The sequence below is a fragment of the Tyto alba genome, unplaced genomic scaffold, assembly GCF_018691265.1.
Source record: "Tyto alba isolate M040663 unplaced genomic scaffold, T.alba_DEE_v4.0 Super-Scaffold_11, whole genome shotgun sequence".
NCBI lineage: Eukaryota > Metazoa > Chordata > Aves > Strigiformes > Tytonidae > Tyto > Tyto alba.
In genome coordinates, this window is record NW_024881273.1 from 6,595,392 (window position 1) to 6,874,698 (window position 279,307).

At 48.5% G+C, this 279,307-nt stretch overlaps 13 protein-coding genes across 35 annotated transcripts in view; 6 read left to right on the forward strand and 7 right to left on the reverse strand.

The window, feature by feature from the left end:
* The first annotated feature begins 62,695 nt into the window (after positions 1-62,695).
* IER5L (immediate early response 5 like) lies at positions 62,696-64,345 on the forward strand. Its single transcript, XM_042787018.1, has one exon. It carries the CDS (start codon positions 63,066-63,068, stop codon positions 64,053-64,055), a length of 990 nt encoding a protein of 329 aa, XP_042642952.1. The 5' UTR covers positions 62,696-63,065; the 3' UTR covers positions 64,056-64,345.
* A 10,057-nt stretch (positions 64,346-74,402) lies between these two features.
* Positions 74,403-103,216, reverse strand: PTPA (protein phosphatase 2 phosphatase activator). 3 transcript variants are annotated; one of them, XM_033011916.2, is made up of 10 exons: positions 103,105-103,216; positions 100,501-100,601; positions 99,090-99,176; positions 94,135-94,260; positions 93,224-93,341; positions 91,602-91,701; positions 90,260-90,384; positions 89,652-89,752; positions 84,940-85,047; positions 74,403-79,198 (listed from the first exon to the last, which is right to left on the reverse strand). In XM_033011916.2, the coding sequence occupies exons 1-10, from the start codon at positions 103,127-103,129 to the stop codon at positions 79,124-79,126; spliced, it is 966 nt and encodes a 321-aa protein (XP_032867807.2). In that variant the 5' UTR covers positions 103,130-103,216; the 3' UTR covers positions 74,403-79,123. The 3 variants fall into 3 exon arrangements, 2 of the variants coding, with proteins under 2 accessions (XP_032867807.2, XP_042642389.1); XM_042786455.1 differs by lacking the exons at positions 99,090-99,176; positions 100,501-100,601; positions 103,105-103,216 and adding an exon at positions 94,967-99,032; XR_006164761.1 differs by lacking the exons at positions 74,403-79,198; positions 99,090-99,176; positions 100,501-100,601; positions 103,105-103,216 and adding exons at positions 86,045-86,177; positions 94,967-99,046 and having other exon boundaries at positions 85,009-85,047.
* A 409-nt stretch (positions 103,217-103,625) lies between these two features.
* Positions 103,626-120,809, forward strand: CRAT (carnitine O-acetyltransferase). 2 transcript variants are annotated; one of them, XM_042786552.1, is made up of 15 exons: positions 103,671-103,735; positions 105,741-105,843; positions 107,222-107,485; positions 107,961-108,079; positions 110,276-110,329; positions 111,343-111,508; positions 112,066-112,240; positions 112,735-112,913; positions 113,955-114,055; positions 114,519-114,638; positions 115,147-115,269; positions 115,619-115,754; positions 116,236-116,298; positions 116,817-116,954; positions 117,525-120,809. In XM_042786552.1, the coding sequence occupies exons 2-15, from the start codon at positions 105,814-105,816 to the stop codon at positions 117,738-117,740; spliced, it is 1,884 nt and encodes a 627-aa protein (XP_042642486.1). In that variant the 5' UTR covers positions 103,671-103,735; positions 105,741-105,813; the 3' UTR covers positions 117,741-120,809. The 2 variants fall into 2 exon arrangements, with proteins under 2 accessions (XP_042642487.1, XP_042642486.1); XM_042786553.1 differs by lacking the exon at positions 105,741-105,843 and having other exon boundaries at positions 103,626-103,735.
* An 850-nt stretch (positions 120,810-121,659) lies between these two features.
* DOLPP1 (dolichyldiphosphatase 1) lies at positions 121,660-137,470 on the reverse strand. Of its 2 annotated transcripts, XM_033011971.2 has the most exons (8): positions 137,374-137,470; positions 129,661-129,761; positions 127,927-128,011; positions 127,558-127,657; positions 126,599-126,697; positions 125,118-125,246; positions 124,263-124,352; positions 121,660-123,785 (listed from the first exon to the last, which is right to left on the reverse strand). In XM_033011971.2, the coding sequence occupies exons 1-8, from the start codon at positions 137,447-137,449 to the stop codon at positions 123,749-123,751; spliced, it is 717 nt and encodes a 238-aa protein (XP_032867862.1). In that variant the 5' UTR covers positions 137,450-137,470; the 3' UTR covers positions 121,660-123,748. The 2 variants fall into 2 exon arrangements, with proteins under 2 accessions (XP_032867862.1, XP_032867863.1); XM_033011972.2 differs by lacking the exon at positions 126,599-126,697 and having other exon boundaries at positions 137,374-137,464.
* A 2,403-nt stretch (positions 137,471-139,873) lies between these two features.
* On the reverse strand, positions 139,874-158,466 carry MIGA2 (mitoguardin 2). Of its 4 annotated transcripts, none has more exons than XM_042786827.1 (16): positions 158,440-158,466; positions 156,588-156,830; positions 155,742-155,952; positions 154,725-154,837; positions 152,232-152,349; positions 151,591-151,730; positions 149,976-150,093; positions 149,687-149,787; positions 149,084-149,199; positions 148,577-148,649; positions 147,831-147,917; positions 147,079-147,177; positions 146,437-146,571; positions 145,757-145,810; positions 144,695-144,811; positions 139,874-144,069 (listed from the first exon to the last, which is right to left on the reverse strand). In XM_042786827.1, the coding sequence occupies exons 2-16, from the start codon at positions 156,681-156,683 to the stop codon at positions 143,869-143,871; spliced, it is 1,779 nt and encodes a 592-aa protein (XP_042642761.1). In that variant the 5' UTR covers positions 156,684-156,830; positions 158,440-158,466; the 3' UTR covers positions 139,874-143,868. The 4 variants fall into 4 exon arrangements, with proteins under 4 accessions (XP_042642761.1, XP_042642763.1, XP_042642762.1 ...); XM_042786829.1 differs by having other exon boundaries at positions 155,742-155,937; positions 158,339-158,445; XM_042786828.1 differs by having other exon boundaries at positions 149,976-150,090; positions 158,339-158,445.
* Positions 158,467-158,717: 251 nt separating this feature from the next.
* On the forward strand, positions 158,718-185,400 carry SH3GLB2 (SH3 domain containing GRB2 like, endophilin B2). 8 transcript variants are annotated; one of them, XM_033012007.2, is made up of 13 exons: positions 158,718-159,024; positions 167,206-167,347; positions 167,702-167,830; positions 169,049-169,182; positions 169,663-169,755; positions 171,904-171,915; positions 173,955-174,017; positions 178,361-178,384; positions 181,175-181,264; positions 181,771-181,871; positions 182,363-182,377; positions 183,007-183,271; positions 183,918-185,400. In XM_033012007.2, the coding sequence occupies exons 1-13, from the start codon at positions 158,962-158,964 to the stop codon at positions 184,023-184,025; spliced, it is 1,239 nt and encodes a 412-aa protein (XP_032867898.1). In that variant the 5' UTR covers positions 158,718-158,961; the 3' UTR covers positions 184,026-185,400. The 8 variants fall into 8 exon arrangements, with proteins under 8 accessions (XP_032867898.1, XP_032867900.1, XP_032867902.1 ...); XM_033012009.2 differs by lacking the exon at positions 182,363-182,377; XM_033012011.2 differs by lacking the exon at positions 173,955-174,017.
* Positions 185,401-187,764: 2,364 nt separating this feature from the next.
* Positions 187,765-216,882, reverse strand: NUP188 (nucleoporin 188). The gene is made up of 44 exons (XM_042786796.1): positions 216,800-216,882; positions 214,845-214,899; positions 214,173-214,246; positions 213,528-213,612; positions 212,744-212,824; positions 212,301-212,345; positions 211,597-211,689; positions 211,335-211,454; positions 210,699-210,910; positions 209,798-209,912; positions 209,080-209,280; positions 208,357-208,446; positions 207,728-207,793; positions 207,085-207,204; positions 206,487-206,613; positions 206,211-206,366; positions 205,728-205,854; positions 205,000-205,087; positions 204,838-204,914; positions 204,566-204,680; positions 204,103-204,223; positions 203,810-203,876; positions 203,252-203,380; positions 201,899-202,032; positions 201,390-201,496; positions 200,403-200,609; positions 199,596-199,765; positions 199,186-199,255; positions 198,449-198,516; positions 197,649-197,844; positions 197,040-197,117; positions 196,597-196,682; positions 196,015-196,160; positions 194,664-194,845; positions 194,073-194,273; positions 193,296-193,388; positions 192,927-193,085; positions 191,994-192,131; positions 191,471-191,545; positions 190,522-190,731; positions 189,643-189,774; positions 189,429-189,499; positions 188,864-188,993; positions 187,765-188,631 (listed from the first exon to the last, which is right to left on the reverse strand). Exons 1-44 carry the CDS (start codon positions 216,823-216,825, stop codon positions 188,461-188,463), a joined length of 5,214 nt encoding a protein of 1,737 aa, XP_042642730.1. The 5' UTR covers positions 216,826-216,882; the 3' UTR covers positions 187,765-188,460.
* Positions 216,883-216,937: 55 nt separating this feature from the next.
* On the forward strand, positions 216,938-221,913 carry DOLK (dolichol kinase). The gene is made up of 2 exons (XM_033012069.2): positions 216,938-217,019; positions 220,063-221,913. The coding sequence occupies exon 2, from the start codon at positions 220,168-220,170 to the stop codon at positions 221,737-221,739; it is 1,572 nt and encodes a 523-aa protein (XP_032867960.2). The 5' UTR covers positions 216,938-217,019; positions 220,063-220,167; the 3' UTR covers positions 221,740-221,913.
* A 777-nt stretch (positions 221,914-222,690) lies between these two features.
* On the reverse strand, positions 222,691-231,472 carry PHYHD1 (phytanoyl-CoA dioxygenase domain containing 1). 2 transcript variants are annotated; one of them, XM_033012070.2, is made up of 12 exons: positions 231,261-231,472; positions 230,290-230,448; positions 229,822-229,827; positions 229,666-229,741; positions 229,484-229,531; positions 227,852-227,907; positions 227,598-227,660; positions 227,461-227,482; positions 227,017-227,145; positions 225,367-225,483; positions 225,093-225,219; positions 222,691-224,900 (listed from the first exon to the last, which is right to left on the reverse strand). In XM_033012070.2, the coding sequence occupies exons 1-12, from the start codon at positions 231,468-231,470 to the stop codon at positions 224,855-224,857; spliced, it is 1,059 nt and encodes a 352-aa protein (XP_032867961.2). In that variant the 5' UTR covers positions 231,471-231,472; the 3' UTR covers positions 222,691-224,854. The 2 variants fall into 2 exon arrangements, with proteins under 2 accessions (XP_032867961.2, XP_032867962.2); XM_033012071.2 differs by lacking the exon at positions 229,822-229,827.
* A 3,664-nt stretch (positions 231,473-235,136) lies between these two features.
* Positions 235,137-273,378, reverse strand: LRRC8A (leucine rich repeat containing 8 VRAC subunit A). Of its 6 annotated transcripts, none has more exons than XM_033011936.2 (5): positions 273,333-273,378; positions 272,052-272,192; positions 256,444-256,569; positions 244,191-246,354; positions 235,137-240,813 (listed from the first exon to the last, which is right to left on the reverse strand). In XM_033011936.2, exons 4-5 carry the CDS (start codon positions 246,345-246,347, stop codon positions 240,538-240,540), a joined length of 2,433 nt encoding a protein of 810 aa, XP_032867827.1. In that variant the 5' UTR covers positions 246,348-246,354; positions 256,444-256,569; positions 272,052-272,192; positions 273,333-273,378; the 3' UTR covers positions 235,137-240,537. The 6 variants fall into 6 exon arrangements, with proteins under 6 accessions (XP_032867827.1, XP_032867825.1, XP_032867824.1 ...); XM_033011934.2 differs by lacking the exons at positions 272,052-272,192; positions 273,333-273,378 and adding exons at positions 257,528-257,652; positions 258,316-258,391; XM_033011933.2 differs by lacking the exons at positions 272,052-272,192; positions 273,333-273,378 and adding exons at positions 257,528-257,652; positions 258,223-258,278.
* Positions 258,371-272,697, forward strand: KYAT1 (kynurenine aminotransferase 1). Of its 3 annotated transcripts, none has more exons than XM_033011941.2 (14): positions 258,371-258,460; positions 263,564-263,685; positions 266,082-266,140; positions 267,083-267,233; positions 267,543-267,692; positions 268,062-268,148; positions 268,269-268,397; positions 268,741-268,861; positions 269,536-269,663; positions 269,864-269,953; positions 270,322-270,508; positions 270,730-270,806; positions 271,105-271,191; positions 271,609-272,697. In XM_033011941.2, the coding sequence occupies exons 2-14, from the start codon at positions 263,602-263,604 to the stop codon at positions 271,675-271,677; spliced, it is 1,419 nt and encodes a 472-aa protein (XP_032867832.2). In that variant the 5' UTR covers positions 258,371-258,460; positions 263,564-263,601; the 3' UTR covers positions 271,678-272,697. The 3 variants fall into 3 exon arrangements, with proteins under 3 accessions (XP_032867832.2, XP_032867831.2, XP_032867833.2); XM_033011940.2 differs by lacking the exon at positions 258,371-258,460 and adding an exon at positions 261,475-261,576; XM_033011942.2 differs by lacking the exon at positions 258,371-258,460 and adding an exon at positions 261,475-261,576 and having other exon boundaries at positions 269,536-269,612.
* A 10-nt stretch (positions 273,379-273,388) lies between the features above and the next one.
* On the forward strand, positions 273,389-278,768 carry SPOUT1 (SPOUT domain containing methyltransferase 1). Its single transcript, XM_033011944.2, has 12 exons — positions 273,389-273,499; positions 273,583-273,625; positions 273,755-273,880; positions 274,204-274,363; positions 274,981-275,070; positions 275,354-275,403; positions 275,623-275,753; positions 276,184-276,256; positions 276,625-276,723; positions 277,385-277,487; positions 278,064-278,211; positions 278,388-278,768. Exons 1-12 carry the CDS (start codon positions 273,464-273,466, stop codon positions 278,460-278,462), a joined length of 1,134 nt encoding a protein of 377 aa, XP_032867835.2. The 5' UTR covers positions 273,389-273,463; the 3' UTR covers positions 278,463-278,768.
* A 354-nt stretch (positions 278,769-279,122) lies between these two features.
* The window catches only part of ENDOG (endonuclease G), a 2,668-nt gene continuing 2,483 nt past the window's right edge, over positions 279,123-279,307 (reverse strand). Inside the window, exon 3 of the mRNA XM_042786436.1 lies at positions 279,123-279,307. This exon is cut by the window's right edge and continues 584 nt beyond it. The gene's annotated coding sequence lies outside the window, so the exon portion shown is untranslated.

A 279,307-nucleotide genomic window follows, 5' to 3' on the forward strand; every position in this document is an offset into this window, starting at 1 on the left:
TTTCTTGCTCTCTTACTGTTCCTCATCGCTTTCAAGGGGATGCTTTCATGCTGCGTCTGCCCAGGAAGGGGTGTTAGCTGAGATGCACAACCCACCATGAGAAGCTGCTTGCACTGCTCTTGGACCCCCACATGGTCCAACAAGCTCCAAGCAGCCATGTGTTGTGCACCCCCAGGTCTGAAACCCATGCATCTAGCTCAGGAAACAGACGGAGCAATATCTATGAGAAATAAATGGAATCTTGGAGTGGGGAGCAGAAGGGTCAGTTGAGATGTGTGACACTGAGCCTATCAACACTGTGACGTGCTGGGATACCCAGTGTTGGCCCTGGGGCTGGCGTCCCTGCGTGCTGGTTGGGAAGCGGGCTCAGGGGCTCTCTCCTTCAGACAAGTCCTAAGGACAAATTTTCCTTGCCTTGTCACAAGACCCAATGCAGCAGCCCACGCGCATGCCCATGAAGACAATGCTCCACACAGACACGCTTCGACTGCAGAACCCCACCGCTGCACGCATGAGCACTGGAAACCTTGCACACACAAAATGGCGAGTGGAGATGGAGCTCCAGCAAGATCTGCAGGGAGGACTGTGCCTACACCTCTGTGCCAACAACCCGTTAGATCCCGGCAACGATCCACAAGCAGAGTGAGAGCTACAGGCACCAACATCCCTCTCTGGCTCCCAGCAGGACTCACACTGGTTGCCATGAAGAAGTCAACATTTACATGCAGCTACCCCACAGTGGAATGAGAAGTTCCCTCAGCTATTTGCTGCCTCTCTGGGGGAGGATGGCGAGTGGTGGGACCTCAGGGGCCAGCGTGGTACCAGATGGCAAACTGGCATTTCCACAGGCATCTGCAGGCTGCTGCCAGCGCGGTCTGTATGTGCAGCACGCCCCAGACGATGCTCCCTGCAAATGAGATGTTCAAAAGAAGAGAGTTGGGCACCCAACTCCTATCGGATTTAGTTTTCTTTCAGCTTCTTTAAACTTGCAGCCTCAAAACTCCCCACCCTCGCCAAGCACCGCACAGAATTAGTTACACGTGGAGCGATCGATGCCGGCGAGGGAGAAGCACGCGTACGCTCGCACCCACTCGGCACATGCCGCTCAACACAAAGCGAGCACAAGCGCAGACCCCAGCCCAAAGCTGAGCTCTGGCAATAGCAAAACCCAACATATCCTCGGACAGTTTATCCCAGCATCGATGCACTGCACAGAGGTGCTCTCCCGAGCGATGCCCCAGCCCCGCAGTGGGATGGTTGCTCCTGCAGGCGTGTGAAAAGCCCTGACTTGGGAGGGAGGGGGTAATTATATGCCAGGGGAGCAGCTGATTCAAACCCTTCCTGACCCCAGGCTGAAGAGTTCTCCTGATCGATCACGAAGATGCTCTTTCATTTTCCTCAAGCGTTTCGCTGACGGATGGAAAAATCAATGCCCCACAGAGCAGTCAGTGGGGGTGGAGCAAGGGGAAGAAAGGGAGAGAAAGGGAAGGGGAATGGAAAGGAGGTAAAGGGAGAGGGGAGAGAGGAGCACACTGGGGGAGGCAGGGGCTCCTGGTGGGGGTGGTGGGAAGGCGGGTGGGCTGGCAGCACCTACAGTCATCACCCGCCCTGGGGTTTGGGATCTCCTCCCTGTGTGGAGGACCAAGGGCAGAGCAAGGCGTCTCCCGGCTACGCACCATGGAGCCAGGGCACTGCCGCCCCGAGAGCCCCCGCCGGGCTGGTGCCTCCCCACACTGAGCACCACTCCTGCAGCGCGGGTGGACGCCCCAGATCTGTGCCGTGGGGTCCTCCCCGCACCGACACTTCTGGTTTCCATGGAAACACCTCCCAGTTCCCACACGGAGGCTTCCCTGGTACCCATGGTCAGATATGGGGGAAAAAACCCTCAAGGTCCACGAAGCTTTTGGGTTAAAATTCCCCATTACTGTGTTTTTCATGAAAATTGCCCTGCTGAGATCCCCCAGCTCTGACTCACTATGCAGGTGCAGTCCAAGCACTGTCTTGGGGTCCCATCCTGCCCATGCAGCTCTGCAGGGTGCCCCAGGCTGGGACAGAGATCCCCAGTGCCTCTGTGCCAGTGAACCCTGTGGTTCCAGCATCTTGCCACTCCTGCTGGGCAGAGATGCTGTCAAAAGGGACCTAATCACTTTGAGGGAGCAAATCTTTGCTAAAGACCAAGCTAAGACCCATACAACTCATTTAGCTTCTCAGTTTTGGACTGCTGTGGTTTTCAGAGAGATCGTCGAGCCTTTCCATTTGTACTCGCTGACACCAGTCACTGGAAAAGACACCTGGGAATCTCCCCTTGGGACAGGGGAAAACCAGGCCCACGCTGCTGGATGCAGATGAAGTGGCAGCTTGCCTCAAACAGTTGGGGCTTTCCAGTGTTTTCTTCCCCACATCCTATTAATAATTAACACAACTGCAACGAGACCAGCTTTTAAGAGGCTTGACTGCCATGGGCTGTGTTACAGTCCCTCTTCCAGGAGCAAAGGTTTGTCGGTTACCACTGGAAACCGGGAAGGCTCCAGTCTCAGCCAGGGATGCCATCCTCATGGGAACCTGTCTCCATGTCCCCACAGGGCTGAGCCGACCCATTGCACTGTCAGAGCTGAGGTGACAGAGCCCTGCCAAGGCAGCCCATCCTCAGCCCCTTCCCAAAATCCCACCCTCAGTTAGAGATGGCTCATCGGGCCATTTTAAAACCACCACCACCTTCTTCTCCAGGCTGATCTGTGTGTGAGCTCTCTGGGCAGGATGACAAGCTCATGCTCCCCCTCAAGATGGGATTTGGAGGTTAAAGGGCAGAGTTTTGGGGTTGGGAGTGCTTGCTGCCCATCAACGCACAACCCCATCCCCTGGCATCTGCAGAATGGTGAGGGAGCAAAGCCAGAGCAACCCACTGCAGGTCCCTCGGGGGGATATTGTGTCATGCCAGGCTGGGGACAATGCTCTGGGCGACCCAGGAAGGGAGAGAAGGGTTCAAAACATCCCCAAAGCCTGGAATTTGGATCGAGCAATCTCCGCACCTCCGAACACCCTGTTCAGGAGAAAAACAGAGAGAAAACAGGGGATGTGATAGAAACTAAACCCTCAGCCCCACCAGCCCTGTCTCCTAGTAATATCTTTGCACCCGCAGCCCCGTTGGGCTGGGGCCCCAATCCCCCACTCCCCCCCCGGCCCCACACAGAGCGGCTGCACCGGCCCGGCTGGTTGGGGCGGCCGCAGCGCTGCGGGAGGCAGAGCAGGGCCTGCAACAGCCCTGGCAATAAACAGCTTCCACATGCACGCCGAGTTGCCTAACCGCCCTCTCCCCGCCCTGACATACCAGCACACTTATTCATCGGGGTGCGAGGGGCCGGAGCGGCGTTGAGGGCGCTTGGCCCCCGGTGCTCTGGTGCTTGGGAGCTGCAGCCCCTCCTGGGATGGGGTCCCGTGAGCCCCCCGTGGTCCCTGGGGGTGAGGGTAGCCCGAGGTGCCAGTCCCACAGCCATGCCACAGCTCCAGGGCTGCTGCAAGGCCCCCAGGGGAGCAAAATCCCACCCTAAGTGCGGACACCAGTGCTGGCAAACCCCCTCAAATCTCCTTTTAATTGGATCCCCTATTTCCCTCCTTACCCCACACTGTCTGCATCCCCCCAGGCCACTGTGCCATACCTCTCCTTTGGCAAAGACCCGATCAAACCCACGAGGCTCAAACCCACATCAGCCTTTCCCCCCCACGCAGAGACAGTGTCCTGAGCCCCCTTGTCCTCCATATGATAAAACTTTTCAAATTAGGGGTTGGGAAAGGGTTTGAGCCCCCAGCCCTGCAGCTGAGGGGGCTCAGTTCTCTGCAGAGCCCACAGCCATGGGGACATCAGGGACACACTGCCTGGCGAGATCCCATTGCTGCCCCATCCTGGTTGGGACATCCAGCCTGCAGGGATGATAAGCCCCCTTTGAAGGCAGAGAGCAGGCAGGGGCTCCGGTTCGCTGACATCCTGGCGGGTTTACGAGGAGATTTTTAGCAGCACCAGGAACAGTCCCCGGATTAGAGCTACAGGCTTCAAAAGGAGCTGCCGAGCGCGAGAGCCGAGGGCTGGAGTCGCTGCGGCTGAAAAGGGAATGCTGCACATTATAAATAGCTGCCTCACTGGCAGCACATCTGTTTCAGGCAGCGGCTCGGGAAGGCTGTGCGTGTTCTGGTTTGGCTATTTTGGGGGAAAGAGATTTGAAACTCACTCATTATTATTGTTCACCCAAGAGATGTGAATGATGCCTGTTTCTCCTTTGCCTTTTCAAAACAGAAAGCAAAACGAGGTGTGTTCCAAAGCGCACTGTGGTGTGAGGCTCCCTGGGAGCTGCAGCTCTTGCTGGGAGATGGTACGAGCACCCCGGTGACACCTGGATCAATGGGTGGTGGCACTAAACAACGCTGGCCATGGGATGGGGACAGCACAGCCATTGTCTCTGCTCAGCCATGATCCACCCTACAGCCTTGGGAAGCCGTGGGGGTGGGAGGGAGACAGGCAGCTGTAAGCAGCAATGAGGCCAAGGGCAGGCAGTGAGGCGAGGCTATGAATGCTGCTCCCCAAAATGCTGCGCCCACCAGACGGGACTCCCTCGTCCCCCCACTGATGCCACCACATTCCTTCATGGCTCTGCTCTGGCCTGTCCCTGAACCAGAGGAGATGCCAGACCCCCTTGGGACTGACCTTGACACAGAGGAGCAAGGGCAGCGGGAGGAAGGCCACAGCACTGGGGGATGCTCTGGCACCGCTGGGACAGGGGACAGAAGGATGTCCCAAGCCCGGTTGCCCCATCCTGCGAAGAGCCAACATCTCACCAGAACCCGCATATGCCGAGGAGGTGCGGGACATCGTCAGAGAGAGCGTGCCCGGGGGAGCGGAGGAGGATGAAGATGTGTCTGAGGTCCGGTGGCGTCGAAGCAGCCCCGTGGTGCGCAGCCCGGCCCAAGCGCTCCCATACAGCCCAGCAACGGCTCATTAATCACTCGGCACCGCCGCGGGATGGAGGCCCTCGCCGACCGCCGCCAATCCCCGCGCCGTTACCACAGAAACAACCCTTACCCTGCACAGGCTTCAAAGGGTTTTGTGCGTGTGCCTGTGTGTGCTGCTCCATCTCCCCCGCCTCCCGTTGTTGTTTTTTGTATGTGTGTGCACGAGAAAGAGTTCGTTTTTTTTTTTTTTTTTTTTTCCCCCCTCTTCCCCGGGAAGCGTTTGGCACCGGGGCTTGCATCATGTGAAAAGCGAGTGCGGGAGAGATGGACAGACGGACGGAGCGCATGAGAACCGGGAGAACCAGCCACGATAGCCACAAGGCTGGGGGGGTGGGGGTCTTCAGAAAAGAGAAGGGGAAGGGTTGGGGGGGTGGAGGCGGCTGCAGTGCTAACAAGTCAAAAATAAATATTTATACAGAGAGAGTTTTAAAACCCTATTTTGCATCGTTATAATAAATTATTCATCTGCCTGTTTCTCCCTGCCCGCCTCTCCTGGTAGGGAGCCGTGAAGGGAACGATGCTGTGGGGTGGGTGAAGGGAGTCACGGCTGACCGGGACCCAGGACCCCCCTCAGCACCCCGGGGAGAGGAGGCAGGGAGGCCTGGGGAGGGGAGCAGGGACACATCACAGATGCAACCGGACCCTGGCACGACCGCAGCGGTGCCAGATGGGGAAGGGTCGGGAGAGGTGGGTGTCGGGAGCAGGCGGCTGAAGGAGCCCAGGGGACTCAACGACCTCCTGGCCAGCAGTGTCAGAAACAACGCGGCTGCTCATGCGTCGTACGCTGGTTTTGGATGGAGCCCTCTGTGACTTCTAGGCCCCCAGATTTTTATTTTGGCAAATACAGCAGTTTCTACCAGGCTGGCTGATGCCCTGCAGTGTACTTCTAAGGAGGTGGGGATGGGGAGCTCTGCAAGGAGCCCTGCTCCCCTGGCTCCCCTACATCCCCAGCTCCCCAGGTGTCCTGGTGTACCCGCCGAGGATGGGCACACGCATGCAGGCAGCGATACAGCTCCCATCCCTCCTGCCTGCACTCCTGCACCCACACAGCCTGCCAAAGAGCTGAGCCGACAGGGAGCCCCACACCACCGACAGGGACAGCACTTCCAGGAGCCATCGTCACCTTCACATCTCCACCTACACACTGACACATGCACAACACGGCCCTCTGCAAAGCTGGCAGCAGCTTCCCATCAAGAGCCTTGAGCAGCATCTCCAAGGCTGCCCCCAGACTCAGCCTTGACCCTTCTGGGTGCAGCAAAATGTTTGTTTCAGTCACTATTGCACGTCCCGATGCTCTGATTGCAGCTGCCAACACCTCCACCAGCATATGAGGTTTGAAAAGAGCCATCAACCACAAAGGAAAGGTTTGGGGAGGAGAGGCTTGCCGTGGCTATTTCCAGGCTTGTTGCAATCGCATTTGCCAGAACTACTGCAACAGAGACAAAAAGCAAGGAGAGAGAAAGGCACGAGCCTGGCTGAGCAAGCCACAAAAAGCCCCTTGCTTAGCTGGAGGCTTCCAGAATATGGAGGTGGAGGTAAGAGGTCTGGAGAGGATGAAAAATGATCTTCTGGATCACCCCGCTATCCCCTCAACTCCCCTTCAGCCTCTCCTGACAGCCGCTCATCTGCCCTGCCCCTCCAGTGACTCCACATCAGCCTCCTCCGGTGCTTCACCCCTAGGATATCTGATCATCAAACCTAAATCTCCCTTGTGCTACAGTTTAAGCCCATAATTTCTTGTCCTACCCACTGTAGAACATGGAGAATCGTTTATTCCTATCCTGTTTGCAGCAGCCACTGACATATTTTTGAAGGCTGTTATCACATTTCACCTTCAGTCTCAGACCTTTTCATGAAAGATGGAACAGAAACACACGTTTGTAATGGGGAGGAAGGACAAAATAACAAAGAGATTTTTCTGGATCACATGTGGAAACCAGGAAAACCAGTGGAAAGGCAGGGAGCCAAGGAATGGTCAGGGAGCAGTCTGTAACACCAAGAAGAAGATTAAGTGTCACCAGGCAAGTTCGAGACACAACAGGAGATGCTGGAGACACAGGTCAGCAGGGAGGAAAAGTGATGACATGAGGGTCATAGTGACACGGTGCAGACCACCAGGACAAAATGTGCCCACGGTTCCCAAACAGGGTGATGTGGCAGTGCCCAAAAGGGGTGTCAGGACTTAGCTGCAAGTGGGAAGAGGAGCTAGCTGGCCTTGCCTTTGCTGGTACCATTATTTATGGCACATAACATGCCAACTCAGTCCTAAAGTCATGGAAAGGTGCAACAGAGAACCAGAGATGTGAACAACAGGCACCCAACAGCGCAATCCAATATGCTTATCATGCCTTTGCACGACCACACGTGTCAAAAGTACTTACAAGAAGGAGATAATCTAATTTGATAAGGGAGAGGGTAGAGGAATAACACTGTGGGCACAGATATCAGGAGCAGAAAACAAAGGAGAGATTGCAGCAGGCATCTGCTACAGACCCCCAGGACTCGAGGAGAGAAAGAAAGAACAAAAAGATTCCTGAACCAACTATCAAAGAGCTCACAAACACAGGATACTTGTACTCAGGGGGCACTTTAACCACCCAGACATCTGTTGGGCGACAAACACATCAAAACATAGTCAGAACGGTTTCTTCGTTATGTAGAGGACAATTTACAGATGAAGGAAGTAGAAAGGCTCCACAAATCTACTTGCCAATAAAAAGACACTGTTAAAAAGCAACTGTAATAAGGGAAGTTTGGAGCCTGTGATCACAAGCGACACAAACCCACCAGAGTGAGGACACGGTGGCGTGAGATACTTACTTTGCAGCAAACACATTGCAAGGGGAACTAAGGGACAGGCAAGTGGAGCAGAGCTGGAGCTGCTTGCAGTAGCTCTGCACTTGCGCCCTCCAACAACACAGCTGTTGGTAAGGGACAGAATAAGCCTCAAAACCAGCCCTTTGCATCAGAGACAGCCCTAAATGCAGGCTCTGTACCCAGCGAGCAGGGCAGCCTGTGATCCCAGCTTGGCTAGCAGCTGCCCCGTGTCTCAAGATTGCCAAAGGCAGGGTTTGGCCCAGAGCACAGGAGAGGTAAAGGCAGGAGCAGGCAGCCCGTAAGAGCTCATCTCGAGCAGTAAGACTTTCCATGCCTATTGCACGAATTAAACCAGCTCTTCCACATCACTACAGGAACTGAGCACCTCCAAACACAGTGTCCCTCTTGAACATCATCCCTTGGTCCTTCTGACTGTGTGAAAAGCAGAGACAAGGTCTGAGTTTCACAGACCAGAGCCCCAGCACAAGTTCTAGGCGCTGCCGTGGCTCTTGCCTGTCCCCCCTGCAGAGGCAGGGGCATAGCCGTGCTACCATGTGGAAAGGGGTTTCACAACACCCAGTGCTAGAGACACACAAAACGTTCTTGCAAAACTTGGAGATGCAAAAGTAAACACATCTGACAAGTCTGTACCGCAGCAGAGGGGGTTTCCCAGCGTGCAAAGCCCTTTGGCTTCTAGAAAGGAAAGTAAGAAACATATCGGAGGGTTTTTGTCTATGAACTCCTGGAGGAGTTTGGAAACAATTTGGCTTCAGCCATATTACCTGGGCTCCACAGAGAGCCCCAGGCTCTGGGGGGCACAAGCAGCAGGCGCAGCCGCCCCCCACCTTGGGGCACATGGCCCCCAGCTCCCCACAGCCCTCCCACCCCTCACCCTGCATCCCCCACCAGCCACGGCAGCTCAGTAAATTAAGGGTTTGGTACTCTGTAATGGGGTTCAAAACTCGCCAGGTTTTAAAGGTGCTTTGTGTTTAAAGATTAGATAGTGAACAACCTGAAGTGCCTAAAACACACCTCAAAATCTGGCCCTTTGGACCTAAATTTTGCTGAAGGGGGTGGGATGTACCATGAGCTTCTCTTTCCCCTCCAAAGTCATCCAGGACGAAGAAGGGATGTGTCACCCCCCGCTTCCCACACCAAGAGCAAGGACCTCCTCAGCCTTCATAGTTACCTCTGAGCAGGTGCAAAACTGGAGATCTGCAACTTCAAACAGCATAACTTAAAAAAATAGCATCACTGGGGATAGGAAAAGCTCCCCTACTTCTGGACATGTTTCTGAGGGTGCTTCCCATGTTTTGGCCTTAGCTGGAGCAAACTTTCCCATTTTACTTATACAAATGTAGCTCTGAGTATACAAGTGTCAAAGTTTCACAGGTGCTGGTTTTAAAGTGCTTTAGGAAAATACAGCTATTAAAAAAGGAAAGAAAAGAAAGTAGCAGCAGCCATATACTGCCCCTGTCCAGGGAACAACTCTGGACATCTTGCTCCTTATTTATTAAAAAAAAAAAAAAAAAAAAAAAGACAAGATTGCTTTCCAGGCCTGAAACCCTGACTTCAGTTACAACATGTGTCTATTTATCAGGAGAAAAGCTGAATATTTCCGCTATCACAAGATTATTGCCAGTGCTTGGATTTTTCCCTAACCTCCAGCTAAAATCCTCTGAGCTGACGCTCTGAAAATGGAACGGCATACGAAATACGCTCCCTGACTCTCAGAGTTGGAGCCTCCCCGCTTCCTCCCAATAAACAATTTTGCATATATTTAAACCTCCTTCCTCTGGTTTCCCAACTCCTCCACCCTCCCCAGCCAAGAAATTACAAAAATCCGTCATTTCTCTCTTTTTCCCTTGCACCTCCATCTATCAGCGTTTCAAAGGCAGTCTCCTCGAATGCAGAGCAGAGCAGGAGATGGGCAGCGGTAATGGGAATGTGCTCCTGACTGTGCAAACCCACACAGAGAGTGAGGACAGGAGAGACTACATTTGCATACATATTAAACGAGAGCAGTAAAAAAATGCAGACGTGCAAACCATTTGGACATGGCTCGCCTCGGCGATGCGCCCTGCAAGGGAATCAATCTTCTGCGTTCTTAAAGGGAAAAACCTGTTACGGAGCAAAAAGGAAAGACAGAGAGATGTTGGTTTGCAAACACGGTCAAGGTTTCGAGACAATCTGACCTTCTCCCTTCGCTCGCAGAGACCTGCCGTGCAAAGGCTGTCGTGTAGGAGGGTGAGACCCCAGTGGGAGTTTCCACCTCCAGCTGCTGCCCCTGCTCTGGTTTCAGCAGGGCAGGCTGGTGCCTTTGGTTCTCCTCCCACCATCACCAAGGGGAGGAGAGCTGGTGGAACCCCCATCCCCAGACAACCTCGTGGCTCCCTGCTTGAGCTGGAGCAAGATATTCTCACATCGACCAAGCCCTCAGATGAGAGCAGCACAGAGGCCCCTCTGAAATAGCCTGAGCCAGGCTCCAGGGAATAAATGACACATGGAGGTGCTGAAGAAGCCCAATTTCTGTATCCCGGTACCCTCACCGACTGAACAGTGAATATGAAGTGTCAAAACCTGCTTTGGCCCTGGGTGTGATCCCAGTTACAGCGGACTCCAGAAAGCAAGGCAATAAGCCTGGAGAGCAAGACACCCCAGTTTTTGGGAGTCCCTTTTCTGGCCTCATGGAGCCTTGCATCCACTCTACCACGCGGCAGCTGACTACGCCGCACGGGTCACAACAGCATTGTACGCCCAAGCATCTCCCATGGTCAGGATCTACCTTGTCCTGGAAAGACCCAACCCAGCCTCACCTCCACTTGTCCCAAGGCCCTGGTTAAGGACATTCCCAAGATAGGATGTTACACCCAAGATAACAAGTAAGTACAGTGGAACTTATTGAGTAGATCATTCCTAGGTGCCTGCAAGGGTACGGATCTAACGAGGCAAATCACACAGGCAAACCTACTGATTTCAAAGTCTGCAGGTTCAGATGCAAAAAAAGTGCAAAATCAGTAACTTTTATATTGCCACTCAAGGAACCACAAAGATAAAAGCAGTATTCTGGGAGTGAAGATGCCATGAATATTTCTCATCTGCACTTATAAGGGATATTTGGGACCAACGGCTTGATTCTGCGTTAGCCTTGTTCAAATGAGATAATTTACATTCCCTGCCAGCTGAAAACGGGCTGTCAACATATTTACTTGTGTCAAGTTTCACTTCCCCACCACAGCACTAAAAAGCATTAGGTGCATGTGGAGAGCAAAGGTGGGCAGCAGATAGGTCCAGGACCAGGCAGGAACAGCGAGGATGGGATCCAGTGCGAACACTTCGGTACGCTCCAAGACAGCAAATTGTAAAGGTCCTGCAGGGAGGACACCGGGATTCATCATCAGCTTCTGCTTTGCATCATGTCCTCCCAGCTTCTCCCTGCAACGGTCCCTTCTGGAAAGCCAGGAGCTTGCCAGGCTCGGCTGCCCATCCCTGCAGGTCCTGAGGCTGCAGACAGACAACTGGACATACCTCTTCAAGCATCGTGTCCTGTTAGCGCAGGCACTACCTCCTGCTGATCGAGCCTCACTGCCCAGCAGGGTTTGACCCCTCTGCTTCTGTGGGAAATGCGGTATGGAGCCTCCCTTCTCCTCCCCTCTCCAGCTATCCCTTGCTGTGGCCAGATCTAATCTAACCGCCTGCTTCTACATGGCTGACTCACCCCCGCCGGCCTTTGCACCTATAGCCCAAAGGACACAAAAGGGGAATATGCTGCCAACATCTGCCTGGCTTTTGGCAGACCTTCCCCACCGACCCCCAGAAACATCACTTCTTCCACGCCCACCAAGCCCAAGGGGGCGAGGCAACATTTAACTGTCTTCTGCTCCTCTACCACCCTCCAGCCCCTCCAAACAAGGCAGTCTCAGGCTGGGAAGGCAAATGAAATGGGCTTTCCAGTAGCCTTTCCAATGTGAGTTCTCTGGTGTCTTGTAAGGGTTGAGTTCTCATGCAGCTATTGAGTGCTTGACTCTCTCCTGCCACCCACCCATTTTCACAAGACTTGTGGGAGCTATACGAGCACTCTATCCTTCAGCTGAATGCAACTGAAACTCATCACTGGGTGAAAAACAGGGGGAGGCAGGAACAAATGGAGAGAGAAAGAGAGATGTATGCACACATGCACAGGCTGGATCGTGGAGGCCCTATTCCCTCAAAGAAAGGGAAAAAGATAAAAGCCCAAAGTAAGACTCCAGTGACAACGTGCACCAGCTGAGCTGCTGGCTTGCTTATTCACTGCACAATCCCACCCCTCTGCCTCAGCTGTTGGGGATTTACAGGCACAAATGATCGGGGGAGGGTTGGTTCATCCGCACATGAGTGTTTCTACAGTGCCCTGCACAAGAGTGGCCCCGTTCCCAATAGCGAGTGACAATTCAGAAACGTTTTGAGCTGTTAATTATGTTCTGATTGAATTTTTTTGCAATAGAAATGCCCCCGTGAAAGGGCAGCGGTGAGACTCTCAAAGAGGGAACTCAGGGATTTCCACCCAGAAACCAGCCCCCTGCTTTGCCAGGGAAACATGAAGGCAAAAGAAAATGGAGTTCAGCAAAACAACAGAAAACCAACTTATTGAATAGCTGTCATTGGACAAGCATAAATATATTAGTGATTGTGTTGATATTAGGCTCATATCAAAGGAGATTAATTTGATAATTGCTTGTGCAGAGAAAGAAAAAAACCCACAATCAAGTCTCTTGCCACTGGCATCCAAAATGCCTCCCTTAGTTAAATCAATTTCCTTTTTTAACTTAATTTGGTTTAATAAGAAAGTTATGGTGTAGCCATAATCTAAAACCACCCCCCACCACACTTATTCCCTTTTTGACTGATCTTATTTTGTCATTGGACTGACAGCCTGAAGCAACCAAGGGCCAAGGATTTTATTTGTCAGTTTGGGGTAGTTTAAGAGACAGTAGAAAAATTAAAATTCTTTTGCTGAGAAACTTGTCCATGAGCTTCCCCAGCGACACAGCGTGCCACCTCCCACGTGTGCTAGGTCCTCCCGCAGGACACGCATCCCAGCAGTAGTCAGCGACGTCAAACTCACCCCACAAATGGCCCCAAATGACATTTTTAGAGAGGCTCCGTTATCTGAGACTACAAAATTAGCACCATATAACAGCCTTGGTCTGCAAGATGGTTCCTGCCAATGTCAGTGGCGGTGCTGTAGCAGATCAAAGGCAAAGAACAGTCCTTCAGTGACAGCAAACGTTTTGGCTGGTGGGAGAGTGTGGGGGGAGCACGGCAAAGCCAGCAGCAACCCCTGCCCTGGGCAGGAGTAGTCTCACTGAAACCCAAAAAGCTTGAGAGCAAAAAATTATTCCTGCCATTTCCCTAAATTAGGCAACCCACATACACAATTCTTCAGGAATATTTAAGAGTCATTTATCTGAAAATTTAGCAATAAAAGCATTGCCCTTCTGCCAAAGACTTAACAAGCCCTAAGAGTGAATTGGAGGTCTCGCTCTTGCTGCAGGATTTCTCCCAGTGACACCATGTTCCCATTGGAGACAAGTTTCTTTGTTTGCTTTTCCCCAGTTATATAAGGGACATAAATTTTTGTTGCAGAGAGAACTCCAGGCAATCTGCATCGGCCTCCAAGTCTGCAACTCCCTCCAAGGCTTCTCACTATGTTTCAGCTTGAATACTACTGCTGTTGCTGCAATTTTCCAGCTCCTGCCTGTGTCTGCACTAAACCCTCTCCCATGCCCCAGGAAGCAAGAGCCTGCCCAAAATACAGCTCCCCGGCAGACCTAACCCCACGGGAGCGGTCAAAGCCCTTTGTCACCCTCCTTTCCCCAGCCTATGGCATCTCAGAGGCAAAGACATGAGCACAGATGAGCTACAAAACCTTGGGCTGGCACAAGGACATGCCCAGAGATGCTCCCCTGTGCAAGAGCGTCTTGGGCAACTGTCTCCGTTGAGCTTAGGCGGCTGCTTTGCAGCTCGATTCTCTTCTGACCAGTATTCTGCAGGCCCCAGTTTTACCCTCCCAGCAGGTCCCAGATCCCCAGCCCCATCACTCAGCATTGAAGGGGCGAGCCAGGGGAGGGGAGGCCATGCCGGGAAGGCTCTTGAAGCGCTCGCTCCGGAGAGGGCTGGGTGCTCTCGGCTGGCCGGCGCCGCATTGCACACATACCAGCAAACCTCAGCCCGGCAGCCCCGGAAGGGGAATGAGGCAGCCAGCAGCAGCTCCCAGGCCAGCGAGGAAGCCTTAACCCCTTCCCCACTACAGCCAAGAGGCTCTTCAAGAGCCCAGAGGCAGCGGGAGAGAGGAATCCACCCTAAGGCCAAGCATCCAAATGCTGCATCCCTCCCTCCCTAAAAAAAAAAATCTCAGCAAAACCCTAAAAAATCCCTGGGAATGCAGCCCTCCTCTTCCCCTTCCCATGGCCTGAGGGGAGGCAGGGGACAATCCTCACCCCTGGCCAAAAGCCATCAACTCTCCCAGCAGACAGCACAGCCCCAGGCGATTCAGAGCCCTCCCCAGTACCCAAGGTACTCTCTCCACTCGGGGTCAGCCACTGGGAGATCCATGCCCTAGATGATGGTCCCAGCAGGGTCCTGGGCGGGGACCCAGGGACAGCCACAGCCTGGCAAGGTTTATTCTGCACCGGGCACTTGGAGCCCCTCTGTTTGCATGCACCTCCTTTGGTGGCAAGAAAGGTTTCTCATCAACACTGGAGGAGGAGAAATCCCTTGGGTTGAGGTTTTGCTCTCAGTCAGTCAGTGCAACCTGCCCTGTGACTCAAAGGCAGGACTTTGCAGATGGGTGCTTGCACCCATCAAGAGTCAGTTGGCACCCTGCTGTTCCCAGCCCCTTTCTCAGCCTGGTTCCTCTTGACCTCCTGTTATCATGATCTCTGCCCCTGAAGGCGCTTGGGTTCTGCTCTCCCACACAACACACAGCTGGCACATGGGTGTGGGGCAGAAGGAGGTGGCATGTCACCTCCAGAGTAGGTACCAGCACACCTCACCTCTGAAAAAACTGCAACCAGGCGTTACTTCAACCCATGTGAATGGACTAAAACTGCCCCAGTCAGGGCTGTGCCACCCCACTTGGAAATCAGCTTGGTCTGAGCAGTCTCCAGACACAGTTACAACAGCTTAAAAATCACATTTATGGATCCAACATGACAGCAAATACTTTTCTTTCTTTTTTTTTTTTTTTTTTTGATTAAATGGAAAAAAAAAACAGACAAAGCCTTTCCCAGCACAGGTAGGATCACTGAAACCCAAGTCTGAGCTTTGGCTTTGGCAGGCAGAGGGATCAGGCAGGCTCTGGGGCAGGGGGTGTCAGCCCCCCTGGGGCCATGCTGCCCTCCCAGCAGAGAGCAGGTCTCCCACACCGACACTCAGCTCTGCTCAATATTCAACGTCTCAATATTCAGCCCCGCTCAGTTCGCTCCAGTGCCAGTCCGATCAGATCAGGCCCAACAGGATTAACCACATAACACAGCGCCAGTGGAAGGCAGATTTGCTATTTAAAAAGAAACACACACACACATACACCAAAGTCCATGTTACAGGAACTGCCTCGGTTCAAAAGGTGCTTCCAAATTTAGGATTTCTAAAACTAAGACTTCGTATTTTTAATAAAATAGAATTAGACCCTTCATAATAAATTAATAATCAAAGGCCCACAGAAATGTTTCCATAAACTATTTTTTTTAATTCCAAAGGAAACCATTTGTTTAAAAGAAGCAAGTGTTCCCCTGCAGAGCCGGCACTCCAGTAATTGCAGCATGATGATAGAAAATGGGACTGGATAGCAAAAATAACTTAAAACTATTCTAAACAACCATGAAGCTGAGTCATCTGTTTCAAAGTCCAAGTAGAGATATCCCAGTGACAGGGCCCACAGAAAATACTAAGGTGCATAGTTAAAAGGGGAGGGGAGAAACAAAAACAAACAGTAAAAATAGTACAAATTCCTTCAGATACTATTTGTGACAAAAGATGAAAGCTGGGATTTTCATCCTCTTTCCAGCATCTTGACTGCAGCAAAGCTCAGGGTTTCATCACACCAGGCACTGCACACCAGGCACCCCTAATGCAACAGTCCCACAGGTATAAAACCAATACCAAACACTGGAGCTTAGTGTTCCTCTAAAAAGTCAAGGAAAAATAAAGGCACCCTCTCCCCAGCTGGTATCAGCCAGTGCAACCCCACAAAGAACAGGAGAAGGAAAGGCCAAACCCTGATCTCTTAGTCTTTTGTACTCCAGCCTTACTTGTATACACTGCTATCACGTTACAAAATGTGTAAGTCGCTGTATGAATGGCAAGGTGCCACCGGCATAAATACATTCGTATCTGGACAAAGGATCTGTCTGCACGTCAGGATCTTCATTAAAAATGAGTTTGTAAGCACTTCCCCTCATTCTTCTGGTTCATTTCCACAAAAACAAAAATGTAGCATTGCGTCAAAGGTGCAAGGACGCCCAACACGAGACCAGACCACGCGCTTGGTGCTTCCGACCAAGCCAGCTGCGCTTTCACAGCACTCCCAGCTTTCCCAGGCTTGTCGAGGCGTGGGTTTAAAGTGGTGGCATTTGATCCTGGTAACTAGTTTGCTCTAATGATGGGTACATCTAGAGCTCAGCCTGGCGCAGCTGCAGTAAGGCCATGGGTAGAGCACGGTGTGGAAAAGCAAAGCCCAGGCAAGAAGCCGGGGACACGCTGCACGAGATGGTAAGGGCTGCACCACACCGCAGTGCCCGGCGGTTATGGGAAGCAAGTTCCACAGCCACCAAGAATACAACTATCGTGGCCATTTAAATGCAAAGTTGCAGGTATGGCACCTTACTCTGAAGGTTTCTCAGTGGGTGTTGCTGGAGATGGGTAACCATGAAGGGAAGATCTTCAGCACGTTGCTTACGCATACTCCCTCCAAGAGGGACACAGCTCGGCAGACCTGGCACAGAGCTAGGCAGACCTGATCTTAACCAACACAGCCAGTCCTTTACACCCGGCTACCAAAACTAATTTAAAGCTAGATCAGGTACATATGGGCACACCAGACCACAGGGATTGCCCACATCTAGTTGACAGCATGGCATTTGAAACTCAACTGGAAGGTGCTTCAAACCAGCATGCCATGAACAGCAGTGTTTCTGGAGCGGCTCCGTGAGCGGTTTAGCTCTCTGTGTGTGAGCAGTCATGGAAAGAGCAGAGCAGGAGCCTCCTCCGCTGTCCCCCCACGCCCTGGGGCACTATCTCGTGGCTGAGGCTCCAGGGACAATTCAGTTCCCCTGGGATTTCACAAACAGTTGACAAAAGCAGGAACCCCGGAAGGAGGTGACAAAATGACGGTAAAGCCTGTGGGAACAAGCAGCCTGTTATGACAGAGGGACAAGTGACAGTGACAAACCTTTTCTCGTGCACACTCGACAAAGGCATGCTGGAAACTTGGTGGCTATTCCTGCTGTCAGAACCTCCCTCTCCAAAAACCATTTCAGACTTCCCTTTTCCTCCTCCAAAAGATCCAACCACCTTAAATTCTGCCTTGTGGTGCTGTAAGGAGGAAAGGGCTCTTGCTTTCTGCTTACGGATGAGGAACCACCATCCAAAAACAAAAGTAAGGATCAGAGGCAAACAGAGCTTGCAGGGAGAGGCCATAGCTTTTATCAGTCCAACTGACAGAGCCAGAAAAACAACAGGCTGTATTTTGGGCACAACTGGCTTTCTTCAAGGTCTGTCTACATTGCATGCAGGAGAAGCCTGTAGTTAAGACAGGGTTTTCCAGTTTTTTTTCCTAGGCTGCACCCTGAGTTAAAAACACCACTGGCTGAAGGGCTGGAAAAAACAATGAGTTCAAACAGGAAGGCATCTAAGAAGGGGATTTCCAAAAAGGTGGGGAAGAAACCATCAAAGCAATATTTCTAAAGAGCTCGGTGCTCTTTGGGCAGGGAAAGTTTTCCAAGATCTGACTCTAGGACAACCTCAAGACAACAATATTGTCAATGTGTGAAGCTGCCTCTGTCCCCACTCCTCCAACACAGGTCCAGGTAGGCAGGAGACTCATCTGGATTTAAGAACAAAGCACAATGGCAGATCTGAACCTTATGCCCTTTTTACACAACACTCTTACTGTTAAGAAGCTGTAAACCAAAATTTCCTCTAAGCTAATGTACATCTATTTTAAGTATTTTTTTTCGGCAGATACAGGCATGAAAGGGACTCAGCACATGGAGAGTTAAGCCTTGCACTTTGATCACCACAATTCAATCCTTCACCTCCCAACAGCCAGGCAGAAAGACAGTGGACTGTATCGCAGGTCATTCCTGGAGTATGCAAGCATCTTCCACATCAGATGTATCCCCCAGGTTTTGTGGAGCCTCTAGCAGTGCTGCCTTTGGGGGTCAGATACCTGCTGGGTTTGATGCCTGGCTGGAGGGATGAAGGTCCCTTTGTTTGATAAAAAAACATGCAAAAAGAGGGTGGTTTTTTCCCTAATGACATAGAGAACATAGATTTGCCCAGCCTCACCCAGAAGACTGCTCCCTCTCATGACTAAAGTATGTCCTAGGATGTCATCAAATTCACAGGTTCCTGTGGCTTCCAATGTGCTTGTCCTCCAAGTGCCCCAAGAAGTGAGGCAGCATTTATCTGTGTTTCACAGATGGGTCACTAGAGGCAGAGAGGCAACGCCCCAGCCTCCTTCTGCATAAACTCCTCAAAGCACCAGGTTTGAGGATTTCAGGGTGCTCAGGCACCTGAACCACTGGCCACCCTTGCCATGTCCCAGCCAACTGAGATTTCTCCCCTAGGTTTCATCCCAGCCTTCATGCTCTGGACTATCTCAGAGGAGCTGCTTGTGCTGCTCACAGAACAAAACTCAGCCTTTGATGCCACTGGCATTTCCTCCATTAGTTGCTTTGAAGATTAGGACCAGAGCCTTAAATTGGATTCAGAAGCTGATGGGGAGCCAATGGAGCAGCTTGAGCTCCCGGTGGCCTAGCCCTTTGGGGAGGTGAGCAGTCGTTGCTCTGTACCAGCTGGCCCAACCACACTGTTTCTACTTTCAGCTTCTGCTACAAGGCACAGAAGGGCAGCCAGCTCGAGCCAAGCAATGGCATCGATGCAGTGGACAAAATTGTCCCCAAGTGGGAGGGAAGAAGGCAGCATCTTTGGAAACAACATTGCCTGGTCGTTACATCTAGCAAAGAGGCTGGAAAAACGAGGATCCTCCAAACCACAGCCACAGTTCAAGGCAACACGGTGACAACAGAATGTAAGGTGTCATCACGGGCTTCAAAGCCTCCTGTTTTCCAGCCTGCTTCCCCTCCATCCTCAGCTTCACTCAGCTGTTCATACCTGTATCCCACAGCAGCAGCAGCTCTGGTGGTTGTGCTGGCTGAGAATGAGAAACAGGACCATGGCATCTCCATCTCCACACCTGGTGGGGGTTCCCTCCTCATTTATGGGGTCCCAGAGTGGGACTGTACAGACATGTTTTCGATTCCTCTGTGTGTTTTTCACTGAACAAGTTCTGCACTCCCTGTGTTAGGCACTGCACACCCACAAACATGCACAAAGGGACCATCTTTGCTCTAATCCGTACAATTTCAGCACTGAATGGTGCCTGTGGAGTTCTGCACACAGAGCTCAGGCTCTAGGCACTCAACAAAACATCCATCCCCACAACCACATCCCCTCCCTGGCCCTCCCAGCCAGTACCCATGGAGAAGCTGGATTTCACCTGCACCCACCACCCAACCCTGCAGCACCCCCTGGGACAGGTCCCTTTGCCCAAATTCCTTCAACCTCTTTGGAGACTGCCAACTCAAAGGATACTAAGAAAGGAGGCGCACAGACTACAAAAAGCTACAGCTCCTCTCCCCAGTCAAGTTGAATCCCCAAATGAGGGAGAAGATCCATACATGCCAAACTTGATTCCAGAGCATCTCCCTCCCCCAAGAGCCAGGGCACGGGGGCAGCAAGACACTCTGTGCCGTGAAGTGACACACACCAAAGTAACATGTGGCACAGTCACAGCAACTCTATTAATTTAAGTTAATTTCCTGCAGTTCTGTCTTAGTTTTCCAGCAGATTCAGGACTTAAAGGTTAAAGCGTAACCTTGTCTCAGTAGCTTGCTATTCGCTCCATGCAAATGTCTACCTACAGCCTGGTAATTACATGCATTTCCAAAGAGCCAATCCGCCGTCAGCCTGACAGATACTGATCTTCCCGTTTTATTTTTAGCTCTGTGCTTCCCCCTCTAGATGCAAAAAAAAATTCTGTTTGTTCCATCTTTTGCTGCAGCCTCTTTTTTCCCTGGCTCACCAGCCAGCTCCCATCTCACCCGGGCTGGAGCAGGGAGCAGCACCAGGCAGAAGGCTGGGCAGGCACTGAGTTCCTGGGGGGAGTCCTGCATGGGTCCCCACCACGGTGAAAGTGGGCAGCCAGCTCCTTTCAGGCTACCCAGGGAATTTGTCTCTTCTGGCAGAGAGGGGTGTTTAAATGGGAAATTCAAGTGAGACATAAAGAGCTACGCACCCCTTTGCAAGGGAACTGGACACTTTCTCTTGGGGATGCCTCCAGGTTGCACGCATCCAGCCAGGTCCCAGCCAAGAGAAAAGGGGCCAAATCTGGAAAAATGCAGCCACATGCTAGTGGCTCTGCAAATCCAGGATTTGTCATCTCGCAGAGGTGGGTGGCTTCCTCAGTTAACCATGCAGGGCCACCCAGAAAGAGGAGGCAACACTGGGAGGGTGGGCAGTGGAGGCAGGTCAGCCATGCAAAGACAAAGCTCGGTTGATGCTTCCAACCCCTAAAGTGGGCACATGTGAGACCAAGTGTTGTGCCACTGAAGCCAACATGCTGTCCTCCTCCATGAGCTGCTCTGGTGGCTTCAGGGAGGAGGCAAGGTGTGGAAACCACTAGAAATTTGTATCCTCCTGAAGTTTAGCCTCACAGGGCAGCCCACCCCCAAAGAGCAGCCCATAATGCTGGTTGTAAATCATGAGACTTGGAAGAAACAGGGATCAGGTTCTCCTTCTTTGCCTTTCCTTTTGTAAGGAGTCTGGGAGTGGGGATGGGTTGGGCTTTGAGGGGTGAGGTCTGCATGCCTCTCTCCCCCTCTCTCTCTCAAATGCATATTTTAGATTTAAACCAGAACAGATTCAAACTTACTTTAGTCACATGATGGGGAAAAAGAGACACTGAGCCTCAGAGGCGACATGTGAGGGAAGGGCTGGCTGTCAGCACTACAGCACAGAAACCAAACTCACCACGGGCAATGCCAACTGTGGGCCACAGGGTGCAGCTTAGGGACATTAAGGGGGTGAAAAGCGTTTGCACAGAGCAGAGCAAGGAAACCTGCATGCAGGGAAGACACATAATAAAATGCAATAGCTGAAGAGAAAGAAGAGGAGAAGGGATGGAATAAAGCAGAGGGAAGGGTTGAGTGTGACAGCTGCAACGCCTATGAGACTCCAGTAAAAGCCAGCAGACCTGGGGCTAATGCATCTCCCCAGTGCTACAGACACCTCCCTAGTGCTCACCCCTGCACTGGCTACCCCAACTCCAGCCCCAGCCATTATGTCTCATACCTGCAGAGAAAGGATTGCTTGTCTTGTTACACTTCTCAGGATACTCCTAGTCACAGTGGCATTAAAATAAAAAATCAAGAAATTATCACTACACAGTTTTATATTCCCAGTGAAATCTCTTCAAACCTTACCAGTGATTCCCCTCTCCTTGAAATTTTAGAGCAAATAAAGCACACAATACTCAGAAGTCGCTTATCCATCAGCCTTCAAACATTTTCAACAGGTAGGTTTACACAGTTGGTAGGAACGAGGATTTTACAGAGACCTAGGCTCCACTGTCCCAGTTTTCCCCTCCCATAGCTCCTAACCTGAAGGTCAATCTAGCACACGACCAGGGGATCAGGAACCATCTCAGCAGCTGGAGTGGGCACTGGATGAGACTGTGGGACAACAGAGCAGAGGGCGTTGAGGGGGATGTAATTATCCCCGGTACAGAGCTGGAAGAGCTGAGGAACAGAGATTTTGCTATTTACTTAACAGTCCACAAGATAGGAATCAAACTCAGATCACCAAAGCCCATCCTTCTGCCCCAAAATAAATAAATAAGCCAATCAACCAACCTGCCTCCCATTGAGGAGGAGTTGGGAAACTCCAAGGAGCTTTTCCACCCTCCGCACAGACACAAGCCATGGCTGAGCTCTGTGGGAACCAATTCCTCCAATGCCAACAAGTTTAGCTAAGGAAATTCGGGGCAAGCAATGAGAAAAGGCTGGTGCAAACCTACCCCTTCACCACACTCCTGCAAAACATCTTTAAATCTGAGAGCTTCACATAATTGTGTTTTAAACAATTCAAACCTGGCACTGCCAGCCTTTCGTTTGAGAGTCGCTTTCTCGCTGCTGCTCATTTGTTTGTTTTTGTTTTGTTTTGTTTTGTTTTTTTTGGTTTTTTTTTGGTTTTTTTTTTTTTTTTTAAAACCACTATTCAGTCTCCATTCTCCTTTGTGCAATTCAATCATATCTTTCCCACCTTAGCTTGAAATTTTAAGGGCTGGGTACCCCCAAGCCTCTTTCCTTGTGTTTACATCCTTCTTTTATAGAGAACGACAAGAGTTTCTACCACACATCATTTAACTGAGAACTGCACCCACAGCTGCAGGTGTTCTTGCATCCTGGACACCCCTACAAAGCAACCAGCAGAATCTAGGGCCTTATCTCCTTTAACCTCTTCTCCCACATTTATCCCTCAGGCTCCATGTCATTGCAGTGCTTTTCTCCAAACCCCTTCCCAGTGGGTTACACTCGAATGTCATTGCAGCACCTAGGCTTGGGCACTAGAACACAGTGCTGTGAGCGCAAGCAAGAGAGAAAGACCCTGGGTAGTGTCTCCAGGGCTGTCTGACACATGGCCTCAGCATCTGTTGCCTAAAAAATATCAAAAGGCAGATCTTGCACTTACACAAGATATGCACAACAGAAGGTTTTAGCCTTTCTGTGACCACAGCCAGCTTCAGAGCTGGGTCCCCATCACCATTTTGCCCAGTAGTCTCCAGTCCTGTGGTGACATTTATTCCAAGTCTTCCAGCTTTTCAGCTGTTCTGCAAGAAGCTCTTTCCCTCTGGATCTCTGTTGCAGTTACTCCCACTTGCCATTTTCCATGTTGCATGGCTATTTCTGCCCTCTTATAGCTAACCTTCTCAGGATTTCTCTGTATTTCTTTAATTGTTGGCTTCTCTGCCTTTCTGCATCTGATGAACACACTCACCGTGATCTGGGAGAGGGTTGTAAACAGTGACATGGACCATATTGAGCAAAATCCCATGATGGAAGATGCGACCTGCTAAATGAAGCTGGGCCTGCAATTAGACGCTTGGATGGGTACTGGGTGGTTCCTGTCACTCAGTCTTACACCTGCTCATCTACAACTTTTATTTACACCATCTCACCACAGCATTTTGACCCATGGCTGCCTGTATCTCCAGTGAGATGTCCAGAGGCGCTGGGTGGAACTGGCCATGGAATGTTATGTCCATTGTGTTCCCTTGGGCTGCTTTGACCCCTGATGAGCCCTGCTGTGTGCCATGCCGTGCTCCTTCTCACAGCCCTGCCATCTCCTACAGCACCAGCTCAGACACCACAGGAGCAAGTGTTTAACTTCGGGTGCATTGCTGGGAGACATTAAACACCACCTCTCTCCCAGTGCCAGCGCCGTTCCTTTGCTAGAGACTCTTACAACACGACCAGATGGAAATTGCCCAGATCAACCTATTTTTCTCCCTCCATGCCCCCTTTCCCCATGCTTTCCCACCCCAAGCCACATTTCTGCTATGGCCCAGGCGAGATGAGAGCTCCTACCCTGTGGCAGGGATGTCTTTGACCTGCCAGCACAGTATCCCAGCAGCAGATATGTGGAGTCAACAAGAGCTTTTCCACTGACTTAACAGCCACTGGCTTCATTCCCCTGTTCCTCTTGGCCTCTCTATTCCCTCATGGGCAGCTTTTCTCTTTGGGAGCCCATGATTGTATCTGACACAGTCTCCTAATTGTCTCCACTGATTTTACCAGAGACTGATTTTAAAAGCAGCTCAGTAACTTAGTTGCTTCAATATCATTGAATAGCAGCTTTGCTGCATAAGTTAAATATCTCCATTAATTTATTAATGTACAGCATTGGAATTTTATTAGATAGTTTGGGTTATTTACCTTATAAAGTAACATGGGCATCACAAACCATAAAAAGAGGGTATTTAGTACCTTTTCCTTAAGTCTGCATCTCCACAAACCAAGTGAACACAGGACCACAAAACCCCACGTGCTACATGTTCTTTCTTTTACAAGAGGTAGGGAGGAAGGGGGAGAAGGGAGACCAGCAGTTATCCTGGCACCAACCTCATCACGTTTTCACTCAGGAGGAATTTGGATGGGCAATCTGCAAACAGTAATCCCAGCCTGCTTTTACAGCCATGACAATGACCATCAAATGCGAAGCACCACTCATCCAGCTAGAAAGAGGTTTTAGGGTGCCCCTTCCTCACAGCCTAAATCCAGAAGGGATAGGAAAGAAGGGAAATAAACAAACAAACAAACAACTAAACCCCAAAAACACAGAAGCAGTTTCCAAGAGGGAATTTTCCATCTTCGATATTTTCATTGACTTCTCAAACACGATTCAAATGATGCACTAAACTGTCAGTAAAATTGTAATAATCAGAACCACTTACCAATGTGACCAAAAAAACCTACTTCCAAAAGTCTTTATAAGAATTAAAATAATCTGGATAAGTCAAGTCAGCCCTGATGAGAGGCCACCTTCCTAATTCTGAAGGCTGGACTTTTATTTATCTGACTTTTAATTGCTGTCTCAAAGACTCCACAACCTGGGCACCTAGAGACTGGCTCCAGTTTCCTGCAGAGAGATGACCGGTGAAATACAGGAGATCACTTGAAAAAGCTGCTCCAGGGTCCTGTCCCCAGATCTCAGTGTTACAGCTCCCCAGTACAAAGGGGGTCCCACGGGAGCAGCAAAGGGGCTGGGCAGGATCAGCTTAGGCAACTGTGTTTTGGAGCTGTGGGGCAACTGTGCTGAATGCCCCAAGCAAAAATTCACAGTATTTGCCTTTCTGATTTAAAGCTGGGGTGGGGAAAAAAAAGAGGGGGATTTATCCCAGAAAACAGAGCAGCATTTGAGCCTCAGCAGGACAAGGCTGAGCCTATACCCCAAGCACCTGCTGCCCTCAACTCCTGCGAGCCATCACTCTATTTATTTGCTGCCTTCCCCTGCTCTCAGCGGACACTGCCCTTCCACACACCACTGCTACTGAAGTGAGGGAGAAAATGCCAAGGGAGAAGCCAAAAACAGGCACATGAGACTCAATGTCTGCCTCAGTTTTCCCTGCTCCAGCCAGTGCTAGTCCCCAGGGAGACCAAGAGACAAGAGAGTGGCTGGTGCAAGGTGGCCTTCACTGGAAAAAGCCCTTCCTGAGCAGCTGAGGATGTGGTGTGGCAATGGGATGAGTCAGGGGAGGAAGGATGGAAAAGTGGGAAGACCCCATGTCTGCCAGGTGCACAGCGGCCAGGCAGGGAAGGAACACGGCTGCAGGGTGAAATCCTGCCCAGCACCACAGCGATGGGCAATTTGGGGCGAGCTCAGGTCACCCACAGCAGGGCTGAGGTGACAGGTGACAACGCCGTCCCTGCCTTCACCCCTGCAAACATTTCCCACTCACTTTTGGGGAGCACAAAACCAGGAGAGCCCAAACTTTCCCCATCACCCTCTGCCACACTCCCTTCTTTAAGTGCAAAACTTCCCCCCTTGCTATTTTTTAACCCAGCCCAGTCCAAGCAGGGGCTGAGATCCTCTTTTTTTTTTTTCCCCAGGGGCTGTGATTTTGATTTTCGGCAGTGTCAGGAGCACCTGCTGCCAGCCGCCCGGAGCCGCGTGCGAGGCTGCCCGCAGACCGCAAGCGGCGGCGGAGAGGGAGGGCGAGCGAGCAGGCTCCCCTTGCAAAGTCTGTCCTGTGCTGTCTAATAACACAAGGTGTCATTGTATACCCAAATCAGTGCCTAGAGCTTTATTTATAACAACTGAAACACAAAACCCAGCAGGCCAGAAACAGGGAAGGGAGTGAGAGACCACGGAGGGCAGGGAAGCAGCCGGGCAAAATCTCCCTATTTAGCAGGATTTGCCTTGAGATTTTCAAACTGGATTGAGGCTGGGGGGGCAGGGGGGAGGGACACACGGACGCGGGGAGCCACGGGAGGAGGAAAGAGAGATGAAAGGGAGGGAAGAGAGAGCTGGCAGAGCAGAGATGCCTCCCTGGCAGCAGCAAGGCAATGATGCTGTCTCCGCCACGGAACCCTGCGTGAAGTGATGGGGGTGCTTCGCTCGCAGCCCCCCACCAACTAGCAAAGGGAGGCGGGGGAAGGCTCCAGCTCCCCTGGGACTCTCTGGCTTTTACAGCTACTCCTTTTTAAAGGCTATTTGTTGCTTTTTAGCCACCCCCTCCATCCCAGGAAGAGCTTTGCAGCTCAACAGCTGGCTCCAGCGGACTCCCTCTTGCATTGGAATAGGCTGTATCTGCAAATTTGGCAGGAGCCATCCCAAAAGGACTCGCCCAGCCTGGCAAGCAGCACTCCCAGCGCGCTCCTTCAGGTGCAGCTCCTATCAAACCCAACGCCAGCAGCTTGCACGACCCCACTCCTGTGAGAGGCTGAGCACCCTGAACTCTTGCTGAACTCAGTGGGAGCAGAGGCGGCTCAGCAGTGAAAGGTCCCAACCCTGCACTTACAGCATCAGGAGATGTGCTCTCCTCGGGTGGGTCCAGATGTTATCACCACCGCTGCCACCCCCGGCAGCTCGTTCATCTGCTCCCTTGTGCCAGAGGCTCCCTGTGCGGCATCGGCATCGGTGGAACAGCTCCCGGGCTCTCCTCCATAGCTCCTGGGCAAAGGCTGGCAGCTTTGCTTAAACCCCCTTTCCCCAGCAGCTGGAAGGAAGCTGCTGCCAGACTTTGTACTGAAGTGGCTGAGATGGGAGCATTCATGTCCCATTCTTCTGACTCACCGTGGAGGTGGTAGGCAGTAGCAGGAGGGAAATAATAAACAGCTGGAGGGGGTAAAGGGGGAGGTAACGTCTTAAGGAGTTGCAGGTAAGGATGCCTTTTGGTGTTCACTTCCCCTGCAGACAGATATTTAAATCTCCAGGTGCAAAAGCCACTGAAAGTTCAGGATGAGTCAGAGCTCCAAAATTTGACCCATTAACAGGCAACAGAATGGGCCCATGAAGAGATAAAGATGAATCCCGAGTCTGTCTTGCACCTAGGGCTGCCTTGGTTCAGCTTGGCCTCTGCTGAAGACAGTGGGAGCCACACCATGCTCCCTGCAAACAAACCAGAGCCAAGCTACAAAAGTAAATCCATAATCCATAAAGGAAAAGGCTCCCATTAACTTGACCAGGACTTTAAAATCTCACTTTACTCTCACTCTGTCCCAGTATTGGTCAAGATGTTTTCTGACTCTTCATTTGAAGAGGGAAAACAAAGCAACACCAAACCCACAAGGTACGGGAGAAAGCAGCTTTTGTGTTCCTTTGCTAGCAAGCCTTCACCAAGCACCGACCCAGCTGTGCCCACCACCCTCGGCCCCCCAAAGCCTACCTGCAGAATTACATTTGCAAAACTGTTGCCCAGGAAATGTGCAACTAAAATCTGTGAAATAAGCATGCCTGGAATCAGACGTTCCCAGTGTAGTTAAATGACCGTGCCTTGAAATCTGCCTCTGCATTTAGCCACGCTGCCATGTACGGAGCTACAAAACAAAACGCTCGGCTTGTTTCACATCCCAGCCTCGGCATCGGGACTCTTGTTCCCTGCAAGGAGGGAGCCCAAACTCCTTCCCCTGGGGGCTTCAGAAACGTGGCAGCAGGAGGAACTGCAAGACTGGGGCCCTATGTGTACAAAATCAGTCCAAGGGCTCCGAGTGCAGGGTATTGCCCATGCAATGAGCCGCAGCTGCTCAGGAAATAAAACCCCAGCAGTCTCCAAGCAAAGGAAATAGAGAACCAAGACACTGGAGTTCCCCGCCTCTTCCACCACACGTGCCTCTTCGCAAGGGGCAGTCAGTGAGGACAACATGACCCCAGCCACCTTGTTTCAGCACAATGAAAACAAGAGCTTTCATGGGGAACGGTACAACCCCAGGAAACATCCACTGTGGTCTGCTCAGCAGAGAATGGAGCCTTCAGGGCAAACAAACCATGTCAGTCCCACATGGAGCATCAAGGGGAAGAAACTTGGGTCCCCCCAGCCCACGCAAGGGCTAGAGATGCCATCACCGGTTATTCCAGAACAGGCTTGGAAAGCCTGAGCCCCACTGGAAATTTCTGACAGATTATTTCAGAAGTGTTTCTCCTATGCAGTAGGAGGGTAGGATTTTTCTTTTTTTTTTTAAGATTTTTGTGGACTGGCAGGCATCTCTCCTTCCCCTCTCTGAGCTTGCCATTCCCGTCTCACATCCCGCTAGAGTAAACCACGGGACGCAGCCTTCCCACTCGCCTCTTTTCCCAGCAGCAAACAGGTTTTCACTCCATTTTTCCTTCCAGGGGAGCCTGAGCTAAATAGTAAGGTGGGTAGCAGAAAGGGAGGTCCCCGTGTGAAAGCACAGATCCACTGCAGCCCCCAACCACTTGCTTGGATCCTCAGTACTGAAGGGGGAGCGCAGGGTCAGGATCTCCCTCCGAGCTCAGCTGCTTCCCAGGTTTCACATAGTTCCTACACCTGGGAGGAGACACCGTGTGATCCAGAGGGTGTTGCCTCCCCAAGACAATTAGGTTGTGTTCGAACCACAACCTCGAGGAATCAGATTAATTACAGCGATGTCGAGCATGACTTTGTCTAGAGGGACAAGTCATGTTTGACATCCCTGCCAGCTGGTTACAGGGCTGGAGGATGAGTGAAACCTGAACGGTCCCTCGCCAGGCTGGTTTATTGGCACACATTCAGCAACGGTGCAGGTTTTGGGGAGAACAGCCTGGGTGAAAGCCTCAGCAAGCAAAACCTTACACCAGAGCATCCACACACCAGCCAGATAGAAGCTGCATAGCAGTGCCACACCAACACCTGCAATTTGAAGTGATGACCAGGTAGAAAGCCAGGATCTTCCAACAAACAGTGGCCAAGTTTTATGGAGCATCCAAGCAGGGGAACTTAAACTGTTGTTTTAGTACACAAATCAGGAGGGATCCTCAGGGAAAGGCAACAGGTCTCACACATGAAAGAAGCATGTTCCCCAGCCTGATCCATGTGTTTTAGCTAGCATGGAAATATCTGATATTATTTCTCACCTGCTGATGGGTCCTGACCATGTCAGGATTATACGCTGAGTCCCAGAGTCACAGTCTGGATCTACAGGCTGGAACAAAGTCTCCTCTGAAGGGTCAGCGTCTCCCTTCCCACCACCCTGCCTGAACTGCCCTCACTCCAAGCTGCCCACCTCCTCCCGCCAGGCAAAGCTCCGTCTCAAGAAGTCTAAAAGAGTAACAAAAAAAAAAAAAAAAAAAACCCAAAACCAAACAACAACCCAAGCTGATCTTTGAGGCCAAAAAAGGGTTTTGAAGTAAAAGGGAAGGGGGGGAGGTGGGGAAGGAATCTGAAGTTGCATCACTTGGAAATACCCTAGTGCTTCAGAGATGTATGTACATGTTCAGCTTCCTACTGTTTCTCCAGGAACCTATTTGGGAACAGCAAAGTGACACCAAAAGGAGCCCAATGACATTTGCCTGAAGCAAATAAAAACAGCCTTGAATTTAACTCAAATTAGCCCACATGCAAAATATTCCCTTCCTTGGAGCTAGGCACTTTGGGGGTTTGGAGCTCCAGGCAGATGAGTGGGGTGAGAGACGTCTGAAATATAAATCAGTCAAGAGCTTTTGCCCTTTGGCTGGGCTAAAAACCAAACCAGAGATACTCTCCATAGTATTTCAAACATTTCTCAGAACATGGAACTAAAACTAGGTTTCATTTCCTTCAACAGAAGTTACCGTGGCTCCATCATGACAAAGAAAATAAATTGGAGGGGCAAGTCTTATATTCAGTAAAAGTTTTGCTCTTTCAGGAAAGCAGGTTACTTTCCAGGCAGCTTTCCTGCACTCAGCTCCAAGAGGTTGCTCCTGCTGCCACCCACGCAGGCGCACTGAAACCCAAGGAAAGCACATGGACGGAGTTGCAAGCGTGATCCCATTCAGGGAACATGATGCCCTCTGGGGAAGCCAGTTTCAACATCAAGCCAGGACACACCTCATATGGGGACCAGTTTGGGTCCAGATCAGCTGAGGGGACACGAGCCATTCAACGTGCTGGGCCAGGAACAGGCCTGGCACTTCTCACCCAGCCCCAGTGATGCAAAAGGCTTTGCTCACTGTCCGGCACGGGCAAGTCTGCCTGCTATCCCCCAGCCCCAGATGGACCTGGTTCTCCAGGGGCTTCCTTCTTCAAGATGTAAGGGAGGAGGAGGGGAAATATAAAAATTATGGGCCTGATGCTCCATTTCCAGAGGCCACCATGAGCCACTGATCCAGACTGGGAGTGGCCTGACTTGACGCCTGCAGCCACAGGAAGAGGATCTTTATGGGGGCCATTCCCTCTCCCCGAAGCATCCCCCTGCCCCTGCTCCCACGCATCCCCTGGAGAGCTGCCCAGTGCCGCTGCCACGCTGCTCCTGCCTGCCTGCACAAAATGGTTAATACGGCAGGCGGGCCAGGTGGCTCAGGTGTGCGTGCCAAGCAGCTCCCGTCTCACCTGCAGCGACTTGTCGAGGGGGAGCTGCATCTGCCCTTTCTTGTCTGGCTTTAATCTGCCTGGGGAAAAGGGAGAAAAGGGATTGGGGAAGGGTAAACACAGCTTAGGCAGCTGCAAGTCCCGGCAACCAAAGGACTAAGCAGGTGATTCAGAGAGCTGGGGGCCTGCAGACACCCTGTCCTCTGCCTCCTGCCGACATCTCCGGTGGTGACAGCAGCCTGGGAATTGCTGGGGGGAATGTGCTGGCTGCTGGGGCCACAGCGTCCATTGCTAACCCAGCAAAGGCAGGACAGGGAGTCTGCGCTGCAGAGCCTGGGGTGAATTCCTGCCTCTTACTCTGCTTCACCTCCTCCCTGCAAAGGCTGATCCCACACAAAGGACACAGGACCCAAGACAAGCGAGGCAGCTCGTCCTGTACCAGCGAAGCATCCAGCACTGCTGTAGAGGCTGCAACCTCCCCTCAGACACCTCCGTGGCATTGCCTCTATAGAAACACAGATGTCCTATCATCCCAGCCAGGGCTCCAGCTTCTTCAGCATTACTCTGCTCCACAGGACTACCCTAATTCTGTGACCCTCTCTGCTCAACAGCCTTTGCCACTAACATATCCCAGCATCAACAGCTTCCTCACCTTTGGCATTAAAAGAGAGATTAGGCTCAATCAGGTGGAAGCTCAATTCTGCCTTTGCTTCCACCAGCCTTTCCACAAACTCAAAAAAATCCCGATGAATGAAGAAAAAAGGACCATTTTGCCCCAAAAGGTGGCTGAAGGCTTTTTGTACGTGGCTGATGACTTTTGCTACGGGTTTCTTACACAGTGCCCACAAACATCACCTCCAGATCCTCTGCTGGGACATGGGAACCCCCAAGACAGAGCTGATCCTCACTACATCCAGCCTAGTGTTTGCACAGGCTCCAGGCTGAAAGGCTGAGGACTGTGGGCATTTGGTCCTCATCCAGCTGCAGAGAGAGATGTTCTTCAGAGCATCTTGAGAGGAGGGAGTCTTTCCAACTACAGCCGCATCACTGAAGAAGCATCCCCAACCTTGCCCAAGACCTGGGAACCAGCCCAGCCAATCAGTCAGGGATATTCTGCCTGGGTGAATCAGGTCTCAGCCCAGCAAGGAGTCCCAGTGTCGGGCAGGAACACAAGTGGCAACAGGAACGCGTGGAGCAGGAGAGGGGAAAGGGCCAGATGGGCAGCGACGCCCTCAAAACTAGGCCACAGCTCAGAAGTCATGCAACATCTCCCCAGGCACCGCCACCTCTCCCCTCCACGGGGAGGGCAAGGAGCCGGGCTGGCCCTGCACAAGGAGGAGGCTTGCCACCCCTGCAGTCCTGGGAGCCGCTGGCCCCACGTGTGATGCAGGCAGGGCCAGGCAGAACTGCTGTGGGCAAGCAAGAACCCGCGGTGCAAACCCAGGAGAGCTGCTCAGCTCACACTTGTGCTCCATCCTTTCTCCACCCCAGAGGCTCAGCGTCACAGACACCCTGGTGCACAAGGCAGCATGCAGTTTCCTGGCGTTACAGGGATTATTTGCAGCTTGCCAACCCTAGAAACAGCCAGAACCCTGAGAATCCTTCCCCTGCCTGCTTGCCTTCTCCTCTCTGAGTCAGGGACAGCTGTAACCCATTGCAACCCCTTGCCTGACAGAGCCTCAGCACCGGGAGCTGCCCCGGGGAGGTGGGAGAGCCAGTCTGACTGGCTCAGGGCTCACCAAGAGCTCCCTGGGCAAGCAGCCTTCCTCACCTGGGGAGCACGGGGAGACCCAAGCTCCCAGTTACCTCCCAAGCAGGTCAGGACGAGGGCCCTTCATCGCCCAAGCCTTTGGCCTAATTATTTTCATTCCTGTCCCCACACCCTGCCCATAACAGCAGGGATCAAGATGCCTATTACAGCACACGCATTTCGGAGGCGCTGCCCTGTCTGCTAGCAGTTTAGAGGAGGCGAAGTGGCCGAGCTGGAAAGGGCTTTGCAAGTCCAGCCTACTAGGTTGAATCCAATTTGGTAGGCACCATATATATTTGGGGCAAGGCAGATGAGAGGATGGGGCGGGGGGGGTCCCTGACTGCAAATGCAAACATCCAACTGGGTTTGCACCCACGTGTGCCAGCGCACCGGGCAGACAGCTCGGTGCTCACATCCATCAGTGGGACGCCAGCGTGGCCACAGCAGCAAGGCTGTGATGGGGAAAAGCTCTGCCAAAAAAATCCCATCGATTCACAAGTGGCACCAACACTGCATGTGGTGATAAACGTGCCTTAAACTTTTAGCCTAACCAATGGGAGGGGAATATATAGATATGTGGAGGAAACGTGTGTGTAGGGAGGGAAATATCAGGATAAAAATCCCTACAATAATTAAATATGAGGAGAGAAGGGCTGGGAGAAAACAAATGTGGGTAGAATAGTCAGGCTCTGGCAACATTTAAAACTTCCATGTGTTTAGATCCCCGAATCGACGGTTAGAGATGCTATAACAAATGTCACCTTCATGTGAGCACCAGAACTGCAATTCTCTCATCATCCTTTTTATTTTTTTCCCCCCACCCTTTTTGTTCCTGTTTGAAGCCTGTTCGGAGGATAACCTGTTGGGGGCAACCCTGGTACCCAGCAGATGCTGGATTCTTCTCCTGGGTTCCCTCTCTCCCCCTCCCTTTGTCCTGCGCTCTGTCGCTCCCGCACACACCGGCTCCCTGTCAAGTTTCTGGCTGATCCAGAGGGAGACGTCGGTCCTGCCAGCTCCAGCATCCAACTGCTCTTCCCGGGCCCGGGAGCTGCAGTAACCATAGAAACCGCATCCAACGCGCAGGCTCTGCTGGGGGGGCCGATAGAATGCTCAGACACATGCACAGGCAGGTAGGAACCAGCCAAGGCTCCACCAAACCCCTCCAAACGATGCCCAGGTCAGGGAGAGGGGTGAAGCAGAGCTGGGACAATCAAGGTTTTTCTCCCGAAAACCTCGCAGAGTGGCTCGGCAGCTCAGAGCAGCATCAGGAGGTGTTTCATCTCTGGGCTGAGCGCTGGCTAGCTGGTTGCAGAGCTGACGGTGCATTTTACAGCATGCGGGGAGATCGGTGAGGTAATTGGGAGGATTCTGTTGCAAAGCTTTGTCTTGGTCTGCCCTGCATTTTATCTGCAGACTAGATGGGTACCCAGGGCTCCCGCTGGCCCGAGAAGTAATCAGTCATTAATCCTTTGGTCCTTTTTGCACCGTGAATATAAACAGGCCAAATCCTATCCCCGGCTGTGCTGGGGAGAGTCTTTATGTTGATGGCTCTGGCAGCAACACACATGCCTCCAAGGGCAAGATTTGGACCAGCACAGTTAGTTAATGAGCTGATCCAAACATTGCATTAATTTTACACCCCTCCCAACACAGACATAACCCCCGCTTGCAGCAGTACAACTCAGAACAGACTCGAACTACAACCACCTCTTCAGACACCTCACGTCGAGCCCTTAAATCCATGCACAGCTATGGAAGAGGTGCGATTTTCAGAGTCACTGGGCACAGCAGATGCTTGGTGTCTACAAGAGCCAGACAGCATCCGTTTCAGTGCCAGGAAAGCGGATCGGAGAGGGTCTGGCGAGGGAGGATGGGGAAGCGCTATCTGCAGACACCCACACACACCCCACGGGGCAGAGGGTGGCTCTGGCAGCCCCAGAGGAACCCAGGACTAGAGACCAGGACGGCACATGGGGATGGGCAAATGTACAATGGGGACAGCTCAGTGGCTTCACCAGCTGTTGATGGCATCTCTCTGTTCCTCTCACCCACTGTGGTCAAGGGTTTTCAGGAGCACCATGACCCCACCATGGGGCTTTCCTCCTCTCTGCCCTTCATCCCTATCACCCAGCCATCGCGGCAGCCGGCGGAGCATCAGGACAGAGGTGCCCAGCTTGTGAGGAAGTGTAAGAACCTACAGGAACATATGGGGCGGGGATAAAAATACCAGTGGTCCTGCCTTTTTAACACCAAAAAACAAATAAAAATAAGTTCACACAACTGCCAGGCTCTCTCCTTCCTTCCCCCGCTCCAAGCCATAAATACTCCACAAAATCCCCACAAGCAAACAAGCCGTGGCCTCCAGACAAAGAGGCCCAGCCTCCGAATGGCCACCAGACGCCTATTTTGGGCTGTAACTTGGCCAGGGTGGAACAAACGGGCTCAGCTGTCCTCCCCGTCCGCAGCCTGCAGCCGGGCTGGCCGGGCCTCACCCCCGGCTCCAGCCCCTCAATGGCCCCATTGTTTGGGGCCAGGAGCTCAGCTGCGACGGCCAGGGCGGCCCGTCTGGCTCCCTGACATCCGGCAGGGTACGGGGCCCACAGCAGCCTGGGGGCCTCTGCCATGGTGGGGGGGATGCCAGCCCCCAGCCCCAGGTGCCCCGCAGCCCCCCAAAAAGGAGGGAGAGGAGGAGGCTGTGTCCCAGCAAGGCAGAGCTGGGTCGGGGTCTCCTCCCTCCCCAGCGCTGTCATGGGGAGCATGCAGGGTGAGGCACTGCTTCTACTTCCTTGAATGGCTTTTGGGGAGCTTTTTCAGGGGAGGAAGGGGGGATATGGCACAACAAGACACATAGGAGTCGAGCTTTCCTCTCCCACCCCACAGACATGGATTAAAATCTGCCTGCTTCCCCAGCTGGCTCCCATTGTCTTCCTCCCCCATACCAAACTGGGGGTGAAAGCAACCTCACAGGCAGCTCCCATCTCCGAAACGGGCCAAGGGATCGCAGGGCAGGCACACACACAAACCCTCTGAGCCATCAAGAGCAGACCCAAGCATGGGCTGGCGTCAGGGCGGACACACTTCAGCGGATCCCAGATCTGCAGGAGATACCGGCACCCACGGAGCCTTCCCGCAGCTCGGCACCTGGCCAGCCCAGTGCTGCCGAAAATCAGAGCCCTCAAGCTACAGCACAGAGAGGCTCCGGCACCTTCCGCCCAGCCACCAGCTCCAAGGGCTCTGCTCGACGTGCAGACACCTTCACCAGGAGCTGAAATTTTCCAAAAGGAAGGTCGGTGTCGACATTTCTTTTTAAACTCCCAGGAGTTTCCTCCTGAAAGATGCAAGCGAAGGTCTGAAAAAAATCCCTTCCTTGTGCAGCGTGAGGGCAGCATCCTCAGCAAGCTTCAAACACCACCCAAGGAAAAATGTTAAAGAGACTAAAGAAGCCCAAAAAGCAGCCCAAGGCATCTACACTATTGTTCTTTCTGGGCCAGAAGGGGTGAAAACGCCTTGGAAACAGCAGTGGGACATCACTTTTAACACCAACATGACACACAAGGGACCGTGCCCTCTACTGTGCCACATCACATTGTCTCGCTCTGTTCCTGTTGCAAGTGATTGTTGCAGCATCCCACCCAGGACCAGTCATACCAATTTAACCACAGCAGCCAGGACGATTCTCTGACAATACCAGCACAGTCCAAAGGGTCACCTGCATCAAACGCATCCCTGTATCAAACCTACCAAGCCAGCCCCGTGCAGCAGTACCATCACGTACTGGTTGAACTGGCAGGCGATGCCTATCGATACGAGACGTGCCTTCTTTTTGCACAGCTCATTTCTCTCTGCTGAATGAGAATAGCTTTCCTGGCAGCGACGATAGCCCACGCGCAGGAACAGCTTGCTGTTTGTACTTGAAGCAGTGAAGTCTCAGAGCAGCCCAGCGCAGGCAAGCCCGGCTTCACTTACTGCTTGAGACATTATTGGTGTTTAAGTGACCATTGTCCTGGCACAAGGCTGAGAAGACCTGGGCAGGCACCAGTAAAGCAAAGGGTGGTTTGGATTTCCCTTCAAACACATGCCCCATGGGGGCAGGGAGGCACAGCTTGTGCTGATTTATTGGAGGAGATGCGATTTAAACCCACTCCCCCTCCCAGTAATTCTACAGCTTTTCAAACAGAGCATCTGCAACTCTCATACTGTCCACAAGGACTGTCTCAAATGATCCCAAATGAAGGATGCAGTCAAGGGGTCCCCAAGACCAGATACAGCTGACACATGGCTCCTCAAAACAAGGGAGAAAGGCAGCAGGTACCGCTTCCTCACAGCATGTTTCCAGACCAGATCTGGGAGAAAACAATCCAAGACCACAACATCATGAAGTCTGCACAGTCCTCTCCCTCCCACCATGCTCTTCTTGCAACATAAAACAGTATTTTCATGTCCGTACCCCTCTTTGGAAGAGTCTCTGTGATGGATTAAAGGAAAAAGCCAAGCAAAAAATCTAACTGGACCATCTCCTTTGCAGTCTTCCCTCATAGGATTTCTCTCAAATGGGCCTGACACCTCCCCATGCTACACAGACTTTTCAGCATCTTTCATGAAAGTCATTTAGCAATTGGTTCTTTCCGCCATACTCTTATGTTTTTGGCTGCCAGTGACCCACCTCTCAGCTCACAAAGAAGGATCTGGCAAAACAGCTACATGTTGCTGAAGACCTGGAAGAGCCCTTCAATGGGCCCTGCAAATTCAGGCTGTGCTTTTGTGAAGCAAGTTTTGTGGGCTGGTCTCCCCCAAGCCCTGCTGGAGACAACAGCAGCAGAGCACGCTCCTGCCAAACCCGCCGCCAGTTGCCCTACCCCTGTAAACCCCAGCTCTGAACGCTCAGGCCATCCCAGAGGCGTTTTATTTGCTGTTGCTGAATCCAAGCATCCAGAAAACAGATCTTTAGTAGCAGAGAGCTGGATGTTTTTATTTATGTGTCTTCTTCAAGTAGTTTTGCCCAAATAGCCTGGAAGCAATGTCACCTCCAGCAGCCAGTCAAACACAGCGATAACCCCATGCCAGATCTCTGCTCTGACAGCTCCACAAGATGATTCATTGAAGAAATATTCAACCCAGGGTCTCCCCATCCAGAGGGAATACCCAGTGATCTGATCTCTCAGGCACTGTATTTTACTCAGCATTTAATACTGGCAAAACTCTTGATAGGACCCAGAGGGATTTCCGCATCTGCTGATCCTCTGCCTCTTCTCTCCGTTCCTCTCCAAGTTTTCATTGTTGCCTTGAATTTGACTTCAGCCTGCTTCTTTTATGGTATGATGCTGATATGATCACAACACATCTCCCCAGAACTTTTAAACCTACTGACCCACTTCCAGCCAAGTTTATCGGGGCAGGTGGAGACCTCAGAGATAACATTCCTGCAGCCACAGAGAGCAATCGTGGGATGGGCTGAGGTGCAAACTCTGCTTAGACATTGTACAATGCGCACAGAACAAGACACTACGATTTTTTTTTTTCCCTAACCACAGGGAAACAAAATAGAACAAGCTTCAGAATTAGAGCTCATGGTTTAAAACCCAACTGCTAGACAAAGCCAGAGGAATCGGGCTTTGCAGGCTCCAACCCCTGCAAAGCAGCACATGCAAAGCCTTTCATGTACAAGGCCAGAACTGAGGTGAGACCCTGGGCTTCAGGCATTTGCTGGAGGAGCTGTTTCAGAGCTGGCCACATTGCAGCAGCCACCACCCTCCCAGCAGAGCAGCCATGGCACTAGGTAGATTTAGTAGCAGAGAGCTGGGTGATGCTACAGTCACTGCAGATACGTACCCCATCCCAGAATACCTCCTCCCTGCCCTGCTCACCACCACACACTTTTCCAGGCACTGCCAAATGAAAAACAACCAAGAACTCCAGTGAATAAGCCACAGGCACAGAGCACGAGAGATCGAGGACATTGCAAACATCTCATGTTCCTGCAAGAGCAGGGTAAAATTCCCTGGGGATCCTGGGAAAGGGATCATGCCCCATGCTACAGAACAGGTTTCCTGCCAGCATAGCCAGATTCAGGATCAGTAAGCTCAAGTCTCAGGACAACAACCTCGCAAACAGGCATCCTGGAGATTTAACATCCCTAAGGACCATCAGCACATCCTTTCCTTTATAGCACACTTCTTGCTGTACCCAGTCCCCTATTTAGAAGACAGAAGAAATGGTTTCATGTGCTGACTTGATATACCAAGGGCTGCAAAGAAAAAAAATCCTTTCTTGCAGGAAGCCTGGAGGCACGGGCTTAACAATGCAAGATCACCCCAAATTCCTCTCCCTCTTTAGCTCCCCTAGCCATTATCCTGCACACCAGCCCCTGCATTAGCTCCTACCCAGGAACAAGGTGGGAATGGGGCACAGGCTCATGCTAGATCTCCTTGGCTGACAGGACAGTGCCTGACCCATGCCGCATCCCAGCTACCAGACCATCTTTACCACCAGTTTGTTACTGGACATCCCGTTTCATTAGGGACAAGTCATCAGCCCGCGGGTTCACAGAGCCTCGCCCAGCTGGCTGCCCAATTTACTCTGCCTGCCCCAACTCAGGGACATGAATCTATGTCAGATGATCTGAAGTTATTATCTGATTAGCCTATTTGATATTGCAGTGCCTGATTCAATACCCATTGAAATCAAAGGCCCCTTGATCTCAACAGGCACTAAATCAAGCCCTGGTTCCCTCCAGCCGCGCACAACCATCCCGTCTTCACCGGTTACTCTAGCAGCCTAGGCCACCGCTACATAATTAGAGGGCATAATGCTGGGTTTAACCCAGTGCACCAACATGGCTTTTCTTATCAGTTGTGAATTTCCCCTTGCTTTGGACTTCTGTTCCAGAGGAGTTAAGTGCTATTAAAAGCTTCTGTAGCCACTCACATCTGAGGATCTCAAAGCACTGCAGACACCAGTCAGTTATGTTAGCAACTCTCCCAGGAGAGTTTGAGCAGGGTTTAATACAAGGCAGAAATGGAAGTACCAGGAGATTAAATTGGGTCTATCCCAAAGTGTCCCTGGGCCCAATTACCATCTTACTTTCACTACAGATAGAAGTCAGAAGTAACTACCCCGAGTCACAGAACTGGAAAGAGAGCAGAAATCTGGCCCATTGCACACAAGCTGCAATTTGAGATGCTATTTATTTTTCTTTTGCTCATTCAGGAGCAGAGCTGCCCGTGCTAGCAGCCACGTCAGTTCTTGGCTCCACAGGCTGAAAGACAAAGAAGCAAAGGGAAGAGCAAACCAGAGACCACTTCATGCTGTGTAAATGAGTCCAGGATTGTTTCTGGGAACCTGACGCTTGTGCCTGGCGTATTCTGGAGCAAAAGGGGACAAGAGATCCCAGCCCTGTCACCCCCTGTAGACATGTTCCTCAGTTCAGCCTTTTTCAAAATGGGTTTGAGGCAGCAGGAAGACATCCACCAGGATTTGGCCACATATCACTGAGCCTTGGAGTCTGTCTGATCCTGGGAACCCCATAGGGTGGTGACAGGGCATAATAGGGAGACTCAGAGCTCCCCTCTAACAACATCCCTCTGTCCCCACCTCCCAGGCTATCCTAGAGCAGGAGCTGGGAAGCGGCACAGAGAGGGAGTGCTCTGGCCTCCAGCACACAAGATTCAGCATTTGCTGCTCCAGCAACAGCAGCTGAGACAGTAAAAATTGTTTCATGAGCAGGAAGGAGAAAGGGACAGGGCTGGGCAGGGATACAGTCTCCCTTGCTAAAGCAATCACTTCCCGTTCCACTCTGCCAAGAACAGGAAAATCCCTTCCATAAATAAAACAAACAAATACATAAAATAAAAGCCCAGGGTTGGGGGAAGGAGGAAAACCCATCACTAAACCCAGGCAGCACGTTGGCTGAATCCTGCCAGTCGGCAGCATGGCTGAGAAGCAGCAGCAGCAAACAGTGGAGTTCACAGCAGTGAGCACTGGGAGCTGTGGGGCGGGTGGTTTATAGGCCAAAAAGTGGCTTTATAAAACTGGATCTTTAAATATTTGCTCTGACGTGTCTTAAGTCCCATCTGCTGTGGCGGTTAAACGCTCGGTCCTCACACGTGTCCGGCTCCCACAGCAATTTGGGAAGAGTAGCTGTGGCACAGCAGCAATTCCCTGCCTCTGCCCAGACCCAGGGTCTCCAAGCTCAGTGCTGACATTTCCATGAAAACCCAGACTCTTCTTCCTCGAGCTGTAGAAGAAATATATGTGAAAACTAGTTATTCCCTTCCCACCTCTCAAAGAAGAATGATAACACCAAGTTAGCAAAAAAACCTCAGATCTGCTTGTTTTGGTGATGATGGAAACATCACCATCTGAACAGCTACTCCAGAATTAAGAATCAGGAGATGGTGAATCGAACAAGCAACATCTCGAGAGCCAACACTGTTGTCTGCTTTGGGGGTCTGCAGCCCAGGACCCTCCAAGCCACTTATGGCCACTCATGGCCTGGGGCAAGCCTGAACATCACAACCAGACCCCAAAGGACAGCAGGGAAAAGCGATTCCCACATGGCAGATCTGGCATGACCAGCTTCCCAACCAACTTCCAGCACAGTAAAAAGAAATATGAGAAGACTGAATTTCTCCAGTGCCAGGCTGGATGCCTCTGGGCTTCACAGAGACCTGCTGAAACCCCACAATCCTTTCAAGCAACTCTAACAGGCTCAGACAAGGCAGGAGAAGACCTCTGCTTCCCTGGGCAGAAGGGGAGAATTTAAGCCTGGCACAGAGCAAGGAGTCCCCAAAACACAGGGGATCCAGGTTAGACTCCACATCCCTTCCAGAGAAAGGGCAAAGAGCAAGGGTTCAGGCAGGAGAGGACAGGCAGGAAGGGAACAACAGGAGTCAATGGGAAGTGGAGCAGAGGGACATGCAAACCAAACAAGCCTGTCCCTTGCATGCCTCTAAACCAGCAGGCCTCAAGGCTCTGCCCAAGACCACCAGTCTGTCCCCTTCCTGGGACCTGATGTGTCCAGGAACCTGTGTGCAAATACCCTGTATTCATGGTTTGAAATGTAAGAGTTGCTTGCACCTTGTCCCCAGGCTGCTATGGGGCAGAAGAGCCTCATTTCTCCCAGGTGACCATCCACTGCTACAGCTCCATTCCCAGGCTGAAGGACAAGGGGACCTTCTCCCTGCAACCAGGGCTCAGCCCTGCCTGTGGCACAACCAATGCAGGTAAGGCCGTGGGCTGTGAATTCGAGAGAGACCAGAAAACTTTCAGAAAGCTTTGTCACACGAGTGGTGTCTTTTCCACAGGTCACAGCCACACCAAGCACATCCAGAACCCCAAGCCACTCAGCACATGCAGCAGGTTTGGAAACCATGCAGCACCATGCAAGGGAAGCACACACCCTGACAGAAGAGTTCATGCACCAGCCATTGCTACAGACCCAACAAAAAGCCTTTGCTACCGGGTTTTCCACCTGCAACCTCCATCTCTTCCCATTCTTAGGGACTCTGCTCCTCCCCAGTGCAGAAACTACCCCAGCTCTTTCACAAAAGCAGCAGCTGCCAGCATCAGAGAGTCCCAGGATGACTCTTCTCACTCCTGCGTGGGATTTTGGGGTGACCAAAGACACTCTCTCCACCGTCCCCCACAGCTCCTCTCATCCAAGGACAGCATGCAGGATTTTGCCTGCATGGGGCTAGGAAGAGACACCTGACCAAGCCCTTGCAGGGCATCAGCCTGGGGAGAAACCTCACCTCGACACCTGAAACAGGCAGACAGTGCAGGCAGGAGGGTCACAGTCCCCTCCCAGGCATGGCTAAGCACCAGGCAGGGAGAAAAGGAGCACAATTCAGGCACAATTTCTGGCTCAGAAATGGCCTGAGCCTGCCCACATCTGAGCTCAAATCATGGGGTTTCTGAAGCTCCTTTGCTCTGGGAGAAGCAGACAGCTGCAGCAAGCTGGATTTCTGACCACGCTGATGTAGGGCCTTCGTTTCCCAACAACTGCCAGTCTCCAGCTGAGAAACACAGTCTGACCTTCCCTGCACAGCACCCAGGCTCGCCTGTTCCGAGCTGCCTTCCCTCCCCCAGCACCCTCCTGCCTCCTCCACATTTCTTCCAGCTCCCCCAGGGTCAAATACGCTCATTCACAATGAAGAGCCTGAAGGTGCATCTACAGCACAGAGGAGCAGCATCCAGGCTGCTTCATTTTCTGCTCTTTTCCTCCTCTAGCTCTTCGCTGAAGCACGAGAGCCTTGTCCTCTGCACCCCATGCTGCTGAGCAGCCTCCACCTCCCCAGCTCGAGAAGTCCTTCCCCTCCCTCCCTTTGCACTAGGTCTGCTGAGCAGCTCGGAAGCAGTCTGCATGAAAGGTACTGACAAAATAAAGTTGGATTGTACTGCATTATTGAAAAAGTGACCTCCAGTGGTCAATAAAGCCTTTGCCCACCGTTTCCAGGCAGCGATGCCTGTTGTCAAGCTCTGCCTTGGTTCAGCAGGACGACGGTTCGTCTCTCCCAGTCCCAGCTCCCATGGGTGGCTCGTTAAAACTCCGAGTCTGCACTTTGGTAACGAGGAGCTCAAAGCACTTTAATGCATGGTTGCAATCATGAATGCAAACAGGCTGCAGGCGAGAGAGCAGCATAACAGCAGTCTGTTCCCCCCATCTCCATCCTTACAGCTACTGGCTTTAGGCGAAAGCACGGGGTCTGATAAGAGAAGTTAGCAGAAGGCACAATTCTAGGACGAGGCATTTTTTGGTTTTACTGCAAACTCTCAGCCACGCTGAGTGGGTAGAGGGAGGGGGGGTTCAAGGGACACTATTTCCTGCGTCTCAGCAGCGCTGAGTTCAGCGTCTGGACCAGGAGAAGGCTGAGGGACCCAGCACAGGTAGCACACAGGTTCCCCTTGAAGGTGCCCTCTTCTGCACTGCTGCGTTCCCACTCCTTTCACATTTGATTTCTATGAACAATTGCACAACCACCTTCCTCCTTCCCTCCCCTACCCCAGCTGCAGAAGGCAGATCTGTCCCAGGCACCTGAGGCACCACTGGAGGAGGTTAACCCTGGCATGGAGAGGGAGCAGCCCATGGGGAGCAGCCCTCTCCTGAGCACCCCATCCTCCACACCAGAGCCCGAAGCACAGCCTCGCCTGGGGAGAGCAGGGCTGGTTTCCCTTCGCATCACACATGGAGAGGCGTGGGTGCCCCACTGCATGCATGCACACGCAGCCCCATGCCACTGGGAGGAACACACGTGGGAGATGGAGATGGCCCGTTTGCAGGATCAGCATGCTGGTGAGCCCGGGTGCTCCCTCACCTGCAGATCCAGTCCCCTCTTCCTTCCCCCTCTCTTTTTACAGCCTCAGCAAGGTGAGTAGCATCCCATCACTGTCCCCCAGGCACAAGGCCAGCTGGGAGCTCTTGGTGAGGGTTTTTTTTTACCCTTGTTGGGATTAGTTTCAGGTAGGACTCAACTGCAATAAGCTGAGACTTCTCAGGACATTAGTTGAGGACAGAAGAACCAGCATCCCTCAGAGAAATGGAGGAAAGCCCCTAAAGCAGCATAGCTCTTAAGGATCCTGCTTTGTCTCCAAGTGCCAGGGAGGGGTGTCTCCCTCCCTCCCACTTTGAAGAGGAGTGCAGCAGTGGCTGTCCCCTCCAGGTCCTGCACCATCTCGGGACCAATGCTGCCCAAGGACAATGTCCTCCCACCTTGTCTGGGATCTGGGCCCGGGGAACAGCCCCAACACCTTCACAAGCCAGGCCAGACTGGGAAGAGCTGCCCACACCTTGGCAGACACTCGTGACGGGAGCTGGAGTCTTTGCAGCATCACCTCCCCTTCCCGCCAGGGAAATCTGTACAGGGCAGATAACAAGCTTCACAGACACGTTGCAGAGGGGGTCACCAGCCAGCGGGGTCCGGGAAACACGGGCAGTGAGGAGTGGGGGGAGAAGGGGCTAATTAACCATCTCCTTCCCCAAGGGGATTGGTTTAGACAGCATGAAAGATTAAAGGTCTTGAGGATGCAAGGGGAGGCGGGGGGGAAGAATCTCCTCCCATGCATGGACACAGATAGGCACCACAGAGATCGTAGGTACAGTCAGGACCAGGCTATGAGCTGTGGACATGATCTAGCACACCAGGCAAGGAGATAACCAACAAAATGGTGTCCTCCTAAATTTAGCAGAAACTGTGCATATCATCTCCCAACCCTTCACCCCCACAGCCCACCCCCAGAGCTGTGCAAGGCTAATTTCCATCAAGGGCTGTCTTGGAAAAGACTCTTTCCATTTCAACCCATCTGCCAAGTGCAGGCAGCCTTCCCCAAATCAGCTCCCTTCTTCTGCAGCATGCCAGCAGCACGGACCGGGCTCCTCTCCACCTAAAGCAATGCACAGAGACAGCAGTTGCCTACATACCACCTGCAAAGCAGCCTCCCATCACATGGAAACGTGTAAAGCATGGGTGCTTAACAGCAGGATCCCAGCGCATTTATTGTACCCTGTTGGTGGAACAGCTACCTCCCTTCCTCCATTATTCTGTGGTTCACAGCCCTGGGATCAAGAACAAGGCAAAGCTTTCTGTTCCCCTCTGGTAGTCATTCCAGCAGCTCTCTCCTTAGGCTGTGCACTCACACGGCTCTTGCAGCCAGCAACTGGTGCATGGCATCCCTCCCATGAGGGTAGGAGCAAGCAGCTCCGGCTCAAATAGTGATTTTAATGCTGCTCTCCAGACCTCAGCATCTGGCACGGCTGTGGCGCCAAGGGCAGGACACCTCAGACAGAGCCAGGTGGTTGCTCTGTTCTGCAGCAGGTTGAAAGTTCCCAAAGGAGGACTGTGACATTCAGAGGGCCAAAATCATGAGGCTGAACCCTGCTGCCTGCAACAGGAGGGCATGGTCTTGTGATGGCCATGCACAACCAGGAAGGAGGAAAGATGAAGGGACCCAAGCATTTGGGGTAACAATACAGCCAAACCCCAGCTGCCTCTAGACTACAAAGCACCTCTTCTCCCACCATGGGTGGGTGGGCTCACCTCACCAAGTGGAGACTGCCTAGACACAAAGTTTGGCATGGTCCTGACACCACTGCAAGGGGCAATGGCCCAGCCCTTCGGCCTTTGTCCTCCTGAGGAACAGAAGACATCAGCAGTTCCTTGCAGCTCCAGAAGCTGCAAGTATTGTCCGTGACACCCCGCAGAATTTAACCTTATGGGGCAACCACAGAAAGGGTGGCTGTTTTGAGCTGCTGTGAGGTCCCACTGGGACATCTCATACCATCTGGTCACAAATCCTCTCCTCCTCCACATGATGCCAGCATTCAGCCACTTCTCCTAGTAGGGTCACTTGTGGTGGGAGCAATTCTGGCAAGAGTACCTTTCCCTCCCACCCCCCAGGACAGGGTAAAGCATGGTGCTGGGGACTAGAATTTCACTTTTTGCCTCCTTTCATGGCACTGAAGGACAAGATGAATCAAGAGTCAGTTCACAAGGGTGTGGGCATTGCTTCAGGCTATGGCAGGGTCCGGCAGATCCTCTGTCACTGGCAGGACCCGTCTGGCCACACTCAGCCACACAAAATATCCATTTCTCTCCAGAGAGATGAGGACACACCATACCCTAAGTGCCAGTCATGCCTGGGTTTTGGGATGCCAAAGGCAGCCAGCTTCAACCCCCTAAAACTTTGACTTCAAACCTGAAGCTGAGGCTTACAGCTGGTGGAGGCAAGGGACAGGGTGGGATCCCATTGCTGCCTTCGCAGGTCTCGTCTGAAACTGTACCAACACAACCCTCCACAAACAGGCATCACATCCAACCTCATGTCCACTGCTCCATCCCTGGAAGTGTCTATCAGGTGAATCTGGGCCCAAGTTACAGCTTTGCAGCTTCAAGCTTTAGAAGTTTTAAATAATAATAAGTCATAGCCTCACATCACAGATCAAGCTCCCTTTTGGATCATCCAAGCCCCAGCTGGGAGTGCTAAACCAGACAGGCAGGACCAGAAGACGTTCCCATCCTACCTCTGCAAAGAGGAGCCTCCACTCCACACCCTTCCAGTCTGCCCCTAGGGTATCCGTCTGACAGGCAGAGCAAGGCTTTGTTGTTCAAGGCAGCCTAATCCTTCAACCTTTACATCAGTGGGGCCAGATTCCGGCTTTCTTGATTCACCCAAGGTTGGGCCCTTCCTGATTCACCCAAGGTTGGGATGCAGTTGGGAAGGGGGGGGACTGACTGCAAGGGACAAGAGAGGGGACACAGTTCAGGGCCACCACATACCAAGCAGCCAAGCGCAAGCCACAACAGCTCTTCCCTTTTCTCCGCTTCCCTCCTGCCTCTGCAAAACCCTCTCGGCTTCGCCTGGAGAGCAAGGCAGAACCCGAAACCGGGCTGCAGCAGGGTTGTACCTGCACGTGTTGGTGAGTCAGAGCTGGCCGGCCAGATAGACATGCACCAAGCCTTCCCCCACAGCCCCTTTTAACTTCTGCCTCCTTGACATGCCCTCACCAGAAATTTAAAGAGGGCTTTCCCCCCCACCCCCCTTTTTCTTTTCTGCTCTTTTTTGTCTTTAGTCCTGCTAGTGGGTGGGGAAAATCCCGGGTGTCAAACTTCAAAAGGGAAGCCTGAGTTCACATCGCATTCATGTCCAATGTGCTGCCTAACCACAGGCTCCTGCCCGCACCCACACCCGGGGGCTGGCAGGAGCTCGCGTGGGGCCTGACAAGCCGGGCACTCGCAAAGGATGCGCCAACGCTGCTGCCTCCCCTCCCTGCAGCCCAGTTCGGCTGGGGACATCCATTTGTCTGTCCAGGGCTTAGTGCACTGGCTAAGCCAGAGAGGAGGCGAGTGTTTGGATGTGGAGCCCTGCTCAAGGGGGTTGCGGGGCTGGGATTCAGCCCCCTGCCAATAAGCCCACCCCATAAGCAAAGCTCCTGGAAATCAGCTCTGCAGGAAGGAAGGACAACCCCTTGCCTTCTCCTCCCTGATCAGCGCCATGTCCCTGATAGCAGCTTTGTGGCACAAGATAACCCTGCCACACACCCTGAGACACCTCGGTGGCACGGGACAGCCCTAGGATGCTTTACACCAAATATTTTGTTTTGTCCATTTGAATTTCACTCTTGATCTGGGTGATATTTTGCCGAAGACTGTGCCCAGCCAAACAGAGTAGCCAGACTAAGGAAGAAACCAGCACACAGACCAGCAAAGAGGCACAAAATGTGCTCCATGCTGTACAGCCAAAAACCAAGAGACTCGAGGAGGCAGCATGTTCTCTGCAAGGGCTTTGGTGGGGATGAATGGCTGGATGAAGCCATCCACACCAAACCCGCTGTGGAGTGCAGAGCTCAGGTGCAGAAAGCACCACACAGGCTACCTCCTTCACATCTGGTTTCCAGATTAACAGAGCAGGGCAGTTTGGACCTGGTGCTTTCATAACAAACCTATTTTCTTTCTCCCAGTCACCTGCAACAAAGAAAACCAGGCACACAGACAGTGGAAGGAGATGTAGCATCTATTTGATTTTCTATTGTACTCCTGAATAGTAAGTTAAAGCCTATTCACAGCTGATTTGGTTCTGTTTTCAGTGACATTTGAGACCCTCAGGCTTCATGGGGAGATGAGCTCTCCCACAGAAGAGCTGGCAGGAGCCAGCCTTGCAAAGTTAGGAGCCAGGTCGGTCCTGGGAGGTGAGTCAGAAACCCCGCACAGAGAGGAAAAGGGAGATGCTTGGAGCAGGAGAGGCCAGACCTGCGACCCTACACCAGGAGCCCCACAGTTGGAGATTGGAAACAGCTTCACTCCCTGCCAGGAACAGAGAGGAACGTCAGAGCGGCATTTTGTTGAAAGGGGATGAGCAAGAGCGTGGGAGGATGTGTTGATGCTCCCTCCCCGGAAGAAAGGGCACAGTTTTCAGTGAGAAAAAGCTGTCCTGGCTTGGTAGCTGTGCCAGGGAGGATGAGGAGCACTGGATGGGCAGCGCTGCAGCCTCTCCTGATGCCCAGGGATGTCAGGGCAACTCTGATACCCTGATACTCAACCCGCAGCATCTCTGGCACCTCACCTCTGCCAGCCATCACCTTGCAACTACACATGCCATGATTTTAGTCCTGCTCTCCCCGTTGGACACCTGGAGTGTTTGGATGTGGTGCCCTGAGTCATGGCAGCAAGCACTGCCTGGGAACAGGCTCTTACCCCACCTGCACTGCCAGGCACATGGGCTCTTGAGCATCCATATGGAGCATAGGATCAGATAACAGGATATATGGGACACCAGTCTACTAAAAACCTCAAATAATGATTCCTGAATATAGCAGAAGCAATATGCTTAGGGACACGCTCCCACCACATATGCCTGTTCTCAAAATACCTCCTGCGGGCTTGGCTCCAGCAAGGTGCTCACCTCCACCAGCTTGCAGAGCCTGCCAGGTGCTGAGAAACAAGCAGCCATGCTTTTCTATGCAGCCCACAGTGCCCAGAAAATATTCATCCTGTCTCTAACCTGGTGTAAAGCCCTTTTTGATTGCATTTGCCCTCTGCTCCCTCTCCAGGTAAGTAGGTACCCCTGAGCACCCCAATGTGCAGATGTGGGAAGGATGATTTGAGCAGCACACCATTGCAATGGAATAAACCACTGCTCCAGGATTGCTGGGACAAACCTTGATTTTAAGAAAAGGCTCAAACATCCTGGAGTTGCAGAGAGGCTTGAGAGGAGGGATGTCCTTGCAGTGAGGTAGCCAAACAGCAGCACCCATGTTTCCCACCGTGAGCATTGCCCAAGGAAAGGCAGGGCAAGAGGTCCCCAGCATCCCCCCAGGGCTGCCCCCAGCACCCCTCCAAAGGGGTTTCCACTGCAGGACCCGGGCAGGAGGCCAGGAGCCGAGGGAAGGGGGCTGCCGTTCCTCCAGCCTGCGAGCCAAGGGGGATGCACGTGACTAGGTGTTGGCTTGGATTTCCAAGCCCTGCAACAGCACCAGCTGCTCCTGCCTGTCCCTTTCCCCCCAGAGAGGCCCACAGATCGAGTTTCCCAGGCCGCTACATCCAGGTGAGTCCCCACAGACCTGGCCGACGTCCCCTTCTCTGTAGCCATTCCACAGAGATATCAGACCAGCCCTTCAGCAGCTGAGCACCAGAGCATCCCCACCAGCTCCGGCCGACACATTGGTGAGGGAAGCCAGCGTGTCTCACCTCCCGCAAGCCCAGGGGATGCAAGAGCCGTGCTGGGCAGGGACTCGCCCCGGCAGAAACCAGATCTGGGCCACTCCAGAACCAAAAATAACCTGCCAGCTGCCCAGGAAGAGAGGAGAGCCAAGCATGCACAGATCACGCACATGTCAGGAGGGGAGTCATCTGCATCCATCTTCAGGGATAACGGGGGGGAGTACAGTTTTTGGTGCAATTCAATGGATAACAGCAGAGCAGCAGAACAAAACAGCCTCCAGGCTTTTTTTGGGCAGCAAAGCAGCAGACAGCCAATACCCCCAGGATCCTGTTCTCCGTCTGGGGAAGAGCTGCTGTGCCTGGGAGCCTCAGAGAGCCCCGGTGCAGCTGTGCCAGGAGCAGAGACCCTTGATCAGTCCCTCCTCTCCTTCCCCAACAGGCAGCAGCAGCAGCAGCCAGAGCAGCTGGGAGCCCAGAGAACTTGCAAACTCACACTGGGTAAGAGGGTGTTCTCCCATCCCCAGTTGCTCCAGCAGCAATAACCCAGAAATGCTCTCCCAGCCCGAGTGGGGGTGAGCAGTGGTTGGAGCTGGCTGGAGAAGCAGGAAAGAAAATCCAGAAGTATAAACCAGAGTAAGGAGGCATCAGGGTCTGTTCACTTGTTCACATCTCATGCCAGCCTCCTGCTACAGGCTCTTGGTACAGCCACACCTTGTGTTTTTGAGGAGCAGCAAGAGCCCTAATCCTCACAGCATTTGGGGAGGAGAAGATAGAGCTTTTTGTTCCTTGGATTAGCCATAATGACCACCCAGGTCTCAGGACTGATGGGGGCAGCAAATCCAGAGCTGCCTTTGGGGTGAATGCAGGCAGTTGGACTCCATAAACAACAGTCATTTGAGCAAACCCAGTCCGTATCAGAAAAATATGTTTTTCCATATTCCATGATTACACACCAATCACTACCAGGACCATGGCATAAGGTTAGGCTGAACTAGAAAAAGCAACAGGTAACACTTCTGCATCAACCCATACTTCAAAGAATCATTTTCCCCCATTCATTCCCAAATCTTCCCCTTTTCTTACTTCTTCCTGCCAATGAGGCACTCACAACTTGATGTGTTTCAGTACCTGTCACCTCAGAGCAGGTCAACACCTGCCCCAAAACCAAAGCAAGGTGCAGAAAGGAGCAGAAATACCTGATGCAAGTCATTCAGTGCCCCAACTTCATCAGTCTCCTGAAGGCACTGGCATTGCTCATCTCCAAGCACCATTACCACAGCCCAAGGGAGGGCATTCGCAGGGCAGACCTCATGGAAAAGCTCTATAAAACAGGGCCATGCCCTCGGCAGGTACAAGCCGACCTCAGAGAGCAGAGCCGCAGCGAAGCTGACCTCAAGGGGAAAGCAGGAGCATTTCCAGCCAGACTTGGGAGGGAAGCTGGCAAGAGCTATGCGAGGGCGCAGTGTTGCAGGATGCCAGCACTTGCATTCACCCGCTGCCTCCTGGGGTTGTGCACGGGATTGGGACTGCTTGCGCTTTCCCTGAGCCAGTCTCAGGCAGGAGGAGACAAGCAGGAGCTCGGTGCTCCTGGAGCTGCCGTCCTCCCTGCTCCAGCGGCAGGAGAAAGCAGCATCGAACAAGTCTTGGGCTGTCAGCTTCCCAACACCCTCAGCAGTGCTGCCCATGCCAGCACGGCGCTCCTCCAACTCCTTTCCTCCTTGGCATTGCTATGTCTGCAGAGAGAGAAGCAGCGTCTCTGCTTCCCAGCCCAGGGTGCCAGTGGCTGGGGAAGGATGGAGCCAATTCCTCCCCATTTCCCAGCCCCAGGGCTCTGCACCAGAGGGGAACATCTCCTTCCCTCTGCCTTGGCACCTGGTGCAACAAGAGCCATGGAGGAAACCCACATGCAGGGCTGCTGCTTCCCTGGGAAAGGTTCGTCCACACAGAAGGGAAGATGAGGCTTCTGCTATGAAGTGAAACCAGGAGGCCCTGGCGCTTCCCAGCTCCATCATCAGCTCCCTGCAATGGTTTGGGCAGAGCTGCTCCATCAAGGTCTTTCTGCCCCTTGATGGAGAGGGGAAGGCACTGGCCCATGTCCCACACCCAGACCCTGCTCACTGTGCTTCATCAGGAAAGTCTCTGTGCAGTTTTGTACCAGACCCTCCAGCTGCCATCAATAAGTCTTCTGGGCAAGAGGTTTTAGAGCCTGGTGCTACTCACTATGCCCAGCCAATCTCACCAGCGTGGAGAAAACCCCTTAACTCTGCTCTCCAACCCGCCAGGGATTAAGACCTTGCTGTCCTGACCCTCAGCATCCTGAAGGACTGAGTGCTAACTCAGACACACCAAGAAACCAGAAGCTCTACATTGGTGCTCTACACTATCTAAAAGCCTTTTATTTAATTTCACTTGCTCTCTCATTTTAAGCTAGCCGCCAGTACCTTGGGAAACACAGGCTAGAGAGACTTAGGATTTATTTTTGAGAGCTTAACATCCATTATGCTCTTAAAAAATTTATGCCCTTAAGCATCTCCACAGTGGCTGCTGAACACCCATTAAAAAAATTTCATCCATTGCTTAAGCCTGACAAGTCTCACCTTCGAGAGATACCCGTAAAGACCTGGCAAGACACTCGGCTTGAGCCCTGGGCTCCTAAGACCTGACCATAGCACAAACAGCCCTAGGAAAGACATTATCCCCCCAAGAGAGCAAGACACCAGAGGTGACATTTATATCCTGGAGCAACCACTACGCGCTGACTTTGCTGCAGACGACAGTGGCAGGACAGTTTGATGTGTCAGTTGGAAATGCAATTAACTCCGATGTGCAAGGGGGTAAGGGAAGATCTGAGGTTCCTATGGATGCAGTTGCTTGGCTTTTAAGTCCTCTAGCAATGCTAGCCTAGCGATGTTATCCACATTCCATTTCTACCCTTTCCAGAGCAGGAGAAGTTCCCTTTGGCCTTTGGAACACCTGTGCACATGGGAAGTCATGCAGCGTACAAAGCAGCACTGCACCCAGGAGCTGTTTGCGAACAGCTTCACCTCCAGGAGCCCCACTCCACAGCCCCAGTTGCATTTCACCCTTTGGGGCTTCTGCTCCAACATCAGAGCAGGAAGGTCTGGACTTGGTCCAGGTCTGAGCAGGACTGCATCAGACACAATCAGCTGTAGGGACATGGAGGGGTAGGCACCTCAGCAGCTTTGGTGTAGGGCTCCCCCAAGGCACCTGCTGCATCACAACGTTAGGCAACCATGAGGCGGCTGGTATGAGGCTCCCGAATGGCAGGCAAGGGATGCAAAAGCAAAAAGGAACAAGCAATGGAGCTAGACAGGCCTGCAGGGGAGCTCTCCTACACCAGATAGCTTTACCAGGTCCCCATGCATCCCATAAACTCCCACCCCCCAGATGCCATATCAGGGCTCATGCAGCCTCGCTGGTGGGTCCCTGCTGGGCCAGGCACCAGCACACGTACAGGAGCTGTTTGTGAGACAGCAAGTGTCAGCATCACAGCACTGAGGAGCACAGGGAATAAGTGACTGGACCAAGGTCAGGCAGTGTGGCTGGAGGCTGAGTGAGGTGTGCAGCCCATTGCACAGCAAGCACCACCTCACCCGGGGCCCCGAAGACCCCCCCTAGGAGAGCAGCCAAGCAGATGTTAGACTGAGTCCCTACCCTCTTCCCTGCATCCAGGCAAGATGAATTTGTTTCTTCCTACACAATCATCTCCATTCACATCACACTATAAAGGATGCACTGGTCACTCTGTGCTCCCACACACTGCTGTGTGCTGGCCACAGCCTGGGAACATCCCCCCAGGCTGCTTATTTTAGCATCCATGAGGCAGCAGGCTGGCTGCACCCACAGAACAGAAGCAGCACGGGCTCCCTGCACCCCAGACTCTTTGCTGGATACAGCAGATAGCAGCTCACTGCAGGCAGCCTCTCCCACTCCACTGCTTCCTTCTGCAAAGAAAATGACCCAGTGCAGACTCTGCTGCAGCCCGTAAGGGTCTTTCTGGTGCCCTCGATGCACCCCGGGGTCATGGCTGCATGGGTTGTGATCCAGCATCCAACCACACAAGTACTGGCATGCAGGGCAACCGGGTCACAGCACTACAGATCCCTCCACAGCCACAAGGTCTCACGGGCTTCAGCCCTTCTGTTCCCACTGTGCCACTCATACACCAGGAGCTTTCTGCACCCCAGGGAAGAGCTTCTCTGCTCTGGGTATGAATTTCACTCAGACAACCCCAAATCCAAGCAGACCAGCAGCTTAGCCCGCTGCCGGCCGTGCTGGGCCAGACACCAGGATGGAAACAGTATGGACACGAGCCTGAACGCACAGCATGGACCAGTTGGAGCCCAGTTCCAGGCAGGATCAAGCATGCCTGCACCCAGGAGGGAAAAAGGATCGAGCACAGCTCCTGGGCAGGCAAGTACCCAACCCCTGAGCTGCGAGAAGGCTGAGTGGCACACAAAAGCCCAGGAGGGAAAGGCTTGGCTGACAGCATTGGGCTCAGACCTGCCACCCAAGCCCTCCCCTTGCCTTCACGCCGACAACCCATGGGTGACCTGCAGTGTGCGACCCTGGGCAGCACAGGCAGGCCTAGGCCATCACCCAGCGCCAGGCAGCTCAGCTGCCAGCTCCCTGCAGCTTCACAGCCCTCCCCACCAGTTGTGTTTTGGTGGTTATTCCTGCTTTTCCAGTCAGCAGGGCTCCCGTGCTGCTCTCCAGCAGCCCTTCTCCAGCACGGTTGTCTACCAGAGGGATTTTAACCACCTCCACTGAGACTGAGGGGCACAGAGGCAAGGACCGCCAGGACAAGGCAGCAGGGACAAAGAAATTTGAGGGAGCCAGGTGCCAGCCCACGGCTGACCAGCTCCGCTGGGGCAGATGTTTCACAGACACCCCCATCACGATCCCAGCTCAAGGTCGCCCACCCAGCTACAGCTCCCACCATGCACCCAAGCCAGCACTGACTGCCCCACAGTAGGCAGGAGCTGCCTGGATGCTTTGCTATCATCTCCCTCCAGGTTTGCACAAGCTGTCTAGAGGTAGCTGCTGGCAGGGGGCCAGTCAAGCCGCGGTGGCTTTGATGTGGGTATCTGCTGGGCATATGCCAGGGCCAGGCCAGGGTGTTTGGCTGGAGGCACCGGGTGCCAGACTGAATTATGCCGGGAGGGGAAGAAATCTCCAGGTCACGGCTGTGCCACAGTGGCATGAGAAATCAGCATCGCTGCCCACGCCGTCGCTGCTCCGCGCTGCGCTCCAGAGCTCTTTATCTGCGGGGCTTATGAGCGGGGATGTCTCCCCTGCGAGGAAACAGCCGCGGCGCTGATTTTTCTCAGCGTGGAGAGCACCGCATGGTTTGGCACCCACCTCCTGGCAGCACCAGGCTCCCAGCTACGGAGGGCTGAGAGGAGGATGCTCTGGAGGGGATGCAGGACCAGAGGTGGTCCAGCGTCACGCACAGAGCCCCGTGGCAAAGGAGGCCCATCGCCGTGCCGGGCTGGCAATGCCCAGGCACCGAAGGAGTTACTGAGCACAGGAGATGTCATTAATAACGAAGGCCACACGAGTGATTTTTATCTTTAAAAAGCCCACAGCCCAGGTTGCGCGGCTCCGCTAGGGAGCTCGCTCGGGCACAGCCACTGCTCCTTTAAGGTATTTAACAACAAAGTGGGTGAACACGCTGGCTCCTCCCCGAGACTGCACATTCCCTCCGGGTCCCCCAGCCCCAGCCACGAGTGGCAGCGGGGACCCCCACACCAGGACCCGGACTACCAGTCCCGGCATCCCCCGGGGGTTTGCTCCCTGCCGGGGATTGTAGTCCTCCGGCCGCTGTCCGTCCGTCTGTCTGTCCATCCGTGGGGCATCGAAAGGCCACACTCCTCCCCAGCTGGAAGGGCTTTGATCAGGGAAAGCTGCAGTTTCCATCTCAGGCAGGCAGTGATTAACCATTTCAGAGCCCTTCGTCAGCTGGCAGCACTAATTGCACACACCTCGGGTCACTTTTAGTGATGAAAGGGACACCCAGCATGCCTGGGGTCGGGAGCCCAGTCAGGGACCACGCACCATCCTGGTGTTCATTCCCCACCTGAGCCACAGCTCCAAGTTTAACACAATTTTTGCCCCGACTGCCCTCCCTACAGACTTGGCAAGCACAGGGAACAGGGAAGGATCTGCCGCTTTGGTTGCCCTCAGTGCTTGGCATCACCATGAGCTCTGGGAAGATGGTCCCGCTGGAGACAGGCAATTCCTATCGCAGGAGTCGCCCAAGGGCTCCCTGCACCAGACACTGTCTGTGCAGTAAGACAGGCCCTGCCCTGCACAGATTAGCACCTAGAAACCACAGAACAGGGTAAGGTGAGAGGGGAAACAGAGGCAGAGATCCCAAGATCACATGCACCCAGTCTCCATGCCCTCCCATCACAGCTCGCTGCTCAGGCTCCTCCAAGAGCCCGCTGGTCCCATTGCTGGTAGGGAGCACAGCTACAAATCCCGCTTGGTCCCCAGCAAGTCCTGTCCTGCTCCACCCCAGACAGATGGGAAAGGGATCTGCAGGTAACATCTCTCATTCATACTGGTGCTGGAGACAGACTTTCCAGTTAGTCAGGACTGTGCTCCAGCACAGCCACATTGACAGCTATAACACTGGGTCAGACCAAGTGCAGGGATCAACCTTTGGCTATGCAGCACTAAAGACTCTGGGATATTTGACCTAGCAATTAAATAGGGTTGTTATCTGGTACCACAGCCCAGCAAACAACCCTGGCTGCCTGGGGCATCTCATCCCTCCTGGAAGTAGTGCTCTGGGGCGGCAGGAGTGAGACCCCAAAGCAGCTCCAGAGCGCCAGTCACCCCCAACTGCTAGGGGATCCCCTAGCACAGACCTGCTTTCTCCAAGGAGGTGGTGGTCACATCCACAGCCTCCAACTAAACCCATTCTAGGGACCTTGGCACCAAATGCAACGAACAGCTTGGGGGCCTTTCTCTTTGTTTCCTCCCAGGACAAGCCATCAGCATGCCAAACACCAACAGGGAGAGGCAGCCTGACTGCTCAGCATGCAGACAGACCATGGGGACAAAAGCACACTTCCCAGGGAGGGATGGAGCTCAAAACTTTTCTTTAGCCTGGTGTTCACCCCTCTATGGGCTTTAAGTGATGTTTATTCCCATCCCTAACCCAAGAGCCACCACAGGTCAAAGCATCCTCCCGGGAGCTATTCCACAAACCATGGTCACAAGTCCCCTGGGTGAGACACCTACCCTGACTCTCCTGTAGACCAAATCTCCAACTCTGCCTAGATGAGGGCTAGTGCTGAGCACAGCCAGGTTTCATGGACAGAAGCAGCCCAAATTTTCTAGCCCTTTGGCACAGGTCCCACACATCAGCCAGGAAATCACCCAGGCAGCTGAGGCCAGGCTGGAGCTGTGCAGCCCTGTGGCCAGGCTTGAGCTTTAGTGCCACCACTACTGCAAGCTGCAGGACTCGGATCACCTGCAAGTCACTACTGAGCAGGGCAGAGGCTGTGGGTGCTTTGACCATTGCAGCAGCTCAGAAACGCTCCAGGGAGCCATGGGGATGCCGCTGACGCAAGTCTCTTGTACAAGCCCCCAAGCAGCCACCACAGTGGTCATGCCTGCCCTGTGCAGGAGGCAGAGGAGCTCCCAGGATCTCCTATGCCCTCGGGATGGCAAGCACCTTGTCCATGAGAGAGCTGCGATGAGCTCCCTTGCTGGCAGGGTCCAGAGGAGCACCCAGTCCAAGGCATGAAACACTAGCTCACTGGAGGGAGTGAATGCCAACTTCATCCCCTCTTCCCAGAAGAGTGGCTCCAAAGCTTGTTGCACCCAGTTTATCTTGCAGCTTTAGCATCCTGCGATGGTTTTTCAGGAAATCCGTGTCCTCCAAATGCCAGAAACAAGGCACCAGCAGAGACCAGCACAGTAGGACAAGCTTGTTAGAGACCTGGGGAAGCACCTGTGCCAACAGCTTTACAACACTGCTGCGGCAGAGCATCACACCAGTGGCTCTGGGTGCCAGGTGAGCCAAGCAAATGAACACCCACAGCTCTGCTCACACCATTAGCAGCTCATTCCCCCCCAGCTCTAGCAAGTAACAGATCTGCTACTGCAGACCAACCTGTGGGCACAGCAAGCCAGCAGCCAAAGTATGCATGGGCTAAACATCAGCACAGGCAGAGGCCCCCTTCCCCTTCAGGTCACAGCCAGCATTTGCCCACTCGTAGCAGGATAAGCAGAGCGCATAGGGGAGAGGATCAGCAACAAGATCCTGGTAGCAATCACCTTCTCAATTCCACCCTCCCAGGATTAGCCAAAGCAAGAGTCATGCAACTCCTGTTCAAGGGGACTTCCCAATGCTTTGGTAGGAGCACAGAAAGCACCAGGTGAGTTTGCAAGCACCACCTTGGGCACAAGGATGGGTTAGGCTGTGCTTGGCCACACAGCACTGAGTGGCCACGAAGCAACAGCACAGAAGCTTATGGGTTGCACTCATACCCTGCACAGCAGTGCCCGTGGTACAAGAAATGTATGAAACAAGTCAGTGAAGTTATACAGGAACACACCAGATCAAAGAACTGAGTACTTCATCCATGCCCCAGTGGTACATGGGCATCATTATACAGCTAAAAACATGGAGGAACAATAATTAAATGGATGATTTTTCAATACGGTTTCATCCCTATTTTCTCCAAGATTTTGTACAAAGTGACTGTGGTACCAGAACTGTGAGAAAGAACTAACAGCTACAGCCTTGCCTGGTGTGACAGCCTTGCCCACAGCCTGCTTGATCAATATGGATGGATACGCAGCTCCGAGAGCTGCCGGCTTCTGGACCCAATGTGTCCTGTCCCCCATGCACTGCAGCAGACCCTCTGGGTCCATGTTATAGGTCCCCCCAAGCTGGACAGCAAGCACAACATTGTGCTTGCCCAGCACAGAGGAGGGGGTGGCAGAGGCCATCCCTGCTCCCAGAGCTCAGCTTGAAAACCTTGTTCTGGCTTGTTTTCCCACTAGCTTTGGGTGCCTGGCTTGTAATAAGTAAGCCTGAAAAGCAGGCTCCTTTTCAGACATGCCAGGCACCCACAGCTCCAACTCGTAGACACGTCTCCAGGGAGTCAAGTTCCAGGTGCACCCAAAAAAACTCATGTTTCAGCCAATAACCAAATGCCTCCGCTTCCTTGTCTGAGAAAAGCTGGGCAATGCCCAGGCCCAGGACTCCAAGGCTCAAGGGGAAATTGCTCTATAGCAGCCAGTCTAATTGCACTGAAATTACGAGATCAAGCACTAAATTCACGTCTGTGTTCGCTGCTCTGAGTGGCAAAGCTGCACGGGCAAGTGCCTGATCTCCAATCGCTGCAACTTCACGTTTCACTGAAAAGGAAAGGAGGGGGTTAATGAAGGAAAGCATTGCCAGTTGGAAGTGCTACCTAAAAAGGGTTTCTCCTACTAGCTGAAGCAAAATGGTTTCTCTTGCCAGCTTGTTTACTCTGCAGCTGAGAGCAGCGGACCGCCAGGTTTTGCTGCTGGAGCCCGCTGCAGGATCGACGGCTGCGAAACCAGCCCTGGCATCAGGACATCATCAGGGCTGGACCCACTGTGCTACAGCTGCACGGTCCCCAGCCCAGGGCCAGCCCCACGGCACCCACATCACAGCCAGTCCCCCAGGACCAGCAGCAGGTACCCTGGGAAATGTGCAGCTACAACCCTCCAGACAGCAAATGCTGGGCCCATCCTCCTTTTCTTTGGGGAAATAATGGTACTTGACATTTAATGGCCGGTTAAAAGCTGCAATTACATTTAACCAAGATGGTTTTAGACCAACCGTCCCCTACAGCAGTAGGGTCCTTAGGGCCCTTTCCCATGGGAAGGGCACACAAACCCCAGCAGAGACCGGGGAATAGGGATGCTGGACAGGACACAGATATTCCTGGGAAAGGCAAGCACCAAACCCATCCTGCCCCAGCTTGCTGCTGTAGAGCCAGAAAAAGGACAGGACTCGTTATCCTCTTTTAGCAAAACAGAGCTTAGAGTCTTGTGCCAAGACAGGTATCAGCCAGATTCCTGTCTCCAGGAGATTTCGGAGTCCACAGGCCAAACTGAAGCAGGGCAGCTTTCACAGTGCACAGCCCATCCCGGCTCCAGGATTAAAGCCACTGTGTCTGCAAACAAAACGCTCGCACCCTCCAGGAGAGCCAGCCGGGGAGAAGAGTGAGCCTGCAGCCACTGCCTGCCTCGCCAGCCGCAACATGGTGCCCAGCAGTCAGCGCAAGGATCAGGCCCATATTTTGTAGCCTTTATATTAATTACCCAGAGTCTAAATAAGATTAAAGTTTTAATTCCATCTTCATCTCCTAGAGGCTCCCGCTGTGCTCTTGGGTTTTTCTGGTGCCATGAAGCTTCTCAGGCAGCCACAGCAGAGGGCACTTCTCCAAGAGCCAGAGACAATAGCATCTCCCACATCAGAGTTGCCCCACAATGCCTGAACGACTCCGAGGATCCACCACCCTCTGCAAGGCACTCTGCACCTCCATAAACCCAACGCTGCTGCAAGCAGGGCCCTGTAAAGTCCCCCTGACCCATCACTTAAAGCCACAACCCAAGGCCAGCAGGGCCACGCAATGATTAAAGAGCAGAGATCCAGCACTGGGCAGTGTCCTGCAGCCACACTGCAAGTCCAAGCCGAAGCGGGATGGTGAGCAGGAGTTCAGGGTGGAGGGCGTCTGCCAGAGCGATGCTTTGCACCGTCCACGCTGCCCAAGCCACCCTGTAGCAGCCGGCTGATAGGCAATTCAGGCTCTTAGCCTGGACCACCTAGGCTGGAGTTTTACAGCTGGAGATGGGCCAGAGAGCAGCAAATGCCAGCTGAGCAAGAGAGGCAATCTCTGCCTGCACTGGTTGGGTGGAAGATGTGGCACGGGATGGCAGCAGCAGCGCTCTCTGCCCTGGTTCCCTGGTGCCCAGGAGGCCACAGAAAACTGCAGAGCCACAGCTGGGGCTCAGTCCATGTGCACCAACACCCCATGAAGGCAGAGCCCTTGATCTCACAGAGCAGGAGCAAGTCCTGGCTCCAGCCACCAAAGCACCTGAAGCTCAGCACTGGTCTGTGCAATGTGCCCCAAACCCCAATCCTGCTGCGCCCCATACTAGTTGAGCAAACCAGCTGCAGGTATCACCTCCTACATCTCCAGCTGCAGCACAGCTACAGCCTTGGAAAAGCCAACCTGCATCCAGGAAGGATTGCAAGGGAGAGGGATGGGGAGGAGAGGAAGGATAGAGTGCAATCCCCTACCTGCGATGCTGCCCATACTCACTGTCTTGAGCTACAGCCACCCTCTGGACAGGGTTATGATTATTTTCCATGTTATAAACAAGGAAAGCAGGTCACAAACATTCTATGAGAGCTCGGGAATACACAGAGTGTCATCCACCCCAGTTTGCATGGCTAAGGGCAGATTGTGGAGAAGGTTGCTGCACAAGCAAGGAGGACTTAGCCAGCTGCTGTCCCAAGCACCCTTCCACAGGGAGAAAATCCTCCGTGGTGCTGGGCCTGCTCCCATTCCCTTGGGTGGAGGACATGGGGCGGCTGAACCAGTGGAGTTCAGCCAGGCCAGGAAGCAAGCAAAGCCCTAGCCCTCTGAGCACACACCCATAGCCCCCTCCCAAAGTTGACAAACCCAGTGACCACCTTCTGCAACTGCCCCTGTGGTTTGGAATTTGGGCTGCACCGGCAGGAACAAGGGCTGCAGAGGTTTGCTCTCCAGTGGGTTCCCCACAACCTGCAGACACGAGGCTGCCTGTAGTCACCACCAAGGTACGTGCATCAGCACGTCCCCCAAAGAAGGCACCCAGCGTGGGGAACCTGCAGAGTCAGCGGGGAAAACCCCTCTTCTCTCCCCTACCTTCTGCTTTCTACAGAAGATGCCATTTCAGAAGCAGCTCTACAGCTCCCATTGCCCCAGCACTGCAGTCCCTCCTGACTGTAGCCCCTTCTCTCACTGAGACAATTCAACACTCAGCCCCATGCTCGCCCCCAGGTCTTACCTGCTGTCCAAGGGCTGCTCCTCTGTAGCAACACCGGCTGCCCGGAACACTGCTGCAGATGGCTGAGTCCTTCAGTGGCCAGGTCCTTTAAGCAACAAGCCCAGGAGCAACCCTGAGCCCCTGCACCCCCCCCTTACCCCATCCATCCCACAAGGACCCCCCCACCCTGTAAGGTGGCACCCCTTAGAGCAAGTAGAGGGCTCACTAGCCCTGCAAATTGAAGACTGCTGTGTGCAATAAGGTGGGATGGGAGCCCTTAATCAGCAACAACCTGTGCACGGCCCGCTCCCACTTTGAGGGAAAACCAGCTGTGATTGGGGCACTTTCCCAGCAGGGACTGATGCACAGTCTTAGTAGGGGGAAATATCTGACTCTCGAAGCGTGGGGTGAAGGTGGGTGCTTGCAAGGCAGGACAAGGGGGTGTCTCTGCCGGGTGCTACTCGCTGTTGGGGCACCAGCAGCGCTGGGGGGGCCGCCAGCCCTTCCTGAGCTTTAACACTGCAGGGCTGTCGAGCAGAGGGGGAGCAGCCGGTGAGGGGACCCGGGATAGGCAGTGCCCCCCCGGGGTGTCACAGACAGAGGGGTGCGGGGGGCTCGGCGGCCCCAGAGAGAGGGGCAGGGGCGGTGCCACGTCCCCGCGGGTGGGGGGGGGGGGGGGGGCATCCCCGCCCTCACGGCTGCTCGGGGCTCACCTGTGTGAGGGGAGGCGGCGCCGCAACACCCCCGCCCCCGGGTCCCCGCCGCCCTCCCGGGCTGCGCCGCGCCTGTCCGCACATTTGAAACGGCGCGAGGGGCCCGCCTCGCCATCTATTGGCCGCCACGTCCGCCCATCAGGCCGCCCGCCGCCGCCCCGTTGGCCGTGAGCGCCGGAGGGCGGGGCGGAGGCGCGGCCGGCGCGGCGCTATAAAAGGCGGGGGCTGGGCGGGCGCGCGCTCAGTGCCGCTGCGCGACAGGTACCGGGCGGCGGTGGGCGGGGCTGGGGAGCGCGAGATCGAGGGGAGGGAGAAGGGGGCGGGGCGGGCAGGCGCGCGCGCGCGGAGGGAGGGCGGGCGGGCGGGGGCGGGCGCGCGGGGAGGGCGGGGGCGCGCGCGGCGCTGGTGGCGCTCGCCTGCACGCGCCGTGCCTGCACGGAGCGCGGCGGCAGCAGCGGCGGCAGCAGCAGCAGCGGGAGCCACCGGCGCGCACGGCGATGCCCGCTCTGCTCCCGCCGCTGGCCGCCCCCTGAAGACACCCCTCTCTATTTCCCCCCCCCTCCTCTCCAGCGTCCTCAGGTTCTATCCCCCCCTTCCCCTTTCCCCCCCCCCTTCTATTTCCCTCCCCCCCTCTTTCCCCCCCCCCCCCCCCCCTCCAACGCCTCTTTATCCTCCTTTTTTGCGACCCTCCGCACCCTCCCGGCTGCCGTGTGGATGCGGCCCGGGGTGCCTGGCTGCGCGGGTGGCGAGAGCAGATGCTGAGGGGCCGGAGGAGGATGGAGTGCACCCTCGATGCGCAGAGTTTGATCAGTATTTCCCTGCGGAAGATCCACAGCTCCCGCACGCAGCGAGGCGGCATCAAGCTCCACAAGAACCTGCTCGTCTCCTATGTGCTCCGCAACGCCCGGCAGCTCTACCTGAGCGAGCGCTACGCCGAGCTCTACCGCCGCCAGCAGCACTACCCCGACGGCGCCCCGCTCCTCGCCATGCCCGCCTGCCCGCCGCCCGCCGCCCCGCCGGAGCTGGCGGTTCTCCCCTTACCCACCGACACGCAGGACCGCGAAACACGGAGCTGCGCGGCGGTGCGGGGCGGTGCGGAGCTGCTGGAGGTGCCGGTGTGCGCGGCGGCGCCCCCGGAGCTGCAGCGAGCGCCCTGCAGAGACTCGTCCCCGGGTTTTTACCGGGTGACCGGCACCGCCGGTCCCGGTGGCGGCGGCGGCAGCGCGGCCCCGGGGCTGCTCTACGCCGCCGGCTGTGACTTCGGGAGCGGCGGGGCCCCGCACTGTAGCAGCCGCACCACGGTGCTGGATTTGGACACTCACGTCGTGACCACGGTGGAGAACGGGTACTTGCACCAGGACTGCTGCTCGCAGTGCCCCTGCTGCTGCCAACCGGCACCGGGGCTCGCCTCCCCGCCGCCCACGCCGGGCACCAAGCGCAAGTATTACCCGGGGCAGGAGGAGGAAGAGGAGGGGGTGGAGGAAGGGGAACCGGGGGGAGGCGGGGTGGCGGGCGGCCCCCCCTTCGCCCCGTGCACCAAACGCGCCCGTTTCGAGGAGTACAGCGCCGAGCACCCCCAGGACTCTTCCAACATCTCCAACTTGATCTCCATCTTCGGCTCCGGTTTCACGGGGCTGGTGAGCCGGCAGCAGGCGGACTCGGAGCAGCCCCTCAACGGGCAGCTGTGCAGCAAGCAGGCGCTGGCGAGCCTGGGAGCCTGGACTCGGGCCATCGTCGCGTTTTAGAGAGGAGCGGGGAGCGAAAGGGGAGCGGGGGGTCGGGGTGGGGAGGAGGTTTTGGGGGGCGGGGGGGGCGTTGGGTTGGTGTTTGCAAAACGGGGGTGCGATCCGAGGGACAGCGGCTCCGGAGGGGGGGACCCTGAAACAAAGGCGGGGAGGGGGGTGGGGTGGGGGGGCGTTGGGGAGTAAGGGGAAAGGGGGGTGGGGGGGGGTGCCGAGGGGTGCGCAGGGGAGGTGGGAGGGCAGAGCCACGCTAGTGTTTTATAAATTGTACAATAAAGAAAAAAAAATCTTAAGATCTTGGGACTTTATTTTTGCAGAGATTGGGGGGGTGAGGGTGGTGGTGTGTGGAATTAAAAAAAAAAATAAGCAAACAAACGAAAACAAAACAAAACAACCACCCCCGAAGCACCTCTTTTTTCAATAATCCTCTTTGTGTCCGCCCGGGGTCTCTGGGCGGCGGGTTTCCCGGGGCCGGTGCTGGCGGCGGGGAAGCGCCACGTGAGACCCGGGATCCCGCGGGGGCGGCCCCGGGACCCCGCACCGGCCCCGGGACCCCACGGGGACCCTCCGGCCCCGGCGCGGCTGCTTTTGGGGTGCGGGGAGGGGGGGGGGAAACAGCCGCTGCCGGGTCGCTTTTGTGCGTTTTTAGATTTAAAAGAGAACAAAACAACCAAACACGCAGGCCCCCCCCCCCCCAAAAAAAAAAAAAGGTAGAAATAAAAACATTTCAACTTTCCTCGATGTGATTTCTCCTTCCCACCGCTTGTGCCAGGGCAACGCCGGAGGGGGACAAGAGCTGAATTTGGGGGTGGAAGGGGGGTGTAGTAGGGGCCGGGGGTCCCATCGGGGGGGGAAAAACCGCCCTCGGAGCCTCCGCCTCTGGGGGGGGTGATGCCGCAGGTAACCGTGTAACACAACTCGCACCTCCGGTGTGCTGGGTCGGGTCTCTTACTCTTTTTTTTTTTTTTTTTTTTTATTCCCCCCCCTTTTTTTTTTTTTTTTAAGTTCAGCTGTTCTGCTTTCAGCCTTCCAAATCATCAAACCAGCATTGTTTGGGCTTGGGACGAGATCTTGATTATTTTTTTTTGGTTAAAATATATACTTTAAAAAAAACAAAAAAAAAAAAAACAAAAAACAAGAAAAACCTTTTGTTGTAAAAAGGTGGGTTTCTGGTCGTCCCCCCCCTTGTTTTTTTTGCAGCCTGCCCACTCCCAACTTCACGATATCAGCACTATGTGTAACTGAAGATGCTTTGCCAAACGGTCTGTTGGGGTCTTTTTTTTTTTTTGTTTCCTCCTTTTTCTTTGTTTGTAAGCCTGTATTTCTGTGCATATGGAATTGTATATCAACGGGTAAAACTGTTCAGATTTGTTTAAATTTATAACCTTAATAAAAAGTCCATTATAAAGTTGTTGAGCACTCGCTTTCCTTCACCCCGCAGCCCACGGAAGCCCCTCTCCCCAGCCGCCGCTTCCCCTCGGCACCGCGGAGCCTTTGCGGAGTCTCTGACCCCCCCCTCATCCCCCCCATCCCAACACCACCCGGCATCACCCCCGCACCCCCCCGGGCTGCCAGGAGGCGACCAAACACCCACCCCCCCACTCTGTGAGGCTGGAGGTGCCACGCAAAGCGAGTCCCGAGTGGGGAAGGGGCCGGGGCTTGTCTCCCCTCCCCGCTTCCCTCGGCGGGGGGAGCCGGGCAGGACCCCCCCGGCCCTGCCCCAACCTGCGCGGGGCTGCGCGGCCCGGCCGCCCCCGGCACCTGGGCAGCGCCGCCGCCTCCGCGCTCCTCCGCGTCCCCGCGATGCGCTCGGGAAGTTTTTTTTAAGTTGGAGTTTGTTATCACCGCGCGGGGCCGCTTGGTGGTGCGTGAGGGTTTTTCTCTTTTTTTTTTTTTTTTTTTTCTCCTCTTTTTGTGTATTTTTTTTTTCCCCTCTCCTCCTGTACGCCAAAGGAGTGAAGCCGGGGCCGCTCCTCGCCCACCCCACCGCTGACCTCAGGAGGGGAGAAATTTTTTTTTTTTTTTTTTTTTTTAAATCCAGTGCAAAACGCGCTGTTTCCAGCATTCAGCGCCAATCCAGCAACTGGAGCCACTTCTCTGCCCCCCGCGCCCCTAGAACCGCGCCCCCCCCCCCCCCAGCATCCCCGACACCCCCCACCCCAGCCCAACCCACGGACAAAACCTTCTCCCCCGCCCCGCGCATTCACCGTGGCAGCGCAACCTTCGCACCCAGGGAGAGAGGAGGAGCTAAAAAAATTAAAAAAAAAAAAATAAAAAGGATTGGGGGGCCGGGGGGGGGGGGGCGCAGACGAGCCGAAGCGCGGAGCGATCCCCCCCCGCTCCGCGCCCCGCGCAGCGCTCCGCGCACACAGCGCCCCCTGGCGCCCGCCGCCGGACCCGCAGCGCCCCGCCGGGGCTGGAAGTTGGGGTGGGGGGACCCCAACTTCCCCCCACAACCCCCCTCGGTGCTGTTGCCTCCTCGGGCAGCCCCGTCCTGCTCAGGAAACGGGACCCGGCTGCGGGGTGGGGGGGGGGCTGAGCCTCGCTCCCTTCTCCTGCTGCTCCTCCTCCTCCAAATCGCCCCCAGGAAATCAATTAAAATTAAAAATCTAAAACCTCGAAAACCCCTGCCCAGGCGCAGCAGCGGTGGTGGGAGCGCTGCCGGGCACACGAGTGCTCTGCGAAACCCGGGAGTTGGATGTTTTGATCAGGGGAAAGAGTCACCCCTGGGGGCTGGAAGAAGCTCCCCCCCCCCCAACCCCACACCCCCAGGGCAGCCCCGGCCCCATCCTGCCCCCCCTGCCCCGGGCAGCAAGGAGGCGGCTGGAGAGGGGCCCCAGCAGCGGGATTAGGAGCAGCAGCTCCTGCCTGCCCAGCCCCGGCTGCTGCACGGTTATTTGGGGGGGGGGAGACATGTTTTAAACCCCAGGTACTTCTGCAGATGCTCAGAGGTCAGCACAGACGGGTGCTGAATCCCCCCACCCTGAAGAGCCCCTGCCCCGCAGCCCCTGCTCCAGGCAGCCCAACCAGACTGGGGCAGAGCTTGCTTTAACCCACTGGCCACACGCACGCACACACTCAGGACCCCCCCAAACCACTCCCCGTCTCCCAGACCTTGGGGGTTTCCAGTGGTAAAGAAACCATCACCAGGAGGACGCCCCGTTCCTGCAGGACTCGACCACCCCCAGCGCACCCATCCCTCCGCATCTCCCCTCTCCCGGGGGGAGCCAGCCCTCGCCCCCCGCTCCCCGTGGAAGTTTCTGGGGCTTCAGTCAAGGTTTCAAAGGCTGGAATTGGCAAAGCTGCCTCCGCATCACCGGTGACCACGCAGGGTGGGGGAGATGGGGTGCATATGCCACAGGGACACTCATAAAAATCCCTGACACTGAGGGACGAGGAGATCCCACAGCTCCACAGAGCCACTAAGACTCAGACGCTCTCGGCAGCGCAGTTATTTATTTATTTTAAACCCTGGTACATGACATTTCTCTTCTTACGAAGGCGGCAGCAGCAGAAAGCCCATCACACAGCCTCCCTCCTGAAAGCAGAGCCTGGAAACCAGAGTCTCATCTGCATATTCATAAGTACCTGATAAATTAATCATGATGGCAGAAGCATTCAGGCTAGAAGGGAGGTGACAGGGGAAGGTTGCACCCCCCCAACACAAGCCCATCCTCACTCTCACACATGCTCCTCATCTTCCAGGCACAAAATATTTTGATCCCTTCGCAACTCGGATGAACCCCCTGGGTGCTCGCAGGGCAGGGAGCTGTGCCCCACCGTGCCCCCCCACTAGGCACCCACCGCCTCAGCCCCACTGCCCTCCGGTCCCCGTCTCTGGTGAGAGATGCTGAACAGATGGGCTGGAGCAGGGCGAAGGACCTAAAGTCTGGGGGGAGCTCAGCTGCCACCTCCAGACCCCCCCCCAGCCCAGCCGTGAGCTCTGCTCCCATGTCACAGCCTGTCCCCATCCCAAATCTGTCCCCCCAGCACAGCTCAACGTGCCACAGCGCTGCCCGACCTCGGAGCAGGCACTGCAGATGCCAAAGCATTTGACCCTAAGAATCATTCTGTGTCCTCTCTCCCCTTAGTTCCCTGGCTCGGGGGGGGTGGGGGGGGGTGGGGTGGGGGGGGTGGGAACGGCCATTACCAGGATTTTGTGCCCGGCAGCCCCAGAACAGGAGCAAGGCACAGAGGGGCCCTGCAGAGGGGATAGGGGGAGTTTGCCTGGCACAGGAGGTGGGAGATGGGGGCGAGCGAGGGGGGAACCCGCACGGCGCAGTGGCAGAGGGAACCGCCTCTGTGCACACACTGCTCGCTTTGCCAGCTGCGAGGCAGCTGTGGCCTTCCCTTCACCGTGCAAAACGCTCTCCGCAGGCAGATTCTGGTCTTGGGGTGTCCTTAGTGTCACTTTGCTCAATCCTCCCCCCGCCCCTTGTCTCAGGGAAAGGGTCACCATGCTCCGGGGAGAAATGCTGCCTCCAGTAACAGAGGCAGAAATTCAACCCGACGCTGGTGCAGCGCCTGAGCCCACCTCTCTTTTCCCAGGAGCTGCCCTCAGCAGAGCGGGCAGGGGGGCAGAAAGCAGCCAGCAGCTGGCTGCAGAGCCCAGGAGGGTCCGGCACGGCTCTCACCTTTATTTCCCCTCCTGGAAACAATCGCAGAGGTGCTGCGGGGCTGGGCTGTGCTCCCCAACAGCAGAGGATCGGCGCAATCCCCAGGGCCCACCGGTCACGGGGCTCTGCCCAGCACCAGCAGCACCCCACGGGCATCTGGAGGACTCAGATCCAAAATTAAGAAGTCGTGCAGCAAATCCAGTGCCAAAGCCAACAGCTCAGCCAGGTCCTCGCGCCGCTGGAGCAGCTCAGCCTGGGAGAGGATGTCGTTGCACACCAGGAGGGACAAGGATGGACACGGTGGTGGAGATCTGACCCCTTTCACCTCCCGAACCTCCAGCCCACCTCATCTCCCAGCAGCCAGCTCCCCCAGGAGGGGTTAGGCACCCACCCGAGGAAAACCCACCCTTGCACCACGAGCCAGGCACTGGTTCCCAGGAGCTGACCCACAGATGGAGCTGCTCCACATCCTCCTAAACCACGAGGGCCAAGAACGAGACTGCACCCAGTCCCAGCAGAACATCCCCAGAAAAGCAACTTTATGCTCTGCTGATCCCAGCGCAGGATCTGGCCGTCCTGCAATCTGTCAGCTGTGAGTCAGATCCCTCCCGTCTCATCTCCCCGGCTCAAATACAAACGAGCAGAAGTATATTCTGGGATCTGCACGTGTTAGCAGATGTTTTGAGGAGTCCCCTGCAGAGAGAGCAGCAGGAGAGCTATGGGGGACACAGCAACGTGGTCGAGAGGCCGCTCCCGTTAGCGGTGTGTTTAATATGTTGGGTTTGGTCTGGGCCTGGGTAATTAGCATCTGAGCAGTAATTATTCACACTTGGCCTTTCTATATCCTGCTTATAGATTTGATGATTAATGTTGCTCATTGAGTTAAGCCTACCCTGGCTTTACCAGTGTGCGTTGGGAAAGTTAAGAGGAGGCTGTTGTATGACAGAAGATGCTGTCCCTTGTATCTAACAGCAAGAACAATACCATAGAAAAATTAGAGTAAAAAGCCCTTTGCACAGAGGCAGCAGACGCTAAGCACAAAGCAGCCGTCTCAGCAACACACCACCGCCATCGACGCAAGACTATCTCGGTTGTATAGCAGGAGAAGCAAAAATCTCCCCCAGCATTCAGAAGGTGCCGTTGCTGGGTGCTTTGGGGGTTTGCTGGCACCACGGAGACACAAGCTGGGCAGATCCCTGCAGCAAAGCAGGGCCAAGCAGACCCCCCCCAGCCACCTTCCCTCCACATAAACCCAACGAGGCGTTTCCAGAGAAGGACATGCAACCCCCACAAGATGGGGCATGGGGAAAGCCAGCTGCTAACGTCTCCACACTGGGACTAATAGAGCTCAGCCAAGCAAAATCCATAAACCAGCAGTGGGCTTACCTGCTCTCCTGGGCACCGGCTCCCCCAGCATCACTGCTGGCCCCGGGGCGAGGCGGCTGTGCTGCCCGTGAGGGTCCTGGTCCCCCCGCAGAGGGACCTGGGGCACGTTTGCAGCACCGCTGGCCCAGACACTCAGAGGCCGAGTGCTTTTCCAGCTGCTCCTCAGGGCAAAAGGCATTCCTAGCTGAGCTGCTCTCCGGGCTTTCTATGCCAGGCAGGCGAGGAGACCACGAGCTTTATCCAGGATCTTGCCCAACACCAAACAGCACATGGGGGTTGGTATAAAGAGAAGGAGCCAGCCAAGCCCGGGGCAGGCAGGGCTGCCCTGGCTCCTCTTCCTCAGGGAAGGCACCAACCAACTCCAGGTCCTACAGAGGAAGAAGAAAATCAAGGAAGAGGAGAAACCTCCTCCCAAACCCTGCTCTTAGCCTCACTTCTGGCCCCAGGATGGGGCCAGCTGAGCAGAGGCACCTGCCCCACACCTGCAGGAACAAGGCAGAGCATTAACCCCATATGTGCTGCTGCCCAGAGGAGGGGAAAGGGTTTTCCCTGGAGTGATGAAAGTCTCACAAGCCACCCAGGATGCTGCTGTGGACAATCCCTGCTCCTTGCTACCCTCCTCTGGCTGCTTTTATGGGACCGAAGCTGTCCCTGTCCCTTCTTGCCTGGCTGGCATGTATCCCTCAGGCTGGACCCGTGGCAGGAGGGGAGCATTTTCCCTCTGCTCCTGTCATGCCAAGCTCATGGGAACTCCTATGTATCAGAGTGCAGCATCTGCACCATGCCCCTGCTCCCGCCTGTCTGATGTGGGAAACGGGGACGGTGGCTGCAGTATGAAGCCAGAGGCACTTCTGAAGTCAGTCCCCACCAAATCTGATTTTCATTCTCCCCAAGCGGGGTAAAGCAAAAAGTCACATCTTTTAAGGTCGGGGCCGGACTCCTGTGGCAGCTCCACGGCCCCATTCAGGCTCAGCCCCGCGCGGGCAGGATCAGCCCCAGGCTTCAGGGCAGCCACGCCTGCTGCGGGTCCCTGAGTATTTCCATACTTTCATTTGGGGCAGCTTGTTTTTTCAAAAAAACCTATCACCAGAGCAGTGCTTTCCCTCCCTTTTCTTCACCAAAATGAGGCTTTTGCACTGAAACGTGTGAAGCTGCTTTTTTTTTTTTCCCTTTTCCCCAGGTTTTACAACATGAAAGTGGATGTTGATGTGAACGGAATTTTGAAATTGGAGATGGGGAAGTTCTGCTCTGAGAGGTGACTATTTGCTCACAAAAACACCTCTTTTCAAGCTCCCCGATGAAATTCTGCACAATTACTGTTTTCTCCTCCTCGCCCAGCAAGCCCAGTGTCCTGCGCTGCTCCAGCTTTTGTTTCTCCTCTGCTCCCTACTGAGGATGAACAAAACGCCACCACGACGTGCCGTGCCCGTGCCCACTTCTCCTCCTCGGCGTGGCTGCCGCACACAGCTGGGTGCTGCCCGCACCCCACGCAGTGCTGCCAGCGTTAGCACACACGGCTCAGCAGCACTTGGGGCTGCACACCCCAAACAGGAACGTGCTCCTCCTCCAAAACCATTTGCAAACGGGGTGCCAGGGTGCTCAGGATTCAGGGATATTCCTACGAACTCCCTCCTAGCAGAGAGCCAGGGCTTGTCGGATGCACAGCTCTGGGAACAGTGTTTTGGAAACCCACTGTTTCATTTGCTTTGGAGCTGGAGAGCAAACACCAGCCCCAAATCCATGTGTGAAGTGCCAGGCTTCACCCCCAGCAGCTCCATGCTGGTGTAAAGGAAGGGAAAGCTTTGCAGAGAGCTTCCAGCAGGACTCAGGTTGGGATACGGGATGACCCTGTGTGGGATGACGCCGTGCAGGGGCAAAGCAGCACCCTGGGTGTGATCCTACAGATCCCACAAAAGCCTGGAGGACTCTCAGGCCAGAAGACAACTCCATGTCCAGGCTCCACGGCTGATCTCTTCCAACACCCATCTCCCCCCAACAAAGGGTGCTTGTGGTCCCCGCAGCACCACGAACATTCTGGCTCTTCCACTCCCACCGGAGGCAGAAGGCAAGAACATGGTTAAAAAGCCCCAAATGCTGGGACACGAACATCCCAGGCTCTGCAGAGCTGTGTGCTGGGCTCGGTCCTCCGGCTCGGTGACAGGGAGAGATAAGGAGGAGGATTGAGCCTCCAGTTTGTCCCGCCGGAGCTACCGCTGGATTAACTCAGCCTAACATTGTTTAAGGAGCATTTACATGCAGAGCTTCTTCGGCTTGGCCCTCCAGTGCCTGCTGGGTTAGGCAATGCCTCTGGCTTATACCTTGGCTCAGGATCTGTTGACTCTGGAAAATCCCCAGGTTTTGGAGCACATCCATTAAAACAAGCAGCACTGTGGTCACCCAGGCTCTTCTTCTGCCCACGGGCCACGGAGACCACATGCTCTGGTCCGGCGTGAGAAACGGCGGAGCCGACCGCCAGCCGGGGCGGATCAGCGGTTCCTGGCGTGGTGCTTCTAACAGGGCACAATCTCCACAGCCTCAGCGCTACTGTGTTCGTCTCACAGTCCTCCAACACCAACTGGAGCATCTCAGAGATGCATGGTGAGGACAGGCAGGGTGAGGGGCACAACCAAAGGCTGGCAGTTCTGGCAAGAGCAGCACAAGGAAACACTGCACAATGGAGGAAACTTGGTCCCTCAGACCCCAACTTCAAATTTATTTATTTTTTTTTAATCTTAGATTGCAGTAAACAGGACCCCACCACCAGGCTGATCTGAGCAGAAATGTGAGGAGCTGCTAGAAGTGGTGAGATGCTCCAGCCAGGCAGTGCAATGCATGGAGAAGCCAGCCTGTGCCCCAGGACCCTGGATTTCACGTTTCTGATGTATTTATGTCACCTCATGCCTGGATCGACTGGGTTTTTAAAGCAGGACTGTGCTTTTATTCTTGGTCTCCAGGTGGGAAACCAAGGCAGTGTCCTTAGTTAAGGTTACAGCAGGGGTCTGTGGTAGAGTAGGCAACAGAACCCACATCTGAATCCATCCAAACCAGTGGGCAGCTCTCTCATGTATATGCAATTTATGATTGACTCTCTCCCCAGGGGCTCATCTCCTATCTTCCCCCTTTAATTATAAAAATTAGTAGGTTTGAGGTATATTTGAGGGGTTTTCTTTTCCCGCGTTGACAAAGCACAATACTTGATGACTCTAACCCCAAATTCTCTGTGACACAGATACCCTGGCAATTATAAAATACTTCCAAGCTCGCTCCATAAACCCCTTTGCTGTTGCTATTAGTATGCATTAACATTTTATTGGTGTTACAGGATGAAACATCCAGTCTTGCAGCTCCAGTGGGCTTGGGGATTTCCACCATCCTGCAATATGTATCCGTGCAGAGGAAATTAAAATGTGGATGGATCAGCAAGATACAGTCAAATCCTCTACAGTAATTTGGAGAAGACTAAACTCTGGTGCTAGTGGAGCATATTCCAAGCTAACTAATAGAGAGCTGATGATCTCTGTAACAGCCTTTTTGTAAGTTTTATTCTTGCCTACAAGGGAATTTTTTCAAAGGGGCTATGTAATACCTAAACTAATATTTTTAAAGGTATACGCTCTGAACATGGAAAAGCAAGACCCTTTTCAGAGCAGTTCCTTTCAGTGATCAGCTAGTACCCAATAAAAGAATATGTTTCAGTATCTTACAATCTAGCTGGAATATCTTTCTAATCACCCCACCAGTCAATTTTATATAGTTTGTAGCCGTTATAGGACATATCAACTCTTAGGAACATTGGCATGCTTTGCTCTTAGCAGTAGTACAACGTGTATTTCCTTGAGCAGCGTTACCGCTTGAAACCTGAAGCGGTGTGTCTACACGCAGGCTGTAGCAGCGCGGCGCTGCTGGACCTCATTGACCCTGCACACATGAAGTGCTCTACAGCTACCCAACTATTCACCAGGCTGGAGCCCAGCACTGTAGACCTCACTACGTCCAAAAAAACTGTTCCCACACATCAAACTGGGAGGAAATCTTGTCAGAATAGATACTTTGGGTACCTTGACTTGTGCAGTGCACTCTGCTTGGGCTTATCTCTCCCAGGTGTCTTAGAAACAGAAGAACCGATAAGGAACTGCTCCTCTGCTTTCTCTCCTTCCCCCATTTATAGGCTCAGCAAATCCTTGAGCACACCCTTAATCTGTTTTTACAAAAGGAAGCAAGTATGTGATCAGGAGGACTTAAACACGCACCTCAGTGCCCGCTGGAGCAGGGCCCCGCAGCGCCGCTCCCGCCAGACCCCACTCCCCTTTCCATGGGTTTACACGCACTGAGCATTAAGGAGCCCGAATTTTGATGAGGGATTTCAATGTTATTTATTATCTGTGTTACAGTTGCAACTGGGAACACGGGAGTGACTCGTTCCAATTTTAGCGACAACTGTATTTACGCCCTGCGTAGAGCCGGCCGATGTAGACATTCCCAAGCCCAGGCTTTTTATAGCAAGCAGAAGCACCCACTCCACCCCCTCAAAAGCCTTTTCTAACCTCCAAAGCCTGCTCACAGCCTTGTGCTCTTCAGAACGAGCGTATCTCCAAGCTGGAGATGCCCGTCATGGTTCAGTCCTCACTAAATCTGATGTGGAGGCAGCCCTTTCTCAATTTGGCTCATCCTAGTTTGAAGCTTGGCACAATTTTTACAAGATCAGTCCAGGGAAAGACGTGTCTGTCCCCAGGATGCTCAAGGAGTTTGTTCTGATGTCAGTGGGAAGAGTGCTCATCCACCGAAGGGGAAGCAACCTTAAAGGATGAAGATCTCTCCTCTTGGCTATTAGAGCATGAAATGACCTCCAAAAGTCCTGTTAAACTCTACATCTGAGCCAGGAGAGTCCTTGTTGAAGCAGCGAGATCCCCGTGAGCTTCTCAACTGCAGAAGGTTCCCGCTGGCACACGGGCGGCAGGAGAATTGAGGTTACACTAGCAGTTATCGTCAACCACCAATTTCACCTTCTCCCACCCATTTCTGCCTCCTTCCCTCTCTCAGGAAGTCAACGCAGTGGCAGGGACACGGTGCGGCCTCCAGGGCTCTTGTGTGGTTCAACACCAGTTCCTTGGGGTCTGAAGTACATCTTCATCCTGGAAGCTGCCAGCTCAGGTTTTGCTGCTCAACAAACGCTGGTCCTGCAGTGGGGACTTCTTTGTTTATTTAATAGCAGGAACCCAGCACTACGTAATGGAACTGAGCTGCACACCGGGGACAAGTTAATACAGCAACAATGGCATGAAACAGTTCTATTTTTTATTCTTTTACTACTATCACCGCACGAGGCTGCTTCTCTTAACTCTTACTTCATTTATTACTGGCTGCCATGAACAATCATTTGTAAAGGAGGGCTGCAAAGAAAGAGACGGGGGAAGGTTGATGGTGATTTGCAAAACGCGCCCTGTGTAAAGGCAGCAGCTGTTAAACAGAAACATGAACCAGCCTACGTATTGCAAACCCGAAGGATCCGGTTCTGAAAACTGAATTTAAAAAAACTGGCTTGGTCAGTGGGCTGAGCGGGAAGATGGCGAGAAACCCACACTACGTCTGCTTCCCCTTCACTGCACGTCATGTTCACCAAGGGACAAGTTCAAGATGAATTCAAGTGTCTTCAAAGAAAACATCTGTGATCCAAGATGACATTTCTGCTCACCATCCATCCCTCCACGCTGCTGCCACTTTTAGCAACATGCACTCACACAGTTGGCCTGCGTTGACGGAGAAGATATAACCCAGTGACAAGAAAACTTGCATTTGCAAAGCACATCTATGTTAGCTCCAACCACTTGTGAGAAGGTCCAGGTATAATTTCCTATATAAATCCAACAAAGCTGCTGAGCTAAACTGATGCTGAAAGTCCTGAGTCAGCCCCTACAGCAGGACAGGAAAAACATCTGAAGAAAAAGGTTCCAGTTCTCACCCTGCCTCAGAAACAAGGCTCAAACGTCTTTTGGTTATAAGAGTCTCTGATCTTCAAGAGGTATTTGCTGGCCTGGGAACAGGCTTCGCACATCACCTACCTGCCAAATCCAAGCTGGGGGAGAGGGGGTGGGCATAGCAAAAAAGTTAAATAAATAAATAAAACATACTAGATGACAGAAAGACACCTAAGGAGGATACAAAGACAGACTGGGTATACTTGCTTCATGCAGTTAAATAACAAGTCAATTTTGGTGCAAGCAAGAGATCAACCACCGACACGGCAAGCGCCTCCATAAAGCCTCTTCCCTGTGCTGAAGGCTCCAGCCATCGGCTTCGCTGGCTCCGCTCCGAAAAGCAGGAGCAAACCCCAGTCTGTGAGAGACCAGCAGAGTCACCGGTGCAAAACACAGAGACTTTAATTAAAACCACAATGTGGGAGGAGGCTGGGGAGTGCTGCTTCCGACACTGAGCGGCCCTGGGTGCTGCTACGTGCGTGGACCCAGCAGGAGAGGAGCAGAGCCCCGAGAACCAGTGATGGATGTCGGTGGGAGTCAGAGGAAGGCAAGCAGCTGACTGCCACGCGAGCGGGGCACATCCCAAGCAGGCTAAGACTCAAACAAGAATTAGCTGCTTGAAGTCCAAAAATCTCCAGCAGGACAGACGTGCAGACTCAGGCAAGCAAGAAACACAGAGCTCTACATGAGCCACCTCCCACCTCCTCGGCAGGTCCCAAGCCCAGGGACACCGTCCCCGGGGAGCAGTGGCTGCAGCTGCAGGGGAAGGAAGCACCTCCCCACCCTTTTTTGGTGCTGTATTTCACATTCCTGGTGTCTCTCCCATGCATGGATGTCAACATTTCCACCCATCCTTTTGCACGGGAGCCCCATTTCCATAAGATGACCAAGAGAGATGCATTCCTGGCCCTCGGGTAGCTTTGGGAAACCACGGGCTTTAGCTCAGCCATTGTCAGCCAGATGCTGCACAGCCATTTAAAGCACAGTGACACTTGCCAAAAGCCACCCAGCAACGTGAGTGGGCACAGGTGGAGACGCCTGAGGTCTCCGCTCCAGGCGCTGGCTGCCAAACTGGCTCCACTGGAGATGGACTCATCGAGTCCCAGCAAACACACCATCTCCAGCACCACTCCAGGAGTGGGTCCATATGGAAAGCCAAAACAAAACACACATCCCATTTAAGAGGAAAACAAGACTTAACCCCAGTCTTTCATTTTCATTTAAAATGCAAGTTTATAGAGTTGTTTCAGGCAGGTCAAAAGATCCTTGTGTCCCTGCAACCCTCACCCAGGGCTGAGCCAGGAGCAGACAGGACAGTAGCAGTGCTAGAAAGTTCTGCTTTAGCTCTGCGGACACCTGCATTTCACTGCCTCTTAATTTCGACTCTTTTCTTACTCTCCCTCCCCTGAGCGTCTGCGAGAACTTTTACGAGAGGGAGCAAATAGGTTTGGCAAAAAGAAAATCGAACAAAAAAAAAAAAAAATCACAAGCAGGCTTTCCCCCCACCTCCCAACAGTAAAGCAGTGCAGCAGCAAAAGCCGAGCAGCCTGGCTGGGGGCAACCCCACTGCCCCTTCCATGGTCTGCAGGAGTGCCAGAGAAAGGATCCCTGCCACCACTGACCCCCAGCAAACACGATTGGAGCCCTGTCCCCCCTCACACCCTGCCTGGGAACCCCAAGAGAAACATCCCTACTCCAGCTGCAAAGTTGTGAACCACCTCGGTCGAGGCCTGTGGACACGACAACTCATCTCAACCCCAGCACCAGCCGCTTCTGCCCTCCTAAGGAGGCTGCTGGTATGATCTGGGCCATGTCTCCATCCATTCACCTGCCTTTGAGACGCTGCTGCCAGTGGCACTGGAAGAGCAGTCCCTCTGCGTGAGGTCCAGCACAGCAACACCAGCAGGGAATGACAAAGGGAAGGATCTTTCTCCAGGTAAAACCCACTGTCCTGGGCTATTTATGCTTTTTGTTTCCAGCGCAAGTATATAAATGCACGTAAAGCTGCATGCTTGCCCCCTCATGCTGCCTTTGCTCCGGGGATGCCTCCCTAAAAGAGCTGGGGAACATGCTGCTTCGTGGGGAAATCCCTTTGCTATGGGGCTGTCACTACAGGTGATGACCAAGCAGTAGCAACCACGGTCACCTTGTGCCACTGAGGCCAGCCCAGCCCCGGGGCAGCCAAGCACAGAGGAGGAAACGGGGAATGCAGAGGGCAGGTTGGACCCAGTGATGAACGTGTGCGAACGTGTGAGGTTTTGTGCCCGTTAAGAGGGAGCCTGAGCAGGCGTCGCGCAAGCGCTGTCTTTGCATAGCGGTTCCCACAGAGCCAGGTCCCTCCAGGGATCTTGTTTCGGCTCCAGAGCCAGCTCAGACCCCACAGCCCAGAAGGTTCCCAGCGTCACCCAAGAGAAGAGGCGGTAGTAGGAAAGGAAGACCCAGGGAATTTTGCAGAAGAGATGGAAGGAAGGGGCTTTCCTTACCCAGAAAAAGGGAGAGATGGCACCCTGGGCTTCCAGCAACCCACAGACATTCCCTACAACTTCCTTTACCCATTTCAGACCTCCCTGTGCAAGCAGAGGTGGCTGCCTACAGCCACGTGCAGGTTCACACTTCAACCCTTGCAGTGGTTTCCCAAACCAAACAGCAACAGGAAACTTCAAATGAAATTCAAAAGGGAAACTCAAGTTACCACTGCCCAACACACACACACACGTGCCTTCCTCCCCTCCACACCCCCTTCCTCCCGGGAAGAGAAGCAGAGGGCCTCTGCCGCAAGGCAGCCCCTACTCAAACCCCATTCACATGCCCAGCGCTGTACACCGCAGTCGTGCTGCCCGTGGATGCAGCGGAGTGGAGAAGCACAGCCGCTGTCGCTGGCGAGACATCCCCGTGCTGGGGACGTGCAGGAGGAGCCGCTCCGGGTCCCGTCTCCTGTGCAAGGCCGGCGAGTGCTTTGGATCTGTGGTTGCCGATGAGGATGTGCAGGAATGAATGGGCTGTGTGTAACGGGCAAGGTGATGAGGAGGGGGTGAGGGGAGGAGGAAGAGCGCCGCGCTACGCCTCTGCTGCCTCAACTCCTCCCGCGGCCTCCTTAGGAAGTCACAGGCTGGATGGGGAGCAGGCTGCCGAACTTAAAGTGCTGGATCACAGGAAACTTCTCCAGGCACTGCAGGAGGGGAGACAAAGAGAGGTGAATTCAGGAGACATTTCCACCTTACGCACGCAGCCAGAGCTACATCCTGCCTCCAGGGTCAGGAGGCAGCGAGCTCGGGGCCGCTCAGCTCAGCTGCAGGCAGAAGGATCAGTCCCATACCTCCCCCCCAACATTCCCCTCAGGCTTCTCAGGGCAGTAACACTTCATAACCCCATCCCCTTCCCTTCAGCCAGAGCCAGAGCTTGCTGAAATTCAGGCCTGGAGCATGAGCAGAAAAGGCATGTTTATGTCAGCAGCTTTCTCTCTCACCACCTCTCCGTGCTCGAGCTGATCTCTTTGAAGAGCTTCACCCTTCAAACACTTTGAGAACTGCAGAAACCCCCCGGGGAAGAGACTCTCCCTCCTCAGGACAGTGCCCACACTCCGGTTTCGAGGCACCATCCTGCAAACACAAGGCGCTGCCCAAACTGCATTCCAGATTCTCAGGTCTTTGATAGACGAGCACCAGCGATTTTGCTGCCATAGTTTAAGACGTGATCCTACTCCCAACAACTCCTCACCCCTGAAATTCTCACTCCCCATTGCGGGGTAATGATAGAGGGAGCGTGGATTACAGATCAATCATAGATGTCCACTACAAGGCAGCTTAGCTCAGAGCTGCTTTCTCCAGCTAAGCTCGGGCCCTGCACAACGAGAGCCGGGCTGGGAGGGCAAAGCCTCTTCTGCTCACCACCCTGCCAGGGCAGGAAGGTCAGTGCCTGTGGTCAATAACCATGGCAAAGTTTGCCAGCACCCCCCTGGCAGAGCCACTCAGAGCTCTGGATTTTTTGTCATTGCAGATTCAGACTGCCCAAAACTCACAGAGCGCTCACCTCCAGACACGCAAACCTCAGCGGTACGTGTACACCAACCCAGCAGCTGCATCTGCACTGACATCACCCATGTCAGCCGTGACTAGTCGTGCTAAACAACGGCCAGAGACCACCTCACCGTGCTGCAACGGGGACTCATCTGCCAGGAAGCCTGGGGGCATGGCTACTGAGATGGTGGCCACCTCCTTGCTGCAAGCAGAGGGGCAAGTTCTTCCCTCCCTAGGCAGCATGATATGCCGAGGAGGAAAGAAACCCATGTGCCCTTTGTCCTGGGAGGAGAACCTTTCCCCTGTACCCAACCGAGGCATGGATCTGCTGATGGGAATCTTATTCTACAGGAGATGTGAAATACACAGGACCAAAGCACAGCAGCTACCAACTAACAAGAGTCCGTCTAGTCCCAGCAACTCCTCGGCACAAACAGCATCTGCTCAGAGCCGGGGTGGATGGGGTGCTGCGCTAAGCAGATGCCCAGCTCCCCCCGAGCTGCAGAACCAGCAGCAGGAGGGTGTCAAGGCCAAACTGGCTCCTGCCTGTAACCAGCAGCCTCCCAGGCAGATCCTGGGGACAAGATGCACAGCTTGTTCCTCCCGGCACTTCTTCGAAGCACAGCTCCTCCCTCCCAGCATGGCAAGAGCCATGCTGTAGCTACGACTCTCCTTTCCATAGGAAGGAGCCTTGTGCCCTCCATGGGGCTGAGCCGAACCCACTGCAGCAGGGGAGGTCCCAGCTCTGGGGATGGGGAGGAAGCGGTGTGCTCTTCATCGCAAGGCAGGGCACAGGCAGAGGCAGGCAGCCTGCCCTCGTGCTGTCGTCATGGGCAAGCAGGAGGATTTGTGCTCAGAAGCCCAGGCCTATGGTTATCCCTTCGGAGCCAGAGGTCAGACAACTGGTTCCAGCACGACTGAACTGCTCCCAAGCACACTGGAGCCAAAGCAAGTTTGGAGGTGGTCAAAGTACAGTAGGGCTGTATCCACTCCTGGGGAATAAGAGCCATGCAGAAAACCACAAGCCTCCGTGGCAAGGAACCAAGCAGAAGTAAGTCCTGTGGCCATCAGGACACATCACCTTCAAAGCTTCCTAATGCTCAGAGCTGCTGCCATCTCCCCGCACAACCACTTAAACAAACCCCCAGAGGAAGCAGTGCTGGATAACAGTGACATGAGGGAAGAACAGAGAGAAATGAATATTGGAGATGTTGACAGCTAGAAATGTCAGCCCAACTAGCTCTAAGGAGTCCCACAGAAGACCAGACTGGTTTGGGCTCTGCGTGAAGAGACTTCACCACCAGTGGGAAGTATGGGTATCCATTCCACTTAACACATCACCAGCCCAAGAAGAGACAAGCAGAGAATCTTTTCCTCCTCTGTCCAGCAGGACTTGTACAAATTTACAGGATTATTAGAGGTGCCAATAGAAAAGCACCTCTTTGCATCACTTGTGGGTGGAAATGATGTAGCCAACACTAGCTCAATGGAGGGGACAGGCTTATTTTCTTCTTGCCACCACTTGATCATGCTGAAGGTCTGCTTGGGACTCAACTGGGAAGTAGATTCATGCATCAAGTCCAACCTTTAAAGATGGAACTGGGACTAGATTAGTTACAATGGAAAGTATTTCCCGACTGACTGCAGCAGAGAAGGAAAGGTCAGGAGACTCAAAAGCAGGCTTAGAGGAAAAACATCAAGGCTGCTGCTTTAACCACACTCTATTCTGTCGACTTCTTCACTCGCCTTTGATGGAGAGAATAAGAAAAGCCCTTGCACTTCCAAGCAAACACGTCTTCACCCATTATATTTATATTATAAATAGACACATTTGAGATTTCACAAATACACAGAGCTGAAGACACATTGTCTTCAGTCTACTGCCCATCCACAGACCCTGCAGCAAGCACCCTGGAGTGCCTGGATCCGGACGAGAGCTCACAGCCACACGGACGCACCTGAGCTTTCTGTTGGCTGTTTAACATCGTTCTACAGAGGGGACACGGAAGACATAAAGTGTCTAGAGTGCTTTTTAAATGAACCAGGTCTGAGGACTGCCCTACTCCCACCAAGTGAGACCAGGTTGCGAGTGAGCATTTGATTTCTCCTGGTCTGCTTCTAGCAAATGACCCCTTCACCCCGCTGCTGCCTCCACTCAAAACCTGGTCACGGTCAGCGCCGCCCGGCACCAAGCACTTCTCAGCCACCCCAGACATGTTAAGGAGCGAGAGCCTCGATCTGAGTGTCTGATTTCACCTGATCTAATTGCAACGGGTGATCAGAGGGGCAGAAAAAAAAAAAAAAAAAAAAAAGAAAAAATCTTGCTCTCACCTTAACTAGTCAGACAAAAAGCAACACCACAACCCCAAACCTTCCCTCTACTGCCACACGCTCAGAGCTCTGCCACAGGAGCTGCCTGCCTCGAGCTGGACAAAGACCCATGTCAGCACTTGGGGCCTGCTGGCTCACTTACCTTCTACTAACATTGGCAGTGGCTAATTGGAGAATGACTGCAGTGATGAAGCCTACACAGATGGGTACATTGAGCAGAAACTGCTCCAGGAGTCAGCAGCAAACAGACAAGATCTTCAGCAGTGACTGTGGGTGTCTAGCCTGAAACACCCAGAAGGATTCAGTTTTCAAAGGATGAAGCCTCAGCGATTCCTGAACATCGTGTCATTCCCAGAAAATCAGTCAAAGAGATCCTCTAGCTGCAAATGTTGATAAAACCTGTACAGCCAGGCACACCATGACTGAAAGCTCTGCCCAGCCACACTGCCATGTCCCTGCTCCTCTCATCTCCAAGTCAGGCAGGAACGGTCTGAGCCAGCAGCAGGGTGGGAGCCTCCCCTGAGCAGATACAAGGAGCCAAGGAGGACAACTCAGCCCGAGTCCCCTCTCTCCTCTGCCCCTCCAGGTGAACATGGGCACCATGTGGTGCCAGGACAGGACACTGCTGCATGAGGATCATGCACTTAGGAATAGTCCTTTAAGATCTACAAATGTTCTTTGAGGAAAAAACTAAATCTAAAGTGCTTTGGTTGACTCAATGTTTTCTATACCCTAGCCTAAATTTATGTTGTTATTCTTCCTAGCAGTTTTTGCATCCTCCCCTTGACACAGCTACATCTCTAGATATTTCTAGAAACCCAACAGTACTGGATCCAGCATTTCCACACTGAATGTCATCTACTATTCGAAACAGACCAAGGCCTCCAGAAAAGACCCTCTCTTGGGTACACCGAGAAGAGCCAAGGAGTCTCCCAGTCTCTAGAGGATCCCTGAGCTGCACTGTCCCCAGCAGGCCAGGTAGATCTGCCAGCACACAGTGGCCCCAAGACATCAGTGGACATGCACACTGCACTCTTGGCAGGTCACTGCCAAGCTCCTCCAGCCACCTGTGTGGTGCATGAGATGGGAGCAACCACGGAGCACAGGGCATGCGGGGCACCAGGCAGGAGCACCCCAACAGCATGGTGCACATGGGAAACCAGGGGAGTATCCAAACAGCATGTGAAGGAGCTGGTCCAAAGGGAAGGAAGGGCCAAGGCAGGGCTGTCAAAGGCAGCAGATGACCACTCTCAGGCTCTAGCTTTTAGGGGACCCATGTTTCACTTTAACAGTGCTCCCAGGGCTGGGGTTTTCCCTTCAGACACCCTAACTCGCAGACCAGCACCGCCAGCTCAAGGTTTCCCACCAGGCAGCATCTCCAGCCTGTGACGGAGCAGTCAGCGGGGGCAGTCCCAGAGGGGCAGCCCAGGGGCACCCCTCTGAGGAGCAGCCAGCTGAGGGGGTCGACCCCCAGCCCTGCTTCTCCTCTTCGGAGGCTGGGAGGAAAGCTGAGCTGGGGGCGGAAGGAGCCAGCGGGCCTGGGAGTGACACCTCACAGATTAGAGAGGTATGTGGCCTGGAACCTAAACACAGGATGTGCAGTGCAGAGGAAGGGCTGGGGGAGGGAGTGCGCCAGTTAGGCACAGTTAACCCCTTTGTGCGCTGGGCCTGAGCAGAGCTGCCCACCGAGCCTCTGCCGTATGTCCCAGCAACGGGAGCAGAATGACTTGAGTAGAGACCACAGGGTATAGGATGAACTTCTTCAAAACACCACCAGTCTCCCTGAGTGCACCAGGGAGCTGCACCATCCCTGCTCCTCCAGCGTCTTTAGCACAGCCAGTGCCTCCCTGCAGAGCCAGCACGGTCCCATCCTTCCCAGCAAGAGATGCTGCCTGTCAGCCATTCTCTCAGGAGGCCCAGATGTGGCGGTTCCTGTCCTGCTTCCTCAAGCTCAGGGTTAGCTCGAGCAGGAAGGAGAGATAAGGGAGAGCCAAAACTGCCTGGTTCCCCAGGTCAGGGTTCGCCAGGAAAGCCTGCTGGGGCAGCGCCAGCAGAGCCCCGGAGGGTGGAGGGCTGCCAAACCGGGGGGGTAGCTGCGGCCTCGCCGGACCGGCACTCTGCACAGACAGGACTCGTAGTGAGGGGAGATCAGTAGGAAGCGTTCAGCCTGCTCTGGGGCTCTTGAAACATGGGCTGATAATTTAAACTAAGTCTCCTCCAGCTGGTAAAATAGCGGTGCGGGGACCAGAAGGACAAGCAGGTCAAGACACTGGCCCTAATTTGGAGACCTGCAACTTGCACTGAGGGAAGAGAAATGGCAAAAGTTACGTCTGAGGGGAATGGCCATTTTGGGATCGGTTTTGGGGCAAACACTAGGCAGGCAGGAGCCTCCTTCTATCCAGCAGCACCTGAACTGCTCCCAAGCCACATTCAGCACGGGGCAGCAACCAGCTGCGACGAGGCCTCCACGCCAAGGAGCAGCAGAATAGAAGAGCTGACCCACGGTGAAATGGAATGGAGGAGGCGTGTGGCCGAGCAGCCTCCCCCTGCCCACGCCGCTCACCTCTGCCTTGTACATGCGGATGAGGCCCTGGTTGACCTTGGACCAGGAGGGCACAGCGCTGATGTTCCAGAGCTGGTTGGAGTGCTCGGCAAAGGGGCCCGTCTTCATCTGAAAGAGACCCAGGAGCAGGGCTGAGGGAGCTGGGCCAGCCAGGAAGCTCGTGCAGCAGCAGTGACTCACACTCACACTCTCTCCAAGCAAACATTCCCACCAAGCCCTGTGACCCACGCACCAGCCACCTCACTGCGCCTTCCCTCCCTCCCTCCCTCCCTCCCTCCACGCTCCCTCCCGCTGCGGCCACATCATATGAAGCCGTGGCAATCCAGCTCCCTCCCCGTTCCCCGATAAAATTAAGCCTTTTCCTGCCACGCTTTCCTAATCAGACCTCCCTCTGCACACCTCCCTTTTAATGACTGCATTAAAAAAAGCCCCATGTAAGTCCCATTCTCCCCCCCCCCCCAGTAGAGCTTGGCTCAACGCTGTTCCTATTCTACCCAGAAACCTCCCAGTGCAGCACTGCTGGGCTTTCCAAGAAAATGACTCATTCCCCATTCAGATCAACAACAAGCAGCAGCGACAACCGTCGCTGCCGTCCCTGAATACAGAGGACAGCACAGGTTGGCAGCAGCTCCGGTGTCCACAGCCCACTCCACACCTGCCTCTAGCAGAGGAGGGCTCAGGGGGGGCAGGAGTGGGGGGGGACACGCTCCAGTCCTGCTCTCCAAACTGGCTCCAGAGCTGCAAGTTGCTAGCTTGCAGCAGATGCTTTACATTTTTTTTTTTTTTTTTTTTAAATACTCCAGTGTTTCTCCTCCCAGGGCAAGGGGTTTGGAGGAGGGAGGGGAGGGGGGAGGAAAGCTGCAATCAGGGACAGTTGCATGTAGATTCCCTGGGTAGTTCTCTCTCCTTCTCCTCCATGAACAAAAACAGACCCTCGGGGAGAAAAAGAAATACAACGCAGCCACTCTGACTGAGCGAAGTTCCCATGACATCAGAAACCACAAGGCCGGAGCTCACGCTAAAAAGGAGCGTGGGGAGAGAGGAATCTCTTGGACTCTCGTTCTCAACTCAGGGCTCCAACAACTAACCCCTTCCCTCCACGTACGCACAGGCCTGGAGCGAGGGTGGGAAAAGAGCCTCCAAAACCACCTCTCTGTCTACTGTAAATGCAAGCAAGGCCGATCAATCTGCTTTGGGAAATTGCTGGTGCCCTTCTGCAAGGTCTGTGTGGCACCAGCCTGCAGCAGAGAAAGAAAGAGAGAGGGGAAAGGGGGGGGGGGGGCGAACCCAAAAAAACCCCACTGCTCAGAGGTCAGCGTGTTTCAAATCTGCTGACCTCGGGGCTAGAGCACCGGGGGAAGCGGGTCTGTAGTTTTGCCCGCTGCCAGCAGAGCACAGACACATCCCCGCTTCCCCTCGGCGGTTCTCGTGAGCTGGGGGATGACGGATGAGCTGCTCAGCCGTTCCCGCTCCCCTCTGCCGTGCGCGCTTTCCTTGCGGATACAAGATGAAACGCGCAGACACACAAAGCACGACGCTACCCAACAGAGCCGGCGTGTTATTAAGCTCAAGGATTTGGCACCGGTGGGCACCCGCGTTAAAGGCTGCCAGGGAGCTCAGCGCCAGGCGGTGTGCTCAAAGCATCCCTCCTCCCCGTAGCGGAGATTTGGCTGCGTGCGTTTCGACGCCAAGCCTTCCTCCGGCATCACCGCCCTTCGCAGGGGCGCAGCTTGCATCAGCCACCGCCACCGCGCTTTGCTTCTCCCCGCTTCTCAAGCCGGGGCGAGCGGGCGGGAGAGCGCGGAGGAGGTGAGCACGGCCGGCCGGCCCCATGCTCACACCTGGGGCTGTGCGAGCACAGCCAGCGCCGCGGCCCTCCTCACCCAGGGCGCCCGGCGAGGAACGGCTTGGCCACAGTTTCAAACCGGGGAGGGAAAAAATAAGGGGGACGAGGGGGGAACCAAAAAAAAAAAAAAAAAAAATCATCTCCTTCCAGCCACAAAAGGCAAAGAGAGAGAGCTGGCGGGGGGTGGGGGGGGGGGAAGAGCGAGAGGTGGCGAGCGTGCTGCAGTCCCGCAGTGACCCCAGGGGAACGGAGTGAGTCAGAGCAGCCATATTGAGCAGGAAATTACTCACAGACGCGGCGTTCCTGCCTCTCGGTTCCCAAGAGAATCGGCCTTTTGTAAATGGTTCCTCTGTCAGTGCCGGGGGGAGGGGGACGGCTGAGGCCGTGCTTTCCTGTCAGCTCCTTCCCTTCCAGCAGAAACCCGAGCCCTCCCTTCCCAAACCTCCAAATTTAGAAGCCAGATTGAAGCTGAAATTTCTGCTGCCTACCCTGGGCCCTCGGAGGAGCATCTGGGCGATCGCGCTGATCCAACCGCAACAGCCGGGGTGTAGCCAGCACCCCCCTTCTGCCCAAACACACACAGCCCTGCCATCGCTGCTGTCTGCAGCCCCTGGCGCAGCAGGCGCCGCAGAGATGCTCCCAAACCCTCCTCGTCCTCGCGCCTACAGATACCACACGCACCCCACGGCACATTTTGGCAGGCAAGGCAGCAGCGGGGGGGATAGCTCGAGTCCCAGCCAGCTCCGTAAACCTCACCCTGCCCAAGAACCACCCCGCAAGATTTCCCAACAGCAGCCCAGCTTACGCAAGGCTCACTGCCGTGCCTGTGCGCTGTGCAGGGGGGTGCTGCTGTAAGGAGGATGCCTCGGTGGGCTCAGCCCGGACATCATCTTGTTGCTACTTGAAGAGCCTGAGGTTTAAATATACACGTGGCAAACACCACGACAGCGTATATTCATATCCCTGAAACGTCACCCAGGGACTGAGAAAAATACCTGCTCAAGAGAACAATCTCTTGATTGAAGGAAAACAACCTACCTCGGTTGTAGCTTGCTGAAACAAAACCTGCTCTCATGTCGGTAAGATGTACCAGACCCACTATGGGAACTGTTGAGGTGTTTGCTACGGACTGATCACCTTTAAAGGAGAGCTGTTTCCAGCTGACAAGCTCAGAAGAATAATATCCTTCATTTATTAAAGTCTTTAATCCCTTCTATCTTTTCCCCCTGCTATTTTGTTTTGTTGTTGATTTTGGCACGAAAGCATTTGGAGGGCACTCGAGGCTGTCTCAGCCCCCCCTAGTGGCAGTTACACCCTTCCCAGGCATTTGGGAGAGAAAAAACAAATTTTAAAAGCAAAATCTGTACAAAAAGGAAACAGTGCCTGCATGAAGACAGATTGAAAATACCATGCATTTGATAATCCAGGTTGTTGCCATTCCTTAGCGGCTGACACCAGGAAGGCTGGAGAGGAGAGCTCCTTGCCACCAGGTGGCACTGAGGAACTCAGCAGAAACGCTGAATTCCATGATTCTCAACAAATGTGCAGAAAAGGAAGTGAAATCACTTCTTTCAAAAGCCTACTGAAAAGCTAACTTTCTGCAGGCAAAAGCAGAGTGACCTGAAGCAGCAGTATGGTGCTGTGTATTTTAAAATTAATGTGTCACCTGTGCCCTGCAGAATTTTCTACACACGTGTCAAGAGATGTGTTTTCATGGTTTTAACAGGTTAGCGCACTGTCTGGGTATCACAGAGGCCCGAATTAAAATATATCTTAGAGTGCCTTGGCTCCTGCTTTCCTGTCCTCATCTTGATCTCTTCCACCAGCACCTCCACTACCCATGGCATGATTTAGCTCTGCATTAAGGGTTAAACCCTGTGAGGTGCTAAGTACCAACAAACCCTACTAGACACAGCACTTCCTGGGGTTTGGGCCAAAGGCTCCTATGAAAATTTGCTACATGAAAGGCTAAGTTCATATTCTGTAACCTCCCTTCTCATCTAATCACTAAATTAGAGAGGCAAGGAAGGGGAGAAAGCAAACAGAACAGAGGGGAAGAACTGCACTCTGTCCTTCAAAATTAATCCCATCAACTCTCTCTTGCCAGAGACAAAAAAATCCCTCACATGTGGCTCTTGCTCTCCCTGCCCAGACAAGGGGGAACGGTACAAACATGACCAGATCAGCCACTGCAGCTGAGGGCAGAAAGCTGTGAGCTCCCTCATTAAGAAATGCTGCCCACAGCTGGCAACAAGCTGAGTATCACCAGTCCCTCACCCAAGGGCCCTACAGTGCTCGAGCAGAAACATGGTCCTGACAGTGCTGCCAGCTGGGTGAATCTCAGCACCATCTCTGTTCTAGACTGTTTGCAAATAAGGCGCATTTAATGGGCAACTCTTTAGGTAGAATCTGCAGGAGACAAAGCTGCACAGAGGTTTGAGTCTGCCCTAAGCAAGGGAGGCCCAGGGCCTGCCAGGCAGCACCCAACGGCTGGAGGGAAGGGAGGTTATCTTGGCAAGCCCAGTCGCTTTGCAGCTCCTACTTCATCTTCCTAGCATACTTACAGGCACCAGTCTTCTCCATCCAGGTTCCCACTGACTGATCCAAGGGATGATCCAAGGTTATTTGTTTGCTCTTGTTAGAGATCCCTTCAACTGCAATCCACAGCCCATCTAGCTTAATTACACTTTCCTCTCAACATCCCTGTCTCAACTCATTCAAGGAGAGCATCTCAGACATGTAACAATGGTTCATCCACACAGTTCCATGACAGCAAGCAAGCAAAGGAAGAAGAGAAAACCACAGCCAGAGTCAAGTATCTAATGTCAAGAGAACTTCCCTGTGGGACAAACCTTCCAGTCCTCACCTCTGTAATGAAGAGAATGCACTCCAGGAACATGAAGTCCTTATGGTTTTCATTTACCACCTTCTCATCAACAAAGTGTCGAGGCTCCAGATTTGGATGGTCTAAAAAAAAAAAGAGACAATAGGAAGTAACCTGTATGGCACCCCGCTTCTGAGATCAAGTTCAATCAGGTCTTGTCCTGCCCTTTTTCCAGAAGAAACATGATCCTCCCATCGGAGCTCTTCAGAAGTCAGCACAGAGCTGCTCCATTCCATCTCATCTCCCACTCCAGTACCTCAGCAGTGAGAGCACCTGGTAAACTCCCCAGGGCAGAAAATGTGTTTTCTAGCACCAAACCCAAGACTCTCCTTTTAAGAAGCTTGTAGTCATTGCAATAAAGACAGATGTACTGTACAAGGAAGCTTTCCATCTCCCAACCTAAGCAATGAGCTTTAATTGGAACACTGAGGGAAAAAAAAAAAAATCCAAGCCCCAAGCAAACTTCTGCTGTATTATACATAAATTTGACATATTTGAATTTAAAAGTCAGTCCCAAGCCCCATCATCTTTGCAACCTAGACAGATGGGGCAGGGGGCAGGCTGGGACATGAAAAGATTTTTATTAGTACCTATCAGCTGGGAACTGCCCCATATGAAAGGTAGAAATTGGAAGTCATCCAAGCCCCACACGCCCTGACTGCCAGCAGGTTCCATCCTGTAGGTCTTCTGAAGTTTTCGCATCACTTCTAGGTACCTGAGACCAAAGTGAGAAGGAAGGGTTAAGACAAGGCATTCTTCTGTCTTCATTGACTTGCACAAGGATAAGAACAACCAGTCTGGAAGACACAACTTTTATCACTTGCAAGCAGGACCCCCACATACAGCACAGTACATAGAATATATATTCAGCTCTTTTGGCACAGAAAGCAGCCTGATGGGACATATAGTAGCAAATACCAGCACCTTTTAAAAACTGGTTTGTTTTTTTCATTTTGTTTCGCTTTTTACACCAGATTCACTAAGAAATCAAGTGGCAGTGGTTTATTTTAGCTGCAGTGTCTTATGTTGGTGCAGATCTTTCCCCACTCCACTGTTTGTAAACATTGACACTTCGGTCTCCTTCAACAATTTCCAAAAGAGCTTAGAAAGCTTTCTATCTTATGGCAACCGCTACTTCCACTTTTCAGGTGGAAAATTAAAGCTGGAAGTACTATTGAAGGAAATTTTCCGTGCCACCAAACAGTGATACATCTGGGATTAGATCTCTGGACTCCAAGCACCCATTCCACCAGTTTCATCACTACCAACTCTACCTCCTGGGCTGGAAACACATTTAGAGAAGCAGTGGAGGCCTGCCAGTTTCATAGATGTTGGCTTTTTGTTTTGTTTTGGGTTTTTTTTTTTTAAATGCCTGAAGAGATGTTAGATCCTCTGATCAGATATTCCTGTCTATCACAAAGCCCAGAGCTTCACCCACATACTTCTGCAGAGCTCAATAACCTGTGCTCAACTAAAGTAACTTCCCAGGAAGACACTCAGCCTCTAACAGACAAGGTGCTATCGTCTCTTTTGGAGAGAGTTATAATGGGTCACCATACACAGTCCATTAAAAAATACATCTGCCTCTTAATTTTGCCTAAATTTGTCTTCAGTTTTCCCATTCTGCCCTTTTTCCCTAGGCCAGCAAGCCCTTCAGCACTCACGTTCTCTAATTATGTACATGCCTTTGTAGAAGGCCCTCGATTTGCCCAGCTCACACCCCTGGAGGAGGCTCCTCCTACAGTTTCTTATTCCCAAATGGGTGCAGATGAGTGGAAGAATGGGGGTACAATCAGCCCAGACTACAGGAGCAGTCTGGTGTACAGACAAGGCAGTAACAGCTCACATCTCAGACAGCTGGAAAGGGACACTGTCAGGGACCACTCCTCAGACAGCCCAATGCTTCCAGCCCTTCTCCTTCCATGAGCTTACCTGTTAAATACTTTAAAGACGATGGCCATCTGGTCATCCACTCTGAGTACACCGATTTTGCAGAGGCAGCAGAGAAAGGCTGCAAACGCAGCTTCGTGCCCTAGAGATAAAAGACATGAAGAGATCTGACACTGGTGTCTCTGCTCCCCAGAACAACCTTTCTGTGGGCACCACAAGGGCTCTTCAGAAATCACAGCAGTCACAGTCCCATCTCAAGAGCCCCAACCCTACTGTTCTATTAATGCCATGAGCTGACAATACTACACTCCCATGCAGCACCCACCCAAAGAATACCTTCCAGACATTCATAAGGTGATTATTAACTTTGAGAAAAAAAGGAAGCTCTTGAGGAAAAACAGCTTCAACACTGGGCATGCTGGGAGTAAGGCAGGGCCTTTCCGAGGAGCTTGGCACAGCAGAAGTGGAGCACTGCAGTCATCTGCTCAGGGGATGCAAGAGAACCTCACATCTGCAAGTAAACAGATTTCCTTCTGCTTCAAAAATATGTCTGTGTCGGGAGGATGCAGATCCCACAACGCTGTCAGGAACAGTCTGTCCCAGAAGGTACTGGGATCTCAGGCTGAGTCTTTGCAAGTTGGTCCTCCAGCTAACAGCAAGGAAAAGAAACAACCAGCAAACCCAGAAATGTCTTTTAGTGAAAGGGACCACAGAAGAAAGAGGAGTACAAGATGAGCAGCTCCATGCTGTGAAGAAGTGCAGCTCTCAGTGTAGGAACAAAGTGCACCTATGGTCTAGCCACTGTGCTAGGACATGGGCCTCTGGCTTGGGACACACAGGCGGGGAGGAAAGGCTGAATTTCCTTCCCCGAGCTGACAAAATCCCAGCTAGCAGGTCCCTTTCCAAAGACAACATCTCCCCCTGGTGCCGGCGAGCTGCAGCTCTCCTGGCAAGCACTGCACAGCCTCCAGCTCTTCATCCCTTTACCCACATCCTCCTCTTCCTCTCCCCGCTCGGGTCCAAAGTCATGTTTCCCTGCACCCACAGCATCCTGCCCTCCTGCCGTTTGGTGAGGACACACCTGTCTTCCAGACAGAGGAGAAGAGCACGTAAACAATTCTGGATTTAGGTCTAACTGAAGCCAGTGTGGTTACTTCAACCTGCAATTCAGTATCTCCTTAGGTGCAAAATGCCTTCAGATTTCTAAGTCCCTCTGTAAACAGTGATGTCACTTCTAGGGAGCACCAGACCTCAAGACACCTCCCACTGAACACAAACTTGGTTCCTGCTGTAGCTCCAATTCAAGCAATTATATTTTATCCCTCTAAACTGCCTGCTGCAAATCAGCAGGCACAGGACTGCTGTATGCAGTAAAGTAGCTCCTACAATTTACCCCAGAATGACTTGCACAGCTTGGTTCACATTTCCTCAGATGAGACATGAAAAGGGTATCGTAGCTCTAGCACAGCCCTGCTCCCAGCCCCAGCTCTCTCAGTCATAACCCACACTAGACATAGGGGTGAGGAGGCCCTAGAAAGGAAGGTGTTTGTTTCAAGCTGGCACTAAAAATAGTGGCAATAACGTATTCAAATAAACTCAGCACCAGGCTCCAAAGGATCACTACCCAAGGGAGTCCAGCCTTGCCAGAGTGCATGCCCAGGTACCTGTGCCATAGTCAATGCGCGTGGAGTTCCCCACGGATTCTTTCAGGTACACGGCCACTTCTGGTGCAGCATCAGCCAAATGCTTGGGAATCACTGTTGCCACTAACTTTTCTGCTTCCTGAAAGACACAAAAGACTCCCTCGAGTGAGTGCAGATCTGTCACAGTCCCCAGGAACAAGTCACCCTCTGCTCAGACACAGCTGCAGCGTGGGATCTGCAATGGTGCACTCCTACAATGGCCAGAGCCAGCATGACAGGAGCAAATTCTCCTGTTGAAGATGTCAACTCCAGAGATGGAGCAATTCAGGGAGAGCTTGGCCTGACACTTATCCAGGCCACACACATCCTGCAGAAAAAAAAAAGCTTCACCATCCAAGTACATCAACCCAGTTACCCACTAAGTCATCTCCAGGACAAAAGCATTAATAGAGCAGCAGACCACCTGCAAGCTCACTGCTGCTGGGACTGTGCCTGTGCTCAGTGCAGAGCAGAGCCTGGTGCTCCAGAGCTTGGTGCAGGGTGAGTGCTCTGAGGTGAAGGAAGTCAGGCAGTTTCATAACCTTCCTCTGAACATGTGCGTCACCCATCAGCTAGCAGACACAATAGGCAGCTACAAAGCAAAGGAGTTCCTTGGGCTTGGAAGGCCCTCCTGGCTCATCCAGGACTTGGAGACCCAGCCAATAACATTTACATGGACCATATGATCTCACGAGAGGAGAAGACAGCACCAGATCAGGCGTAAGCGATGCATATCAAGAGGTGGATCCTTCACTGCTTACCTGAGCAATTCCTCTGTAGGCTGTCTGGCTGCCACACAATGACAGAGCCATTCTGCTACTCCTGCCAGGCACGCTGCCCTTCTGCAGAAGCTGCATGTAGGAGCTTTCACTACACACAAAAGACATGCTCACCTGGTCTAGTTTGGCATACCAGGTCCTGAAGGCTTTGTTCCCAAAGCGAGAAGGTTGATCCACTGGTGGAGTTTCATCGATCCATCTGTCAAGGGTATTCAGAAGAGCCACCAGCTTTTCAATGGGCTACAGAGACAAAGATGAGGGGTCACAGTGACATAAAACAGAGCAGTCCCTCAGGCTCTGACATCTCTGCCCTGGATTGGAGTCATTAAAGCCCACATCATCATTCCCAAAGGTGGCAAGCGGAAACAGGATGGTGCCAACCCACTCTGAAATGCAGAGGGACTGGGAAAACCATCCTTCCCTTCAGAAGATCAGTCCAGTACAAAGCCTGGATGGAGGCAGGCTCTCCAGTCTCCCATACAGTCTTTCATGACCTGTGACAGCGCTATGGTCTACAAACCTCTGGGAGAAGAGCTACAGCAAGCTCCACACTGTAGGGCATACGGGACTGAGAAGCAGGGAAGTGCTACACAATTCAGGGATCCCCAACACAAAACTCTGACTCTGTATCTTGAGGGTCCTGCAACCCCCACAGGATACAGCACAGCACTTACCACATATCCTCACTAGTGGCTGATGATGTGACTTAGAGGCCATTCTCAAGGCCTCTAATCTTTGTTCTGAAGCATCTCTTGGGAGCCAGGATTAGCAGCGATGGTGTTAGCAGTTGTACAGCACCCAGAGCAGCAGGGTCTAATCACTAGTCAACCTTCTTAGTGTGTTGCCAGTTGCTTCAAACTCACGACTAGCCAGACTACCACAGCAGCTGCAACCCAGGGATACCCAGTGCACGTGGCAAAATACAACCTACCCGGGTTGTACCTACCCAGGGGAAGAGGCAGCCTGGTTTGCCCACCAGTGGTCTCATCAGAGCAAGCATGAGTAGCTCTTGGCTCTCAGAGAAATGTCTCAGTACAAACACAAAGCTGCTGGGAAGACAAATGAAACAGCAAGACAACAGAACCATCTTTCCTACACCCAGTGCTGGGAGAAGAAAGTGAGGAACCTGTGTAGGATGTACAAGAGTGACTGGAGGCAACACTGCTGTGGCCATGAAGGAAGAGGAGAGAGGTGCAACAGGCAATACAGCATGATGCCTTAAGCTGCAGTTATGACCAGGGCTGGCCAATGCATGCAGCCTCCTCCATGCCTTGCCCATACAGCTGGGGAACAGCTACAGCCTACGCACCAAGAGGCAACACTTTAGGCACACTTTAAGCAGTTCCAATCAGCTTTAGGAAGCTCTGCTGACAACTGGTCAAGCCTGCCAGAGGCTCTGGGATTCTCCTTGCCCAACTCCAGGCAGCTGGAGAGCCGTCAGCTGCCACAGCAGCTGGCCAGGCCCCAGGCAATGTAGGCTCCTCTGTCTCGAGAGGGGATTCCTCCTTCAAGGGGACAAAGAGGACAGCAGAAGCGGCGGCTGGTTTGACTTTGCTGGAGGCATCAACCATGTGAAGCCGGCTGGTCTCCTGGGCTGTGGTTCAATTCTTCCCATTGCCTGCCGGGAGGACGAGGAAAGAGCCGAGCCCAGCAAGTTTCTAGCCCTTGAAGTGCCACTCAAAGAGGGTGGGCAGAGAGACAGGCATGGCAGAGCCGTGTTGCTGCTGAGCCAGCTGCAGATCGCACCCCATGCCCTCTGCTCCCAGGAGGAAGCGTCTCAGGGCAGGTACAGCCTCCCACAGACAGCCGCTCCTCTGGAGCCAAGGACATGGTGGGATCAACCAACGGGAAGCAGGATCAGGCAGAGGAGGGATCCACTCACCCCTCAGGACCTCAACACTTGGCCGCTGAGCAAGGCTAGAGGCTGGGATAGAGGACAAGGACTGAGCACGCCAGAAACACAAAACACCCAAGGGACATGGGAGGCCAGAAGCTCTGGGTGTTCTGGTGAGGCTGCAAGCTGTAGCCTCTAACAGGCCAATGCCCCAGATTTGAGTGGACTGAGGCAGAAAGACCCCGCTCTGCTTCAGGTCTCTGCTGCCCAAAATGCTGCAGAAACCCAGCATTTCCCTACTGCACCAGGCCAGGTTTGGTCTCAGCTCTACTCCTTCCTGGCTACTGCATTCCCCTCCAATTAAGCAACAGCATCCCCAGCACTGGGTTGCATTAAATAATTAAATTGTGCTGGTGATTTATCCGCCGGCACCAGCAGCTCATTATGAGCAGCCACCGTATTTCAAACCTCTCTCAGCGAGCATTCAGTGCTGCCTGGATAAATGGCTGGCAAGGACCAGCTCCTTCCCCCTCCCCAGATCTGCCCGCAGGCCTTGGGGAGCGCGAGAGCCGAACCTCCCCTTCCCCACTCGCTTGCTTTAAAGGGATTAAAATGCCCAGCCCCACTGAACATGGGAGAGCAGGACCCAGCTGCCGGCTCAGCCACGCCAATAAATAATTAAAGAGATGTGACTCGTTTTGGGCTCAAGGCCCTTTGAAAAGGGGGTTACTAAAGGAGCAGCTTCCCATTGTCCAGCAGAGGAAACTTGGGCAACCAGGGCTGACCCCAGCGGGGGAGAAGAAAGGGAAGAGCAGAGCTTACGGGAACACAACCATCAGCACCACTGCAGCCTTGTTTTGCCTGGCTGGGTTTTTAAGCTCTATTTTTGCTTTACCTTTCCAGTGATCAAAGCAAGGGCAGCCTCCCCCCTCCACTCTCCTTGCTCTTCTCATTGTGCTGATTTTGCATCCCCTTGACCCTGAGTCTGCCACCGGTCCCAAAGGCAAACCACAGAGCCTCCTGCAGAGCAGAGACCTGTCAGCATCTCTCAAGAGCAGGGGCCAGGCAGACGGAGGTGCTGAGAAGGCATCACAGCAGCCAGAGCTGCCCACGGGGACCAAGACTGTCCCTGTGGGCTCTTCGGGCCCTGTCAGAAGGGGGAGCTGCTAAAATCAGGGCATTTGCTGCTTCCCTTGCTTCCCTCCTGGAACCACTGCAAGCCACAAGGCCGGCCATTTCCCCCACTGCATCCAACTGTTTGAAGGGAAGGTCTGATCCCCGCATGGCCAAAATTAACCTTCTCCTTGCTGCAACACTCCTCTGATCAAAGTCACAGCTTTGAAAAACTGCATCAGGCTGCAGCCCCAGCAGTTGCTGCATGGATTCCCATGTGAAATGCACTCCCTCCAGGAGGAGAAGGCAGGTCACAGCCTATCAGTCATACAACCTTGTGCCAGACATAGTGTCTACGCCAGTTCTAAACAACAGCTCAGCTATCACTACTTGTCAGATGCCTCCAGCAAAACCCCAGACAGCTCCATGCAATTTTTCAGTAAGAGTAGAGCAAGCTCAGCAAGTCTTAGAAGGGGCTCAGCCCCCAAAGGATCCAGCTCTTGCTTCAGCAGACAGTTTGGTATTGACACACGCTACTCTGGAAACCATTAAGCTGTCTCTTTCAAAGCAGAGCAGACCATACTTTTTTTTTTCTTTTTTTTTTTTTTTTTTTTTTTTTCCTTATGGCAAAGCAGTATCAGTAAGTTGCGGAGAGGATACACATTCAGCAGAAAGGATTCCAGGAGGTCATTTGCCAGAGGAAGGCGTCCCCAGCATCTGATCAGGGAAGAAGATGGGACGGCACAAAAGCACATCAGCAGCAGGTACAGCAAAAGAGAAGAAAGCAGAGCAGAGATGCAAGCAGAGGCCACAAGGGGCTGAGCCTTTAAAAGCACAGATAAGCAGTTTGATCTACAAACGAACCCGCGTGAACAGGCAACCTCATCAACAAGGCAACCCTGGGGATGCTCCACCTGTGCCTCAAGTCACAGGCTTCTGCACTCCTCAGCGCGAGGGGAATGAGACATGTTCCCTGACACTTCCCAAGCAGTCAGGATTGTGTCTCTTGTTTATTACCTGGACTGGGACCATGGATGATAAACATTCGCTCCAAGAGGGATCTGCTGCAGGGATGCAGCTCTGATACAGCTTTTCCTAGATAGCCAACAGCTCAAAGGGGTCGGCAGAAGAGTTGTTTTTTTTTTTTTTTTTCCCCTTTGTTTTGCTCATTTTTAATGCTTTGTTTTCCTAGAACTTCTCTGTGAATGGTTGGGAATGAGATCATGACAAAGACAAAATTCAAAGGTGAAATGCAAACAGTAGAAAGCAAGGGCAGCATTTGACAGCAGTTTTTACTGAATTGAAGGAACAAAAGGTGGACAAAGCGCCTGTTAGGGAAGGACTTATTATCTCTGATCCCCCCCATGAACTACAAGCAAGTTTCTCATTCACACACTGGCTGCTAGAAGGGGAAGCTGGACTTAACATGCCTGCTTCAAACATAAATGACTAAGTTAAAGATCATCGTAGGCTGCCTTCCCACACCAGAATGAAGCTATAAACACACAGGGCCCACTGCTTCCCATTGTGTCTGGATCTTTTTAGACTATTACAGACTTTCTTGCACAGCTGTAGCTGTGATAGGTTTGAACAGTAAAAATGTACCCAAGAATCTCCTCACTGCATGTCAGAACAAGGGAGGGGGATCCAGCAAGCAACATAAAAGTAAAGTTGGTGGCCAGATCACGGCAGCACCCAGAGATCCCTGGCCAGCAGTGAGCACAGCTGAGCCCAGGCAGTAACACCAGTGAGGATGACTGCCTTTTCCCTCCCAGGGACAGGGAGACAAGTGACTTGCCCAAGGTCCCAGAGAAAGGCAGTGGGAGAACAGGAACAGTACAGACATCTCAGCCTTTTGCCTGCAACCAAGAAGGAATATCATATCTCTTCAAAATACCACTGGTTGAAGTCAACCTGGGAAAACAGTGTCATAACATGTCCTTCTGCAACCTCCTTTTCACCACCAGCATAACCCAACTGCATTTATTCTCCCTGGCTCCCAGATAAACCGCCAACTCATTCCTCACCTACGAAATATTCACTGTAGAGCCAAAAAAAAAAAAAAGGGGGGGGGGATGGGAAGCAGAAAAGGAAAAACAAGGGATCCAAAATCTTCTCCTACCTCTGAAACTTTGTATTCGCAGGTCAGCTTCTTGCCCCTGACACCTTCATTCAGAGTGAGGATGAAACCCATGTAATCTGCATATGCCTGCAAACACACCCAAGAGAGCAGGGTGTTAGTGAATGCCCACAGTCTGTTTGAACAAGCAATGTGGCATGGGAGCACTCCTGCATGCCAAGGGAACCTTTTCCAGCACACAACGCTGCTTTCTTGGAGACACTCAGGGTGCAGGGCTTACTGAGAGGTTACTGCTATTTTTGGCAGACCTCTGAGGCAGATGGTGATTGCACAAGAACTCTGCATCACTTTAAAAATTACAGAGAGGAGAAACTTAAAAAAAGCTTGTGCTGCCCCTGAAATCCTTCCCTCAGCTCCCTGCCTCTTATCAGGTCAAATTCAAACTCCTCAGCTCTGCAGAGTCTCAGCTGTGCCTAGATATCCTGATCACTGCTTCTCCCAGACCTGCACCATTATCTCCCCTTTATTCCTTTTACTCTTCTCCCACACTCATGAATGATGGAGAAGCAGAAGACAGCCCTGGCTCCTCACCTCTCTTCTCTTTAAATTCGCTGCTTTTGAAGCATTACATCTAGTGCAGCTCCACAGCTCTAAGTCTTTGAAAACACCAGACTAGCATTCTGCCACCTCTCTCTTCTTGGGCCCCTCCGGAGCAAAAATCCTGACCAGTGGCAAGTACTTAAACCCAGGAGACTTAACAAAGGAAGCTGCACTCAGAGGGTTTTTTGAGACCTGGCTATAATTTAAGCTTCTCTTAAGACATCACAGATCAGTCATCAAGAGAAAACTTGCTCCTAAGAGGTGGAACAAGTCTGGGCTAACACACCAAACCCTCAAAGGCAGAGAGGGGAAAACCTGACTGTTCCACAAGCTCCACACATACTGTAAACAAAAATTATCCAGGAAATGGAAGGTCTTGGCTCTAGAGCCCTTTCCAGTAGAGCAAGGTGGGAAGGCCCAGGGAACCAGCCCAGCCTGATGCTACTGGAGGGCCAGGCAGCAGGACCATGCCCTAGCTGAGTTCAAACAGCACTGGGTAAATCCAGTTCTGATATAATGTACAAGCTGGGTAGGATGAAATACTTACCAGCTTCTCATCTAGATTGTTGGGAGGGAGCCGTAATAATTTTTAAGCATCTCTGGTCTACCTCCACCTCTGGGCTCTCCCCGGCTCACTCCTTTGTCAGAGCCATTTGGCTGCCAGACTCCACACCTCACTGTCAAGTCATTTTGCTACAAACAAGCAGTGACTCTTCTGCTTTAAAACACTAATCAATTAATTTCCCATTACTTGCCTAAACCTGCTTTACCTCGTGGCTGTTTCCAGTCCAGATCTGGCTGCCACTGAAGTATAATAAGCACTTACCAGTTTTCCCTGACCCCAGAGCCATACCTGAGAGCGCTTCCATTTGGCCATATCAGAAACCATGTTTATCTCCTTTTTGGGGATCATGAAGTTCTGCTGGAGGGGAGGAGCCACCTCCTCAGAGGTGCCTGGGAGATGCAAAAAAGAGATAAAGTGGAAGCAGTGGAGAAGAAGAAATCCTCTAGCTTCCTTTCTCAGAAATCAACATTAATTTCTCAGGAGACAGGAAGCAAACAAGTCCATCCCAGCTTGCGCCAATATCTCACCAAGACTTCCTCAACAAACAATATTCTCCCGATCCCCAGATAATATACGCCTAAGGACACTGCAAAGCTTCAGAAAGCGGCATTACGTTTGTTTTCACCACTAAAGATGCATTTCTCATCCAGACAGAAGGCTGGTGCAGGAAGTAGGAAAGACAACATCCAGCTAGTTTCATTATTTCTGTCTAGTAAAGACAAGAGTCAGGTTGCACTGAAGCACTGCGCTCTCCTAACAAACTAACTGTGTCTTGTTTTGGGGCTGTTAAGCCTGAACTGCATTCCTCTAAAGAGGATAACTCCTGCAAAGTCAAAGCTGGAGAAATTCAATAGATGGCAGTCCAGAGCCACAGCCCCCAGTCCAGGCAGCACAGGGGCTTGGAGAATGCTGGGACACAGCCTCTTCCAGGTGGAAGCTATGAAGATCATTTTATTTTAAAGCTCTCTCAGAGCCCAGGATGTAATATTTAATGAAAATGCAAGTTGTTAATGCATCAGAGGTCCTCTTTTCTCCGGCATCTGAACCAAGGACCCAACCCTGCTGTAAGGGTGATGCCTACCCCACACTCTCCAGAGCTCTGCACTCACCCAGCAGTCCCGCAATGGGACACTGCAGAGCCAGAAATGCTCCATGACATTGGAGGTAATTTGCATCATTTTCCTGTAAGTGCAACTTTTAATAGCAAGAAGCAATGCAGCATACCACTGTTAAAGAAACTGGGTGTTAATGTGAATTTATGAATTCTGTTAGAGTCATCTAGTTCATCCTTTTAATCCTAGAAAATCTGAAGGCATTTTTTCAGCATCAGCCACCCTGGCAACACTTCAGCGACTGCTCTCCACACTACAGCAAGTTCAGGCACTGGCTCCCTAACATACACCACCAAACTCCAACTCCTTAAAATAATGTTAGCTGCATTTACATAGAAAATACTACCCAGAAGCAGCAGCAGCCTTTTCTGCAGCAGAGCAGTGCTGTCTAGCAGGCAGGTCAGGGAAAAAAAGAATGCAAAGTCCCAGGAACCATTCAGAATCTGCTGTAGACTTGTCACATAACCTTAGGAAGTCATTTAACTTCTCTGCCTTTCAAGTTTCCCATCTACAGAGCAAATGCAGTCTCATCACCTGTCCAGGGTGATACAGTGTTTGGTTCATACCTGCACATAAGTTACAGTAAAAGTTTGAGGTACAAGGATGAGAAGAACAACATGCAAGGAATTTAAATGAAAGATACACATGCCTCTTCTGAAAAGTCAGCACACAACTCACAATGACTAGCATCGTAATGATGGAGCTCTTATTTTAATAGAGCTTATAACATGAAAACAATTAAAAACTCTAGAGCAGTGGTGTAAAATGGCAAACACTGACTTGTCCATTAATACAGATGATACATAAAGACCAGAGATGTGGCCAGGGCAGTGTCCTGGACCGGGGGGATCCAGGTGTTAGCCCAACCTCTATCACATCACAGAGATTGTTTCATCTCTTTGCATTTGTTTCTCAACCATCGCTTCTGACACACACTTTGTGCATTTCCTCTTGGGGAGGAGACCACAAATACTCAAGGAAGGAAGCACAGTGAGGGCTGCAGGGGTTACTAGACTATAAAATGAGTACATAAGCAAAAGTCCAAAACCAATGATGTGATGGAGACAGGTGAAGAATGGGTTAGTTTTATGATGAGAAGCAATTTAGACAAAGGAGACACTTTTAGTTTTACTCTCATGGCGTGGGGAGGGGGAATCAAACTCAGCCCCAAGATGGACCTTTCCCCGCCAGCAAACACCATCCACCTCAGCAACAGGAAACAATCACAAAAATGGGCTAGAGATGACAGGGAGCCCCGACTCCAGCTCTCCAGCAGGCTAAACCCCGATCCGCCCTGGGGTGCACAGGAGGGACCCACACACCTTGTCACCCCTCACAGCACAGAGGCTGCCCCCACCCTGTCCCAGATCCCTGCTGTGGGGCACAGACCCCTCAGGGAGCACCAGCCCAGCCCTCTCCGTTTCGGGGGGACCCGGCCCCAACCGTGCCGGCAACTTATGGCCCAGGGGGCCTCAGCCCGGAGCGGGGCCGGGCGGCCGCTGGTGCCGGGGCTCCCTGTCCCACCCTCTCGAGAGTCCGGGGGCCCCAGGGCCTCTTCGTTACCTCAGCAAAGCCCCTTCCCACCTCACCCCACCACAGGCCCAGGCGCTCGCCGCCGTCACCCGGCGCCCCCGGACCCTCCGTGCAGCACGAGGCCCAATCCGCCTCCCCCTCCCCACACAGCCTGGGCCCGGCACCCCGACCCCTAAGACACCCCTCACGGACCTCGAGTGCAGCCCCCAGACCAGGAAGCCCCAGAGCCGCCCCGGCCACCCCTCACCTGCCCGCCGCTCGCTCTCTGCCATCTTCCCGGAGCCCGGCCACCGCCGCTGCCACCCCTCACCTCTCACCTCAACACACGCCGAAGCCGCCGGCAGCCATCTTTAAGCAGGGCACGCCGCCTGACCCTGTTCGCTCCCGGGGCAGCCAGCAGGCGGCTTGGCCTCTCCCGGCCACCGTCGCGGCCCGCGCCGCCATGTTTGTACGGGGCACGGCCGCTTCTGCCCACACCGGACCGCGGGGCGGCCATGTTTGTGGTGGGCGCTGCGGTGCTGCGAAGGGCGGGTGTGCGCGGAGGGGAGAGGAGGCGCACCTCGGCGAGCAGGGGAGGAGGGGGACGCTTTTCTCACCACCACCAGCTCTCGCAGAAGGCTCCTGGCAGAAGCGCCACGTCCCCGCTCTGACACCGGTGGCGGCACTCCCTCCCCCTCCCAGCGGCTCCCTGCCCTTCCCCAAGGTGGCGGCGCGGGCTTCGCCCCGCTCTAAGATGGCGGCGGGGTGGCCCCGCCTCTTGGCGGCCGAGCGCGGCGGCGGGGCGGCGGCGCCCGGTGTCGCCGGTGTCCTTGCGGCGGGTGGCGGCCGGGGCCGCGGGCGGGCGCGGAGCCATGCTGGCCTTAGTGGCGAGGGCTGTGGTAAGTGCCAAGCGCGCTCCGAGAGCGGGGACACCGGCGGGGGGGGCGTGAGATGGCGGCCGGGCCGCGCCACCCGCCTGAGGGGCGACGGCGGGCCGAGTGGCCCCGGGGGTTTCTCCGTGCCGTCGGGGGTCTAGTACCGCGCCCTAAACCTGGAGGAGAAACACGGCTCGCTCGGTTAGGACAGTGATTAAGGCCCGTTGCAGGCGGGCGTTTCTCTGGGGTGAGGATCCCGGCTGTGAGTGGGAAGGGGCTCGGCCACCGTGAGAGCGCTGCTGATCCCCGGTGGCAGGGAGGGACGGTGCTGAAGTTAATCCTCCAAGCCGATTTTGGTTTCTCCACACGCCTTGAGGCAGGGCTGCGCGGCGGAGCGCTCGTCAGGGCTGTCAGGGACCGAGGGCTTGGGGCTGGGCGACAGCAGGGCCGGCTGGTCAGGGGCAAGGGAAACCCAAGCAGCAGCCATCTGTGGCTGCAGGCTTCGCCTTTAAAACATGCCCTTCCCTGCAAGCAAGGGGAAGGCTACGCACACGGCAGAGCTGTCAGCCCCGCGCCCGGTCTTAGCAACTGTTTATTGCAAACCCTGATGGATTCGGGGAAGGAGGCGGCGGAGCGGGATGACAGCAGCTACGTGATGGATTCACTCCCAGAGACGCTTTCCGAGGGGCCAGGCAGGGCTGGTCGTCTTGGGGCTTTGAGGGGGTCTCCAGCTTCAAATTTAAAAATAAAAGAGAAAGACAAGCCTCTGTCATCTGACACTGAATATCGTGGCCATGCTGGGAATCAGACACTGCTCTGAAATTCCTTCTGCCCCCCAGGCTGCAGGTGGATTTCCCACCAGCTTTGCAGGCTCTGGAAAAGGTCATCTGCTGTGTTGGAACGTGGCTTGGGAGCAATGCCAGCCTGCGAGCTGGCCATGTCTGCATGCCCTGCTCTCTGCTGGTGTTCGTTTTCCCTGTTGCTTGTGGGGAAAGGTGGACTGTTTGCTTTATTTGCTGCCAGCTGCCTCCTCTGTTCAGCTGCAATCGCTGTTCCTCTTCCCGCCCTACAGTTGAGTTTGACCTCAAACCAAACAAGCAGAGGACATAGGAAAGACACAAATCCACACCACATTTTACCGTGCAGTATTTTCAGTTCATTTGGTTTGGGATTTTCTCTGTTACCCCAGGGAAAACTGGCAACTGTTTGGAATCATCATACTTGATCTTAGCTACACAGAAGAGTGTGCTTGTCTGCCCCTTGATTAGACAGACATGAAGGATGGGCTGATATCCCTTGTGACTGCACAGCTGTATTGTTGCCCTGCTTTGGAGATACCTATTTTTTTTTTTTTTTAAAGGGTTGACAACCCAGAACTCCCCAAAGTCTAAGCTTGCAATAACAAGCACACATGCATGGGGTGTGAGGGCAGTTAAGATACCGCGTTTAGTCCCAAACTGAATTTGCTCCTATCTTCAACGTATCTGCCATCACCTACAGTGATGCCGGGTCACTGTCCAGTCCTTGCTGGAGAACTGTCCTCATCTGACACCATCTGGCCACCTTTGCCTGAGCAAAGGGACTAAATTCCCCATCGCCTCCCTAAGTCCTCCCTGCAGCTTGTTGCATCTGCTGATAGCCCACAGTGTTACCTGCTTCCAGGACATAAATTGGAGTCTCTCGTGCCTGCTGTTCAGGCTTCTCTCACACTGTCTGCTGTAGTTTCATAGTCCAGAAAAAGGCTGAGGGAATGACATTCCCAGCACCTTCACTTCTGCTATGGCTGGAGGCCCAGAGGTATTGATCAGAGAGGGACTCTGCCCACACAGTATTGATCTGCAGGCAGCCACTGGGCACTGCAGGGCTGAGGGTCAGGGGCTGTGGGAGGGCTTCCCAGCAAGGCACCTTCGTGGCAGTTGACAGAACCTCATGGTCTGATTACCCCCGTGCCAGTGTCTGGCCTTGGGGCCTCTGATCACAGCAATCATGTGGCAGTTTGCTAATGAGGTGACGCCCTGCACGGGGGCAGCACATTGTCAGGTGGAAGAGGAAACCAAGACAGGCCGAGGGAGAGGTTTACGATCTTTTCTGTCCTACCAGCCATGGATAGGAAGCAGAAGCAAGCAGAGAAGGTACAGTATGCCCAAACTGCCATGATTTAATACCCTTAATTTCTTCCCAGCCCCACTCTTCTTTCGTGCTTCAGTAATTCCTTCTTCTCTTGTTTTTAACAATCTTTCTCCAAACCTCAATCTCATAGTTCTTGCCAGGTCCTACAAAAAGCATAGGGCATTTTCTCCTGGGGTTTAGCACCATGCAGAGGCTTTGTCACCTTGCAGATTTAGCTCTTTCTTTCCTCTTCTCTGTGCTTAACTGCTGGGAGGAGGTTTTGGGACAGCTCTTTTCTCATTGCCTTGGAAATGAAAGGGAATATTCTCCGTGGCTTTCCATCCTCAGTACACTGACGATGCAAAGTCAGGAGTCCTGCAGGAGAGTGTCTGATTCAGTAGATCCGATGGAGGGGGAGCAGCAGAGGGAGCTGAAAACCTTTAGAGCACAATTTAAACATCTTCAAGATGAAGGATGTCCAGCCCTGTTCACCCAAGAAGATGTTGTTATTCTTTTGGGGGAAAACTGGCAAGTTCATTCCCTGGTTAGCAACTGGGTTTGCTCTGTTTCATTTCTCTGCCCAGGGAAATGGTACGCTGCTTTCTAAGGCTTTCACTCTCACATGGCCCCGTTGGATCGCAGGAGCCTGTTGGCATCACCCAGTTTCCTGAAGAGCTCTCCCTGTCCCCTCTCCAAAAGCTCCTGTAATTTGGCCAGTCCTATACTGGTACAAATGGATAAAGGTTCTCTTAATATAGCTGGGAGGCTCACCAGCATAAAGGGGCATTTTCCCAAGGCCTACACATCACAGCCAGTCCTTCCCTGATCACTGCTGGTGAGGTATGATCCCTGGCCAGTTAGAGAAGAGGCATTTTAATACTACCCCAAACTTACCTAAATTCTGCCTTCTCAAAGCCCAAAGGGTAGCTTGATTTGGCACAAGGGTTATGCTTAACTTTCTAGCTGTATGCTATTGTAAGAAGTAATGAAACAGCTTCTGACAGTATGTAAGATGAATATTTCTTTCATTACTTACTTTCTTCCCACTTACCATGGGATGGAGGAGTTTGACTTTGTTGAATGCACGGAGACTCTCAGCTGGAAGGTGCCCTGAGAGTGAAAGATGTATCATTATCCTGGCAGCATTTCCTCTGATAAGCTGAGAATCAGTGTCTTGGGAGGTCAAGTTTCTCTTCTGCAGCTTTTCTGGATGTCCTGCAACATCTCTAGCATGCAGTCAGTAGACCTGCACCTTGCATTTGCGCTTTGTGAGCTCTGCTCCCATGCTGAGACATGTGTGCCCTCAGAGGGGTTGCGGTGGAGACTCCCAGACCCAGGTTATTTGCTACCTTGTGCGCTTCGGGGGATGTTTTGTCTCGACATTTGCTCTGTGCTTTGCAGGCCAGGCCTTACGGCCTGCTGAAGCCGACAGCTTTAGGAAAGATCCCAGGTAGATTCCAACTACATCAGGAAGCGTTGCCCCATCTCCCCGTGCCACCGCTCCAGCAAACTCTGGACCGCTACCTGCTGGCTCTGCAGCCCATTATCAGCGAGGAGGAGCTGAACCACACGCAGGAGCTGGTGGCCGAGTTCCGCAAACCGGGAGGCGTTGGAGAGAGGCTGCAAAAAGGCCTGGAGAGAAGAGCCAAGAAAACAGAGAACTGGGTAGGTCATGACTCTGGCCCCAGGCTCTGGTTAGGGAGGGTGGAGGTCTGATGCACAGTTCTCCAATGTCCTGGCTGCATCCACTGGCACCTGTGTTTTTGCGGCATCACCTTTGTGACCAGTCTGCTGTTGAGCTCCATGAGCTGTGCAAGCTCCTCACGATGTCTTGGGTGAGCAGAAAGATTTATGGCAGAACAGGGAGTCACTGACCCTGTCTGTGGCTGCTGAAGCCTTTAACCTGTTAGCATCACACAGCTGCCACAAGAAGGAAACGCTCTGCTCGAGCCCTGCACCAAGAGCCCCCACTGCCTTGCCCAAATCCCTCTCTGCCCTTCCACATGTAAAACATAAAACCCAAACAGTTTGTTTGCAAAGTGTGGGACAGAACTGGGGGAAGGATGCTAAGACCATTCAGCTGGGCTTGGGTCAAAGAGCAGCAGATGCCATGCCTGCATGTTGCCTTTCTCCGTCCCAGCTCTCAGACTGGTGGCTGAAGACAGCTTACCTGGAATATCGCCTGCCAGTTGTGGTGCACTCCAGCCCAGGTGTGGTTTTACCTAAACAGGATTTTCTGGATCGACAAGGTCAGCTCAGGTAAAGTCCTCTTCTCCCTCCCCCTAGGTTTCAGATGGGATGAGCTATCTGCTGGACAGGGAGGAGGGTGTTTAAGCTGATTGGGAAAGAGAGTAATTATCCTGTGGTCCCCAAATTTGATAGCTGTCTGTGCTGTACAAGAAGGCTGTTCAGATAAGGAAAGGCTGCCAGGCTGTAAGGAAACTCCTGGTTGCACCAGACTAAATATTTAATCAGGGGAGAAAACCAAAGAGTCCAGTGGCTCAGGTACTAAACAGGGAATAAAGCCTACATTTCAGACTTTGCTCTAGCACAGATCTTCACTGCAAGATGGCCAAATCACTGGCTGGAGGCATTGTGAGGATATATCTCACACACTAAAGGCTGTGTGTGCAGTTAAAGGGGGCATAAAGAGTAGTCCAGGCATGTAAGGGAGACCAACCAGAAATGTCTCTGGAGTTTGCTGGTTTATAGGAATGGAGAAGCCTGTTGCAGGGACTGTCCCCTGGTTTGTAGTTTCACTTGTGATTTATGGTTTGGAAAACTTAACAGTGACCAGCCTCTCCACTCTGAGCTTCTCCTTGCAATCATACGCTGCCATGTCCTCTCTTCCTTGTGGTCTCCCTTTAATTTTTAACCACTGCTACGAGTGTGTTAAATCTACCTGCAGAACTTCAGCATTAACCTTTATACAGTTACCTTTGTCATAGTTACCAGTCATCACTGCTCTGGCAAATCAAAAGTACCAGCCAGGGGGGCAGTGAGACTGAAAACAAATCCTCCCTCCCACTCCCTCGGATAAGCCTGAACAGAGGGTGAGCCTTACAGGGACAGCGCAAGACTAGACAAACGTCTTTGAAATCTCCTCTCTCTCGTACTATTCACTCTTAAGTTACCCAAATAGAAATTAAGATCTGGAGCACTACTAGTGCCCCAACCAGTGGAATTGAGCAGCTGCCTAAGAATCTGGGCTCCTATATGAAATACAATCTAAATGTATGTTTGTCTAGTTTGTGGCTGCAGGAAAAAGTCTGCTAGCGTGGCTTGAGACTAAAGCTTCAGAAACTGGAAGGCAAGTTTAGAAAGTGGAGTTTTCCATTCCTTAATCTAGCAACACAGCTGGCTGAAAACAAGTCAACTAACCTCTCCCTCATCTGCCCTAACTCTGCTCCCCAGCTGTTTGCTCTCTGGAAAGGAACACGGGCTCTCTCACTGTTGTTCCCCACCTGTTTTACTTCCTCAGGTTTTACAATAAGGCTGGGAAATTTTCATTGAAAAAATTTGTAGGATGGCTTATTTGTTTGACAGCCCTTAGGTTCTGGGAGTTATGTCCTTTGATCTTTAACAGGGATGGGTATGCTGAGCAAATCTAGATGACACTGTGCAAAGGCCAAATGCTCGCACTACTTTAAAGCCTTTGAAGCTGAGCTGACTGCAACCTCTTGTCACAGTGACCTCCTGCCTCTTTCCTCCCATGCGTGGGTGGGAGCTCCCAGGTCAGAGCAGGGCAACCTGTCACTCCCAGCTAAGCAGTTTGATGTGATTTGTCACAGCCTCACTCTCTACTGGGAGTTGGCACTGGCAGTGTTTATATTGATCCTGGTAAGCACCTCAGTGTAAGCATGCAGCATGTCTGCATTTGTTCCAGGTCCCACAGTGCCAGAGGCATGCTCTTAAGAGTTGCATTAGCAGCAGAACATGCATCAGGTAAGAACTGAGTCAGCAGTGGCGAGTCTTGGATGCAGGGAGATACAGCTGTGTCTGGCTTGAAACTCAGAGGTGGCCCCTGGCCAGGGATGGGCAGAAATCCCCCTTCCTTGGTGCTGTTTTAAAGCTAAAACTCAGAACTAGGATGTGATAAAAATCACAACACATCAGTAAAAAAATTGCTGCTGTTAGAGGGTCATTTATGCATGTGGACTGAACCCTGCTTTCTTGAAAGTTGTCCAGAGTTCCTTGGTTATACAGTAAGATACATAAATACAGTAAGATACATAAAAAAAGAAAGTGCTACATGGGAGGACTATCCAGCAATCTCAAATCACAACCCCAGAGGGGCATTATCAACTAACCAGAGATGGACACAATAGGGGCTTGGCAGAAAGGCTGAACTTTCTAAGGAGCAGCGAGAAGCTCTGCTAGCCCTCCTCAGCTCGTTCCTCAGCCCCAGGTGTTCTGTGTTTGAATCTCAACTTGTTACATTTGATATTTTTCCAGATTTGCTGCCAAGCTGATTGAGGGCATCCTGGATTTCAAGACCATGATTGACAAGTGAGTTAGTGACCCTCCTGACTTTTCACATGTTCCTTACTGTTACAGAGAGGCTGAGCCTAGTCAATAAATCTCCCTTCCAAATAAAAAGGCAATAGAAGACAGCACATATTTGAAAAGAGATATTGTAATCAACATCACTGCTCACTGCCAGGGTCACCACTACTAGAAAAACAAATTTACTTTCTTCATGTTCTTTGTTTACCTTAATACTTTAATTGGCACACATACATGCTTAGAGCGAGTGAGACTGACTGACACGCCTGTGGAGCTACGTACTTTTGTTTGCCCACAGGACAAGTTACAGCTCAGGCAGCAGGAATTTGTTTCTCTCGTTTTTGGGTTTCTGGTGTTTCTCATCTCCTAGCTAGACAGGATGAGCTCTCAAGAAACTTGTTTCTCCCTACCCTTTTTCTTCTGATCACCAGCAAACCTCTGCTGAACTTGCCTTATTTATGTTCCAAAAATACGTTTACCAACACATTACTGACATCACACCTTTACATCCAAATTCAGACTCAGGGCCAGCTGTGAGAAGGGTAGTTGGAATATGATTGCTCAAGTGATTGAGTCCCAGTCTAGTTCATGAGTCACAGACAGCACATGCGATACCACTCAGAATTATAGACAAAAACCTCTATCTGCCATTCCACAGGAAACAATGCATCTGCCAGTATACTGTGCCCTGGATCCTTCTCTGCAGACAGCATGGTGTGTGCTAAGCTATGTAGTAGGTCCAGAGATCTGTTTTTTTGGTGCTACAGAGAGGACAGTGGTTTTCCCCTTCTCAAATAAAAGGCCAGCAAACAAAAACTTTTTGTAGCCCCTACTAAGAAAGCTGGTAGGAATGGGGAAGGACAGCTCCTTTTTATACCACCAGCACCAACACATTTAGGTCTTGCTGGAGTGAGCGACAGCAGCTGCATGGCTGAGCCTGTCTTGTGTGAGCTGTGCAGGCCTTCGCACTGATCCATTTTCTCTCCCCCTTCCTCCTTACCTTGCTGTGTCTCCAGTGAGACCCTTCCAGTGGAGTACATGGGTGGGAAGCCCCTCTGCATGAACCAGTACTACCAGATCCTCTCATCCTGCCGCATTCCCGGGCCCAAGCGGGACTCCATCGTCAACTATGCCAAAGGCAAAAAGCAGTCCAGACACATCACGGTGGTTCACAACTTCCAGGTATGGCAGCTGCTGAGCTTTCGAGGTTTGTTTAGATGCAGGTGACCCTTTCAGCTAGCTGTGGTCCAGAGGAAAGGGAACAACAGCAAGTCTCTGCCTACAAGGCTTGCCTCACCAGGGACTCGTTCCTGCTCCCTTTGTCCCCTTTGGCCTTAGCCGTGTGTGAGCAACAGGTACAAGGCTGAAAAACGCTCTCTTCCTCTCTTTCTTGACCCTGAAATTCCTGTCTCTCAGAGCCCAGAGATCACATCTGGAATTGGAAACTGCAATTGGAAATTAGATTGCAAACCCTACCACCACAGCTGAGTCACAGAAATAGTAATTTCTCATGTGTTTTGGCCATCATTACTGTGGTTTCTGAGCTTCTTAAAACCTAGACTGTATTTATGCCCTGCAAGGGAAGTTGGACTTTGGTCTTTCAATTCTGTACATCTTTCAAAGGTCTCTTTACAAGCTGAGTTCTTAGGTCAGGTCTTACCTTCTCTACCTTACCCTGTTTCTGGGGCTGGACAATAAAGATCTCTCATATTCTGTCTCTGTCCTTGTCTGTTCTTCAGTTCTTTGAGCTGGATGTTTACAACAGTGATGGAAGTCCCCTTACCACTGACCAGCTCTTCACTCAGCTGGAGAAGATCTGGAACACCTCCCTCCAAACAAACAAAGAGCCTATCGGGATCCTCACCACCAACCACCGAAACAGCTGGGCAAAAGCATACAACAACCTTCTGAAAGGTCTGTAGAGCCCCTAACATGCAAGTGCTAACGAACACCACAAATGATTGAACTACCAACCTCACCACTGTGCTCTGCTCAGTGCTTTCCTTTGGAAGCTTGTTCTGGACAGATAACATGAGCTTTCCACCTCAAAGAAGCAGCTTAATTTCATTCCAAAGTATTGTTATTTTTGTATTGGAAAGTACATGGGTGAAGTCTGAAGCTTAGTTTGATAGAAATTCTGAAATCCTAGTTTGTTGCCTTGCAAACGGGTGAGATACAAGAAACATGAAGAAAGGAAGGTGAATGCAGCATGCTCACATCTGTAACATCCCAGCTGGCTACAGTTTTAATAACTCTATACACCCCTAAATGACCAGTATTGCATTGAGATACAATGGAAATCCAACACCAGGTCCTTCAAACCTGCTCTTTCAGATTTCAATCTCCCTCCAAATAAAATGCCAGATTTTCAACTCCCCTTCCTTATTTGCTGTTCGTTTCTCTCCCAGATAAGACCAACAAGGAATCTGTGCGTACGATTGAAAAGAGCATTTGCACTGTCTGCCTTGATGCACCTATGCCACGGGTGTCCGAGGACATCTACAAGAGCCGTGTGGCCGCTCAGATGCTGCACGGCGGAGGCAGTCGCTGGAACAGTGGGAACCGGTGGTTCGACAAAACCCTCCAAGTAAGTGCTGATGCTCTAAAGATCCTGAAGACATGGGTCAGGAGGAAATGCTTTTTCCTGAGACTACAAAGGTTCAAGAAATCCCAGAAACCTTTTGCAGAAAGAGCTTTCCTCATATCAAGAGAGTGGAAAAATAGAGGAGGCAAGGTGTGGTGCCTGACAGTATGAGATCCCATGGTTTCCCTTGCAGCCACCACAAGCACTCATTCCTGCATTAGGAATTCTTGTTTCTTTTACTGTCTCTGCCCGTGCTTATTCAGTGTAGCAGTTATTTGTGTTCACTGTAAATCAATTTTCTGCCCGCAGCAAACAATGCCTCGTCTGCTTGGAGGCAGCCCAAACACAGGAAGATCTGTTCCTTGTATATCCTCTAGGCTTGTCACTTTTCCTGTTTCTGCCAGAAGCTGCCCAATGGCATTTTGTTTTTTTCAAACATAAGCTGCCATCCCATGGCATCCTTCTGATCTCTTCTCCATTCAGTCTTGTCAGGAGCCTTCAATAGCAGCTGCTATTCAAGCTTCTCTTTCATTAGTTGGTATGTCCTGGCTTGTGGATAGTAGCAATGGTGCTTTAGAAGCTTCTTCTCATATCTGCTGAACTCTTCCTAATGTTTTCAGCTATTTTATTCCCGTTTGGAACTCTTCATTGATGGGATAAAGCTTAGATGTTCCAGCTAATTGAGAAGTAAGGGTAAGCCAGCACAAGGTGATATTATTCCTGTATTATGTGTACATCTAAGCAAATCAAAACCATTGAACCACTCTGTATTGCCAGGACACTGAGCACACCAGTGTATCAGGCACACTCTTACCCAGCTGATTTTACAAAACTAACAGTGCTATCAGCTCTTCTAGGCCTGCTGAAAGTCTTCCGTGGCTGTTCTGCTAAACCAGACCTTCGTGTTACCTTTCCAGTGTGCCAGGGCAGGACCACTGTCCATTCTGATAGAGAGCAGTGAGATACTGAGATCTCTCTGGGTAGCTCCTGCTTCACACATTGGATGTCTGTCTTCAACGCTGTCCTCCCATGCTTCTCTCATAGTTCATCATTGCTGAAGATGGCTCCTGTGGTCTTGTATATGAGCATGCTCCCTCTGAAGGCCCACCCATTGTTGCTCTTCTGGATCACATCGTGGAATACACGTGAGTCCTGCCTCCTCTACTTTTCTTCAGCATTGGAGATAGATTTTAACTCACTTGCTCCTCAAGAACACACCTCTTCCCAGCTCAACCCCCTAGGAATTTTTTGTGGAGGAAGGGTAGTGGTGTGCTAATTAGGTATTGCAATACTTGTATTCGTGACGAGAATTGAGTGGTCAAGCTACTCTGATAAGTTTTGCTACTGCTTCTATTCTCAGGGAATTGCCCTGTTCACAGTTAACAGGACTTTTGCCTGTGAGAGGTGTTTCTTTTGGGCAGAAGGCACAGAAGACATTTCATTCATACTCTTCATAAAACACTGTAATGGCACTGTGAATAATTTTTCAGCTTGCGACTACTGTCACAAGGTGTTAGGCAAGATGCCCTGTGCATTTCTGCCAAGGTTCTGGTGTGCTTTGCTGAGCCTCACACTAAAGGCCTGGTTAAACATAATTTCTCTGTGCAGGAAGAAACCTGAGCTGGTAAGATCGCCCATGATTCCTCTGCCAATGCCCAAAAAGCTGCGGTTTAACATAACCCCCGAAATCAAGAACGACATAGAGAAGGCAAAGCAGAACCTCAACATGTAAGTATGAAGCAGTGAAGAGGTCTGGTGAGTAAGTAATTCATGTCCCCCTCTGGAACGTGTCAGTGGTTTAAATGAGGCTTCCCCCACTGCAGCCAGGGAGCTTTCCCAGTGACTTCTTGGGTCACCAGCATTGAACATAGCTGAAGAGCATGCTAAAGCCACCTGCCAGGAATAAAGTCAGAGGTGCTGGAGAGGGGTAATTACTGATCCATCCCATTTACTGAGAAAGAACAGGGCTTTACTGGATCTAACTAGGGATACTGTAGCATAAACGCACACACACAAACCCATCTAACCTGGTGAAGATTTTCAGCAGTGGCCAAAAAAAAAGTTCATCTCTGTGGTGCCACCCAAACAAATCTGTGTGTGATGGAGCTCTCTGTCCCTATGTAAGTCAGATCCAGATAGCCTGTTCTCTCTGAGCCTTGTGAAAGCAAATCCATACCTTTTCTGTAACAATAACAAGCAACAGGCAAAGGAACACTTCTTCTTTCTTTCCTTGCAGAATGGTTGAAGATCTAGATGTCAAAGTCATGGTCTTTCATCAATTTGGGAAAACCTTCCCTAAGTCAGAGAAGATAAGTCCCGATGCTTTCATCCAGCTGGCCCTGCAGCTGGCATATTACAGGTAAGACCACCAATACGTAGCTTTTCAGCCTCCTCACCATCAGACTCAAATACGTAAGCTTGATAAAGGTGGCACAGACAAGTCTCTCACAGTCTGCTAGGCCTGCTTTTTAAGTCCCACGTTTTCCCCATGCACTGGGACTGAACAGCAGATCTCACTTGCAGCAGCTGCCAAGCAACAGGTGAGACTTACCCCTCTGCGTGTACAGTCCCAGTAAGGAAGCATCAGAGGTCAGCTGTCAGTGGGACTCACTCACATAAGGTCTTCCCCTTCCTCCCAGTTCTGCCGCCTCACAAGAGGCCATTTCTCCCAGGGCAAACTCACTTCTGTGACTCTCTTCATCTTCCAGGATGTACGGCCACGCCTGTGCCACCTATGAGAGTGCATCGCTAAGGATGTTCCGCCTGGGCCGCACAGACACTATCCGCTCCACTTCTGTAGACTCTCTCAAGTTTGTGCAGTCAATGGACAGCCCTGACAAATCGGTGAGGATCTCAAAGAAGCGGAGTAAGAGGACTCCACTCCAGAAAAAGAGGAAAGCTGCTCATTTGGCTAACCCTGCAGCTGCTGGTTTCAGATAAGGAGAATTGAACCTGATAGGACGCTGAGTTAAAACACAGCTTGGAGTATGTGGTTACACACCTTGAGTTTCATTTGGCTTTCCTTTCACAGGTACTGAAAGCCTGAGAAATAACCTGTGGACATTTCTAATCCCACCAAAAAGAAGTGTATCCCTTCTAAAAGTATGTTTAGCTACTCAAATTAAGTTCTGCTACTGATGGATGGAGAACTCCATTCAGAATGAAGTAACACAGCCAAACAAAATGATTTTAAAAATAAACCTAGTAAATCTAAAAATCAGTCTAGTATACACACACAAGGCAGAAATGACCTCAATCCTAGAGGAACAGTCAAAATGACATTTTCCATTCTGCAGAAAAACTTACACAGATTATGTGTTCTTAGGACCAGGAGAAAGCAGACTTGCTGAGGAGAGCTACCCAGGCCCACAGGGAATACACTGATATGGTGAGTGTCCTCTATGCAGCCAGACTTAGGGTTTTACCTAGCAAGAGGGTTCTGGTGAAAGACAAGACCTTAAGAGCTTTCTCTGCTGACACAGTGGTGTGGGTGTTAGTGCTGTTGCATAGGTCTAACTCTGATCTTACAGTACTCTAGGCCACAGACTGAATCCTTTCTCTGTAGCTGGTGGTTTAAGTGTTCCTTGTGACTGACCTAAAGGAGAGGATCAAGTATGAAAATAGCTTTGGTTCTGTCATTGTTGTTGACAAATGCCAAAGTTGCGTAAGGACCCCTTAAACCAGAGGGAGCCCATAAACAGGAACTGCAAGGTTGGTTCCACTGGTACATTTAATTTCAAAGTCCTTACAGACAAGACTATTGGTCCTAAAGGGAAGATCTAGTTTCCTTCTACCTTTAAACATTTAGAGATTTTGAGAAGTGTTCTTTTCTTTAACCCAAAGAAATTGATCATTTTGCTTGCTTTCCTGCTAGACAGGCTTTCATCTAGTTTTCCTTCCTTACAGGCAATAAGGGGCAATGCAATAGACCGTCACCTCTTAGGCTTGAAGCTTCAAGCTATCGAGGACCTAGTGAGCATGCCTGAGCTGTTCATGGACACGGCCTATGCTGTTGCAACACACTTCAATCTCTCGACCAGCCAGGTAGGACCCACCTGGGCAAAGACAGACGTGCATGCTCTGTTTCTTTTCATGGCTGTTCTTCTCATTTCTCCTTCATTCCCTTCTGTTAGAAGCTGATCTTCATTTGGGGACAAAAATTTTTAAGCCTGATACCAACCCCAAAAAGCTGCAGATCTGATCTTACAGCTGCCAGTCCCTCTCAACCCTGTAAAAAGCTATCATAATCAAAGCCAAGATCACCAGAAGTGTTTGGTGTCTAAATGCAAGTAAGATCAATTGAAGTTAGCTGTCAGAATAGCTTTATGTTCAGCTGCTGTGCTGTGATTCTTACTGATACAGTTCTGCTTGTGACTTATTACAACCTCATTTTAGGGAGAAGTGCTCTTTTGCAAATGCATAGGAAAACACATTGCTACTAAATGGTAGAATGCATCATGCGTGTGGTGGTAGGTGGGTCTGACCAAAAAAAGCCCTTTTCTAGAGCATTTTAACGAGATGGCAGTTTCTTCTACTGTTGACAGAGCTGTTAGCATTTGATGGCTACATTTCTCTCTGACTGCTTACAAGTTTTTAATCACATTGTCTCCACAGGTCCCAGCAAAGACAGACTGTGTGATGTGTTTTGGTCCCGTGGTTCCAGATGGCTATGGAATCTGTTACAACCCTATGGATGAACATATCAACTTTGCAATTTCAGCATTCAACAGCTGTGCTGACACAAACGCAGCCCGCATGGCACATTATCTCGAGAAAGCACTGCTAGACATGAGGATCTTGCTCCAGTCCACTCCCAAATCCAAACTGTAAGAGGCAAACATGATGCAAAACCCCCAACTAAAGGGGCTATCCCTCAGGCGCTGAAGTTCCCAGTTCCTCAGAAAATGATTGCGGGGACAGCTTCCCCTGCCTGGAATCTAGGAGGGCATCTACCATTTGTTTTCAGGAATAAGTTACACAATAGTCATCTGCAGACATTTGACTGTGGTGAGAGGAAACTATCTTAAGTAGAACTGACTGGTCCTCTCCCATCAATGCAAAGTGCACCTTCCTGTCCTCAAAGAGGACTGAAATATTATTTTTATGGAACTTACTGTAAAGGAATACAGAAAGCACAGTCCTTACCAGTATCTAAATCCACGTGGTGAGGAAAGCAGTTCTTCTCGAGGAAAAGCAGGGAATGTTTATTATCTAATGGAACTACTGTCAGACCAAGTCTTTTTGCTGGTTTAGTCTTCTGAAGAGCGCAGCACTTTTCAAACTTGACTGAAGATTTTTCTGCTGCTCCAGCAAAACTTTACCATTGAACTTTGGCAAGGGGAGAAACAAGTTCTTAAGTCAGAGCAGATTGAATCTTGTTAGAGTGCACTGCACCACTTGTCCCAGGCACTCCAACCATTACATGCTTCACAGACCTGGGAATGTTCCCTTCCCCTTATTTTAGGATGCTGGGATGTCCTTTCTGTTGCACTGACCCTATCAACAACAGAATATAACTTGCTACAAAATAAGGTGGGTTTTTTGTTGTTGTTGTTCTGGACTTTTTGTTAAACTTGCTTTTGTGGTCAGAGCCACTGATCTTCGGGCTCAGCGTAAAGCTTGTTCCCCACAAAGCTTCTACAAAACTCTCTCATACAGGTCTTCCTAGCTTTGGCTTTATGTACCTTAACATTTGCAGAGATGAGAAGGGATTGCCTATGCATTCAGCAGGACAATTGCTTCATTGTACCCTTCTTTGGATTAAGGAAAAGAAAAAGTTGCTGACCTGTTTGTTAGCCAGAAGGCCACATGCCTAGTCTCCTTCAGGGTACACGTTAACCCAATGCATTTTTATACCTTTCTTTCAGAAACAGCATAGTTGTGCATAATGTATTATGCCTGAGTTGTGGACAAATAAGAATGTTTCTGATCAGGAACTCCAGAACATACTTCATTTCTGGCCCACAGAGTTCAAATCTGCTAGAGCCAAAGAGAAAACAGCTGCAGAATCTGCCCTTCTTTCACATCACTGCTTTAACAAGGCAGAAAATCTTGAAAAGCAGGAAGAAAGCTGAGAACACATGGGCACTGTAGACATTTGTGCACTGTGGCAGCCATTGTTCCTGCAGTAATAGTACAGAACCTTTTCTACCACTCTTGGGAGTTTTTTCTTACTGCAATGTTACTCAGATTTGTGCCAGCTCTATTCTGTGAGAGAATGATCTCATAATAGTCTGTTCGTCTTCAGCTGACAAACTTGAGACAGTAAAAGATTATATATAAACATTAACATACAATTGTAGCATAGGAGTTTTTGTAAGCACTACTTCCAATGAATCTGCCAGAATCCAAACTCCTGGCTCTATTTTTATTTAATAAAACCATACGGTAATGCAGAATTCTAGTGGTATTTCTGCAACAGGAATTTAGTATTTTAAAATTGCACATCCTTCAAGATGTGGCTGCTGGGACATCACCATAAACAAGAAGCATTAGGAGGCTGATGGCCTGTTTTGTTAACAGGGAAATATTTGGTCATAATTGCTACTTTTCTGATCATAGAACAAGGGACATGATCAAAGTGCCTTTGTGAAAATACATGAAGAAATTTGCACTAAATCTGTTTAAAGAAAAAAAAAAATTCTAATTTGCTTCTTGAAAGACACAAGTCAACAGTATTGCATTTTTTCCTAAAAGGATGTTATTTCAAAGCTTCTATCTTATACCTAAATAAACCTTGAAAATTAAAATTTAACTGAAACTCACCTGCACAGCCAGTGATTGTATGAACTGCCACTTTCACATCATCTACATGGAATTAGTTGATCTTTTAGAAGAATCCTGAATAGAGCGAGATAGTCTAAAAAAACCCAACAGGAGCACTGCAAACCAGCAAGCACACATCCTTGCTCTGTTAACTCCTCTAAGAATTAGACTGAAAACTGCAAGAGGATACTCAGTATTATCGAAGTGCAAGTCATTGTGTAAATACTACAGAAAAGACAAAACCTTGCTGGAATAACATCTGGGTTTATGGAGCCTTTTACTTTGAAAAAATACTCCCTTTTGCCAAAGTAATCCTCCCCCCGTACTGAATCAACCTCTGTTGCTAGGGGATGAGTTATTTTCCTCTGTCTGCAATGCCTTCAACCACTGATGCTACAGTATTGCCACTTAAGTATTTGAGACTGGCCCTCTTCTACTTCTGTCTCAAAGGGGAAGGCTCTCAAAGGAAAGTGCCTATTAAAGATTAAGCAGAAGTACACACTGCTGTGACTGTATCTCAGAAGATGGGCTCGATCTGTTCTGGCTCTAAATCTGGATATCCCACTAGCTTCAGCAGAGTACAGCTGCGAGAAGCAGACTATCACACTGAAAGATACAAGATTCATAAACCACTTAATGCATCCTTAATGATAAACGCAGCTGAAATTCAGATGAATGAAGCTGATTTTTGAAGCGCTTGAAAGGACTTTAAAATTATTACAAGGTTTTTCCTTTAAAAAGTCTTTTCTTATTGTACAGTTTCAAAAATGTGATGTCCTTCTGATTCGTACCTTGTTGATTTTCCTGGTGTTGACTTACTGAATGCTGTTCTCCCTGTTTCTGATTGTTTTATCAAGAGATGTCCATTGTCTTAAAGGCACATTAAGTACAAGAAACTTAAGTTCCAGAAAATCTACCAATTTGGAACAAATAATTTAAGGAATGCATAGACTGAAAATACTCAGTTAACTCTTGGGGTATGAGTGCAATTTATGACACAGCCTTGTAGTGTTGCATGCTTTGCTGGTTAGCTTTGTTAAATACTGTTTCAGTAGTGTAATCCATGTCATGCAAAGTTTTGAAATGTTCTTTGAATAAACTGAAACACAATAAACAGATAAGTGCTACAAAAAAGGCTTAAATCTCAGACACTGCAGAAGTTACATAACTACCCTTAGGGGAGGATGTTTGTGTGGGGACAGCAAGAACAGTGAACCACAGCATTCTGTCACCTTCCTTTTATTGTTTTAGTACCTCCATCCAGCCCCCTTGAGTACAGGGGAGGAATAGTAAGCATCTGCTTGCAAAGCCACATACCCCAGAGAAAATACTCCATTTCAGAAAACTAGTGGCAGGAGACTTCATACAAGTGTAGGATAAGGCAGAGCTCAAATCTTTTTCCTGCACAGCACCATTTAGTTAAGAAAATCCATGGGATCACTAAGGAATTTCTACTGTATCAAGTAGTGCAAAGATTTCTGGAAAGGTACAGCAAAAGTAGGCAGAAGATGCAGGTTACAAACAACTCCAAGAGCAGAGGATAGTTTATTAAACTGTCTTACAAGAGCTCTTCTTCCTCTCCCTTACTCCTAAGAATTACCGTAGGAAGCTTGGGTTTGAAGGCAACGTGAAGTGGAACAGCTTTTTACACTACACTGCTCTCCAATAGGAGATGAAACCTCTTCCCTATGCTCTAGTTCTCAGTAGGTGCTTCCACATACCATTTTTCCAGCAGTCTGTCACAACAGCTTGAGAGGCTAGGGAACTGCTAGCCACTCTTGAAACAATCCACTCTCTCGGCCTTGTCCTTGTGATTTCCCTTCTGGCTTTGTAAGTTAACTTACAAGAGAAAATACATGGTTTTGCAAGACATAAGTGATTAGTGCCAGCTTTCAAAGTAAAACATATGGTACCACCATGTCATGGGGCCTATCTGATGTCCGGTCTCATTTTAATAGAGCTACTCTAAGTCAGATCAAATGTCCTTGTGAAAGCTGCAAGATGCCTTTTTATTCTGACGCATCTTCAAAGCAGATCCAGTGCTCAGGTCCTTGCATAACAGGGTTGCTCATGTTACGCAAATACTAAACAGTTCTTAAAAAAAATATTTGCTGTAACAATGGAAAACAGTTAGTTTGCTATCCATAGCTACTTAAACACAGAAATTTAAACAGCCTTCATTCCTGATCTCCTAGATCAGGATCAATGCTTTCTACAGTTAACACTCCGGTTGTCCAACAGTTTCTACAGCAGCTCCCACTTCATACAAACACACAAACTCCTATGGCAACAGGCACAGATGAAAACTTAAAAAAATAAAAATAATCAAGATGAACAGAAATACATCTCACTTCAAGCAGCTTTATAATGCAGGAGTCTGGTTAAAGTGGAGATAGTAAAACAGGCAGCAAGACCGAGATGTGACAGTCATTTTACCTCTGCTCACATGACTGCATCGAAGGCACACCGATGACCTTTGAGCCAGTTCAGAAGCTGTCCTTTATCTGTGAAAGTTCAAGTCAGTTGTGCTTTGAATAAATACTTCTCTGTAGTTATACTTGAACTGCTGCATTATATACTAGAAATACAGAAAGTGTCCATGCACAGCCCTGAAGCACTTTGAGTATAGCCCTTGCCAGGTTAACTCGTGAATCACAGAAGTTGTAGGCATCACCAGCACACACAGATGGCAGGCACACTCCCACAGAGACACAGCATCCAGAGAGCTGACTGGCCAAACGAAGAATCAGAATGGAAGAAGGATAGAAAGCAAAACTTGCTTGTAGGAGTTCAGCATTCAAGGTTACTACTGCATAACTCCAACCAAGCCACTGTAATAACTGGGTAGGAGTCTCTGCTAGGACAAGCTCACTGCTTGAGTTCACAGATTCTAACAGGACTCTTCAAGCAACAATTCAGATGGTAGCTGAGCTAGTTATTAGTCATTCGCCTTGTTAGTCAGTTATGGTTGTCAATTTGTTCATTCTTAAAAACCCCTCCCTTAAACTTTAACAGAAAAAAAAAAAATAAAAATCCAGTGCTTAAGACAGAGACTAGCAACTGAATTTTGTAAGGCTTTGGGCTGACTCTTACTGGAGCACAGCACTGCTTATAACCAATGGGCTTTCTAGTGCCATCGGTAGCACACTCAGTACAACAACAGAAGCTGTACAGATCACAGCAACCCTGAGGTAATAAAAGTATAAAGGAAGAGATGGAATAAACGTGAGATATGTATGACAATCTTGCCACCTAGAAGAGATTCTGAGAAAGACACTCTTGCTAATTACACAACAGGAGCAGCAGTGAGAAAAAAATAATAGTATATTTCAGTTTTTCCTTTGTTTTACACAACACTCCCCTTAATGGTATCCATGCAGGCTTCCCTGCAGAACCATCACTAGTGTTAAAAAATCAGATCTTTAGTCTTCCTTTCTATCTGTACAAAATGCAGCTGGAATTGATTTTAATCCCCAAACTTGCTGCAGAAAGGACAGAAAGACTCCCTTCTGCCTTGGTCACCCCATCCTAGTTGCCCTCCCTCCTAAGAAGTTTTTAAAAATTAAAAGCCCTAATTAAGCATGATCAACTTGAGATTAGTTTTGTCATCTTCTTCCAAAAAGAAAAACCCAAACAAAAAGCAAAAACAAAAACACACAGTCAATGCCTCACCCACCCCAAAAACAATAGTTCCATTTAAAAAAATAAATAAATAGTGTGTATATTTCATGCTGAAAAAAAAAAAAAAAAGTCACAGAAAGGATTCATTTTTGGTTTTCCCTCCCCCGAACATGACACCAGGCATTTTCTCCCCCCTCCCCTGACGTAGACATGATGGTACATTCCAACCGGCAATGTGCATCTGTGTTGAAAATGAGTTTCTACTCCTGCACGGTCCCACATGCATCAGGGAGCATCCAGCTAGCTGCTAAAGCAGAGCAAAGGCTTTCAGGTTTTGGGTATGGTCCCTGCCTGTTCCTTTGGTCCGTCTGTTAAAAGGCTCCTTGCTGCTCCCAGGTCTCTGCTCTTGTCTGTCTCTGTTAAAACGTGCACTCTGGTCCCCACACTTCGAGTCACTGGAGCTTCGTACCCAGCTTGCGCTGTCTGTTTCTGCAACGGCAACACAGAGGGCAGGCTGAGAGAGGGGGCCCCAAGCCTATCGCAGGGCTCTGTGGCAAACCAGGGGCAAAAGATAGGAGGATTAAAGCAAGGCTCACTTAGCTCCACACAAAAAGAAAGCTGCCCCCCACCATACTCCACAGGGAGATCAGCCCTTCCTGCTCTTTACAGCCTGAGAACATCCACCATGTCTGAAGTGTGCATAAACTCACATGTGGATGTAAGACTATAAACAACTGCTTGCAAAACACTTGGGCTAGGGAGCCAAAATACCATTTAAATGAAACATTCTCTAATCTCACACTTCCCAACAGACTCACCTTCCAGACACAGTAGTTAACCCACAAGTTGGTACTTCTTTACTCTGCACTATTCTACCCACATATTCTACATATTTGAAAATAAATTAATAACTACATCTGACAAGTCAAACCAGCTACAGCTCCCCCACCCCCCAATAAAACTTACCTTGCCTCTGCTCTGGTGACTGTGTATTCAAACCACAGGATGTTAGGAATGAGGCTGGTATCTCGGATTAAAAAGAACTCTGAAATTGGCCTGGAAATGGACAAGGTGGTAGAAAGGGCGAAACAGTTAGACTTCTCCATCACAATTATGATTAAAAAAAAAAAAAAAAAAAAAAAAGCATAAAAACTGCTCCAGATTTAACATTATTGTTCTATCACCCTTCAGGCTGGAAAAAGGACTCCTTGTTAAATTTAATGAAAAAAGGTCTTCTTTTTTCCTTCCTTCTACTATGTTTCCAGACTATATTATATTTAAATGGCTTTGCAATTTTACTAGCTCATTAGACATTCATTAAGAAAGGTCTGTTCTGCTCCAAAAGCTTCTCCAGCACTCTGCCACACCTCACGACTTCAGTAGGGCTTAACAAACATAACAGTTGCTTAAAGTTCCTCTGCCTCCCACCCATATCAAGCATGGATGTATGATCCTTTGAATACACAGACACGAGAAAACATGGAGGAACAAGTAGGTTACACAACAGTCAGTATGCAAAGCTGGAAGAGAACCCAGGAATTTTCATTCCTAACATCTGTAACTTAGGGGTTCATGGAAGTTTGAGCAGCCTGTTTACAGTCAAGGCTTACGCAGCCACAACTGAAGTTTTAGAGACTAAAGTATCTTTACGTTTGTTTTGCTTCAGATGCAAGGTACAATTTTTACACCGAACGATTAGGAAAATTTTCTTTTGCCAGGTAATTGTACTACTCCTAAGTTACCAGCTCATTGCATGGGACTCATTTAACAAGCAAAACAGCAATCCCCTGAATGCAGACTCCACAGAATAAGACGACTTACCATGCAGCTATCCTTGGGAAGAGAGGAGTTAATATCTCTTGTGTGAAGGCAAACCAGGCTATGGCCATAATGCTTCCCGCCACACCTCCATATAGGACTTGGCTCCAGGTGTGGTAAAGCAAATAAACCCTGCAGTAGAAGAGAAGAGTCACCAGACAGGCTTTCAAACAAGAGAAGGCATGATTCAAAGGCTGATGTTTCACTGGACCCTCAGATGTTCTGAGCGAGTTATTCTCCAGATGTTAAAAGTAGATATCTCGCTTTCTTCATTAAAAAGCTGGCAAAAAAAAAAAAAAAAAAAGTGGGGAAAAACTGTCTTCCCTGCTACAGCAGTTTCAGCTTAGAGACCTTCTAGTTTGAGCTTAACTCAATAACCCTCCACATTCTTCTTCATATATCTTTGCATTAGCTGAGGAACTATTACTGTTAGTTCCAACAAGAGACTTCTCCAAAGACAGTATGAGGGCAAGTCCCCTCCTAGCCACCAAAGCTGGGGCTTAAAGGCTTTTAAGAACAGAGACAGCATTTTTGTTACGATTTTGCTGCTCTCAAATGTGACAGCATGCAGGCTGCCCTACCCCAGCGTGCTTACTGTGACTGCAGCCATTTACAAAGCTGTATTAAAGGTCTGTTAAGTTATCCGTGCACACAAGCTACATGAGTCACATTCAAAATTCTTTTCACTCATATATCATAAAGCCATTAAGATCATCTTATCTGACCCTTTGCCTAGCACAGGCCACTGGATTTCCTCAAATTAATTTTTATCTGAATTAGACCATATATCTCTCATGAAATTATCCTATCATAATTTAAAAAATAACCAGTAATAAGGAGTCAGCTCTAGTTAGTGTACAGTCAACTGTGCCAACAGGTAATTACTTTCCTGTGGAAAACATGGCCTTATTTCTAGCCTGAATTTGTCTGATTTCCAATTAGTGGAGCTCATTTTATATGTGTGCATATATATATATATTTTTTAATCTACTAAAGGGGAAAAAAAAATCATTATCAAAGTTTCATTTTTTTTTATTCATCTTAATACAACTAAATCTTGCAAGTCAAATGTCTGTAAGTGGTTTTGTTAACTAATGCTCAAGCAAAACAATCAGACTGATCAATTGTAGCAATCCACATGCTGCAGATACTGGTGTGCCAAGGCATGGTGCAATGCTTTCATGATTAGTACTGGAAAGAGGGCGAGGCAGTAAGGCTAGAGCATGGCAATGGAGCCAATGGGGAATTGGTAGAAGCTCAGCTGAACCTGGGTTTTATAAATGTTCCTGTGAAGCACCACACATGTAGCACCCTTGCTTATTTGAAGGGTCTCATGGCAACACAGCAGCTTCCGCAAAGCTCCGATTTGTACAACGCAGTCATCGAGAATTACATTAGAAATGCAGGATAAGGAATGACAGGTCTGCTGGCTGTTAAAGGCCACAGGACTGTATGAGAGCATAAGACAAACGATTGCTCCATACCTACTATATGAGACTAGCAAAGCCACTGCGACGAGGCAGATGGACAGCACATGTCGCCATAGTAAATCCAGAAACCTCGCATTGTTTGTTTGGTGCATTCTGAAAGAGATGGAGAGCCATTAGCACAGTGGCAGGGAGCTGAGCAGTCCTTATTTCTGTTCTTACTAGCTCTGAAACCCTAGGAAAGCTCTACTCCACTGGGGTCATGGGCAGCTCAATACCATCCCAGCAGCAATCTGTCCCCCTGGCAGCAGTTAAAGAGAAGCCAGAAATCCACACTTCTCTCTTTCTCTCCAACTGTTAACAGGGATTGCTGTGATGGAAGGCAGAATGCTCACCATTACTGCAACTGATGTGAAAGGCACATGCTGAACATATGCAACAGGGAGCCAAGATGTCAGAGTCCCTCCATCGTCCACAAAGCTAGGAGGAACTGTGAGTTTTGTCTTCCTCCACACATGGAGCCACAAGACAGAGCCATGCCCCAGCAAGAATTTCAGAAAAGCATAGCACAGCATGTAAAACCAGTACCTGGTAAGGGAGATGAACTAAAATGTCATGCAAGTGGGCAACAGGTATTATCTAAAAGATTGCAGACAACCCCACTGACAAAACTGAGTAGACACATGAGAAAGCAGCTCTTCTTTCCTCCTCCCTGTTCCTCCCCCCCCTCCTCGTCTTCCCTTACACTGGTGGATCATCACAGCTTAGAAAAAAGCAAATCAGGAGACCTGTACCCAGATAGGCATAGAAGAACCACCCATACCCTTCAGTTTTCAGCAGTGGCAACTACAGTCCTACACTCAGATTGAGATAGACATGCTTCATCCACTCTAGCCACAGTAAATTGTACAATTCCTCAGATTTAATTCCATCACTGAAGTGGCACACAGCAAGGGAGCCATCTAGCTCAGGTGTTTCAACATATTAACAGCCAAAACCTAACACTGAATTTTTACCTTAAATAAAGGAACAGAAAGGAATAAACAGAGAAAAACCACATGAACTGGGAGTGGCTGGACGGCATCCCATATTTTGTGGTCACTGTTGAATGGGCTTCTGGGAAGAGAAGAAGAAAAAGTATGGTCAAGGTCTACTCTGTACATAGCAGCTGGAATGCTCCAGATGTGAAGCCACACCACCCTGCTGAAGTATGTGCACATGAGATCACAGGACACATCTCTACTCAGGTGGCTCTGCCAGCCTTCTTACACCCAAACATCCAAAGCCAACATGAGGCAAAGGGGAAAATACCCTCTAACCCACCCCCAGTTAGCATTCCACTCAAAACTCAACCAACACCACGACAGCAGTGGGCCATACCATACCTTCGCAGGGCCGAGGCTCCCGGATTACATTTTTTATTAACCAGTTCACTCCCTCGTTGAATGCCAGCCCTCCCAAGAAAGAGATCTGTAAAGGCAAGACAACTGTGTCACCCTATCTAAATGATCTATCTACTTACCAGGCTCTCTCTGTTGACAAAACTCCAAACCATATGTTTCTAATTTTCTTTTTTGACTACTAGAGTTAAAACCAGTGACTTCAAATTCTCTACCTAAGAAAAGCATTTCTTTTTCAGCCCACTTTGCATATTTGGCAACACACTGTGTATATGCAGCTTTTCAGCAGATGATACACAAAGAGACAAAAATTACACTATCTAGTAATTCTGTTAACATACTTCTACCAGCTAGTGTAGAAAGTGACTTCTTGTAACAGGGCAGGTTTTAAGGGATTGTCTTTCCCTGACAACCAACAGGGGGAGTGCACACACTGTTATGTGGGAAAATAGCTTTAAAAAGGTGACTTTTTAAGCTTTCTGGCTTTTCCCTCTATGAATATTTTCATCTTGATGTCACTGTCCTCAGTTTAAAATGAAGTAACATTCTGAACTGAGCCAGAATGGCAGCATTTATTTTTACTCTTTAATTCCATAGTCCATACACCTTCCCTAAATTAGTTCTGCTCCTGTGATCAAATTCCCAGCTGGTGATGATACTCTGCCTCCTTAACTCTCAGTCCCATTCCAGATGATGAAGCAATTTTTTCACTCTATGTCCTGAGCTATGGGTCAGGCTGCTGCAAGCCAGCTAGCATCTCCATCTCAGTGGTGACTCCCCACATAAAGAACTGGGAATCAACCTCAACACTTGTCTCATTACCAACACTCAACAAGCCGCTGTATTCAAAAAACCCTATTAATTCGTGCAACAGTTACTCTAGCTTATTCTCTTTTAGGTCAACAAGAAACCTTTTGGTTCCCAAAACTTAACATCTGCCTCTCCTAGCTAGCATCAGCTTAATAACCTACAAGTCCAATTCCCAGGTCCCTTGAGCCATTGGTTCCCATGACACCACAGCTCTATATGAAAAATCTGCTGCCAAAATCCTTTCACTGGCCCCTATTTTATCTGTTTACTGAGGGCAAGTGTTACAAGAGGTTTATACCTCCTAAAGGGAATTTATCCATGACACTGATTCCAACTACCTGTCAGAGCAGACAGAAAGCATTATGACAAAAAAAGTCCCTTGTTAATCATTTGGACAGAAGCAACTATCTTCTGTCCCTGGTATTTGATTCACAGATGGGAAGCAGCCCTTACAGACAAATCCACTCCCTCGGGAATCCGTAGGTTTTATTTTGTAACCCCTTTCCTGCCACAGTAGTTCAAAGAAAGCACATCCTACTGAGTTACAGACACCATCTCCTGCATATGCTGCCCATCTTGCAGGAACCTATTAGTGCTATGATCCTACTGGATCTTGGGAGTGTTCCCACTTTGCAACAGCATTCTTTAGTTCATCAGACATCTCCCCTGATGTTTTTGGACAGATAATGCCCAAAACATACCACAGAGTAACAGAAAAGTCACCAAAGGCTAAGCAGTCTTAACTTGGTACAGGTGATAAGTGCCTCCTGCTGTTCTTTGACAGGAAGATCACCTCACCTAAGCTTGCTCTTTAAAGGGAGAAAAAGAAGTGTGAATACAGGAGCACTGGGTGACAAAGGAAAAGACTTTTGTCATAAGGAGAAGCTGAGAAGGGAGAGAAGGACTCACCGTGTGAAGCTCTCTCTTGAATATGATGAGTGTTACAAAGCCAACAATAATGAATATTGGACCAAGACTCAAATAAGCTAAAAGCTGACCAGAGAAATCACCTAGGGAAACAAACAAGAGAAATAAATCAGTTTGAACTCTACAGGTACTTGCCTGCCACCAGAGCATGGGTCAGTTGGTGCCCTGAATCAGTGAGAGCAGAGGGGCAAACCCAGCACTGCAGCAAGTCTCCATTTTGCAGACTGAGTGTTGCTGCTCCAGCCCAAGAGAAGCCAAGGCAAGGAAGACAGCAGTCCTTACATGCAGGTTCAAAAGCAGGGATGAGAGGAGTTTGGCATCATTCAGCAGAGATTACTGCCAGCCAATTTACAACAATGACCATGGGTGTGGGCCCAGAATCACTTTAATCCAACATAAGCACAGGCTCCTGCAAGAGAGGCAGTGTCTTTCCCTCCCCCTCATTCATACTGCCTCCCTGTGCCAGCAATTACCAGCAAACACTCTCCAAACATATCTTTTCCCACTCCTATACTAAAATGAGTTAGTTTTCAGCTGGATCAACTCCCTAATCTGTCTCACCATGTGTCTGCATGAACACTAGCATTAGCAAAATGGGGAGAAAATAAACAGCTAAACACAGCAGGAGATAAAGGGAAAAAGCGAAGACTGCTTTTTAACCAATAACCCACTTGTATCACACAGAAGTGACTTTGAGCCTCCACCCCAAGTAGCTAACAGTCTAGTTATCCCCCAGGGAGAATCGGGAAGCAGCAACGGGACCTCACAAGAGGTCATAAGGTATCTCAAAACCTTTATCCTGAACTATCACAGACACAGAAACAGGCAAACGACAATAAAGAACAGCTCTGTATTTTGATCTAAGTTTCTCTTGCCTCTGTTTCCTGAAAAAGGACACATACAAAAGTATTTGGAGAGAAGACGTCAGCATAAATTGAGGAAACACAGTATTACCAGATTAATTTTGCTCCAAGACCAGCAATTCACATCAGGAGAGCAAGAACTACCTACCAGAGAACCTTTAAAAACAGTAGTTACTGCAAAAATGCAGTATGAACTCAGTGAACAACTTAAGAGGCACAGTACTTTCTATATTGGTTCTCAGAGACTAGATCTTCTCCATCCTATCACTGAAAACAAAAGGATCAGCCTCCACATAAATTTATCCTTCCTCCCTCCTCTCAAAAGGAAACAGGATGCCTCTGCAAGGCTGAGCATTGGACTCATTCCTAGATCAATTCCACTGCAAGATACTGAGCCTCCCCAGCCCACGCACCCACATTTTAAAACAGCACTTGGCAAAACGGACTTTAACCTCAGCCTTTGAATACTGGAACTGATAAAAAAAAAAAAAAATGTTATTGCACTGCTACAAAGTTCAAGATGCTGATGTTATTGCCACACAGTTGTGATTACATCAGGTGCAGTGCACAGATGCCTCTTGAATTCCAGACTGGGTTAGATTTGAGATCCAGCAACATCATCAGCAAGTATTACTTGCAGGAATTTTAGTTTGCAAAACCAGTGAAATTAGGAAGATTTGGAGGAAAAAAACCCCAAGAATACTGAGGTTTTCACTGAAGTTAGGTTCTATTTTGGTTTTAACCTGGAAAGTGTTAGAAGACACTGAATTTGAAACTTTTCTTGCACCATATGGCAAGTTTGTTTTGCATCAGGTAGGTTCCAAATGCTCCCAAAGCAGAATGGCAATTTATTATGGTAATGCAAAGTGGATGTAAGTGACAATATCAGTTACCTGGCAATAGAAAAATCAAGCCCCTTATGGTTTTACATAAATCACACACTCTCAACAAAATGAATCCCATCGTAAATGATGAGGGAATTCATAAGACAAGCCATCAGATAATCAAACCTACCCCGAAAGCCTTAGGAATACTTTCCAATAGTCTCAATTCCAGTGTTACCAACTGAAGATAGCTCATCATCGAGGAATCACCATGTTTCAGACCATTCACTCTCTTAATGCATGGTACATAAAGGTTTAGCACTTCAAGACTAAATGCCGTAATTTTGTCAAGTAGAATCCAAACCAGATTATTTATCTTCTCAGGGGGGTTCTATTTCTTGTGCAGATGGTGGAAGAATACTTAAGTAGTCTCTTAATTCAAATAGCATCAGCAGTACCAAACTCAAGATCCTCCATTATGTTATCTGGTAACATACCCAATAAATTGAGACATGCAGGCTTCACTGGCACACAACCCACACTTGAAACTGAAGCGGAGAACAAGAAACCATCGCGCCCAGATGCTGCCTGTAGGCAGAGTACCAAGTCCTTTACTCAAACAATCTTAACATAATAGCTCCCCAAACATTTAAACTGTCCATTTAAAATAGAACAGAGATAGCATTAATAATATTTCATATTAATGTGGCTAACAGCAACCAAACCAAATCACATTTGGAAGCCACTTTTTGTAGGGGAGGCGGCAAATAAATAGCTGCGCACTAACTGAAGGCAGCGCTTTCGCTATGCCCTGGGAGCTACACCAGGAACTCACTAACGCCATCAGAAACATACTCGCTAGATTAGAGGTTCAGGACAGAGCTGAGCTAACTAAACCAGCCCCGAATTGATTGGAAATCCCCAGTGAAGAAGGTAAAGCAAGCTCGGAGAGAAAGGCCAGTGCTGATCACCGCACAGCACTCCTGGGGCCTCAGAGCGTGATTACTTGTGTCACTCCTATCTATTCTCACGCTCCAGTGCGCTCAGAGACTTATTCCCAGAGAAAGAGGACTTGCAGGAGAGCCGACAGTTTGAAGTCCAGTCAGATCTAGCAAGCAGGTCCACCCCCTACCTTTTTATAAAAATTATTTTTTCTTCATTTTAGTAAACTTGGGAATTTTAAAGCAATTCCTCCAACTAGTAAAAACAGGGACAAAACCTCTGGAAAAAATGCAAAAGCAGAATCTATTTAATATATAGCTTGGTTTTTGTTTTGTTTTAAGTTCTGCTTTTTTGAAGTCCAGCCTTCCCTGGACATCATTTGGGGCTCAAGAAGCAAAAATAAAGAATTCAACTACCTCATTTTTAGGCACCCAAGAGATAAATAGGTGAAACACTATACATAGCTCAGAAGCACACTATTTTTTTTTTAGCCTTCATTCAGCATCTACTTCTGCTCCAATTCAACATTTTACCCAGCATTCTTTCCGTGGAAACATCCAAGCTTTACCACATTAGCTTAACCTGTATATAATGTAAAAAATGTGAATCAACAGCAGACTAACCACATCCTACCACAAGATCTAGCTTTACCACCACCACCGCTTCCTATTGAAGCATCTATTTGTGGCACTGCTGCTGGTCATATATTCTTGACTAAACGCATGAGTGCAAGTTGCACAGACAACATGCAGTGTATGTGTGTCACAGGCATTTACACCAGTAAATATTCATGACGGATCATCATTTCCCCTACTTGCGCATATGCTGATACCACAAACTGCGGAACAGTAAAAATATCTTCAAGAGGCTTTACATTATGGCATAAAAGGCACATATCAGACATGAAATTCCTGCAGGAAGATTAAATGTAAAACCCCTCATTAAAGAAGCCAAACAACTGAGTGGTATCTGCTTCTTTCAAAAGATATTACTTAGCTACAAAATGAGCCCTGACTGGCGAGCTACCACCCTAAACAGAAATCACAGCAAGGGTTATCAGAACAAACATTCCTATGGGAGCAACACGTGCTGATACTGAATAGCAACAAGAACTGCTAAGCCAAAGTACATACACAGCACCAGCACCTTTGCTCCGATGCACCTTTGCTCCAATGAGTTGATTCTGCACGCTTGCCTCTCCAACTCTGCCTGAGTGTAGTGAACACCCTTCACAACTGAGAAAACAGGAAGATTCCCTGTCATTCTCCAGAGAAAGGGTTTGGCACGCCAGGTTCCTTTCCTTAAAGAATTTGTCTAATGTGAGGAGGTCCAAAAAGTCCCAGAGCTTTAAGAACCCCAGCTGCACTGCAGAGGAAGTTTTTTTTCTTTTCTCCAAATAATAATAAAAAACCCAAACAAACCTGGAACTCAATGTTTCTCCAGTGAAACTCACCCTACAGACAGGAAGTCCCTGAAGATGAGTTTTAAGTCTGCAACACAAAGTCATCCCATGCAAAGCACTGCATACGGGAAAAAACAACCCTAATTATACACACAACATGACAGGATTTAGTTTAGTTGTTATCGAATAAAAACCCTCAGGCTTAGTGTGAGCCAATACCTTCAGAGTAGTGTCCAGTGCTCTGCAGCAGGCAAAAAGGCAAGAAGTATGTTTTTAAGAGCAAAACAAAAGTTACTGTTACAGCACTACAAAAATTTACTATGCAATTCTGGTGTCACCATCTAAAAAGGGATAGTAAACACAGAAAGGCAAATAGGGGACAAAGATAACAAGTATGCAACAGCAGCCATTCAGATAATACCAAAAAACTTGGATTTTCAGCTGAAAAAGGGAAACAGATACACCAGTTCTGTAGTCATGAATGTTAGGACAGCAAACATTTGTTATCTCTCACTGAACATGAGTGATGAAATTACTGAGCAGTGGACTTAAAACCAGAAAACAACAACCACATTAAGTTACTAAGCTCAGTGCCAAGGATACTGTGAGATCCAAAGTCGAAATGGGTTGAAAGAGCAATTAGACATATCCAGAGTATAGATTTTATATATCCTCCAAAGGACTTAACAATCCTGACGCAATCACCAGCTGATTACTGGAAAGACATACAGAAGAAGGATTATTCCTGCCTACTTGCCAGCAACCTGACACTGTGCCAGATCATTCCTTGGTCCCACCAAAGTACAGCTGTTGATATGAAAAGCTCCAGGACCAAACATTTCTGAAAGCAGTATCAGAACAATATTTTTAAAAACCGTCCTCTTCAGCAGCACGCTTTAACACACTGTCAAGTAACACTGCCATTATTGGTTTCTTCTCCCTGTGTTTGATCTTGACATTTACTATGAGTAGTATTTCAGTTAGCTCTTCAAGATCCCATTACTCAGACCAGTTTGTAGTTGAGTACCACAGCATTCATCCGCTGTTTCTCATTTGATCTTGCTCAAAGTTGACATTGCAGAAAGCCCTGGAGAACTGAGGAGCCACACAAGCAGTAAGGATGGGTGTTTGGAGTTCTGCACTCTATCACTACTGATAAGGAAACATTAGATAAAGACAGGGAAGATGAGCACCGTCCTGGAAACACTTTGCCCTTTCACAATTACAAGCAGAAGCCCAAGAACAGGCTTCATCTGCCAGACAGAAATCAGCAGTGACTGCTTTTCACCCGGTCACAGTGAGAAGGACCATCATTCCTGGCAGATGAGAGCTGGAATGACAGCAGTTCTGTACTGGAAGTCTTTAAAGACATGAGATTTTAAGAGCCAGTTGCCACAGTGGTTCAGCACGCTGCACTCCAGGCCAGCAGCCTCCAGGATCAGCCAAGAGCAAAAGACAATGTCTGCCACACAACAGTGTATGACATGCCAAGACAGCTTAATAATTTATGTTGGTAAAAGCAGGATCTATTTCTCATTCTGACCCCTCTCCATCAGCACAAGGCTACATTACCTCCACTGTGCTGAGCATACTGCCAACATCACTATTTTATAAATATATATTATCTAGCAACTTTATGGACCTGTACTTAAGCTGTACACAGAATGTAAACAGCTTTCTATACAAAGTTAGAGCACTTTCCCTAAATCCGGGTAAAAGTATCAGACCTACCACCCCACTGCAACCCATTTTTCTAGACCAAAGTTAAGAAATTTCTGTACCTCCAGCTGTTTTAATGTTTTAGTCCTTTGCCTCCACTTTATAGGCTTCTTTAGTTACATGCTTTATCTAAGACAAACAGTGTTTATCCCCTCAATACATAACCCTAATGTCAGTGGTGATTTACCCACTCCACAAAATCATCTCCATTTGCCTGTATAAAAGCACTCAATGCAGAAAGAAAATAATCGCATTATGTCACATTCTTTAAGATCTGACAGATAACCCTTGTGCAGTAATTTCAACCACCTTCATTTCCCAAACCAATCCAACAAATAAGAGTGCAGGATGCTCTGTGTATACTGCCAGGTTCAGCTAAGGAGATAACATACAAAGATTAATATATCAGTACTACTGGAAAGATTATTCCCCTGTCTCCCCCAAACTGTCACATTAATATATTTGAGAAGGGGGATGGCAAAAGATCATACAGGGTGGAAGAAATGCCAATCTTTCACATAAAGTATCACAGAAAACCACAAAACAGCCATACTGGGGGGGTGGGCCAGGGGTCAAGAAATAATGTATTTCCAGCACCAGACCTTTTCAGTGTGATCACATTTCAAGTCTTATGGCTAAATGGGTACTTTCAACCCAGAGGATGCCTAAGCACTTTAGAAGCTTTAGGTATTGCACTACTGAGAGAAGCTTTTATCAGCAACTAAAATCCAGCTATTGAAATAGGACATACAGCAACACTTTATGGCAAGTTAGGGACTTGCTAGGAGAACTAGCAATATTGAAAAAAGCGTTAACACAAAATTTAGATTTTGACCAGACTATCAATACCTACACTCTAGCATGTCACACCCTGATTTTTCTATTACCTTTGATTACAACAACCAGCTTAAAAAAAAAAAAAAAAAAAAAGTTTTTCTATCTCACCCAAAAAGAGCACAGCACAAAGCACCTGAAGAGGAGCTCCTACAGACCACAGTTACTAATGAGACACTACTTAGACAGCCACTCTCTGAACACAGATCCATTTGCTCTTGCACACGGGGATTCATCCTACCACAGCGTGAGCCAGGCTGCCGGCACGCAGTGCCACAGGGACACAGCACAGGACCCCGCTGGATCACCGCACCGCCCCAGCTGGAACAGCCCATCCCGCACACTGGCACCCATCGCTTTTCACCACAGACTGTGCCCAAACCCACCTCACCAAGCACTGACCTACAGGAAGCCCTGCGCCTGTCACCCTCCAGCCCTTTCCCACAGCCCACCTCAGGGCTGTGGATGCCAGGAGGGCACGCCAAGGCCAGCTTGACACACCAAGTGAGACCTCCAGCATCAACCCGGACACCCGGCAGCAGGGCAGGGAGGGGGACACGCGGCCCCGCCATGCCACGGAGGGCTGGCGCAGGTAGGGAGCGGGCACACCCGCACCCTCAGGGCCCAGGGGATGCCGCACATGGCCAGGCGTGCCTGGGGGCTACGGGGGGGGGGGGGGGGCGGGCGAGGCGGCGGTGTGGCGAGGGGAGAGTGACAAGGGAGGGCTGGGCAGGCCAATCCCCAGGGCCCCACGGGGGCGGGACAGAGCCCCCCCCCCCCCCAAGCCCCTTCTCCGCCTGGGGCTCGGCAGCCCCTGGGGCAGGGCGCCTCGCCAGGGCGCATGCGCAGCGTTGAGTTTTCCACATACACCGCCACCCCCCCCCCCGCCGGCTCACAATCAAGCAGCGGGTCCTACCGCCCCCAGCGCGCACGCGCGCCTCGCCGCCTCCGGCCGGCCGCTCAATGGCTCACTATTTGGCAGCGGGCAGGCCGGCCCTGAGGGGAGCCGTGGGAGCGGCGGGCGGGGCCCGCCCAGCAACGGAGCGCGGCGGCCACCGGGGAGGCCGAGCGAGAGGCGGGGGGGGGGGGGGGTCCGAAACGGAGCGTTTACCTGCGGGATACTCGACGTGAGTGAGGGAGACCGGCCGCCACGGAGCAGGGAGCGAGCACTCTCCGACTGCGGCCATCTTACCCGGATACCGGGCCGGGCCACCACGGCCAATCGGAACGGGCTTTAGGGGCGGTGCGAGCGATGGGCGGGGGAGCGGGGAACGGCGGGCCAATGACGCTGCGCGGCAGGTGAGGCGCCGGCCAACCCACAGCGACCCAATTAAAAATGCAACCCGGGGAGCGGCAGAGCCAATAGCCGAGTACCGCCGATAGCCAATAGGAGGAGGACGCAGGTAGCGGGCAAGCCAATCGAAAGAAAGGCGGGCCTCGCTGCCCTCCGTCATTGGCGAACGGGGCGATGCAGATTAGCCAGTCATCGGCTCCCGTTGCCGCCAGCTCTGAGCCAATCGGTGGCGGCGCTGGGGTGGCTGGTTCGGGGGGCTGGGGAAGGGGCTTGAGGCCCCTCGGGCGTTAAAATGGCGGCTGCGGCCCGCCGCGGGCCCTGGGGGGGGGTTTCCCCTTCACCCCCTCACCCTCTCCCTGCAGCCGCCCCACGGGCGCTCCTGCCGCCGAGGGCAGGGTGCGGGGTCTGGAGAGGGAATGAGGACCCCCTGGACCCACAGCCAGTGAAGTAAAAGCAAAGCAGCCTTCTCTCTCGTCACTATTTCCAAGGGTGAAAAGATGTGCCTTTTAAAAAGGGAATCATTTTATAAATGGTATTGCTACAGATACTGCTACGTAACAAGATTATTGCACTAGCTGAAGCATAATATCTCTACTTGCTCCTGCACAGGAGTGTTTAACTGATAAGGCCTAAACTCTGTTGAAAATTGAAAATGCCTTTTTTTTTTTTAATAACATTAGGAAGAAGATGGATTTTCATAGCCACATCTCCTTTATAGCTCTCTAAAGGAACAGCAGCTCCTCTGTGAACATGGACATGTGAAAACAAAGCACGAAATAAAGTCCTTCCAGACTCTCAAGAGAAAGCAGGATGCTGCTGCTGATACGCTGCACATTCTTTACAAGGTACTGCAAAGGCCAGGCAACACCTGGTCCAGGCAGTATTTTTCTTTTTTCTTCCCCCAGAATACCTCTGGCCGCTGAAAACACCCACTCTGAAGACCAAACTGAAATTAATGTTCCCATATGTGAGACCAGAGACTACTTGCCAGGAGAGCCTGAGCAAAAAACAGAACACAAACTGCAGCATTTCAAAAGGGAGATAAATGAGCAGTGTTACACAAAAAAAGCTTGTAGAAGGCAAATACACCTTCAGACCAAGCCATCAAAGTTAATTCAGTTTTAGAAGATAAAACTTACAGAAAAATTAATACTCAAGAGCAGCACAGGAAGTGATAAACATTGGCAAGGGGTTGCCTTTAATTTCTATATGTCAGTAAAGCACATGGGCTAGGATTTCAGTCCCTTAACGCATTCACCATGAAGTAAGATATCAGAACAGGGAGAACGCTCCTTTTTCCTGCAGTGGTAACACATCTGTTTTCAGATAGCAATTATGACTATGTCCAATTAATTTCAACAGCCTCTTCAAAGTTGATACTTTTCCTGGCATTATTGCAAGAAGAAAAATAGCATTAAATTCTTCTTATTTGAAAAGAAAGAGCAAATATTTACTGTAGAAGTTCAGTTCATTGCAGAAGACTGCTACAAGGTAGCATGAGTGATTTACTGCTTTCATTATTCGAGTTAAATAAATCTCCTCCTTTCCAAGCTATTGAATATAGAGTTGTGCTGGCAGAGTGGATTACATTTGATCTATGTACCATGACAAGTACTGAAAATTGTGGGCTTCATTGCTATATTCACCCACTCCTTCCTGAACATAAGAAGAAAGTGTCAATACACAGAGCAGCCTTTGCTCTGTTCCTTCAGCATAAGAAAGCACAAAGCTGCTCTGGAGATGTAATGAGTATACAGTCTGACACCATGGAAACTAAGATAAACTCATTTTAACTCTTTCAACTAACGTTCAGGGTGTGGCATGAGACAAAAATTTTCCTATTCATGAACATTTTATTTGCATATAGCATAGTTCATGGCAGGTTTGCATTAATGTTAATGAAGGTGCTTTTTTTTTTTTTTTTTTTGAAAGTGTATGGATGAAATCTTAATCAGTGTGGAAGCAAACAGCCTATCTGACTCAATCTGGTTTCTGTATCATTTGAAAATGAAAGTATTTAAACATACTGTAATTGCTTCAGAAGAGGAGAAGACGAGTTTCCTGCATTGCTCAGCAGATGGGCATCTCTGATACCAACCCACAGTCTTTACTCTGGGTTTCTTTCACATAGTTTGGGAGGCTGATAAGTATGCTACAAGAACTTGGACAATGTTTAAGAGATTCTGCTCCTCACTGGGATTTCTGTTATCACTTTATCATAGTCTGCTAGCCTACCCACACCACACCGAAACACAATCAAACCACCACAGAAAAAGAAAATTCTGGAAAATGAAACACCACAGTTCTCAACCACTGCTCAAAGTACAATGAGTTGTCTTGTTTATTTTATAGCCTGCTTAATTGAAGTACTTGTCTTCAGTAGAACCAGGAAGACTCCCCATGCAAACAAAACCCTTAAGTTTACTTGCTGTAAGTTTAGCATTTTGACTCTAGGAAGAAAGAGCCTTGTTTTATACCATCACTCTAGCACCAGAGGTGTCACCACAACTGTCACCTAAATCAGAAACCAGACTGAGCAAGTTTTACCAGGAAACTTAGAAACAAAAAGCACAAATGTGAAGGAAAGTTTTATTTGACTTGTAATGCCCACATCCTAAGATTAAAGGTATTTAAAAATAAAAAAATTATCTGCAAAGGAAAAGAAAGAAGCAAAACAACAGGTTTTTACACCTTTAGGAAATCAAGAAAAAGTAGGCACAAGTTTACATTCATTAGTTTCACATATGGTAGAGGAATGTTCTACTGAAGAGGGTTAAATAAAATCCTGCTTTCCCACCTCCTTGTATGAGATGGCACAAGTCATGCTCTTCAAAGCCACACTGATCTCATAGATACAAGGCAGATTTTTCCTCGTATTTTTTTTATTAATGTATTTGTGCTTTAAAGATGATAAAGACCCTCCTAGAGCCATTTGGTGTAGTCTCTACATACATACTAAAGTACTGAGTATGTACTTTAACCACTGGTGAAGCTTGTTACAACCTCCACATAAAAACTGAAAGTCATGCATATTTGAAACTCTGTTTAAGCATCAGAAACTATTGAAGGATTTCATTTCATAGCTGCTAAACCACTTTAAATCCCCATCAGTGTTAAAATCTTGCAAGTGTCAGCCCAGAATGATTTAACCCCTTGAGAATAAGGGTTCATTATAAAAAAGGCAAATATCTTATCTCTAGAGATTCTACCCAAATATATATCTCATCTGCTACTAATACTGAAGAATTTCCTTTGCTAAAACACAATCTGCTGGGAAAAGAAGGATTTTCTAGTGATCTCTTATGAAGCCAGAGGGCAGACAGTTGTTTTGTCATAACCTTTTACTCTACTCTGCAAAACATGAGTATGAGGTGATTACCATTTGGGCCAAGCCCTGCTCTGGATGGGATCAGCGAAAGCAGCCTGAGCCCCTGCTCAGCATTGCATCCAAAAGAGCTGAACACAGCAGGTCACTGACCACCACCCCTCAAGTCAAGGAGAGCTTCTTCCACAGGAACAGCTCCTCTGAACCTGCTGATCTGAACAGTACCCTTCAGAGGGTGCAAACACCTTTCTTCTGCCTTTCAAGCTACGCTGGGGTTGGGTAGGGAGAAAGAGCAGCAGTGAACTGGGCGGGGGGGTGCAGCATGCAGAGAGGTTTAACATCCTCCCCAGTAAAGAGAAAATCAGTTTGTGTCAGCAGACATTGGCTTGTGCAGATGCAAGTTAGTGTTGGTGGGCAGAAGGGGAGAACTCAACATTCAAGAAGCTGCAGATACTGAGGAAGATTCCTCTTCACCTTCACTGGGAGAGCAGCATACCCTGTTTGCAATAAGGACTACGTAAAAGCATAAAGCTGTAATAAAATGGTCTTTCTTCCATTTGATTAAGAATTTACAATTTCTTAGCTTAAAAGGCTGCAGTGCAAGTTAGTGTTTGCTTCATGGGGACCCTGTTTCAGTATCCTCTCCTGCAAGGATGCGAAAAGACCAAAGTCAGCAGCCAGTGTTCTTTGTACACAAAGCAGGCAAGCTGCCCCAAACACTGAGGGCAAAAGACACTCAAAGTAGTAAATAAATACACATAAAACCTCTCTAAAAATGAAAAATTAACAGCATTGATTGTTTAGAATTACAATCCATCTTATTACATTTATCTTCACATTTTAGCATCTTTTTAACCACTACACAAAGCTGCTGAAGTTATTCTTTCTTCTAAACCAGTCACACAAGAGCACAAAGCACTAGAAACATTTTTTTTTTGGCAAAGTAACTTGCTTTCAGAATATAACGTACTTTTGAATCATAGTTTACACAGAGCATGTGTGTCATGCTAATACAACATCTCTGTTTCTTCTCTCACTGCATGCTGCCATGAGCATGACACCTCAGAGACCTTTCCTAGTTTCAATTGCTGTCCTTTCCGTAACAGTTTATTTCATGCAGCCTCACTTGGGTCAGCTGTTCCTCACTTCTGCCTCAGCACTGTCTTGTTTATTGAATTAATCCCGTCTTCAGGATAAACCACATCAATCTGATGTGCTCATAAGAGCAACAGATGTTACATGCTCTACATTTACCCTCTTGCAAGCATCTCAGGAGCATTTATCTACTTCTTTTACATCCTCCTGTTTACTTTTTTTCCTGTTCACTTCCTTCCTGCTTTTACCAGAAGAATCCACATTAAATATGTGAAGAGGAAGAAAGAAGACATTTGTATTCTCCAAGCCCATGCACTGACTTTCCACTCATATGGAAACTCCAGATTCTTATGTACTTATTTTCCCTTGCAAAAATATGGCTAAATAAGACTTATCCCTTTTACCTGGAACAGACACAAGGGGTAACTAATCAGCGTGGAGAAAAAAAAAAAAAAACCATAGTGAAGCTTATGTGTTTGTGAACGTCCTCATTTTTTTCTCCCTGAACACCTCCTCGTTCTGAGGCTGGGACTTGGAGCTGTATGTGGACTGAAACTGGAGAAAGCGCAGGCTGGACCCTCAACCTTAATTTGTGGCATAGCACTCACAGAGAACTCAGCAAATCACTGCAAACCTCACACAAAAGCCAGGACTGCCTCCAGTCCAGCGCAATCCACTGCTGCTATCCTACGCTAGTATCCAACTCAGCACATGTCCCAAAGCAGCCAGATTTCAGGTGCCAGCTGTGCAGTCAGGATCACATCATTTGAGAAGAGCCTGCACCAGCACTACAAGGCCATACATACACATGCATTTGATCTATACCCAGAACTACACTGTTTCTTAGGATTGACAGACTATAAAGAGTCGTTTCCTCTCTAGCAGCTTGATCCCAGCTCTCCAGCTACCTGCACACATAACCCCTTTTGTACAGCACATCCAACACCCACACATCTTACTACCTTGTGCATAATAGAAACGGGCACCACGCTATACCAGTTCCCTCTGCTTGTGTACACCCCACACCTCCTACCCAGCAAAAACTGCTGCTGGTTCATTCTGAAATACAGCAAGGCACTTTGATGGATGTTAAAGACTTTGTGCATACCCAGGCAGGATGAAGATCCACCCCCTCCTCACACTAGCTTGCCTTAGGGGCAAACATAGACCTCAGCTATCTCCTAAGCAAGGATGACCATGGCACAGAGCTCATCATCTGGCCTGCAAAGAGCAGCAACACAGAGGGAACAGACCAACTTCCTTAGAGCTTCAGACTGGTTACAAAAGTCTGCATTTTACTTCAGTGCTTTATAGAAATATTTCTTCCTCCCTGGGAAAGAAATCTTTGCTAGTCACGTTGCACGTGTTAAAACATGTACAGTAAAATCAGCAGTAATGTTTGTAGAAACACAGCAGAGAAGAATGATAATAAAAATCCCAAAGCAAACAAAGCCTCCTTGAGAAGCTAAAGGTCAAGTGGAGAATTTACCAATGATGTTCCTGCTCTCACACACAATCGTAAACGTTAGGGATTACGTCCCAGAAAACACACAGGCAAAACAGGTATATGTGTTGCCCTATTCAAGTGAATTGGGCAAAAATCTGGGCCCAGGCAGTTCGTGGTTTATATGACACATTAAAAATAATAATAATAATAATAATAATAAAAAGAACAGGAAGGTGGAACAAAGAAGAAATTCAAACCATAAGCTGGCAAGTGGTCCTGGATCCATCCCAGCAAACACTACTGGCTACAAAAAGCAGAAGGTCCCACCAGGTTGCTGTGTGTTGAGATAGTCATTGCTGCCACCACTGCACATTGCAGGTAGTTTTATCCATCTTTGGGAGGAAAAAGGTCCTTGTACAAAACTGTTTTCCTCCCCTGACTGAGATCAGATTAGTTCCTTCAGTGGCTCATTTTCACCAGGAAGCATGCCGTTCATCTCAGAGGAAGTCTCGGTGCCCAGATATCCCAAGAGGATCTCACTGCGCCGCCGAGACAGCTGCAAAATGTCTTCTGCCAGCAACTGCACTGTTGTGTATCTCACGTTGTCCAAATCAAACATGTCCTTCAGATATTGTACTATCTGGTGCTGCAAAGACAAAAAGAAGGTTTACAGTATGGAGACCTCCTCCCACCTGCCAACACCAGGTACCCAGACTGCAGCAAGCAGAGAACCCCATAAGGAATTTTGCATGTCTGCCATCCAAGCAAAGATTTGCTTCAGGCTGGGTATTACTTTTGTGCCTAGACCCCCTCACGCCTCTGAAACAGGACAGCAGAGCTCCTGAAGTCAGGAAAGCAATGCTGATGTCCATGGCAATATCCACACAAACATTTAATGAATGCAACACAGACTCTCATGATATTATCTACAAGAGGACTTAGGCTTTAAGATCAAATATGTATCTTGGTAGATCCCACGTACTTTGACAGGGTATTCTTTCAGTGTATGCACCTGTAACCTTTTCCAATGCTGATGGTATAAATTGATCTCATCACACATTTTTGCTATTGGTTCTGGTAAACTGTGCTGGGAATTTTTAATCAATCTGAATTCAGCAATCTCCACCTCAAAAACCTGTGATTTTTAGAAGGTTTTTGTACAGAGCTAAGTTTCTAAATGCCACATCAGTCACCAAAAGCACACATCAACAGCTTTAAACCAGAAGACAGCAGGAGTCCCACACAGATTAGGTACAGAAAAGCCATCTTACCTTGAAGAAACTGCAGACTTCAGATAGCTGTTGCTTGGGCCCCAGAAAACCGAAGGCTAGAACAGGACTGACATGCTCCGATACGGAGTAGAAATGAGAGATAAAGCCATCTGGTACCTGTCACAGGGAATGGAAGAATCGGTTGGTCTTGGTTCTCAGACAGAATTAGCATCTTATTCCATATCCACTACCAAAGTCCCTGCCAGAAAGCGCCATGCTTCAGTAACTGAAGTCAAGAGCTACTTAAGAACATCTCTTCCTGCAGAATTACATTTATCTTTCAGATCCCTTGAAGGATGACTAAAGCCTTCTACCTTCACGTTTCTAAACTACTATTTCAGGAGGAAAATAAATAGAAGAAAATGAAAGGCAATCAGGCAGTCTTTATAGACTATTTATAATCACTGGACCAAGCCAGAAAGGGCATGCAAATATCCAAGACAAAGCTACTGCATGACAGCACCAATACAGCTTCCAACACCCTTATTTCTCTCTGTACCTTCTCACAAGGCACACCCAGTCATACCAGCTGGTTGTGGGATAAGAGTTGAAAACTTGCCAGAGGCCACAGACCCTGTGGCAGAACCGGGACTGTGAAGTTGTGGTTTCCTGTTCCCCAGGTCCATGAACTCATCTGCTGTGATAGTTTAGAAAGCCACAGATTTAAGGGAAACACATCAACTAACAGCTAGTCAGCAATGAGCATCGGGAAGGGAAGTGTGTTGCGCTGCCAGCAGGGAAACTGCAATTCAGGAGCAGCCCCTTGTTGTTTGGTGTCTGCGACCATTCCTATGGTATTCTGAGCTGGGAGAGGGAATACCAGACATTGTCTTTTGAATCCTCATGTTGAGAAAAAGTGACGATAAACTCAGACTGATTCAGTAAAACACTGGCATGGCACTGGCACAATGACAGCAGGACCCCAGCACGCTAAAGCATCACAGAGAATGCAATTCAGTTCAGTTTCATTCCACTCAGATTTTGTATTTTGTAGAGATTTAGGCGTTACCTCTTCAGCTTCAAATACATTAGATTCTTTCCCTTTTAACTAATTTTGCTTACCATCAGAAGCCTCCTTTTTGCTTTCAGAACTGACCAGCAGGCAGTTGCTAGAGCCTATGATTGATGGAGAGAGACCATCAGTTACTGGGATTACTTAAAAAAAAAAAAAAAAAAAAAAAAAAACCACAGACCAAAACAAAACAAAAACCCAACAAAACATCAAAATATCAAAGCAGTGGCCATTTTATGCCAACGGATTTTAGTGAGGTGAACTGGAAGTAGATTTGGCCACTCCTGACCCATTCCAGAAAAGCCAAAATGTTTTTGAAGATTGCTAATATGATCTGACATAGTTGCCAAATACTCCAGAATGCAGACTGTAAGCAGACAACTGTTAAAAGGTGCCTCCCAACCACCATCTTCTCCATCTGTGAAACTAATCAGTCTTAAATATGCAGCTGGAGGCCAGGACTAGAGGAAAATGCTGCTATTTGAGCCTCAGTGTCTGATAACAGTCACTAGAAAAATAAGTCTACTGGAGCCAACCAGATGCTTTCAAAATAAGGAAGGCTTTCCTGTAAACAATTTACATGTACCAGAACACTTGTTTAGAGCTTCAGGAAAGCATGGTATTTCTAAAGAGAAAATTCAGCTCAGCCAGGACAGCTGAGGTTATACTCTTTTTCTAGCCCTGGCACTGCGATCTCATGCTCAGTGCAACGACTCCCCGTTTAACACACCGTCTCCTTGAAGCTGTCAGAGAGCCAGCGGTTGCGCAGCACAGCCAGCACGGAGGAGGGCGGGTTCTCCAGATCCTCAAAAGCATCCATAAGGATGAAATCCAGCACAATATCAAAGAAACTCATGCATACCACCTGTCAGAGAGCAGAACAGGCTGTAAAGGAGACAGGTTTAAAAAAAAAAAGGAGATGGACTTTACTCTTTTGCTCTGAAGCAACAAAACGTAATGAGCTGAAGTTTGCCATCAAGGCAGGAGGACCGAACTGTGTATGCTGAGTTCACAGCCCCCAGAGAGGGGCTGGCCAAGAGACTTATTAATCCTGTGTTTAGAAAAAGCCCAGTCAAAGGGCAAACAAATCTTACGGACCTACAGATAGTAACTTGTGCCCTCTAGAAGAAGTTGGGATTTTGAGTTGGGGTTTTGGTTTTTCTTAACCACAGTAGTGCTGACATTGCTGAAGGCAAGATTTGCCATGAAGTTTAAACACCCCAACAGCGAGTTTTCCCCTTGCCTTCCCCAGCAATGAACAGTTGCAAAATAATCATATTTCAGCAGCAGTTCTTTCACTCCTGGGCCATTTCTACCTATTCATTATCCTCCAACTCCTCTGCAACTTTCTAGAGAGAACACTGTTACCAACCCCTCTTCCCTCCAGCTCCTGCTGAGTAGTCGGCCAGGTCTCTTGTTTCAGCGCATAACGCAGCATCTCCTCGTAGCTTTCTAGAAAAGCTTTAGGATTCTGGGAACACAGAGAAACAAAACACTTCAGAAGGTACAACAGTTGTGGGCACATTTCACCCGTCTGATGACTCTATTTTGAGCTAATATAAACATCAATGGATGAAACTGGCTGAAGATTTTAGCCAGAACAGTCTTTGTGCAGAAAGAGGGAATCTATTTCTGGGAGGCATGGATGGCCCTGGGTTCAGCTCTGACTCAAAGCACCTGTGTTGCTTGACTTTCTTCAAGGAAGTAGCAAGAGACACCTGTAAGCAAACCAAGCCAGTAAGGGACTAACACTGCAATCAACAATCTCCCTGTTTAGGGGACGACCAGTGACTAAGCCAGTGATCTGAGAGCTAGTATAGTTTGATTCTTTTCCCTTTCCTATATTCCTTGAGACAATGCCATTGCTGATGCACAGCCTTTACCATTTGTTCGCTCCAGTGAGGTACAGTATCAGACTGTGGACAGGAGCTACACAGAGAGGTTCTTTCAAGAGAATTTGGTTAAACAAGATTAAAAGCACATACATTTTATTTCTTGCAATAGTCACCAGCATCCAGATGAAGTTTTCTCCTTACAAGACAATGGAAAAACTCTGGGTTGGGATGGAAGAACAAGCATCCCTGCACTCACAAGACACAGCTAAACTGTATACAGACATCCTACCTTTTCAGCTTTTGTCATCAGTCCTATCACCATTTGCTTCCCAACCTCCCCAAAAAACAGTTGATTGCTTTCATCCTCCAGCAGCTCCTACAAAGGGAACACAAGAAGTCTCCAGTGAGTGCCTACACCCACATGAATTCTAAGTTGGGAGAAAATAGAAGAGGACATAAACCAGTGCAATGCTGCATACACCAGTATCATAAACCTTTAATAAGCTGGAGACTAGAATCTAAACAAAAATGCTCTCCTCCAGGAAGCAAATTTAAAATTAGTCTGAAAGACTGGAAGAGGCAAGAACAGAGGCCTGGAAGCCAGCGACAGTGGGACCAGGGCACAAAAACTGCTGTTTGCTCTAGACGTACATTGCTGGGATGCAGATCACAGTAAGGAGAAGGAAACCTTGCTCCCTCACTTCAGAGATTTAACTCCAGCCCAGTGAAAAGCTCTTAAGTGAGAGTAGCAGCTCCTGGGCAGCTCTGAAACTACCAAACTTTGACTTCCCAGAACTGAAGCAGCGTCAGTGACCATGTAACCAACACTCAAGCTGGGCACAGGGACCAGGGGATCCTCTCTCCAAATGAAATTGAACAGGATGGGATTACAGAGTTAAGCAAGGGGAGCTTGGGCTGCTGCTGCTGCTGCTTTTACTTGATCTGGAGGAGCAAAGACTTTACCCCTGAACAGAGGAGAGCATACTGCTGGCATCAATGCGCCACAGGAACCCAGGAGCCTTGAGCCGTGCTCACCTGGAAGGCCTGCCTGACACAGTGCAGCTTTGCGAGGAAATCCTGGTCGCTGTAGCAGCCAAGGAGCTCTGTCCTAGAGGTAAAAGGGAAGGACTGCATAAATTTCAGCTCTTCTGATGCCTGTGTTCCTAACAACTATGCTCCCTTAAAAAAAATAATTCCCGGTCTGTGCCTAGGAGAAAGTAACAACTGCATTCCCTTTGCACAGCTCTCTGGGGGACCACAGCACCTCTGCAAAGGCTGTTACAGCACAGGACTGTGCCAGCTGGCCACACAGAACAGGCACATTTCTCATTACTAATTTGCTGGGACGATTACCCTTTCTTGACATGTGTCCTAAAACCTGGGGCTATTTCCCTGGGAATTCCAAACCAGTAGAAAGGATGCTAAGAGTTTCCGACCCCAAAGGGTTTTTCGGGTTATAAGGCTGTCCAGAGGCAAATGATGTGTTCACACTGCTCAAGGGAGCCTCAACACAAGGACCCACAACTCCAGCTGGCACTTCACCTCAGCGTCCGGCACGCAACTTTCCCTTCTTTCACTAACTGCAGAGCTTCTTCATACGCTGCTACTGGCTTAGAGAGGTGGAATGGTATTTCCTCAAAGTGGAGAGAGTCAAAGAGCTGTAGAGGTGGCAAGAGGTAGGGGAAGAATAAAATGATCTTGTTAAGTATTTGCAAATACTCAAGAGACTGCGCACAAGCAAGATGTGTCTTCTTCAGCTAGCAAACTACTGTCAGTGCCAATTATTTCGTGCAAAGATATTTCTTTTCCCTCCCAATTTCAAAGCCGTCTCAGCTCTGACACAGCTCAATATCCCCTAAAGTTTATACAACCAAGCCACATTACATTAGATTTACAGGACTTTCCTAGCTGTTATGGCATGTTTTCTACAGTAGATAGGAAGATGACATGGAAATGCTGGTTGGAAAGGGCTGCACCATGCCCCTAATTAAACAGCTTTTCCTCACATCCATCATGAACCTCCCAGCCTGGGGCTGTTGCTCCATGTTTTATCATCTTCCTCTACCAAGATGTGTTTGGCTCCACTGCCTTTGCGGCTCCCCTCCAAGCAGCTGGACTGTGACACACAGCTGAAACTTAAGTCACCTCTGCTGCAGAGAAGAAGGAGTCCTCGGAAACTGAGCTGTCTTCATCATCCGTCCGAAGCCGCAATGACCCATCCGTCAATGGAAGCATTAAAGTCTTCTCTGGAGGAGAGGAAGAAGCTGCATGTGTTGGAGTTTGTGGACTACCATTCCTCTTAGCTCCTGTGCTCTCTCTCCCCCACCCCCACAAACAGCACTTTGTCACTACTTCATTGCCTTACCTTACAGAAAAGGCATAAAACCAGACAGGAAACTGGCATTTTAATGCATTTCTAACCCGGCTCCCATACCCAGATCCAGCAGCATGCTGTCTGACGGAAGTGAAGACCCAAACTCTTCTTGGAGGTGGTAGGCTCGGTGCAAGAGGGACTCCAGCTTCTCGGCAAACTCCCTTTTCTGGGATTCCTCCTTGAATATATATAAATGACACCCTTAGTTAGCCAGCTGGGCAGAGACAGATGGACAGCACAAATATGGAAGGAAATTTTCAGTAAAATGGGATTTACAGTTTGCAGATTAAATGATTTAAAGAGGGAGAGACAGCTCATTAATCCTACAATGCAGCTAATAATACAAGGAGAGAGAAGCTTCTACACAGCCTATTCAAACCCTCTGGCTTTTTAGCTTCACTATTTTGTTAAAAAACGAAGAAAGAACTTAAGAACTTTAACCTGCCATCCAGAAAAACAGGCATTTCAATGAGTTACAAATCACTTAATTCTCCTGATTTGTGACTTTAGCCTAATTTCAAGAGGGAATCACATCAGAAAACCTGTGTTGAATACAATGGAGTATCCAGAACTGGATAACAGAGTCCTTGAATTAAGGTGCTGGGCATAAGCAAAGTTTGCTGTAAGCAGCTCAGGAGGATGGGGAAAAAAAAAAGAAAAGGAACTAAAATAAGACTTACACAGCATTTTGCCTTCATGCCCCTGTGTCTGCATGAGTATCTCACCCAGAAGACAGAAGCATTAACAAGAAGCACAAAATCTATTGTGATAATGAATCAACTGTTTTTAAGTCAGTTTTAGAAACACTATCAGACTCTTCAAGGGGCGACAACAAGACAATTCAGATTTGACTTGGATAAATATTATCCTGCACAGAAGACAAATATCCCTCATAGTTAATACATCAGGCCCTGTTTATAAGAGGCTGGGAACACTTTTTGTCAGTGAGAACTCCTGGAGACTTGGGTTTAGCTCCTTTCACAGTCCTGAGCTACAGCTGCTCTTCTTAGCCTCATGGCTGTCACTGAGCCATTCTAGTTTGGATCTCCTCTTATCAGAGGTCTTCCCTGTATAGTCCTCAAGTCCAAGACAGCAAGGTGTTGTCCTAAAACACTGGTTTCTGTAGCTGTAGGCTGAACAAGTTACACATCTTCCTGCCTCACTTGCTCAGTGAGCAGGGGCATACTTTGCTCCAACCAAGTCACCCCTTTGCTTTACTCATTAACACTCGCAGGCAGCTGGCCTCTGCTTCTCCACCCAGTTTCCTAGGAAGTGATAGTGACCATCAATATCTCCACTTTAAAAAGTGTTAAAAAGTTACAGACACAACACTGCCAGACAAAAAGCTATTTCTTCCTCGCCGGTAGCCTTTTCCTACCACAGTCTCTGCTACTGGAGGACTTGCATGACAGTGACTGACATGATGCTGGAAGGTGGGTAGAAAAGCTGGGGAATGAGGGGGCGAGACTTATTAAAAAGCAAAAGAAATTAAAAACACCCACTCACATTGCATAAGAAATCCGCAGATATAGACAGCTCTTAAACAGAGTCTGGCCCAACCCTGCCCTTAATTTGCTCTTCTTTTAACCTCCTACTAATTACTGCTTCCAGCACCCAGGCTGGCCTTTCAGCATGTTCCCAAGCTGGCAAATGCAAGGGAAAAGTGGGGATCTACCTCTGGGATGTTCTCAGACATGCTCTCTTGCTGTTTCTTGCTGTCCCAGGGCACGGGGGTGCTGGTACTAGCACTGTCCCTCTGCCTGATGGTCAGTGCCTGCTCCCACTTCTGCAGGGCCTCCTCGAACAGCTCCATGCCTGCCAATGCAACCAAATACAAGCTGTGAGAGTCCCACTTAGGAAGAAAGCCATACAGCACAATTCTTTGCTCACTCAGTCAATGCAGCGAAAAGGGAAGCCTCTCTCCAAGTGATAAGAAGAAGTAAATGTATTCTATTTTTTTTTTCCCTTTTAAATATGTTTTAATCTGGATTATAAGTTAAGAACATCCCCAAACTGGTTAACACATCAGCTGTGTTACTTCCAAATTACTGTTCTCCGCACAAGATGAGCCTGTTGCTCAAAGAACAGTATTGTGGAAGTATATTATTCACTGAGAAAATGAAGAAATATTTCTTTAGGAGAATATGGGATTTTTATAACTAACGAGTGACTGAGTTTAAGTCGAGAATGGGAGCTTCCTTTTAGAGCCCTACACTGAGCTGCTGATATTTTATGTCAGTTTACACCCTCCTTTTGCTCTCACAGTAATAAACAACTCCCCCCTGCCAGAGCAATGTTACCCTTGTGTTCATTTACCTTGGACGTAGAGGCTTTCTGCACTGGAATCACCAATGGCTCCAGCATCTCCCACTGCCTGGGCCTCCCACATCCCTACTGATGCTGGTGTTGGACTTGAAGAGTTGACTACTACCATCTGCAGGAGGGGAGCAGAGAGTAGCAAATATCTCGTGAATTCTCTCCGAGGGTAGTAACGTTAAGACCACACAAACACCACCACCAGTTAAATTTCAACAATGAGCCATTTCCCATGTTTTCCCTTGTGCTTCCCCATATCAGTACTCCCTTGCCTGGGAAGGGGAAGGTGTCACGGGTTACCAGCCCCTGCCCACTTGGATTCACACTACACTGTCAACTGCTAAAAGCCACACGGTGTTGAGAGGGGAGGCAAGGTGAGAAGTCCCCCCCTTTTCCACCCAGCACCACAGCGTTGTCTTTGAAAGCACAGAAAGTTGTGTAGGAAATGTGTTCCCAACCTATTTACACTGCAGCTTTGTTAGGAAACAGCGAGCTGTACAATGGTGAGCACTAGCATGAGAGCACTGATGGAGGTAACAGCCCAAGAAAGCTCCAAAGCAATCACTACAAAGGCGTAAGGATTTTGACAGAAAGTTCACATCAGCCCCAGCTGTCTGTACAAAAAACACTGGAAGCTGGGGGGAGGCAACCACAGTCCAAACAAAGAAGTAGGTTACCAGGAAAAATACAGCTGAGGACTTTGGTCAGTGGGATCCTCATTCTTCTCTTTGTAACCAAATCTTCTCCTGGGACGACTGAGCACCAAGATCCACACAGCAAACTGTCAGCTTTCTCCAATTTCACACTAGCACATAAATGTCTCTTAAAGTTTGACCCAATAAAGCACTGGGTTCAAATGCTAACAATGACCAGTGTTTTCATATGGCTTAGAGAAAGATGTCCAAATGTGAGCCTATACTAGAAAAAAAGCTGCAATAATTGTGTGACAGATGAGTTCTTGCCCTTTCTCCATTGATTAATCTCTGTGAAGTGTTAATAAATCACCCTGAGATCCAGAACTACAAATCATCAGTTCAGTGCTACTGACTTATTTACTAGATGGCAAATAAGAGCCCCAGGAAGCAGATGAGAGAACAGGCAGAAACTGCAGCTGTGCGAATGATGAGCTGTTTTCCCATCAAGTAACATTAAAGCAACAAGTACAGCATCACAGACACTCAGCTCTCACACAAGGAAGGGGGTACAGGATCGGATCCCTCTCCGCATGGATATCCCCACCCATGCACCAGCAGTGGATAAAGGAATTTATATAGTTTTTTATCTAAAGAGAAACAGACTTCAGTGATACAAACCCAGGATGGTATTTGTGGGAAGGGAGAAGCCACGGGGGAATTAAATGGACATGAGAGTCCCTGCAGTGGGAAGGAGGCCAGAGCTGGACACAGCTTAGTCCGCACTGACACATCCCATCATATCCCAGTTACCCCAGGGGAATACTGGTGCAGGGCTGCACAGCCAGCGCCGTGCCGGCACTGCCGCCTGCTGGAGACAGCAGAGATTTTTGGCAACTTTCTGGTGCTTTAACTGTGCAGGAAGAGGTAAAATACAGCAATGCCTGCACATACTGTAGCGTGCTGCTGGCCGACAGCTCCCTTCAAAGGGGTGATTCTTCCCTCTTCTTGCTCCAGCATTGCTAACCAGCTGCCGAGCCCGGGAGGGTTGGCACCGAGGGGGTGTTTCACAGTAAGTTGCAGGGCACGAAGCTGCAGAGGTTTGCTCATGCTGTCTATTACTCCAGCAGCACCATGCAAGGCTTTGAGCAGTGGGGATGTAAAACAGGTCTTGAAGCCACAAATGCTCCCCAGCAGTTCTGTGTTTGGTCTCACAAGAGGTGGTTATAAGCAGTGATGGCTTCTCCTGCCTGGTTAAGCCTGAATTACCTGTATTTATGGGTATTTGAATTACCTGTATTTATTGGCTTTGGAGGAGGTAGAACAACTAGGCTGTGTTCTCAACCTGCACTGTTTCCCAAATAGAGCTATCAGATTTTGGTTGTTAACTTGGTTTTACCAACCAAGCAACCTGTGAGCAGCCCCAGCACAGGCTGTGCTCGCACAGGGGCTGCTGGGCCACCCAAACTCCCACCACAGAGGGAAGCAAACAAGCTCCCCACTGCTGTGAGACCCAACAACAACCCAGCCCCGCTCCGCAAGGGGGTCACAGACTGCCCTGAGGAATCACAGCCATGTCCCACACACAAGTCCCTCCTGCAGCCCCTCGTTGGCCAGAGAAGTGTGACATGCCCTCTTGGCCACAGGAAAATGCTGCTCTGACTTCATGCAGGCAACTCCAGTCACTGCGAGGTTAATATCAGAAACCACCCTATAATTACACTGTAACCTGTTCTGCTCCAAAAGCTTTGGCGTTATCCATCAGCCAGCACAAGCCCAAGGACTCAGTGATCTTGTTACAGGTAGGTGCACTCACGTCTCCCAGCCCTGCTTCTCCCAACCCAGCTGAGAAGGTCCTTACCGAGGCGAGGCTGTGGGAGGAACTGGAATGTTTGCTGGGCTCAATGGAGGAAATCCCGCTGAGCGTGTCATTGCTCTTGCTGCCAGGACTGTGGACTCTTTTGCTGGAGTATCCTGCAGTTGGGAAGGTCACACAAAAACAGGATTTTAGGCCCAGTTCACTGCAACTGTGAATAGCGCGGGGAACATCATCCTGTCAAGTGTAACTGAGAATGGGCAAAGCAGCATGCAATACCTAGAAATTAGTGACAGATCTCCTGTATGCTCTTTTTTGCTCTGAGACACTAAGAAAGCTGGTATCAGTGGGGATCTGAGGCTGAGGAATGAATATTTATTCACTGCTTATTGATAGCAGGAGGCAAATGGAAAACATCAAGAAGAAACTCCTACAACTTCCCTCAGGCCAGACAGAGCACAGACGTTGCTCCCTTGGTTATTATTAAAAATCCTTAAAGATTAAAAAGATTTTCATATGTTTTGAAGAACAAATGCTTAATCCCTAAAGTGCTTTGCTGAGGACCCTGGTCAGTCTTACCCCAAAAATCAATACAATCAGGTGAAGAAGCTGTCCAAGGTCCAGGAGCCACCACAGAGCTGGACAGACACTCCCGACTCTCCAGCCTGGCCCAGGCCACCCTCCCCTCCACCACCCAACCTTGCCGACAGGACTGCACGCAGGATCAGGCGTCATACTGGCATCACCGAGATCAATACGCAACCAGGTCACCACGTGCCCCCCGATCATTATTCTCAGGGGAAGCATGGCATAACAGGTCCACAATCTTTCTGTAGGAAGGGGGGATGGGAACTGCAAACCTTGGTGAAAACCTCAGTGTCACTTGCTCATGGCACTGTGCTTCAGGCTTCTAATTTCATTTTGCATCACTGCACTACACAAATGGCTCTTCTTTCCTCTTCCCCCCTCCCCAGCTGTCAGGAACTTCTCGTTGTTCCCTGTACACCCTCTTTGCTTCCTCACGAAAGGCTTTTAGAGATTTTCCCTTTCTGCAAGGCCAACCTTTCTTCACGGAGGAGACCCTTCTGGTTGGCAAGATGGGCACTGTGATTCCTCCAGGCTTAAAGCCGCATTTTTCTGGAGCAATCTGCTTCTTTCGACGACGACGACGCTTCAGCTGATGAGCTGCAAGAGCCAACGCAACTGTCCCGAGAGCTGTAGCAAACAGCACTTTACGCAGGCCTGGAGAGAGCCGCAGCTGAGAGAAGACAGACTTTAAACACAAAAGATATGAAAGAGCAACAATGAAAAAACAATTCCACCACCCTTTTTTTTTTTTTTTTTTTTTTTCTTTAAAGCTGTCTTAAACATTAGATGCTTTGGCATTCCCCCCTCCCACCCTGAAAACACAGCTCCTGCTACACAACTAAGACTTAGCAGCAGAGAAACTTGGTCTCAGTTATCATTACCAAAACACGCTGCAAAATTTGCACACAGCCCGTAACAGATGCAATTGGAGTTACCCAAATTCAGCTCTGAAACCCTGGTATGTAGCTGAGCTTTACTGCCCTAGGTGTCACATTACTACAAGTGTGAAATATATTAATCATCTTTAAAATAAGTCTTTTTCTAGTGCTTTTGAAGAAGAGAAAGGTTGAACCCCAGTGTTCTCCTGGGATGTGGAAAGCCCTTCTCTCCCCCTCTCCAAGCCCACCCTGAGCAGCCTTCTCCCACCCCCCCAAACTCTCCATGCAATTCTTACGAACCCTCACACTGCCCAGGTCCCCTAGCATCACTCCGTCATGCCTCTGTCCCTCACAACTAACACAGACTCTTCTCTCTCTACAGACAACCCCCAAAGAGAAAACCAAAGGAACCCAACCAAAAAGCCTTTCATGATTGTTTTACCTGCCCGAACGTTGTGTAAACAAACACAGGGATCTCTGCCACTGTCATTGCCAACGCCTGGATGACGGACATTCCCTCCGTCCTTCTAAATGCCATGTCTGAATGAGGATCTTGGCGCCTCCAGGAGCCACAAAGGGGAAGGGCACTTGTGGAAGCTGCGTGAGCTGCTCACAAAGAAATCCAACTTTTCTCTGGCATCTGGCTCAGAGTCCTGGTGTCAGCCTTCATCCAGCAATCCTCCTCCTGCAGGAAGAATAGAAAAATCAGGTGAGTGAAGGGAACATGCGACCTGCATCTCATTGTACTGCACTTCACAAACAACACGCCAGATCACTCGGAGCAGCAGTGCCACTAGAGCCAAGCAGGAGATCTAAGGCATCTTCTCACCAACAGCAGCAATTTTTTTGCTTGTCCTACCAGCCATGGGGTCAGACTCCCAAACTGCTCTACAGCAGCAGCATCCTTGGGCTCAACAGCTGCCAGAGATTTCTAAATGCACCAGAACTGGCTGCACATGGTTGGAGGGACTTTGTTTGCAGTCCCATATAAATAAAAAAAAACCCCAACTATTACAAATAACCACATGTACACTTTCATTGGCAAAACTCTGCTCTTGCTCAGTTTTCTGTGTGTCAAAGACCTGCTCAGGCGTCACCAGCCAAGGGGTGTTTGCCCAGGAGGTTTCAGAACTGCTGGAGTTTACACAGAGCTTTGCTGGCTGTGCTGGGAACTGGGGAGCAGGGACAAGCTTCATGTCAAGAACAGAGCTACAGAAGAATGTGTTGAAACCAGCGGGGGGGAAATCACCTTTTAAACACCACGAAGTTATAAACCCTTTGGTCCCGCTCCCTGCCAGACCAGCCTTTGCAGCAATCCACCCTCGCTGCAGCGAGGAGACGCTGCTCTTACCCTGCGTGTGGCCGCACTCCAGCCACAGCAGGCTCCAGTGTCTCCCCACACCAACAAGCTAAACCCACCCCGGGTGTTACAGCGGCGTGACAATCTCTGACCTCAAGGCTGACAGCAACCTCACACCCCACTGCCCGTGGGGTGGTGTAACCCGGTCTGGCAGCCACGTTTGGAAGTGGGTTCAAGGTGGCAGAAGCCCGCAGGGACCAGACACGGGTGACGAGCTCTCCCCACAAGGTTAAACACAACGTTTTGGCCGGAGCAGATGAGGAGGGCAAAGTGCAAGAAATTTTGGGCACAGAAAACAGCCTGGGGGTTACTATGCCTGGCTGGAAAGCAAATGCAGCAAGGCACCAGTGAAATCCCTCTGTGCGGGGCATCTCCCCACAGCCCTGCCAAGGCACCCCAAGGTGTTAAACCCACTGGCCAGGCAGGCCCCGCGGCAAGGAGCTCCCCACAGGACACCCCGTACCAGCACTGCAGCAAGCTGGGGCGCAACAAACGGGGCTCCCGGGCCCTCTGCATCCCCGGAGCATCCCCACACCCCCGGCACCCCTCATGCCGCCGCACCCTGGGGTCCCCTCAGGCCCCTCGCACACCTGGGGCATCCCCCGGGCCCTCCTGCACTCACGCACCCCGGGGACACCCTCGGCATCTACAAGTCTCCCGCACCCGTGCATCCCGGGGGGTCCCGCACCCCTCTGCACCCCGGTGTGTCCCACCCCCCCCTAGGCCCGGTTCCACCCGGAGGTCCCTGCCTCCGATTTCCCCCCCCCCCCCCCAGCGATGGTGCAGCCCGTCCGGCCCGGCCCCCGCGAGCGAGCGCGGGCGGCACCACTCACCGCGGCGGGGGGGCACGCGGCCACGCTCAGCGCCCTCTCCCCCGCGGCGCGCGCCATGGCCGCGGAAGGGCAGCGTCTCCTTCCCCCGCGCCGCAACCTACCCTGAGCGGAGGCGGGGCCAACCGCGGTGAGGCAAAACCATCGCGTGCCCCCTCCTCCCCTTCCCCACGCTGCGCCCTTCTAGCCAATAAGAGCGACGAGCTGCAGGCCGGCGCACCAATCGGGACGCTTCCCCCGGGCCTGGCTCGAGGATGCGGCGGCGCGAGGGGAAGGGGCGGGGGGGCGGTGCCAGCGCCCATTGGGCGATGGCTGACAGCTCCCCCCTGCCGCGCCCGCGCTCATTAAAGGGGCCACGCCCGCTCACCCCCTTCCCCCCCCGGGCCCCGGCGCTCCCCGCGGAGGCTGAATCCCCGCGGGGTATCGTTGCGGATTCCCGCTTCCCACTCCACCGCGGTGCCGCCCGCTCGACCGGCTCTGCACCAGGGAGGCCCCGCCGGTGATACGCGTCCCTTTTAAGAGGCGGTGGCGCGGCTCGAGGAGGGCATCGATCGGCGCTATAAAGGGCGGGCGCGGCGGGGCCGCGGGGACGCGGCGCGGCGGAGGCGGCGGCTCCCGAGGCCGCCATGGACTTCAACGTGAAGAAGCTGGCGTCGGACGCGGGGGTGTTCTTCTCCCGCGCCATGCAGGTGAGGCGATGCTGGGTCGCAGCGCGTTGCCGTGGCAACGGCGCCCGCCTGAGGGATGGCGGGGCTCGGGCCTTCCCCCGGCAGCGTCTTCCCACCGCCCGGGCACGGAGCATCCTCCTCCGCCGCACCCAGGGACCCGCGGGTCGAGGCCCCGGCAGGGTCAGGGCGGTTTTTTCCCTCAGCCTGAGGGAGTTGGGAGCTGGATGGGGCTGCTTGATTGAGCCCCAGCCCCAGGAGCAACGGCCTCTGGGCACTGGGGGCTCCGAGTGGTGCTGGATGACCCCGAGCAGGAGCTGAGCTAAACCATGGTACTGCTGCTCTGGTAAAGGTTAACGAGGGAAGCGACCCCTGAGATGCTTCTAACCAATACATTGATTGGGGCAGGGGGGAGAGGAGTGTGGAGAGGATGTTCCTTGCCTGATGGTTGTTGTTCTTAAGAAAAAGCTTATCTTGCAAACAGCTGCTCAGTTAACTGTTCCCTTTTGCTAGGGAGATGTGGTAGAGGTGGCCTTGCACTTCAGTCCCTCAGGAGGTCAGGTAGCAGTCACTCCCAGGCCCTGACAAAACACAGTGCTGTTAAAGTGATGCGAAGGAGCTGCTGAGGCTGAGCACGTAGTGTCTTGGTAGGCTAACATGGCACCAGGACCATCCTTCACAAGCTTGAAATGAGGAGCTGCCTGGGGATGCAGTGACCCCCTGGAGCTGCGGAGTGAAGACATTTGGCTACCCATGAGGAGCACAGCGTGCAGCGGGTGGTGCGATGTAGCTGCTGAGTCTGTCCACTTCTTGGGCATAATAACTGGAAAACTGCTCTCGGTTGGGCAGGAAAGGAGAGAGGCAAGTCAGAGTTGGTTGGGATGCTGCCTGAAAAGTGAAGTTCAGCTGGTGACTGGAACTGGGCTTCTCGTTCTACCTATTGTGTGGGGGTTGATAAATAAACAGAGCAGTACCGTCTTGTTCCAAACCTTCTGTGCAGTGGAGTAATTCTGAGTCTTTTAAGAACTGGTCTCCTGTAAACAGATATCACCTCATGTAACTGTGCCAATGAGTCATATGTTATGAAAAAAGAGAGATATTAACTACAGGTGCAAAATAAGGAGCAGATGGAAAACTTAAAGATGTTGTTCTCACGCAAATGACCTTGGTAGCAAAAGAAACGAAGAAATGCTGTAAAGAATCTTATGTTTAGGAGCCTTATTGTAAGTCTCTGATAAATGGTTTTTAGCTTCAAGGCGTAGGAAGGAGACAGGCATGGGAACAGTGTCTGCACACAGTGATTCTAGAGCAAGGAGGCGTTTATAAATAGTGACTTCTGCCTGCTACACCTACTCTGCAAAATCTCGTATGTGAATATTCATATCCCTAATTACAGTAGTAATTTCTTGAAACAAAATGGGCACTGGTACTTGTGGACAACATGCAGGTGTTTGTGTAAGGAAGGAAGACTGGAAGGAAATGGATTGCTGAGGCTGAAAGCCACTTTCTGAAATGTAATTGCTGGGAGGATTAGGCCTATTTGGGCTGTCCCCATAGAGTCCTGCTGCTAGTGTGGGTCAGCTCTGCCCTGTCTCCACCAAGAGCCACAAAAGACAGTTGAGGTTTGCTGTTAGCAGTCAGGATTGGGTTTGTAGCACTCTCTAGCATAGCAGATCTAGGAGGGGAATAAGACCTGGCTAGAATAAGCTCAGTTTTCTGTAGCACTGGAGATGCTTTCTTTGGCTCCAGGCATTTAACAAAGTGATGTTTTACTGGAACTGCAGCGACTGGGAGATAAATGGGCTGGCCATTATGTGCTGTGCCACTCAGACAGCATTAGCTACTGCTGTCTGGCCAACATACAAGAGCTGAACTCAAACTGGAAGAAGGGCTGTAGCATTGCTCAGTGAGGGGGGAAGGAAACATGGTCAGCACACCTCCTCTGGTTTGGCTTCCCTGAGGCTTAGGGCAGGAGCAGTCCTGGTTTGAATCCTGTCAAATACAGTACAACCTAATATAGGTGCTGAATGAAGGATTTTGAACTAGGCTTGACATCTGTCATGACAAAAAAAAAAAACAACCAACCAACCAAAACCCCAAAAAACACCTCAAAAACCCACTGCTGCCTCTACATGGCTCTTTCTAGCTCAGATACCAGTTAGCAGGACTCACACCTGAGGAGAAGCTGGGCAGCTTGAGGGGCTTATGTGCTCCTGGGTGGGTAATCCTGTACCCATCTCCAGCAGGAGCAAGAATGAGGTGGCTGTGACAAAGCTGCATACTATTTCCCCAAAGCTGTGTAAGCAGTATCTTACCAGGTAGTGTCCTGTGGGCTTTACCACATTTCTTATGATCTCCTTCAGAAAAGCAAAGCACGCTGTAGAAGTTGGGGTAGGAAGGTGGTGGTCAGCTCTGCTACCCTGGGAGTGGGAAAGAAGCTTCTAGGCTTGGGCAGCTGCAAGGATATAGAACTATTTTAGGATTCAGCATCTCACTTGATGTACTGTACTGCCACTTGTACGACCAGTCACAGCCATCGAGTTAGTACCCTCAGAGGGGATACAGCACATAGCCCCTAACAACTGCAGCACCTGCAGAAGACTTCAAACAGGTCATTCTCTTAATCTTCACTGAAGAAAAAGGCCTTTCTCTTTGATCAGCTGCACCTTCCAGTTATCAGTAAGTGGGTTTGATTCCAAACTTTTGCAGAGTACGTATGCTAACAGCTCCAGCCTCCCTACAGAACGGGCATCTCTCCTTCCAAATGTAGCACATTAGATGTGTCTGTTCTAGACAGACTGCAATCCAGGTTCTCTCAGGGATATCTGGAAATAATTGTAGGTGTCTGTCTTTTGTTAATTCTGATGTAAACTGGCTCGGGGTGAAATTGCCCAAGCATGCGTACAGCTTTTGGGTGCTTATCCCACTGCTAATGTAATTAATACTAGTAGCTAGAGGTTGACTTATTCAGTCTTGAAGACAGACAGACTCCCCCCATCTCCCTAAACTCATGATAAAATAGAATTTTATCTTTAATATCTTTATTAGATTAAATAGACCCTCTGCTTGCTGACCTTACTGGGGTTGATACCTTGGTTGCTGGACACCTTCAAAACTAAGAGAACAAGAGGTGACTTAAGAAAAGGATTTTGAAGGCAAAAGGTGTGGGCTAGAGCACGCTTCCATTTGAAACACACCTATGAATCCATTAGGGCAGTATTTTTTCCTTTCTCAAATGCCTTGCTCATGAGTTAACCAAGCTGTCCTGTTAATGGCTTCCTTCTGTCCTCTAGCACAGTTTCAGCTGGCTCACAGCCTGGCTTTCCTGACTCCTGGTGACCAAATACTTGAAGCATACTCTGTATCTGGTCCAGAGCTGTTGAGATTCAAGTAGTTTTTAGATGCTGAGTGGCTATGGCTTCTCTCCTAATGCAACCCTGTACTAGGTGAGGTGTAGATTTGCCTGAACTGATTTTGTTGTGCCTCTGATCACCAACAAAGCAAGTGTTACAATAACCTGGGCATTATGAAGCTGATCAGAGGCTTCAGAAAATCCATCGGCTCAAATCTACTGACAGGTGCAGGAGACTTCCAGGTTTAAGACTCCTGGCCCTGGTTTGATCTTTGTGCTTTAATGTGGAAAGTCATAAGTAATGTCCAGCTGGGAAAAACTGGGGACCCTGCAAGTGGTACAAGGGCCTGAAATCTGCCACTAGATCCCTCTGCATGGGGGCTGCTGCTACCCTGTCCAAACTCACAGCATACAGGCCTGGGCCAGCTGGAGGGGAGCGGGATGGAAAAATCACACAAATCTGGAAGAAACACAAGTCAACTCATGCTGCATTGTGCAAAACAGCTGTGGTGTTGGCATAACTCAGTGGGAGCACTGGGATTTTATTCCCCCATGCCTTAAAGGGGAGAAAAATGCTAATGCTTTTAGCAAAGAAAACAACACATGTGCTGTTTTAAAGCCTAACTGTGATGGTCTTTAGTCTCCAGGGTTGTAGGCAGCGCCTCTTTTGATATTGTAGCTGTAGAGCAGAGGGACCCATCCAGCTCAGCTCTTCCTGATATCACAGTAGTGTCTTTACCAATTCTCTTGGGGACTTTTCCCCCAAGATGTGAACGCAGACAGCTGCCCTAACCGCAGTCCGGGATGGTCTCTCTTCTTCTGGGCCTGTTGCCCAAGCGCTGCTCTCCTGAGCTGTCAGCCTGCTTGCCCACATGGGCCCCAATAATGCATCTAGTGTTCCTGCTGGCCAGCCAAGCCTCCCAGAGGAAACCCAACCTTTGGCTGAATTATTGATGCTTTGGAATGCAGCTTGACTCTCCTCTTCCTGGAGAGCGAGAGTGGCACTTGACAAAAGGCTGCCCTGCATTATTAATCACCGCATCAGCTTCCCTGCACAAAGATGGGACCGGTGCTCAGCTGGGTCAGCTTCCTGCAGGGCAGGATCAGTGCATCCTCTCAGTACTGCGACCTGGCACGTGATCCCAGGATGCAGATCCTGGAATTGGTTCAGGGCAGGACTGTTGACCCAGCTGTCAGGTTCTAGAAAACAAATGGGTATAGTTCTGCCACAGCGGGATGGAGGAGCTTAAGGTCCTCTCCAGGCATTGCAATTGCATGTGCTCTGCCTGCCCTGACTCACTCCCAGGTGGATATGCACCGAGCCTGTAGGTCAATTTGATAAAACCAAATAATACTCCCATTTATGGCAGTCTGGAGTATTTGGTGCTGCAACAGACAGCAATGCCTCTAGTCCAGGACCAGCAAGGGACAAAATATTTTTAATCTGTATTTTACAGTCAGGAGACATGAGTATGTAATCAGCTTGTCTGTTTTCCTGCAGCTCTTGGCCTCACAGTAAAATCCTATGTCTGTTCAGTGGGAAGGAGAAATAATAAAACCCCTGTAATTGTTATGAAAACAAATTCCTAGGAACAGAAATCCTTTATGGGGGAGTTCTGCTTGAAGTGCTTGTGTAGCCAGCCTTCATAAACTGCTGTTGTTCTACCCTTCTTCTCACTGGGGACACTGACTTGGGCAGCCACTTAAGAGGGGGTCAGCAGCTGAGACCTGTTGCCACCTGAAAGCTCAGATCTCCACTTGCACCAGACATGAAAAAGAAGCAGCTCATAGGATAAGGTGGTGTAACTTACCTCTAATCTCCTTCGCTGGCTGTGCTTTCATGAGAAGCTTCATCTGATCTCACTGGAAGCTGCTCCTACAAGAGGTGGTCCTGCTCTCCCCTGCACCTGATGGCACACTCCCAGTAGTGCCGTAAAGTCAGGTGAGTTCTCTGATCCAGCTAAAAAGTCACGTTAGAGGTCAAGTTGAGCTGAATCAGTGACTCCCCATGCACAGACAAGGAGGTAGAAATGTGCTGCAGGGGAGGAAAAGAGCGGTACCAGCTGCCCCAAGGCTGGGTCTGGACTTTCCAGCATAGCTGAATTCTGGGCAGTGGTGAGGGAGACACTAGGGGAATTAAGTGTAAATAAAGTAACAGTCTCCTGTGTCCTTGTTTCCACTTCATGATGTTAATGTCCTGCTTTCCAACTCTGAAAGAAAGCCTGAATAAGAGATTGTTTTCTGGCCTGACCCTTTAGAGTCACCCTGACATTCCTGCCCATCCTCCCCTTCTGGCATAGCCCTGAGGCTTGCAGTGGTCATGGTGCATGTCCTCAGCCCTCTTGCAAGACAATCAGCTTTAGTGCCTGACTTGAGATAACAACAGAGTTTCTGAATCCTGGCTGCTCGCTGGCCAAGTGCAGTGCAAATGACCCGCGTTATTCCACTTCACCAGGTGAAGGGGTGGGTTGTGCAAAACAGTCGCAAAGGACAGTGATGCTTGGAGATGCCACTTGTGAATATAGCGAAGGACCCCAGAGCTGGAGTGATTCGAGAGGCTGGCAGTAGCACTGTGGAGATGCTGGAGGGCTTCAGCAGTGATCTGACTCTGCAGCAATGCTGCAAGAAGCTGACTAAATTCAGCCAATAAGAAATTGGGTTTAGGCTTGACAGCTCCAGGGCAGATGCTGGTGCAGGATGAGTCTAAACTGCAGGAAAAAAAGCTGGACTTGAAAGTGAGATGAGATCTCAAAGCTGCCTGGGAAAGGGGGGCGAGAGAGACTGTTATGCTTGCATCAAAGACTCTTGGCTTGTTTAAGAAAGCTCTTAAACAGATGACTCGAGAATTGGTGCCAAATACCTGGGAAGCCCCAGTTTGCTGCATGGCAATGACTCAGCCCAGCCTGGCAGAGTCTGAAAACAGCCCTGGGCTTCCAACAGTGACAGAGGAAGAAAGCCTCAGCCGCACGTGTGTCTGATAGATGTGTGTCCCCCCCAAAGACAATCACAGGCGTTAGGTACAAACCAATACAAACACCCTCTCACCCCGAATCTGCCTTTAACCATGTCCAGCAGTAGCCACGGGGCCATGGCAAGACTGAGCTGAAAATAAGTGCTAGTAACCAGGGGCTACTGGTTCTGAGGAAGAAGCTAGTGAAGTGATGCCTGGTCATGCATGGCTGGGAGTCCTCTGTCCCCACTGAGCTGCGGGAGGGCGTGTGGCTGTCCTTGCAGTTCAGTATCTGTCACCACTTACATCTGGCAAAGCAGTTCACTGGCTCTAGCTCGAATCTTGCCCAAACAGGTCACTGTGTAAACATACCTGCAGGGCTTGTATATCTCAGACATCTAGTAACATTTGCACAGGGCTGGTAACAGGACTCCTAAAGGCTGTTTGCCTGTCCCGCGTGCTGGTTCTGGGCTTGCTCCTTATCTCACTTTGTTCCCAGCTTTGTACTGGATGTGAATGCAGCTGGGGCTGCAGGAACTGAGCTGGCCAGAAAAGCTTTCAGGAGGGGCAGCAGACACCAGACCAAGACCTCATGAATAGGTCATCTCGGCCCATCTAGAGCTGAGCTGTGGGATAGGGGAAGGGATAAGAGAAGCTACAAGTGGCAGACCAGATGGGAGTTGTATTTCACTTAAGAGTTTTAGCCAGGCTTTAATCTCTTGGTACCTGACTGTAGCAGGTATTGTACAGCATCGTGTGCCGATAACTCAACAGTGGCACCAGAGACCAGCAACAAGGGCTAAAAGGACAACTGCAAACTCTGTAGGATCCCAAGTGGCATAGCTGTCTAAAGGGGTCTTTTAATACAACCCCAAAAAATGCTAGTTCCATCAAGAGCAGAAAATTAGACTTAAAAATACACTGAAGGTGGCCAGCATCACTGAGAGAAGTGAATGGAAGATAGGGATGGGATGAGAGGAAACGGGCTTTTCTCTCAGAAATCCCCCAAGGAAGCAATGGGGCTGTCCAGGCCATCTGATGCTGCACCTCCAGACTGACAAACCTTGCTTGTCAGATGTCACTGCCCAGTATGAAAACACCGAAGACTTGCACAGCCTGCTTTTCCCTGCTGCTAATTTTAAACTTAAAAGGAATCATGGAGGGAGGGAGAATCTGCTGCCAGTATGAATCTGAGTGCTGAGAGAAGTCAGGCACCATTATATTTCTCTCAATACCCTGCTTCAGAGCATGTCCTAGAGGGAGAGTCACTTGCTGGAAGTATTTTTATCTAAATCCTGAGTTTGAGCCTCCTTAAACCTCAGCAAAGCAGGTGAGCTGGGAGGCAGCACTCAGGCACTGTCAGTCTGATGGCTGTCAAAGGGCATTCACAAGCCCTGTAGCAAAACCAATGTTGTGTACGTGCTTGTCTAGTAAGATGGGAAAAAAGCCTGACTTGTGAAGTAGTGGCGCTCCTGATCCCGTTGGGTCTGTAGGACAGAGTTGGTTAGGAGGAGGTGAAGGGAGATGTCACCTTCCATCACGCAAAGGATGTCTGTTGCTCTCCTGCATGAAGTGCTTGGAAGCCATGTGCACGTTTGAGTAGATTCCTCACAACTAGGGTATTTTTGTACCAGACCTTATTAAAAGTTACTTATTCTGGAACACCTCTCAAACCTGGACACTGTTTTTAGATCAATGCTTGTTCCACTCTTGGGCAAAAATTTGCCCTCTTCCCCTGAAAGATGCCTGGGAACAAAGAATGACACCTTGAAGGCTTGTTAGCTCTACTCTAAGATAGACACTGAGGCTTCTTCTGCCTCATGCATTTCTTAGTAGCCCTGTAGCATGCTGTCATTTTGCTGTAGTAGAACAGACCTTCTAACAACTACCTCTTTCCTTGCAGTTTACTGAAGAAAAGTTGGGCCAGGCTGAGAAGACTGAACTAGATGCCCACTTTGAAAACCTTCTGGCCAGGGCAGACTCCACAAAGAATTGGACAGAGAAGATCTTGCGTCAGACTGAAGTTCTGCTACAGCCAAACCCTAGTAAGTCCAGCTGGTTCTGTTGCTTGAAGGACAAATATCACTTGCAGCTCAGTGTTAAAAAGAACATGCCCTCTGGCAGAGAGCCCTGTTGCATTGAATTTGTGGGGGTTGGAAGAAATGTGTCTTTGCAGGGCCTGTCCTTCCTTCCCTATGTAGCTGAGAGATGACTGGCTGCTGCCCTACACCTCCTGGCAGTGCTCCTGAGGACTCGGAAGGGACACCTCCTCCTGGTGCTGGTGCTTGCTGTCTGGTGCATTATTGAGGACTGCATGGAGTGGGCTACCCTGAACGCCAGTTCCAGGGGACCCTCCTTCATCCTCCATCCTGTAACCACCAGTGGCATCCTCATTCCAGGTGCCAGAGTAGAAGAATTCCTCTATGAGAAGCTTGACCGGAAGGTGCCTTCCCGGGTCACCAACGGGGAGCTGCTGGCACAGTACATGACAGAAGCAGCTAATGACTTTGGGCCAAGGACACCTTATGGTAAGTCAGCCTGGCTAATTAAAAAGTCCTGGCAATCCATCCCTTCCTAAGAGAGTATCCCCACTGCTGTTTTGGGTTAAGACTTCTTCAGCATGACTCTTGAAGGGGGCAGAGTGGCCTGCTGCCCCTGTGGCAACCTGCCTACTAATGTGTCAAAGGTGATGCCAGAGAATTCTCTAGCACAGAAGCAAACAGGCAGGAAGGCAAGTCTTACTCCACAGCAAAGCATGTTCTGTGCTGTGGAGGGGTGAGGGGGGCAGGGGCCTCCCCATTCCTAATATAATCCAAGTCTGGCAGGGCTAGAGAAGAAATAGAGACACATGGATCCAGGGTAGCTAGTGGAACTGATTACAGGACACAACCTATTCTGTGCTATTTCTGTGGCTTTCTAAATTAACCTGAACAGGGAGTTGCATTGAATGGCTTTAGCTTTGTCCAGTTTGAGCATATTTTTACCCTAAGGTGCTATCCAGTTGCACAGAGTTTCTCTAGACTCTGAACAGGAGAACCATCTTTTAACTGTCCTGCAAGTGGAGAGTGGAAGTATTTCTCCAGCAGAAAGAGAACAGGAAAACAGACTTGGGAAGGTTGGTGCTTGCTTACAAGCCTCAAGAGGCCCCTTCCTGACTACAAAGACCATTTTCCTGCTCTTAAATCCTAACAGTTGCCCCTTCCTGGGGTGAATTTTGGGCTTCTTTGAGCAGCAGACCTGCACAGAAGCACAGCCTTACATCCAAGCTGTCCTTGCCTCCACCATGAGCTTTGTTACTGCTCTTCAAATCAATAGTTGCTCAATAGTAAGTCCTGTTCCAGGCAGAACAGCTATAACTGCATCTATAGCCAGCACTGCCTAATCAACTCATTTTTTCTGCTCTGGTGCTTTTTAATTTGCTGCTCTGTTCCTGTGTCTCTGTTTTATGAGACAAACATCATTCTGCGCAAGCAGGTATAGCAGTAAAAGGACATCAGTGGAATAAGTGCCTCAGCAGATAGATAAGATCAAAGCTGCACTGGGAGCAGCTGAGAAGATGCCTCGAGCTAAAAGCAAACTGTAGTTAGGACTGAAGCTGGTGTGGACAGGCATGGTCACATTGCACAGGCAGGGTACACTGCGCCTTTGTCCCCCAACACTGGAGCCTGGTAGCTCTGGGTAAGTTGGCTGAAGCCAACACAATGTTAATTGGTTTCTTCTGGAGTTGAAGGCTCCTGTTATTGCAGGGAAGACCTTGATAAAAGTTGGAGAGACTCAAAGGCGCTTAGGTGCAGCAGAACGGGACTTCATCCACTCTGCCTCCATCAACTTCCTGACCCCACTGCGCAACTTCCTCGAAGGGGATTGGCGAACCATATCTGTAAGTATGGTCACAGGGAAGGGGAAGCTTGTCACGTCACCAGAGACAAGGGGGGTGAGAGGAGAGGGAAACAGTGCTGGAAGAATTAATTTTTCTTCTCTATGAGAAAGGAGGACTCCATAACCTGCTCCTCAAATAATGCAAGGATAGGGTAATACCAATCCTAGGTCTGCTCAGAGTTCCTTCTGTGGCAGGGAAGGATTTCCAATTGATGTGCCACAGGAAGGTAACTCCTTTTCTGACTCCTGCAGCTTAGTGGGCACCACCTACCCATAGGCTGCCCTGTTTCCAGAAGGTTAGCCTGTATTCCTGGCAGCCAGGCCCAAAACTCTTGCTAATGAGGTAGACATAGCAACTACTTCTTTCTTCCTATCATTTTTTGATAAGAAAATGAATTGGATTCCTAGATGATACCTTGTCCCCTTTCCTCCCCAACAGCTCCTAAGCAGTTTGCTCTTACCTGTTTTCTGCTCCTTCCAGAAAGAGCGGAGGATCCTGCAGAACCGCCGCCTGGATCTGGATGCCTGCAAAGCCAGGTTGAAGAAAGCCAAAGCTGCTGAGGCAAAAGCAGCGGTAACTTTTTCTCATATTCCCTTCTGTCCTTCTGGCCCCAGGGCTTGGCTCACATGAACAAAAATTAGGCCGCCCTACTATGTCCTGGCTCTGGCAGGCATGGGTGGGGGAATTCTTGTCTGGTATGCAAGGGAACTGGGAGCAGGAGCCACGCGCCTGTTCAGGATGCCCTCCCTTGGGGGAGTTGCTGAAACAAATAGTTTTGAGCTTCTACAGTCTGGGAACTTCTACTTGACCCAGACTCCTGCCTCCTGACTGATAGTGGTTGCTGGATGATTTGTGCTAGTAACTAAAAGGCTGCATCTTCTGAGTACTTGCTAAGTTTCCCTGGGGATCTCAAAGCAAGCCAAGAGAGCTGAGCTGGGAGGTGTGCAAGGGAAAAGTATGCTGGAGCTCTGCAGCAGTCTCAGACTTCCTGACTAGTTAGGATTCTGCCAACTCAGTCTTCCCCAGGCAGGAGTGCTGTGGGAGCCTGTAAGGCGTGGCTGGGGTGAGACTGGGCTACCAGGAGGTCCTTCCTTCAGCCTCTTTATTTACTTAATTCATGGTGCTGTCTAGTTATAGGCTAATCTTGCCCCCTGGCTTTGGGGAAATCATGGCAAATAAACTAGCAACAGTCCCAGGTCAGGGCAGTGTAGAAGGGACTGGTAAGTCAGCCCGTGTCACTGTACCCAGGCCTGAGCAATGGGGACAAGTGCTTCAAAGTGCTTGTCTGAGCCTGACAAGACCTGTCAGCTCAGGGTGCTCCCTGGGCCTGAGGCATCTCCTAGATCTGGGCTCTCCCTGGGCAGAGGCAGCGTAGCAGGAGGCAAAGAGGATGTAGCTGGGCACTGACAGTGTCCCTGGAGGGCCTTGTTGAAGCAGATTGCCATCCTGTAGCACTCTGGCTGTTGGCACAAGGACTTGCCAAGTTTTGCTTCTAGCCTGGGGCCAGGAGCTCAACTAGCAAACGTGTGCAGTCAGAATGGGCAGAAATCCTTGTCAGTCAGTCTCTGGGATACCAGCCTAAGAGCCCTGCCATGAGGTCGTTTTCTAGCCATCTGCTCAGCTGGGCTCCTGGCCTTGCAGCTCCCTGGGTGGCCAGTTCCCACATGTTTTCCCTTTTCTCCAGCTCTAACTGCATACATGCCATATGGAGAAGCTGTGCTAAGCTCAGTGGCCTCTATCAGCAGCTCTGACAGAGTGCTTAGAACTACGTGCAAAAGCCTTAAACAAAGCTTTGAGTGAACAAAAGTGATAGCTGCCCTTTTAAAAAAAGTCCCCTCTCATCAGTCAGGTCACCCAGATCCACTGAAAGTAACTTCAGGGGTACCCAGTTCCCCTTCTGAAGGAGACTGTGCCCCCAGTCTCAGTAGGAAGTGGTGGCCATTGCTTTATCATAAACTCAAATCAGAGCAGGAATTCAGATACCTCCTGTGCTTCCTCCCTTTCCACCTTCTTTACCTTGCTTTCTACCTGAAGTGATCTCAAAGCCTCTCACCTGCACACAGACCCTTGGGTGAGGGACTTCCCTGTAGCTGAAAAAGAAAAGAAAAACTTGGTTTCCCACTGGAATTGCAGGGCTGGGGTGCCCCAGGCAGGATGCAGAGCCAGGCCAGGCTTCCCTGGGTGTTCGCCCCAAGCCACATTTCAGCCACTCTGCCTATTTGAAACAGATCACACAACAGAAGAGCAACCTCAGCTGCTGTTATGGGCACACATCTCTTACTCAGCTTAGCTTAAATGTGGGATCCATGACTTCAGGGCACCTCACTGACTGCTGGAAGAGGGGGCACAGTTGGAAGCTCCCAGCACCAGGGAGAGAACTGCTGCCTCTGCTCTAGGCGTGTTAACTCGGCATTAGACCACAACGTTCCCTGTAACATGCCTGAAGTCCTGTGTCACATCTCCCCATCCGAGCTGGCCTAAAGTATTGCACCCCTCCCAGATCACCACTCTCTTGCTGCTCTTCCCCTCTGTAGTGCAAACCTGTGTTCCCACAGCTTCTGTCTCGTGACTGACCCTCCAAGTGAGCTGCTGCCCAGACCTGTGAGCTGCTGTTCGCGTGTCTGGGCTTGTGCATTTCCCTCAGACTTTGTGCTTTGTCCTTCCTGTTGATGCTGTTTTGTTTACTAACCTTTTTGTTTTGTTTCTTTGTAATTTGCTCAGTGTGAGGGAGATGTGAGTATTGACTGTGCTAACAGTGCTGTGATTTTTTTTTTTTTTCTTTAACACCTCTCATTGTCTCTTTCTCATTTTAAATGAAAATTCCTATCTCCCTTGCCCCATTGGGACTGGCCCTGGAGCATGTGGCCAGGGCTGTGGCTGCCTGGGCAAGGTGCTCCAGAAAGTTGGGGGTGTCCGTCAGCTGCCTGCAGCCCCCCTGGAGCATACACTCGGTTCCATCAAGGCTGCTTGCAAGCAGTGCTCAAGAGAGGCAGGGGGTCCTATAAAGACTGACTCGGGCTCCTTCACCTGCAGGCAGGAGGAGGTTGGGTTGGGTGGCAAGTCCCTCTCCTGGAAGGGAGGCAGCCCAGAGACAATGACAGGCAGGCTGATCTGGTTGTGGTGCTGTTCTGTCATCCAGGCTCCAGGGCTCTGCCCATTTTCCCTGTTACAAGGGCAGAAGGGGGAGGGAAGTGGGTCCCTTTTGACCACTGCTTGCAAATACAACTTCTCCATGCACAGGAGTGCAAGAGCAGCTTGCCTCCTTCATCCCATGTGCTACGACTAGTTTTGGGACTCCCTGGAGACCAGGGAATGGGAGGAGAGGTTTCTTCAGTTGCTTTTGAACTTAAAAAAAAAAAAAATAAGTCATAAGGAGCTGTTTCTGTGAAACATCTCCTCACATGGAGGAATCAAGCCTAGTTGCTGTGCTGACCTCATATTTCACTGGTGCATTTTTATCCCTATATTCAGGTTTGACTTGTAATAGGAATTGCTCCTCCTTATTCCTTCCTCCAGCCATCCCCAAAACTCCTAGGTGGTTTAAAAAAAAAAAAAAAATCTCTTCTGGTTGGGACTGTCTGACTGCTCTTCCACACACTGGTCACTCATTCCAGCAGGTTGCTTGGGCCCCAGCAAATCGGGTCAGCATGTATAAGTAGATCTGAGTGAGCTGCAAAGAGATTAACCTGGGAGAGGAAACGTGGGGCCTGAGGGGATTAATAACGTAGCTGGGTTGCAGCTGGATTGTGAGCCAGCCTTGCACACCAACCAACTGCACAGTAAAGGCTGCCCAGGAGGATACCCGGATTCATCGCACCAGTGGATGGTCCTGATGTCAGCTGGCTTGCTGGCTCATCTCTTTGGGTGATGCTACAGCCAAAGGCCGTCCTAGGAGGAGGCCTGGTCTTAGCTGAATAGAGAGACCATGTTATGGGATGGTTAGTGAACCCACACCCATGTGGGGTTGGACTGGATCACTTGCATTCCCAACAAGGAAAACCTCCAGAGTGTTTAAGTCTTCCTGCCCCAGGGCAGAGGTTTAGCTATGGAGAAGGTGGCTTGCAGGTTTTCTGACCTCTGGGATGAAAACTCATACGCTGCCTTCGGCAACAGCAACGCTTTGGACTAGATCTGCTTTGGCTAAGCCATGCCCCTTACTGAAAATAGCAAATCTGAGTCGGTAAGGAGGAAACATGCTCAAAGGCTTGGTGAGAGTAAAAATAAGTAGATGTGTTTCTTTAAAAGGCACTGTGAAAGGATGCTCTGATGCGAGTAAACTCACCCACTTTAAGGACAAGGCCCTGTACAGGGACACCTCTAGGACTGTAGGCGGGAAGCAAGGGGAAAGAAGGTCCTGCCCACTGGACTGAGCCAACATGACGTGAGCAACCTGCTGGCTGCAAGAGAAGGGGAAATGCATTTGAGATTGTGCTGTCTCATCTCCACTCCAACTGGCCGCTGTATGAGTGGATAGCTGTAAGTACAGGCAGAGTTTCTAACAGTAGAAATACCTGCTGTCCAGGCACCAGGTGGGACTACATGAGCCAGTCCACCTCCTCTTGCACAAGCCTGGCTTCCATCTGGGGAGACCTTCCACGAACCACTGCCCAGACTGTTGGGAGACCTCCCTCCTGCCATCCCATAAGAATTTGAACTAAGCTTCCAGCACAGACAGGAAAAAAAACACTAGTCCCTTCTTCCAGCCATTGCCCGACTGACTCCTGTCGACTCTTCTGCGTGACTTGTACATGAAACTCTATTCCCCCCATTAGGCTGTGCCTGACTTTCAGGAGACTAGACCTCGTAATTACGTTCTCTCCGCCAGCGCATCAGCGGTAAGATTGCCTCCTCCTAGATGTTGCCTCTCCAACCTCTTCCTGCCCCTCTCTCTCCACCCAACTTAAACTCAGACCTAGTGCTCTGCTGTTTTCAACATTTTAATGTGACATGGGCTGCCCAGGGTTCCTCTGACTCGACCTCAAGGATGCAGATCACCCCCATAGGGGTGCATGGTCAGGGTCTGGCACTTTTGCTGCTTGCTTTGCTTTCCGGTTTCCCTGCCAATCCTTTTCCACATTTCTAGTGGGAATCTTCTGACTGTTTTTCAATGCTAACGGAGCAATTGAAAGGAAAAAAACCTCAAAGGTTTCTGGATGGTTCCAGCTGTACACTGGCAATGTCACATGCATGACTGCCCAATCAGTACTGTGGTGTCAGTGCTCAGAGGCTTTGTAGCTGGTCAAGAGAAGCAAAGGTGGACGAATTTCTCTGCCACTCATCATGTCAGTAACGCAGTAGGCTGACACTGCAATCTTGTCTATTCTGCAAATAGAGATAAATTTTTTCCTTTCGTCTTGGGGCCTGTCTGGTGGCTGTTACGCAGTCAGATGCGCTGGGAGTGGGTGAATAGCCTGTTGCATCTTAACTGTGTTGCACTGAGTGGTTATGGTCAAGCAATTGATTTTCTGTGCTGTGTTCATGGCTCCCCATTGCACAATGTCACATTTCTCGTTAAAATGTTGAAAACTGATCATCTTGCTTCCTAATTAGCATTCAGAACAACACTGATGCCTGTTAATAAAATAACCTGGGAGTGGAAACTGTAGATATTAAAAAGGACAGCCCAGCCTTCTAGCAAACAAAACCCATGGAAACAAGTTGGATTTGGTTAATGGGAAACCCATCCCATTTGGAAAGAGGTATGTCTGAGCAGATAGCATCAGTGTTAGTTCCCAGGTAGATCTGTCCTGACCTTCTTGGAGTGTGATGCTGGGATCAGAAATAGCTTTGCACAATAGCTGGAAAACTATTTCCATAAGTAATAGGCCTAGTGATGAGGCTCCTTAGGAGGAAGCTGGTACTGGTGATGCCGTAGCAATTGATCAGTTTCCATCTCTCCTACTGCAGCAACTAGTGGCAAGCCTGTGGCTCTGTCTTCTCCCTTGGAAAGGTCTGTTTAAAGAACACCACGATAATGGACTAAAACTGATCTCTAGGAGAATCAGAGGAGCGAAACTGGGCTTTCCCTGCCTCTGAATAGCTCTGATTAGGCCAGGGTACCCTGATCATTCCCTAAGGTTTTCTAAAGCAGATGTGAAGGTAAGCATTTTTATAATACACATTAGCATCTTGGAGAGTGCCCAGGTGCTCAGATGAACATGTCTTGTCATCACCAAACTGCAAGCTGATCCGCTTTTGCTGAATTACAAAGCTGTACTGGGGAGCAGATGCCAAGTACAGTAACATGACAAGAGAAATAGATTTTGGGGAGTTTTGAGCCCACAGGTGCCTACCCTGGCACATCACTGCCTCGTTCAGTGGTCCCTCCTCAGAGCTCTGCTACAGAAGCTCTGACAGCAGCGACATTGATTTCGGGCAGTTAGAGCTGGGCTCTAGGGGACAGACTTGTTCTGGTTAAGCAGCCAGAGCACTGACCTTGATCACTTAATCATGTTTGATGGTTGCGCAGCAGGGCCTCCTACCAGGAGTGCCTGTAGGAAGCCTGCTGGCCTAGCCAGCAGTAACCTCATGACTTCCAAAACTATCTACTTCAGAGGTTGCAATTGGTGGTTGAAGTGCCACCTGAAGTCCAGCTGCACTGGCAGGGTGACTTGAATAACAATTGGCATCTCTCATCAGCAAAACACAGGCTGAGCCCAGACTGCTCCCCAGCTCTGCAGGCTGGAGTGCTTTGTAACAAGCTCTCTAATCCCAGCATTCATCCCAAGGGGTCAGGCTCTGCAGCAAGGTAGGAGCTCTTCATACTGTTGCTCTGCTTTTCTTCCAGGCCAGAGCCCTTGTGCTATTTTAGTCTTAGTGTCTACTGGCAGTACAGAGTAGTGGTTGCTGCTCACCTTGCTGTTGGGCTCTGCTCCTTTCTGGAGGGAGGGATTGCTTACGCACAAGTAACAACTTTGTCTTACAGGTGAGCAAACAGGTCAGCTCTCTCTTGGACCATATGCCCTCAGTAGGGCTTTGATTTGGATTCCCAATTTTACTTGGTTTTTAGAGAGGTGGATAACATGGTGCTTTTATTTTTTTCCCCTTCTGTAACAGGAGGGCTTAGATGTAATTAAATCTACCTGGAGACAAACACCTCCCTTGTTTTTTGAGTTGGAGGCTGAGGAGCCATTTCTCCTCTCTCCCACACTGACCTTTTGTTTTTGTGTAAGAAGGTGTATGTGGGCAGTGTAAGCCTAAATATCCCTTTCTCTCAGACCCTGCCACTTGCCATGCACTTCACTCCTAGGAACGATTCCAAGAAAAACATATTGAGTACCTTAAAGAGGGTTCCTCTGGCTTGAGCTCAGTTGGAAGACAGGTGCAGATCATGGCTTTTTCTGTTCTCTGAAACAATTCTGACTAGAGACTCATCGTGTGTTAGCCCAGGGACAGATCCGGGCAAAGCCAGTCTGCCCCAGAGCACTGTAGGGTCAGGGCAAGGCCAACAGGAGAGAAACAAATCTGGCTACAAATACAGTGATCAACTGGGCCTAAAATGGCTTAAGTGCTGTCTGCAGCATCTAAGTAGGAAAGTTTGGGGCCCGAGTGAAAGTTTCTCCATTGCACCTATAATAAACCTTGCACCCAAAAACACAAGGGCGTGCTGACAGGGGCCTCGTGCCAGAGCAGCAGTTCAGGCTGGGCCCCGCTTTTCAGCTGCCTCCAGGGATCTTCCTGCCACCTGCCTTCCAGAGTGGGAGCTCCTAGACTGAGAAGGGGAAGGGGCTTGTGTCACCACGCATGGCTGAAATTGCCCAGAATCTTATCTGAACCAATTTCTGACTTCCAGGAGCAAAACATCCACCTAAAAGTCAGAGAAAACACCCAGCCTCAGTGCGCTGAGCACTGCACAGGGACAGCCTGGGATGGTAAGGGAACCAGCTACAGTAACTCCACTCAAGTAAGAAGAGGTGCCCATCGGGCTACGTACCGTGGAGCAGGAGCTGAGCTGCAGGCAGGGAGGGGCAGAAGCCAGAACAGGAGCAAGCAGAGGAGCCTGGCATAGTCCTTCACCATCGCAGGCAGCTCCTGCAGATGTTCCTTATATCAGCTGGTGACGTTGTCTCTGCACCTGGGGCTACCACAGCCCACCTGAGGGCAGTTGCTGGTGAGCAAACCTCAACAAGGTTCAGCTGGGAGACCCTGGGTCTGAACAGGGGATGTTCTCCCGCTGACACCACAGCATCAGCACATGGTGCCTGCAGTGGCAGTTCAGCCATGGTGTGGTAAACTTCCCTGATCTGCGGAGGTGACACGAGGGGGAAGTTGAGCTCCTCAGGGACCATCTCCCCCGGCCCCAGTGATGCGGGGTATTGCTGGCATCCTGGTGTGATCCAGGGTGATTTCTCTTCACGTTGTTAGGGATGAGGGAGTAGTCATCTGAGAAAAAGCCAAGCTGAGGACCTCTGGGAAGGATCAATGTGTTTTTCTACCTCTTTTCTCCCTTTCCCATTGCTGCGTGTGACTTCTGTTGTCAATTGTTTCATGTCCTGGAGCCAGATCCCAGCAAGCAGCTGGCAGTGTCGTGCTGCCCCAAATGTGCCCCTGTGGGTGAGGAGAGTAGGAAGGAGCAGTGTGATGTTTTGCCTGGCTCAAAGGCAGCATCCAGCCATCGCTTCCCCCTTCCTGTAGCTAAACATGCCTGTTTATAGTGCAGACTGGCTGGATTATGATCCTGTTAACCCGAGCTTTCAAGACCAGTGGGTGAGGAACACTGGCCTCCGTCTGGCTTAAGCTCACGGCAGTTCCCAGGCCCTATTTCTGGGTGCAAGGAGCTCACCTCTCCACAATCCTAAAAGAAGGGTTGTCCTTCAACACCAGCCTCTGCAGGCTTCAGCAAAGTAACCCTTGCTGGTCAGAGCACTGCCGCTTAATCCTTTTCTTCCTGGAGCTCATTGAATGCAGTTGCTGTAACAGCCCTGGCAGGGAGCAGAGCTGGCGTGCTGCTGGTTCGAGTGCTGTGGACTTGCTCTCCTGTTGTGAAACTGAGCTTGAGGATGCGGGAAGGAGGGGAAGGGGCATCAGTCTGGCAGCTGCTGCTGGGTGAAGGGCTAGCTTGTCCCCGGAGTTGGCCTGCTATGTCCACGGAGCGTCCTTGCCAATTGGTGTTAATGCCAAGTGCTTCTTGATGTCTCCAACACTGATCTCCTTTCCTGTTGCTCTGTGGCCCCTACAGCTTTGGAGCGACGAGGTGGAAAAAGTAAGTACCCAGCTGAAATTATGCTCAAACCTTCTGGGCGTGCTGGTGGTGTTCAGGGGGTGGGGGGGCTGTGGCCTCCGTCCTGCCCGTGGGCCTGCACACGTGCAGGGGACGAGCAGTGGGATGTTGCTGTTGTCAGCCCCAGTCCTGGTCCTGCAGCTGTATGGTTCGGTGTGGCTCTGACAGTGGTTTGGGAAGAGCTTGCCCCGTGGGCCAGCTGCCTGGACAGAGTGTGAGATTTCCTAGGCAAACCAGATGTGCATCTGTACGTGATAAAAGGCAACTCTGAGAACCCTGCATGGGAGCCGCGGGAGCAGAGGTGATGCACTGCGATGTGATTCAGCTCTGCTCCGGTGGCAAAGGCCCTGCCTGCTCCAATTTTGCATGTGCCATGCGTTAGCCTCTAGTAGCCCCTTGCCTGCTTGTTCTGGGGTCAGAGCGGGAGCTCCAAGCAGAGCTCAAACAAGGACAGAGAGTTTCCTGTGAACAGCCCCAGGTGCTGGAGGGAACAGCTCTGTCAGGAGGGCAGGGTGGGAGGTTTGGAGCCTCTCGTGGAGTTGATTCCGTCTGCGTGAGATGCACTTACCCTTCTGAGTGGATCCGCAGAGGCAAAGTCCCAGATCTTGTTAATTTTCTGGGCTCCTCAAAGGGAGTGTGACTTGTCCATGAAGATGGTTGGAGGGCTGCTAGTGGACTAGAGACCAGGGTGAACTCTGTGTGGAGCTCCAGCATGGTGCGGAGCTTCCAGAGACACCTTCTGGGATCCCATTGCCTTTCATACCTCAAACACCCCCAGCAGATGTTAGCCTGAAGCCTGAACTGCAAGGTGGTAGAATGGCACATTCCTGCATGCCGTGCATGATAGCAACCTATTACTGCCTTACTCGAAATGCATCATCAGAGCAGACTGGCTGTTTTTGAACCAGCTCATCCTGTACTTTAAATCCTTCAGTGCCTCAAAACAAATAAGCTGACTGCAGTCAGCAGTAAGTGTGCAAGGTTCTGTTCCTCCTATCCTGGCTGCATAGACCAAAGTATGTCAGTAAACTTCAACGTTCTCTGTGTCTTGGAGAAGCTTAAGACTGGAAGGGACCTCCCGGGTCACAGTCAAGTGCTGGCTTTATAGGAAGCTACATTCTGCAAGTGCTCAGAGCCAGCAGGGAGAGGCAATGGGTCAAACCCCAGGCAGCGTCAGATGGAGCTGGGTCTGCCTGTCACAAGTTTCAAATAGCTCTGCTGCTACTGAAGTCTGTGCCCAGCTCACTGGAGCACGAATCTCTTGGTGCTTAGTAAGGCATTGCACTGGTATTCCCTGTTACCTCCTTCTCCTTTAAATAATCCTTTTCAGACAAAGGATGCAAGAAAATAGATCAGTTGTAGCTTAAAATAGACATATCTGATTAAAAGACAGTCAAAGCATTTCTTTGTTCCAGCCTAGCTGTACAACAGGACTGGTAACGCTGTTGCCAGATGAGGGATGTAATGGCCAGCAGCAGCTCCTCCAGCTTGCCCTGCTGAGACGCTGGGTCTCCTCTGGAGACACCCCGCTCAGAAACACCAGCGATGTGGCCTCTGCGCCGAGACGATCAGCCTCTCTGGGTTAGCTCTCTGGGGCCAAGTCCAAACACATCCCTCCCAGGCGGGAACGATCGGGGCACGTCCGAAGCAGCAGCAGGAGCACTCTCCCAGAACTGGGGTTGTGCAGGATCCACTGCAGCAAGGCAGGCAGCCCTGTGACTGCTGCACCCCCCGGAGAAGGAGAAAAGGACACAGAACCTGTACTCCTCTGCTTCCAGTAAGCTGTAGCTGAGTGGACATCACTCTTCTGTGCTGTCAGTCACAGCACATCCAAAGAGGGAACTGGTGTGTTTGACTTGGTGTTAAGCAGTAAAGCACGCTAGAGAGAACAAACGTGCCTGTTTGTCACCTCTTTCCCTCTGGCAGCAGGAGGGGAGAGCAGACCCCAGGGCTCCAGCACTTCTGGGGCTCTTCTCTCTGCAAGGATCCACCTGGGTGTTGTGGTACTGCAAAACTGCCCAAGCGTAAATGCGCTGTTTGCTGGCAGGGGAGAGATGTTCTGTCTGTTTGGTAAAGAAAACTCCCAAAGTCTGCAGATATAAACCATTAATTCCTCCTATCTCAAAATAAGCAACTAGCTTCAAAGGAGAGCCTGGGGTAGAAGTTGGCTTGGGATATTCATATCTATTGCAGTGAGATTTGGTTAGTAACAGCAGTTTGGTAAATGTTCCCTGGCCTCAGCCTTTGTTCTGTGATAAAAATGATACCTGCAAAAGTTGCATTTCTGGAGAGAAAATCAGGGAGGTTGTCACATCTCTGTGCCTATAATTCCTATTTCTAAATTCCTAGTTGCTAATTTCTGTGCCTAAAGAGGGGGTTAAAAGGACAGGTGCTGGCATGGGTCTGGCTTCCCACGTCCCTCAGGATTAACAAAGCCTCTCCATCTTCGTGTTCCAGTCTTGTGGGAGTAAGAGCTTCCTAGCTGGATGCATCAGTCTTGAGCTGCCATTCCATGGCCTGCAATGGTCCAATGCAGCCTCAAGCAGGCATCAAGTTGAAATAACAGCCGGAGGCCTCTGGGATCCTCACCCAGAGTGTCCTGTGCCTGATGCTCAGTGTCACAGGTGGGCATGGATTGTACTGAGCCTGCAGCACACTTGTCTCTGGGCCAAAGGCAAGGGTTGGAGGAAGTGGGTGTTGCCTCTCCCTGGAAGAGGCAGAGCAGGGGGTCCTTGCCTTGGGCTGGCTTGAACACCCTGTCCTGTTTTGCAGGCAGAACACGAGCTGAGGCTCACACAGACCGAGTTTGATCGACAGGCAGAGGTGACACGTCTGCTGCTGGAGGGGATCAGCAGCACACACGTGAGTCTTCCTGGGTAACTGGGGGGTGACAGGGGCTACCGGGGCTCTTGGCTCCTTTCTAGAAGAATGCTGAGGGGGTGGTGGACCCCTAGTATTGGGAGTAGAGGTAGAAGAGCTCATAAATTTGGATGCTACAGCAACCTCCTCAGAAGACCAGGAATGCTCAAACTAAAAACATAATAAAGCGTGCACAGGCAGTGCATCTGTAGTTCTGCAGTCCTCAAAATGCTTCTGAGCCAGAAAAACCTTGTTGCTCTCTCACTAGAGCTGTGGGCTAGCTACATGGGGCATGGCTTAGAGTGCCGGGAGCAGCCTCCTCTCTGAGATCACCCTTGAGCCTATACAACATTCCCAGAGTTAAATTAGTGTGTTCAAGCAAATCAAGTAACTGAAATATGGGCCTGCACAAGTGTGCTTCCCTTAGGGGTGGGTAGTGGCTGCAGGGAGAGAGTCCCTGTGCCTGGCAACCAAACTCACAGACCAGCTCACGGTCCTTCTCCCTCCAGGTCAATCATCTTCGCTGTCTCCATGAGTTTGTGGAGTCTCAGACCAACTATTATGCTCAGTGTTACCAGTACATGCTGGACCTGCAGAAGCAACTGGGCAGGTGAGACAAGAGACTGCTTTTACTTCTCTGAGGGTTACTCATCTTGCTACCCCTAGCTCAGGCCTCCTTCCCCATCCCACATCATAACGTTGGGTACAAGTTACAAAGCTCTCCAAGCTCTGACTGAGCCTCTGCGCTTCCAGCATGGTGACCAATCCTGGTGGTAGTGCTTTTAGAGCAGGCTTTGCCATGGGACTCACCCGGGTTGTATACATTCATCTCAAAGCATGATGGCTGTGAGAGTTGGAACATTCTTCCTGTAAATTAGTTAAATCACATGGGAGACAAATTCCTGTTGCCAAGCAGCAAGCCTGTGTGTGCTCGGCTGCAGCAGTAACTAGTTCTGTGCTGGTGGCTGCACATCCCGTGGGCGTGGGCAGGGCTGTTTTGTCTGTTACCTGTCACATCAGCGCCCGGGCCTGACCCAGGGGGGACTGCTGCTTCTACGTGATCACTCACAACTCCTGTTCCATTCTTTTCCATGCTTGCAGCTCCAAAGGAGAAATGTAAGTAAGATGTTGCACACAACTAGCTGTAAGAGCTCTCCCAAAACTCTGGAGTTTCTGCAGACTCACTACAAAGGCCAGCAAGGGCTAGAGCTGCACTCCCTTAATGCAGAGGCGGGTATCTACAGATAAATGAGCCTGAGCTCCATTGCCATCTCCACCTAGAGAGCCCAGAAAGCCTGGGAGCCTCCAGTTGTGGCATTCACTTTAAGAGCAACAGCAACGGTCCCTTTCCTTAAGAGCTCACAGACTAAGCACATAACACAGACAACATGAGCAGGGCAAGGAAACAGCACAATGGCCCCAGAAAAACACCTGCAGAGCCAAGAATAGTCCCCGCCCAGACCCCTCTGGTGCCACGCTTCAGCCGCGTGCTCAGCCAGTTAGGTGCCAGGCCTGTACCAGGACACTGCAATCAAAATAAGCAGACAAATATTACCTGTTGCGTAGTCTCAGCACCGGGGAACTGAATGTATTTCCCTGCTCAAAGGGCAGCGTAGGTAGGTTACAGCTGTTGGCTGGAGCTCTTGAGCATCGTTTCTGCAGTGCAACTAGTGAAAGACTGAGCTCTTTCCTGGTTCCTCGTACTCGAGCCTTACTGAACTCTGCTTTTTCTTCTCCGGTGTAAGATTTTCAGGCACATTCGTAGGCAACGCAGAATCCACATCTCCTCCCCCAGCTGCTACCTCTCCTCCAGCTGTTGCTGCTGCCACACTCCCTGCTGTGCCTACTATTCCAGTTGTGCCCACAATCGTTGGGGTGCCTAATACCGTGGCAGAGAGCGTACTGAACCCAAATGAAGTCAAGCCTCCTGCGAGTGGGACACGGAAGGCCCGAGTCCTCTATGATTATGAGGCAGCTGACAGCACTGAGCTGGCACTTCTTGCAGATGAGGTTGGTAGCTTTCCTTTGTGTTGAATTTTGCTATAACTGCCTAGCAGCCCATTGCACGCTCAGCAAGGTCTTGGTTACTTTTCCTGCCCATAAACCCCATTTTATGGAACTGCTAGTCTTTTCCTTGACACTAGTATCCATTGAGTTACAGTGAGCTCCTGCTCATGGCCATTTGCTATTTAAGAACATCACCCCAATAATTCTTCTATTCCTGTTGGAGTCTGGCTGTACCCAGCTAACAAAATAGACCAGTACTTTGTATCTTCACTCTGACCCTCAGTGAGCAATGGGATAAGCTACTGGCTGGGGGTCTGGTCTAATCGTGCTGAGAAAAAAGGAAATTCAGCGAGTTGCAAACTCCTGTTCACTAGAGTGAACTTTTATATTCAGAAGGGATGACATGGCAATATCATGCCACCCAGTATGCAGAAATACCATAAGTCAGTTTGGAGAATGAAAAGGCAAAAGAGGCACCACTGGCCAGATTTCTGTAGATCTTCTATTAAAGCTGCAGCTAGCTCCAGGGAAAGGGCGCAGATGGTTGCTAAATGAACTTGAGGAACTGGTCTTTCAGTACCCCTCTGACTGACCCTCTTGGCTCTGGCTGCAGGGTCAGGTCCTGCCTAATGCTGTCTTCTCTCCCCAGATGATCACTGTGTACAGCCTGCCAGGCATGGATCCAGACTGGCTCATAGGGGAAAGAGGGAACCAGAAAGGGAAAGTTCCTGTCACTTACTTGGAACTGTTAAGCTAAATGTCTCCAGGAAGAAGAATGTACAAGCAGAATGCACCCCCTCATCTCCTGGCACTTCTAATGCGGATTTCTCCATCCGAGACCATTGCTCTCTTCAGGGTTGACACTCCATTGCTAATAGGGGAATTGTGGGAAAGAAGTGGTAAAACCATTACAGCAAGGTTTTGGGAAAGGGCTGATGGCACCCAAGACTGAATTCGTTAACTACCCCTGCAGCCTGCTTTGAGGTTAGTCTTGTTGGCACAAGATTCCTTGGTTACTTTTTTTCTGCCCTACCCTAGTCTTGTTCAGCGCAGTGGCTTTCCCAGGGCCAGTGAGCTGCAGCCCGCAGCAGCTGCTCACGGAGTTTGAGTTACACCTCCCCTGTGTCTGATGTGGGTTAGTGCCTGTCTGCCCCTCCCACCCCCACTGGTCTTCAGCAGTAGAATTGCCCAAGTCAAACCATTTAGCATTCCAGTGGGGAAGAGTCCCACACAAACCCTCTGACACGTCCTAGCTCTTAAGGCAATGAAGCTGAATTTAAGAATTAAGAGCCTGTTAAACCCATCCACCTTGCTCTGGTGTGGGAGAACAGTAATGCAGGGCTCTCCAAGAGCCACGCTTGCTACCGTGGTGCCTGATGGCTTCAACCTAGAACTGTCCTCTGAAGCTGAAAGGAAGTTTCTTTGTGAAGACCAACCTAATAACACAAGGCCTGTATGTCAAAAATCAAACCTCACTGCAAGGGACCATGCATCTTGCTTGCATTTCCTCTGAGAAACAGCTCTTGGACTGCAAAGAGTTTACAAGCCTTTTTATAAGCTTTGTTCCTTATGTTAATTGTCCAGGCTTTTCTTTAGCGTGTCTGTTCCAGGCATGTTTTAGCCTGACTTTATTTTCACCCTAGATCACCGATTTAACTAACGCTTCCCCTCCCATCTCAGCAGTGAACAGACTTGGTGCATCCTAGTACCGTAAGGGATAGTCCTACTTGCTGTTATCTCCAACCATGAGCTATTCTGGGCCATACACACACTAAACAATCCAGTCTGCCCTTGATGGAAGGGGTGGTTTAGCTCAAAGGGAGTGCTCAGCTGTGTATGCCTTTTAATCCCGTAACGAGCTTTTGAGCTAGAGCTCAACTAAAGGACTTCCGCTGCTGTGTAACCAGTTTTCCACTCAAGCTGGATGGAAGAGAAACTCCCCTGCACCAAGCTCTCTGTTCACAACCTTCCCCTCAGTATGTCAGAACTAACTTTGCTTGTTTATTGATCTTTTGCACTTTCCCCAATGGTATCGTGACCACACTAATGTAACAGGGCACTGAGCACCTGTGTATGTAGGGCTCGTGGTTTTCAGCACTTATTTGCCAATAAACAAACTGCCTGAGCTCCTGCCTCGGTGTCCTGTGTGGGTTCAGGGCTGCCCTTGCTCTCCAGCCACGCGACCGCGGGCTCCAGGGCCAAGCAGGGCTGGCAGGGAGGCAGCTCGGGTGGGAGCTGTGTGGTTCTGCCAGCCCAGTCTTGGAAGTTGGGTGGAAAAGCAAAACCAAGCTACTCATCCTTCCAGGCCCAGCTGAAACTCTCAGCGTGCCTTAAGGCTGTTAATGTCTTGCAGTTCCTTTCCCAGATGACACATCTCAGTTGTACTACAGATTCAGGAACTCTAAGAAACAACAGCTCCTCCTTAAACTGAAGCAAAAATAGAGCAGCAGTATGACTTCAGCTGCTGAGAAACTGGAAACGCTACTGTAGATCTAACAGACTTTTTTTGTTGTTATGGAAACTAGATCTGCTGCTAATCTAAAATCCTAAAGCCTTGTCCCTAGCACCCAGCTTGGAAAGAACTCCTGGGAAAAGCAGCTGTTGAAATGCTCGGTAGTGTAGCAATAGTGCTGTTTTTCTAGTTAAACTTGAAAGAAAGGGAATGGGGAACTCAATTATGCTACTGTTTTAGTTCGTTTTACAGTTGCCACGATTACCACTACCACAGTTCTACCCTTTTATAGAGCTACCCCTGCCTATTCCCTGTCCAGCTTCCAGTATGTATTCTTTTCCCTCAGGTCAGTGACAGCCCCCCCTTCCCTGTTATTCCTCTCCCTAGTGCATTAAGGAAAGAGGAAGAGCAGCTTTAGCAAAAACAGCAGCAGCTTAATGGTGCAGAAAATGCTGTCTCTTCCCTCAGAACAGCCAGAAGGAAATCTGTCCCTGCCTTTCCAAGAGCAGCGCTCCCCTTCTGCATTAGAAAAGAGCACAGGCAGAATCTGCTGCTACTTGTCACTGGCTCTCTACAGAAAGATTACACTCTCGTGCTGCATATTTGCAGATGTCAGGGTGAGCCACTGGTGGCTGAAGCCTGTTCCATGCCCCTGTGTGGCTGAGGGGCGGGTCAAGGTAAAATTCAGGGCTGAAATGCTGCTGTCTGAAGTGAAGCTATAGCTCTAAAGCACAGATGTGACTGACAGCATCCACTATTTCTTGCTACCCGGCACCAGGGACTCCCTAGCACCACAAACTCTCACTCTAGTGCCTGAGGAAGTATCTAAAAGAATGTATTACTTCTCCCTGAATTCTCATTCTATCCATTCTTGTTGAACACTAATAAAGTGATTAGCACACTGTGTAACTTCAAAAGCTCTAACAAAAGGAAAGCTACTTACCAGAGCTATCAAATAACAGCCCTTAGCACTACTGAACTTGCTCAGATGTGCTGGGTTCTGGCTTTACTCCCCTTCCCTAAAGCTACCTGGCACCAATTCCCTGTCTTCTCTGCACGGTTCTTCAGCTTCAAATCTCCACGTTCTCAGTTCCCCTGTGGCAGAAAGCATCAATGGGTACAGATCAGGCTTGGGACTGTCACACCACCTCCCTCACTGTCGGAGCAGCTCACCTCAGTTTTTGGAAGGTAAATCAAAGCCCCTCTCCCTTCTACTTCAAGACCACTTTGCTCCAGCCAGCTAGTTCAGATCTCTCCAAAGCCTCCAGGGCAGGTAAAACTAGATCACACAAGTGTGCTAGAATATCACCATCACTTAAGCTTACAAGGGAAAAAAAAAAAAAAAAAACCAACCTCAAAGCAAGATAATCTAATCTTCTCACTGTAGCCTCTTAAAACCACCAAGATTAAAAAGGTTCTGACTGGTACAGCAATCAAGTGTCTCTTAAGGAAAGAACTGGTAGGTTACTAGCTCACAGCTACGTTGAAATTTGATTTCTTACCTGAGAAGAGTCTGTCCAGATTTCAAGCTTTATTTTAAGCAATAATCACTGACCTTTTCTGACTGTCTCCATCACACACTGAGCCTTAGAACCTTAAAGAGTTTGTTCATCTGCTTGAGAGCTACAACAGCACGATGCAACTTCACTGCAGACAGTACCTACCTTCCTGCTTGAACCCGCGCCCTCCCGTGCTGCTGCAACAGGCGGGGCAGCACCCTGGGCCTGTACAGAGAGTAATCCGTGCGCCTGGTCCACACCACCGCCTGCAGAGGAATCGTTCCTGAGGAATATTTTATCGTGATGTTCGTTTAAAACCTCCTACGAGTTGCCCAACATGAGAGTAAGAGAAAGGGAGTGGGTGTGGGAAAGCCGAGGGAATCAGCCTTTGATGATAATTGCTGCAAACAGTATCGGGATTGTCGCTCATAAGCCACAACTCACATCACTGTTAGCTGGGACTTCAGCCCAGCAGAACTACGACACAGAAGAGGCAGAATTGGTGCTGCAGGCTGCTCTGTCCAATACAAAACCATGAACCCGGCTGCTGTCTATAAAGATTTTAATATCAGTATAAATAGGGCACAGTTACAAAAAACTGCAAGACTGGAGCAATGGAATTTTGACTTAAAAACCTTGAGTGAGGCCTTGCTCTTCAGAAACACACACAACACACAGACTGCAGGGTGAAGGGAAGGCATGAGCACACATACACCATCTTGCTTTGAACCATTCAGTACAAAAATAGCAGTAGAAAGATGGTCTCTGAATTGCTGGCTGATCCCTTGGTTGTGCCTTAACTGGACTCTGACTGTGAGGGAGAGGCAGATTGCACCTTATGTTAAGAGCAGAGTTAATGCCCAGTGGAAAGTTTGTCTCCTCCCTCCATCCAGCCACAGCTTCCCCAGCTGAGCTACAAGCTATAAAAATAAAGGTTTTGACTATTCAGCACTTGTACCCAGCCAGGATGCTCTGGCAGATGGAGCGGGCAGGCTGTGCACGTGGGCTCATCACCGAAGAGCCGCTCTCGGCTTTCCTTACATTCACTCTGCTGCTGGGTTGCAAGAGTTCAACGGGATCTCGCTGCTGCTGTTACAGCTCAGTTTACACCACTGCCCACACCAGGCCTCCCTCCCTTCCCCAGTCCTTGTTGCGAGCTCTGCCAAAGGTGATGCCTTCTGCAGTGGACATGAATTGTTCTGGTGCATGTCCTGAAAAGGGAGGCAGGGGCAGGACAGAATCTATCTCTGCACGTGCCGGACAAAGGCCTGCACGAGCTGAAACAAAGGCTCCTGCCCCTCAGGACCCAGCTTGGAGGCAGACTTTCCTTGGGGAGAGGGAAGAACCCCACTGGCAGGTGAAGAGGGACCACCACGGCGGAAGTAACGGGACAGGCTGGAGAGCAGCGTACTCTGAAATCAGGAGCATGTAACAAGTTAGCCTCTTTCAAACACGTGGCCCCCTCCTTCCCCACACAAGGCGCCGGTGGCAGAGCAACAGGCACCAGTACGTGCAGCCCAAGATGCCCGAAGCTGTTGACTCGTGCTGGGGAATGGGCTCTACTGGGCAGCCAAAGACAAATGACCTTCTCCCCCAAGACACATTTACACTGAACAGCGAGAAAGGATGGTGCAAGCTGCTTACCAGCTCGGAGCTGAGCTCCTGTTTCATCCGCTGCTTATCACGGGGATGCACAGCTGGGTCTCTCAAGTACCGAACAGCCTGGGAGATGAGCAGGTAGAAACAGTTTTCCATTGTAAACATGAGCAGAGACCTGCACAAAGAAACGCACATCAGCAGGAGCCAAAAAGGTCAGCACACTCTAGTTTCAAGGTCAAATACTCTTAGAAAAACTTCACACACAGGGTACATATGAGGGAACACTGTTACTGTTCACATTCTGCTCAAGCAGTGATACCCAAAAGCGTTGGGCTGCAGAGTAGAAACTCCCACTGGCCATCGGGGAAGTCTGCTTTAAATGTACCAATAAGCATGAAACAACTCTCTACACTGCATCTTAGGATGAGATGGCTTCACACACCCTCCCCAAAAAAACCCTGCTTGCTTTGGAGAGCTTCTCATGGGCTATCTGACTTCTCTGGATTCAGAAGTGAGCAGCTCAGGAGCTACATGAATGCCTGTAAGCCTCAGTTCTGAGCATTCAGTTCTGCGCCTTGGTCATGACTAAATCAAACACCTAGAAACGTACTTGAGGGTTTTGGTTCCCTCCTGCATATTCAGCCCTGCAGCCTGAGGGAAAGGTTCCTTCTTCTTATCCAGCTGAGAGGGGAAAAAAAAAGACAGCCATTAGAGACAGGAGATACAAAAGAGAAAACACTCCTACTCTTCAAAATATTGGTTGAACAAGTGCTCTAAGATCACTGCAACTGCTGTGCTCTCCCAAATAAAGAAATGGCTAGTACCTCTCCCAACATGTTAAGGGCCACATTGACTGTGGCAAGCAGGGTCCCAAAGGAAGGTGCGACATCTGAATCAAAGGCTGGTGTGGTGAAACTCAGAACGAAGAGCACGTTGTACTCAGCAAGGTCCAGTGACTGTGGAGAAACAGAGGAGTGAGTGACCTCTGAGGCCATGAGGATGCCACCATCATAGTAACAGGAACACCTAGTGTCTGTATCATGCTTTTTGTATGGAGAACTAGAAGCACTGAGATCACTTCCCAAATCTCAGGTATACAGATGGAGCAGTACAGCATTCTGTACAGTACTGCACAATCAGACAGTATGGCTCTCCTCACATAAATGAGCCTCGTCCAACTCCTAAACCATACAGCTTGCCACCATGTGGCAAGCTAAAGTAATGACTGTTTCCAGATTGTTTTCAAATGCCCAGGCATATGTACCCAGAGGCACAGGAAAAGGAAGTTAACTATCCAAAAGTTAGCAGCAGGACACTACCAGAATGAACGATTAAACTTTCCCTTTCTGTACTTGGAGAGCAGCCACTAGGTCACACCCAAACAGGATAACAGGAGGAAGAGTGGCATCCTGAGGATACAAACCTAGCTGGATTATTAGTCTGCTCCAATAAGGTTACATGTACACAGTGTTGTGCAGATCACACAAAAGCTGAGCCAAGCCTTCCTCTCAGCATGAGTGCCTGACACCTAAGGGGAGCTCCTTGTGTCCTGCCTTCCTGCTTTGTGCAGAACGGCAGGCAGAGGCATGGTGGGGTCACGGTCCCAAGCAGGACAGACTGTGCCTCACTACACAGACCCAGAACATCACTTGAAATGCTGGAAACAACCCCTTCAGGGAGCAGCACCACTCCTCTTTCTCTACCTGATCAAGGAGGATCTGGCAGACATCAGGGGTGAAATGGCGCAGCGCAGCAAGGGATTTGCTGAGGATTTTCAAGAGGCTGTACTGCACTGTAAGCAGTGCTTTCTGCTCTGCTGCCTCCGACTCAGGACTGGGATGTTTGGAGGAGGCTTGGGGATTACGCTGCACTCGTGGAGTCACACTTGATGGAAGGGAATCACCATTTTTTGTCTGTGGAGAAAGAAAATGGAAAGTCTGGAATACAGATGTGATTATTTTGCACTAAGATGAATACTTTGAGGAAAAAAAAATGCTATGAACAAAATAAATGAGGAAATAAGGCACCCAAAATCTGTCCCCTGCTAGAAGCATGAGAATTTACACTTAGTGACTTAGTGTGCATCAGGGGAGGCACTGCATTGCAGGGAGGCAGCTGCAGAGACTGTTTAGATTCCAAATTCTGTAAGAATCTCTAATCAACACACCAAGCCTTAGCCATGCTGAAATAACACATCCCTGGCAATGCATCGTCTCCACTCCATGAATCTAAGGATTCCCCGAGAACAAGAGCTATCTCTTGAAGAAATTAAATCAGATCAAGGACACCAGGTCAACAGTTGCTTAATTAATGGCACTACAGACAAGTACAGCAACGCAGCCTTCTTGCTGCAAGGTAGGCAGCTATAAAATAACAAGAGCACCATTCAAACACAGGCTGCTCTTTCTCTAGGACTGCCTTTACACAGTCCAGAGTTTTTAGAGTCCAGACTACTCTTTGTACATTTTTTTTTTTTTCTGTGGAGAAATGCAAATCCTCACTATTGATGATCATCAATAATCACCACTAGGATTACCAACAATCTATTCAATATCCAAGAGCTTGCATATTCATTAATATTTGTCTTTAAACAGGGAGCATGGGCACACAACACTCGTAACTGGCAGTCTGGTGTACAGTCCCCAACCTCACCTGCAGGTAGTGCTGGAGCATTTTGCGGCTGTGCAGGAGGGAGGTACAGGCCTGACACAGGTAACACAGATTCACCTGAAATAAGTAAGGCAAGGGAGAATTCTCTTAAAAACTCAAAACCTATCTATTCACTATCATTGGTGGAAGCTAGAAAATCCAGTTAATAAGAACATACGATCATAAAGGATCAATGCAGTTTCTTGATTTCCCAGTATATTCTTGGAGTCACCTGGCAGTGAGAACTGAGAGCAAGACACTGAATTCCTCAAGTTATTTTTCCCAGCTATCATCTCTCCATCCCCAACAGTTATCTTTCCTCACTCAAGTCAGACAAGGTACTGATAGAACAGACATTTAAATGGACTGAGCAGTAGTTCCTACTAAAAGAGCAGCAATAAAAAGGTGATATAGTGCTATTTTCTCTTAACACATCCAAATCCCTGCAGTCCAAGACTTATTATTCACAGACGTGTAATACATTGGTCCACCAATGTATTATTCACAACAATACCCTGATTCCTACCTGCATGTCCCTCATAAGCTGTGGCAGGTGGAAGTGCCACTCCTTTGTGAAATTTGAGAGCTGAAGAATGAAGCCAACAGTGTGATCAGCCTCTTCCAGACAGGCCAAGCTCTGTACTGTCCGTACTGCATTCAGGCACTGAAGAGGAGAGAGAAGTCAATTAGCACAATGACAGTTAAATCACAAAAAGCCCGTTCCCTTCTCTAGAAGAAAAAGCTGAAGATGCAGAGGATCTGCCCTTAGGGACAGAAAATGTATTCATGAACACAGCTGCACAGCACATGAGTCAGACCCAGAGCACTTTATATTCCTAGTCAGAGGTCAATGTATTTCACGAACTGTGGTGCCATACGAGAAGGCAGCTACTTGTCTAGGGAGCATGCTTATAAACAGGTAATTCAGCACCTGTGTACAAACAGGACTCTTCAGCACATCTTCACTGACACAGTCCGGCCTGTACAGGTATTTCAGTACTGCAGGACATGAGAGCTTGCTGACCCGAATGGCAACTGTACCCTGACCACAGCATTTTCATTATCTGAGCAAGGCTGAGCTGAAGACACCTCCAGGAACAGCTCTCATACTTTTCTTTCCAGAGCAGACAGCCACAAAAGTGAGTTCCCGTCAAACTCTCACTTGTGCTGCTGTGTTGAGTAGGCACATTAAACACCTGTAGCGAAGTTATAGCCCCAGGAGTGAACAGGAGGAACAGATGGTGACTGCCCAGCTCTAACAAGTATCATAACAATCATCCCTGCCTGACCACATGGCTTCTATATTCTGTACTCCTCCTCCCACTCTTGAATTATTTTCACTGTAAATCTTCTTCAGGCAGGAGCCTCTTTTCAACGCTTCTGCACTTTCTGACGTGTTTCCACTGCTATCGCAACACAGAAGCCAACTGAACCATCACAGAGGAAGTATGTGACATACCTGAAGAATCCTCTCTTGATGGACGCCAACAAAGTCTAGTGCTTCCGTCAGGAAGTTGTATCTAAGTGTTTTAAGAAGGCGCTCCATCAGTGACATGGAGAGACGATAGACCCCAGGCCAAGACGGGGCATCCAGAGACTTTCGAGATGAAGCAGATGTCTGAGAAAATCAGATACAAAAACAAATGACTCATTTACACTGCTGCCCGGCATGGCACACACCACAAACCCTCCACCCTATTTTGGAAGTCTCCAGTCTCTAGGGGTGGCTGCTGTCCCTCCAGATTGGGAGGGCTGGGCTCCAACCACAGCCTGCAAGGCAGGGCAAGCTCTCCTGGCACATTCCCACACGAAAGGAAGTAGCACCCACCTGAATGGCTCCATTACTGCTGAGCTGGTACACGCTCAAGAGGGGCAGGCAGACACTCTGTGTGACACCAGCTCCAGCCACTGCTGCCGCTCCCTACAAGACACAGAAAAAACTACTGTTAAAATCTGCATGTCTGTCTGCTCTCTGAGACTAAAAAGACTTATTTGGCTTTAGATATTCCTGTCCTTTGCGCACTGTCACCACCCTTTTAGAGAACTTTCATCTACACACACTTCTATATTGTTAAAAATTCAGTATCAAGGAAAGCAACACTCTTCTTCCAGTAAAATCTAACCTGCATAATTGTACTATGAGAATTTCATTTCGATATCACCTGGTTTGGTACATACATAATCTTTGGAGAGGGCTGGTTTTGGAATGACCTTGCTTTCACCTAAAGTTCCACTCAAGTTGAATTTGTAATAGATAAATGACACTTTATTGCAACTAACGAGAAAGCAGGTTCCAACACTTAATGCTGTTTTAACTAGGAGGGGGAATAATCTGCATTGCAGAAGAGCACATTCACTGAAAGTACCTGCTCTAAATTACATGTCTGCTCTGGCTGGCTCAGCTCTTCCATCCGAGACAGCCCATTATCGAGAAGAACAAGGCAAACTAAGCAGGTGTACATACACCACCTACTGCTTGCCAGCCTCTAAAAAAATCTCTTTATCTACAGATCATTGTTCAGCTGCATTGCAGACAGAATAATGAAATATACAGTTCCTATTAAAAATGTATAGCTATATGTTCTCATTTCTCTGCATCTCTCACCTGTTGAGTCCTTGCTAAGGTCAGTAGTAAATGTAAGGAGGCCTCTGTGAAGTGAAGGTTTTGTTTAACTCTTAGGCTGATCTCCAATGCGGCAAAGATAGTAGGAAGCACAGGGACTTTCCTAGTAATCTGTAGCCAGTAATCTCCATCTTCATCAACTTCACAGAGCTCTTTAGCCAGATGCAGACCCAGAACACACACCTGCAGTGACAAGGAAAGGAGAACAACATATAGGCTTGACATGGGTACCGAGAAAACCTTGAAAGCATTTACTAATACCACCTAGAGTTCAGTCATTCTCAGAAACATAAATTAAGGCACCAGGTATCCCTCACATTACACTCTGCATACTTCCTGGCTGTATTAGCAATCATGACAACATTTTTTTAGGACAGATCTGAAAGAGAGGCAGCAACAGCCAATTTCCCAGACTGATGTGTGCCAAAGAGACACAGAGTAATTCTGAAATAGAAACTGCCGAAACTTCCTTTGAAGGCAGCAGGTTGCAAGGGAAAGTTGTTCCAAACATACATGGAACTTTTGTCTTGAGAGAAGGAACATGGCTGCAAAGCAGATGAACAGGTCTTTTACCCCATCTCGCTGGTCTTTGTGTTTAACTCGGGAGGCATCATCTGTTTCCATGCTGTCCTTGTCATCTGTAGCATCTCCCAAGGTTAGGCTGTGTCGCGTCTGATCAAAGAGCGCAATGACCTCATCTTGGAGTGTTTCACACACACCTAACACCAGCTGGGAGTACTGTGGGATCTCACTCACTGTGACACACAGAGAATAGACAACAGTTAACACACAATCCTTGTACTTAGGTTTCCAGTTTAACTGATAACAGCACTGGGCCACATTTCTTGGAGTTAGTATAACTCTGTTTTCATTTCAAAACCTACAAAACAGAATGTGAGGAACCATGACCCAAATTAGATGATTAAGTCTAGGAGGATATAATAAGGGATTAGATGGTCATCTGGATAACAAAAACCTGTAGTTTTACAAAGAAGTCATATAAACTCATAACATATCAAAGCACAAATCCAGTACTAGTAGGGACAGATTATTCTGTAACTGCCCACCACAGAATTTCCTACCCATTTCTCCAGATTGCTGATACTGGCCCAGGCAGACTGGGTGCAGTCTATGTTCTGCGAGTCTATATAAATACTACATTCTTATCAAAACCATTGTATCAAATTGCACCACCTTTTACCACCATGACTGGAAACTTAAATTCAACAGAATAGAAAAACATTTAAAAACAATCCAACCCTCCACTTTCTATTTATTTTCCAATATATTCTCTGCAAGCCCAAGCAGTAAGACAAGGAATACACAGAAAGGTAAGCTGATACACTTCGCAGCACCACAGCTGCCTTTGTATGTGCTGTACAGAGAAATACTGCCCAGATTCCACTGAGGGTCTTCAAGTGCTCCTGCAATGTAAGATGTCCCGCAAGTGACAGGAGTAATGACCACCCTAGTTTCTCTGGTTTGTAACAAAATGTACCCTCAGAAGACTTTCTTCTGTTTGGGTCTTTTGTTATCTCTAACTAGAAATTCATGTCAGAATCTAAGCTCTGCAGTCACACTGTAGATGACATTACTAGATGTCCCTCCCACACCTGCCAAGCTATTTTCGAAATCACATGGGAACCCTATCTTGTCTCTACCAAACGAATCAAATACAGAGGTTAATTGCTGGGGAAAGATAAGAGATCACATTCTACTGTGAATGATAAACCTCATCTCTTCCTAAAAGTATCTAAAACAAGTAAGAAAAAAAGTAGAGAAGTCCCACAGGTTGGTGACTGTGTTCAGCATCCTGTACTACTACTACAGACCATACACATTTTCACATTAGAAACACTGGAGTGTTAAGGTGTATTCAGCCATGGCAATCCTGCTCTTCACACTTATACATGCACCACCTCACCTTTCATCTCCTTCATTTGCAGAACAGTGATAAGAGCTGAGAACACTTTGGCTTTGGTTTTCTCCATCATCTGCTGATCTGCCTGTAGAACTCCCTCCAGAATCTGCGTCAAGGAGTTTATGATTTTATCCACAGAACCCAACTCGCTGACAACAAAAAGGGAGAGCTCTTCAGATTAGACAAGATCCCTCAATAAATATATCGGCTTGACTGAGCTGTGTGGATCATAGGTTATATGATCCACAGAAATAAAAGCAATTCTTCCAAGTAAAGTTTAAGTCACCACCTGGATCTCACTAAAGACGTTCCGCAGTACAGTGAGAATGCAGGACTGACTATAACAAAAGCTTTTTTGATACCCTCTTCATCAGCAAGTAGGAAGCCAAACCATAAATGTATTGCTACAAGAGAGTTCAGCAACAAGTGCCAGACATTTGCCATCCCAAAAGAAAATTCTATGATAAAGCTTCAGTTTCCTTCCCAAATCACTATGGGAATCTCACTAGAGCAAAATACTGAAACATAATCTCTCAAGTTTTTACATTTCACAATGACTAATAATTATCCAAACAAAATACCTACCTCTTCCACTGTTTGAGCAGGATCAGAAGAAGGGTACAGAGCATAGACCCCAGCTGCAGACAGGATGCTGACATGGGAACTAGGAGCTAGGAAGAAATACTGCTAGAGTTACAGTTGCAATAGTCACATGGAAGAACACTTCAGAAATCCTCAGCCCAAGCACCGCCATCAAATGACCAGGTTTTTTGTTCAGCAGCTAGCAGCACTGAGGGAACCAGTGGCAGGACCCTCTGCAGGGTCACTCAGCGGTGACAAAAATGACACATACAAAAGCAAGATTTAGAAGCAGCTCATCGATTCAGGAAGAGAGCCTTTGTTTCAGCCCAATTTCACAGGATCTAAAAAACCTATGATGGCAAGCAGTTGCAGAGACAGAACTCCTTATAATACAAAGATGATGAGCAATTGGGAAATTAAAAGAACCGACAGGAAGCACTACCTACCAAAACCTTGGTCCCATTTAGCACATCCAGAAACAACTGCTGATGAACTGCAGGATCAGTCAGATGCATTATATCTGCCTAAGATCCACAAATACAGACATCAGTCAAGCACAACAAAAGATGCACCTTCTTAGCAGTATAACATCAGACTACTGTCTCAACTTGTTACTTTAAGAATTCAACAAACTGTACAGCTCCTGAATGATGCAGTTTTATAGAAAGCAGTGAAGTATTACATTAACAGTTGACAAGAAGTTGGCAGTGACTCATTTCCCTAATGGTGCATCCCTGTCTCACTTGACTCAGCAAAATCTCTTCAGGATTAAAGAATTACTTATAATTGCTACAAAAGTTATTTACTACCTCTCTCCTCTGCTCAGACAGACAATAGGCTCATTTTGACCAAACAGCAAAACACCACCTACTCTAACCTCTTGTACCACGCTTGTGCCAACCTGTGTTGTAAGCATATATACGACAAAATTGAAGAAAAAAAAAAAAAAAACCAGCAAATTCTTCATTAGAGTTTAGCTGACCCTAAGAAGTTGACATTTTATTATTCAAAATGTTAACTTCAGATTATCTTGAAAGATAAGAGGTAGCTCTTACATGGCTCGTAGAGATTATGAGCAGCATCCGCCAGGCTGAGATGAGCATCTGATATTCTGTTATGGAGGCACAGCTGCTGCCCTCTGTTTCTGCCACATGATATGCCAGTAACTTCACATATTCTGACCAATAGGCAAAGCGCTTTTTGGTGGAAAAGTTCTTCAGCGTGTCTTTCAGGGACTGATCCAGTGAGCCCCTGACCAAATCAAGAGGAGAAGTTATCTTCATTTATTCTTTGGTCAGAAAATATACTTCTTCTGAGACTCAGGTAGGAAAGCCAAGGACACAGCTTGCAAGTGAGGGTTATTCCACATATTAGACCTGTGCAGGGAATCCCACTTTTTGCATCAAATGTGAAGTAAAAACATGATCCCTGAAGAAAATTTTTTTTTTTTTAAGTAGAGATTTTAGTTAATCCTGACTTTTCAACATATTGTTATGCTCAGGAAAACAAAATGAGTAGGAGAAAACTACTAAAATGTTATTCAGCAGTCACTACAGTGGGTGTACTTAGCTTAGATTAAAACTAGCTTTAATAAATACTGTATATTCTCATTCTAGGATACAAGGAAAATACTAACATTCTCACCTACAGACTGCAAAAAGACTGTAACATCTCTTTGTGCAATTGGTGATTGCAAGAATCTCCAATGTATGTTTGTTCCTCCCACAGTTTCACAGGATTACATGTACTTTGTCCCTCAAAGCCTGCACGGTCTATCAAGACTATCAAGATTTAACACAAACAGTTTAGATAATTAAAAAGTACAGGGATGGAAGAGAAGCTACCAAAGACTCACTTGACAACATAGTAGATCTCCAAACAGATGATTTTCATGATTAAGGCACAAGTATCCAAGACACTGAGCTATAAATACAAAAAAAAAAAAAAAAAAAAGTAAAATTCGAGTGCCTCGCTCTGTAGGGTAAGTGGAATTCTGATTTACCCCTACCACTCCACTTGTAGTGACTGATATATTACAGTTTTTCAGACTTGCTTCTCCCATGATAGCAGTAGTTGTGTCATTTGACCATGGACTGGTGATGATAAGGAAAGAATGCTGTGTCCAGATCGGCACTCAGAGTGAGAGCACAGGACCTTCATAACAAAGGGGAAAACTGCCACAGAAAGGAAGAATAACAAGAATCTAATTGATTCCTCTGTGATACTAGTTAGCCTGAGCTATCCATTAAAAAAAAAAAAAAAAAAAAGTGTTTCTTCTACCAAACAACACACAACATATAGTATGGATACACTACAGACAGCACACCTTTCAAAGAGTGTTACCACAGATGCTAGGTAACATCTACTTTCGTTTCATATGTGAATAAAGAGCATAGAATTTCAAAAGACAGTTCATAGCTATAGAGTCTTTGCAAAGACTCTACATTCACTTTATCTCCTGCCTGTGTTTAAACCACCTGACCATACTTTCTTTTAGAAAACTGCAAACAAGACGGAAGAACCACATACATCACTTAGAAACCTTTTCTGAGAAGTACATAACTACCTTTGTTTTGTTTGGATGTAACTCACCTCTGATGATTCTGAAGGTGGAGGAAGGGTCCCAAAGAGGGGATTGGTTAAATTTTCCCAAAACTTTGGCCTAAAAAATATATATAGAAGTAATATCAGTTATCTCCCCCACGCCACATGCCCAGCAGCATTTTGACTGTTCCAAACTTCACAGAAAATATGCTTTGGTAAATACAAGCTTACATTGCTTTGTATAAAAGAAACAGAAAGAAACATATTTGCTTCTGAACATGCACATAGGGGCTTCTCATCTTCTTTTCTCAGAGACTAAGTTCAAAGCCCACACACTGCATACCCTTACCAGGGCACACGAAGACTAAGATGCAAGTCCCTGAAAAGTCTGGCGAACCAAAGAAAAAGTATTCTGGAAAAAAGGAAGGAAAATGCATTGTAGAAAAACAACAACTCACTTTGTTCTCAGAACTAGCATGGCGCTATCTCGACGGTCCTGCCACAGAGCATGCAGGAAGGCAATGGCAGCACGGTGCAAGAGGGGAGGGCACCAGTATCTGTCCTGTTGTTTGGAGTCTATCAGCTCTAAGACTACCTGGAGGCAACTCCACTCCCCTAAGCTGAATTCCTAAAGCAAAAGGAAACAAGAGAGGTTACATCACCACAGAACTACTATGTAGGCACCTATTAAAGCAGAATGTGCTTGATTCAACTTGAACGATACACAAAGAAATAAATCTTGAGTACATGGTGCTGTCATATATACTGTATATGACTACAAGGAATGTAATCATAACACAGGAGAGAAAAAAAAATATTTTTAGGGGAATAAAAAATGAGCTAAGCTAAGACTTAGTAAGACCAGGTGCCTTCAAAAGGTCCCAACTCAAGACGACTTTGAACTGCAAAGCACCAGAGTGGGAAAACTGATAGTGTCCATCGTACCTCAATCTTCAGCTTTCTTGTTGAGTGGCCACTGTCAGAGTCAAGAGAGCCGGCCACAGAGACTTTGGTCTGACCGAATAGATGTTCTTATGTTAACTCACTAACTGCCTTGAAATATTGGGGAAAGCTTCTCCTTGGTTATAAGGAAAAGCAAAAGTGGGATAGCAGCAATTAATTAACTGCAAGCACAAGCTGCATTTACCTTTACATTAAGCACATCAGGCTACACATAAGAACTATCAGATTTTAGAGACCAGTGCCGTAAGACTGCTATGAATGCTACAACAAAAGACAGTGAGTCCTTGGATCTGCTATTCTACCTTTGACCCATCACTGCCATCCTTCACTTCCAAGTTCAGGAACAGCTCAATGAGCCCAGGCTGTGTCTCCACCGCAACTGTCAGGAACTCCAGTATCATGACCTTAATACGCATGTCCTCAATCTTGCTCTGCAGGCGGGTGAGGAAGGCATCACGGATGGCAGCAGCATCACTACCAAGGCAGGCATAAACAGACATGGGAGCAACCTGAAAAAAGAAAGAAGCATCAGAAGCAAAAATAACCAAACCCCAAAGAATGCTTCTTGGCTATATAAAAGTTGATTTGCATGTTGAAACTCCAAAATATGTGATATTGAATCGATAAACATATGTAAGGGAACTCAAAATAGGTTATTGTCATTAAGTGGGAAGAAACCTGCAAAGTGATCCAAATTTTCCTATTTGGCAATTCTGCTCTATCCCTCAAGGGTTATGATAAAACTGGAAAAGATAAAGAGAAAAACAGTTTTGGAATAATGTTTCCTGCTGTAATAAAACTGCAAAGGAGTTTAGTAGCTGAAACTACTACATTCTCAGGAGTTTAGTAGCTGAAAAGAGTAAGTCTAAAAGGCAAAGTTGAAACTTCCCAATAAAAACTTAAATAGGATCCTCTTCTCCCTAAGATTTTACAGTTCCAGCTAGTAAAGTGTAGGAATTGTATTTAAGAGTGTGACTTGAGCAAGTTGCTCAAAAAAGTGGATAGAGATCAACTGGAGGTGCAAATACTTTGCAGAAAACACCGCACTCATGTGGAGCCTCTCAGTGAGAGCTTAAGTGATTTCTGAAACAGCAGAAGATTACAGTAAAAAAACTAAAGGGCCCTTTATGTGATTTTTAATGTGCTCTGGGTTACAGTCTTCAGTCCACACTGCTTTCAACTGACTTGCATTAAGCCCCCTGATACAAAAAAGCCTGAAGAAATTATATTTAAAGACTTTCAGTGGTGGAATCAGTCACAAGGGGACAAGCAAAGGAGTCTCATCTTACCGTAGCCAGTCGTTTGAGCAATTGGATGGCCAGGCGTGGAAGTGCCGGGTCATGCTTGTGGTAGATGTATTTGGCCAAGACTGCAATAAGATTGTTTCCATGAGCACCTGGAGGGAACACGAGATCAAAGAGAAGAAACTGCAGTAAGATGTAACTATTTACCAGATAATGATTTCCATAGCAGAAGGTGAGAACTAGGTCAGTCTTCCAAAAAAACAAGGCATGGGCCCAGCCAGAGGTACTAATGGTAGCTGACTTACTATATTCTGTAATTACACCCATCTCATTACAAACCAGCAAACAACAAGCCACATTCACTTAATACTTTAGAACCTGTCCCAGAGGAGAAGAATGCCTTAGAAGGGGAGAATAGGCCTTCTTCCATCACTAGAAACCATTTTTTGAAACATTAAAATCTTAACTACTGCTTATAATGAGACACACACTGACTCTTTGCAAATAACACAAAGGCACAGCTGCCCAGGCTGCCCCCATGGAGAAATACATACCATGCTGAGTAAGTGCCTGTTCTAATGGAGATACCACGCTAGAGGGTGGCTTCAGCCGGATGACATTATTGGTAACCGAGAACGCCAGCTTAACTGTTTGGATCAGCAGTTGACCTTGGCCTTGTGACTCATCACTGCGTTTCCAAAAAGAAACCAAAGTAAGTAAATGTGTTGACAACTGACATTTATTATTTGCACAACATTCAAAGAATAAATTCTGTTCTCAGTCAATCAGGGGTTATAAGACATTTTTACTCAGATTGTCATGTCACCACATAAAAGCTTCTGAAATCAAACCCCTGCATATCCACAAGAAAATATTGTCTACCCAACCCTGAGCTTTCAGCATAAAACAAAAAAGAAAAAAGCCTAATAGCCTATTGTCACCTTTTTTTTTCCCTCGTTGGGATATGGAGATTTCAAATGTATTAAGACAGAGGGAGAAATATTTGCAGAACCAATCTCACAGAAAATTATAATGAATCAAAACTGGATGAAGAGATAAAACTGGTTCCAAGTCTGTTTTTTTCCTAAGATTTTCCTTATCAGATAAACATTCTGGAGAGATATTAAAGCCAAAAAGACTTCTCAAATAGGTCTCACTTTCTCCTCAACAAGTGTGGATTCCCTTCCAAACTTTTTTTGAAAGAAAAAGAATGGCAGACATTATCAGAAGCAACATGCTAGCAAGTTTGGCTGGCTGTGTGTCAAGTTGCCCGGGAAAAGAGAACACAGGATGGAGAGAGATTCAACCATAGCCAGAGCAAAAGATTCAAGCCTTCAGAAAGCCATGTAAGGAAGTTAAGGCACTCAACACTGAAGATATCTTCAATACTTCCAGAGTATTTCAAGACGCATTCAGAACCATTCTGAATAGAATGATCATTCCTAGCACTTCCAAAATTACAGTTCAAGCTTTATTACGATTTATTCATGAGCATAGCTTGACTTGAACTCTGGTGTTACCTAAAGACACAGAACTTCTAACATTGGCTCTAATTCTCTTGCTTTCAATTCAGTCATCCAATCTTACAAAATTGAGTTCAAGTGAATTCTTTATAAAAAAAATGTCACTGCTAGCAAACGTAAAACAATTGTGCACATTTACACCCACTGGTATGCTCCAAATGTCATTTAGAAATCAAAAACTAAAACAACTGGATGAAATTAAGAGTGTACAGCAAAAACTGTAAGCAGATCTGGAACAAACAAATCTTGTTCCTCCAGACCATACAAGGCAGGCGGCTGCCATGGCTAGCCGCTACGCTGATGCCCGTTAAAAGCAATCAAGTCAAAGCTACATTTCAAATATAATTTGTTTCTTTCCTCACACTACTGAAACACACCACTCACCTATTAGACTGGGAGGCCATTACCATATCAATAGTGTCCACACCAATTCCCATGATGTTAATGACAGCCTGCCCTGCCTCCGTGTTGGCCAGGCTGAAGATGCACAAGGACTGAAGGCTGGGAGCATTGCTGTGAGACACAGATAACACAGGAAATCATCACTAGGAGCACCTGCAGTATTTTGCCACGCAGCACTTAGAAAACCACCAATAAGTAACCTCCTAATTTCTACACCCCCACTGGCCCCTACTCTTTTCTCCTACTTTCTTCAGACTGGATACACCAAATAGGAAAGTGGATGACAGTCCGCCCCAGGAAATCTATTTATTGTTTTCTCTTTCTTCACCAGATATTCTAGAAACCATTGTGGTTTGTGCCGTCCCTAATCTTTTTCTACCCTTCCTGTACTCAGTAACACAAAAAAGAGCTGAAACCAGCACTACACAACTATGCCAGTTCACTCCTAGTGATTTGCATTCAAAAACTGAAACAAAATGATAGTGACTCCTGCACTGTAAGCCAGGCTATTTCAGATCTGAAATCCATCATCTGTCTTACCTACTGCAAGGATCCATTTCAGGGCATAAATTCAGTATAGCATGGATCAACTGTAGAATTAGGCATCCTAAAACAGAGATGAAACAAACTAAGTTTTCAGAATGATCTGTTGCCTGCTTACTATTTTCACACAAATCACAGCATCTAGCAATACTGATAGACATACAAAGCAAATCCCAAATGGCTGCTAGGAAAGATGGTAAAAAAAGGAAGAAAACGTCACACATTCTGTCTGAGAAGACAAGGGATCCTTTTTATCCCCTCCCTTCTATTCCCCCCTTCAACATCCTTACCAATTTTCTCTCTCACTCCATGAGAGTTATAACGCCATTTGTGGTAATTTGGTAACATCTCCTTCAGGACAAACACAATGCAGGGCACAAGTCCTTGACTCTGGGTGCTACCAAATTGTCCCTAGGCAAAACAGAAATGTTATTGTCCCCCTTCTGGTTAAAAGGACAAGAAACCTTTTGCAGGGAGGTATGTCATATTGTCTTTAAAGTGTGAGAAAACCATCAAGCATGGGGACAGAGATTTAGAACTGACTTCTATCCTTTTGTAGATCAGATGAAACAAAACACGTTTTTTAAAGAATAAGACTACAGAGAAAGCACAAAAAGTAGCACAGTGTCGACCAGCGATCACCCGTAGAGATCCACTGCACACGAGATCTATCTCAGACACGGCTGTATTTCACTTTCCTATCATAACAGCTTACAGCTGATTTCACACGGAGACCATTCCAGAAGCACTCACCCGGACAAGAGTTGTTATCAGGTTCAGGAAGGAGATGGTAACGCTGTACTCGCCTTGAGGCTGTTCTATGCTCATCAGTAGGTTTCCATAGCCCCCAGCATTCATTCCCTCTGCACTGTGAAATAAGCCAGAGGGTTTATTACATGTATAGCAGGACTCTGACATGAGCGAGAGCTGTCAGATGCATAGATTTCAACCCAGCAAAAAGTTCTTATGACATGTTATGAATAGGTTAGGCAAAAAAAAGAAAAAAGGGATGGGATCATGAATACCTAATCACGTGATTCATACTGGACACTGGATTGGCAACAAATGGCAAGAACCCTGTGTGGTGAAGGTCGGTCCAAACCTGCAAGAGAAAGAGTACAGATATTCCCTCTCGATTCACATATACATGCCCACTAGTTCTCAAACCTAGAAGGTAATTTCCTCACCTTCGCTGGCATTCGAGCAGCCAGTACTGTCAAACAATTGACACAAGAAGCAATAACATCCACAGGGGGAGAGATTACAGTTGTTAGCCTACAAAAGAGAAATAGTATGCATAAAATGCACTGCCACCTGTGGTCTAGTCTATATACTATTTTTTTTAATCAAAAAGACTTCTTCCTCACTGAAATACGTAAGTATAAAATCTAAGCAGGTGAATACAGACACCAGAGTCTGCACTTTCAGTCTAGACTTGCCACCTCCCCCTCACACCTGAGTCAGATCAATTTACTGCAAGAGGCAAGGCTGGCAAGACAGCAGACTGTCACAGCAAACAATAATTATGCAGCAGAACATCAATTCCCAGGCAGTTAACACTGAGAGGAGAGTTAATAAGTACAACTGTTTTAACACCTGGAAGTTACTGCTCTAATGATATGTTTTATTCTATTTTCATGCAAATATAGTTGCCAGTAAAAAAACACTTTTGAATAGATAAAATTGTACAACATTCAGGAAGGAAGTGGAACAGGGGCCATTCTTCTGCATCAAAGCATTCAACAGTGTGTAGCCACAACAGTCTTGAGAGCTGAACATCAGTCTCAGAATTCAAGCACCGAGACACACTTCTTGCAAAGCTCTTGGCAAAATTAGTAACTAGCCATTCTTCCAGCTCATTATATCTGCTCAGGTACCTCTGCTGTTAGTGCCTTCATGCCCGTCAGTGACTTACCTCTGCAGGAGCATGTAGATTCGCGATGTGATTGGCAGAAAGCAATCTGCTATTGATACATCAGTGCTGATAACTTTATGAACCAGATCAATTATTGGCTTGACCCTCTGGCAATGCTGAATCACATCTGGGTAAAGAAAAGCAACACTAGAATATGAAATCATACTTAAGCAGTAATAAAATCTGGAACAATGCACATTAGTCTTACTGCACATCCTTATAGTCATTGCCCATACCAAAACCCATTTATTGTATCTATCTCAACCCCTCCCTCATCTAAAATTTATCTCATCTCACCAGATGGTCTTGGCCTTCTGCAATGAATTTTACAGTATTATAATAATAATTTAAAAAAATCAGATTTCTAGGAAAGTATTCCACGCTCTTTCTAAATTATTCAGAGCTGTTCAATCCTACCATTAACCTCAAATTGATACCTATTAACAATTATTTATTCTCTTTTATACTCCCAGCCTATCTCACCTGCTGTCGATACAACATGGAGCAGCATCTCAATCTCGCAGGTAAACAGTGTCCAGCTGCTGTAGGAATACTCCCATCGTACCAAATAAGCCCGATCATCCAGCATCACCTGGCCCACTGTTCCCTGAGGTATCCGCAGATTTGTTTGACCTAGTCCTAAAGATTGAAGAAGCAGGCAAAATAAAGTCACAAATTTGCCTATGACTTAGAAGCCAGATAAAGAATTAAATCCCCCAAAGCATTTCAATAAGAAAAGGTTAAGTGCAGTTTCCTTACCAAGAGGATAGAGGAGCTTTGGAGCCTGTCTTCGCCAAAGTGTGCCATCTTCATGAGAGATCACATCAGGAGGCTTATGCTTGTACAGTTCAATATAGAAGGACATTTTATCCAGGAAACTGTATACCTGCATATAGAGACAGCTTGAACAACACAGCCAAAGAGCAAGACCTTCTTAAAAATTAATCAATGAGATCATTTCCAGGAATAGGCAAGTTTTCTTGATGCATACAATATCCTTCTAATACATCAAAACTACCAAAACATTGTTAGACAGCCCACATGTATAGACAAATCTTATCTAATGAATCAGAAAATTCTTGTGAGAAAAGTACAACCTGAAAAATTAGCCAGTATCTTAATCTTCAGCCGTTAAGAGTTGAAAAGCTTTCTAAAAGCCCAGAAACATGGGTAGTTAGTCCTGCAACAGCACTGGACTAAAAAGGAACCCTGTACACCATTCTTTGACAAGAGCTTAATGTCTGTCATTTAACATTGCAACTGAGATAAGCACATGTAATAGAAAGAACGAATCACACAGCATGATGTCCCTGTCTTGAAATAAATCATCTCCCAAACACCAAGAGAGATCCTGTACCTTTTTTGCAGTAGATTTATCAGACACAAGGGCTTGGAGCAACTGAAGGAGGGGAGTAAGAAGATGGGGGAACATCCCACACACACTGTCCAGGATAATACCCAGACCTGCAGTAGGTTCCTGTCGGTGGAAACAGAAAACAAATGTCTTATTACTAAAAGGAAATGCTAGAGTGGTCTCAGTATAGCACAAGTACAGAGTTCCTTTAAGTTGTACATTTAACATTAATCATGCACAAAAGTATCACTCCAGTCCTTGCACAGACTAAAGCATGAGGCAGTGTGCAAGTATAAGGCAGGAAGTAAGACTGTAATGGAATACATATCCTAATTCTGTGACAACAAAAAAATAAGCATGATGCTTTTGCGGGCAGTTAGTTCAATCCTTGCAAACCCAGCCCTGGTTTAAACTATCACCTATATTAAAACTTGTTCCAGTATCCTTCAAGAGTAAAGCCAAGGCTGTACCTAAAAGGCAGGAAAGGGCAAAAGTAAATCAAAGATAGATACAAACAAACGCTAGCTCCTCAGGCCCTCCTAGAAACTAACTAAATACAATCAATCTGTTCCTTTCCTAAAAGGGGATCTTCTACCGGCTTTTAGTTATAAGCAAGGTAGGTCAAAGAAGTTGCCAACACACTCACAGTCTTCCAGAAGAGCTGAGGAATGCTGGAAGCTGCCAAAACTTCACATGCAGCATCAATTATATCCTTCAAAGGAAGAAGGACAGAGCAAAGAAAAGTTACTTTACACAATGATAATTTCATCCCAACCAAGTTCTGCCACATCTTTGGAATTTAAGTTTCCACATTTACCAGCCAATAGGTAACTACTTCCTCTAGTCAAAACAGAAAGAAACACCCAATACACCCAAACCCAGAACACGGAGCCAGCCTAAAGCCTACTCCTTATCATGAATGGACGGGCCAGGGCAAATATGTCCCCTATACCTGTAAAGGACTGTATCATGTCTTCTCAAACTTGGAAATGGAGTATGTATTATTTCCATTGCTTTAGAAATAACACATCAACAATTAGTTTCAAATCCATAGGACTTCAAGTGCAAGATATGCTCTTTCATTATTAATCAGCCAGTCTGCAGAGGTGTTTACTAAGTCTGCATTGTGTAAATGCAGTAAACAGCAAATCACTCTTTTAGATTTAAGTCACATAAAGTTTGCAGCCTCAAATGAAGGATTACAATTTAACAAAAGTAATTAGCATTAGGTTATTTTAAATTAGGTAACAGACACAATGAGCCTTGGATGCTTACCTGCTGATTGCCCAATGTATGCAATTCCAGTGATGTCAGGACAAAAGAAAGAAGTCCATAAATACACATACAAGCTGTGCTGGCAGTACACTGGAAAGAAAGAATACACAAGGCCATTATAGGAAAGACTATGAAGTAGAGAACACACTGTACCTGTACTTAGTCTGCTTTACAGACTGAGCAACTGCCTTTTTCATACATTCTTGCTGCAGACAGCAGAGGCAGCAAAGCAGGAAGCAGTCATTAGTTAAGCTCTACATTAACATGAAATATTTCACAAAAATAAGCAATCTTGCCACTACTATTATCATTAGAAAAGCATTCCAAATCTCAAAAAAAGCAGCACTCAGTGTTCATTAGAAATCAGAAAGATTTGCTTTCACTGGTTTCTGCCTACAAAGTAGCTTATTCTCATACACTTTACTGTCTAATGAAATCATGTACAGAGAATAGTGCAGAGTTAAACCTCCTAATACTCAAGATCCACAATGGGAAGTACACTCATGGAGGCAAATCAACAAATGTGATTAAATGCAGTCTGTTCTGCTCAAAAGAGATGTAGTTCCTCAACTTACAAAACCATGCTTTACTGCATATCCTGCTTAAAACCAGATTTAGTTTAAAAGAACATTGGTTCAAAATCATCCACTTCCCATCGTATCTTTATATCAGTAGCAGTTAAAAACTTTCAAGAGCTTACATATCCGATTATAAGAAACTCACGTTCTTCCCCCCACTGCTCAGCGATCGCAGCAGCTTTGTCAGATACTGGAAAACATTCAGCTGGATAGCAGTGCTGCCCATTCTCCTGATAACGCTTGTTGACTCCTCTGGGTTTACAGTGTGACGGAGCAGAGCCCAGGCCAAAAGCACCAGAGCGTGATGTGAGACATCCCCTAACTGCAGCAGCTGATTGTCCATCTCCTGCAGAGACAAGACAAAAGCAAAATCATTCAAACCTTCTGAAAGAAGTTCATATTCAGCAAGCTTACAGCTGATTGCGTCTTCTTGCTAACAGACACCTTTCCCTTGCAGATAATTATTCCAAACATGCAACCAAATTATATACCTGCAGCCTCAGTCTGTTTCTCTGCATGGTTTACTGTCTTACAGTTAGTGTAACCTCACATGTTCTCTTTCCTAAAAGCACCAACACTACCAATCCTTTGTTTCACTCCCTTCTGGAAACTTCACAATGCCTATTTCTTCACATATCTTTCTTTAGAGAAAGGCCCAGGATAACCAAGGAAATACGGGGGAGAGGAATTAACTTAATTCTTATTTGCCCCAGAATGTTATGTGGATGCTAGCTCCTACACTTGCTCAACACACACAAGGAACAGCAACTTAAAGAAATAATCTTTAAACAGCACTGCCTGGGTAATCACAATAAGTTCTGTATTGTTAGGTCTGACGAGGGGTTACTCTGCCAGTGATTTACCTGGTGGATGCGCTCATTATTGGCTAACTTGTGCTCCTCCGTCCTGTCATCCAAAGCACGCTCATGGAGGGAGTCAATCTCCATGCCTTCCACCAGAATAAGAGCACTAAAGTAGCTACAAGCAGGAAAAAAATAAAAACAAGTAGGTCAGAAACTTTATTTAAGAATTTAGGTTTTTTTTTTTATGTGGTCAAAAAACATTTAGTTTGCTTTTGTTCAGCTGTTCTTTGAAGCAATAAGAAACTACATTAAATTAACAGCAGGTAATCCAATTTTTGTACTGAAATGCTAGTACATGACAGATTACAATCTTCAGAACTACCATTTCTGGTTGAACAGACGAAAAAAGGTCACCAAAATTTGAAGATAGCTTTTCCACCTCTGCAACTCTCTGCCACCTGGCAGGATTTTCATTCCCCCTGGCTGCAGCTTGAGTTATGTCCCATGCAGCAAAATGAAGACGTTACTGTCATTTTTGTAAGCAGACCCACAATAGCTTGAGCTGAGGCAACACAGTTAGCAATACATGTCAGAAAGAGAGTGCACACCTCCATGCAGGTAGCAGACAGACTGCCAGCACAGGACTGTAAAGATGCAGTTTCACTTTACTCCTAGACCGTCTAAGGAGTGGTACTGTGTCTTCATTGCCATTCTCACCAGAGGCAAGAATATACACTAGATTAAAGCTAGTATATGGATACCTCTCTACTTTGTCATCACACCTTCATTTTGCCACAAACCTACAATGTGACCAAAAAAGCTATTCTCCCTTCATCACAATGAGCTTAGCTTGAAACAGCGGTGATTTTAAGAAGCAGCAGTAAGAATTAGAAAAGCTTTTTTCCTGAGGAAAATAATTGTTTTGCTCTGTACTCACTTCACAAATATATATGATACTCACCCAATACGATCTACCAGGTGATCCATGCTCTCATCTACCAGGTGTCTATTGGTTTGTCTAGTGCCAAATCCCTGCTCTTTGAACATCTTTGCAAACGCCAGAAGCTCATCGGGTGCCATTTCAAAGTATGCATAGTAGAGGAAGATGACTTCCAGGAGCATGGACTGTTCACGGAGGCATTGCACAAACCAACGGGAAACCTGACGTTCTGTCTGCACAAGGGAAAGTTCTACCATCATATGTCGAAGCTCACAGGTCAGTCAAAGCAGTTAGAAACTAAGAAGTGTTGAAGCATTTCAACAGGTTGTGTAGTCAGTGGTTTGTATGAAGGCAAGGAAAGCCACTATAAATACAGAGAGTGCTGATGCAGAAACATTATGAACAACTACATATAAATGCACCTGTCAGCCTAGGGTTATCAATGGATTTATTACAAGGAACAATATGTTCCATGCAACACACTGTTTCTGAGCAAAAGGGTGTTCTGTTATAGAGAAAACAAACTTTAGGTTTCTTGGATCAGGAGGAACACCCTTTTTAACTGCATCTGCACACACGTGTTTTCCAATACACTACATATAAGGAAAGACAGAGAGACTTTATAAGTTTGATAAATAAAAGCAAGAAACAAAATACCATAAGATTTCCATGTGTTTCCCATGTAGGAGCTTCTGCTTTGTACAATGCTTCAAACTGTTTCCGGTAATTAGGAACTAGTTCCTTGTCCAACTTTTCAACACACTGGAAGTACTGTGCCTTAAATAAACAAATAAATAAATTAACTTCTTACATGCACAGTGACGTGCTTTTTACAACCACAAATGGATAATTACTACACAACTTACGTATTTAGCCTATTTCAATGTCCTGACAGCCAAGAAAAGGTTCCTGTACTCACTGTGTAAGGGTGTCTCTCATCCTGAAAGTAAGTGAGTAGATGGAGGACACAGCGCAGAATGCAGATCCTCTCTTCATAGTAATAGTCAGCAAGCTGTGAATATACAGAGTCATCAATATCAATGTGGTATTGTGTCCAACTCCCATACACTGCCAAGGCCTTCATCACAACAATATATAGTGCTCAAACATTACTACAGATGGAGTTTCAACTAAGCAGTTTTTAAGTTACCTGAAAAAAAAAGACTTAATTAACTTCACAGCACTCAACAAAATATGCCCATAGGGACATGTCTATAATTACACTGCTAAGTGAGAAAACATGGAAAAGTAAGGCAAAAAGACAGACACACACACTATTTCTCATTCCTCATCCCTATTATCCTCTGTCAGGTATGATCATCAGTCTCCATTTCAGACTAGTCACTTCAGACAATAACATATAAACCTACAAGCTTTGGAAAACAAGGGAGCATATATCTGCCCAGCTAAAATTCCCTGATATTAAGCCTAAAATTTCCCTTCTGTAGCAACTAATAACACTGCTCAAATCTACATGCACAACCCTCTATTTCAGAACGATCTAAAATTTATTCTTTATATGAAGGACTACTCCAATTACTCCAAGATTTTCTGGATCCATAAACTTGGTTCTCTGTCAACAGATCTTTTCAACAAAAAATACAAAGGGAAATGACTACTAACCTTCAGCATCAGAGCCTGACTCTGCCTTTCATCCTGAAGAACTGTCTGCAAGCAAAACACAAGATAAATAAATATCTACTGCAGAAAATACATATTCACAAAACCAGACTAAAATAAACAAAAGACAATTTTTCTTTCCATTTCTTTTGGAAAACGATTCCAAAAGCACAAAGCCAAAACACTTATTTTTAACTATGTATTTACTACAAATCTGTAGCTTTTCTGTATTCCTGCAATAAAGAGAGGAGCTGAGCTCTTGCAGAGATTCAGGCAGGAAGAAGTGATTTTCCTCAAAGCAGTACTTGAGCATTGTAGGTTCAAAGAAAAGCTACAAAACTGTTTCCAAGTCAGAACTCAGACTCACATGCGTCCATATGCATCAACAAACTAATGGTATTAAGGAAAGATGTGGAGTAAATAGAACATAAATGGGAGCTATGGACCTTCAGGGAGTCCCTTGTTCCTCTGTAATCCTCTTGAAGATAACACTGTAACAACTGCACACTCTGCTCTTCATCCAGACCCTGGGGGGAAAAAAAAAAAAAAAGAGATATTTTCTGAAATTAATAAAAGGCATCTGAATTCATTAAAGATACAGATTCTCTCCAAATATTCAGGCAGTTCTTCTCTTCAAAACAAATGCTTTCCAAAATATGCCAAAAGAAAGTTTTTGCATCAGGCAGATGCTTGCTTTAGTCAGCGCTTCTGTTTAAAGCAAAATACATAAGCTTTGATGTCACTTAGATGTAGCCAATATAACTTCAGCAAAAGGAGCATAACAGTCATTTAAATAAAGGTCCCACCACCAGTCACTGATTTCTAAACTTCTGGCTTGAAGGAACACAACTTTGCAGGTAAACTGACAGTATTTTCAAATATGGCAACTGATTTAAGGGACATCAGTTTTTAGCTGAGCAGTTTCAGATGTCTTGAAAGAACCCAAGAAAGACCACAAAAGCAGGTGACTGCTTCTGAAAAGCAGGGCTCTTGGCAGCAGAAAGGGATGTTAACCAGAAAAAACAATGCACCTTGAGGTCACTAATCACTTTTGAAAATTTTGACCTATGGCCTCAACAGGTACTTCTAACAACCTCTAGGTTATTTTGAACAGAAAGGATCTTAAGTTTGCCTCTATTCAATTAAGAAGCTTACTTAAATATCAGAATCCCAGTAACAATGCATTCCAAGTGCAGGAATAAAAAATAATCAGATAAGATCTTCACTCACCAAAAACTTGCTAACCCTCAGACCCAACTCTTTCAGCGGAGCAGCTACATCTTTATCAGCTTCTATTTTTTCTGCTGAAGTTGTACTAAGGAAAAAAGAAGATTTAGTCATCAAAAATGCAGCAATCCCAAGGAATGAACTAAACAGGCTTAATTTCAAAGTTGTCAGGTTTATCAGTTTAAACTGAATATTTGCTTTTTCCTCAATGGTCTTTCAGTATTTCATACAACAATATGCTGTAACCAGAATTACTATAATAAATGCAGGCTATATTCATTTCACCTTTTCAAATGAGGGAATCTGGATATCCTTCTGGGGTGACTGAGTGTCAAGAGGAGCCACTTCTCCACAGGCTGCACACTTGCACATGACCACTGCAGCTCAGCAGAGGCAAGGGTTAAGAGCTACCTAACATTAGTAATGACAGCAGAAACTCTTGTTACTTCTTTCTGGTCTGTATTTCATGCCCCAAAATGTTATGTGGATTAAGTACTTTCTCTTGCTACTCCTGTTCTGAAATCTCAAGTCTTGCAAGACAGTAAAAATCTATTTTTATGTAATCAGAGAGAAATATTCAACATGTTCCTCTACTTATTAGGAGACCTCATTTTTAGGGTTAATTTTTAAAACTGGACAATACCATACCTTGGCGGTTTATAGTATGAAAGTCCCTCTAATAATCTCTGCCAGTGCTTGTTCAATTCTGCCGCAATCTGTGCCTAAAAAAAGAACCAAGTGCTACTGAACAGATTTCTCAATGTACACCACCGAGTATCAGATTCGTTAAATTTAAACAAAGTAATTCCACCACCACAGAGAGACAGGAACAACACAAGACAAGCATCTATGATTCAGACTGATTCAAGGTGTGTTATTGTATGAGGCAGCTTTCTGCCTTGCCTAATCACAGGAATGGAGAGGAAATAGGAGGCAATGGACTGGGTTCAGAAAAATTTGGATTTCCAACCTCTGGTCAAATTCTTGAAAGCATGTGCTTCATCTCTGAAAATAAGGAAGCAGGCTGTACTACTCATGAATACCCCACACCAGCCAGTCTAGAAAGTAGCACTTGTGTCTACCCCAGAAAGGAAACTACCTTTTCACATATACCCTTCCACATAGTTCACAAAGCAGCTATAAACAAGGAGTGGAAGAATGAACACGTAGCACAGATAGAGAAACAAAAATCACACTGAAGAAGAGGGAAAAGCAGTGAAACATATTTTCACAAATATTCAAAGAGATGTACAAATGATATATTTGGCCATGGAGTCCATTCAGTGATGGGCAAACCTGCTTAGCAACACATGGACTTACTGGTTCTCTTAAAGCTGATCTGCCCAGAAGAATTGTCCATAATTCTCTGCTGCTCCTGTAAACACAGGGAAAAGATGGAGAGCATTTTAATGATGAACACTATTTCAGGCTTCCATTTAGCTTGCACTTTTTCAAACCTGCAATTAAATCAGAGCAGATCATACTGCAATATAAGAAAAATTATTTAATGAACGTTAGTTTTTAGCTCACCAGTTTCAGACGTCCTGGAAAGAACCCAGGAAAGACCCAAAGAAGGCGACAACTGATACAGCAAGACTTGCAAACTCATATCAAAGAAGCATCACATCAGTATCAGTTTACTACTTCAATTTGATTTTGCTACTTTGACCTTCGAAGTTAGTAAAAAGAAACCTAATTAAAGTATAGAGCAGTGTTTTATTCAGTTACATTCGATGCTCTCCTCCAAATTCTTCTGTAACAATTTCATCCTTCACTTTAAGTGAAACATAGAATTGGGTGAAGTGAAAAGTTTCAACACCTTTACATAAGATAGAATGAGTTGCTGCAGGTCGTCAGAGCATTCACCCTCAGCTTCTTGTTTCCTCCTTAGAACTCTGCAGAAAAGCCAATCTGCGCTGTAAGGTATTACAGGTCAAACCCTGACCCTGGCACATGCATCCGGAAAAATTAGTCTCCCTACAATAGCTCGTGAAGAAGATGCTTGCCCAAAAGAGTATTTCAGGAACTCAGACAAATGATGATTTGTTAACAACGTCATACAAATCAGGAGTTAAACACCACAGCTCCCCACGCAAAGACTGTCTACAAAAGCAAGAACACTCATTAACTTATTTTTAGAATAGCACCATCAAAATAACTCGCTGTAGCAGTGAAAGTCATCTGCAACTTCTGACACATGGTGCCACTTAACTGAATGACAAGACCTATTATTTCCAGTACACCTATCAATGTAATTTCTACCTGCTAATTCCTTGACAGTTAGATGCACCTCTCTGTGTAGAAGCTAATGAACCTCTCCTGGCATGGTCAGGAACCAGCTGCGGGAGCAACCTCTCAAACCCACAGAGCACCAAAATGCCACCGAATTTTACCAAGAAAATAATCACTTTGTAGAATTGAGCGCCAGCCTAGCAGAACCAACCCTTCTATTTTTCATTCCCTTCTAACCTCTTTAGTGAATAAAACAGTCCATGGTTTGTTGCTAGTTCCTTAAGACTCCAAGACAACTAAGGAAGGAAAGCTCTCTTTATGCAGCCACACGTAACAGTGATGTTCTTGTCGTCATCAGGGCTTACAGACATTCATTTAATAAAAATGAGATATCTAGGAACACTCTAGAGCATAAAAGCGTTACAATAAACGCCAAAAAACATGCTCGGGACAAATGAATGCACCAATCTAAAGTGATCACTGAACCTAGGATTCATTGAATCTCTTCCTTTATACATCTTCTTTCGATTTTCCTATGTGCAAAGCGTTGTCCAAAAGCTGAAAAATCAACCCTCGCTGGCTCTGCGCTTCACGAGAGCAGCTCTGGGACCGGGGGGTGGGGGGGGGGCGGCAGACACCCCCGGGCGCCAGCGTGCCTCCGGGCTTGAACGCCGCACAGGCTGTTACAGGGCTCTAACATCCGCCCTTCTACACTGCTGCAGCCTAGGAGAAATGCCAAACCACTACTAAAAACTCGCTGCTAACACCGAAATTCGGGCGCCCGGAGGGTCCCCGAGAGGCCCCTCAGCGAGGGGCGGGGCCTCGCTGCGCGCGCGGGGAGGGGCGGGGCCGGGCCGGCACGGGCCCCGCTGCCGTTAAACCTTCCCATCCCGCTCCCCCCGCCCCGCGCGCGGCGAGGAACGGGGCCTCCGCGGCCTCCCCCCCATACGTACATATATACATACATATATATATATACATACATACGTACATACACACACCCTCCCCCCCACTCCAAAGCGGCAGCCGCCGCGTCCCCGCACCTCGCGCACAGCCTGCCCGCCGCCATCTTCACTCCCCTCTCACGTGACCCGCCGCGCGGAGCCGTGCGCGCGTGTGTGTGTGTGTGTGTCCGTGTGTGTGTCCCCGCCTCTCCCCCGCGCCGGCATCACGTGGCAGGGCCGCTGCTCCGCCTCTGGCCCGCGCCCTGGCGGGCTGGGTCATGTGACAGGCGGCAGCGCCAAGATGGCGGCGTCCTGCGAGGTGGGTGCGGGTTCGGTTCCCGGGCTGCGGGAGGGGAGGGCCACAGCTCCCCGGTGGGACCCGGGCCTCCCCCGGGCAGCGGCTCCGACGGCTTCTGGAGGCTCTTACGGCCGCTGTCCCTGCTGCGGCCTATGCCGCGCCGCAGCTTCCCGGTAGAGAAGGCTGGGTCGCGGGGTGCCGAGTCTGAGGGGGAGAGGAGGCGGAGGGCGGCGCGGAAGGTCAGGGCAGAGGGAGCCCGCAGCGCTGCGGCGGACACAAGGAAGAGAAGGAAGAGGCAGGTGCTGCAGCGAGGCGAGAGCTACCGGGGGTTTGGGAGCACGTCAGTAGGAAACTTCCCTACGCGGCGGAGTTGGGATGCAGATCACGAAGCGGTCAGAAAAGGCTTAGTCCAGCTTGAAATTGGAGGCGATGGGTCACGTTCGATGTGTGAAAGACCAGGAGTGCTGAAGAGCTTCACGCTACCTCAAAGAAGGGATGGAGGAGGGAATTGTAGCAAGCACAAGAAAATAATTCAACAGCAAAATACATCGTGTTGCGAATTCACAGGTCAATGGCTTTCAAAGCTGCTGCATTAGAGTAGGAGACCCGTGTTTCATAGGGTGAAATTCTTCCTTGTTTCATAGCCCAACTGGCAGGCTGCCTGCTGGGGGAAGCTGTCATGTGTCATTATTGATGCAAGAGCTGGGTTGCAACCTTAAAGCTGCCAGACAGTGGGAGGTCTTTTTCAGTCTTTGGCTAGCGTGGGCTATTTATGCTGCCTTTTCTCAAGTAATCTTTAAGTTTCCCCCTCGCCTGCGCTCAGAAACAACGAGTGGGACCCCAAAACCGTTACTGGTTGTAGGTACATATTGTCTATGCCAATTCTGTTTTATTGACTGTATGATTAATTCTTCTCCTATTCAGTTTAAAAATTGTGATGGCAAAAAGATTACACTTGGCCTGATCTAGCTGTGTAGCAACAGTATAGCTAATTAAGTTGTTTGGCAATCAAGTATTTCAGGCTATATGAATAAGGATGCTAAAAAGTAGTCTATTAATATTTAAGAGTTTTCAGTACAAAGTCATAAATAACTAAGCACTTCAAACCCACACTGTAAGGGAGTTTGACAGTACAAACTTTAATAGTTACCCAGTAATATTATTACCAAGATCTCTATCAGCTTTATAATCTGGTGACATCATTCAACACTGGGTGAAAACCAAAACCAGAACTTTAAATAAAGTTCTAGGCTTCCATGAGGGAGCTAATTAGTAATGAGACTGGGGAAGGAAAATTTAATAAGAGTTTATTGCTAATCAGCTTAAGAGTGGGCCAGGAAAGGATGAAGCAATAAAAAATTTCAGCTGGAGATATCTTACCTAACAGGGATACACACAGCTGAATCAGCCATTCTATTGCCAACAGAAATTCAGAAACTGATACCTTCAAAGAACTCAAACGAAATGCCAGTATAACGGTATTGCTTACATATGTCTAAGACATAACAACAGATTATGGATAAGGAGAAGTAAAGGTTGCCAAAAAGTAGTAAATGCTGGTGAGAATTGCACGGTGTTGTGAATGGCTGCAATACTTTGAGAAGATATGATTTAACCTATGATTTAACCATTGTGTGCATTGCTGATTATCTTAACTATTTATTTTATAGTCCAAAAGTTTAAAGGATGGTTTAGTTGACAGGTGTCATTGGCTGTGAGCCTTGATTCAGAGAAGGTGAAGTGCTGTAAATGCAGTAAATGTAAGATAAGGGAGTGCAGAGATATAGAAAACAATGACAGCTTTACGTCATGATCAAGAATGTCTTACAAGGTTTACTTACTCTTAAAGAATTTGAGGAAAATAGTGCATACCAGAGGTTAGTTAAACAAATCACTTATGAAGTAATGATGCATCTTGGGGATGACTTGTTAATATTTGTCTAGTGTCATTAATGACTAACATTAAAATATTTCACTTATACAGATCTAGAGTCTGTGTAAAATAGGAGTGCAGGGTTCTCGCTCAGAAAATGGGAATCAAGATAGCTGACAGGGGGAAGAGACTGTGCCATGGGTTAAAGAGAAATGAAGCCAATACCTTTCTTTAAAAATAAGGAGGAATAAATCAGACTTGTTTACTCACATATGAAGCTGTATAATAGTTAAACCATATGGCTACAACACATCCTAAACAGAATACTACCAATATGTAAAGATGAACTAGAAGTATATTTTAGAAGGGGTATCTTTGAACAACTATGACCCAGCAGTTCTGTAGAGGCAAAACAATTTAAGCTGCTTGACGCAGAGAACGTGATGAGCATCCTCTCATCTATAGGCAAGATGAGGTCTGTTCATTTCATTTTTCTGTACTCAGATCTTCAACTTAGCTTATCTTGACAGTTCTGGTAATAGATCAAAATTAGATAAAGTATGCCACTTGACTTTTTTTTTTTTTTTTTTAATTATTGTGATGTTTTCTTTCCTACTTCTATTGTAAATACTATGTAGCATTCTAAAACACCTGCTGCAGTAGTGGAAGTATTCAATCATAACACCAGTAACAGAAGGGGAAAGAAGTACATAGGGGGTTTTGCACAGCAGTGGGAAGAGAAATACTTAATAAAATGAGAAATATTCTGTAAAAATACAGTGAAAACCACATACAAAATTGGGTTCTAAAATTACCTTTAAACTTTTCAATTAACGATATTTCAAATTCACAACATCACCTTGAAACCTTTTGGGAATATTTATGGCTTGTTTGCTTCACATTTCAATTCAAAGACACTGCAGCAGAAATATTTAAAACTGTCTCTGAATACCCCAGCATTCAGTAGTTCATTTCCGTCATTGCAGGCTGACTTCTCTGATTCTCAGAGGGGGATAAGTTTTGGTTGATCCATTAACTCACTGGTTTTATTTTTTTTTATTTGCCTGTATATTGACGTTAACAATTGGCACATAACTACCAGTTTAAATTAAGCTTAAGAACAAAACAGCTGTGTGAAGGCTTTAGGTTTTCTAGCAGTTGCTTTAATTGTTTGCTCTTTTTTTTAAATAGGAATTGCAGTAACATGAAAGGGAATTCTTCCTAATGGACAACTATTGAGCACATTGGGACTCCTGTGAAAGGTTTTGAAAGCTTGAGCCACGTCGGACTGGAATCATGTTAAATAAGCCAGTGCTGGCAGAATCCCTGATCGTGTTCATCATCGTTCTCTTTGTGCACGCAGTGGTGTGGGACCGGTATTCCTGGTGCGCTGTCGCTCTCGCTGTCCAGGCTTTTTATGTCCAATTCAAATGGGACCGTCTGCTTCAGCTGGGTGGGGCTGTATTCCAGTTCCGTACAGCGGCGAACAGTGGCCTCCTGCCAGCTAGCATGGTCATCCCCTTGCTGGGGATCGTGATGAAGGAGAGGTGCAAGTCTGCTGGCATTGTGTACTTCGAACGTTTTGGCATAGTTGTAGCTTCTGCTGGCATGCTGGTTGCTCTCTTTCTGTCTGTAATAGCAGTTGGCATCACAAAACCTGTGCCAACCAACACTTGCATACTTACTGGTGTTGCTGGCAGCATAATTATCTATACCATGAAGCACTCTTTGACTGTTTCAGAAGTGATAGAGGTCCTAGAAGTGCTACTTATTTTTGTCTACCTCAGTATGATCTTGCTGTACTTGTTGCCTCGATGTTTTACTCCTGGAGAAGCATTGCTAGTTCTCGGAGGTATAAGTTTTGTTCTCAATCAGCTCATTAAACGCTCACTGAGTGTAACTGAGGGCAGAGGTGATCCCATAGACTTTTTCCTTCTGGTGGCAGTTGTTGGAGTTGTCCTTCTCGGGCTTTTTTTCACTGTGCTCTTCATTTTCATGGATTCGGGTACGTGGATCTCCTCCATGTTTTTCCACATGATGACAGCAGTGCTAGGTTTAGGTGTCATCATGCCTTGGCTGTACCGACTGATCCAGAGGAACCCTTTGTTCTGGCTACTCCAGTTTCTGTTTCAGACACAGACAAGAGTTTACCTTCTTGTATATTGGACCTTTTTGGCTGCTTCAGCATGTGGCGTAGTTTTATACCAGAATGCTAAAAGATCATCTGAATCTAAAAAACACCAGGCCTCGACTATAACCAGGAAATATTTCCATTTCATTGTTGTAGCTACTTATGTTCCTGGACTAATTTATGACCTCCAGCTTCTCTATGTTGCTGCAGTACTGTGTCTGGCAGTGTTTATCTTCTTAGAGTATATTCGGTACTTCAGGATCAAACCATTTGGCCAAACCCTTAGGTATTTGCTGTCTCTCTTCTTGGATGAAAGAGACAGTGGACCTCTAATCTTGACTCACATTTATCTCCTCCTTGGCATGTCTCTCCCAGTGTGGTTGTTCCCCAGATCTTGTGCTCCTAAAGGTACCTTGCCTGGGGCAGGAGCCCTGGTCCCCTACTCTGGGGTACTGGCAGTAGGGGTAGGAGACACTATTGCTTCTGTTTTTGGCAGTACAATGGGGGAAATCAAATGGCCAGGAACAAAGAAGACCTTTGAAGGAACAATGACAGCTATTTTTGCTCAGATCATTGCTGTGGCTCTTATTCTGATCTTTGACAGCAGTGTGCATCTGAACTCCAGCTATGCTTGGATTCTGGCATCTGTGAGCTTAGTTTCTCTTTTGGAAGCTTATACTACACAAATCGATAATCTGCTGTTGCCTCTCTACCTCCAGATAATGTTTATGGCATAGAAGCACTTCCAGGAACAGAGGTTTCTCACTTTCTAGAGAAAAGTGGTAATAGAATATACACTGTAATGAGAGCTCAAAGCTGGTCTAAACACTGCTTTTGGTACAGCAGATAAAATTGTGAAAAACAGAAATGAGAGACACATGCTTAAAATAAAGATTTTGGTTTAGTCTTGTTTTTTCCCCTTGTTTAAAACAGCATGAGTTGGTTTATGTTCTCACAGGAACACAAACATGACTGATAAAAATAGCATTTGTGTTTAATAATACAATTTAAGTTCCTTCTGGGTGCCCAGGAACAAAGGAAATAGAGGAAGAAGAGGTAAGTCAATTAGAGGAAAAAGAATAAATAAGCAAACCTCTCAGATGTTGCTACCTCTGTATTGTAGCAGAGCCAAAACATGTTTTGCTGTACTGAGTCCTGCCGTCTTGTATTACTGAATATGTAAACGCCTGGTTTCTGTACAAGCACCATTTAAAGCATGTTTTATAATGAGGGTGGCCACAGAGAGTCAGTACAACTGTCCAAATGTATCCAGTCACCATCAACTGGAGCCATGCTAGTGCACTGCAACGCACAAACACAACTTCAAACTCAGTAGCTATAATAGCTTAATTTTATCCAAGCTGTGTAGGGGAGGTTTGAGAATGCACAAGACAGTACTAACAAGGCTGCAGTTTTAGTCCTGGAGGTTTACATAACAGGAAGAATGTTTTATCTTCTTCAAGATTTTAATCTCTAAATTAATTTGGAATAATATTCAATATAGGGAAAAAATAAACAAAGTCACAGATAAAACTAATTGCACATTAATCCTGAAAGCAGAAAATCTGTTAGTCAATAAACTTTTAAATACTATTACAGCTTTCTGCTTTTCACATTTTTTCAGTTAGATGTTTAATCAAATGATTTATAAAAATGCTTCTGTCAACAAATTGAGTAAAGCTATTTAATTCTGTCCACTTAACTAAAATTATAACTACCATTTTGTGGCTGAAAAAGAACACTTTATGTATTAAACACTTCTGTATTGACAATCTCTCCTCACCAGTTTGCCAAGTGTCCATTAGAACAAAACACATTAGCGCATCCTCCCTGCCTCTTCCCTTCCCCTGAGAAGTGTCAAAGCAGAAGATTTGTATTCCAGGATGAAGTTAACTTCTGACACTTCTTTTATTCACCTTTGGGAACAGTTTTGTGTGAGTCCAAGATACCTTAAATAATACTGTCTTGCAGTCCTTGCCCTCAGGCTGTGTCTTAGGGAAAATAAGACCGGAGTGGAGTGAAACTAATACTCTGGCCCAGCAGAGCAAGCCGGCAAAAATGGCCCCAGAATCTAATGTTGTGTTTGTCCCTGCGACAAGCCAGGACTCGAATAGCTGAGAGGCAGCATTGCCCAACTTACCGCCCTGCCTGGGCAGGGCTCCTGAGATTTAATACTGCTTTTCCTGAGGATGTCAAATTCATCCAGAGTTGGGTTTGGTTAATAATACAGTAAAGTGTCAGATACTCTTTGTAGGAAACCAAACTCTAATTGTGCTAGACTGTTTCCTTCACATTTAACAGGAAATCTTGCAAATCCAGTCCACGTTCTTGCTTTTAGGTATGCACTTGAACTAGATGGTTTTGTACATTGCAGGTGGTAGTGCATATAATCAGAGGACAAACTATCATTCCTCAGCAGAAAGGTGCTATTCTAAATTATTAACTCTTCTAATTGAAAGATACAGAAAAAGCTTTAGCTGCTTCCACCATGAGCCTTCACCATTAACATCACAAAATAGTACCAGAGTTAAAGTAATTTTCCCTCTACCCTGCTCACAGCTTTCAAACTGTAGAAAAGATAGGGAAGGCAGTGGCTGTACCTGCAGAAACTTTGAACTCAACATTATTGCTGTTGCCATTACCCAGCTTCCCAGTTCCTACCACAGCCACCTGATCCTTCCTTTGTGATAAATTCTTTGCTGTACTGAACTGATTCTGCATTGCCCAGCAAAGTCCAAAGGGCTGAAAGGAAACTCATTTCCACAGAGAAACCATATGTGACTATTTCATACCAAACAAATGCCAGAGACAGACAATATACTTTCGAAAGGGATGAGTCAGTAAAAACTGAGGCTCATTCTGCCAGGACTCCGAGCGGCCTTAAGGTTACTAACATGTAATTAGTGCATTGATGATACCAGGCTCATTTCTCAGGGTTGCCACTGCACCACTGCCAGTGAAATTACACCTACAAGGCTTATGTTCAGTTTAGGATACAGGCTTAAGCTACCCTCAGATGTAACTTATGTTTCTTAACATTCCTTAGGTTTCAACTTGCTTAAAGTTAGTTTGGTTTGTTGGGGTTTTGGGGATAGTAATTGTTCTTGTGCACATTGAGAGTTCAAACCAGTTTTTGGACAACTTAGTGCTGGCCCCAGCTGTTGGGAGAAGGTCACACTGTGTCTTTCTCAAAGAAAAGATGAGGGAGATGAAAAGGAGAATTTCTGTTTTTTTATTTAACTGCTAGGAGTTTGACTGAGGTTTTTTGTTTTCAAAATTTCAACATAAATGAAGAACTAATATTTTTAATCAATACACTCAGAGATCAAACGCTCAGCTACAGTTTGCTAGAAATGCTTAGAAGCAGACTTTCTGCTTCATTTTACCCAGAATAGGATTATTTTTAATCACTGTCATTCAAACAGTAGGACAGAGACCTAAGGGTAAAAATCAGCTATCTTCACGTGACATGTTCACCTGCATTGCTGGGACCAACACAGCCAAGAAATGCACTGGACAAGCTCTTGACTTAAACATAAGAAAATATTGAGTATCTGCAAGAAGTATTTCTCCTTAACTGGTCCCAGTCAAAGTACAATGATCCTTAATGGTCTAATCTCAAGACTGAAGAATTTTCCTTACCAAAAGTTCTGGGCAACTATTCTCATACTAGTAGGGCTCATGCTGTAGTAGAAGTTTCTGTCTAATGCAGGCTGTGTCAAGGGTCCTTGTTCTGAGAAGAGGATAAATTAATCATGAGAGCTGATCTAGTGGAAGTTGTATTTAAAGGCAACATGAATGATCAGAAAGGAATATTGATCAGTTATGGACTCCAGAAGCCAGTCACTAACTTCAAGTGTAGAGCGATGGAAAAGGCAGTTCGGGGGTTGGCTGGAGCCTAGGAAGTAAGGAAAATGTAAAAACAAAACTTCAGAGGCTATTCCAATTCTACCAGTATGAAATCAGTGCTAACCAAGGTACTACCAACAGAAACTGCATGCCATGCAAGACCACCAGTAAAAGTTTATCCTGGCTATTGCATTGAAGAGGCTTCAGTTTCCTCAGCTGCTTGTTAGGATGGCAACATTACCAGTTCTCTTTGCTCCAGCTGGTGTCTTTGGCTTCCATCACATGGAAGGTGAACACGTGGCGAGAAAACTCAGACCTGTTCAGATCACTCTTATGGACAACTTCACCGTGGATGAGAATGAGTCCACCTGTTTGAAAGAAACATCCGTACTGCTTTGTTCATATTGCAAGTGCTAGCTGTAAAATATAAGGGAAGTTGAAATTGTTAAAATACAATTTTAACTCTCTTGTTTTTCTTAACCTGTAAAACAGACTTGTTTGGGGGTTGTTTTTACCTTTACTTATAGGCAGAGGTATGAACTGGCTGTCATCATAGCCTGGCTCTGACCCTACAAACTCAACACATGTTGAGGCACCTGAAGGTGCACGGACCATTCTTCGGGTAATTCCACCTGCAAATCCACAGAATAAGCAAACACAAAAATTGAGCAGCCAGCTACATTCTGCACAGCAGAACAACAGTATCTGTGATTTCTCTTGGCAATAATAAAGTTCCTATCATTATAGTATATTCAATGTTTTATTTAGAAATTTGGATGGATTTTTTTGATTAAGCAAAGATGTAGGATTTTCCAGCTCTGGCAGAAATTTATAACTGCCTTTTGTTTGCCTTTCTGGATCTTTCTGTATATTGCAACATGGCCCTTTATGAACACAAATAGTCACACTTATGCAAAGACAACCTTTAGTCCATTTCTCCTTTCTCTAAGAGCATAAATTGCAGTCAGTGCAGCTGACTCCAGAATTTATGAGGAATGAGTGGCTTCAAATCTTAAGAGCACTATGATGACACACACTGAGTGAATGCTTACATGAGCAGCAGTTTAAAGCTGATTAGTGTGCCCTAGAGGTAATGAAAACCAGAAAACTGTGCTGGTAATGCAATAGTGGTTACACACACGCAGCAACTACCATCAGTCACAACAGCCATTACATGAGTCTCTGCTGATCTGGTTTTGTCTGTGTGTTCCCCTGGGACACTGACTGTTCTCCGATAGCTTGAATGGTGTCCAAGTGATCCTTGAGAAGACTTGGAAGCTTTCCTTGTTTGCTGAAATTCAGACCAATATTTGAGTGTTGTGTGTGTGTGTAAGAGGATTTTTATTCCCCTTACACAAGGCTGTCAGGACTAAAAATGTTATTGGACAAGGTAAAAAAAAGGGAATCTTTGTGAAGGGGGTACAACCTGGAGCAGTTTTGTGAGTGGATCTAGGGGGGAGAAAAAAAAAAAAAAAAAAAGGTGATTTCTCAGCATATTTCTACTCTGGAAGGCAAAAGGAAGATTATTACTCTGTGCAGTCCAGATCAGACTTGATGAACATTTTCAAAGCTACAGTCAAAACTGTAGAAGGAACATTGACATACAGTGATGACCTGTTTCACTACAGGAAGAAAAGACACAGTAGTTTAATCCTTAAATCTCAGTGGCCTGGCAAGGAAGAAACTGAATCTTGCAGGGGAAGCTTCTGAAATAATACTGAGGTAAAAAGAAGATTCAGGAACAGTTTTAACAGGCCTCCCCTTAACAGGTTCTGGAGTAAATAAAAATTCAGGAGGACTGTCCTTCCTTGCCCCAGTACCCTGGATTCTTTGTTTCTAGACTAGATATCAACATAAAACTAGACACAGTGTCAATCATGTATACTACCTATTTTTTATTTTAAAATATTGAGATATTAGACTCATGTGATGTGCTGGTGGCCAAGAACAAAGTAAAGCAGTTAATAACCTGCCGAAAAATGCGGTTGTAGATTTGACAGCAGTACAGGGGGAGATCCTTGTAGTAAATAAAGTCGACCTTTCAACAAACAAGACTAGTAGTGTGCTTCTGCAGGCACTGCATGATGCAGAGAACACACCACAGTCTGTGTTACCCTCCACCCTTAACCAAGATGAACAGCACTCACCAAGCTACCATGACTTACTGGTGTGAGAGCCGGGAATGAACCACAAGCAGCCATTCTCCTGCGTGGCATCCTCCAGGGCAATCCAGAACCCCAGGACTCTGCCCAGAGGCTCCGTGTGCAGGAAGGTGGCATCCTGGTGCGGGGTCACTGCAACGAGACAGTCATTAGGGGCTTGTAATGCCTGAGGAATTCAGCACTGCCAGAAGGACGTCAGGCTTGTTCTCCCTGACTTCTGGACCTAGCCTACTCTGCCCACCCATCTGTCATACACATTAAATCTTACATAAAAATACCACCTTTCAGCCTGCTGCAAATGTAAGAGTAGCTCTTTTTTCAAGTTGCATATGATATAGAAACAATTCAGGCTCACAGGCTTAAGTCAGATTCTGAACTTTTTCATGCTAATATTCCTTTCCTAAAGGAGTATTATCTGCAGTGATATAGAGATAATATGAATCTCACCTTCACCGCCAATGCCAGGTTGCTGCAAAGGAAGAAAATTGACATGTGAAAATAAGTGTTTCACAGCTGCCCATCTAAATAGGGTCTTATTTCTGTGTGTCACTTCTAGAGTGACAAGATGACTTGAATTACTGTACCTTGAAGATATACATGCTTTGCACAACTACAGGTTTCTCAAGGCCTAGTTTTCTTCCCAATTCCTGCAAGAAAACTTTGCAAGATTTATGTTTGTTGTTTTCTGCACACTATAAAGCATTATTCTTTGAAGATATTTCCATTTCCTTTTACAGACAAAATTACTACCCTTGGGAGTCTAGAAAATTAAGATTAATTACTCCATAATTATATTGCCCCCCCCCCCTGACCATTTTAGGAAACAGTAGCAGCTCACCTGCACCTTGGAGGAGTGGGTGATTTGCTTGAAGACAGGATCACAAGCATGTAAAGCTAACAGGAAAGAAAAGGCTTAGACTGAAGACTTCATTAACTGAAGGGAACCTGGCAGCTCTCAATGAGCTTCAGAGATGGCAACCAGGCAAGATAAATTTCATCCAGAAACTTTCATCCCTCCAAAGAGTGGATATAAATGGTTTATAACACATAAGGCAAGACAACACTTGTAGATTTGTACAGTCTTCTTTAGAGATCAAAAATATAATCACTCACTGGCCACAAACTGCAACTGTATTAAGAAATACTGTATAACAGAGGGTACAAAAATTGAGTGTTATGTGATTAATTATTATATCATGCAAATGCTAACACGACAACCACTATACATGACCCTGAGACACATAGGCGAATTCACCCTTTAAAGACACAGTTCTTAAGACCTATCAAAAAAGTAAGTACTGCAAAAATTAGCTAGAGCTTATTTTTGGTGCCCTTCACAGAGAGCCACAGCCTGCAGGTCAGAGCCCAGTTCTGACAAAACCATAAAGCAAAGACTTTGAATTGTGCTTCCATCTTAACATGATCAGATTTGCTACGAGGACACACGACCAGGTCCAGCAGGGGCTGCTCCCGAGCAAGGGATGAGGCAAGACTCAACCAAAAGGAGTAATTATAAAAAATAAGTTAAGTTGCTGAGTCAGCAGGCACCCGCAGTTGTTTTCACTTCCCCTATGAAAAAGCTGAAGTATAACAGAATGGCAGGAGGGGTGGGAGGGAGAGTGCTTTTCTGAGAAAACTAAAGAACCAAGAACTCTCAGTACTGAACTTCCAAGTTTAATAAAGTTTAATCAGAACAAAGTTAATGTGTTTGGAGACACAGTGACTCCTGCTCTCATTTTCCATGTATTGTTTGCAAACAAAAGGGATCAAAACGAAAGTTCAGTATCTGGGAGAGAGGAAATAGGTCAAGCTGAAACCAGTAAGGGTAAAGAAAGGTGCTGGTGACACCAAAGGAGAGAGGACAGCTTTGGTGTTGGCAACCCACCACTGCAGAGGACACAGAAGACACAGTCTGAGCTGTACTGAATGTGACCAGTCTTAGGTGGTAAATTTGTTAGAGCAATCTCTTACATAAAAGAGACAAGGGCTGAAGTCCAAACTTTCACGTATCACTGACTCTGCGCTATGCATATCTGAAAATCCTCCTAGAAGGGTTTTTTGAAAAGGATTGCAACAGAAGATTTTTAAGTCCTTTGAAAGCAGAGAGTGAGGGGCAGCACAGAGACAGTTACAGAGACAGTGACAGAGCGACGTGGGGAAAAGCAGACTGACGTGTAGAAATCAAATTGAAGAATTTAATGCAGAATACCAGAATAAAACAACACAGGGTTGGTAAAAACGGGAGGTGTGTGACCACAATTGCAAGAGCAGATGAGGTTTGCGATATTTGACACAGTTGTTCCCGTGAAGCAGAGAGAAGCAAGGGAAGAGGGAAGTTGCTTCTCTGCTCAGAATAGTTTCAACTCAGATGGTCAGGGGTTATTTATAGCAACTAGGTCTGGAGAAATCCTAGTGTTTGAGAACCACATCCCTCTTGTTCATCCCTCAAAACCCCACCCTTTAAACGTACCATGGCCAATCTTGCTGACTGATTTCTCCTTTGGAATTAGGAAGTTACCTACGAAACAAAACCAGAATTTAACATTGCTTGCAAAGCAGAAATCATCCTTAAAAGCTGGAAACTGGCCCCTGACCCCTCACACTCAGCCTTCTCCTGTCCCCTCCCCGTGGCTAACTCAGGCCAAGGCTTACCTCTCTCATCCAAAACACCTTTCTCAAAGAAGAATCTAATCTTGTCTCCACTGGTTAGGAAATAATCCGAGCTACCCTGCCAGGGATAAGAGCCCAGTAAATATAGTATCCTTGTAAAAACATAAACGAACCTTCGATCAAAGCGTTAACACTCACCTGCATCTTTTTCCCATCAGGCCGCAGCATAAACAAAACACAGTCAATAGAAATCACTCATAAAAAGGCTTTCAACAATGCTAAATGTCTTAGCATTGATTAGGACTTTACAAGAACCCCTCACATAGAGGCTACCCTTGCTTTTCTTTTTCTGGCTGCCTGGAAAATATTATTTTCTGTCTGGAGAACAAATACAAAGTGATTTGTGAAAGCTGCTTGTGGCTACCAGGGGCAATAGCTGTGGTGTCTGAAATCACAGCAGAGCCACATGCGTCCTTCCCTCTTTCATCCTCTAACAAGAACACCACCAAATATTTGTAGAAAGCTGGAGAGCAAATGCCTCTCACAGCATTATGTTCAGTTAGAAGAAAAATTCATGCTCCCCCAGAGTGAATCCTGAGCAGCTATTTGGCTTTTCCCTTTCCCCTTCCAGTGCCCCAATGGGGACAGCCCAGCCCTTCTCAGTACCTGCGCCTGGAGCTGCTCCTCTTCCTTGGTGGAGAACTCGGTGCGGCAGTGCGGTGGCACTTCCATCTCCGCTACGATTCTCTGAATCTGATTCCTCATGCTGTCACACTCCTCCGCAGTGAAAAAACGCTCTAGGACAAGGAAGCCATCCTCCTGGAACTGGAAGAGATGGGGTGACTGATCTCCTCCAGCACAAGAGAAAACAGTTCTGCTGCTTTTCTGTGCCTCAGCTCAGTACAAAAAGGATCCCCACTCCAGCTCTGCAGCTGGACAACATGCTCATAATTTTTAATTTCATGAGAGGTTTCTATTGTAAAAAAAGAGTATGTTAACAGGCTCAGATTCCATTCAGTTACAAACAACATATCTCAACCCCTCAGTCCACAAAGCAGAGAAGATACCGTTGCTAGAGCCTCTGTGGTTTCAGGTTATCTTAAGATAAGGTGTGTAACCAGCAACTATTAAATTACAAAGCCTGCTAACACAAACAGAGCAAACATACCTGCACACCAAGTAAGAATGAGATTCTTTTACAAGCTGGGAAGTGTTGTTTTCTCTAAGGGAAAAGTCCCTGGGTGATTTCTCATGGATGACTACACAATCCCTTACAAAATGAAATCAACTCTGTTGGGACTACTGTTTCTTTATATAGAATACCCTGGAGATTATCCTTTGAGAGGCAGATTTCAAGTTCATGGATAAGAGCTGAGCAGCGGAGATAGAAGGGCATGAGACAAATTCCTCCAAGAGGTCTGCAGGACAAGTTTCCCTCTAGAAGAGTTTATAGCCATGGCAGGGTCCTCACACACTCAAAATGGATGTAATACAAGAAGCTGAGAAGAATACAAAGTGCTTGTAAAGCAGATCTTTGCTAGACCTGAGCAAAGGTTAACGAGCAGTGACCGTATCTTACAAGCAGCATCACCTGCCGGCACTACAGACACGCTCCTTCCCGGAGTGCAGTTCCTTACCTTTTGGAGCTGATGCTGGGTTACAAACGCCATCGGGGCAGAAGCTAACAGGATCCCACTGGCAACACCACAAAGCCACCCAGGCTCTGCAGGGCTGACTCCCCGCCTCTTCACGTGATCGTTTTCCCAGTACGCGATAACAGCAAGGCGCTGGGCAGCCGGACTGTTGCGCAGCCAGCAGAGCTGCCTCTCAAGGGATTTCGTCCCCATTTCTGGCCATTTGTTCCTTGTGGGGACATTCGGGGTTGCAGTTTTGCTTTGGTTCTTGGTGCTAACATGAAGTGCACAAAAATGTCCTGCTCAGATGTGATCACAAGCCTGATTCACTTCATAAATCCAAGGAGAAATCACTGTTTTAATTAATAATCCAGATTTAAAAAAAAAAAAAAAATAGAGCCCTTAAGCTGGTAGACACAGTGGTAGAATAAGATTCAGGTGGGTTGAAAAGATCTAAAAGTTTTCAAACAAATTTAAAGTGACAATTCAGGCTCCTACAGAGCCCTTTTTGCTCAGTCAGCGAGTCCTGCCAGCACTTCAGCACCTGAAGGGGACTTCAGTGACCCAAGAGATGACAAATGTCAGACTAAAGTGTTTAAAGAGCTTTCTCTAAGGGTCGAGGAAAATTCAGAAAGCTGTTATTTTCATTCACAGCTGCTCTGTGGCAATGTACACCTTCACTTGCTTGGCTCGCTCTCCTGCAGCTCCAAACGTGCATGTAAATAGACCAGCCCAGTGCCACGGTTCAAACCAGAGAGAGAAAATGCAAAAACTAGATCTAAAAGGCAGAAGGTAGTGAAGAACAGATGCCAGCCCAGCGGTGGCGCTCCCTGCCAACACATCCTTCCCATCGCACTGGAATCCCTGGGGCAGATTTTTCTCTTTCAAGTTTGGCTCTTGCAGGAAACACTGAAAACATCTTTTCAGTAGCGCTCCACAAAGAAGTAACATCATGGAGGAGGTTTTATGCATCAGTCACCTCGCCAAAAGAAAACACAACAAAATGAACAAATGCAAAATGCTCATGGGAAGGTGTTTACTCCCAAATAGATTTGCTAGCAGCTGAAAATCCATCTTAAAAAGACATTTGATAAAGTCTTCTAGTCTGTAAGGGAATCAACTCTGGATAAAAATCCCTCCCTAACTTGTTCAAGTCTTTTTCCTTTTTTTTTTAATAAAAAAGGAATTCAGTGTTTTCACCAGAAAACATCTCTCTCTGAGCATTTGCAGCTTGTTTTCAAGCTTTTATGTGCACACAAGAAGATATGAATTTAGTACTGAATTTGGTACTATAAAAAGCTAAATTTTGCCAGACACTTGGCTACAAATGTGGAGGGGCAACAATCAGCCTCCAATGCCACAAAATTCACAATCAGGTAGTTCCTCCTTCCTGTTAACAGACTCTCACCAAGTGATGAAGCTGAAAAGCTTAAGGAAGAGGTGCAACCAGTGGGAAAAGCCCTGCTGTAGCTATTGCCTGTAAATCCATCTTGCGAGGACCCACCTCACCCCACTCTGGGCGGCAGCAATCCTGCAGAGACATGCCTCTACACACACTCCTGTGCCGCTCCTCGGTCCCTCTCTGTGTTACCTCCGTCATTCAGAATGTCAGGTACCTCTCATTCCCTGACATTTTTTTTTTCCCCAGCAATTTAGCACGTCATCTTCTCCACTCCCCACTTTACGCACACATGATGACTTCAGAAGGTGCTTGAGTTCATACGCACAACAGTAAACCGCAGCTTTCCTGTTCTATGGATTGTTTTGAGCAATATAAACAGCAGATCGCAGCACACAACACCGCAAGTACCAGAAGATAACTGATTGCACAAACTAGGAGAGGCAACTCAGCTCAGTTTCAGGAGCATTCATCACTGTGTGTCCTTAGGAGCCCTCCAGCTCTTTGCCACTCCAGGCGTTCTCCTATTTTGAGGGTAGAAAGAGCTTTTCTGCAAGAGGAAAACCACTCCCGCCACATAATGCCCAAAAAAAGCCAAAGAGAAGGGTATCATCTTTGTAAATACCTTCTCTTCCAGTAAGTTTAAATAAGGAAGATAGAACGTATTCAGACAAAACTGGGAAATGGCCCCCTTTTCCTTCCCTTTCTCCCCCTCGGAGAGCTCTTTTGCAGAATACTGAAGAATGCTCTCTCCTGCCAGCTCTGCAAGAAAACCGCATTTCTGGCAAACTCCATCGGAGGCTACCAAAGCCCATCCCATGTCTATATGAAAGGTACAGGAGCAAGTGGCATCTGGAACATGGGCAACCTTGCAGCAGACAAAGCACAAGTGTTTCAAATGCCTTTTTGACTGGCACAATTAGACTAATTTCCTCCTCAGTAAAAGTTCTTATTGAAACCATTTGGAGCCAGGCCAGCTTGCCAGCACTCTCATCAAAATTGCTGCTGTTGGAGCTGCCAGGGTTATTAGGCAAGCAAAAATTTCAGCTAGATCTCTTATCACCTCTCCTGAAGTATTCTGTATGATCAGCAGCAAGTGAGAGAATATTTCATGAGAAACAAGGAGCACAGGAACAACAATAACCATGATGACTATTTAAATTGTATATTAGTATTTAAAATGGCAGGAATACTTGACTACTTTTGTTTTCCCTGTATTGGCAGTCCTTTCTTTCAAGTTATCAGGAGCCTCAGAAGTGCAGTAATTTTCCATCAAGAGAATTCTCATTGTCAGCAACAGGTAAAAACAAAGTGGTTACTTTCTTCAAAAATTAGCAAAGTAAAAAGCTTATGGTGCAGTAGGGCTCGAGGATTTTACCAGAATAAAACCAATATAGTTCCAGCTGCCTCTATTGAATCTTTACACTTTTCATAGAAAATTTGGAATTATCAGGATTAAAAGTCTTTTTCTAAAAAATAGATCAGTTTGTTACTCTTCGGCTCTTTCCCCATCACTGTATTACAGCCCTGCAGGAATCCAGCAAGGACCAGTTTTCTTTGATGGTACCTTTCACTCTTTCCTTTTGCTCAGCTGTTCAAAGAGCTGGTAAATCCTTGCCAAAAGGAGCTGCAGTCCAAGTAAGCCTTAGATGACAAGGGGTATTTTGTCTTTTCCTTTCTTTGTTCAGACCTGCTAAGCATTTCATTAAAACTCATCCATGCCAATAAGCAGCATTGGAGCCTACCACCTTTCACCTGTTTCACAGCCTGCTCATATTTTCTGTCACTAAAGTGGGGCCAATGTCACTGTGGTCAAGTAGTCTGGGACAAAGGAAGCAACATAAGGCAAAACACAAGAGAAATACCTTCTATACAATAAATGAGCTGCACAGAAACTCAAACTGTCTTCGAAAGTTACAGGATGATTCTCTGTAACACATCATGGACCTCATCAAGTTAGAAAAGATGCTATCTGCCAGCATTTCCAGTTGAAAAAGTAGTGCATGGGGTAAGCAGACAGCTAGGAAACAATTTGTTACCAGCAGTTGACTAAAGACACTATTTCTATGGCAGCAGGCAGTTTTCTCCATTGACTTCAGTCCCTATCCCGGGGAAGGACAGCACAATATGCATTTTGAAAACCCAGCTGAGTTTCTGTAGGTCTATGCAGACAATACTCCCAAAAGAGTCTTATATTTGGCAATGGGAACTGTTTCAGCCATCTGTTAAAGTGATGATGAAATATGTAAAGCAGTCCAGGCTTGTCACTGAGCAGGACCTCTTTCGCTGTACATTTACTTTTTGCTTATTCATAAGGGAATGTCATAATCCACATGGACTCATGTGATGAGTAAAAAAATCCAATAATCCTACACAATAGCTGGAATTATTAACATCTGTCTTCTGAGAAGTGAGATCATGAAAGGCTAAGAGCCTTTGCATACAGAAAACTTTAAAAGAAAGCAGACATAAAAGGAAAATGCAAATTAAAAATTAAAACTTTTATTCTGTTAAAGTGTCCAGTCTTACAAGTCTTTCAGAGAAAACAAAAGTAGCCTTCAGTGCTTAAGGTGGAGGTGCTGTTGATCAGCTGCCCAAACAATCCCACATACAAAGTGAATGTCATGATTCTGAAATGTTACATCAAGTCGCAGGTCTCGGATGCCAAACCACAACCCTGCTCGTGCATTTATAAAATGGGAGTGAACAATGTTTAAGCCATGAGTAGTGTCTTAAATGGACACATTTGTCAGCTGTAAAAGATGACTCAGGGTCATTAGCCCCCTTCTCATTAAGTCTCCTCTAGAAAAATTTCCCCCCATTGTTCAATAAAATTCCTTTAAAGGAGACAGAGGAAGGAAGGGAAGGGTAATTCCAGAAATCCTAAATTAAGCCTTTCTTTGTATGAATTCACACAAAGTTCATCTTTGCTATTAGGGTCCAGCAACTCAGGTACAGCTACTTTTGAAAAGGTATTTGGGAGATTAGATTTCTGGAGGATTCCATACTGCTGAAGCAGTTGAATATTAACCTACCACTGCAGCTGGAGGGATGGAGGGAGAAAGGTCTGAGTCAAACAATACTCTTGTCCCGTTCCAGTTCTGCTTCATGCACTGTTAAAATGAAGATAAGACAGAAAACTCACTCTGTTTTGGCACATGCTTAGTAAAATTACAGGATCCACTGTGTCACCAGACAGTGGGGAAAAAATTTTTCCTTTTCAAATGCAACAAGGGGGAAAAAAAAAAAAGTGACATTTAAGCAATAGTTTTACTAGTTAGCATTCACACAGCCTTACCTTAAGTAATATTTCTGAGTAGATGACTCTATGGTATGACAATATTGTTTGTCAGTGAGAAGTCACACCAAGAATTAGGAAATCTCTCCATGGTTGAAAGAAAAAGAATCAGCAGGAACAGCTGGCTTCAGGCAGAGACTATTACAAATATACTTGAAGAAACAAGTGACTCTGTGGAGAAGTTACATTAATGTATCTTGAGAAAAGGCACAGGTATTAATGAGGAAAAGTTACTCGTCCCCTGAAGGAGGACCAAAAAAATTAAAAAAAAAAAAAAAAAAAAAATCTAAAAGAGCTCAAACCATGCAGTCCCTTCATGAAGCAGAAAAAAAAAGGAAACAATGTCACAGATGTTGAACCAATAATACTTGAAACTTTTTTCCATACACCTCATCATCTGTAAAGGATGTTCTCAAAATTCCCAGAATCATTTGTTAAAAAAAAAAAACAAAAAAAAACAAAAAAAAAAAAAAAAAAAACCACCAAACCCAAAAAAGCAAAACCAAAACCACCCAGGACCTCAGTGTGGTTCAGCAACAGAAAGCCACTTAATACTATTTATGGTAATGAACACCAAGAACTTTAATTAAAATGAAGTGAGCTAAATGGACTGTATAAATGGTAACAAGAAAAAATAAAAAATGAGGTAGGATATTATCAGGAAGTGACAATTAATACCAAAGAACACCACATCATGAAAGATACCTGTAAAAGCTATTTAACCAGACTGGCAGAGTAAATTCATTCCAGCTGCTGAATTAACCAGGGACCAAATCATAAAATCAGAAAGCAATCTTAAAGAACTTTAGCTAACATTCCAGTGCATAGTTTCAAGAGATACAGCAAGATTTAACACATTTAATAGGTTTGGTATTCCTTGCCTTTCAGCTGGTTCAAAATAATTAGTTGCAACTTGTTACTTTTCCGGGTATTTAGCAGGAAAGGTAGAATTCCCTTTTACTAACCTTCAGTCCTAACACAGGATGAGTGTGCTTGTGATCTACAGGGGTTTCAAGAACTCGTTCAGCTCAGAAGTGCTATTAAGGAAATAGTTGGGTTTAATTCAAGTTGTATGATTTAGCAGCTAATAAATAATCTGGTTTGCTACTACTAGAGTGCTTTGAAAAGCCTGTCAGAAGAACAAGACACTGACCAGACCGTTGATTGTCTGCTTAAGTTGAACTTTTTTTCTGAACACACAGATCAGTGTCAGAAATAAAACCCTTAAACTTCAGTTTGATGGGAACATAAAGGAAAAAAAAATATACACTGATTGAATGCTTACAAATGAGGAAGGATTGTTGATGTAAGCTCATCCCTCAAAGACTGAGCAATCCAGACAAGTATGGGAAGTGGATGACTCACTCTGCTGTGGGTTGAGTTTTGCAGGAGTCCTGAGCAGTAAACATGTTCAGGACCTCATGGTTTAGACATTATCTTTGAAGTTTTAAAGCTTCTTCCATCTCATCACACAAGACTGATACTCTGGAATCAGTATCTATTTGAGGGAAGAGCAAGAAGCACATAACAGGAGTAAATAATACATATTGCTGTCTTCCAGAGTGGCAATGTATTCGTGCCACCTGTGTTTCTGGTACAAGTTATCAGACTGCTGATCCCAATTTTGCCACAAAGGAAGCTATCTCAAGCCCTAGCAGCCATGACCAAAAAACCAAGCTTGGCATATTTTAAGAGCAGCAAAAAAGCTAGTGTTTTCATGCATGATCAATACTGGCCTGTCTTATAATTGCTTTGTAGGCCTCAGGAGTAGGGCAGTCTCTTCTCAGCAAGCAGCAGGAATACAGCTCTTATTTGATTAGAAGCTAGAAACAGCCTCTCATTTCTAACAGAATAGCCTATTGTCCACTTGTCCTATGGACTCAGCACTGAGATACAGAACAGTTCAGGAGACTTGCAAACTTCTAGAAGCGCTGCAGCATACTTTCAGGAGCTGCTTATAGAAACTTCTAACAGCTGTGTAAAGTTTAGTCTGTGTAAGACCACAGCTAGAATCAAGAGTCAAAGCACTCACCTACAATGATCTAGACATATAGAAGAAATCTCTCTGCTCCTGTTAAGCTAGGTGAAAATTCCGTGAGGCACTTTGCCCTTTCAGTCCTGCCTAGTCTAAAATACATGTGTTGTAGACCAGTTACTCAGTGGCCTTGAACACAAAATTGAGTTCAAGCCTCTATCCAGTAGCCATTATTCTCCAGCACTATCTTTTGGCACAGAATAAGAGGGGGTGGGAGAGTTTCCTTCACAATCCAAACCAACCCCACACCCACCGCAAGGAACTGACTGGGAAATAGTATTGCTGTAGCTAAGCCTAAAGCATTTCTGGTTTACTTAAGAAGCATTAAGCCCACCTAACAATTTTTGCCCTCTCTGTTGATCCAAAATGCTTGTCCAAATAGAACAAGTACAATCCAAGAAGCATCAGCAACAATACTTCCCCATCCTTTCAGCAGTGGCCCCAACTCTAACGTAATTTCAAGACACTAACCCTGTTAGAAACAATAAGAGCTTTTACAGTACCTTGCCACTCAGATAAAGAGATTTAATTATATTATTCCCTGGACTGTTTAAACTTTTCATAATGAATGGACTAAGGGAGGCAGAATTTACATCTTTCTTAAAAGCAGTTGTATAAACAGATATCCTGGATTTTAATGTAGCTTTATTTAAGCATCTGAACATCAACAAATCCAGAGCCCAATTAACATTGTTCATGGTTTCAGCACGTTTAGTGTATATATTTCATATCTTACATCTGATGAAGGAAGCCACAGTGTGCCTTATTGCCCCAACATCCAAGGGAACACCACGATTTGCTAAGCCAGGGCAGCTGACAGCTTGCCAGGAACTGCTCTGGAGATGGCTGCAGCTTCCCCCTTTTGTACCCAGGGGAGGCCTCCAAACTTCTCATGCCTCAGCTTGCAGCACTCCACCTTGAAGACAACCTGTTGGTCTGATGCAAGTATCACAACCAGGACCTGCAGGTCCTCAAGCCTCCTCTTCCTTCTGATGGAAAAGAGCAGACTTAAGGTGTATTGTAGGCACACCTTAACGACTCCACCTTAAGGACATGATTATCAGTAGCTATTGTAAGTTATCTACCTCTGCCAGTGCAGAAGGTTGTTTCATTGTGTTGTTTTGTTGGGGTTTGGTTTTGTTTTGTTTTTTTTTTTTTTTTTTGGTCAAACAATACCAAACAGGTCAGACTTGTTTCAGTAAAAACTGCTCTGTCCCAGTGATCTAGAGGAGCTCAGTCCATGGAGGATTCTCATACTGCTCCTTAATGCTGACAGAATGAAAAGGGGAAGAAATAGCAGGACAGGTTTCTTTTCCAGCACCAAGTTCAATCAGCATTAGCCTCTTATTTAGGTCAAGAGGTGTAACAGGAACTGACAGCTGTTAAAGTGGGGATGACAACAGGGAAAGAAAAAACAACCAAACAATCAAGCAGTTCTGTAGACTGCATTCATGAACACTGGCAAAGCATCCAACAACTTGGGGAGCAGGGCAGGAGGCAAAAGGTGCAGAGGAAACCTAAGTGTTCCTCTTTACTAACACCACCAACCCCAGGAGACACCCCGACACACTGGCCAGTTGTATGTTCATATTTGACACATGACAAAAATACCAGGAATTTAAAAGTAGCTTAAAAACTTTAAAAGCCAGATCCTCAAGCAACTTGATGCTTCTGGATAATAAGACAGTCCAGCTGCTTTTTATCCAGATCTTTCTCCCACTTGCACTATAACCATCAATTTCAGAACAGGCTAAAGCTCTGGAAGTGTCTCCAGCACATCAGCTGGAGAAGGATGCTATGTGATCTACTCATCAGCACAAGTGACTTGAAATTTTTCAAATAGTGCAATCTTAAATGAGCACATAGTTTGGGGGTGGGGGGTTGGTTTCTTCTCCAGGGACAGAGGAGAAGGTGTGGAGTACAAAGGGGAAAGACAGTTGGTTAAAAAAAGATCCTGCATTCAAGCTGATGTCTGAGAAGTTTATCCCCCAAATACTAATGCCAGCATCTAGATAAAATCAGCTGTCTGTATCCTATCCCACCCCACCGTAGGGCCTCACTAACTGACTCTCTAAGTCAGGAACAGTACCAAGTGGCAGGGAGATGGAGGTTCAAGAGGTTTCCTAGTCTCTTGATCTTTGCTTGCAGGACACTGGACACTCTCAGTCCCTAACACATATAACCCCCATTTAGAGCAATGCAGCAATCCCCACATTCCATCTTCTCCTCCATTCAAAGGTCATTTCTTCTCACCAGCACCATCCACCTCACCCCACTTCCTGTCCAGAAGAACAGCAACACCTCTTACTCCCAGTGGCCCTTGCTCAGAGGCCAACTAATCTTTCTTGATCCTCATCCTGATCCCAAGCTTCCCCCATCCTGCATGTGAGGTAAGAAGCCACCTCATTCAGTCATGTTTGTTCAGGGACTCCTTGGCTAGCCTGGTAGCGATCAGAGGGGAGAAAGGGGAGGATCTGGGGAAAAGGGGACTAGAATGGCCTTTTGTTTCCTTCTTGTTGGTCAGAGGCTTTTCCCTTTTTTCGGGAGTTCAGGCTTGCTCTTTGTCTGCCCTCCACAGCCGCTCTTTGACTTCCAAGGGCAGCGTGTTGAACAGGTCCTCTTCTACTACAAGCCCACTGCGTTTCAGCAGAGGACATTCTCCCAGCTCCACAGGCAGGCACTCCAAGCGGTTCCCTCGTAGCTCTATCTGTGACAGATTTGTCAGCTCCCCAACCCGGGATGGGAGTGACTGCAGCACATTGTTTCCCAGGTTCAAGGTTCTCAGCTTCCTGCACTGGAACAGCTCTGGTGGGAGACTCTCAATCTGAAAAAGAAGAAATAAATCAATCATAGGAAAAGTCACCAGCAAACAGGACACGTGCTCAGAGACCAACAAGCCAAAACAGCGCTTCAAGATTTACAGAGCATTGTTTTTAATCATCTACTTCTCCCTTGAGTAAGCTCCTCCTTCCCACCATAAGGACTGTTCCCGAAGTAAAAGGCACTACACCACAATTGTATGGATTCTTCTTTCAGACACTCTTTTGCATTAGTTACAAAAGATCACCAAAGACAGATGCTAAAGCAGAAAACAATCACCAAGGGCAGGATTAGAGAATCAGAAAGCTGCTCACAGCTGGCCTAGACTGTCACATGCTCCCATCAGTATTAAATTCTTTCCATCCCAAACCCTTTATACCATCATTAGATCACAGCTCCTTTTCTTTAAGTAGCCATTGTACAATTGGTATCGTACTGAACACCACAAAGACTGGATTTAGTCAGGAAACCTAATTTTGGCACAGTAAGAGCAGAGGCTACATGACTACAAACTCCAGGCCCTGAAAACTGGGACTATTCTTTCATCATTTCTGTAGGGCTTTGAAGTGTTGCAAAGACTTTCTAGGTTTCAAAGCACAGGGGTTTTTGACAGTGCCAAAATGCAACAAAAAAAAAAATGAAGCCACCAGCTGCTAGCTTTCCCACCACCACCACCTTCGTGTATCCATGAGTCACTAATTTAATAAAGTTTATTTCCATTAAAGCCTTTTAATAGTCCAGTCCTCCCAAAGAATTTCTAGGAAAACAATATGGCTAGGGTTTAACAAACACTAGGCTACGAACTAAACATAGCAATTCAAGAAGAGACTTTGAATTAAGGGAAGAATACTGGAGGCTATCATTTGCCTTTAAATGCAACCATGAACTTTTTAAAACTTCAATTATGCATGATATCATTCATGGCTAAATTAGACTGCAATCAGTTCTGAATGAGATGGAGTCCAAGGAAAAGCCAAGATGAGACCAGACTCATTAAAGACAGTTCAATTCAGTCATTGTTACTGGTACTGTTGAGCATTTTTCAAACAGCAACATGCAATCAAATGATCACAGGCTTTTGAAAATAATAGTGTTATTTAAGGGACAAGTATTGGTTTAGGAAGGAAGCAACATGCTATAATACAGCCTGCTTCCCATAATGGTACACTAGTACCAGCCAGCTCCAGAAGTCTCTATTTGCCAAGACTGCTGACCTAGGAGAGGACATTTGAGATAATTCCTGGCCTTGGGAAATCCCAGCCTACCAGTCCTTATGTTTCTTGCTGTTGCTGTTTACTGTAAGCAACCAGGCTGTCAGAGCCCCAGGGCAATTGTGGCCTTGCCCAGGCACCTTCAGAGGATATAAACAGCTCAGCTGTTTCACTAGGTCCTCATCACCTTTTGCTTCAGAACACACTGGAGCAAAATCTGCTCCAGCCTTCCTGTTGTATTAGCATTTTTCAGAGAAAAATGGGTGGTGCCACACTGTGCTGCAGAAAATAGAGCTGCAAGTAACTCATTTTCATCCAAGAGACACTCCGCCCCAAGACTTCAGAGGATACACTGCAGATTAACCCTTGGGAAGTTGTGCTAGGAAGGTTGCCAGTAGTACAGAATTAACTGTGTTCTGAACAGGGGCATAGGGATCCCTCATCTTTAATTAATGCCATCCTCAGAAACTGCCTATAGCAGCCTCACCTGCCCCAATAAATTATTTTGCCTTTTAACTTAATAGGAAACAATGTGTGCATACCATGAAGTTTACCAGAGCTTAAACCACCCATACAAACAGATCCACAGTCATCCAGTCTGTTAGTGCTGGGAAAACAGAGTGAGGAGCTATTAAACTGGGATAGCTGAACGGCTGCTGTTCTCTTGCCATTACTCTTCAGTAGTGCAACACGAGACTTGAACTTTCAGATACTAACTGCAAAATGCTGTCTGGAGTTTTAGGAACCCTGTGTAATACTGAACTGCAGTAGCAATTAAATGCTTGATTTCAGAGCGCTTCCCCTGTGAAAAGCCAACCCTATACTAGAGATGCTGTGTACTTCTCACAGGCAGTTTGACAGTGTTCAGTTATGAATACATCTTGCCAACAGCAGTAAGCATCTTGATATACAACAGTGAAAACTAGGACTGCTCCAGGACAGCTCTACTGCATATTCCCAGAAGAACCCAGAAGCCACTAATTAGGTCTGTCTGCAATTTGTAGTTATGTCAGAGCCTTTTGCAACGTCATGTGGTAATAAACTTCAAGAGAAAAAGAGCCTCCCAGGAATTTGCAGACAGAATGAACAAAAGCTTCAACAAGCCATTCAGCTCGGCACATCAGTCTGCACAGTCACAGGCTGATCTTTACGATACATGGTAAATGAAGTCTCCTTAATCCCAAACACAGGAACACAGATTCAGGAAAACACACAGGTACAGTTTGTTTTAAGCAAATAAACACCTTCCAACACAAGCCAAGAAATGACTTGTGGTGACTGGGCAGCAAAGCACACTTGGTCATTCCCTCTAACCTGCTCTGCGCTTAGACAGACTTAAACAGTTAAGGCTTAGACTTAACCTATCTGGGATCACACAAGAAAACCCACAGCCATCATGCTGAGGCACAGCATGGTGCCATCAGATATTTTCCCCCCCTGAAAATCAAGGAATTGCCATGGGTGACACTTTCACATCCAACTGACTACCAATTGATAAACCTGATTTAGTGCACTCTGCCCCAAGTAAGGACACTGCAGAATATTGCTTTACTCTCTCCAAAGTCACCTTTGTGGAGTAAGATGATACATTTTAAGAGTGAAAGCTTAAGAATGATTTTTCATAAGTCTGTCCATATCCAATGTTTCACAAAGTGCGCGCTTACAATACCAAACTATGGAGTATTCTCTGGAAATGCAAAGTACTATAAGCAAAGATATAAGCCACACACATACATGCCCAAGATGGCTGCTGCCATAGTGTATGTACATGTCTGAAGTACATAGGTTTAAATACATAGTTCTAGATTAAGACTACAGTCTACTGTAGACTACTACCAAACCAGAGACTACAAGCTTCCAACTGCAGAGTACAAACTAACAGGCAGGATTTCTAAGCGGCCTCCAACTGGAATTTAGAAACAGCTTCACTGTTAAGAGAGGAAATGTTATGGAACAAGGGCTGTTGGATGAAAGGCTTGCCCCTGGAGTTATTTGCAATGTTTTGCCTTAGATAAACCCCTCAGAGAGAAACAAAAGCTTGAGAATTTAAATAGAACAGCAGTGCCAGGAGTATTTCACACACCACTGTAGCATGTTTAATCACACGTATAACAGAAGTGCCAGAGTTACTTTTACTCACACAAGAATGCTCAGCTCCTCGCTCACTTACCCTGTTGGCTGTCACAGCTAGATTCTGCAGGTTTTGAAGAAGCCCAACATCTGGCGGTATGGAAGTCAAGTTGTTGTGGCTGAGATCCAAATACCGAAGTTTTCGGCAATAGAAGAGCTGGGTAGGGATCTTTTCTATCTTGTTACGATTCAGGTAAAGGCGTTCTAAATTGGTTAGGTTGCCTATTTGCATGGGGATGTAGGCAATGTGGTTGTACCACAGTTTAAGGCAAGTAAGACGATGTAAGTGCTGGAAGCTGATGATTTCCTCAATGGTCTTGAGGTTATTGTCCTTCAGATCTATCTCCTGCAGATTGTGGAGGCTAAAGATAGAGTGAGGAATACGTTCCAAGTCACAACGGATGAGCTCAAGCTCTGTCAAGTTGACCATTTTCTTAAGGCTGTTGAGAACAATGAGCTTGGTGCCCTCATTGTTGATGGAAAGCTTCTGAAGATGCACACCAACATCTGTTACCACCTGTGGCAGCTTGGTGAGGTTGCTCTTCAACCTCAACACCTTCAGCCTCTTCAGCTCCCTCAATCCATCTATCACAATGTACCGGTTGTTTTCAGCACTCAAATTCCCTGTCAGATGAAGCTCTTCTAGGGTCTTCAGGCTATAAATCCAAAGAGGAATCTCCTTGATGTCTGTGAACTTGATGTGGAGAGATTTCAAGTTCTCCCTCAAGAAGGCAAGGGCTGGAGCCTCAATTTTGGCAGCTGTGTGGTAGAGCCACAGTTCCTTAAGGCTGGTGAGCTGAGCAATGCTTGGGGGAATAGTGACATCGGGGATAAGCTCTAGCTTCAAGACCTCCAGCTCAATGAGGTCAAAGACCGTATCAGGAATGCCACTCAACATGAAAAGATGCAATTCTAGCTTATCCTGGGAGTTCTTAGTGATCCTCTGGCGCAGCTTCTCCAAAGTCCACTCATTGTTGAGGTTCAGCTGCCGCAATTTGTTCTCACTTACCTCCGACAGAAAGACAGCAAAGCGCTTGGAGTACAGTGGGTCATACTGATCGATCAGATGGAGCATAAAAGCAAAGTCATTTTTCACATCAGGAATGTCACTGTAACTGCTCTCCTCCCGGATGGACTCAAAGGAGTATTTCTTGAGTGATCGCCTCAACATCCACCAGAGTGTGTACATGCAAATCAAGCCATAGAATATCACCAAACTGATGTAGAAAGATGCCAAGATTTTGAAGAGAGTGGCCAAAGGATGAGCACAGCGGTACATCCTGTAGCCAGTCAAACTCTCAATGTCCACTTTACAGTCAACATCAAATGTTATGTTGTTGACATAGTAAACAGTATAGCAGATGATCAGAATAAACTTGATCACTTTGATGATGGTCTGTCTCATGTACAGGCGATAAACTATATCTCCCTCTTCCACATGCGTACGGAACTTTTTCACTTTCTCAAAGAGTGCTTTGGCCTGTTCACCTTCCTTTTTGTCCAAGACACCAGTCTCAGACCGGTCCACAATCCCTTGCTCAATTCGAGACTTTGTTCTCTGCAGCATGGGAACAGTGGCTTCCACATCCTCACTGACTGTGGAGGATTTCTTGTCCATGGAGCCATTCATTTTCCCAAATGCTGGTTTAGTATCACTCTCTTCCACCACTGTCTCAGATAATGCCCTCGTTGTCCACGGAGAGTCAAAACACTTAAGCAAAATAGACACAAAATGCTCCAGCTTGGAGCTGGTCCTTGGGAATTTGAACCAGAAGTTGCTACAAGCCAGGAAGATGAGTGTATGTAGCAGCACCAGATAAGGAAAATACTTGGCAAACCAGTGGAGACGGTTCTCGTAACACACTGCATCTACATAGTTATACTGGTGCCGGTCCAAGTCATATCGGATCCCCGTAGGCCCTGTATCAGTAGAGGGAACAAGACTAGAATTATAGTAGGTACGTTCTGGGGTTGCGGCTGTCCAACTTCTGACAGAGTCATTGCAAGAGTCTCTGGTAACCCATTTACAGGGCAAACAAATCATTTTGTCCTGGGTGACCTGAAGTGTCCCTCCAAACACTGCAATCATCAGCATCACTATGGAAATGTAGTCCGTGAAGACATCCCACCATGGCTTCAGGATGCGGTATGCTGGCTGAGTGTCAGCAAAATAGCGCAATTCAGTGACTGGAATCATGATTCACCTGAAAGGAAACCAGAAGCAGGCATTACTAGCTTGAACTATTTTGTTCTGCTTTTTGAGAGGGCATCAGGAAATTCATGTTAAAAACTGGCACAGCAAGACTGGAATTAGCTGAGACCAGATTTCAAGTCACTTGGAGACAAATGAATGATACTTCCTGTGAGTAATTTGCTGCAGCTGAGGCTGTGAAGTTAGTTTGTTGCTGTCTTCCCTGACAGATGAACTGTCACAAAACATCAACAACCAATACTTGCCATTAGAGGTCTGCAGGGCAAGACATTCCCACTTAAAGAAGGCTCACAGGACAGACTGAAAGCACCCTGGCACAACCAGTATTTGGTCGTTTACTGTTTTATCTAAGGATTTTGTTTCAGGGATGAAGGAGTTTGCCAGCACTGTTATAAGTGATAAAATCCACACACAGAGCATAGCTGTCATGACTTTGTTACTGGTTTTAGAGCTAGAAAATAATTCTGCATTTGTGTGGTTCTTAAACTGCAGGGGCAAGGAAGAATTACATACAATACTCTTATATTTTATAGAACTACTTCATTGATAAAGCAAGCTGGAAAAGAGAACAAAGTTGCCTGATATAATGACTTTTACTTCCATGGAAATAGTTTTGGCTTCCACCCCTTTGCATTAATTCTCAAAGGAAAGATTAGTTACTTGCCCTCTGATAAGATTCAGTACTGAAACCCTGTAACAGCTGCTTTGTGACTTATTTACTTCAGAAGTAGAGGAAGGGGGAAACATACTTAGAATTCACTTTCTTGACCAACCACTTCTACCTAGAGTTCATCTCAGCTGGGATTTAAGTGTCACAAAGGAAATTAAAAGGTTCTGGGAAGCAGAGGCCTTATGACAGTGCTTGTTCTGTCCTTCAGACTTCTAGACGAAACTTCGAGCACATTCTTCAACAAGCCATAGAAAGCCCGGAAGCCTGACTGATCCGGGGATAACTGAGCTCACAAAATTCCCCTTCTGACAGGCAACACAAGCAAAGAACATGAAGTCACTGTAACTTGTTCTAATGACAGTGAAAAAGCAGCAATACCACGTCATACTTGCTAGCAAAATTCAGGAGTAGGGCAAGCACTAATCTTTCAGTCATTTTGAAACTCACATGAATTCAATTGTAAATGAGGAAGAGCAAAAATTCAATCACGTTTCCCCAACCTGCAAGATATCATTTGTATGGACAGTCCCAACAAGTTCTGGGGGACCTGCAGGGTCAAGAGCAGGTTTCCATACAGCGCTGATTAGGAGAAAGCTTTCTTTGACAAGTGGGGTGCCCACGCCACCTGCTTTGATAGAATTCAAATTTGTATTTAAAATGAACTATCAGTACAGAACTGCAAAGGAAGCCCTTCTTAATATGAACTCAAAAGGCACCACATTCCCTAGAGACACTAAACACGGAACTCTATTCCCTGTTTTGCTGCTTACAACCATAAAAAGGTAAAATGCCAGCATTGATTTAGTGCTACATCGGAAGGTTATAAGCATCTAGAGTTGGTAGACTGAAAGATGACAGCCATCATCACAAGAGACAGACCTGAGGTAACTCCACATGCAAAATTATGGGGGGGGGGGGGGGGGGGGGGGGGGGGAAAGGGAATGGGGACTTTTGAGAGACAAAGCAGCAATACCTGTTCTAGAAGTTCAGTAAAACAAGGCAGAACAGCAAATCTATTAATTTATTGATAAGTAAACTCAAGCAATCCTGGCACAGGATGCAGAAACCAGGGATGAAAATAGCCATATACAGCACTGTCAGAAGAAAATACTGTCCTGTTAGGCTGCAGAGCACTGGCGAAGCGGCTGGCATTCCTCTGCAGAATGGACTGCATTGAGCAGATTAGGGCAAGAGGATTACACAGAGGGAGAGGGAAGAAGAGGCAAAACCGAATGTGTTCTGAACAGCTACTATAAGGAGTGACAAGGTGTTCAGAGCCCACTCCCAGTCCTGTTGCTAGCTTGCTGCAAGGCCCTAGGGAAGGCATTGCAGCCATGCCTCAGCTTCCTTCTCTGAATACACCCACTTCAGGGAGAAAAGAGCCCATCTGCAAGATACATTTGAGAAGAGCTGTCTCTGCATACTACAGAAATACTAATTCCAGGATGAAACAGGACAAAATTTTTCTTTACACCCCTTGCACTCCAGAACACTTCAAAGGAAGACAGCAGTTAAACTCCTCCCTGAATCACAGTTCCTGGTGATGTACATCTCCTCAGTTTGTCTATAGAGGCAAGAAAATTTAAAGCCAGAACTCATTTCTTACCTGTATTTTCTGCAGGAGAATCTCTAGGTCTGACAGAAGCCTTTAATTACTACCGACAAAAGCCTTATACTATATCCCAGGCTCCTTACTCATCCATTCCCTCGCTATTCAGAAGCATCAAAACAGGATATATACCTGATTTTTTAATTTGCTTTCTTGTTTTTTTTTTTTTTTTTTTTTTTTTTTTTTTTTTGTTAGGACCTCTATTACACCAGGCTTGGAAAGCTAGACAATGCATAGAGAAACCAGGAAATTCAACTGCTGAAAGATTTAAGAGCCAGGGCAGGACCACTGACATACTGCCGAACCACAAGGAAAAACAAACAAGACAAGAACACACATGTCCTCTCTGTCACCCTCTGCATCCCTCCCACCATAATCAGACTGAGGGAACAGAGCCCTGCACTTCTACAGTCTAAATAAGAGAAAGCCTGGAAAGCTTTACAAAAGGGGAACATCAAAAGCTACTGCAGTTATTTGCTGGAACATCTAACTTTGACATGGCTTAGCTTCTGAAATACAACTATGCTTGCAGGTGAGCACAGCTTCAGTTCTAGCAGACTCATAACCCAGGGGGGGTGGGGAAGGACTTTGAGAGCCAGAGGTCTCACTACACAACACCCTAAGGCTCCACAAGAGTCTAGCAGCAGTTTCCCAACAAGTATACGTCTTAAACACTCTTGCCAGATGCGATGGGAAGCTTTCATAGTGATTCCTTCTAAACTACATCTAAGAGGTAACACAAATGGTGCCATACCATTCATTACTCTCCATAAATGTTGTGTAAGACCTTATTCCTCTTTTCAAGCAGATGCAGTGAAAACACTGATATTGTTCATAAAATAATTACTCTCTATTTAAACAACTCCTTACTTCTACCCTACACAGAAGAAAAAAATAAATGCATGTTTATCCTTTCTTTCTCTTGACTAGATGCCACTTCTCCCCAGAGATTCTCCTCTCTCCAGCGCTTCATCATTCTTGGTTGGGAAACTTTCACAGGGATTGTCAGGCCCTTCATAGTTACCCCTAGTGGGCTTATTCTTTTCAGGAATTGGGGTCTTATGGCTAAGGCATTTTCAGACTTGAGTTGTAGTGCTGGGTTGCTAGTTTTGCCCAATCCAGGAAATGCCTAATTTCTTCTCACAAGAAATTAACCTTGTGCTCACTTAGATTTGTATCTCAGGATAGCTAGGAAGGAAACCAATGACGAATAAGCACAACAGGCTCCCTAATTCTATTTACCAGTTACATGGGGTAGGAAATCTCCCCTTACACAGTACACCTACAAGACAGCTAAAAAAAAAATCTGAATGTCCCATGATAGTCTATTCCAGCTCAGTGTGAGCAATTAAACACCGGTAGGGCGGAGCAGGAAATCGCCTGCCTTCCAGTAACAATGACAGGGTCACTGAAGGAAGAAAAGGACATTCATAGCAAGTCCCCTCTCCTCTGGCAGCAGTGGAGACCCTGTTCCAGCCCCTGAAGAACAATACAACTAAGAGCCACCTTTACAGAAGCTGGAATTTGCCATGATTTACCTAATCTTACCCCCAGAATCTGCAGCAAAAGGGAAAATTACCCACCAAAAACCTGAGAAAGTAGGTGGAAAAGTTGCATCCCTCTTCACCCAGATTTCCCATGCATGCAATCCATTTCTAGTTCCTGAAAGATGGTTCTGCATCAATGCAAATGTCATGTTTATTTTGTGGACTCCATTTTATAATGATTTTAGAATGCAGTTCTTTTTGCAACACTCTCCCTTCTGGATTAGAGAAAGCAGTTTTGTTGCTGGGGTTGATGACAACAGCAGACTAACTCCAAGAAATCAGATTTTCAGGGGCCATCTCGGTCACTTGACACTCCCCTGTGTGGTAGGATTCTTCCCACAGACCTTGTGATTCCAACCACTATGCAGAAACCAAGCAGGTAGGTGAAACACAGACTCTCCCAACAAGTACACAGGCAGCAGAACAGAATGCTTTATATGGAGGATGTTATCCTGGCATAAGACTAGGGACAACCCTTGCATGAAAACAGCTTGCTGAAAATAAAGTTACCTCTCTTATGACCAAGACCAGACCCAAGCTCCACAGAACCAGCAGACTGAAGAGATTTCAAGCTTCTGCTCTTTTCAAGAGTTGAATTCTGTGTGCTTTGTCAGCAGGAAAGTGTTTACTGGGAAGAACCTTAATTTCCTAAATCAGTTCTGTCATGTAACCTCACTGGAGGCTGAGCACAGAACACATGAACTGAGTGAAGGAGTTTAGAGACAGGAACAGTCATAACTGGAAAAGAAGTACTGTGTCAGAGCAGCCTTGTTGAACAATCTGAGCTCCTTCATATATACCTCAAATTGCAGAACTAGCCAGTTGGAGCTCAGAAACCAGCAATTTGCTTACAGTATAGTTAACTCTGCCACATGGAAGGCATCAATACAGATATTTTGAAAGAGTGCTTTTCTCAAGTTTAAAGGCAAGTTAATGTCACTTAACTTGCATAAGCTTAGAACATCTCTGCCTAAACTCCTGTCAACTTATCAGAAGCATAAGGAAGTAAGTTTTCCAAGAGTGTAATTAAATAGGCAGGCTTTAGCTATTGCACACTGAATAAAAAGAAATAATCTTACAAGTGTCTATCTTAGAGGTGTTTCAGCTTTTGCATTCCATAGTGCTTTCCTACCTATCACACAGTCCCTGAGCAGTCCCTCACCCACTGTCTCCCAAGAAATTACTTTACCTTTGAGGGTCTCAGCTACACTAAAGCTGCACTACAATTCATATCCAATACAGCACAACCCTAGGATATTTTATAGCAACAACATCTGACATTGTACAGGGAAAGGTCTGTATACTAAAGTCTCATTATCATACAGCAGAATCAAAGCAGACTAAATATAAATGCTGCTGAAATCCTTGTGTAGTCCACATTCAGATACTACATACTTCTTCAGTGCCTGCAGATTCATCTGGATCCAAGTCTGCATCCCACCATGAACTCCTTTTGCCAGACAACCACCCCTGCCTCAGCCTGTGCTGGGCACCTACCTACTATGTGCAGCACAGCCTCACCATTAATGCTGAGCAGGCTGATACAACAGAACAGCAGTTTCAGACTTACATAACCAGCCTGCCAAACCTACCCAGACTTCAGCCAACCATAAGCATCACCAAGTATTAATCCTATGTTTTACTAGACACACCTGGAGGAGAATGATAATCACTTATGTTAGAAAAACAGGGACACTGTGAACACACCACACCTAAATAGTAAACTCAGTCAGAAACAAGATTAAACGTATCTGGCTAACAGAGACATCATAAAGCAGCATCTACTTTACTAGATAAAGGCTGACAGAGCTGAGAGCATGAATGCTTTCCACAAACCTCAGGACCCCTGAGATATTTAACAAGTTCAAATGTAATAATAGAACAATTGCTGCAGGAGCAAACATCCTCTGATTTGGACAACTCCTCTATCCAAAACCATCCAACCTAAACAAGTGAAGATTGACTTATTGTTGACAGACACCTGGCTGAGAACTGCTTGAAACTCCTGGCCAGCCCATCCAGTTAGGGGCAAAGTGAACAGCAACATCGTTGTTCTGTTTCACTGGCTAGTTTGTCAGCTTGACTCATCATTTGCTGCACACTTTATTCAGCCTCTTCTTTCCTTCTTCTTTCTTTTGGCCATTCTGTTACTAATGGAGCTACTAGCAAAATAAGACTACACACAAGAATTTAAGTTTCCACCCTTTACTCCGAGGACATCCCTGAAGTCAGGGAAGTCCTCCTCACCTCAGTGGCATGCAGCTTTCGAGTGAGGCAGTCTCATAACAGTTTTAGATAAGTAGACATCGATGCATTGTATGTTGGTTCTTGCAACTCCTAAGTTTCCACCATATATAGTCTTAATTCTCAGCAGATTTCCTTCTAAGATTGTAGACTGCAAAGCAGAAGTCAAGCAATGCTGACAGAATTTCTTACCTCTCAGAAGCCCAGAGAGATGGAGCTGTTCATGTGCCGACAGCATCAGAGGAAGAGAAGGGAAAGAAAAACCTTGATGCCGTTAAGACTATAGCCCTGATTATTGACGAGCTACAACATGTTACAGTAAGTTTTCAACAGAGCAGAGCTTTCCTCCCCAGCATGCTGCCACCTGAAATCCTAAAGAAGGGCATGACACAGAGCTCTTTGTTCAAAAACCAGGAAATGTAAGAGCTTTGCTGGTCAGAAATGGGACTGGCAATTTACGTGTCTCCTCCCCCAGGTTTATTAGGCCCAGAATTAAAAGAAAAAAAGAGGAGGCTGAAACAGAGCTGCTTTCAGGCACCCCTCAGAAAACCTTCCAAGCACAAGGATAGCCACGTGATCAACTGGAAAAGTCCAAGACACGATACGGAACAACTCAAGTGATTTTGTCCTTTGCTGCTTGGAAATAAACAGCAGTGAAGCCAGATGCCAAAGTCGACCAACCAACCACTATCCCTACTACATCAGGCCCTTTCTGAATCAAAAGTCCCACCCTCCTGTGGAACAAAATGTCTTCTGAGATAGAGAAATGAACATGTGAAATTTAAAGGGTCATTTATCATTTAGACTGGCAGACAGAGTAGTGGAACAGCAGCTACCAGAACTTACACTCTTCACTTAGTGGAACAGCCAGTGAACTAAATCCTGAGAGCAAAGTAAGTTGGTTTTCACACAACCATCCAGCAGCAGTAGGCAACATTCAGTCCCACCCAAGCCACAAGATATGGCAGGATGAAGTGAACCAACTGGGTCACAGCATCTTTACTGAAGCTCATGAAAAAGAATAATTCACCTACACTATGGACAGCACTTTATCATCTTTACAGCTACCTCTTAGTTGACTCTTCCTGTCAGATGCAAGATTGGCATTCTTACCAGTGTAGCACAACAGCTCCTGTTTACCATCACACAAGCAAGCCTGTCCTAACAAGTACAGTGAAGAGCATCTGCACTATCAGAACAATACGTGCCAGAGACCTGGCTTCACCTGCCACATTTTCTGACTTCTGACAGCATTTTACCCCAACTGCACAGATGTGAACACAGTCTGAAGTTATCAGCATCACTGACACTTGCAGCAGGGACTGTATGTCAGTGTCATAGAGCTATGTAAATTTAAGTGTTATCAGATGACTTGCAACAGTGATGCAAACCAGATAAAAATGTCTGTGTCAGCTTATAAATTATGAGGGTACATAGTCACAGGCTTCCTATCCAAAATTAACTTTCTCTTTGCCATAAAAAAAGATGCTTCAAGGACAGGGCATTAGCGCTTGTCTTGGAAAAGTGAGACTGCCTTATTCCAGCAGGACACTATGAAACACTCCTTTGTACTGACTAATGCAAGTGATTGAATTAATTCTGTTAGTAAGTACTTAAGCTAAACAGACAGCAACAGCATCAACTTGTAACAACCAGAACAGCTTCAAGCACCTCAGCAGGAGCAGAAGACTCTTCAGAAGCATTTAATTCAAGCACTGAGAAGAGCCATACAAGAAAAGGTAGCCAGCTGGTTTCAGCTAAAGACAGAAATGGACAAAGCAGAGCTTTGACATATCTAATAACAGATTGAGAAACCAAGACACCAGATTCAATGTGAGTAAAAAGTTTTAAGCAAGGGTAATGTTAAGTGATTGTTGACAGATTGTCACAACATGCAGAAATCCATGGGTGTTGCCACAGCTGTTTTCCAGCTCAAAGAGATGAGCTAGTTTAGATGAAAGAATATGCAAATGAGAGCAAATAAAGATAAGTAAGACATCAGCTATCAGCACATAATATTTAGCCTCAGTGAGAGGAAAGAAGGGGGATGAGTGCATATTCACCATATCCTATAAGCCTTCACTTCAGGACCATGAGCTCCAAAACAGTAACTATGACTTCCAGCTCAGAACATTTTCTGACTGCATTAGTTAATAAGGGATATTATAACCTTTCATCACCAAGATCTGATAAAACTAAGACTCTAAAGGATAACCTGTTAACTAGTCCAATACACACCTCTACTGTTCACAAAGGTAGGCTGTAGCTAGAGAAGCAGCTTGCAAATTTGTCACAAGAGGAGCTTTGTGAATTGCCAGGGTAATTTTATAGCATGTGTTAACAATGCTTACTACACAAGAAGGAAACACTATTATTTCAGCAGGGAGGTCATGACTGAATAGCTTTTAGTTTCACATGCAGTTTCACAGCAGCAGGAGGGACATGTATAATCTAGCTATATGAACTGGATTTCAAGTTGCAATACAAAAAAAAAAAATACATGCACCACATCAACAGTTTAAGGAAAAAGCTACTTGGAAGCATTCAAGGTATGATCTTCAAAACATGTGGAGTGTTAAACTCCTGCTCAGTATTAGTGTTCATATCCTAAACTAAGGCTATATTTGAAAACACTTGAAAAAATGCACAAAGGAAGTTGACCACGCTGGAGCTGAATACATTAATTTTTAATCATTACCAAAACAATAGCTATGCATGCACATACAGCCCATATTAAGGAGCCTCACACAAAACTTCTAAACCCCTATCCTCTCCGCTCCACCACTACTGACTTGACCTTACACCTCTGTTTACCTAGAGACCAGTTAGGCTCAATTTAACACCAGAAGTGAGTTTCATTTCCTTTTTAAGTACTCTACTGAACAAAATCCTTCTTTAGAATGTGGAAGAATTACATGAAGGTCTCTAATAAGCCTGCTCCAATCACACAGTAATAATGCAATAATTTATACATTTGACCTCCACTGCTTATTTAAAAAAATAAAAAAGTTTCAGAGAACCCCAAATCACAGACCATCTTTCTGAATGCCTGCAGCATTTACTAGAATGTAATCAGCTCTAAGCATTCAGTAAGTCATCACTGGAAGGCTTCAGGCACTCCACATTTCAAACACGGAAACATTAGCTTTTAACTCATGGCTTCTGGCATACTTTAAGGAAATATTTATGCACCTTGTCTTTGACCTACATGAATAAAGTTAGGGTTTCCAAAAACCATGAGAGGATCGGTATGAAAAACAAATCAGTAAACTGCCATAACACTAACCAGAACATCAGACAAGTTGTAGGGATGCTTGTATTCTGGAAGCAACATACTGCACATCTCACTGCTCAGAACACAGCTGATCTGGACAGCATTTCTCATCTTGAAGATAAGTATAGAATTCTGCAACACCTTTCATCATTATCCTAGTGAAGGACCAAGGAAGCAGGGAGCTTCTTGCAACTAGTTTCTGTCATTGCCTAACTGACACCCACATGGGTGACTAGCCAGCGCACTCCTAAGAGTTCACTGCAAACAACTGCCTAGGAGATGCCTCTACAGCAATACAGACATCACCCCATGGGAAACGGAAGAGCACCTACCAAACTGAAGAGTTCTTGCTAGTTCTCAGCTGCATTCCTTTTAGGCAACAGTCACCAAATCATTTACTGGACAGCCTTCAAGTATTTACCATGTAGTGCATTAAAAAATCAGGGTTTATGTGGCCAGGAGTTAGATGTATGGGTGAATATATAACAGTTATATTATACTCTGGACAATGCTCAGCTCCTTTACTCTTTTTTCACCTTCAAGTTGACTAAGGGCTTACAGAATTTAATTAGCATACCACCACTCTCCCCACATCACCCTCTGATCAACCACCTCTCCTCTCTGCTTCTTATCAGTCATTTCATCACTGCCCTGTACTGTGCAACTATGTTTAAGTAGTACCCTGGTCATCTTTTTGGCTTTACTTTACCACTCAGGAGTTGGCCTGTAGCCCTTACCCTGCAGCTGGGTTCTGCTATCTGCACTTCAATTCTCTGTGCTGGAAGTGGACGATGTTCCTGCGTGCTGGATCCTGAGTGGGTGCTGAAACGTTGCATTCCCCACACGCCATGGGAACAGCTTCCCTGAAATGAAACAGATATTATCAGCAGAGAAGAGGGGATCGAGTTCACAGAGGGACCATGTCACGTAAAAAGCTTGGTAAAGGATATCTAAGAAGCAAGGAACAACTTGGAGAGTCACTGGGAACCAGAGGCACCCTGATACCTAGAAAGATGGTAAGAGCTATAAGAGTTAAGTAAAATTCTTGGGAGGAAGGAATCTCCAACATCTGTTACTCCAACATAAATTACCAAAAAATCAGGTGTTGCAGACTCAGTCAAAGAAGATGCTGAATATTAATATTATAACTAAGCCTAAACTGGTAAAGAGAAATCAACCTCCTGGAAGAAAGTTATTTTTTTAGATGGGGAAAAAGGATTAATGGCTTTACCACCTACTTTCTAGTCTGAAACGCCAGATTTTTTTTTTTTTTTTAATGTTACCAGCAGGAATATCTGAAAATGTAGATCATGTTCCTAACCACTCTGGATTCAAGCAACTATCCCCCTTCCTCTCAACACCTACCTACCAATATGTATCTTTTTAAAGTGGCAGCAGTTTAGCACCATCAACAAGAATTGCAACAGTTTGGTTTGTTTTTTTTTTTTTTTTCTTGCTTCCTGCATGTCAGCACAGGGCATGGGAAAAGAGTCAAGGGAGTAGACCTAAGCTTTGAGAGATCTCTCAGGCATCCAGCCTGTTAGCTATGTAGGAGAGAACTGAAGAACATCAGAAGGCATTTTGTCAACAAGAGGGAAAAATTAAAAGGAAGGGACATCACTGGAAGAAAAAAACAAAACAAAAAAAAATCATACTGGTGAAGATGCTCAAAAATACATTCCTCCTGACCCCAAAGTTATCATTAGAGCTGACAGATTTCAAAACACCACCCTCATAATCAAACCTATTCTATTTTAGCTGTCACAGACTGCTGCAAAGGAAACGTTTAAAGGCGAGGACTCTCTGACCTTCTCCCCTCACCTCCTCTCAGGCGACGGCCTCAGCACCAGCCCAGAGCCTGCACAGCTCGGTACCGGCTCCGTGCTCCCGCACACGCAGGCTGCGCATCAGCCCCATCTGCCCACAAGTCTGCCACACCACCTCAGCTTTCCAGAAACAGAAAAGACATCCTCTATTAGAATATATAAATAAATAAATAAAACAAGCAACCAGCTTCCAACCCCAGCACCGCTGTCAGGTAACAAATACGGGACTTCCCCCTTGCAGGAGAAGCAAGGTCCCCCGGAGGGGACACCCGGCACACGCGGGACGGCCCTACCCCACCCCGCGGACGTGGGGGGGAACCCACCTGCCATCAAGCCCGGCTTGCCGCCAGCCGCAGGCTGCCCCGCCGCCTGACAGGGCAGGGACGGCGGGGACACGGAGGAAACGAATTACTGCCGAATTAGTCAGCAAATCTTCCCCGCCCGCCCGGGCGGTGCGAGGGGAGCAGCTCGGCGCTCAGGCCACACCTGGCCGCTGCTCTCCCCTCAGGGCTGCGGCCCCCCCGCCGCCCCACAGCCCTTCGCCTCCCGCGAGGGCCGGTCCCGTTCCCCTGACGGCCGCCCCACCCGGGGGACACGTCCCCCGTGTCTCCCCTCAAACCCCACAGATACGCGGAGAGGAACGCGGAGGGGAGCGCGGCGTGAGCTGGACCGCAGCACTCCGACACCCACCTGGCCGCCTCGGCCCCCGCCCTCCCTCACGCCGGCTCCGGCTCCTTTTGTTCACCCCCAACCGCACCGCGGCGGCCCCACCCCGGAACTGACCTCACCCGCCCGGCATGGCGGCCATCAGCCCGTCCCGCCGCCGCCGCTGCTAAGCGAGGAGAGACGGACGGCGCCGCCATCTTGGAAGCGGGCACGACAAGAAGAGCACGCCCGCCATCTTTGTGCAGGGCGCGGTCAACTAGGGGTGAGTGGGCGGCATTGGTGGCTGCGGGGGGATAACGAGGGGAGGGAAGGGAAAGGAGGGGAAAGTGAAGGCGGGAGCGCCATCTTGGTGCAGGGCAGCGCTCAAGATGGTGAGCGTTTTAAAGGGGCCGCCACGATTCCAGCCTCAGCGCTGGGCAGACGAAGGGGAAGGTGGGGATCAGCGCCTTCACCCTATGTGGCAGGACAGCAGGACTTTGGACTCCAGAATTGATTCTTTCTGTCAAAAAAAAAAAAAAAAAATTACTTCTTTGTTAAGGTTTATGTTCCAATCATGACAAAGCCTTCTATCATTATTTCATGTAATGTAATTATATGTACAACTCAGTTGCAGCCTGTGGCGCTGAGGGACAGCAGCCTCCATCTCTCAGGAAGAAGGGAGGAAAGCCAGGCCTGCCAGGGACCGCTTCAGGCCCTGATTCAGGCTAGTGTCACTGCTGTGAAAACACAGGAGGGTAAAAAAGGATAGCTGTGATGCCCTGACATCACCTTGTTTCAGTTTTAGCTCCTCAGCATAGTTCAAACTGTCCAGAACTCCAAGCGGAGCATCCGCTCAGCTGTCTGGACCGGGTGTGCATCACCTCCAGGCTCACAGACAAAAAAGGAGGCTTTGTCTTTCCTTGCTGGGGCCCTACCTCCTCTCAAGTGACATTAAACCCTTTCCTTAGCTCCCAAACGTTTAAAATGAGCTTTCATCTGCCTCACTGTCGCTGTGCCCTGTGCAGAAGGATGAATGGTACGTAGTCCAGGCCCAACCACTTGGCTTTCCTCTCGCACACCCACACCTGTGCAAAACTGATGCACGCCTGGTTCCCATCCTTCAAATCACCAAGGCCACAGACATCATCTGTATTTAGGGACCATGGGCACATGGTCCAGATCGGTGGGGAAAATCTGGTGAGCATCCCGCTGCATGCCTCAGATAAAAAATAGTGGATACAGCTAGTATCAAAATTAAGTCTAGTTAACAATAAAATAATGAAAATCATTTAAATTGCATCTTTTGCCTCTTTTTCCTTAAGAACCAACCTATGTGACATTTTTCAAGTGGAATATTTTGAAAACCCTGTTCCATTTCGCTAACAACAGCTCACTAAACTAAGGCCACTGAAAAATACAGGATATGTTTCCTCACAGCAGGAATAGTAACACCGGTGTGTTACGAGGATATGTGGAACAGTAATTTTGTGGTACCTGAAAAAAGCAGGCTGATTCACTAATGGTTATTTTCATTTGGCTGACTCATTGGAGGACACTGGGCAGCATCATTTTATTTAAAATTCATAAAGGATGGTTCAAAGGCATTCATTATAATTTCATTAGTGTACAAGAGGCAGTTCTGAGTGGTTAAGTGCAGCCAATTTTAACTTGTATACACCAGTGATCACTGTTATAGTAAAATAAGCATATCTGTGGCTTTCTAGGAACACTACATGTCTTAGCATCCTCCTGTAGCCATATGCACAGGACCTATGCCTGAGGAGCTATGATCCCACCTGCCAGGGAACAGTATTGTAGACACTCATCAGCCCAGAGCAATAGTTAGATTTTTTTTTTTTTAAAAAAAGTCATTAAGAAGAACTGTTCATGTCTAGATGCACTTATTAAATTAAAATGATCTAAAGAAAGAGAGAGTCCTAATTTTCCTTGAGTTTTACAGAACAAACTCCAAGGTCAGATGTGTCCTTTTCCTTGCTGGCTGCATGCATATTACCCAGCAATTTCTGCTGAATTTTAAGAGGACATTAAGGTCAAATGCACTTATACCCACCCTGCCCTGAGCCAATTCAACTCACAGACAGTTACAAAAAACTGTCCTCTTTTCCACCAGGTTGGATTTCTGCTAATTTAGCAAGTCAAGTAAGCTCAGATCAGGGGGCAAAAAACAACCAGGAAAGGTGCAAGGCAGAGAAGGGGGCAAAGACAGCACATCGAGGGTAGCAGGAGGGAGAAGATAAAATGGCATTGAGCTATTAGACGGCTCAAGATGTGCTGTGTACATTCTTAATGAATCAAACACAAGTTTTTCTTCCATCTGTTTGTTTCGGTGTTTAACAGAAGTTTAGAAAACAAAGAGTTTGCATCTGCCTGCACAGACATTCCCTCTTGCTTAGTCATGGCAGGGATGCTGTGAGCCCAGCGGCCAGATGTCGGGTTGGGATTCAGGAACCTTTGGCACAGCGGACATCAGCTGCTTCCTTTCCCTGTGCCTCATTTTTTCCTACTGTGAAAGGGAGACAGCAATTACTCATCCAGGAGACCTACACGACCGGATTCATCGGTGCATGTAAAGTCTTGTCACAAAAGGAAGAGGAAAGCCAAGAGAGGACAATTTTCTCTCTACACCTCACTGCAGCGATTGTCACCTCTCAGACAACTAATGGAGAGTTCAGCTTCCACATCCATGCACTGAAAACCCCCTCTGAGGCTGCTATTTGTCTCCCTGCCCATCCACAGTCCAGGGGTCTGACAATGCTGCAGAATCTTGCTTTAAGTTGTATCGTGGCAGCTGGTCATTATCCTCTGATGAACCCAATGCTGATGCCTTCACCTTCTGTACTTGTGATCCGTTCTCTTCTCTAATAATATTAAGCCTGCAGGGTGAAACTTTTGAGAGTGTCTGACTGACTTAAAAATTAATTTTTCAAAATGACTGAAGGCTTCACTCAAAGGGAAATTCCCTGCCATTGCCATGCCAAAGTAATTATAGCCATACCACAAAAATTATCCTGCTGTAATTATGCTGGTATGAGCCTCCATCTGAACAATATGCTGAGATATTTTCCCAGGCAGCCAAAATCCTCTGGCAGCTCTGTCTCCAAGCCTCCAGGAGAAAGGGACCTGCTCCCAAAAGCCCTCTCCTCCCTCACTCTGGTGATTTAGAGAGCAACCCAAGATCTCCTTTTTCCCGGTACGATTTTCCCCATCAGAGTGTTGTAGCTCGGCTCCTGCCTTCCCGCAGCCTCTCCGACTCCTCCCAGGAAGTCCCAGCTGCAGATGAAGCATTTCAGAGACAGAGAGAGGGCAGCATGTGAACCAATGCAGCCTGGGAGGTAGTGCCAGACTTCTGCAGCATAAGGCAGTGTGGCCCAGCTTGATGTAAGTCGATTTTACTCCCCACCAACCCTTCCGGGAGCTGCCTTGCACCTACGTGTGTGTGCTTGCTGGTTGTTGCTGCTGCATTCGCCCATGCTACCGCTGTGGCATTACACCCCATGGTGTGAGGGGTTCAGGGGGACCCTTGTCCCCAGAGCCCTTTGGGTGCACCCGCAAGCGGCCAAGCTGGCCAGCACCACAGAGGTGGTTGAGGGAGCACCGGGAATGACGAGACGGCTGGTGCCCATGGGCTGGAGAGCAGGAGGTGGTGAGTGACTGATCCCCACGGTGACCTTTCAGCTATCGCCTCCAAAATCTGTAGTGCACTCCGTCCTGTGCACCCTGCCAGGGTGAGAGGTGCCCCGGTTCCCTTGCAGGGAGCATACGTACAGCCCAGCCTGACATGCCCAACCAGATGAGATGCTGAAATCCCCCTTTTTGACTCTCTGGTGGCTGACCCCCACTCCAAAATGCTGTCCAGGGCTGGGGAGGTGAGGCAGAACCCTCTGCCTGGTCAGCTGCTCCCACTTGCAGCAGCACCCTGACCCTGCTGCTGCTGCCGCTAGCTCTTTGCAGTAGCCTTGTGTACGGCACTTACACCAGCTCTGTAGTTTTCTGGAATACAGTGAAGCCCTTTTTAATGTCACACTTTAGTTTTGTTACCTGCAGGGTTAGCCCCCTCATCCCAGTGCTCATTTACTTTGCATCCCAAAGCAGTGTCCCTCTGAGTCTCAGCAGCCGTCCCTGACATGCAGCCATCCCACACACAGGGTCAAGGTGCGTAATTCACAGTCCTGAGTGATGTCATGCTGTGGCTTCCCATTTTTCCATAAATTGTGCTGTTTTTTCCCACTTGGGCAGAGTGATGTAAAATCCCACTGGTCTCAGCTGGCAGCTGCTTTGCACTTGTGTAAGAAATAACACAAAATACAAACAGTGAAGACTCATATCCTGCATGTGAAGATGAAAAGTGCACCTAGCAGTACCGAGAAATTACCTGCACGCTGGTCAGCTTCAAACCTGTTTTAATTTATTTTTTGGCAGCTCGGTAAATTAATCCGTGTCTTGTCAAAATAAAGGTGCATGCATCCTCCAGACTGACCGTTTTTATCTCAAGTACCTAACAAAACATTAACTTATTTTAGCTTAAATACCACATGTTTAACCAATGCTGTAGAATAGTCAAGGGGACCAGAGGTAAAGGAAAAGGCTGCATCGGGCACAGAAATTGATTTGTTTGGGGCCTTGAAGGAAAGGTAAACACCAAAATCACTTTGGAGATGGAAGCTGACACCTTGTTAATCAGAATAAAACTTGTGATTAAACAGCCTCGAGTTGCAGAGGCTGAGAGGCCAGAGTTTCTCAAAAATAGCAGCACTCTTGCACTGATTTTTTTTTTTTTTTTTTTTTTTTTTTTGGTAACCTTAAGAGCATGAAGGCAAAGGAAGGGGTGGGTTTGGGTGCAGTAGGTTTGCCCAGCATACATCCCTAAGGCCCCTGTTTCACTTGGCAGCCTCTGGAGGCAGGGTGTCCAAACATCCCCGCCAAGGCACAGCCCCATCACGAGGAAGGTGGAGGTGCTGCAGGGGAGGAAGGGCAGAGGCAAGAAATACCTGGGATCAATGAAACTGCATGGGAAGTTGATGTTGAATACTAAGATGCCCTCTCACTGGTGTCTGTACTGCTCCCCCCAGAGCAGAGGAAAGAGAAGGGAACCTGGAATTGGGGAGAGAGAAGGCAGAAGCCATGGTTGCCCTTGTGATCCTGACTTAGTGTGTGTCATGGGCGCAAAGTACAATCCCAGCGCTGTTTGATGGTGAAGCAACAACACACAGAACAGCTCATCCCCCCCTTTTCCTTTCTGTGGCAGAATAACCACAGCTTTGGGTCTGGACCTGCCTCATCCCCAGGTACACAGAGGATTTGCTTTACTCCTGCAGCCATGGAGCAATTGTCTCACCCCTCTGCTTTGTGTCCGGGGGAAATGCAGGTCCGTGCCCGCAGGAGTGAGACAGCAGGAGCTGTGGCATGCTCAGGAGAGCGGGACCGTCTCTGCGTCACTTCTTGCTGGAGAGGAAGAGCGGCGCTGGATATAGCTCCTATTCCAGTGAGGTACCGAATGCCCAGCGTGGCCATTTCTGGCTGGCAGCCTGGTCCCTGGCTCAGGCTGCAGCACTGTGGAGCCCAGGGGAGCTCACTGTCCAGGAGCTAGCCTTGGCAGCAATGGCAGATATAGCATGTCAGGAAAAGCCACACTGGTGCAATCTCCTCTGTACCCACTTATTTCCAGATAGCCTGTTTAAAGGGACCATCTCATAAGCAAGAGAATAACCTTCATACAGAAGAAAGCTCATTGTGGGGTTGTCTCGTCTGATGGTCTCTCCTACTAAAGCCTGTTGGGTCGCAAAGTACTCGGGAAATATCAGCATTCCTCTTGGAGATACAAACATGCAGAGCAAGGAAGCCACATGCAGCAGGCAATCAGTGGCGGAAGGTTGTGGCCACTAAGTCTTTTACATTTGTACTCAGCTATCCTGTCTGGCTGCCAGGCAAATTGCAACTGGACAAACACATCATTTGGTTTGGGGAGCAGAACAGGCTGAAACAGATTTGGGGGCTGCATGGCCCCAAGCCCGTGTTGTTCTCCAGCCTGATGGGCCCATGGCAGCATCATGCAGGCTGGGGATGGCAGGGCCAGGGGAATGTCATAAGAAGAAAGCATTTGTCATTTCCCTTCCTGAAAGGGCTGAAGCAGACAAGGCCTTTCCTCAGAACTGGGAATTTCTAGGCTTAAAGCACCTTCTTCCCACTGACCCCCATCACACTTGCTGATACTGTCAAATTCTCTGAACTGTGGCCAGCAGAAAGCTCCACTGCAAGAAAACAGTGCTGGGGCTGTTAATGTTTCACCTCTAGCTATATTTTACTTCCCAAGCCATGAATCCTATTACTCCCACCAAAATCAACTCAGGCACTGCATCCTAATGACTGTAATATCCATGAACTTGTGCAGAAAGAGCAAAACAGGGGGGGTGGGAGAAAGGAATGGGGATTCCCTAGACCCAGAGAGGCCGCGACTCCTGCTCGCCCTTGGCTACCTGCCTGGCACCAAGGGGGAGCGCAGAGTCCACCTGGTGCCCTCTGAAACACAGGGCTCCTCAGCAAGTTATTTGCAAAGATCCCTTGTGAGGACTGAAGCCGTATAAAAATCTAAAGACCTCAACACAAAATATCATTGGGGCATTTTTCAAATTCTGGTGCAGCCCTCTGGGAACGGCAGAGGTGAGTAGGTAAGTGGGGAATTACTACTGCAGCTGAGCATGGGGAGGGGGTCTGACCTGGTATCCCCACCTCTATCCCCACACACAGTGCACAGACCCTCTTCCCTCACATCCCAGCTCTATATTTCACATCTTGGCTGCTTTCACATGTCCTCCTCGTCCCTGTTCAAATGTATTTTATTTGCTGAGGTGATGATTGTTTTCTTGGCTCGTTGCTTCAGCGACGCCCTCCTTGCATCCCCATGCTGGCTTTTCTTGGTGCACTGAGCACTGTTTGTCTCTGGTTTCCAGTCCCTTTGCTGTCTGGTTACTTTTTCCCTGTGCTGTTGAGTTATTAAATTCTACCTCTGCTGCTTTTCATCATCCTCGTGATAAATTCCCCATCAAGCACATCTGACTTTCTCCCACTGTGCTTACCCAACTGGAAGGAGGATTTTGTTCTCAATGTTTCCTACTGTCCTTCTTCCCACCCCACCCAGCCATGATGCACGAGGAAATTAGGTACCAGTCAGGCGAATGGCACCTTGGTGTCTGTGTACATCAGACTGACCTGTGTGCTGTGATCTCCTCTTGCCTGTGCCCAGTTGCTGCCTGGTTTTGCCATGAACTTTAGGTGCAAAAACTGGCATATTATTTAGGATCTAGAGCAACTCCCTTCACCAAGCACTCCAGCAGGACAACAGAGTAAATAGTTCTGGTACCCTGTAGTACAATGTGGAGTAAAAAAGTTTATGCTTCTAGAAAAAGGGGAGATTTTCTGTCCTGTAGAGAACAAGGTCTTTCTGATGGAGAACAAGAGATGTTATGGAAGGCAAAAGCCTAAGGTCTAGGGTCATCAACCTGGCTGTTACAGCTTGGCTGAGCTCATTTGACCCCATGATTTACTCCAACTGAAAATTAGATTTAAGGCATTGCCAGCTCCCCGGTGAGTAAACACCTGCCTTTGTTCATCTGTTGTCTCAATTCTTGTTGAAACTTGTAAATGAAACATCCTCCTCTGCCAGCTCTCATCTGCTCAATCTTTCATAAAAAGTATGTGAAGCTTTTTCCAGAAACCACCGCAACAGTGTTACTGCTCTAAGGTTGATCCACAACAACCCATGAAGCGATTATAAAGGGCGCACTTTCTGCTGGGAAAAACATACCAAAGGAGACCATGTCCCCTTTGCACGTGGCCCCATTGCCATCAGTAAAAGCTGAAAATTCACTTTCTTTCTCTCTCTGCAGGCAAAAATGTCAAGGCCAGTGCAAGCTCAGAGGCTGGAGGGAATAGATAAGAATATCTGGTGAGTTAAGAGAGTATCTGGTTTACCCTGGTGGTAGATGTGGTTTCAGGCAGCCTAACACCAGACAGAAACTGCCACAGCCACACAGCACAGAGCAGCAGTCTCCCTTGGCTGCTTTGCATTTGTTCAGGAAGCACATCAGGGCAACTTTGTCCCAGGAGACTTTACCCTGCCTCAGTTCTGTACCTGCTGCTCACACTTAATGCCGTATCAGGTGTCCCACACCATCCTGCGGGAAGGCAGGCGGGAACACCTTGTGCATTGCACTCCATCCGACCCACCCACCCGAATCATCCCAGCAGCACACAAATCTGAAACAAGTGGTTGCAGCACCCTGGCTGCAGCCTGGCATCTCTTTCAAGCCCACCCTAGGGCACTGCAAGCAGGGAGGCAGGTGAAGGGGTGGTGCAAATGCCATTCCCAGCCTGCCAGGCACAGTGTGGCATTGGGAAAGCTGGATGCTTGAAGAATAGATTTAAATGGGCTTTCCCCAAAGCCCTGCTGTGCTTGGTTTCAAGCTACAAACTGCCGATGAGCTGGCTTCTGTTTGAGACAAGTGCTGAGTTCAGCCTGCCTCCCTCTGCAGAGGTCTTCACAGTATCTAGTTGCTAAATTTTGCAGAACTTGGAGCTCAGAAACCTCAAAGTCCTCTTGTGCTCTGTGTGATCTGATCAGAAGCAGTGTGCGACCACACACCTAGACAGCACAATGGCTGTTTCCTTCAAATTAAAACCACCCCCCCAGTGCAATAGTGCATCATCTTCAGTTTAATTGAAAAAGGTCTGAAATGCCTTATGCTTGCTCCTGTCCACCTGTGAGCAGTGGGATGGCTCTGCAGGGAGGACACCAACTTCACTCAGTTTCAAAGGGATGCAGAGCCAGCGCCAGCGTGCTGCCTGGACCCTCTGTAAATGCTTGTCTTTCTCTCTTTCATCTCTCCAGGGTGGAGTTTGTAAAACTGGCTGCCACCTACTCCACGGTGAACCTGGGCCAGGGCTTCCCTGACTTCCCTCCACCAGACTTTCTGAAGGAAGCATTTATGAGAGCCCTCAGTGGGGAGAACCACATGCTGCACCAGTACACCCGTGCCTTTGTGCGTGAACAGATCCTCCCCTCCTCGGGAATACCCCCCTCACTCCCCATTAGCCTTGGCTGCTTCAGGGTTCTTCAGGCAGCAATAAACAGGGCAAGCCACATGAGGCAAAACATGCACCGGCCCATGCACCCTGTGCCCAGGGCTATAACACCCTGCTTTACCAGGGTGTTTGTTTGAAGCAGCAGGGCTGGAAGATGCCCTGTACACTCAGTCACAGGGCACTTGGCTACCCAGACCCCTTCCAATGACTCATCCATGTCTTAGGACACTTCTGCAACCCAATTCCCACCCTTCCTCACCCCACAGGGCCACCTGCCTCTGGTGAAGATCCTAGCCCAGTTTTTTGGGAAGCTGCTTGGACGAGACTTGGATCCTATGACCAATGTGATGGTGACTGTGGGGGCATACCAGGCTCTTTTCTGCTGCTTCCAGGCTTTTGTTGATGAAGGCGATGAGGTAACATAAGATTTGGGCTTGTTGCATAGGCAGCCTTCCTCTGACAGGGCTCTTTGCTGTGGATCTGCGAGGAGCAGGTTTTCATAGTCCTTTTGCTAAGCAGAAAAGGTTTTATCCCCATTCTCCAGTATTTGAGCTTCCAAAGGAAAAAAATCTCTGCTACCAGACACTGTCTCATTTCTGCATAAGACAAAATAACCCTTTTGCCCTGAAGTGATGTTATTCTTCCATCACTGCCCACTGACAATGCAGGTTCTCCATTACAGTAATTCGGGGATTACAATTTTCTCTCCCTCCCATTGCTCTCTGCACCCGCCAGAGAAGGTCTGAGCAAGGCCAGGAGGGTGCTGACATATCCCTTCCTTCCAGGTGATAATCATTGAGCCCTTCTTTGACTGCTATGAGCCGATGGTGAAAATGGCTGGTGGGATGCCCGTGTTTGTCCCACTGAGACCGGTGAGTGGGTCGGAGCAAAGCTGTTGAGGGAGGAGTCTTAGCAAAGTGAGCGAAGAAGTGAGTGGTAAGCAAAGTATAGAGGTAGCAAAGTAAGCTGAGGTTCCTCTCTGTTCTCTCTAGAAAGCTCCAAAAGATGGAAAATTGATGTCTAGTGCAGATTGGCAGCTGGACCCAGCTGAACTGGCTTCTAAATTCAGTGAACGGACAAAAGCCATCGTCCTGAACTCACCCAACAACCCTCTGGGCAAGGTAATGTCTCTGGCCTTGCTGTGGCTGGCCCGGAAAGCAGCTGGGGTGCTGCAGCTCACCCAGCCACATTTGCAGTGTAGCAGCAACTTGACCTTCCTTGTGCACAAGGGAAATGGGTGTTGTGGCAGCACCACGCACTGCACTCACTCTTCTGGTGTTTTTTAAGCCTGGTGTTCTGTGCCACCAGTGGCTTTGCCCTGTTAGACAATTGCAGCCAGCTCCTGCCCACTCTGGCTTGGGAGATGGTGCAAGCAGGGCATGCAGTCTTTGCAGAGAGGCAGGGAGAGGCAGGGGCTCAGAAATGCTCCTGCTGCATCTCTGCTTCACTCCCTGCCTCCTGCAGGTATTCAGCCGAGGGGAGCTGGAGCTCATCGCAGACCTGTGCGTGAAGCACGATGTCCTGTGCATCAGTGATGAAGTGTATGAGTGGCTGGTCTATGACGGGAAGGAACACATCCGCATTGGTATGGAGAATGGCTTGGCTGAGCCTGGGTGTATTCTCTGGGTACAGCATCTTCAGGGAAGGAACTGGTGATTTAACTTGTCCTCTGGCAATTACATGGACTGCATACATGCACAGCTCTACCAGGCATGTATCCCCATCAGAGGTATTTTGCTGCATTTCAGTCTCAGAAGACTCCAAACCAGGTCTTAAACTGGAGCCCTGACTTCCAGAGCCAGTCAGAGGAAACAGTTGGCTTCCCAGTGTGAGATCCAGGGCTAAGAGCCCTTTGGCTCCAGATAAACTGGATTTTTTTTTCCCCATGCTTTGTAACACCACAGTTTTCTGTGTATCTCTAGTTTGGGGACATCCATTTCAACATAATTTCAGAGGCCTGTTCTTCCCCTTGCAGTAACATGCAATCACCTTGTTGCAGGATGATGGTGCTTGGCACCTCTGGGAGCCCCTGGGGCTGGGTACATGCATATGAAAACACTTACAAAGAGATGCTCCTGAGAAACCTGGCTGCCTGCTTGGGATGAGCTTTGAGGCTCATCCAGCTGAAAGATGTGCTGTGAACACAAGAGGCTACCACAGGTTATGGTGGGAAAAGAGCTCCCACCTTGTCATTAATGCAGCCCAGAAGTGAGCACGCCGAGCTCTGCCATTGGTGTTTCTCTCTCGTTTCATTGCCAGCCAGCTTGCAAGGGATGTGGGACCGCACGGTGATCATCGGGAGTGCTGGGAAAACCTTCAGTGCCACTGGATGGAAGGTGAATTCCCTCGTGCAGCACTTCGTTGTCTCCCCATTCCTTTGCTCCAAGGTGTGGGTCCAATTGCATAGCACGGCACTGGGGACACTACTGCCACACACTCAGCTTTGAGCCTCAGGGTCTGAAAGTACCAAAGCTGCTTTATGCTAGCCCTGTCTGGAAAACACAATGAAGCCAGCACAGGCAGACAAAGGGGAGCGCATGCAGGTACCCAGAGACTTATCACCTTCTTCCTCCTCTCTTGGCTGCAGGTGGGCTGGACCGTGGGACCCAACCGGCTGCTGCAACACCTCCGTACTGTGCACCAAAACTCAGTGTACCACTGTGCCACAGTTGCCCAGGTAAGGCGGCTCCCTGCAATTCCCAAACCCCTGAAGCAGGGGCAAGAAGGGGTCCTTCTGCCTATGGCTGACCTGCGACACACAGACAGGGTGATGTGTGGTGCCCTGGAGACATTCCTTCCCCTATCCCTGCAGTCACTCCATGCCTGGGAGGAAGGGGAGAGTACAGCCTGTCTGGGGTATATTCCTTATTTTGCACTGAAAAATCCAAGAGGCCTTTTCCAGGGGCTGGAGGCAGGCAGCTTGGCTTGGTGCAATGAGAAATCACCCCCCTGCTCCCTAATCACCTGTGAATTGCATCAGAGCAAAGACTCCAGTTCTCAAGCAAGCCTTGACCGTCCTCCCACCATGTTCCTCTCTCCTCGCAGGAGGCTGTGGCTGAGGGTTTCCAGAGGGAGCTCGAACTCTATGGGAAACCAGAAAGCTATTTCGTCCAACTGCCCAAGGCGCTGCAGCAGAAGAGAGACTGGCTGGTCCAGAGCCTGGATGCTGTGGGGATGAAACCCATCATCCCTGAGGGCACCTACTTCTTGGTGGCAGACATCTCCAAGTTCAGTGAGTCGTGCAGCTGTGGCTTTGCTCAGGCAAGGCTGAGTATGGGGGCCCAGCCCAGCGTGGTACCACTAGCAGGGACAGGATCCTGCATAAACCACCACCAAAGCAGGGATGGACAATAGTGCGTTTCCCATCCAAACTCCCAGAGGCCGTGGGTTTGGGGCTTGGCTGAGGCACACAGCAGCAGGACCCATCTCCGTGCTGCTGTGCTTCTCCTGCAGAATCCGACGTCCCTGATGTCCCTGACTCCGATGAGCCCTACGACTCCAGATTTGCAAAGTGGATGGTCAAGAACAAGGTAAATGCCCTTTCTGCCACGTTGGCCTGGGTGGGTTGGTGCCCTCCCTGTTGGCTGTGCTCATGGGAGCCAGCAGCACACACACCACCACTGCCAGGTCTAGCAGCTCACCCGGGGGGTGCCTGGGGTGTCTGTCAGTGGCTGGCCTCAACTCTGGCAGCCTGAACTCAAGCAGAGTGAGCAGACAGGGCACCAAGGGCAGCTACAAGCCCATCTGTGAGACTTGCAAGTAATAAGTGGATGGCTTTACACCAGCCCAGAAAGAGTAACCTCAGCACCACATGTTTCCCCTTCCCAGGGACTTGCTGCCATCCCGCTCTCTGCTTTCTACTGTGGGGCCCACAAGAACAACTACAACCATTTCATCCGGTTCTGCTTCGCAAAGGTGAGATACGTGGCAGCACAAAGGCAGGCAAGGTTGGGAATAATAATCAGGGCCAGTTTTATCAGATAAATGCCAAGAAACACAGAGTGCCTTGGGCATTAGAGCCTGAGCACGGCACCACAGATGGTTCAACCCCCTCCTGCAGATGTGTGAGCCGAGCCGGGGGCAGGAGATGTGCTGGTGCCATCCTAAGCTTTGTCCCTTCAGCATCCCACATCCCTTGGTCAAGCCAGGGAGTCTTCTGGGTGTTCAGCAGTGCTGTGCCTGCCCCAGTGGTGCTGTGCTTGTCTCATACCAAACACGGGGCATTTGCAGTGTTCTAGAATGACAATGGGATTTTTATATAAATGATGACTGCAGTGAGGGGAAAGGGGATTTGACTGGAAGCCATTGACTGAACCTGCGGTATTTGTTTAGGAGGAAGCCACTCTGAAGGCAGCAAATGACATATTGCAAAAATGGAAACAGGAGAAAACCAGTCCCTGAGCATACTGGAGAGAAAACCACACTCTCCTCGGTCCTCACCTGCCACAACCGCTCTTTCTCCTCTTCCTTTGCTTGGCTACAAACTTTGATATGTCCTTATTTTTGTTCTTTCAACCACATTTTCTGTCAAACAAATGGTTAAGAGGTTTGCCAGGCCCAAGATCTGGGGGACACTTCCTGTTACTGTGAAACAATTGCACTGTTCCTTGCAAAAAGTGAGTCTTCGCATGCACTGTCAGTATTTGATATTTCTTCTTACTATGTTTAAAGACTTTACTAATCAGTTCTGGGATGCGTCCATCAAAACACAAGGTACAAATGGCTCCCAGGGTCTTTTTCACCATCAAATTCTGAAAAGGTGTTTCAGGACCTACCTTTAAGGCTATGCTGGGAGTTCACTGTGGCTTGTCTTGCTGCACATCTCCACTCACATACCCCAGGGCACAGGACAGCATTTTCACCAGCATCCGCATTCTCCACAGGACTGTGCAGTCAGAAGGTTGATTCCTTTAATCCTGAAAATTATTAACCCAGTGAAATGCTGTTTCCCATAATTAACAATTTTCTTACTGGTTTCTTTTATGTGCATCTCTGGAAGGTGACCTCAAAATTGATAACTGGTTTCCCCGAGGAAACAGGCTTTCCTAAATAGCCCAGCTATTGCCAAACCTTCCCTGTGCACACCCCAAACTATCCCTGGCACTTTGTCAGGGCTTGGCAGCATCGCCCAGGCTGCAAAGCAAAACCTTCGGGCCTTTGGCCAGTGCACGCAGTGGCCGGGGAGGATGGGCACAGTGGCCGCAGGCTGCTCCTGCTGCTGGTGGCCCCCGCAACCTCCCACCCACCGCGCTGGTGGGGTAATGTGAGCAGCATTTTGAAAGGTAATTCTTGCAACATTCTCGATTTTAACCTGGATAAGAATGTAAACCAGCATCATCAATCACGCAGGAGTTATGTGCAACAGACTGTGCAATAAGTATTTGTGGCAGTTAGATTATTAAAGATAAATTACTGCAATTATTGAAGGGTAAATGTCTCTGTAATGACTATAGGGCTGACACAGCTCCCCTGGAGAGCTGCCGTCAGCTGTGCAACATCTGTGTTGCGTCCCATGGTGGTGGCTGCTTGTCCCACCCAGACTGGCAGGTCGTGACTCTGCAGGTTTTCTGTGTTGGGCTGCATCTGATGGTACCGATCCCCTTGGAGCCAGAGCTGCACCCATCCGCGGGAGGGAGGGGGGTGAACCCCCACCTCCTGCCTTCGCCCATGGGAGATGCACCCCATCTCACCTGCCTGCATAGCCTGAGCGGGTGAGGGTGCTGCTGAAGACCCTTTTGCACCCACATATGTGCCAAGTGCCAGAAGAGCTGCAATCACCGAAACAGATAAACGACCTTGAGAGTAGGTTATTAACATCAAGATTATTTGCAGCATCTCCTCCACAGGTGTGGGCTCTTGCTTTAGGCCACGACACACCCCGCAAGGGGCAGGGTGTATCTCCCCATCCTCCACCACGCACGCAAGTGCTCGTGCAAAGACGCCCAGACGCTGGTGTCCAGATTTTTACACCCCCGCGGCCACCCCCAGTTTCCCACTCGCGCCCTCCTCCCACGGTGCCTCTGAGGTCACCCATCCTCCCGCAGAACGAGACCGACCCTGCTTAGCTTCACATCCCGCGCCGGCGACTTAAACACCGCCCCCCGCCGCTTGGCCCTTGGCTCACGTGACGCAGGCTTCCGGCCAATCACCACCGCTGAGGGGCGTGGCCGGGCAGCGCGGGCAGAAGATGGCGGACAGCGGAGCGGCAAAGCGGCCCAAGGGGGTACGGGGGCGAGGGGGCTGTCCCGATTGTCGCGCGCGGCCCCTCTGGGGAAGCCCGGCGGTAACGGTCGCTGTCTCCCGCAGGTTGAGGAGAGGAAGGTGGACTGGCGGCGCTGGAAACAGGAGAGTAAGGCCGGGGATGGGCCTGCGAACCGGGCCGCGGGGGTCCCTCGTCGTGGCGGCCTGGCCCTTGCGCCGCCCTGCCCTGAGCGCTCACGGCTCGTTGTTTAAAGCGAGGTGCTGCTCTCCCTTCCAGGGAAAGCGGAGAAGAAAAAATGGAAGGAAATGAAGCTGCTGAAGAAACTAGACAAACAGCGGATGCGGGAGCTGGCAGAAAAAGAAGCCGAGAAGCAGGAGGAGCAGAAGGAGCAGGAGGACAAAGGTGATGCTGCTGTGACCTGATGGGGAGGTCTGCATGAAAGAGTTGGGAGAACTTGGTCATAAAAGTCAGTCAGTTTTACATATTGATAGGAAAGGTGATGCTCAGCTTCGTAAGTCTGATATAGATCAATCCACTTGTGTAAATGGGCAGGAACACAACGCAGCAAGCACTGCGTGCAAGACCTTTCTTAAAAGAAAACCTGAGATTAAGAAACAGAAGTTGCTTTTCTTCCCCCACCACAACCGCACCTGAAGTAGTAGATAAAACACTGCACGTGCAGCAGTGACACTGTGGCTCTTTTCTGATCGCACTCTGTTCCCCAGGGCGTCACTACACGCTGAGCGTAGCCCTGCCAGGCTCAATCTTGAACAACGCCCAGTCGCTGGAGCTGCGGACGTACCTTGCCGGACAGATTGCTCGGGCATGTGCCATCTTCTGCGTGGATGAGATCGTGGTGTTTGATGAGCATGGAGAAGATGTAAAGTAAGGAGGAGCCATCTTGTTCTGCAGAAAGCGTTTCCTCTCTGCTGTTTCTTCAATCATTTATTGAACTAAGACCAGCAAAGAACTGTGTGTACTTCAAACAAAAGTCTGAACCTCTTTCAAATGCCAGGATTACAGGGACCCCTGTACCACTGTACAGAGATGTTGCCTTAACTTACCTGGCAACTAGGATCCTTTATCCCAGCGTGGGGATGACAAAGCAGCAGGAATTCAAATTCTCCTATACTCTTAAGTCTTGCTGTGGAGGGATGAGGTGTGCCTATGGCCTTATGCAAGACAAATTCCTGATCCTGCATCTGAGTTAACTGGCCAAGCCATGCAATCCTGTAGCATCCAACTGCCAGGTTGTGTCAATACACAAAGATTATAAAACCAAAAAACTTTAACAGGTATTTGGCTTACAGAGTTCTAAATATGACCTGTGAGCAGTCTCTGCTTCTGGAGTAAGCCTTTTACAAGGTGGTTCATTTATTTCTTGGGAATGGAGGGGGGCATGCTGCTGCTCTCACATCAAGGAGCAAGGCTTGGTCTTCTGGAAGCCTGGCCATGTGGGGCTGTGCAGTTTCATGCCAAGTTCACAGGCTGCTCTCTTTCAGGACCGTGGAGGGGGACTTTGAAGGAATTGGGAGGAGAGGCAAGGCTTGTGTGCAGCTGGCTCGGATCCTGCAGTACCTGGAGTGCCCTCAGTAAGTCCATCATGGCCAGACTGTGCATCACATTTGCGTCAGAACTGACTACCATGGGTATCTCATGCTAGAGGCTATGGGAGCAGGAGCCAGGATCTGTTTATATTGCATAATTATGCGGGAACATAGGATTTAATTGTTTCATGTCTGGTTCAGAAGTTTAACTAAAAGAAGAGTAGTGAATGCAGGATACAACCTGCGTGATACATTAGAGATAGATCAGGGACTTGAGGGAGCTAAGCAGAAATAACTGTTTGCACATTTGAACCTTCTCTGCTAACAGGTACTTGAGGAAATCCTTTTTTCCAAAACATGAGGATCTGCAGTTTGCAGGTAAAGAGTCAGCTGTCTCTGTCTCAAGCTGTTTGCTCTCCCTTCCTGAGCTCTGGCTTTTGTATGGAATGCACAGAATTTAGTAACGAATGCAGGTGACGTGCGGTGCTGTGGTATGCTGGACCGGGGGGGGGGCGCAGCAGAGCAGTTGTATTTACACCTCTGTTCCCACAGTTTGTGTCTTCTCCTTAGCGGTTGCTTTCATTCGTGCTGTTCTAGGGCTCCTCAACCCCCTGGACAGCCCCCACCACATGCGGGTGGATGAGGATTCAAAGTACCGAGAAGGCATCGTGTTGGACCGGCCAACTAAGCCAGGCAAAGGGTCTTTTGTTAACTGCGGGATGAGGAAGGTATGTCTATCTGTAATCCACAGATCCTAAAAAAATCTCCCCCGTCTCTGGCAGATGTGAAGCAGGCAGGGTGGGTAGTGCTGGGTTTCTGAAGGCCACAGTGGGTTGGCATAGGGTTTAATGCTGTTGCTATCTTGTCCCTTCTGGCTTGTTAATGTTTGAGGCTTCCTGAGTCTTGGTGGGTCTGCTCATTCTTGCACACCACTGCTTCACTGCTGGAGTTGAACCTTTGAGCAGCAAAGTCTCAGACTGCTGACCCAGCCACCCTGAGCCCGCTCTGCACTGCACATACCACGCAGGCCCAGATTGCAGAGCTCCTCAATTCCAGCTCCAGGCCAGAACAGATCCCCACTTCCTCAGAGGGTTCCCTTCTTTCCCCACCTTCCCCAGTACTTTCAGAATGTTTGATGCTGATCGTGACTCACTGCAGGAGGTGCAGATTGACAGACAGCTGAACCCCGGTCTGCGAGTCACTGTGCGCCTGGAAGAACCCCAGAAGCCAGGTAATCCACTGCTCCATTAGCATCTGTAAACTTCAGTCCTGCAGGAGCTGGTCCTTCTGCACAGCAGCCTTCAGATTACTAATATCTGAAGGTACCCAAAAGCTCTGCATGTTCCCTTCACTCCACACACAATTTTAATAACACCCTTACCATACCTCCCCTGCTTAACTGGAAAGAACTATCAACTCTTTGACCAATAATAAACAGCCCAAACATACCCATGTGCTTTCCAGAATGTGCTCGAAAGGGCAGCTCTTGGTTGTACTCCAAGTCAGTGCCCTACCCTGGGAGAAAGTGCTGTATGTGGCTGGTCAAACCCAGCTCTCACTAGGATATCACAGGGGCTAATCTATTTGCTTCCCTTTCAGAAGCTAAAGTGCGGAAAGGCACCGTGGTGTCTTCACAGCACCCTCGGATGGTGTCGGGCTTGTACTGGGGTTACAGCGTCCGCCTTGCCTCCTGCTTGAGTAGGTATTTGCGGGGGTTCTCTGCTCTCTGCCATGTCTGCCTGGCTTCCACACCAATTTCAGGCCTACTGGCTGCACGTCTGCAGCACACAGTAACATCTCTGTCTTGGAAATCTGTTTTGTCTCAAAGGCAGCTTACACACACACCTAGCAGCCACGTGGCAATCAAATTTAAGGGTTAAAGCTTGGGGTGTGAATCACCCTTGTCATTCACCGGTACTCTGCCCTGTACCTCCACTCACCATTTTGCCCAGGTGCAGCAGGAGACAAGAGTTGGTGCTCTCCATCTCCATGGTAACTAACCTCCTGCTCATTCACTTCAAAGCCAGAAGTGACATTTGAGCTCAAGAGCCCTGCAAAATCCTTCCCTTGTCTTCTGATTGATTGGCCCTCCTAGGAAAATTGTAAGCCATTAGTCAAAGAATGGCTCCTGGCACCTTTTTGAGCATTGAGGAAAAGCTGCTGCAGTTGAGAAGGGTGCCAGAGACTCCTGCAGCAAGGGAGTTCTGTAGGAAAAAGGAGTCTTCTGTCTCCTGATGCACTAGTGGCACTGAAAAGCAATTCCTTCTGCTGCCACCACTCACCTGTGGAGTACTTAAGCCTGTCCAGGTATGCAGTGAGGACACCACATAAATAACCCCGTATTGTGTTTGTTTCCCAGGTGCTGTCTTTTCAGAGTGCCCATTCAAGGAAGGCTACGATCTCTCTATTGGGACCTCGGAGCGGGGCAGCTCTGTGGATGAGGCCACCCTCCCCTCCTTCAGGTTTGTGTCCCACTTGCTTGGCCCCACTCAGAGTCCCTAGTGAGATCTGGTGCAGGCAGAAGAGCTGCACCGTGGCCTCAGTGTTCTTCCAAGGAGGGATGCCCCTAGATACAAGCGCAAGACTTGTCTGCAAGCTGCCTCCTGTGCTGGTCCCTTTTACACCAAGGCACATTCCTCTGCATCACAAGCTGGGGGAAGTACCCCAGGACAATGCCAGTTCCTTTCCTGGCTCTCTGGAGTGGGTCCTCCCCAATTCAGCTGGTGGCAGGGACTGTCCCACTAGCCAAGTGCCGGGGGGGTCTGTTAGGGAGACAGCTGCACTGGGCATTGTCAGCAAGGGACACAGCTCCCTGCTTCAGGAGCATAGAGGAGCTTGAACAAAGACCCAGGTACTTGACTAAAAGAAATGGGTCTGCTTCTTGGACATCAAGAGAACTGTTTATGTGAAGGCAATTCTTAATCCATTTTGAAGGTTCAAGGCATGTGAGCAGCTCTCTGTAAAGCCTGTAGCATCTGCCTTGCTCCAGCGGTAAGAGCCAGTCTCCTCTCTCACCCTGTCTCTGTGCTCTCCCCCAGGCATGCCCTTGTTGTGTTTGGAGGTCTTGAGGGCTTGGAAGCTGGGATCGACGTGGACCCAAACCTGGAGGTCACAGACCCCAGTGTCCTGTTTGACTTCTACCTGAATACTTGTCCCAGCCAAGGCAGCAGAACCATCCGGACAGAGGTAGGGCAGGTGGCTGATGGGGCGTGACACCTGTGCACAGAGCAGCGCTGAGTTTCTGCTGCTGGCAGTGGCACATACGTGTCACTCCCCATGGTGACACCTCGGCAAAGAGCAGCTGGCTTGCCTGGTGCTCCCCAGGGAGCAGCAGTTCTGACTGCTGCCTGGGTCTGTTCCAGGAAGCGCTGCTGATCTCTCTGTCTGCACTGAGACCCCACATTGATCAGGCTGTGAAGACACCCAACGACAGCTGAGGGAAGGAAAACCACTGACCTTGCTCTCAGCCGAGGACTGCCTCGGGGAAGCGGCTGTTCAAACGCGGGGTGCTGGGCAAATCCCTCCAAGAGCCTGGTGGGGCTGAGACACAGCATGACTGAAGCTGGCACTGCTGCTTGACCAAGTGTCTGCCTGCTGTTGGGAGCAGCAAGTCTGCGCCGTCCTGCTTGCACAGCCCAGCCAAGGGATGGTCTCTGCCTCAGCAGCTGGGACGAGGCTGGCAGCAGCCTGGCTCTCAGCAATTCAGATATCTGGGGTGGGGAATAAAGCAGTATGGAACCTCAGCTGCCTTGAAGTCCACGTGCAAGTGTCTTGGTGTAGAGGGTGGGCACTCAGTGGCCAGAGATCCTGCACTCTGACATTTAAGACTTAATCCTTATGCCAAGAAGCTGTTCCTGTCTCAGCCTGACTTCCCCCAGCCCCTGCTTCAACTCCAAAGCTTCATCCTTCCCAACAGCAGGAACGGCTGGAGCTTCAGCTGGGCCTCAGCAAAGCTTGTTACAGTTTGGCTCCATCTGTGGTTCCTTGGGCTTTGCCTACAGTGAGCTCAAACAGGAAAGCAGCTGGAAAAGTTGGCTCTGTCCTCCCCCCCCTGCTGAGACATTCAGAGCTTTGGTAAAACCAGATAAACAATACTGTAAGTGTTCAAAGCTTTACTGCTAAAATCATCTTCTGAAAGAAAACAATCATACAATCCTTTGGCCACAGAAAGGCAGGAACCTCTCCTCCCCCTGCACCCATTACCCATCTTGCTCCTGTCCTTCCCTGCTAAGTAGCAGAAATCAGGTAACTTCCTTTTGTGTCTTAAGGAGCCACACACAAC

What these genes read in the sequence shown, in the direction of transcription:
- DOLK (XM_033012069.2), top strand. Translation starts at nt 220,168, where the DNA reads ATGTTAAATAAGCCAGTGCTGGCAGAATCCCTGATCGTGTTCATCATC.
- LRRC8A (XM_033011936.2), bottom strand. Translation starts at nt 246,347, where the DNA reads ATGATTCCAGTCACTGAATTGCGCTATTTTGCTGACACTCAGCCAGCA. An exon ending in TAGCTGTGACAGCCAACAGG is followed by an intron (nt 240,814 to 244,190) that starts GTAAGTGAGCGA and finishes CTTCTTTTTCAG; the next exon opens with ATTGAGAGTCTCCCACCAGA.
- KYAT1 (XM_033011941.2), top strand. Translation starts at nt 263,602, where the DNA reads ATGCTCAGGAGAGCGGGACCGTCTCTGCGTCACTTCTTGCTGGAGAGG. An exon ending in ACCAGTACACCCGTGCCTTT is followed by an intron (nt 267,234 to 267,542) that starts GTGCGTGAACAG and finishes CTCACCCCACAG; the next exon opens with GGCCACCTGCCTCTGGTGAA. An exon ending in GAAGGAACACATCCGCATTG is followed by an intron (nt 268,862 to 269,535) that starts GTATGGAGAATG and finishes TTTCATTGCCAG; the next exon opens with CCAGCTTGCAAGGGATGTGG.
- MIGA2 (XM_042786827.1), bottom strand. Translation starts at nt 156,683, where the DNA reads ATGGCATTTAGAAGGACGGAGGGAATGTCCGTCATCCAGGCGTTGGCA. An exon ending in CCTCCCACAGCCTCGCCTCG is followed by an intron (nt 152,350 to 154,724) that starts GTAAGGACCTTC and finishes CCCCTCCTGCAG; the next exon opens with ATGGTAGTAGTCAACTCTTC. An exon ending in GTGTCAGGCAGGCCTTCCAG is followed by an intron (nt 147,918 to 148,576) that starts GTGAGCACGGCT and finishes TTCCCTTTGTAG; the next exon opens with GAGCTGCTGGAGGATGAAAG.
- CRAT (XM_042786552.1), top strand. Translation starts at nt 105,814, where the DNA reads ATGGATAGGAAGCAGAAGCAAGCAGAGAAG. An exon ending in ATACAACAACCTTCTGAAAG is followed by an intron (nt 112,241 to 112,734) that starts GTCTGTAGAGCC and finishes TTTCTCTCCCAG; the next exon opens with ATAAGACCAACAAGGAATCT. An exon ending in GCAAAGCAGAACCTCAACAT is followed by an intron (nt 114,639 to 115,146) that starts GTAAGTATGAAG and finishes CTTTCCTTGCAG; the next exon opens with AATGGTTGAAGATCTAGATG.
- SPOUT1 (XM_033011944.2), top strand. Translation starts at nt 273,464, where the DNA reads ATGGCGGACAGCGGAGCGGCAAAGCGGCCCAAGGGG. An exon ending in TGAGGATCTGCAGTTTGCAG is followed by an intron (nt 275,404 to 275,622) that starts GTAAAGAGTCAG and finishes GTGCTGTTCTAG; the next exon opens with GGCTCCTCAACCCCCTGGAC. An exon ending in GGAAGAACCCCAGAAGCCAG is followed by an intron (nt 276,257 to 276,624) that starts GTAATCCACTGC and finishes CTTCCCTTTCAG; the next exon opens with AAGCTAAAGTGCGGAAAGGC.
- NUP188 (XM_042786796.1), bottom strand. Translation starts at nt 216,825, where the DNA reads ATGGCGGCGGGCAGGCTGTGCGCGAG. An exon ending in ATGCTAGTTCTGAGAACAAA is followed by an intron (nt 199,256 to 199,595) that starts GTGAGTTGTTGT and finishes TATATTTTTTAG; the next exon opens with GCCAAAGTTTTGGGAAAATT. An exon ending in CTGCTCAAACAGTGGAAGAG is followed by an intron (nt 196,161 to 196,596) that starts GTAGGTATTTTG and finishes TTTTGTTGTCAG; the next exon opens with CGAGTTGGGTTCTGTGGATA.
- PHYHD1 (XM_033012070.2), bottom strand. Translation starts at nt 231,470, where the DNA reads ATGGGGACGAAATCCCTTGAGAGGCAGCTCTGCTGGCTGCGCAACAGT. An exon ending in ACCTCTGCCTATAAGTAAAG is followed by an intron (nt 225,220 to 225,366) that starts GTAAAAACAACC and finishes TCTTTCAAACAG; the next exon opens with GTGGACTCATTCTCATCCAC. An exon ending in AGCTGGAGCAAAGAGAACTG is followed by an intron (nt 224,901 to 225,092) that starts GTAATGTTGCCA and finishes CTTACTTCCTAG; the next exon opens with GCTCCAGCCAACCCCCGAAC.
- SH3GLB2 (XM_033012007.2), top strand. Translation starts at nt 158,962, where the DNA reads ATGGACTTCAACGTGAAGAAGCTGGCGTCGGACGCGGGGGTGTTCTTC. An exon ending in AGGGGATCAGCAGCACACAC is followed by an intron (nt 181,265 to 181,770) that starts GTGAGTCTTCCT and finishes TTCTCCCTCCAG; the next exon opens with GTCAATCATCTTCGCTGTCT. An exon ending in TGGCACTTCTTGCAGATGAG is followed by an intron (nt 183,272 to 183,917) that starts GTTGGTAGCTTT and finishes TTCTCTCCCCAG; the next exon opens with ATGATCACTGTGTACAGCCT.
- IER5L (XM_042787018.1), top strand. Translation starts at nt 63,066, where the DNA reads ATGCTGAGGGGCCGGAGGAGGATGGAGTGCACCCTCGATGCGCAGAGT.
- DOLPP1 (XM_033011971.2), bottom strand. Translation starts at nt 137,449, where the DNA reads ATGGCCGCAGTCGGAGAGTGCTCGCTCCCTGCTCCGTGGCGGCCGGTC. An exon ending in TTCCCAAGGATAGCTGCATG is followed by an intron (nt 124,353 to 125,117) that starts GTAAGTCGTCTT and finishes GTCCATTTCCAG; the next exon opens with GCCAATTTCAGAGTTCTTTT. An exon ending in GTCACCAGAGCAGAGGCAAG is followed by an intron (nt 123,786 to 124,262) that starts GTAAGTTTTATT and finishes TTGCCGTTGCAG; the next exon opens with AAACAGACAGCGCAAGCTGG.
- PTPA (XM_042786455.1), bottom strand. Translation starts at nt 95,299, where the DNA reads ATGGGCAAGGCATGGAGGAGGCTGCATGCATTGGCCAGCCCTGGTCAT. An exon ending in GTCTTTAAAGTATTTAACAG is followed by an intron (nt 90,385 to 91,601) that starts GTAAGCTCATGG and finishes CTTTGGTCTCAG; the next exon opens with GTACCTAGAAGTGATGCGAA. An exon ending in GCATTCTCTTCATTACAGAG is followed by an intron (nt 85,048 to 89,651) that starts GTGAGGACTGGA and finishes GGTCTCTTTCAG; the next exon opens with ATGAAGACGGGCCCCTTTGC.